At 45.5% G+C, this 253,836-nt stretch overlaps 1 protein-coding gene and 1 pseudogene across 2 annotated transcripts; both read right to left on the bottom strand.

The window, feature by feature from the left end:
- Window positions 1–15,018: 15,018 nt before the first annotated feature.
- CECR2 (CECR2 histone acetyl-lysine reader) lies at window positions 15,019–148,897 on the bottom strand (the record flags this gene model as incomplete). The annotated part of the gene is made up of 16 exons (XM_080706312.1): window positions 15,019–16,591; window positions 21,149–21,995; window positions 23,101–23,229; window positions 24,738–25,123; window positions 27,185–27,311; window positions 27,465–27,556; window positions 27,639–27,676; window positions 29,013–29,142; window positions 29,340–29,493; window positions 40,712–40,881; window positions 42,907–42,956; window positions 46,210–46,314; window positions 48,091–48,230; window positions 49,786–49,969; window positions 63,456–63,550; window positions 148,772–148,897. The coding sequence occupies 16 exons, from the start codon at window positions 148,895–148,897 to the stop codon at window positions 15,066–15,068; spliced, it is 4,299 nt and encodes a 1,432-aa protein (XP_080562438.1). The 3' UTR covers window positions 15,019–15,065.
- Window positions 134,744–134,913, bottom strand: LOC308269824 (ATP synthase subunit ATP5MJ, mitochondrial-like; annotated as a pseudogene). Its single transcript has one exon. The product of its transcript is annotated as an ATP synthase subunit ATP5MJ, mitochondrial-like (transcript).
- Window positions 148,898–253,836: the final 104,939 nt, after the last annotated feature.

Raw genomic sequence — 253,836 nt, 5'->3', positions numbered from 1 at the left:
ATATTTTATTTGGAAACAGTCTAAGTTGCTGAAAGCCTCACTAAGTATCTGAGGCTGGCTTCGAATATGCACAATCTTCCTGTCTCAGCCTCCCAAGCGCAGGGGTTACAAGCGTGCGCCACCACACCCGGTTTATACCTGGCTTTTTTATTTTATTATTTGGAAACAAGGTGGCACTAAATTGCTGACACCTTCACTAAATTGCTGAGGCTGGCTTTGAGCCTGTGATCCTCCTGTCTCAACCTCCCAAGTACTGAGATTACAAGCAGGTGTCAGCATGCCCAGCTAGAAATTGGAATCTTTGCTCATGGCTGGTGGGAATGGAAAATGGTGCAGCTGCTTGGAAAACAGTCTGATAGTTCATCAAAAATGAAACAGACAGTGCAGGATCCACTAACTACACTTCAGAATACAGACCCCAAAAAACTGAAAGCAGGCTCTGGAACACACTTGCACACTAGTGTCATGCTCACAGCAACAGCATTCACGACAGCCAAAGATGAGTCCCTCGTGGAAGAATGAATAAGAAAATGTGGCCTACCCAAACACCGAACTATTCAGCCTTAAACAAAAGGACATCTGACTCAAGCTACAACATGGATGGATTTTTTTTTTTTTTTTTTGCAGGTCTTGGGATGGAACCCAGAGGCATTTGACCTCCAAGCTACACCCCCGGCCTTTTTTTTTTTTTTTTTTTGGTGGTACTGGGGTTCCTGGAAACCCTTCTATCTCCGGGCTACACTCCCAGACCTATTTTTTTAATATTTTTATTTGGAAACAGGGTCTCTTAAACCAGCGAGGCTGGCTTCAAACCTGTGCGATCCTCCTGTCTCCGCCTCCCAAGTGCAGGGATTACAAGCATGAGCCACCACGCCTGCCTATATTTTTTTTATTCTTTATTTTGAAACAGGGTCTCACTAAGTTGCGGAGGGCCTCACTAAGTAGCTGAGGCTCTCCGCAAAGCGATCCTCCTATCTCAGCCTCCCGAATGCTGGGATTACAAGCGTTCGCCACCACACCCGGCTTGGATGGACTTTGAAAACATTACACTAGGTAAAACCAATCAGCCCTAAGAGTCAAGTATTATATGACTACTCCATGTATACAGAGGTACCTAGAAGAGTCATGTTTAGAGACAGAAATTAGAAATAATGGTTACTAGGAGTTGGGGGAGGGAAGAAGGAAGAATTAGTATTAATGGGTACAAGGTTTCAGCTAGAGATTTAAAAATCCTGAAAGCTGGGCATGGCGGCACACGTCTATAATTGAAAGGCTGAGACAAGAGGATGGCAGTTTGAGGACAGACTTAGAAAGTAGAGATTCTTATCAACCTAGTGAGATCCTGCTTCAAAATAAAAAATTGTAAAGCCAGGGGTGGTGGTACACACTTATAATCTCAGCATTTGGGAGGCTGAGACAGGAGGTTCAGAGTTCATGGACAGCCTCAGCTACTTAGTGAAGCCCTTTGCAACTCAGTGAGACCATGTTTTGAAATAAAAAAAATAAAATATAGAGCTGGGGGTGTAGCTCGGAGGTAGAATGCCCCTGGGTACCATCCCTAGGACTGCAAGAAAAAAAAAAAAGGGATGGGGGTGTAGTTCAGAGGTAGAATGGCCCTGGGTTCAGTTCAATCCCCATAAAATACACACACAGCCGGTGTGGTGGCTCACACTTGTAATCCCAGCATTTGGGAGGGTGAGACAGAAGGATCAAGGTTCTCAGACAGCCTCAGCTACTTAGTGAGGCCCTCTGCAACTTAGCGAGAGACCTTGTTTCAAAATAAAGACTAAAAAATAGGACTGAGGGTGTAGCTTGGAGGTAGAATGTCCCTGGGTTCCATCCCTAGTACCACAAAACAAAACAAAACAAAAAACAAAAAAAAACCCAGAGGATTCTAGCCAGAGGAGGTGGTGCACACCTGTAATCCCATTACTTGGGAGGTTAAGACAGAAGGATCACAGATTTGAAGCTAGCCTCAGTAATTTAGTGCGACCCTCAGAATTTAGCAAAGCCCTGTTCCTTGTAATCCCAGCATTTGGGAGGCTGAGAAGGGGGGATGGAAATTTGAGGACAGACTCAGATATTTAGTTGAGGGCCTTTGTGACTCAGTGAGGCCCTGTTTCAGAAAAAAAAAAAAAAAAAAAAAGTTTGGAAAAGCGTAAGGGCTTCCCTCTTCAGGGTCCTCAGCAAGGACTGAGTGTGCTTTCCTGCTGTGAATGTGGTCTACAGCTAGCGATCCCTAGGCACTGCCTAGAAATCCAGTAGCCCAGCCCAAGTTTGTAATTCCAGTACCTGGTAGTACCTGGCTGTTTCAAAATAAAGATTAAAAAGTCAGGCTGGGGGTATAGTTTGGAGGTAGAATCCCTCTGGGATCAATCCCCAGCAACACAAAAATAAATTAAATAAATAAATAAATAAGTAAGTAAAGCAAGCAAGCAAGCAGCAGCTCAGGCCCTTCCCCACAAAGGCAGCCAGAAGAGGTCTGAGTTTCCCAAGACCCCCTGAGGACACAGGTCTCCAGATCACAGTTCAAAGTGCTCTGCAATGCAAATTGCACAATAAAATTATCTACGGAGCTTTTAAAAATCTTTCTGGGGACACACCTCTAATCCCAGTATTTGGGAGGCTGAGACATGAGGGTCACAGGTTCAAGGCCTGGCTCAGCAACTCAGCAAAAATTTATTTCAAAAACAAACAAAAAGGGCTGGGGATAGCCTGGCATGGTGATGTAAGTTTATAATCCCGGTACTTGGGAGGCTGAGACAGGAGGATTGCAGGTTCACAGTCAGCCTCAGCCACTTAGAGAGGCCCTCCACAACTTAGGGAGACTGTTTCCAAAAATAAAGAAATAAATAAAGCCGGCGTGTTGGCACAGGCTTATATAATCCCAGTACTTGGGAGGCTGAGACAGGAGGATCATGCAGGTTCAAAGCCAGCCTCAACTACTTAATGAGGTTCTCAGCAATTTACTGAGACCCTGTTTCCAAATGAAATATAAAAAATAGGTTTGGGAATATAGCCCGGAGGTAGAAACCCTCTAGGTTCCACTCCCAGTACCACCAAAACAAACAAACAAACAAACAAACAAACAAACAAACAAATAAAGGATAAAAAATAGGGCAGGGGATGTAGCTCAGAGGTCGAATGCCCCTGGGTTCCATCCCCAGACCCCGCCCCCAAATAAAATAAAAGTAATCCAGAGATAATTTAAAGTCTATAGGAGAATATGCTAAGTAGACATTATGCAAATATTAGGCCATTTTATATGAGACTGGAGGGGGCTGGATCCAATCCTGAAGGTACTCAGGGATGACTATACTTACTGAAAACTCGATTGCAGTTATCCAGTCTTCATCTTAGCTCAGGAGGTGTTCCGGGGCATGCTTCACTTGGGTCTTGTCTTTGCCTTCTTACAGACTCAGTTCCTTCCCAAAGCAAAAACCCTGGATACAACCCGAGGGAACAGATCCACTGAATTTGGTAACTTCTGTCCAGCTCTAACTGGCTACAAGAGGGCAAATCGTCCTTGTCATGCACTGTCCGGAATGAAATTCAAGCCCAGGATTCTAGGAGCAAGCTGTGGTTTTCCCAAGTTGAAGCAATTCCCAAGGTACCTGAATTGACATGCGAGTCATGGGTGCAGGAGAGCAGCGCTCTAGCAACAGCAGCCCAACCTCGAGATCCCCGCTGCCTCCCAGGCTGGTATTTCACAGCCCATTTTGCACTAAAGTTTTCCCCTCCCCCCTAAAACTGTTTAAGAAAACTAGAGGGGTGAGCCTTGCTAGCAGAAAGGCTACAACAAATGCACAAATATTGTCCACTTTTACAATCCAAGGCGAAAACTGTTTAGCCAAGGAACAGATCTGCGGGGCCACACAGCGTGCAAGGGGGGCAGGGCAGGCCCGTCTCCACGGTCTGACTGGCAGCGCCCCAGCGCCTGGGAAAGAGCCATGACGCCCTGCCAAAGGGACCTCTTGCATAACTATGCCAGAGGCCATTCACCTCTCCAGAAGATTCCAGGGTGGAAGGCAGCCTCTAAAAGAGCCCGCCTGAATTATTTTCTCAACCGAGTGGCAATTAGACCACAGCAAAACTGTTTGGAGAGGGCTCCTTGCTTATAAAACCAAGGTGTCTTCCTAATGACAAGAATTTTTTTCCCCTTCCGAACTGGGGATGGAACTTAGGGGCATTCTACCTGTGAGCTACACTCCCAGCCTTATTTTTTATTCTTTACATTAAAACCAGGTCTCACTAAGTTGCAGAGGACCTAAGTAGCTGAGGCTGACCACGAACCTGTGATCCTCCTGTGTCAGCCTCCCAGGGACAGGGATTACAAGTGTGCACCACCATGCCCAGCTAGTGATATTTACTTACTTACTTATTTATTGTGGTATTGGGGATTAAACCTAGAGGCATTCTACCTTCAAGCTACACCCACAGGCCAATTTTTTTTTGGGGGGAGACAGGTCTGGGAATAGGACCCAGGGGGCGTTCAACCTCCAAGCCACATCCCTTGCCCTGTTTTTTTAATTTTGAAACAGGGTCTAAGTTGCGGAGGGCCTCAGTAGCTGAGGCTGTCCATGAACCATGATTCTCCAATCTCAGCCTCCCAAATGCTGGGATTGCAAGCATGCACCACCATGCCCAGCTACCCCCCAGCCCAATTTTATTTATTTGGAAACAGGGTCTTACTAAATTGATGAGTTTCACTACTTGCTGAGGCTGTCCTTGAACATGTGATCCTCGTGACTCAGCCTCCCAAGTACTGGGACTACAGGCCTGCATCACCACCTCCAGCTTTAGACAATCTTTAAGGAGATTAACATTTGCCTGTATCCAAATGTTGAAAGAGAAAGCTGATCAGAATTAAAAAAAAATTTTTATTTACTTCTGCCTCCTGAATGCTGGGATTACAAGTGTGCGCCGCCATGGCTGGCTCTATTTTTTCTTTTATCCTTTATTTTGAAAAAGGGTCTGAGTTGCAGAGGGCTGCCCTAAGTAGTTGAGGCTGGCTGCCAATCTGCCATCCTCCTGTCTCAGCCTCCCAAATACTGGGTTCAAGTATGCATCACCACACTGGGCTCCCTTCCAATTTTTAAAATGAAACCAGTAGCTGGGTGTGGTGGCACACTTTGGTAGGCGGAGACAGGAGGTTCACAGGTTTGTAGCCAGCCTCAGCTACTTAGTGAAGCCCTCTACAACTCAGATCCTCTTTCCAAATAAAAAATAAAATAGGGCTGGGGTGTAAGCTTGGAGGTAGATCCCCTGGGCTCAACCCTAGCATGAAGAAAAAAAACCCTCATAGTACAACTTCTGTACAATGTTATTCATGGGGCTTAATAAATGCTCATGTGAAATTATGATTCCCAAAACAGAGCTATATAAACGCCACTACCATATCAAGTGTGTGGTGTACCAGGGACTGAACCCAGGGGCATTCTACCTCTGAGCTATAGCCCCGTTCCTATTGTATTTTGAAACAGGGTCTCACTAGGTTGATGAGTTTCACTACTTGCTGAAGCTGGTCTCCAAGCTGTGACCCTCCTGCCTCGGCCTCCCAAGTACTGGGATTACAGTACAGCTGCCCATGGCTCCCCATTATCAACGAAACTCTGCCGGCCTTCACCGTTCCCCATTTCAAGATCAGAGTTAGTTTAGCACAAGATACATTTACAAGCAATCTGGCCAGGGGGAGGGGAGGGTGCCTAAGTGGGTGTTGACAGGACTAGCTGTGAAAAACATTGTCCCTGACATGCAAGTTAACATCTTTTTTTTTTTTTTTTTTTTTTTTGTGGTACTGGGGATGGAACCCAGGGGCATTCTACACACCCCAGCCTACTTTTTTATTCTTTATTTTTGAAATAGGGTCTCAGAGTTGTAAGGGGCCTAAGTAGCTGAGGCTGTCCATGAACTGCGATCCTCTAGTGTCCGCCTTTCGGATGCTGGGATTACAAGCGTGTGCCACCACGCCCGCCCTCACATCAATTTTACTGAGGTTCCAAGCTCTCTATAGACCATGCACAGGTGTCACCTGTGGCAGCGCAGCCCAGCCCAGCCCCACCCCACTTGGATTCTTAGTGGTTCAGAATTGCCAAGGAGAATGGCAGTCATAGGTGATGGCACTGTGGTCTGGTTCAGACCTGTCCCGAAGGAATCTGAGTTTGCCCCAATGATAAAAGTGACACAGACACACACACACATCAGAGCCTTGCTATTTTAAGAATGTACTTTATACAAAATAACCAGTTCATATGGAAATAAATCTACAGATCTCAGAGGATCAAAAAGCTTTTTAAAAAAAGTTCTTTTAAAAAATTATCCAACACACAATATCGAACTAACTATTGAGGTAAGTGTCGCTCTCAGTGAAACAGGGAATCAGCAGACCACGACAAAATATACACAATATAAAAATAAATAGCATTCCCCTTTCCAGTACTGGCCAGGAAAGTTCACATGGCTTTCGCAGCAGGAGCAAAGGCTGCCTGGTGCTATGCCTCGGGCTGGTGGAACCTGGCTAGGGCTCCCGGGCAGATGATCGAGGGGCCCCAGGCCTCGCTGGGGAAAGGAGGGGCCACACAGTCTACCGGACCGGGGATGGGGGGTGTTTCAATAACTTACTCAAAACCCACACCCCCGTTCCTACCCCACCCGAACCTTTTAAAAGCACGTGCAGGACAATCGGCTGGCATTAGGCATTTCTACTGAAGAGTTGACAACAAGAGACCCAGTAAGAAGTCCAACCCCAGCCCAGAGCCCGCCCCCCACGCGTGCGTAGCAGTGAGGGACACCCAGCCTGGAGACAAGTTGGTGCCTGGTTACCTGAGAGTTGGGATGTGGCAGAACTCACCCAACTCTGCCTTCCCAAAGGGGAGAAGATAAGGCTGAGTCCTGAGGCTGCAGAAAAGGGAGCTCGGTGTCTTCTCACTCAGAGAGTCTCCATAACATTGGAGTTCCTGGACAGTGAAGTGAGCCAAGACCAAGCACCTGTGTGTGCTCAACCCAGACCCGACTGTGCCAGCCAATGCCGCTGTCCAAGGAGCCACCTGCAGAGACGCGGCGACCTGGACACCCAGGACGCAACAGGGCAACTCACCGATAGACGGAACTCATCTCCACAACGAGAGTCCACGAAGAGTCTGGTCAGGGGGTAAAATGACTAAGAGACAAAAAGTAGGGGGCGTACTGCTAGCAAATCCCATTTTTGAAAAATAGGTTCTATGAAGTACGTTGGGATTCTGAGACTATGGAACTATCTTTGCCTTGGACTCTGGATTGAGCCTTCCTGTGAAATTTCAAATTAGGTTTTAAGAGCAGTATACTATTTATAGAAACAGTAATAACCATGTCAGGTAAACACCATAAAATGGTTAGTCACACGGAGCCCTTTCAAGGGGAAGACTAAACTTGGAGGGTTTTTTTCCTTTTGGAACTGAGGGTTGAACCCAGGGGCATTCTACCTCTGAGCTACACTCCCAGTCCTAATTTTTTTGTTTTTATTCTTTATTTTGAAACAGGGTCTCACTAAGTTACAGAGGCCCTCACTTAGTAGCTGAGGCTGGTTGTGAACCTGTGACCCTCTGTCCCCAGCTGAAGCTGAGCTTTGACTGAACTGAGGGGCACAGACTACAGGTCCTAAGGCTTCCCACAAACACTTGAGTGAAGACACGAATGAGGATTTGCTTTTGAAAGCAGTCCAGCCGGGGCTCAGCGGGAACACAAGTGCTGGTAAGTGAGCGCCTGCGCACCACCAGGTGACCTGGGCCAGCCTGCCTCAGGAGGGGCGAAGTGGCTTTAATTATATGTTTAGGACGTGAGATAAAAAGTTATATGGACAGAAGTCCTGCATATTTTGTCCAGAGTTATTATCTATATTTGTTGACCACAATAGATTTAGCCAAGAGCTCCTGCTACTGTTTGAATGAAAAAATTTTAGAGGGGAGAAAAAACACCCCAGAAACCTCCCAAAAGGTCTTTCTCTTAGGCTGTGGGGAAACAGTTCCTAACTTATTGGCAAGCCTAATAAAAGTAAGTCATGAGTTACCAGGAGCGAGAAGTATTTCCAGTTATCCGCAGATCTTTGCTGCGCTCTCCTGGGGACCACCGAGAGCTGGCACACTGACGAGGTGACCGTGACCTACAGCGAAGCGCCCCGGGCCTGAGAGCAAGCCTTTCGGGACCCTCTCACACTACTCCCTGATTACTACCTATCACTGACCATCACTTCCCTAGTGGAAACGATGGCAAATGCACGCGTATCTGCTTAAGACACCTGGAAAAGCGAAGTGCCAGAGGAAGAAGGAAGGCGAGAACAGCTCCTGCTTGGGGGCGAGTGATGAGGTTCACAGCAGTTCAGCCCGTGAGTTCTGCAGCCTGGAAGCCCAGGCAGCTTCGGGCAGATCTGCACTTCAAAGACCAATAAAAGCTGGTGGCACCAGACGAGGGCTGAGGCCTTGCAGCCCCTAAGGGGCGCCACGAGCCGGTGCTTTCGCTGGTGCTTCTGTTCAGTATTGTAATACGGTGGTTCAGTTTCCTATAGTATTCCTCATTTGTCTATAAACCAAGGAGGGAGATTAAAGACAAGGAACTTGCTAATTCCCCCCCTGTATTATTCACAGCATCTCTCTAACCAACAAGTACTCGGGGACAGGCTCTGGGGTCTGAGGAAGGGTTACCTCAAGCAGCGTGCACACAGCAGCCCTTAGTTTCCGCCCCACGGGAGAGCCCCCGGTGAGAAGCCAGCCGCTCTGCTCGGGCCAGGCCTCAGGCCCACGCCAGCTACGCTCTCCTCCTCCCTGCTTTTGCATAAACCTAGAAGCTGTAGTAGTAATGCTTTGACCACATTACCTTATAATAGCTCAAGGGTGGACTAAGACGCAGGTGCACACATTGACCTCTTTACTCTCCTGAACCAGACTGGGCCAATGCTAGGCTTCTACTAAAATTTAGGACCAAATGAGAAGTCAACCTCACAAGTCAACCAATAAAGTCTATTAGAGAAATATTTGTATTTCTGTGCATCACGTTCAGAGGCATCCGCGTTCCCTCCCTGCCCCAAGCTCAACTCAGCCCGAGCCCCAAGCACCACCAAGGTGGGGAGCATTCACCTGCAGGTGCCAATGTCCAGTATCCTGCAGCCGGGGCCTTGGGCTCCATTTTATCCCTGGATGTCTCCTGTCTGCTTTCCCTCTGACCATTCTGTTTAGCAGACGGTAAACTCAACAGCTCCATGTTTTGTCAAGGATGCTGGAACTGGAGGGGAAGAGTCTACTGACCTCTCCCATGGCTGAATTTATAAGAAACTAGAGCATACTAAGATTTTATGGAGACCTTTCTACTATCCCAAAAGCATGCTTTGAAACAGGCTATTCTTTACAAGGAGCTGCAATTTAAGGACGTTTTCCATTGTTTTCTCTTTCCTTGTGGACAACAGTTTAAATGTGAGTCCTAACTTTGGTGATATCTCAGCTAAAATAGAAAACAGAATGCTATATGGGGGGTTCCAGTGTAATTCACTTCTATGACTGTAATAAAGTAATTTAATACTGCAAAACTGTTTCCTATCACAGATACGATAAATGATTTCAAATGATTTCAAAGAACGTGTACTTGACAGCTATTTTAAATCACCATGATTGACTTTTACTATGATCCACTGAGACTGAGTAAAAACTATATATACTGAAATATTCCTACATCCAGACTGTCAATCTATAGAATACATTCTCCCTATTCAAACCTGTGCAATTTCCTTATTGAGACTAACATATACAAACCTGAGTAGTCACTTTCACAACATGTGATTTGTGCCAGAAAGCTCTGTGTAACGCTTCTACGGCCCGGCAGGCCTGTGAAGAGGACGATTCATTTTGTCTCCTAGTGAGTCAAACACTCTAGTGATCCCGGTTCCTGACGCTGGTTTGCAACTATCTGGCAGGGCTGGTGACAAAATCAGGAAGGAACACTGCTTTCCCCAGTCAGGACCTGGGACACCAGAGTGAAAGCAGCCTGGCGTCTGAGTCAAAGCTTCTGGTGGGCCACGTGGACGCACTCTGCCTCAGGCTGCAAAGCGGACGGTGAGGGGCCAGGCAGACCGCGCTCCAGGGGCCGACTGAAGAAGGTCCGAACTTGAAAGGCTAGCCAGCCAGGAAGGACAGGCTGAGCGACAGGACAAGGTGAACCTTTCCTACCCTCTTCTCCATCTCCCAAAAGCATCGAGTGTGATGTGATTGTAAACAGAGACCACTCCAGTGCTGTGTGCCCACCACAGTTAGAAACGACTCCCATTTCTTCCACACCCCACCCACCCTTCCCTCTTTATGTACAATACATTCACCACCAACAAAAAAATTTCTTAAAAGGCAACATGAAAATTCTGTAAACTGGACCCAGCTCTGAAATCATTAATACTACGAGTAGTCCCTTCCCAAATAGATACCTGAGATTAGCTGCTCATGAGAAGTGTAAAAGCACCACTCCAGTCTTACATAGGACCCCACCCCATCAGAGTTTAAAGTGATTTTCCCTGAAGGTGTCTCAGGATTTGGAGAAATCAGCATGAACCCCACGTCCATTTGTTTGTCCTGCCTGTCTGACAGCCGTGAGCATTGCCAGCGGGCACCTCTGGGGCCGTGCCAGTCGTCCATGGAGCGAGTGCGTCTAAGGCCCAGGAGTGGCTCCAGCTCCTGATTCAAGGCTCGCTGGGAGGGGCGGAGCAAGGTGACAGGAAGGAGATGAGCAAGGACCACCCCAAGGCCTCCACATCCGTCTTCAGGTGCAGCTTTCCATTCCCTTGGGAGCTACTTCCTCCTCGGACTAACTCTGAGAGGGACAGAATAAAGACACGTTAACAAAACACTTTTAATCGTTAAAAAGAAAAATAAGTGGAGGAGCTATATACTCTTGACTATACAGCTACAGTTTTCTCCCAGACTCTGGGCCCAATTTGGTCACTAACTCCATTCTGTAAGTCGTAGGACTTCCTGTACACAACAAGTGCCGCTGCAGCGCACAGTTCCTTCACGGGGCCAAGGGAAGGGTGAGTGGGACAGCTACTGCCGTCGCACACACCAGACAGAAGCAGCTGGGAAGGCGGCGACTGCCATTCCAGCCTGACTCACGGTCTCCTGCAAGTGAACAGGTGGAAGCGTAAAACAGACAAGAGATTGTGGCAAAAGAAATGTGGGCAGGCAGTTTGGAAAAAAGTGTTTTAAATAAATCCTCCTTAAACAGCCAATTACCACGCAAGACCAGGAAAGGAGGGCAGTGGAGAGGGTAGGCGAGACGCTTCCTGAGCCTCTGCGGCCGGGTCTTCCCGGCACTGCAGACCCGGAGCACACACCGGAGGGACCGGGGCACCTGGCTTCAAGAGTTCACGGAACACGTACCAGGAGCAGTTACTGAGGGCAAGTTTCTGTATTAACAGAAAAGCTTGAAATGCTTTCTCAAGGGCTGAGGAAACAGCTCGGTGGCAGAACGCTTTCCTAGCATGTGTGAGGCCCTGAGCTCAACTCTCAGCGTGGCAAAAAAAAAAAAAAAAAAAAAGTAGTGCTCCAAGATCCAGTACTTGGCTTGGTTTTTGCAGGGCTCTGACTCAAAAGCAAGCCTTGCACACACAAGGCCAGTGCTCTACCAGAGCTAAGGGCCGAGCCCGAGAGGCACAGCTTTTTGAAAATGGACATAATGCTCGAAAGATTTCAGAATTTAAAAAATTTGAGTTTCAGATTAGGCATGCACAACTGGTAAAGACTAAGCAAAGATTCCAAAATCTGAAAAGTCTGAAATTGGAAACAAAAGAGTCCCAAGCATTTTCGAGAAGAGATGGTCAACCTAGACTTGTTTTCTAACCTGGAGGAAGAAGAAAAGCATTCATTGCTGTGATCTCACCTGATCCAGAGGAAGCGCTGGGGGCTTATGTGGCGGCAGCTGCTCTGGCGATGGTGCTGGAGTCTTTGGGAACGAGGGCTGTGACTGGATTGGATGCATGTGCATTCTGCAGAGGGAAGACGGGAGCAGTGAAGTAACGGAGACATTAATTACAAAGGAAAACATACTTTAATCAGAAAGCACTGGTTGAGTTACCCAACGTGGAAACATTACACTAAGACAAAATGATGTGAGGCGCTTCCTGGTGTGGGGTGACAGGACGCCAAGAGGCCACCAACACCCGGCATTTAATCTCTGAGCTACTATGCCCCAGTTTTTTTTTTTTTTTTTTAAAGAAACAGGCCTGAGAGCCAGGCTTGGTGGTGCACGCTTGTAATCCCAACACTCAGGAGGCTGAGACAGGAGGATTGTGGTTTGAGGACAGCCTCGGCTACTTAGTGAGGCCCTTTGCAACTCAGTAAGACCCTGCTTCAAAAAAAAGAATAAAAAGCCGGGCATGTTGGCACACGCTTGTAATCCTAGCATTTGGGAGGCTGAGACAGGAGAACTGCAGTTCACGGACAGCCTCAGCTACTTAGTGAGACCCCCGGAGTTCAATCTGTAGTAGTGCCAGAAAAATAACGACAAAAAAACTCCCAACATCATAAATGATGTATCACCTCAGTGAAATCTTTTTTGACTTTTGGTGTGTGTGTGTGTGTGTGTGTGTGTGTGTGTGTGTGTGTGTGTGTGTGTGTGTGTGTAGGGGGGTTGCTATTCACTCTCTACCACTGAGCTACATCCTCAGTCCTTACAAGGTCTTAAAAGCAACAACACAAGTCTACCTATGGAGAAAGTCTCAGGAGGACAGTATCTGACTTGTTTTAATTCTGGATAGATTTAGTTTATTTCACTTAATGATAGGGGAAGCCAGGTATGATGGCATATATTTGTAATACCAGTTCTTGGGAAGCTGAGACAGGAGGATAGCCTTACCATGTCATGAGACTTTCATTAACCTAGTAAGACCCGTTTCCAAATAATTAGTAAAATCGGGCTGGGAGTGTAACACTAAAGTAGAATGTCTCTGGGTTCCATTCCCAGTATAAACACACACACGCACGCTCGCACGTACGCAGTATGATTGGTAAGAAAAATCATTTTTTCTTCTTCTTCTTTATATTATAGTGCCAGAGATTGAACCCAGGGCCTTCTATCACTGAGCTCCACCTCCAGTCCTATTTTTTATTCTTTAATTTTATTAATTCTTTTGGTGGTACGGGGGGGTGGAACCCAGGGGCTTTTCTACCTCTGGGCTACACTCCCATATCTATTTTATACTTTATTTGGAAACAGGGTCTCACTAAGTAGCTGAGGCTGGCTTTGAACCTGTGTGATCCTTCTATCTCAGCCTCCCAAGCGCTGGGATTACTAGCGTGCGCCACCACGCCTGGCTTATTCTTTATTTTGAAACAGGGTCTCAATGAGTTGAAAAGGGCCTCACTAAGCCAGGCGTGGTGGCGCACCCTTGTAATCCCCGCACTTGGGAGGCTGAGACATGGAGGATCGCACTGGTTCGAAGCCAGCCTCAGAAACTTAGTGAGGCTCTCAGCAACTTAGTGAGACCCTGTTTCCAAATAAAATATAAAATAGGGCTGGGAGTATAGCCCGGAGGTAGAAAGCCCCTAGGTTCCACTCCCAGTACCACAAAAAACAAAACAAACAAAAAAGGGGGCCTCACTAAGTAGATGAGGCTGTCCATGAACCTCAGTCCTGCTACGTCAGCCTCCCAAATGCTAGGATTACAAGCGTGTGTCACCATGCCTAGCTTCCAGCCCAGACATTTTTTATTCTTTTTTTGGAAGTGCTGGAATTGATCCAGGGGCATTCTATCTCCAAGCTCTACCACCAGCCCAATCTTTTTTTTTTTGGTGGGTCTGGGGATGGAACCCAAGGGGCATTTGACCTCCAAGCTACATCCCTGCCCTATTTGTGTGTGTGTGTGTGTGTGTGTGTGTGTGTGTGTGTGTGTGGTGGTACTGGGGGTGGAACCCAGAGGCTTTCTACCTTCGGGCTATACTCCCAGACCTATTTTTTATTTTATTTGGAAACAGGGTCTCACTAAGTTGCCTGCCCTATTTTTTTATTCTTTATTTTGAAACAGGGTCTCACTAAGTTGCAGAGGGCCTCACTAAGTGGCTGAGGCTGCCTGCGAACCACAATCCTCCGGTCTCATCCTCCCGAATGCTGGGATTGATTATAAGAGTGTACCACCACGCCCGGCTTATTTTATCTTTTTGAGACAAGGTCTCACTATGTTGTGGAGAGCCTAAGTAGCTACGGCTGGCTTTGAACCCTCCTGTCTCAGCTTTCAAAGTATTGGGATTACAAGCATGTGCCACCATGCCTGGCCTTTTTTGAAACAGGGCTTCACAGATTTGCTCAGGCTGGCCATGAACCTGTGACTCTCCTAAATACTGGGATCACAGATGTGTACTGCCATGTCTGGCTTCATTTTTCGCTTTCTTTTTAAAAAACTTTTTAATTGGTGCATTTTAATGGGGTACAATATGGCGGAGGCATAAATGCACACATCACCCAAATTAACCCTTACCCAATCATTTTTTTTCCTTCCTTTTTTTTTTGTGGTATTAGGGATTGAAATACCTCTGAGTTATACCCCCAATCCTATTTTTTATTCTTTATTTTGAAAAAGGGTCTAAATAGCTGAGGCTGGCCTCCTGTCTCAGCCTCCCAAGTACTGGGTGTGTGTCACCACGCCTAGCTTCATTTTTCTTTTTGAAACTAATATCTGAGCCGGGCATGGTGGCGCACGCTTGTAATCCCAGCATTTGGGAGGCTGAGACCAGAGGATCGTGGTTCTCAGACAGCCTCAGCTACTTAGTGAGGCCCTCCGCAACTTAGTGAGACCCTGTTTCAAAATAAAGAATAAAAAATAGGGCAGGGGGTGTAGCTTGGGGGTCAAATGCCCCTGGGTTCCATCCCCAGACCCGCAAAAAAAAAAAAAAAAAAAAAAAAAAAAAAAAAAAGACTTCGGAGTCTGAGACAGGAGGATAGCACAGGTTCAAAGCCAGCCCCATCTAAATTAGTGAGGTTCTCAGCAACTTAGTGAGACCCTGTTTCAAAATAAAATATAAAATAGGTTGGGGGTATAGCCCAGAGGTAGAGGCCCCTGAGTCTCATCCCCGGGACCACAAAACAAACAAACAACAACAAAACACTAACATTTGCTTTTTCAGAAAAAAGAAAAAAAGAAGAAGAAAATATGTAATGCAAACACACCCTGACGGTCTGTAGATTTCCTGGAAAGATCCCCTTATTCCGCTTCCAGTGCCAATCTGTTCCATCATTACAGCCTGAAAGTGGCCCAGGCCCTCTTCTTGGCAGTGGTAGAGGGGGCCCTCCTGAGAGAGGCCATTGGGCTGGGCAGCTCCAGGATGATGAGGAGGGTGGGCAGCCACGGGGGCGGAGTAGGCCCTGGGCTGGAAGTGACTAGCTGGCCGCTGGGGTGCGTAGGGAGGGCCTGCTTGTAGCATCACACTATGGGGTGAGAAAGCAGGGGAGCCAAAACCCATCCCTGAGCTCAGCGCTGGAGGAGGAGTTCCATAAAGATATTCGCCGGCTGACAAGGAACTCTGTAGCTTGGTCGCTGCATTATGGTTGTCCAGGTCTAAAAATTCTTTGGGACTCTCTGGCCTCTCCAGAGATTCATCCAGCTTCTCTTCTTCTGGACCGGGACTCAGCCTGTCAGCTGAGACAAGTTTAGCAGCTGCTGCATCCATGCGAGCTGGGGATGTTAAGGCAGCACCCAGTGTCTCACAGCCTTGCAGATTAGCCATGGCGCTCTTATCTGAGAAGAGGGGCCTCGGTGGGGGAGCATGACTTGCTGGAGGCCCACCGGGGCTTCCCTGGGGGTGGAGAGGTCTCTGCCAGTCAGAAAAGCCCTGTGGACAGGGGTAGTAAGGAGTTCGCTGGTAATGATGATAGGAAGGCTGAGGTGGTGGCTGGTAGGGATACCTCATGCCCTGGTGGGGCCGGTAGCGGGGGAAGACCCCAGGGTGAGGGCTGCTAGACTGGAAGGCCCTGGGGGGGAAATGCTGAGGATGTGATACTGAGGCTTTCCCTCCCATCACGGGGCCTAAGCCCTGCAGCCCTGGGTTGATGTGGTAATGTGTGGCTGAACTAGGGTAGTCCAGACCAGGCACGTATAAGGGGGAAAACTGGCTTACGGGGCCCGCCAGCAAACTGGGGTCTGCACACGGAGGTGGAGTTGCATTCTGTCCTGTGCATGGCATGGTTTCCTGCAATGCCTTGGCTCTGGGGCAAAGTGGCTTTTCTGTGCCGCCGCCGCCGAGGCCCTTCCCCTCTGACCCGCAAGGAGATGCTTCACCAATGCCTCCATTTTCAGGAAGCGGGCCTCTGTCGGCCACCGAGGGGAGGTCTCTCGTGCAGCCTCGGGCGGCTGGGCTGGTGTAGCTGTTGTCCGAGGGCCAGGTGTTCTGGCCTTTTGCTGCGTTACAGTTGTCTGCTGACTCGGAAGCGTCGCCTTTGAGCTCTAGGCCCTCCGTTTCCCTTTCCTGCGGTGAGCTCTGCCTGGCGCAGTCGGCCTGCAGGGGAGGTGTGGGGCGAGGTAGCTGTTTGAGGTACACCCCCTCCGAAGCACCAATGCTTGCTGGTTTCTCTTCGAGCCCGGGCAAAGACTCTGCTGGGGAAATGAAAGGAGAACAGAAGAGAGACTCAGTAGCAGCAAGACAAAATTAAGAGGTAGTAATACAAGAAGTGCTGGGCGTGGTCATGCATGCTTGTAGCCCAGCATTTGGGAGGCTAAGAAAAGAGGATCGTAGATTTCTGGCCATCTCAGCTACTTAGTGAGACCTTGTTTCAAAATGAATAAAAAATAGGGCAGGGGGTAGAGCTTGGAGGTCAAATGCCCCTGGCCAAAAAAAAAAAAAAAAAAAAAGAATTAAAAATTAGGGTTTTGGGGTATAGCTTAGAGATAGAATGACCCTGGGTTCAATCCCTAGTTCCGGAAAAAAAAAAAAAAAAGTCAGATGAGGCGGTGAGAGTCAAGGAGGTGCCTGCAAGTCCAACCTTGGCAAGGTCCTGTGAGTCCCTAGAGGTCCAGGCCCGTGGGTCTCCACATACCCTTCCATCCCTGATAGAATCTAGGATCTCTAGCCGGGCATGGTGGCGCATGCTTGTAATCCCTGCTTGGGAGGCCGAGACAGGAGGATCGCGCAGGTTCAAAACCAGCCTTGGCTACTTAGTGAGACCCTGTTTCCAAATAAAATATAAAATAGGTCTGGGAGTATAGCCTGGAGGAAATCACCTGGCCTACAGCCTCCTATGTGTTCACAGTAATATTAGAAAGAGGCCAAGAGATGACAGATCACTCATCATGGACCGTGGGCAGGTGCATAGGAAGCAAAAATGTGGCTGCTGCCGAGGGGAGGCTCTGAGACCAACACCATGAGAAGGACGGGCACATGAAGGGCACTCAGGCAGCCAGAGGCTGGCTTCCTCCCATCAGACACGCTCCACAGGAGCAGGCAGCGCTTCCCTTGCCACGCTCTCAGAACCCACCCAAAATGAGCTCAGTCAAAATCGGAACCATCATCTTGTCGGGAATGGTCTCCCAGGGCTAGGGAATGGCCACAGGACCCTAGGCGCATTAAGTACACGTTACCACCAAGTGATACCCCAGCCCTTGCGTGCAAGTGTGGAAACAAGGCGCCTACGCTGAAAATCTCCAAAGGAGCTGGGAGCAGCGGTGCACACTGTAAGCCCAGTGTTTGGGGAGCTGAAACAGGACCGCAGGTTCAATGGCCTTGGGAACAGAGCAAGACCTGTTTCAAAATAACACAAAAGGCCGGGCGTGGTGGCGCACGCTTGTAATCCCCGCGCTTGGGAGGCAGAGACAGGAGGATCGCGCAGGTTCGAAGCTAGCCCCGCGCGCTGGCTTAGGAGACCCTGTTTCCAAATAAAAATGCAGAAATAGGTCTGGGAGTGTAGCCCAGAGGTAGAAGGGCCTCCAGGAACCCCAGTACCACCAAAAAAAAAAACAAAACAAAACAAAAAATAACACAAAAGGGCTGGGTGTATAACTCGGGGTAGAAAACGATATAATAAAACCAACATCACCACAAGCTATCCTTAGCATATCACAAATATTAATAAAAATTAGTTCGAATGTTTGATGACAACTTCAAATTCCCTGCCTCACTGTCATTTATTTATGGTCACAGGCATTTATTTATTTATTTACTTACTTATTTATTTATTTATTTAGCGTGTCTGGGGATGGAACCCAGAGGCATTTTACCTCCGAGCTACAACCCCTGCCCAATTTTCGATTCTTTATTTTGAAACAGGGTTTCACTGAGTTGCAGAGGGCCTCACTAAGTAGTAGCTGAGGATGTCTGCGAACCAAGATCCTCCTGTCTCAGCCTCCCGTATGCTGGGATTATAAGCATGCGCCACCACGCCCAGCTTATTTATTTTTTTGTGTGGTACTGGGGGTGGAACCCAGGGGCTTTTTACCCTCCGGCTATATTCCCAAACCTACTTTATATTTTTATTTGGAAACAGGATGTCACTAAGTTGCTGAGAGCCTCTCACTGCGTAGCTGAGGCTGGCTTTGAACTTGTACAATCCTCCTGTTTCTGCCTCCCAGGCGCGGGGATTTACAGGTTTTTTCTTAGTGGTACTGGGGATTGAACCCAGAGGTATTCTATCTCCAAGCTACACTCCCAGCCCTATTTTTTATTCTTTATTTGAAACAAAGTCTCATGAAATTGCAACTGAATTGTGAACCACCACATCCAGCCTGAACCCAGTGCATTCTACCCTGAATGCTATATCCCTAGCACTATTTTGTTTTGAAATAGGGTCTAAGTTGCCGAGACTGGCCTTGAACCTGCCATCTTCCTGTCTCAGCCTCCCAGGTACGAGGTGTTCCACACCAGATAGAACTTTCCCTTTGATTATTCAGGCGACATAAACCTCAGCAACTAGTGGACAGCCTTATTCAAGGTGTCATGAATGGGACAGCTCAGAAGCTTTGAAACTGCAGAAACCATGTATAACCAGTATTAAAAAATGATTTTGAGCCGGGTGTGGTAGCACACGCTTGTAATCCCAGCATTTGAGATAGGAGGATCATGGTTCGCGGACAGCCTCAGCTACTAAGATTCTGTTTCAAAATAAAGAATAAAAACAGGGCAGGGGGTATAGCTCCAAGGTCTAATGCCCCTGGGTTCCATTCCCAGACCCACCAAAATAAATAAAAAAATTTAAATAAATAAATAAATAATAAAATTTTCTGAGCTGGGCGTGGTGGTGACGCTTGTTATACCAGTATTTGGGAGAGTGACACAGGAGGATCCAGGTTTGTGGCCAGCCTCAGCAACTCAGTGAAACCCTGTTTCAAAATAAAGAATAAAAAATAGGGCTGGGAGTGTAGCTCAGAGAGGTAGAATGCCCTTGGGTTCCATCCCCAGTACTATATATATTAAAAAATATATATTCTGGCCAGACATGGTGGCGTACACTTGGAATCCCAGCATATGGCAGGCTGAGACAGAGGACGTGGGTTCACAGACAGCCTCAGCTACTTAGCGAGGCCCTTCCCAAGTCAGTGAGACCCTGTTTCAAAAGTAAAAAGACTAAAAAAAGGGCTGGGGGTGTAGCTCGGAGGTAGAATGGGGTTCCATCCCCAGGTACTACAAAAACAAACAAAAAACGTCTGCTGCTGGGAATGGTGGTGCACTCTTGTTCTACCAGTATTTGGGAGGGTGACACATGAGGATTACAGGTTTGTGGCCAGCCTCAGCAACTCAGTGAGACCCTGTTTCAAAAATAAAAGAATAAAATTGGACTAGGGGGTGTAACTTGGAGGTAAAATGCTCTTAGGTTTCATCTCCAGTACCACAAAACAAACAAACAAACAAACAAACAAACAAACAAACAAACACAGCCCCCCGACCAAACAAATAAAAACAAAATTCTTCTGGGAATAAAAAAATAGGGCTAGAATTGCAGTTCAGAAGTAGAATGACCCTGGGTTCAATTCCTAGCGCGCGCGCGCGCACACACACATACACACACACACACACACACACACACAAAGTTACTATAAAGGCTTATTCTAAGAATTAGAACAATTTCCTCTGAGTCTCAAAAAGAGCACCTTGCACAGTGGGTGCCAATCAGCATGCCAATTTTTGTGTGTGTGGTGTTGAGATTAACCCAGGGCATCCTAACCTCTGAGCCCCACACTCCATCCTTATTTACTTCTCTGTTGTACTGGGGGGTTGAACCTAGGGCGTTCTAGCATCTAGTTAAACCTTCAATCCTATTTTTAATTCTCTTTTATTCTTTTTTTTTGTGGTACTGGGGATTGAACCCAGGGGCATTCTACTTTCAACCTACACCCTCAGCCCTGTTTTTTATTCTTTATTTTGATAAAGGGCCTCACTAAGTAGCTGAGGCTGTCCGCGAACCACAATCCTCTTGTCTCAGCCTCCCAAATGCTGAGATTGCAAGTATGAGCCATCATGCCTGGCTTATTCTTTATTTTTATTTTTTGTAGTACTGGGGATGGAACCGAGAGGTTTTCTATCTCCAGATTACATTCCCAGACCTATTTTATATTTTATTTCGAAACAGGATCTCACTATGTTTGCTGAGTGCCTCCCTCACTAAGTAGCTGAGGCTGGCTTCGAACCTGGGAGATCCTCCTGTCTCAGCCTCCCAAATACTGGGATTCCAAGTGTGTGCCCCTATACCTGGCTTGGCTTATTCTTTATTCTTGAAACAAGTGTCATTAAGTTGCAGAGGGCCTCACTAAATAGCTGAGGCTGGCCTCAAATCTGCAATCCTCCTTTCTCAGTCTCCCAAATCCTGGGATTACAAGTGTGCGCCACCATGCCCAGCACCCTGGCCCTAGTTTATTTTGATTTTGATTTTGAAACGGAGTCTCCCTACTTGCTGAAGCTGTCCTTGAACTCATGATCTTCCTGTCTCAACCTCCCAAGTACTGAAATTACAGGTGTGCACCACTGTGCCCAGCTTTGTGCCACACCATGTGCTGTGAGATCTTCAGACCAAAAGGAGGACGTTAACAGGCTTACGCCTGAGTAGCTCGGGACGGAGGGTATAAATAAGTTCACATTAGGTTCCATGTTCTGTATGCAAAGATTACTCATCACTTAATAACAGCCACCAGAGTCAAAAGTCAGATTAAGACAACACTGTAAATTACCTCGGTCATTCTCAGGCTCTTGGGTTTCACTTTTCCCCTGTGCTCTCCCAGGGTTGCCCACGGGAGGCTTGGGGGCTGGCAGGCTTACTGATGCTGAATGCGCTCCCTGTGGACAGGGACCAGGTGACAGGGGGGGCGCGGGCTGGCGGGGGTGGTAAGGCACACCTGGTGGGCAGGCGCGGGAGGACAGCTGCTGCATGGCAATCATCTCGGGGCTGTCCATCATGGAGTCCCCTCCTGGCGCCCCCCGCAGGGCCTGCGAGGGCCCTGCAAACAGAGAGCTTGGCGCTGGGGCCGGAGGTGGCTGCAGGCGATGTCCAGCAGACTTACAGGGTGGTCGCATGTACCCTGAAGAAGGGACTCCATGAGGTAGAAAGCTTGGCTGTTTAGTCCACTGGTTTGGGGGAACGGGTGGTCTCATTCCTCTGGAATCCATCATGTGACCAAGAGCGTGAGGCTGGTGAGAGGGTCCCGGCCCCAGGTGGGGCTTCTCATCTGGCCCCAAGGGGCCGGGGTTTGCAGCACCGTGGTTCCCATTCCAGATGGTAGACTGTACTCTATTCAGGTACTTGTATGATTGATACATGGGACTGGGAGGGATTTCTGGGCTCTCAGGAAAGTCTGGGGGTCGGGCTGGAGCCCCACCATGCCTGGAAGGAATAAATCCTGGCTGGAATGGAGCTGGTGGATACATGTTTCCATCCTGACTGGGGCCGCTCATCTGCCCGAGCTGCAAGGAGGCAGGGTGTGATCTCATGTTAGGAAGGTGCGGCAGCCCCCCGCACATCTGCTTCTCCTCTGGAGCGCCGAGCCGGGGTACGCGGTGGTTGCTAATTCCAATTGAAGGCTGGAATCAGAAAAGACGAGGGCAGGGTTAACCAGGCTCACTGGGCGAAGCAGGGCAGACCCGGAGACAGACTTCACCTCTAGGGGCCCTTTTCTTTGCTGGTCTGGGGATGGAACCTGGGGCATTCTACCTCCGAGCTACACCCCCTGCCCTATTTTTTCTTCTTTATTTTGAAACGGAGTCTCACTAAATAACTGAGGCGGCCCACAAACTGTGATCCTCCGGTCTCAGCCTCCTGAATGCTGGGATTACAAGCGTGTGCCATCATGCCCAGCTAGGGACATTCTTGAGGAGGGTAAACAAGTGAATTGAATTTAACCTGGAGAAAGACTATTTCTTTTCTTTTTTGGTGCTACAGATTGAACCCAGGGTCATTCTACCTCTGAGGCGACATCCCCAGCCCTATTTTACTTTTTATTTTGAAGCAGCATCTAAGTTGTAGAGGGCCTCTCTAAGTTGCTGAGCCTGGCCACAAACTTGCGATCCTCCTGTCTCAGCCTCAAGTACTAAGATTACAAGCATGAGCCACATTGCTGGGCTAACAGAGACGATTTCTTTTCTTTTCTTTTTTTTTGTGGTGCTGGAAATTGAACCGAGGGGCATTCTACCTCCAGGCTACACTCCCAGACCTATTTTATATTTTATTTGGAAATAGGGTCTCACTAAGTAGCTGAGGCTGGCTTCGAACCTGCATGATCTTCCTGTCTCAGCCTCCCAGGTACTGGGATTACAAGCGTGTGTCACCATGCCCGGCTATTTTTTATTCTTTATTTTGAAACAAGGTCTCAATTGCAGAGGGTCTAAATAGCTGAGGCTGTCCTCGATCCGCTATCCTGCTGTATCAGACTCTCAAATACTGGTATTACAGAAGCATGCGCCACCACGCTCAGCTTATTCTTTATTTTGAAACAGGTTCGCACTAAGTTGCAGAGGGCCTCATTAAGTAACTGAGGCTGGCCGCAAACCTGCGATCCTGCTGTCTCAGACTCCCAAGTACTGGGATTACAAGTGTGCACCACCATGGCCGGCTCTAACAGAGACTATTTCTGAAACTAGGGAGTCTGTGTGAACGGCTGCAGCTGCATTTTCTCAACAGCCTGCTTACCTGCATGCCAAAGGGCTGATGATGTTGCATGGGCTCTCCTGGGTGTGCTTCCGGGACACAAGAGGACCCGGAAAGGCTGGTGGGCTCTGGTCCTTGAAGAGGACCAAATGTTCCCGGTACTGCTGGCCCCTGAGGCAGTGAGCAAAGCAAAAGGGAGAAAGATAAAGAAGACATCAGGTAGAAGCCAAAGTTTCCCTGTAGACTGTTAATACATGCTCCTCCCTGGACCAGGTTGAGTCCCTGAACCCTCTCTTAGTAGGGACAAGATTAATGCCCAATCTAGGCCATGTAGTGAGACCTCCCCACCACAAAGAAACAAACATATGGAGGAGTGGTGTATCCCAAGTTCAATGCTCAGTGCAAAAACAAAACAGGTATTCATCATTTTTTTTTTCTTTTTGGTACTGGGGATTGAATGCAGAGGTGTTCTATTTCCAACCTACACACCAGCGCTTTATTTTTTCTGTGGTACTGGAATGGAACCCAGGGGCTTTCTATAATCAGGGCTACACTCCCAGACCCATTCATTTGGAAATAGGGTCTCACTAAGTTGCTAAGGGCCTCACCAAGTAACTGAGGCAGGCTTTGAACCTGTGCAATCCTCCTGCCTCAGCCTCCCAAGTACTGGGATTACAAGTGTGCACCATTCTGAAATTGGGTCTTGTTACGTTGCTGAGGCTGATATTGAGTCTGAGATCCTCCTGTCGCAGCCTTCCAAGTACTGGAATTATAGGCATGTACCACCATGCTGGGCTCCCCCCCCCCTTTTTTTGCAGTACTGCGGATTGAACCCAGAGGCATTCTATCTCTGAGATACACCCCAGTCCGATTTTTTTCTTTATTTTTGAAACAAGGCCTCACTAGGTTGTGAGAGGCTTAGTAGCTTAGGTTGTTCCTGAACACACGACCTTTCTGCCTTGGCCTCCCAAGTCCTGGGATTACCAGTGTGTGCCACTATGCTCAGCACCTCCCATCTTTTTTTTTTTTTTTTCCCCAGGTCTGGGGATGGAATACAGGGGCATTTGACCTCTGAGCTACACCCCCTGCCCTACTTTTTATTCTTTATTTTGAAACCGGGTCTCACTGAGCTGCAGAGGGCCTCACTAAGTAGCTGAGGCTGTCCGCGAACCACGATCCTCCAGGTCTCAGCCTCCCAAATGCTGGGATTACAAGTGTGCGCCACCACGCCCGGCTTCTCCCATCTTTTTTTAAACCATTGCACCATACAAATCAAACCTTTTTAGCTATACCATTCCAACTGTACCCTACCATAAAATTTTAGTCCTCACTGATAGTACACAGCTTATGTACCATAAGTACTTCTGTGCTTTATACACGAAGAGCAAAGATTTTTTGAGATGAGGTGTTGCTACACTGCACGGGCCACGAACTCCTGGGCTCAAGCGATCCTCCTACCTCGACCTCTGAGGTATATGCCACCATGCTGAAAATCCCACTGATTGCCCACATAGAGAATGCACAATTCATAAACTAAGAGAAGGGAGCAGCTGAAATAAGGGAGGATGAATGGAGAAAATAAATCATCCAAATAATGATTTTGTAAGAGGTGCCGATGAACAGCTCCTGTGAGCCGCCCAGCTTGGAGAAGCCACCACGGAAGTCCAGCTCTTCCTTACCATCTGGTTTAGAAGAGGCGCTTGGCTGGGCATCCCGCCACAGTGCAGGGGGCGGGCAAAGCCTCGGCCGTTGGGAGCACTGCCCTCCTGAGGGGGCTGTGCAGCACTGCTGCTCTGACCGCCCGCGGAGGAGCACGCCCGGCGTGAAGGGGGCAATGACTTCCCTCCATTTTCCACTGGCTGTTTCTTGCCCGACCCTTCAGAGTCCCTAGAGCGTGTCCAAATATGGCTTCCGCTACTTCGCCCAGCCCGGCTCCGTCTTTTCTCCCGCTTTTCATCTTCTCTGATCCAAAATTCTTCATCTGTGTCTCCATCTTCACCAGGAAAATGTTTCATCATTGCCCGATGGAAACACCTTTCTAAATTGTCAGACATCTTGGTATATTCTGTAAGGACAACACAAGGATTGACTATCCAGGTGTAGAATTTATACAACATGAAAGACAATCCTACTAATAAACAACAACAAAAACAATAATAATAAGCCGGGTGTGGTGGCGCACGCTTGTGATCCCTGTGCTGGGGAGGCAGAGACAGGAGGACTGCGCAGGTTCGAAGCCAGCCTCTCTGGCTTAAGAGACCCTGTTTCCAAATAAAAAATATAAAAATAGGTCTGGGAGTGTAGCCTCAGGTAGAAGGGCTTCCATCCCCAGTAACACCAAAAAATAAGCCGGGCGTGGTGGCGCATGCTTGTAATCCCAGCATTTGGGAGGCTGAGACAGGAGGATCACAGTTCAAGGATGGCCCCTGCAACTTTGTGAGATCTTTTCAAAATAAAGAATAGAAAATAGTACAGGGGTTGTAGCTCGGAGGTTGAATGCCCCTGGCTCCATCCCCAGACACACACACACTAGGGCTGGAGGTGTAGCTTGGAGGTAGAATGCCCCCTGGGTTCCATCCCCAGTACCACACACACACACACACACACACACACAAAAAGATGAAAAAAGTAACAGTGGTAAGCTCTAAACTTTTTGTTTTTGTACTGGAGATGGAACCCAGGGACATTCTACCTCCAAGTGACACTCCCAGCCCTACTTTATATTTAATTAATCTACTTATTTATTTATTCGGTACCAGGGATTGAACCCAGGGGCATTATACCTCTGAGCTATACCCCAGCCCTATTTTTTTTCTTCTTTATTTTGAAACAGGGTCTCACTAAGTAGCCTAGGCTGGCTGTGAACCTGCGATCCTCCTGTCTAAGCCTCCCAAGTAATGAGATTACAAGGGTGCACCACCACGCCTGGCTTCCATTTTATTTTTATTTGGAAACAGGGTCTCACTAGGTTGATGAGTCTTACTACTTGCTTAGGCTGTCTTGAAACCTGCAGCCCTCCCTGTCTTAACTTCTCAAGCACTGGGGTGACACGCGTGCGCCACCACACCTGGCCGGGAACTGGTAAATTTAATTCACTGTTGGGGCACATTATCTTGTAGAGCCGTGGAAGAAAGACAAAGATGTGATTTCTGTCTGGAGAAGCTCTAATTGTATGACTAGGACAGTCCAGGGATGATTACTTCAAATCAGAAAATATTTAAGGCTAAATTATTAAAGCAATTAAACATTATCACTGATATAAGTTCTTATCAATTTTTTTAAGATGTTGCACTTCAAGTTACACTTCAAGTTACTGCACAAACATCGTCAAGTTGTTTCAGTATCAGGGACATTTCTGCTTTGATATTAGAGAGCTGCCTGCTGATTCCTCAAAATGGCTTAAGAGTGGCTGGGGGTGTGCTCAGTGGTAGAGCGCTAGCATGAAGAATGGGGCTATCTAGGTTTGCTCTGGGTCTGTGATAGAGAGGCCTAAGATGACCAGACTGGTCTCCCAGATGAGAAGTAGTCTGAGCCCTTACCTCTCCTTTGTCCTGTGGGACAGAAGAGCGCCTCTGCTCTGGCCAGTACTGTCGAAGGGCTTCTAATGGCCAATATCATGGCTTCTGGTTTCAACTTGTTTAACCTCTAAAGGAAAGTCTGAATCACTAGGATGAAGTGTGTGTGTGTGTGTGTGTGTGTGTGTGTGTGTGTGTGTATCACTAGAGATTGAACCCAGGGGCATTCTACTTCTGAGTTATATTCCCAGCCTTATTTTGTTTTTCTATTATTATTATTATTATTATTATTATTATTATTATTATTATTATTATTATTATTTTGTAGTACTGGAGATTGAACTCAAGGGCATTTTACCTCTGAAACTACACTGCCAGCACTATTTTTCATTCTTTATATTGAAACAGGGTTTCACCAAGTTGCAAAGGACCTCACTAAGTGGCTGCAGCTGGTTGCGAATCTGAAATCCTCCTGCCTCGGCCTCCCCAGTACGGGGATTCCAGGCCTGTGCCACCACACCCACTCGGACGAGGCATTTCTCAAACAAGGCATTCTCCTCTGATTGTGACGGCACAGAAGACGTGGCTAGCACAAACATCCCCCCACTTACCACTGCTTTCCCCATTATACTTCCGACAATTCCTGAACATAGTCTTCATGTCATTTACAAATTCCTCCTTGGTACAGTATAAACCTCCGTTCAATTTCTTTTCCATGCTTGAAATATCCATTGGGATCTAAAATAGGATATGTAAATCTTTAATTTCAAAAGACCCCAAACCAACAAGGCAAAGGAATCGTGACATTACGAGCCTCTCAAGAGCCTGATATACAACGACAAGCAGTAACAAAGCAAGTAACAAAATCCAAGCAAGACATATCAGAGATACCTTAATAATCTGATAATAGTTAGGGGCATAAGATTCATCCACAGGTTCCAGAAAGGGCCAGGAATCCTTGTGAGCCTTCACCACATCTAGAACTGAGAGGCAAAGGGGACAACCTTAAACAACACACTCACAGTGAGACTGTAACAACCAAGATAATTGAGAATGGAAACGAACCTTTATACATGGCAGTGAAATCATCATCCAACTCAAAGCTGTAAATCACAAAACAAGACATTAGTGGTGACTCCCATCACCCCAAATTAACTATTTCATCACAGAGATAGCAGATTACATTAAGACCTGATATAGTCTTTTTTTTTTTTTTTTTTTTTTGGCGGGTCTGGGGATGGAACCCAGAGGTATATGACCTCCAAGCTACACCCCCTGCCCTATTTTTTATTCTTTATTTTGAAACAGGGTCTGACTGAGTTGCAGAGGGCCTCACTAAGTAGCTGAGGCTGTCCGCGAACCGCGATCCTCCAGGCCTCAGCCTCCCAAATGCTGGGATTACAAGTGTGCGCCACCACGCCCGGCTCTGATATAGTCTTAATAATTCTGTTTAGTTGCATCTTTACCACGGTTAACATTCCCAGGAAATAATATAAAGAGGAGAGATATTTTTAATGAAGAATAAAAATACATAGTACCTAATAATTTCAAAGGAAGTAATTATTGTTATTATTCTATTTATTTTATTTATTTTATTTATTTTGTGGTGCTGGGGATTGAACCTAGGGTCATCCTATTTCTCAGTTACACCACCAGCCTGATTTTTTTTTAAATGATTATTCTTTATTTTGAAACAGGGTCTCACTAAGTTGCAAAGGGCCTTGTATTGTAGCTGAGGCTGGCCACGAACCCAGATCCTCCTGTTCCAGCCTCCCAAGCACTGGGCTTACAAGCATATACCACCATGCCCTGTGGGAAGCAATTCTTTTAAGTCAGGCAGGAAGCTGGCATGGAGGTACATGTTTGTAATCTCAGCATTTGGGAGGTTGACACAAAGATTGCAGGTTCAGAGGTAGAATGCCCCTGGGCTCAAACACCAGTGCAAAAAAAAAAAAAAAAAGTCAAGCTGGGTGTGGTGATGCATTGATGCATGGCTGTAATACCAGTACTTGGGAGGCTGCAGGCTTGAGTATTACCTCAGCAAATAGTGAGACTTTCATTAACTTAGGGAGACTCTGTTTCAAAATAAAAATGAAATAGGGCTGGAGGTGTAGCTCAGAGGCAGAATGATAGAATGCCCTTGGGTTCAATACCCAGGACCACCATAAAAAGAGAGTCAGCGGCACTTCACACTTTAAAGAGCCCAGGTAGGAGAGCTCTGTGCACAGCATCACTGTGTTCCTAGAGTACGAGGGGCACAATATGGGGGACACGTGCATGTGCATGGGGAGGAGTGATCGAGTCAGCTGCTTGTCACTTAACAGATTTTCTCAACTTTGAAAGGAAGAGGCCCTTGTGACTATACAGGTCTGCGATGAAAACCAGGGAAGGACAAGTGCTTAGAGCACCGCAGATGCTGCAGCTGCCGTTCGTACTCACAGGTCCTTTGCCTTTCTTCCTTCCCGCGCCGGGGAGCTGGGGTCCAGATGGGAAAGCTCCGGCGGAAGCTCCTTGCCTTGCGCCAACAGCCACGCCCGCTCTTCTCTAAGCTTTCTCCTCTTGGCGCGATCTGCAATGAACATGGTCAATGAGCCTGCGACGCTCTCCTCCCCACACACGGCAGGGCGAGCTCCTTCACTCTATTCTCAATGTCACATCTTCACAACAACGTAAAGGGAGTGAGGCCGGATTCAGATGAGACTTGACAGCATGCAATTCCGTCCTTAGCCACAGGAGGGCGGCCCCAGAAGAGCAGAGGCCACATACCTTCCACCGCCTTCACCTTCTCCTCCAGTTCCCGCTTCCTCTCCTCTTTCAGCATCTGCTCTTGTTCCTTTTTCTGCACTGCCAGGAGAATCTGCCGTTCTTCCTCCTCCTCCTTGCGCTTCTGTTTCTCTATTCTGGTAAGCACAGGAGTCTCCTGTGAGGAGCCAAGGAGCGTATCCAGTCAAGGGACAATAATGAAAGGCAGTAATTCTTTACTCAGTTTCAATTTATTGTAGTCAATAAGTACCACTAAATAAACTACTAGGTAGAGGATTTATTTATAAATGTAAGTTGATTTAATCTGTAAAACATACATATGAATAAACACACTAGCATTAAAACATAATGTGGGAGCCGGGCTTGGTGGTGCACGTTTGTAATCCCAGCATTTGGGAGGCCAAGACAGGAAGATGGCGGTTCAAGGACAGCCTCAGCTACTTAGGGAGGCTCTCTGTAACTCAGCGAGACCCTGTTTCAAAATAAAGAATAAAAAGTAGGACTGAGGGTGTAGCTCAGAGGTAGAATGCCCCTGGGTTCCACCCCCAGTACAGCAAAACAAACAAACAAACAAACAAACAAACAAACAAAAAATATCATGATGCAGGTTTAAAATATAAGTTTGAGAGTTGGGCGTGGTGGCTCATGCTTGCAATCCCAGCATTTGGGAGGCTGAGACAGGAGGATTGTGGTTTCTGGACTGCTTCAGCTACTTAGTGTGGTTTTTTTTGTTTGTTTTGTTTTTTGGTGGTACTGGGGGTGGAATCCAGAGGCTTTCTACCTCCAGGCTATTCTCCCAGACCTTTTTTTATATTTTATTTGGAAACAGGGTCTCACTAGGTTGCTGAGAGCCTCACTAAGTAGCCGAGGCTGGCTTCGAACCCGTGTGATCCTCCTGTCTCTGCCTCCCAAGCGCGGGGATTACAAGCGTGCACCACCATGCCCGGCTTTTATTCTTTATTTTGAATATCAGGGTCTAACTGAGTTGCAGAGGGCCTCACTAAGTAACTGAGGCTGTCGAACCGTGATCCTCCGGTCGCAGGCCCTTTGCAATAGTTTGTTAGGTAAAGATTACCCTCATATGGTTGTTTCTTTTCTTACTGAGGTAAAATTAATAAACAACCCAATTTAAAATGTTAAATTCAGTGACATTTAGCACATTCACAATAAGTTCCAGAACATTTTAATACCCCAAAATAAAACCATATCCATTAAATAGTAGATTCCTCTCCCCCAGCGCATTTGGCAACCACCAACCTGCTTTATGTCTCTAGGACACTATTTATTCTGGGTATTTCACATAAACAGAACAAAACAATGTGTGTCTAGCTTTTTTTTTTTAATCAACACAATAATGCATACTGTAAGCAAAAAGGATATAATAATGAGTAACCTGAATTCATAGCATCTGTCTCCTCCTTTGGTACTGAAGAATGAACCTAGGGGCATTCCACCTCTGAGTAATGCCCTCAGTGCTTTTGTTTTGAAATGGGAGAGTGAAATAAGTTGCTGAGGCTGTCCTTGAACCTATGATCTTCCTGCTCAGCCTCCCAGGTACCGTAATTATAGGCATGTGCTACCACATCCAGCTTAGAGCACCTTCAAGAAAAGAAAAAAACCAGGCGTGTAATCCCAGTACTCGGGAGAGTAAGATAGGAGGTTCATGGGCAGCCTTAGCAACCTCCTGAGGCGCTCTGCAAGAGTGAGACCCTGCTTCAAAATAAAGAATAAAAAATAGGGTAGGGGGTGTAGCTCGGAGGATCACATGCCTCTGATTTCCATCTCCAGAACCGCAGAAAAAAAGAAAAGAAAAAAAAAAAATAGCTGGGCGTGGTGGCGCACACTTGTAATCCCCGTACTTGGGAGGCAGAGACAGGAGGATCACGCAGGTTCGAAGCCAGCTGTGCTGGTTTAAGAGACCCTGTTTCCAAAAATAAAATAGGTCTGGGAGTGTAGCCTGGAGGTAGAAGGGCTTCCAGAAATCCAGGTACCACCAAAAAAAATAATAATAATAAAAAAATAAAAAATAACAGCTGGGTGTGGTGGAGCACCTTGTAATCTCAGCATTCGGGAGGCTGAGACAGGAGGATCACAGGTTTGCAGCCAGACTCAGCTACTTAGTGAGGCCCTTTGCAACTTAGGAGACCTGTTTCAAGAGAATAAAGAATCATCTGGTTTAGGGTATGGCTCAGAGGTAGAATATCCCTGGGTTCAATCTCCAGTGACACACACACACACACACACACACACACACACACACACACACACACACACACACGGAGAGCTTCCTCACTTTCATTTTATTCTATTTGCATCCATGATCACATATAGCCCTGCCAGCCAGCCAGGTTTCTTATGTTTCATTATGATTCCACCTTCCTTATTTATTTACTTATTTTATCACACTGGGGATGGAACCAAGGGGCATTCTACCTATGAGCTACACCCCCAAACCTATTTTTGATTTTTTACTTTGAAACAGGGTCTCACTAAGTGGCAGAGGACCTCACTAAGTAGCTGAGGCTGGCCGTGAACCCGGATCCTCCTGTCTCGGCCTCCCGGGTACTGGGATTACAAGCGTGCACCACCATGTCTGCCTCCATCTTCCCAGTTTTAAAATCTGAACGAATAAAAAGATTGTACCTGTCCCTTCCTCTTTTCTTCTGGTACAGAAGGTTAACTCAGAGGCATTCTACCTCTGAGCTACATCTCCAGCACTAGTTCTTTTCTTTTCTTTTAATTAAATTTTGGAGCAGGGTCTCTAAGTTGCTGGGGCTGTCTGTGACCCTGAGATCTTCCTCTTGCAGCCTCCCGGGCACTAGGATCACAGGCCTACCACGCCAATCTGTATTTGTTCCTTCCTACAGTATGAGCTACATAAAATCATTGAACTGCTTTAAGCTATGTAACAAAATAAAAATACCCTAACAGAGCTGGCTTTTAGATGCTGTTTGGAAAATCCACCTAGTAATATCTAAGTGTTACCCAAATGGCTTTCACGTAACATTATACTTCCAACTCCCATCTCACGGGACAGTATAGACTCCAAAAGGCATCTTTAGGCCCCTCAAGAGCCCTGTCTTTGCTCATCCCTTTCCTTCCTTGTCATGTGACCCGCAAGAGAGCTAACATGGTGACCAATAAAAACTAATCTTTTTTGGAACTGAACCTGGGGGCATTCTACCTCTGAGGCATACGCCAAGCCCTATTTTTTGGTATGAATGTACATAATTATTTATTATACTGGGGATTGAGGCCAGAAGCATTCTACCTCTGAGCTACACCTGCAACCCTATTAATTTTTATTTTGAAACAAGGTCTTGCCAGACTGATGAACATCTCACTACTTGCTGAGGCTGTCTTTAAACCTGCAACCCTCCTGTCAGCCTCCAAGCGTGTGCCACCATGGTGGCCTTGTTTATATTTTGAAACAGGGTCTTGCTAGGTTGATGAGAATAAAACTCATCATTCTCTAATGAAACATTTCTTCCTCCCTTTTTTTTTTTTTTTTTTTGTGGTGTTGGGAATTGAATAGAAGGGCATTCTGCCTCTGAATGTGGTACTGGGGATGGAACCCAGGGGCTTTGTACCTCTGGGCTATACTCCAAGACCTATTTTCTATCTTATTTGTTAACAGGGTCTCACTAAGTACTGAGAGCCTCACTAAGTAGCTGAGGCTGCTCTGAACATACGTGAGCCTTCTGTCTCAATCTCCCAATAACTGGGATCAAAAGTGTGCACCACCACACCTGGCCCAGCCCTATTTTTTATTCTTTATTTTGAAATAGGGTCTCAGTTAGTTTCAGAGGGCCTCACCAAGTAGCTGACTCTGGCCAAGAACCCAGATCCTCCTGTCTAAGCCTTCCAAGTGCTAGAATTACAAGCGTGCACCACTATGCCCGACCAATTCTTTCTTTTCTAAAGGTCATCCTCTGGGCTACTCTAGACCTAAGTTTCCAAAGGCAAGAATTCTGCTGCTATCTCTTGCTGGGTGTACTGCTCAGTCTGATCTTCCAGTTTTCCAAACAAAATCATTTGCCAAGGATAATGAGAGAGGTGGCTCCCTAAAATAGATCTAAAAACTTAACTTACCCTTCATCCCTTTACCTGTTAAAGACGTAACATAATAGTTAAGAGACTCCCAAGTCTGGTCTTCCAGCGTGCTTCCACTGCACATTTCCACATGTCTTAAATGTAAGATATATTCAGACATGATGGTTCTCTAACCACATTTTGTGCTTTCCTGCTTTTGTTTCCATGTCTCCTGTATGAAGGAACACACTCTGTCTCAACTCCTCCACACTACCTGCCCACCGTCGAAATTCAAGTTATCCCACATGGCTCAGGTCAGACAAAGATTTGCCTACCCCAGGCCCCTTTCTTTGCCTGGCTCTAATTTCTTCTTTTTCTACATTCTTGAACATCGTGTATCTATCATAAAACTTCTTCTCTATTTATATTAAATATGGATGTGGCCATCATCTCAGGAGACTGAGATCCAAAAGAAAGTGGCCTCATGTTGAGTATGGTGAGACACACTGTAAGCCCAGCTCTTGGGAGGCTGAGACAGCAGGACTGTAGATTCAAGGCCAGCCTCTGCAACGTAGTAAGACGCAGTTTCAAAATAAAGGAGTGTGTCTCAAGGTAGAAAGCCTGGAGGTCCAATCCCCAGCTCCCCAAACAAATTAACAACAATAACAAAAAACAGTGACTTCTTGTCTTATTTTTTTATAACTACCCTTTCCAGACAAGCGTTTTACATGTAAGAATCCTCAAAAAAATTGAGAATTAGATGAAAAAGAAGTTAACACTGGGCGTGGTGGTGCACACTTGTAATCCTAGCATTCAGGAGGCTGAGACCGGAGGATCGTGGTTCGCAGACAGCCTCAGCTACTTAGTGAGGCCCTCCACAACTTAGTGAGACCTGTTTCAAAAATAAGAGTAATAGGGCTGGGAGTATAGCTCGGAGGTAGAATGCCCCTGGGTTCTGTCCCCAGTACCACAATAAATAAATAAATAAATAAATAAATAAATAAATAAATACGAATAGGAATAAAAGAAGCATATAAAATGAAATGGAACTATAATTTCCGAACACTTAAAAATACCTTCTCTCAGCTGGACACTGTGGCACACACCTATAATCCCAGTACTTGGGAAGCTGAGACAAAGAGGACTGCAGGATAAAAGCCAGGCACAGCAACTTAGCAAGATCCTGTTTCAAAATAAAAAATAAAAAGGGCTGGGGGTGTAGCTTGGAGGTAGAATGACCCCCAAATTCAATTCCCAGTACCCACATAAAAAAACAAAAAACAAAAACAATAAAATAAAGAAAAACTAGCCTTCTCTCTACTCTCACTCACCTCTGGCTTGGCGGCTCTGCCGGGCAGGGGGTCTGATGCCCACCTGGGGTGCAACTCTGCCTTTGTGCGCTCTGGACGCTTTCCCTACAGTTGAGAAGTGAGGAGAAGGTAGATTAGGGTGTTCTCAGCTACTGCCGCCACCACCAGAAAGGAACCTTCGAGGCAGAGGTCACGGCTTTACCTCGACGGAGGGTACGATGGCTAGGGAAATGAGTTCAAGGAACTAAGCCAGTGTATCATCTTCTGTGTGCGTGTGCTGTGCTGTGCTGGAGCCCAGGGAATCTGCCTTGGAGCTACACCCCCAGACCAACTTTTTAGTCTTTATTTTGAAACAGGGTCTTACTAAGTTGCGGAGACCCTCACTAAGTAGCTGAGGCTGGCCATGAACCTGTGATCCTCCTGTCGCAGCCTCCCAAGTACTGGGATTACAAGTGTGCGCCAGCATGCCTGGCTATTCTTTATTTTAAAACAGGGTCCTCACCAAGATGCAGAGGGCTTAGTAGCTGAGGCTAGCCTCAAATCTGTGATCCTCCTGTCTCAATCCCCCAAGAACAGGGCGGGGAGGGGTTTTACAAGTGTGCACCACCATGCCTAACTTCAATATCTTTTTTGGGGGGGAGGGGCAGTGCTGGGAATGGAACCCAGGGCTACACCCCCAGCCCAATTTTGGATTATTTTGAAACAGAATCTCACTGAGTTACAAAAGGCTTAAGGAACGGAGGCTGGCTGGGAACCTGTGATCCTCTTGTCTCAACCTCCCGAATGCTGGGATTACAAATGTGCGCCACCACACCCGGCTCAGTATATTATCTTCAAAACAAAACAAAACATGAACAACTAAGTGTTTTCTTTGACAATACCACTGCCTCCCAAAAGAAAATCCATTAACTGTTTAAATATTTGCTTGCTTTAGTCTTTATTTTTCAAAAAGAGTCTAAGTTGCAGAAGGCCTCACCAAGTAGCTGAGGCTGGCCTTGAACCTGGATCCTCCTGTTTCAGCCTCCCAAGTACTGGGATGACAAGAATGTGCCACTACACTCACTGTTTAAATATTTTAAAAACTAGACTGCACACCAACAGTTATGGGAATGCCATGTTTCACTACCTTCAGCTGAAGAGGAAAGCTGAGTGGCCTCTGAGGCAGACCCTCTGAGGGCAGGGAGAGGCAGCTGGCAGGAGTGGGAGGCACACAGGGTGCAGAGCCAGAGCTCACCTGAGAAAGCGCAGCAGGGCTGAAAGTGACTGCTGAGAAGGATGAGAATGCCGGCAGTCACTCGAAGGCCAAGGTGTATTAGCACGTCTGTGTTTGGGATTTATTTACTTATTTGTAGTCCTAGGGATTGAACCCAAGGGCATTCTACCTCCGAGCTATGCCCCCAGCCCTATTTTTTTTTTTTAATTCTTTATTTTGAAACAGGGTCTAAGCTGCAGGGGCCTCACTAAACTGCTGAGACTGGACACAAACCCACGATCTTCCTGTCTCAGCCTTCCAAGTACTGGGATTACAAGCATGAGCCACTATGCCCGGCTCTCTTTGGGAATTTTTAAAAGGTGGTGAGTGCTGCTGGGCAAGATGGTGCATGCCCGTTATAGGAGGATCACAGGTTCAAGGCCAGATGCAGCAATTTAGTGAGACCCTGTTTTAAAAATAAGAAATAAAGATATAGTTCAGAGGTAGAACACCATTGGGTTCAATCCTCAATACGTCCTACAAAAAACAAAAAAAGAGGAAAGCAGGAGTGACCCAGGTTTGGTTCTGGACCCACCCATGTAATTCAAGTCTTGAGATTTCTTGAGTCGATGAGGCAAGAAATTTAAAAGATAGAAATGAAAAGAAAAAAGAAAAAACCCTCATGTCAGGCATGGGGGGGGGGGCGCGCAAGCCTGCAATCTCAGTACTTGAGGCTGAGAGAGGAGGATCGCAGGTTGGAGGATAGCCTCAGCAAGTAGTCAGACTCATCAACCCAGCAAGACCGTCTCAAAATAAAATAAGGCTGGGTGTGGCGGCGCACACTTGTAACCTCAGCACTTGGGAGGCTGAGACAGGGGCATCACAGGTTCACGGCCAGCCTCGGCTACTTAGTGAGTCCTTCCACAAACTTAGTGAGACCCTGTTTCAATATAAAGAATAAAAAAAATAGGACTGGGGGTGTAGCTCAGAGGTAGAAAGCCTCTGGGTTCAATCTCTAGTACTGCAAAATAAATAAATAAATAAATAAATAAAATATCCAATAGGCCCAGAGGCCTAGCTGGGCAGTACAATGCGCCCTAGGCTCATTCGCCAGTACCACAAACAAAACAAAACAAACAAAAGGCCAACCACTCCAACTCGGAGTGGCTCAGACAGTATGAACGCACAGTGGTAGGTTTAAAGATTGAGAGTCCAGAGCCTCTGAAAGCTTTTCTATTTCCAAGGCAAAGAATGAAAGCCCTCCGGTGCAAATGCGGTCCCAGATGACACCCCAGATGGGTGGCAAGACCCTTTTCAGTAAGTACTTTCCCCAAAACACTACCCTAGCAGTATCCTATAAGCAACTCCTTAATAAGTTTTAGGACTCTAATAGGATGATTTCTTAAACTTTAAATAATTGCATAAACATACCATGGAACTTTCTTCCAAAAGAATCGCACCAGCTGACCATGTTAATAGCAAATGAAGCCAATGCCAGTGTCTGCCCAACTCTGACACACTCAGTAAGAGGAGGAACGGGTGTCCCTTCCTATGGGGCTGCTACCTTTTGTGTAAAACATGGGAATCAACGAAGTAAGGACCTAATGTTTACAAGCAGTCTACATATTATACTTTCTGTGCTGCTAATAAACACTTTTCGTAGTCTACGTGCACTTTCTTAAAACGTTTAACTTTTCCTTTCTTTTTTCTTCCAGTACTGGGGATGGATCCCAGGGGCATTCTACCTCTGAGCTACACCCCAGCCCTATTTTTTTTTTTTTTTTAACGGTACTGGGGATGGAACCCAGGGGCATTCTACTTCCAAGCTATATCCCCAGCCCTAGTTTTTATTCTTTATTTTGAAACAGGGTCTCACTGAGTTCCAAAGTAGTACCTGAGGCTGTCTGTGAACCACGATCCTCCTGTCTCAGCCTCCCAAATGCTGGGATTACAAGTGTGTGCCACCACATCCAGCAAATGGGCAAGGTATACTCTACCCTACCCTTCTCTTTTTCTTAAAGTTTACTATCATACTTTCAAAAATTAACCAATTTCTGATAGTCCTTGTTAAGAATGTGGATTTGGTTTCCTACCAAGATTTTTTTTGTGTGTGTGTGGTACTGGGGATAGAACACACAGGCATTCTACCTCCAAGATGTACCCCCAGCCCGTGTGTGTGTGTGTGTGTGTGTGTGTGTGTGTGTGTTACTGTGCATAAAACCCAGAGACATTCTTCCTCCAGGCTACATTCCCAGACCTATTTTATATTTTATTTGAAAACAGGGTCTCACTAAGTTGCTGAGAGCCTCACTAAGTAGCTAAGGCTGGCTTCGAACCTACGAGATCCTCCTGTCTCAGCCTCCCAAGTACTGGGATTACAAGTGTGTGCCACCATGCCAGGCTATACTTTTTACATATTTATTTATTTATTTATTTATTTATTTATTTATTTATTTTTGTGATGCTGGAGATGGAACCCAGAGGCTTTCCACCTTTGGGCTACACTCCCAGTTCTATTTTATATTTTATTTGGAAACAGGGTCTCACTAAGTAGCTGAGGCTGGCTTTGAACCTGTGATCCTCCTGTCTCAGCCTCCCAAGCACGGGGATTACAAGTGTGCGCCACCACGCCCGGCTATACTTTTCACACGAACTTTTCATTCTTAGAACAAAATCCCTCCTGATTAATGCAATTAGGATGAATACTGGTATATTAATGCAGTCAGATAAAGCAGGCAATTAAAAAATATATATACACTTCAAGCACCTTATTATTTTACCTTAATTTGAAAAACCAACTTTTTTGTGGGGGTGGTAATGGGATTGAGCCCAGGGCACTCAATCACTGAGCTACATTCCCAACACTGTTTATTTTTCCCATTTTAAATAGTCTTGAACTTGCTTAGCCTCCCAAGTACTGGGATTACAGGAATGTGCTATATGCCACTAAGTCTGCTGGCCAGCTTTTTGTTTTTTATTTTTTGTGGTGGCACTGGGGATTGAACCCAGGGGCATTCCACCTGCGAGCTACAGCCTCAGCCCTATTTTTTAGTCTTTATTTTAAAACAAGGCCTCACTGAGTTGCAAAGAGCTTCACTAAGTAGCTAAGGCTGTCGGTGAACCTGGGTCCTCCTATCTTAGCCTTCCAAATGCTGGGATTACAAGCGTGCGCCACCATGCCCGATTACTTATTTACTTATTTTAAACAGGGTCTCACTAGGTTGGTGAGAGTCTCACTCCTTGCTAAGGCCATCTTTAAATTTGCAATCTTCCTGCCTTAGCTTCCCAATTACTGGGATTACAGGTGTATACCACCATGCCTGGCTGATAGCGAACTTTTTAGATATAGCTAATTTTTAATAATTTCTTTATTCTAGCCCTTTACCCCCCTTTTTATTTGCAAAGCCAGGGATTGGACCTAGGACTTGCACTTGATCTTTCACTGAGTTATATGACCAGCCCAGTAAAATCTTTTTACAGGAATTTTTATTGCCATATTTTATTGGTCTTATAAATCTTACAAGTATGACTATAACGAGTACAATATGAATTAACAGGCTTATAAACATTATGACTAATATCACTGAAACTGTCAAATGGCAAGTACAGCAAAGATGACTAAGGACTGATAAATGTCTAGAGTTTAGAGCGAATCATGCGTGCATGCATACATCCACTGATTTATCACGCTAAGGATGGAGACAGTGGGCAAAGCGGGGCGGGAGGCTGAGACAGAGCTCAGGTTCAAGGACAACCTCAGCAAGTACTGAGGCTCTCATCAACCTAACGAGACCCTATTTCTAAATAAAAATAAAGCAAGGCCGGGAGTGTAGCCTGGAGGTAGAATGCCTCTGGGTTCAATCCCTAGCATCACCCCCAAAAACAGACAAACAAAAACAGACTTTCAAAATATGTATCACCAGTATTACATCCTCAGGCTTAACTCCAAGGGGTTATGATGATGTTTTGGTAGTTACTGGTTAGTTATTGGTATTAACAAATTAACATATAAATTTTAAAATTTAATTTTAAAGGTATCTAAATGAACACGGCATCTATTTTTTTTTTTTTTTGTGGGTCTGGGATTGGAACCCAGAGGCATTTGACCTCCAAGATACACCCCCTGACCTATTTTTTATTCTTTATTTTGAAACAGGGTCTCACTAAATTGCGGAGGGCTTCACTAAGTAGCTGAGGCTGTCCGCGAACCACGATCCTCCTGGCTCAGCCTCGTAAATGCTGGGATTACAAGCGTGCGCCACCACGCCCGGCTTTGAACACGGCACCTTTACATCCCACCCCATCACCCTTTTGGGCAGTCTTGAGACTGGACCTAGGGCCTCATGCATGCTAGGCAAGTGCTCTAGAACTAAATCACATAATAGCCCAGGTAGACCTGGGCTAGGAGCTGACGCTGGAGCTAAAAACAAATGCTCATCAAAATCTGTTGCATAGTGCGAGACATGATTTATAAGATGGTTTTTGTTTAAAAAGAAAAAACTGGAGCATTATACAGAAGTTTGCATGGGGTAACAGAAAAGATCACCTGGTGGGCTCAGGGCACATTTCCTTAGAAACGCTCAAAGCTGGTTTCAGAATGAAAAACCCTTTTTAGTACTGGTGGGTGTTGGGCACTAAGGACTTCTTGTGGGTGGGAACAACGTATGATCCAAACTAAAAGAAGAGTGGGTCACACGAGGTTCCCTGTTAACACTCCAGTTCACAGAGGATGACAGCCTGTCGCACTTCCAGGACGGCGGAATGCACTAAGAATTTCTGAACAGTACTGCAGCATTAATCAAACAGGCGGGGAAGACCAGCCCGCCTCGGTGTCTGCTTACCTTCTGGGCAATCATGTTGCAGATCTCGGGCAGGAAGTCCTCGCTGAGGAGCTTATACAGCTGCCGCTCTCGAAGGGAGGTCCTCTCTCGAAAACTCTCCGTCACCTGCCTCCACTCTTCTTCTGTTTGGCACAGGAGCCACCACGTGCCTTGGCCTGGCCCTTGGGAGCCTAAGAAGAAAGGCATGCTTCACAAGGACGGGTTCCACAGGGGTATTTTCTTTCTCATTTATTCTCAAGATTATTTCTACCTCATGTCATGAAAAAACAAGGGACTCAGAAAAGGGGGAAAGTATTTCTTTTTGTTGGTACTAGGAACTGAACTCGGTGGGATTCTACCTTAGCTACACATCTGGCCCTTTTTATTTTTTGTTTTGAAACAGGGTCTCGTTAGGACCCTTGCCAAGAGCCTCCGTAGGTGGCTTGGGCTGGCTGCAAACTTGCGATCCTCCTGGCTCAGCCTTCCAAGTACTAGGATTATAAGCGTGAGCCACCACTCCTGGCTGTGTATTTCTTTTAAAAGGTTGATTATATATATTTTTTATTTTCCTGTTTGTATTTTTTTTGGAAGATTTAAAGAAGTTTATTAGAAAGATAGAAATACAGAAAATAGAAATGCAGCCCCATGCCAAAATGGCATGGGAGGGTGACTCGAAATGAATACACCACTTGTGTCTGTATTTACAAAGAAAAGAATGCCTACAAGACAATACAAAGATTAACTAATTTGACTTCTGTTTTAAAGTAAAGAATAAATAGGCCTGAGAGTAGGGCTTGGAGGTAGAACGCCCCTGGGTTCGATCCCCAGCAAAACACACACACACACACACACACACACTTCTTTTTTTTTTTAGGAAAAAGGTTTTGAGTTTGTGCCTTTGTAGAAACATATCCTTGTCTCTCTTATTTTTTATGGTACTGAGGATTAAACCCAAAAGCATTCTACCTCCAAGCTATACCGTTGGCCCTATTTTATTATTTTATTTATTTATTTTTTTTGCGGGTCTGGGGATGGAACCCATGGGTATTCGACCTCTGAGCTACACCCCCTGCCCTATTTTTTATTCTTTTTCTTTTTCTTTTTTTTTTTTTTTTTGGGTGGTACTGGGGTTCCTGGAAGCCCTTCTACCTCCGGGCTACACTCCCAGAGCTATTTTTACATTTTTATATTTGGAAACAGGGTCTCCTAAGCCAACGTGCGCGGCTGGCTTCGAACCTGCGCGATCCTCCTGTCTCTGCCTCCCAAGCGCAGGGATTACAAGCATGCGCCACCACGCCCGGCTTTTATTCTTTATTTTGAAACCGGGTCTCACTGAGTTGCAGAGGGCCTAAGTAGCTGAGGTTGTCCGCGAACTGCGATCCTTGGGTCTCAGCCTCCCGGATGCTGGAATTACAAGCGTGCGCCACCACGCCCGGCTTCAATTTTACATTTTGAAAAAGCGTCTCACTATGTTGATGAGTTTCAGTACCTGCCTTGGCTGTCCTCGAACCTGTGATCCTTCTGTCTCAGCCTCCCAAGTACTGGAATTACAGCTGTGCACCACCATTTAATGTTTGTGTGTTTATGATAGTTTGACAGGTAACAGGGCACTCATGAACAGGTTCAGTCCTTTTTTGGGGGGTGGGGGGGACTGGAGATTGAACCCAGGGGTGTTCTACTTCTGAGCTATATCACTAGCCCTTTAAATTTGGAAAGAGACTATTTAGGTTGCTGAGGCTGGCCTTGAACCTGCAATCCTCTTGTCTCAGCCTTCACGTACTGGGATTACAGGTGTGTGTCACCACGTCTGGCTTGGCTCGGTCATATCTTAAGCTGCCCATCAGAGGGAGAGATGGGCACAGGATAATGTGTGAGGGATGAAGAACTGGAAAGGAGGATAATTTAGAATGCCACAGTGATCATTGTAACTGCTTTATTTGGCCGTGTAAAAATATCATAATGACTTGATCCTTTATTATTATTTTTTTTTAGTACTAGTGTTTAAACCCAAGGGTATTCTACCTCTGAGCTACAATGCTAGCCCTATTTCTTAGTCTTTACTTTGAAACAGGGTCTCACTAAGTTGTGGAGGGCCTAAGTAGCTGAGGCTGGGCTCGAACCTGCAGTCCTCCAGTCTCAGTCTTTCAAGGACTGCGATTACAAGCCTGCGCCACCACACCCGGCTTGACTTGATTCTTTCTAACAAAGATCATTACCATTTCTGGTCTGTGACTCTGAAGCCAGGGAGTTTTCTTCTTGCTTTGCACTGAAACACAGAAAAAATACACAGCAATTAAATCAAAGACACATCTAAAATGTTGTGCGGCAGGCCTGGGACCGGGGCCTCCTCCACAGCAAAGGGCCAGCGGGTCCCCGCAACCGTGCGGCCAGGAAGCACTAGAACTGCCGCTGCCTCACCCCATCTCTCAGCGGATTCCCAGATCCAAGTGACCTCTATTAAAAAAACTGGTTGTGAGTGCATCATCTTGTCAGAGTTACCCACCTTCTGGCTTTCAGGATTTCAGTAAGTAGGAATAAGGGTGGAAATTAAAAAGATTTCCAAGGAAGAAAGAAACTGTAATTGATCGGATGTGGAGAAATAGAAGCTCTAATTCATTATTGGTGGGACTGCAAATTAATGCAACCACTTTGGAAAACAGTATGGAAGATCCTCAGAAGAAGGAAAACGAACTTACCATATGATCCAGCAACACCACCTCTGGGTATCTACCAGAAAGAATAAAAACCAAAATACCAAACTAATGCATGAGCAACCGTGTTCACAGCTGCACAGTTCACCACTGCCAAACTGTGAAACCAGCCAAGATGTCCTTCAACGGATGAGTGGATTTCAAAACTATGGGGATGTGTACACATGGAATTTTTTCCAGCCATAAGGGAGAACAAAATGATGGCATTTACAGTGAAATGTCACAAAAAATAAGAAATCAGATGCTTTCCCTAATGTGTGAAAACTAGGGAGAAATGGGTAACAGCAGGAACTCTAGATGAAGAAGGGACCCTATAGAGGAGCAATGAAGGCGACCTCTCTGAGGGGATGGGGGGAGGGAAACTCTGTAAAGCACATGATGTACTTAAACATATCAAAGTCACTCAGGAAGCCCAGCATGGGTAGGAGGGAGGGGGAGGGCAGGGGCTAGGGATTAGTAAGGGCTGATTGGGTGATGTGTGCATGTGTATCTCCACAAGTTCTTATCCCATTAAGATGTTTGACTATAATGCACCAATAAAAATTTATGTAAAAAATGGCTTGGTGCTTTCCAATTAATGTGCGAGCGGGGGTGGGGGTGGGAGTAAAGGAGCCAAGGGCCGAGGTTAGGAGGAACGATCCTCTTGGATGAAAGACCACAAGCAAGTGGTACGTCACTCCCGAGCACCAGCACTGGTGCACAGGCGACCCACTGTCAAGGCACCACCAATGCCCACGAAAGGCACTGGTGTACAGGCGACCCACTGTCAAGGCACCACCAATGCCCACGGAAGGCACTGGTGTACAGGAAGTAACTTTTGTAGACTTCTGGGGAAAAAGTTAAGTGTTAATAATTAAAGGTCCCCCAAAACAGAACTAGGGATTCCAAGCTTCTCCACAATCCAGGGCTGTACTGCACATAGGCATATTTAACTGAGCCTTACCTATAGCAGAGGCTAAGATCAGGCTCTAATGTTGGATGGCTCTATTCAAGGTCAGCCACCCCTAAAGTGGGGCTAGTAGTAGTTCCTACCCCTCAGGGGGGTCAGAGACTAAACTACAAAATGCGCAATAGTGTTAAAGTATCTTGTCTGTCGATTTTATCCCAGGGGGGAAAAAAAAAGAAACTAACTCCTACTGGATATTTTTGCTTTCAAACATTTAAAGCAGTATACACTTCAACACAACTGTATGAAATGAAAACGTTCTCAATCAGGAGCTATGATACGGTAGCCACAGAACACACACACCACATAACACTCAAAATATAGCTACTGAACCTAAATAAGTTAAATTTCATTTAATTTAAAAAATAATTTAATACTGCATCAGATATACAGCTCTAAGGGTATAAAACCACCAGTAGAGGGTAGCAGAAGTCCATGTGTGGCTGTAAATATGATTTTATATTTGCAACACTACGGCTTTGTTGGTACTTACAGGGAAGTGGAGACAAACAAAACAGCTTTTTGAATATCAAAGAACACGTGGGCCTCCAACAAAACCCAAAAACAGACGTTGTCTGTATAGAACACAAGGGAATATAGGACAGTCTCACAAACACTGCTAAGGAAGAAAGTTAAACTCGTCAAATTTGTGGAAAGTTAAGTGGAAATGCTGACTGAGTTAACAAAATAAAAAACTGATCTACTCATAATCTAATTTCATAAGAATGTTTCTTTGTAAGTAAAAAGCATCAGTGAAAATCGGCCTAATTTATCAGGCACGGTGGCACACACTGTGTAATCCCAGGACTTGGGAGCTGAGACAGGAAGATCACAGGTAGCCTTAGCTACCTAGGCCCTCTACAACTTAGTGAAACTAAGTTTGAAACTCCCTGTTTCAAAATAAAGAATAAAATATCAACTGGGGGTGCAGCTTGGAGGTAGACTGCCCCTAGATTAAGAACTCCCCGGTGCTGCAAAGAATTTAAAAATCAGCTTAATAAAAGCATTTATATTAAGCAGTTAGAACTTACAAACATAGTGGGAAGAAGCTGTCCATTCTGGTAGTAGGTATTTTAATAACATGGCCTCACTTCCATAGGTATATGATAGATGTGACCTAAGCCAGGGACACTCTACTTCCGAGCTACACCCCCCAGCACTATTTTTTATTCTTTATTTTGAAACAGGGTCTCACTAAGTTGCAGAGGGCCTCACTAAGTAGCCGGGGCTGGCCACAAACCTATAATCCTCCTGTCTCAGTCTCTCAAGTACTGGGATTACAAGTCTGCGCCAGAGTACAGATCAGATTCGGAATACTCTTGAATCAAGACCAACAAGGTAGTCTCTTGTAGAAGATAATGCCCTACCTATACAAGAACATTTCCAAATTCAAGAGGATGCCTTTTGCGTTGCTAAAATTACAAACTTGTGCATTCTACCCAAAATAAATTATGTGGGGGCATGTTTCATGGCTAAATACTCCTTTGGGAAAGAATAAACTCCTAAACTCAGCCATAATATCTAGCTGTATTAAACTGCTGCTGAATCAACACTTAGCCAGACTGAGGTGTAAGGTAAATTTTAAAATGTGTAAAATAATGAATTTATCAAGCCTTTACTATGGGTTAACATGGTTTTCAGCTCCTTACACTGCCTTGCAGTATCTTGTTCAACTTAATCCTCATTAAACAGATAAGCATCGCCCAACAAAAGAGCAGGTTTATGGAAGGAAGGTACAGCGCACAGTGCAGACGGGGCTTCCAGGCTCCTTAGTGTACACCAGACAATTCCGCCAGGAAGGAAAAAACAAATGAAATTAAGGTCCCTTCCAGCACGATCAAAGAAAAACAAGACTTTCTTACCTTGCTGTAATTTCTTCCTGTAATTTCTTCCGTTTTGGGGGCCTTCCCCTTCTTTTTCCTGTTTTTCCAGGAACAGCAGGGACATTTTTTTGTCCTTCATTTCCCCTAAGAAAGAGTACTATTAAATATAAATGTTCCAGTTGAGCACGGTGGTGCACACCTGTAATCCTAGTATTTAAGAGGTTGGGACAGAAGGATTGAAGGTTTGAGACCAGCCTCAGCAAATAATTAGCTAGAACCTCACCAACTTAGACCCTGTTTCAAAATTTAAAAAAAAGAGCTGGGAGTGAAACTAAGAGCTAAGGGTTCCCTTGGTTCAATCCCTAGTAGTTAAAAAAAAAAAAAAAAAAAAAAAAAAAGTATGGCACAGGACTGATACATTACATAAATGCAATTGTACTTTTTCTGGCCAGGAGGCAGCTAAAAAGGTAACATTAAATGTAGAAAACAAGAAAAGAGACGACTGACTTCCAATCTTCCATTATTAGAGTGTGGAACCAATGAAGCAGATTGTAGCATCCATTACCTCTTATCTCAGTACTTGGGATACTGAGATAGGAGGCTTGTAGGTTTGTGGCTCTCAGAAACAGAGCAAGATCTTGTTTCAAAATAAAAAAGTAAGAGCAGGGCGTGGTGGCACACGCTTGTAATCCCCTTGCTTTGGAGGCTGAGACAGGAGGATCGCACAGGTTCGAAGCCAGCCTCAGCTACTTAGTGAGGCTCTCAGCAGCTTAGTGAGACCCTGTTTCCAAATAAAGTATAAAATAGGTCTGGGAGTAGAGTCCAGAGGTAGGAAAGCCCTGGGTTCCACCCCCAGTACTCCTGCCACAAAAATAAATTAAAAAAATAAAAATAAATAAAAAAGTAAGCCGGGTGTGGTGGCGCATGCTTGTAATCATAGCATTCGTGAGGCAGAGACTGGAGGATGGCGGTTCATGGACAGCCTCAGCTACTTAGCGAGGCAACTCAGTGAGACCCTGTTTCAAAAGGTTCCATCTCCGGTACCGCAGAAAATAAAGTAAAATAAAAAAGTAAAACTCACTGGCATTATTGCACTATTAAAATGCAAGCTCTAAGCCGGGCGTAGTGGTGCACGCTTGTAATCTGTAATCCCCCCCCCCCCGCCCGGCTTGGGAGAGGATCGCACAGGTTCAAAGGCAGCCTCAGCTACTTAGTGAGGCTCTCAGCAACTTAGTGAGACCCTGTTTCCAAATAAAGTATAAAATAGATCTGGGAGTATAGACCGAAGGTAGGAAAGCTCCTGGGTTCCACCCCTAGTAACACATATACACACACGCGCGCGCACTCGCCCCTGATCATCTCCTTGCATGCAATGTTGATACAGCTAATTTCTTCATTGGTGGTGGGAACGGTTGTGCCATAGAATTGTGATATATTTAATTTTTTCTTTTTTATGGCAGTGGAGATGATAAACCCAGGGGCATTCTACCTTCAAGCTACAATCCCAGTCCTATTTTTTTTTTAATTTTTTCTTTGGAAACAGGCTAGTCTTGCTAGGCTAATGAGTCTCTCTACTTCCTGAGACTGTCCCTGAATCAATGATCTTCCTGTCTCAGCTCCCCAAGAACTGAGATTATAAGCATGTGCCACAACTGATGCATTTAATTTTTTTTTTTTTTTTTTTTTGTGGTGGTACTGGGGTTCCTGGAAACCCTTCTATCTTCGGGCTAAACTCCCAGACCTATTTTTTATACTTTTTATTTTAGAAACAGGGTCTCTTAATCGAACCTGCGCAATCCTCCTGTCTCCACCTCCCAAGCGCGGGGATTACAAGCATGCGCCACCATGCCCAGGTGATGCATTTAATTTTAATGAAATTATTACACAGTAGTCATCACACCCTGACATTCAAGGCTGTACCTGTTCACGGACAGTTCTCCATTGGATCTTCCTTGTACCGGGTCCTCCTTGTACATTCTTGTTCCATAAAAATACCAATAGAGGGCCCCAGAATTGTCTTCACCCAGAGGTTCCACACGGAGACTGTCTGCATCCAGACCCTAGGTTTAACAAAGAAAAGGGGTTAAGGGAAAACTGGGAGGAAAACAAAACCAAAAAACAAGCAGGAGAAAACTTGTAAGAACCCAAATATCATGTGTATTTTTTTTTTTTTTTTTGGTGCTGGAACCTAGGGGCATTCTACCTCCGAGCTATACCCTCAGCCCTATTTTTTTCTTTTTAATTTTTTTAAAACAGGGTCTCACTGAGTTGTGAAAGGCCTCACGAAGCGGCTCAGGCTGTCCATGAACAGTGATCCTCCAGTCTACACCTCCCAAATGCTGGGATTACAAGCGTGCGCCACCATGCCCGGCCTCGTGCATAATTTTTTTTTTTTTTTGGTGGCACTGGGGATGGAACCAAGGGGCTTTTCTACCTCCAGGCTATACTCCCAGACCTATTTTATACTTTATTTGAAACAGGGTCTCACTGAGTTGCTGAGAGCCTCACTAAGTAGCTGAGGCTGGCTTAGAACCTGTGCAATCCTCCTGTTTCAGCCTCTCAAGTTCAGGTATTACAAGCGTGCGCCACCACGCCCGGCTTTCATGTGTAATTTTTTATCAGGGAAGTTGGGAAAAAAATCAGAATGGAAGAGGATACCTTTTTGAAGGACAGGATATGGAAATATTTCAAATGTTCTCTACCAGAACCAGTGCTCCCATTTCACCAAAAAAAGAGAAACCAAAAGGAATTCAGATGACTGTTTTATGTATTTGGCTTAGAGGCTATTTCATGTGTGCACACATGAAAGGAAAGACAGTTACAAGTGAGTGGTCATATGTTGCCATGTCTTTGTCGTGTGTGATCTCTGCTGTGGCTCCGTCACGATCCATAGCAACCCCTTTCCTACTGAGCCCAGGATCCGACCAGTGCTGGCCTTCCCGCCCCGCTGAGGGCCTCAGCAGACACTACAAGTGAGTGGTCATATGTTGTTTCACAATGATTCTTACCACGTGTCCTGTACAGAGCTAGACTGAGACGCTGTCAACACATTTAACCATTTATGACTAAACAGGATTATAAACTGATCTTCCTGTGAATAAAAGCAATAACTCTACCCTTCTTCAGCAATATACATCTAAAATAGATCCTAAAAACAGAATAAGGAGAAGGAAGAGATTTCTACATCTTCCTTCTCCAACAAGGTATTCTAGAATATGTGTAGAGGATGAATTTCACTAGAATATATGGTTTTAAGTCCTGAAATTTTCAGTAAGTATTTCAATTATGGTCAAGTTTAGAGTTTTGGGAAATAAAACTCAATGGATAATTTAGTTGAAAGCTTTAGGTACCTGTGATTGGTCCTCTTTCAATTAGAACGCAGTGCATGGAAAGAGACACAAAACCAAACCAGAAACTGAACCAAAATAACACAGTGCCATAGAGATGCACTGCAATCCCCTGGCTGCATGGTCATGACTGCAGACGCAATGTCATTGTCGATTAAGAGCCTGAAGTCTAGCTGCACAAGCCAAACTCTGAATCCTTTTGATAGCTTTGGGTTTTGCGTCTCAACCACATTCCTGACTGTAGGTTTCTTGGTTACCAAAGAAGCACCTTGAGAAGATCGAAGACATCGTCTGCGTCAAGTCGATAGTCACAGAGACGGTGCAGGATCTCCACACGGGTGCGAAGGGGCAGGTCCTGGAAACTGGCTTCTCTTAGGGGGTTGGGTTTCCCTTCTTCGAGCTCCCAACGGTAGTTGATGATGTCTTCCAGGTAGCTGTGGAATGTCTGAGGCCTAACCAAATGGCCCCAGACCCAAAACACATTAATATAATATAGATGGATGGAAAGGGGGCAAGAGAAGCGACAATTTGACAGTTGATAAAGCTATGCAAAGCAGTGACAGGACCCGAGGGTACTTCACTGAGACTTTATGCACTAGTCTATCCAAGTGCTTTGTCAAATTCCAAAGAAAGCCGGACATGGTGATGCACGCTTATAATCCCAGTACTTGGGAGGCAGAGACAGGGGGATCACAGGTTCAAGGTCAGCCTAAACCAGTAGTGAAACCCTCATCAACCTACCAAGACCTTGTTTCAAAACAAAAAATAAAAAGCACTAGGGATATAGCTCAGAGGTGTAATACCCCCAGGTTAATTCCCAGTACCACACACACAAATATGATGAAGGCCATCTGGGGATGGGGGGCACCATGTGCATGTATGTAATTTTCAACATGTGAAACTATAATGCACCAATAAAAGACTATTTATTAATTAATTTATTATTTTTGTGGTGCTGGGGTGGAAACCAGGGGCTTTTCTACCTCCGGGCTATACTCCCAGACTTTTATACTTTATTAGTTGCTGAGAGCCTCACTAAGTAGCCGAGGCTGGCTTTGCACCTGTGCGATCCTCCTGCTTCAGCCTCCCAAACACTGGGATTGCGTGTGTGCGCCGCCACGCCTGGCTCAAAAGCATATTTTTTAAAAACAAGACTATATGTTCTCCCAAAAAACTGAACACGGCTAATTTTGCATATACTTTCAGATTTTGCGATTTAAAGAAGAGAGTGGTTGTACTGTGCTGCTAAAAAATGAGTTAGTTGTGTGTGTGTGTGAGTGTGTGCGTGTGTGCGCATGCGTACGTGTATGCTGTGCTGGGGACTGAACCCAGGGACATTCTACCTCTGAGCTACACCCCCAGCCCTATTTTTCCTTTTTATCCCTTACTTTGAAACAGGGTCTCACTGAGTTGCAGAGGCCCTCATTAAGTAGCTGAGGCTGTCCTTGAACCAAGATCCTCCTGTCTCAATCTCCCAAATGCTGGGATTACAAGAGCGTGCCACCATGCCCAGCTCATTTTACTTTTTAATTTCTCAGAATAGAAATTAAATTAGAACTGAATAAATTAGAATTAAATTAAACTGAATAGAAATTCAGTTCTATAAGCTCAAATTATCGGGAACATTCCTTGAGTTACTCATCCGTTCAGCTCAAAGAAATTCTCTTAATATCTTCCATCCTTATGAAATTATCCTGAATTATACTGAAACATTTCACTTGAATATGGTAACAAGATCAAACCCAAGAAGTGTTGAACACTGCAAGGTCTAATTTCCCTATTGTCTGATAAAATCTCCAGACACTGTTAAGTGACCCATTTTCTCATTCATTTCCCATTCAAAAAAATAGCAGAAAGGACCACTGGCTGTCACAGTATCAGGTGAGGAAAGAGATGAGACCATCTTGTAATTACCTCTTTTCCTTATAAGAGAAAACAGAGATTGAGAGATAGTAAATAAAAATAGAGATGAGTCAACAACCTCCCCACTCTCGTCTCAGCCACCGTTCAGAACCCTGGCAGTGAGCGCCTCGGCCTGCTCCGGGCAGAACACGCTTCTGTTGGCAAGCCCAAGGGCGGCATGACCTGCGCGCTATGCTTTAACATGAGTCTCAGCTGGTGACTGGCAGAATTTGTGACTAGGCAGGGCAACAGAATTTATTATTTGCAACCTGTTTTGGAAGATTATGAATCAAGAGAAGGCTTTTGAGGTTTTTTTTTAGGCATGGGCCATGAAAGGGCCCAGCACTGTTTCCTTAAGAGGGAACAACTCAGGCATGGCATCATACTTAGTTAAGAATGGACACTAAAAGAAAAGTAGACCCATGCTTAGTAGGCTCAGGGCCCTAGTTTTGATCCCCAGCACCAAAAACAAACAAAAACTGATATTTATTTTTGTAGACCATAAAAAGTACTGGGCCAAAATAATTATAACAACAACTCTTCACCCAGGCTCTGAAATAGCTACCACTGCCAGCATGCCTAAAATCAACAAGATACCAAGATATGTTCAAAATCATGACTACTTTACGTTATATTTAAGTTAAAAATATATCTAAGTTAATAATTATATCTAAGTTTATATCTAAATCAATAGAAAATATCTTTTGAGCTGGGCATGGTGGTGCATGCTTGTAATCCCAGCGCTTGGGAGGCTGAGACAGGAGGATCACACAGGTTCGAAGCCAGCCTCGGCTGGTTTAAGAAACCCTGTTTCCAAATAAAATATAAAATAGGTCTGGGAGTATAGCCCGGAGGTAGAAAGCCCCCGGGTTCCATTCCCAGTACCACCAAAAAAAAAGGGGGGGGGGTGTGCTCATTTCGAGTCACCTCCCCCCCCCATGCCATTTTGGCATGGGGCTGTATTTCTATTTTCTATATTTCTATCTTTCTAATAAATGTCTTTAAATCTAAAAAAGAAAGTATCTTTCAGCAGAGAAATGTGTATAAAATGTAGCTTTTACATGTATTTACGAATGTTTATGCTGAGTAGCCAAGAAAGAAAACCCAATATGCAAAGTGATAAAATGTAATAAAAGCTACATGGGACCCAGTATACTGTTTATACAAAGTAGGAAGTCTCAAGTATCGGGTTTGCGTAGTAAAGAGGTACAATACGAATCCTGAATAGCTTCTGATAATGCAAAGGCCCATTGCTGTTGGCCCTGTTCCTGCTCGCAGATGAATATGAAGCCAAAGGGGAAAAAGTGATAGATTAAAAAAACAATCATTAGTGTGAAAGAAAGCACTAAAGATCATAGAAAATAAACAGCATAAGGAAGTATATGGAAAGATGCTCAGTATCATCAGCCATTTAGGAAAGGCAGATCAAAACGGATGAGATGCTACTTCCCAGCCATGTTGATAACAAAAAGACACCATGCCAAGTGTCAACCGGGAAGTGGAGAAACTGGAACCTCTACACACTGAGGGCCAGGGGTGGTGGCGCACACGGGAGACTGAGACAGGAGGATAGCAGGTTCACAGCCAGACTCAACTACTGAAGTGAGGCGCTCTACAACACTTAGTGAGACCCTGTCTCAAAATAAAGAATTAAAAAAATAGGGCCTGGGGGTGTAGCTTCAGAGGTAAAACGCCCCCGGGTTCAATCCTCAGCTCTACAAAAACAACAAAAAAAAAAAAAAAAAAAATACTGCTGGTGAGAATGTAAAATAGTACAGCTACTTTAGAAAATTTGACACATTGCCCATAAAGTTCAAGATTAACCAGGTGATCTGGCCACTTCACTGCAGGGACACACTCAAGAGAAAAGAAAACATACATCTATACAAACACATGTAGATAAATATTCAAAGCAGCCTAATTCGTAAAAGTCCCAAAGTGGAAACTATACTGGTTTGAACTAATGGATAAATAAAATGTAATCCACACAACAGGATATTATTTGACCATAAAAAGGAATGAAGTAATGATTCATGCTACAACATGGATAAAACCTAAAAACATGCTAAGTTTAAAATAAAAAAGAGCTAGGCACGGTGGCGCTTACCTGTAATCCCAGTATTTGGAAGGCTGAAACAGGAAGATTGCAGGTTCTTTTTTTTTTTTTGGGGGGGGGCGAATCTGGGGGTGGAACCCAGGGGCATTTGTCCTCCGAGCTACACCCCCTGCCCTATTTTTTATTCTTTATTTTGAAACCGGGTCTCACTGAGTTGCAGAGGGCCTCACTAAGTAGCCGAGGCTGTCCGCAAACTGCGATCGTCTGGTCTCAGCCTCCCGAATGCTGGGATTACAAGCGTGCGCCACTACGCCCAGCTTTATTTTTATTTTGAAATAGGGTCTCCTTAGGTTGATGAGGGTCTCAATACTTCCTCAGGCTGTCTTTGAACCTGTGATTCTACTGTCTCTGCTTCTCAAGAACTGGGATTACAGTTATCTGCCACATTGCCCAGGTTCTAAAATCTTTATTCTGAAAACCACAAAGTGCTGCTAAAATGAAAGGAGATAAATGGAGATGTATGTAATATCATTCAAAGATTGGAAAAGCAAATATTATGTAAGTTATTCCTTCTCTCTAGTAGGTTTTGTTTTGAGGGGGAGGTAGAAACTGACAAGTTGATTTTAAACTTTATATTGAAATACAAAGGACTTAGAATAGGCAAAACAAAAATGCAGAACAAGTTGGTCATCTTACCCAATTTCTAATTGTAAGGTAATAGAAAAATCCAAAACAAGACTTTCTACCTCATTCCATATATAAACACTAACCAAACTGCATCATGATGCCAACTAGAAAAAGCTACATCTATAAAACTTCTAAAAAAAAAAAAATGGGGTAAGAATTTTTTTTTATGGTATTGGAGACTGAACCCTGAGGATATTCTACCTCCAAGCTACACCTCCAGCTATACTTTTTATTCTTTATTTTGAAACAGGGTCTCACTAAATTGCAGAGATTACAAACACAGAACAGCACTCCAGGGTGTGGTGATGCACGTTTGTAATCCCAGTACTTGGGAGGCTGAGCCAAGAGCACTGCAATTTTGAAGTTAGCCTCAGAAATATAGTGAGACTCTTTCCAAATTAAAAAAGAAAGAGGAGGAGGAGGACGACGACAGCGACGATGATGATGGACAACGACAGTGACCGCAGCAGCAGCAGCAGCAGCAGCAGCAGCAGCAGCAGCAGCAGCAGCAGCAGCAGGGGATGTAGCCCAAGTAGAAGGCTCCTGGGTTCCATCTCCAGCTACCCCCACCACAAATATACAAAAATTTATAAATTGCTGAGGCTAGCCTTAAACCTGCCATCTTCCTGTCTCAGCCTCCAGAGTACTGGGATTACAAGTATGTGCCACTCTGCCTGGAAGACATTGATTTCTTTTCTTTTCGGTACTAGAGATGGAACCCAGAGGCCTCAACCTCCAAGCTACATCCCCAGACCTACTTTACTCCTTATTTGGAACAGGGTCTTGCTAAGTTACTGAGAGTCTCTGAGTTGCTAAGGCTACTTCCAACCTGTGATCCTCCTGTCAGCCTCTCAAGTACTGAGATTACAAAAGTGTGCACCAACACGCCCAGGGACACTAATTTATTAGACAGTAAAAAGAAAAGATTACAAAACGAACCAGAAAAAAACTGATTACATGGACTTCAACTAAATAAAAACTCATTCTTCAAAACACACGAATGGAAAGGCAAGCAACATACCTGGAGAAAATATTCACAATACATTATATGTCTGACAAGGGACTTGAATCCAGAATTTATAAAGATTTCTTACAATCCAATAACAAAAACCCCTAATTTAAAACAAATAAGCACAGTCAGGCATGGTAGCCCACACTTGTAATCTCAGTACTTGGGGGTCGGAGACAGGAGGATCGAGAGAGAATGTCCCTGGGTTCAATCCCTAGTTCCACCAAAACAAAACAAACAAACAAAACAAAAACCCACACAAATAAGCAAATAATTTGAACAAACATTTACAAAAAGATTTATAAATGAACAGCAAAATGTTCAGCATTACTTGTCATAGGGAATACAAATCAAAACCACAATTATCACTTTTAATATAACAGAATCATTAAAATTAAAAACAGTAAAAGCTGCCAAAGATTCGGAGCAACTGGACTGTTGCTATTTTGCTAGTGGGAATAGAAAATGTTCTAACTGCTTTGGAAAATAGTTTGGCCGTTTCTTACAGTTTAAGACTCTTTTAAGATATGACCCAGCAAGTCCCAAGAGAAACTAAACTATATGCCCACAAAAACATTTTTGCAAGTGAATGTTCATAAGATTTTTATTAATAATAGCCCCCAATTAAAACCCAAAGAAGCTGGATGTCGTGGCAAACGCCTGTAATCCCAGTTCTTGGGAGGCTGAGGCAGGAGGATCGCAGATGTATGGGCCAGCCTTGGCAACTTAAGTTGCCAAGATCCTGTTTCAAAATAAAAACTGAAACAGGCTAGGGGATGTAGCTTGGAGGCAGAATGCCTGAGTTCAATTCCCAGCACCACAAAGTAAGGGAATGAATAAATAAGTAGATAATAAAATCAAGAGAAATGCCCGTCGGTAAGTGAAGAGACAAACGAGATGCAATTTATTTTTCACTGGATGTCATTTAACCCCATCTCCCAAAGGGAAAAAAATCAGAGACAAATATCAGCCCACGGAACATCACGCTCACATCCTCTGACGGAAAGCTCGACAGAGAGCTGAGCGACCTTATTATACAAAAACTCTAAAACATGCCAAACTTCATGTGTACTGGTAAAAATGAGGTCGGCGCTAGTCAGAAAGGGGATATTTGTGTGGGGCAGGCCAACCTCAAAGAGAACTTTCTGGGGAGATGGAAATGCTCTATTACCATGGGTAGGATAGCAACTACATAGGGTGTTCATTGTATACTTAAATTGTATAAATTTTATTATACCTAAATTGTATCTCAATAAAAAGTCCAGGGGAACATACTTGACAAGAGTATAATTTCAATAAAGATAAATGATTTTTCTATAGAGAAGACATGAGAAAGTGACCTTTCGGCAAAGCAATGTATTATATAACATTAGATAAACAACGAGACCTAAAAAATGAAATTTACAAATTTGATGAGCTTCCACTTAGAGGGAAAACCATGAGAAAATGAGCAAAGGCCACATTGAAGTAAATAGTTATATAAAAAGCACTTGCTGGAAGCCAGGCGTGGTGGCGCACGCTTGTAATCCCCGCGCTTGGGAGGCTGAGACAGGAGGATCGCACAGGTTCCAAGCCAGCCTCAGCAACTTAGTGAGGCTCTCAGCAACTTAGTGAGACCCTGTATCCAAATAAAGTATAAAATAGGTCTGGGAGTATAGCCCAGAGTCAGAAAGCCTCTGGGTTCCACCTCCAGTACCACCAAAAAAGTACTTGCCGGGCAGAATGGTGCCACTTGTAATCCCAGGACTTGGGAGGTTGAGACAGAAGGATCACGGATCTGTGGCCAGCCTCAGCAACTTAGTGAGGCCCTCCCCAACTTAGTGAGACTTTGTTTCAAAATAAAGGATAAAAAATAGTGCTGGGAAGCTGGGTGTGGTGGCGTGTATTTGTAATCCTCGCACTGGAGAGGCCGAGACAGGAGGAGCATGGTTTGCAGACAGCCTTAGCTACTTAAGAGAGGCCCTTTGCAACTCAGTGAGACCCTGTTTCAGAATAAAGAATAAAAAAAGGGCTGGGGGGTGTAGCTTGGAGGTTGAATGCCCCTGGGTTCCATCCCCAGTACTGGGGGGGGGGGGTTAATAATAAAAGCACTCTACTAAAGATGAACTGATAAAGAGAAAAAACCTTTCAGTGTCAAATATTGTCATAATGAACACTTAATGGAGGATTTTTTTATACTGCTTCAATTATACCATTGCTCAAGACAATGTTTTGATGGAATCCTATCTCCACTTTGAGAGCTAAAAGCAAACCACAAGTTCCTGGTATTCAATTATGCTAAGCTACTTCTCAATGAAAGGGGGAAAAGGTGTTTATTAAAGAACCATTAACTTGTTTTAAATCCCTAAGTAGTATTTTTATTAATACATAGTATCATTAGCTAGAAGTAAAACTTCAACAAATTATAAAGCGAAAAAGTATGAAGTGCTGCGAAGAATATGCTACTGTATTTCCAGAATCAGAAGGCTGAGATAGGAGGACTGCAAGTTCAAGGCAACCTGGGCGACTCGGCAAGGCTTTGTCTCAAAACAAAATATAAGAAGAGCTAGGAATGTAGGTCGGTGATACAGTGTCTCTGGGTGAAATCTCTAGTTTTCTGTCCCCAAAGGGTATATGTTACTGACAAATCAAAACTGAGGAAGAAAAAAAAATCTCTAAAAATGAATCAAAATAAAACAAGAGCTCAAGTGTCCACCAACAAGCTTGAAAACCTTAAAATGAGCAATACTTACTAGTGGCGCCTCAAGTGCGCCCCTGCTGCGGCACCAGCACCAGCGACTTGTAAAGCATGCGCCTCCTCAGGCCCTACTCCTGCCCAGGTAGGTGGCGGTGGGCCCCGCCATGTTCACCAGCCCTCCAAATGGTTCTGATGCTCGCTAGAGCCCAAGAATCGCCTTTTAGAAGCCATCACTCAGGTTTCTCCCTCAACACCACACCCCTCCCTCTTCTCTGTGCTCAGCAGATAGAAGATTTCCTAAACTGTTAAGCACTCCACTGTCTTTTGAGTTTTCTACATCATCCTCATTTAGTCTTCCTTGATTTTTAGTTATAAAAATAAATTTCTGGTATGAATGCTACTGGAACTCACTGTTTGCTCAACCTGATTCTGTGGCCTGTTTTACCCTGGAACACACAGCTCTGTGTGGGCTTCCCATCATGGCTGCTCAGTCCACCACCAAAACAAGGAGTGCCTAGAGGTGCTCAGTGTGATTTAATCACAGGAGTGACATCCTGTCATATTCCACGGATTAGGGGAGCTTCTGCCATGTTCAAGAGGAGAGGCCATCAGGGCCCACAGGACGAAGACTGGCTCAGAGTGAACCTGCCACACTCACTAAAAAATACTGTGGTTCGAATCCAGGACTCTGTACATGCTGGGTCAATAATCCACCACTGAGACACAGCCCAGCCCTAAAATACAACTTTTAAATCAGCAATGAAATGAACAAATTCCTGAAAAACTTGTGAAGAGAGAGACTGTATTCTAAATGTCTCTCAGGCACAAGAGAGTCCTAAACAAAATAAATAAAATTCAATCAAGCCAAATATTTCTCAGTTAACTCCTCTGCTATTGAGATGTTTAAGCCGAGCGTGGTGGTGCACACTTGTAATCCCAGCACTTGGGAGGCTGAGACAGGAGGACTGCAGTTTTGAAGACAACTTCAGGAACTTAGTGAAGCCCTCCACAATTTAGTGAGACTCTGTTTCAAAATAAAGCATAAAATAGGGCTGGGAGTGTTGTTCAGAAGTAGAATGCCCGTGGGTTTAATCCCCAGTATCCCACAACCACACACACAGAAAGATATTTAGATATACGTGAGAGTGAACTGAGCACAATGGAACAGAGCAGGAATGGAAATCAGAGGACATGAATACTGCGCCAGCTTGGCTTTGCCTTAGTTTCTTTGAGTAGAAAAACAAATTCACCACCTAGATGATAGTGAAGGTTCCTTTCATGTCCGTGATGTGAATTCTAACTTGCAGATTAATTGAGGCAAAAAAAAAAAAAAGCTTGAGGCTGGGCGTGGTGGTGTATGCTTATGATCCCAGCGCTTGGGAGGCAGACAGGAGGATCACGCAGGTTCGAAGCCAGCCGCGTGTGCTGGCTTAGGAGACCCTGTTTCCAAATAAAAAATGTGAAAATAGGTCTGGGAGTATAGCCCAGAGGTAGAAGGGCTTCCAGGAACCCCAGTACCACCACAAAAAAAAAAAAAAAAAAAAAGTAAAATAGGGGTGGGAGTATAGTTCAGAGGTAGAACGCCCCCGGGTTCCATCCCCAGTACCCTCCAACACACAGAGTTATACCTAATGTTTATATTTCTTTCTTTGAACTATGAATATAGAAATCAAACCACACATACCTCTGTATTTTTCACCAGAATATAGTGAATATTTTCACATATTACAAATCCTGTAGGCATTGCTCTCTTTTCCCCCTTTTCTTTTCCTTCCTTCCTTCCTTCCTTCCTCTTTCTTTCTTTCTTTCTTTCTCTCTCTCTCTCTCTTTCTCTTCTTTCTTTCTTTCTTTCTTTCTTTCTTTCTTTCTTTCTTTCTTTCTTTCTTTCTTTGTACTAAGGATTGAACCCAGGGGCACTCTACCTACTCACCCTCCTTACTTTTGAAACAGGGTCTTGCTAGGTTGTTGAGGGTTTCACTAGGTTGCTGAGGCTGACCATGAACCTGAGATACTCCTGTCTTAGCCTCAGGTGTGGACCACTATGGCTGCTACATATCTCAGATAGCACTTAGGAGCCGGGCATGGTGGCATATGCCTATAATCCCTGTATTTGGAAGGCTAAGCAGAGGATCACAGGTTGGAGGCAAATGAATGGTAAATAGTGTGACCCTATTTCAAAACTGAAAGGGTTGAGGGTATAGCTCAGGAGTAGAACATACCTGGATTCAATTGCCAATACCCCTGCATACACATATAAAGAGAAATAGCACGTATGCTCATCAATGCTTGACGGCAGTAATCTTGAGAAATTGGACCCATTGCTAGAATATGCAATTTAATGAATTAAGTAACGTCACTATATAAAAAGTTTTTTGTTTTTTTGGTGGTACTGGAAATGGAACCCAGGAGCATTCTACCTCTGAGCTACACACCCAGCCATATTTTTATTCTTTATTTTGAAACAGGGCCTAAGTAGCTGAGGCTGGCTGTGAACCTGTGGGCCTCCTGTCTCTCAGTACTGGGATCACTGGGCTAATCTGATTCTTTAATACTTCCCTATTTTTTCGTATAACTGGGTTCTGTTGAAATCCTAGTACTATGTGATTTCAAAATATTATTTTCAGATGGACTCATGGGTTTTGTTAGAAAGCCGAAGAAGAACCAGTCATAAAAAAAGAACTCGTTTTCATGGAAAACTTCTTTGCTTAACATTTCTTCTCTGTAGCATGTTTAACCTTCCTGTGCCAAAAATGCACCATCAATGACAGGCACATGAGTGAAGACTGTCCACCAGGGGTTAGTATAAGGATTAAACAAGAACTCCTGGAAACCCTTCAGAGAAGAACCTGTCTCAGCTGGGGCTTCACACTAGGCCAGGATTGCTTCCATAACCAGACAGTGTCGTGCTGGCCTCTAAGTGCAAAAACCTCCGTTTGGAGATTGAAGTTAAGAAAAAAATGTGATTTCCAAATTTCAGTTTAAAGGTTAGAGTTAGTGAAACTGGAGTAGTAATTACTCAAATTTAATTTCTGAAAAAATAGGGGCCCGCAAACTATGGCAGGAGGATCAAACTTGAGCCTGATGCCTGGCTACTCTTTGCTTCTAAATAGCCTATGAGGTAACGGCTTTGTGTTTTGGGTGGTTTAATGGTCGGGAGCGGTTAAAACAGTAATTCCTCATATATGAAAAGGATACAATACTCGAAACTGAGTGTCTATAAAGTTCTAATAAATTTCGGTCACTATCAGTCATTCAGGTCTTGCCTCTGGCTGTTTCACACTGTGACGGAGCTGAGCAGAGCTAACACATCACAGGACTCACAGACCTACAGTAGTTAATATCTGGCCTTTTTCAGAAAAGACTTGCTGATCCCCACTATGAAACCTATGAACAATGCTTACCTGCCATGTGTGAGGCTCATCACACACACACACACACACACACACACGCTAATTAAATAAACAAACAAAAATACACAGCAGTAAACCACAAGAAAGAGAGATACAGACAGACCAACAGTCACTGTAGAGACTGACGACAGTTTCTAGACTTGTTCCAAGGTATTTCGAAACTAGTTTAATCCTCAAAATAACTTTTCTGGGGATCATTACTAACCTCTTTTTTTTTTTTTTTTGTGGTACTGGGGTTCCTGGAAGCCCTTCCACCTCCGGGCTACACTCCCAGACCTATTTTTTTACATTTTTATTTGGAAACAGGGTCTCCTAAGCCAGTGTGCGCGGCTGGCTTCGAACCTGCGCGATCCTCCTGTCTCCGCCTCCCAAGCGCGGGAATTACAAGCGTGCGCCACCACGCCCGGCCATTACTAACCTCTTTATAGATGAGGCAAGTTATACAAAGCTTTCTTAGCTATACATATTAGATGTGTCACAGAGCCAGAAAAAGCAAGCTTCATCCAAGTTTCTCTCTCTCTCTCCTTTTTCTCTTACTTTCTTTCTTTCTCTCTCTCTCTCTCTTTTTTTTTTTGGCAGGTCTGGGGACAGAAGTCAGGGAAATCTGACCTCCAAAGTACGCTCTCTGCCCTATTTTTTATTCTTTATTTTGAAACAGGGTCTCACTAAGTTGCAGAGGACCTCAGTAAGTAGCTGAGGCTGGCTGTGAACCACGATCCTCCAGTCTCAGTCTCAGCTTCCCAGATGCTGGGATTAAAAGCGTGTGCCACCACGCCCGCCTCCCAGCCCTATTATTATTATATTATTATTATTATTATTATTATTATCATCATCATCATCATTATCATTATTATTATTATTAATTGTGTGGTACTGGGATTGGAACTCAGCTTTTTTACCTCTAGGCTATACTCCCAGACCTACTTTATACATTATTTGGAAACAGAGTCTCACTAAGTTGCTGAGAGCCTTACTAAGTAGCTGAGGCTGTCCTGGAACTGCAATCCTCCTGTGTCTGCCTCCCAAATGCTGGGATTAGAAACATGTGCTACCACACCTGGCTGTAAATTTCTCTCTTTCTCTCTCTCCTTCCTTTCCTCCCTCTCTTTCTTTTTATGGTTCTAGGAATTGAACCCAGGGGCTTTCTACCTCTGGTCTATACTCCCAGTCATTTTTATTTTTTGTTTTGAAACAGGATCTCACAAGGTTACTGAGCATCTCACTAAATTGTTCAGCCTGTCCTCAAGCCTCCTGTCTCAGCCTCCCAATTACTGGGATTACAGGTGTGCACCATCATGCTAGGCTTTTTTTCTTCAGAATGAAATGAAAGTAAACATTAGAGAATATGGAATATGGCCTATACTCATTCTAATTGTGAGTGGATCATCACTGGTGGAACAAGATAATTATTACTTTTAGGCAATTCTCTTCAAAGGGAAAAGTAAAATCCACAGTAATAATCTCTTAATCTGGAAGGTCCTTTACATAGATGTGTTCAGTTTGTGAAAATTCACTTGGAGGTAGAATGCCCCTGGGCTCCATCCCCAGTACTGAAAAATGAAAAGGAAAACAAAAACAAACAAACAATAACAACAACAACAAGCCAGCAGGTGGAACACAGTGGTGATCCCAGAGACCAGGGAGGGTAAGGCAAGTGGATGGCAAGTATCAGGCCAACATCACCAACTTGGTAAGAACCTGTCTCATAATAAAAATTCTTTTTTAATGATTTAAAAAAAGGGCTGGAAGCTGGGAGTAGTGGCACACTACTGGGGAGGCTGAGACAGGAGGATTCAAACACAGGTTTGAAGCCAGCCTCAGCTATTTAGTGACACCCTGTTTCCAAGTAAAATATAAAATATGTCTGGGAGAATAGCCCAGAGGTAGAAGTCCCCTGGGTTTCATCTCCAGTAACCCCCCCCAAAAAAAAATTAAAAATAAAAATAAAAAAGGGCTGGGATGTTGCTAAGTGGTAGAGTGTTCCAGATTTAATCTTCAGTATCACAAGAAGAAAGAGAAATAGAAAAAGGAAACAGTAGAAAAGAACCAGAAAATTCAGGGCCTAAAAATCCATTTGCATGTATAACTATACATATTTGGTCTACACTATTCTATACTGGTTTGTTGTAAGAGAAAGGAACACTACTATAGCTGGTTAGTTTCCTGTGTAAGAAATACTAAGAACAGGATTACTCACGTGATATCCCTTCGCTGATAGCAGCCCTGAAGCAGGCAGGCAATCAGGTCACTGATAAACTCCACATCATCTCTGTGAAGGGCTGCCTCCAACTCCTGTGAGGGGGAGGGGAGAGGGAAGGAAAGACAGGGGTATCAGAGGCTGCATAAATCCACCTGCCCCTCCCCACCACCACCAGGAGCCCCAAGCAAGACAAGAGTGCGTGGAGCAAAAGGGCTGGCCACTACCCAGCTCTGCCTTTCCTCCCGCGTCACTACTGGACGGGCAAGGAGGCTCTGGCTTCTGGGTTCCCTGGGGTTTATTTCTCTCACTGCTCCTACCAGACCGTTCCTTTGATTTGCACAATGGAAGAATTATGCATCTGCTTTTTTTTTTTTTTGGTGGTACTGGAGGTGGAACCCAGGGACATTCCATCTCCGGGCTACACCCAGCCTTAGTTTTTTATTCCTTATTTTGAAACAGGGTCTCACTAAGTTGCTGAAGCTGGCCGCAATCCTATGATCCTCCTCGGCCTCCCAAGTACTGGGATTACAAGCATGTGTCACCACGCCTGGCTCGCCTATCTTTTTTTTTTTTTAATATATACGGATGCTAATTGCTTAATCAAAGAACTTGAGTTAAATAAGTATGCTGTATTGCTTTGGTTTTTTGTTTTTTGGCAGAACTGGGGATTGAACCCAGGGGAATTCTACCTCTGAGCTACACCCCCAGCTCTATGTTTTTATTCTTTATTTTTTGAAACAGATTCTCACTATGTTGTGTTGTGTAGCTGAGGCTGGCTGTGAACCTATGATCCTCCTATCTCAGCCTCTCAAGTACTGGGATTACAAGTGTGCGCCACCACGCCCGCCCAGCTATTGCTTTGTATTGTAATGAGGAGAACATAAAATCATCATGTAACTGATTATAAGGTATTCCTCATTCAATGTAATAGTTTCAATAGACAAAACACCTACAATAGACAGACGCCCAGGCAGCACCAGTAGGATTTTTATTGTGAGGACACTTACACCTGGAGCCGATGAGAGAAGATTGCAGAACTAAGTTTAATCTTACATCATCTGGAGAGAAATGAGGTAATGTCTGTTGCTGGTCTAATCCTGCGCCTGCTTTCCTTGGGGTTCAGATAGATACTGCCAAAGACTTGTCTCAGCACAGTATCCTAAATAAGATTAGTTGATAGGGCCATTGGACAAAAGTGGCTGTGGGAAACTTTAGGGGGTCCTATTCTCTTCTCAGCCTCCCAAAATAAACAGATATTTTTTGAGGTGATGGAATATGTCCTTTTAACCAAGATGCAATTCCTAATCTGTGTATAAAATATTCGCACAGAACTCTAAAACATTGTTGGTGGTATTGCAAATTAGTGCAACCACTTTGGAAAACAGTATGGAGAATGCTCAGAAGAATAAGAACAAATCTACCATTTGATCCAGCAATACCCAAAAGAAAGGAAACCAAACTACCAAACCAATACATGTGTATCTATGTTCATAGCTGCACAATTCACCATAGCCAAACTATGGAACCAGCCAAGATGTCCATCACAGATGAATGGATTACAAAACTGTGGGATATGTACACAATGGAATTTTACTCAGCCATTAAAAAAACCTCAATTACATCATTTTCAGGGAAATGGATGGAACTGGAGGACATTATGCTAAGTGAGATTAGTCAGTCACAAAAAACAAGAAATTGAATGCTTTCCCTAATATGTGAAAGCTAAGGAGAAATGGGTCATAGGAGGAACTCTAGATGAAAAAGGAAATCCTACAGAGGAGAAAACAAGACAACCTAAATGAGGGGATGGGAGGGGAGAAGAAGGAAATTCTCCAAAACACAATGTACTTTAACATTTCGAAGTCAACCACTAAGCCAAGCATGGGAGGAAGGGATGGGGAGGGAATGGGGTGGGAACTGGGTAGGGGCTAAATGGGTGATGTGTACATGTATGTTCACAAAAGTTTTTTACCCCAATATAATGTATGAATATAATAAAAAATTTAAAAATTCCCATAATCTGCATATAGCCGACATGCTCATAACCAGATTTATAACAAAAATCAAACTTTTGAAAATGTTATTAATGGTTCTGAAAAGAGATGCAAGTTCTGATTGACAACATTATATTAAAGTGTACACTAAAGACATGAGACTGTTTCTAGCACAAAAATAATAAGCCCACAGATAAAACTAATTTATTCCATTTTAAAAATTTAGTTTAGAGAGTTGGGTATTGCGTACTTGGGAGGCTGAGACAGGAGGATCAAAGGTTTGAGGACAGTCTCAGCAACATAGCAAGATCCTGTTTCAAAAGAAAAAAAAAAAAAAAAAAGCCGGGCGTGGTGGCACACGCTTGTAATCCCCGTGCTTGGGAGGCTGAGACAGGAAGATTGCGCAGGTTCGAAGCCAGCCTCAGCTACTTAGTGAGGCTCTCAGCAACTTAGTGAGACCCTGTTTCCAAATAAAATATTTAAAAAAAAAAAAAGGTCTGGGAGTATAGCCCCGAAGTAGAAAGCCTCTGGGTTCCACCCCCAGTAGCACCAAAAAAAAAAAAAAAAAAAAAAAAACAGCGCCATGGGTATAGCCCCTGGGTTCAGTACCAAAATTAGTTTAGAAATTAGGACAAATGCTAAGTGTACTACTTGACACTAGCTATAAACTACCCTGAGGGATTTCAAATAAATAGGAAGGTGTCTTGCACTGCCTTGAAAGCCCAAATAGAGACACTTAAAATCAAAAGACAGGGCTGAGGTTGCATTTTAGTGGCAGAGTTTGCCTAGCAGCGATGCAAGGCTGGGCTCCATCCCCAGCACAACAAAAACAAAACATGGAAGAACACACACAAACACACCAAAAACAAAGACAAGGCTCAAGCTTAAAACGTTCTGTCTGCCTTACCCAGACACTTAGAAATTGCTAACACGTTTATGGATAGGAGTCTTATTCTTATATTAGCTATTAATTCTTGCAAGTAGAGTTCCTTTTTACATTTTAGTTAGTGGTTATCAAGGATAATAAGAGGCTCTGCCAACCAGAGACAACAAGCATTTGAACTATAGTTAGAATTCATTCATCAACAAATATTTACTAGGGCCCCACCCTGTATAATACAGTACTTCCTAGATACTGCAGAGCTTAGTTTAGATAGGAGAGAGATAATAAAGGGTATGGAAAGTAAAAACAAAGTCATTAGGACTATTAGGTACAGAAAAGGTGCTATGGGAGTTGAGGAGAAGAAAACTGCTTCTGGCTGTGAGAAGCCTGAGCAATTTCATAAAGGTGTCAGCAAGATTTGAGGTGACAGCCAGGCATGGTGGCGCACGCTTGGAATCCCAGCATTCGGGAGGCTGAGACAGGAGAATCACAGTTCTTGGCCAGCCTCAGCTACTTAGTGAGGCCCTTTGCAACTCAGTGAGACCCTGTTTTAAAATAAAGAATAAAAAATAGGGCTGGGGGTGTAGCTCAGAAGTAGAATATACTGGGTTCCATCCCCAGTACACACACACAAAAAAAATTTGAAGTGAGGAAACTGTTAAGCTCAGGACAGTAGGGGAAGCAGCAGGGCAGGACAAGGTGCAGGGAAGGAGGACTTAGCTTGGGCTTAACTATTCTGTAGGCTCTGTGGAGGGGAATAACCAAGTTAAGATGGGCAGAGGACACGGAACGCTGAGCTAACGAGTGGGGCCTCCTTTCTTTGGAAGACAGTGAGGACCCACCCCACTCTTTGTCCCACAAAGAGGCACGGGAAGAGCAATCCAGCTGCCGTGTACACAGCACGATTCCCACGGCAGAAGGTGAGACGTCAGCCCAAGCAAGAGTTGAGGAGGTTTCTGAAGGATGAGGAAGAGGGGAAAAAGGAAGGCAAGGCCCCAGGAGGCAGGGCATGGTGACACAGGCTTGTGATCCCAGTACTTGGGAGGCTGAGACAGGAGGATCACAGGTTCATAGCTGGCCTCGGCTACTTCGTGAGGCCCTCCGCAACTTAGTGAGCCCAGTTTCAAAAATAAAGAAAAGCCGGGCGTGGTGGCGCACGCTTGTAATCCCCGCGCTTGGGAGGCTGAGACAGGAGGATCGCACAGGTTCGAAGCCAGCCTCAGCTACTGAGTGAGGCTCTCAGCAACTTAGTGAGACCGTTTCCAAATAAAATATAAAATAGGGCTGGGAGCATAGCCCGGAGGTAGAAAGCCTCTAGGTTCCATCCCCAGTACCACCAAAAAAAAAAAAAAAAAAAAAAAAAAAAGAAAGAAAGAAAGAAAGAAAGAAAAGAAAAGAAAAGAAAAGAAAAGAAAAGAAAGAGAAAAAAGTGGAGGTAGAATGCTCCTGGGTTCAACCCCCAGGACTGGAAGGAAAAAATTCCCAGAAAAGTAAATGAGAGGCAAGACAAAACAAATGGCAATTAGAAATTAAGTCCTTGAAGAAACAAACATAAAAAAGCAAACAAACAAACAAAAAAGGCAGGCCTTCCTGTCATAGTAAGTCAGAATCACTGAATACTGCCGCTGGAAGGAAGGAATTACAGATCACATATTTCAACTCTCACAAAGAAACTAGGTCCAGAAAGGTTCACGGCCTTCTCTAAGGGAATACTAGGTCACCTAGACCAGTTCTGCCTCCTGTTCTAGAAAGGCGTGACGGTTTCAAAAGGTACAATAATCTCCGTAGTCACAATCTCCACTCTCCATTCTGTCACATAACCATCCTCCTACATGGAAATTCCTTCCCTGTGCCAAGCCACGCTGAAATCCGCACGTCAAAGGCTTGATCTACAACATCCTCGCGGAGCGCCCCCTGCGTGTACGCAGAGTTACACACATCGTTATGGGTCCCTGTGCCCCCTTCTCCATCAGGGTAAATAGTGTGATGTGTGTGTGTGTGTGTGTGTGTGTGTGTGTGTGTGTGTGGCACTGGAGATTGAACCCAGGGCATTCTGCCTCTCAGCTACATTCCCCACTCCTATTTAATTCTTTATTTTGAAACATGGTCCCACTAAGTTGAGAGGGCCTTTACTAAACTGAGGCTGAGTGAATCTGAGAAGCCTCCCTAGTACTGGGATTACATGCATGCACTATCACACCTGGCAGTGTGATTCTTGATAAATGTGCTGTGGAGCCGGCATGGTAGCCCAAGCCTGCAATCCCAGTGCTTGGGAGGCTGAGACAAGAGGTTTGCAGGTTCAAAGACAGCCTCTTAGGGAGATTCTTGGCAATCTTATGAAACCCTATTTCAAAATTAAAAAAAAATAAAGAGGCTAGCCGGGCGTGGTGGCGCACGCTTGTAATCCCCATGCTTGGGAGGCAGAGACAAGAGGATCGCGCAGGTTCGAAGCCAGCTGAGCTAGCTTAAGAGACCCTGTTTCCAAAATAAAAAAGTATAAAAATGGGTCTGGGAGTGTAGCCCGGAGGTAGAAGGGTTTCCAGGAACCCCAGTACCACCAAAAAAATAAAAAATAATAAAAATAATAAGTATATATATGGCTGAGACAAGAGGATTGCAGGTTCAAGGCTAGTCACAGGAACCCTCTGTAAGACCCTCTGTAATTCAGCAAGACCCTGTTATCAAAACTAAAAATAAAAAGTGCTGCAAGCCAGGCTTGTAATCCCAGTACTTGGGAGGCTGAGACAGGAGGACTGCAGGTTCACAGCCAGCAGCAGCTACTTCTGCAACTTAGTGAGACCCTGTTTCAAAATAAAGAATAAAATAGGGCTGGGGGTGTAGCTTGGAGGTGCTACACCCCCACAAAAAAAGAAGAAAAAAAAAAAAGAAAGAAAAAGAACTGGGAGAGAGCATTACCAAGGAAGGGCCTGGAAGAGAGGTCTGTCACAGGGCATGTGTGACATCCAGTTAGAGATCACATTTGTTCTGTGGTAAATAAGAATATAAGCTTTATAAAACAATACACAGCAGAGCGCAAAGACTGTGATCCTCCTTCCTCAGTCTCCCAAGTACTAGTATTATAGGCTAAGGCACCATTTCTAGCCTGTTTTTTATTTCACAACAGGACGCTGGTCTCAAGCCTGCAATCCTCCTTTTTCAGTCTCCCAATTACTTGGATTACATGTGAGTACTGCACCTGGCAAAAAGTAAGATTTCTAAGAAACCTAATTTCTTCTCTGTTCCGTCTCAGACTTCTGCTCATGAGTGTTCTCTCTGGTTTCCCTTCCTATTACTGCCAGCAGCAGGTTCGGATGCCTAAACTCTAGCCAGAACACTGTCCTCAACAGAGGCATAGGGAAAGGGGGGCCTGTTTTCTGCATTGTGGCTGGTCACGGCATCAAGAATGCCCTTCTGAACCGTGCAACATTAGTGTTAGTTCCATTCACCTCCTCTCCACAGCTAAGAAAGGAACATTCCTGACTTCTTCTCTGTGCTCCTACCAACAACTTTTAATACAGAATTTTAAAAACAGTTGGTGGCCAAATAATTCAACAAATCATATAGCTTACTTGCCATATGCCAAACACTGAGGCGGTGAAGGTAAGGAAGGAAATCCCAGGGCGGGCGGTTGGCACTCGCATGCCTTGAGCATATAATAACCTATATGTTTTATTTCCCTCTTTTGGAAGGAAGACAATGAGGGAGCCAACTTGCGTGTGGGAGAGAGGGAAGAAAGGAGCATGTGCTCAAGTGCAGGCCCCAAATGAGGAAATCCCATTCATTCATTCCTTTATTCCTTAATTTATTCATTGTGTCTTGTGCTTGCTCCAGAACGTCCCTGGCACAGAGCAAAGCACTCACATGTTTTCTTGACTGGAGGATAGCAAATAATTTTAAGTTGATGTGATGAATCTTCTACTAAATATACCAAGTGGCCGGGCGTGGTGGCACATGCTTGTAAACCCAATACTTGGGAGGCTGAGTCAGAAGGAGCGCATGTTCGAGGACAACCTCAGCAACTTAGTGAGATCCTGCTTCCAAAAAACATAAATAAATAAAATAGGGCGAGGGGTGTGGCTCAGAGGTAGAATGCCCCTAGGTTCAATCCCCAGTACCAACAAGAAGAAAAAAAAAGAAATGTATAGCCAGGCATGGTGGCGCATGCTTGTAATTCCAGCATTTGGGAGGCTGAGACAGGAGGATTGTGGTTCATGGACAGCCTCGGCCACTTAGGTGAGGCCTTCTGCACTTAGTGAGACCCTGTTTCAAAATAAATATTTTTTTAAAAAGGGGTCTGGAGCAGGGCTTGGTGGCACACACTTGTAATCCCCGCGCTTGGGAGGCTGAGACAGGAGGATCGCGCAGGTTCGAAGCCAGCCTCAGCTACTTAGTGAGGCTCTCAGCAACTTAGTGAGACCCTGTTTCCAAATAAAGTATAAAATAGGTCTGGGAGTGTAGCCCAGAGGTAGAAAGTCTCTGGGTTCCACCCCTAGTACCACCAAAAAAAAGGAGGGGGGGGGGTCCTGTAGGTTTGGCTCAGAGGTAGAATACCCCTAGGTTCCATTCCTAGTACCACACATGAAAAAAATAAATAATATAAAGCTGGCGTAGTGGTGCACGCTTGTAAGCCCAGCATTCAGGAGGCTAAACCAGGAGGACTGAGGTTCAAGAACAGCCTCAGCTACTATTTAGTGCGGCCCTTTGCTACTCAGTGAAACCCTGTTTCAAAATAAAGAATAAAAAATAGGGCTGGAGGTGTAGCTTGGAGGTAAAATGCCCCTGGGTTCCATCCCCAGTACCGTAAAAAATCAATAATAATAAGTATATATTATATAACATTTTATAGGTGTATGTGTGTGTGTGTGTGTGTGTGTGTGTATTACTTGGCATATATAGCCAAGTAATTTGAGAAAACCAGAGTAACTGAGGGAAACAGAGTATTGCTTGTCAGGAAGGCTAAGGCCGTACACGGAGGGCCTTGAGAACAGCCCCGGGTGGTGGGAGAGCTCACTGCTGAGTGGGAGGGACCATGGTACCCTGAAGTGTGGTGGTCAAGAGGTTTGGTGAGGACAGAAAGGCACACTCCACCTGTTCTTTGAGGACCTTTTCTGAAAACCACACTCTCCTCCTCTACACAGGGAGTGTGAAGGGGAACTACACGACCAGGTCTCTGCCTCGGGAGAAGCGTTCTGAGCGCAGGGTGCTGTGACCTGGAAGGGTGCTAGAGGCGGCACCACACGGCAGTAGCGTGCCACCTGGAAGCTTGCTGGAAGCAGCTCGAGCCCCACAACCGAAGAATGCAAGCCAGAAGCTGCTGACAAGAGCCCATAGTCCTCTGAACATAACTTGGGCAGTGCGTCTAGAAGATAAAAAGTCAGAGCCTGCTGTAAGCAGCAGCTATGAGCGAAGAGAAGGGAAGAAATCGGAAGACTGGAACACGTTCGAATGCTTGTTCAAGGATCAAAAGAAACACACATAATGACCCCAGCAAGTCAAAGAGAACGCCTCAGAATGCCACCGACCAAAGCTGCGCTAAAAACAGGAGAATTTCCGAGTCAGTATGAGTAGCCAAAGCTCCCGGTTTACCTCAAGGCACTAGTGTCAATGCATGGTCATAATTAAATCCTGCAGCCCAGGTGAGCCATCAACATCTGCGGAGATCATGGATCCTGCTTTAAGCTCTGAATTTTGTTGAGATGTATTAAAGTATATGTAACTTAGATACATAGGTAAGCAATTAAACAACCTAATATAAATACAAGAGTTAAGTTGCTGCTGATGGGAATAGTGGGTCACTAGTTCCTTATAGAACAATGCTATTTCTACTTATAAATCTAGTTAGAAACCAGTGAGAATGTGAACTCATATTAAATTCCTGGTAAGAGTGTTCTCTACGTAGTTGTCAACTGTGGCCGGGTGTGGTGGCACATGCTTGTAATCTCAGCACTTGGGAGGCTGAGACAGGAGGATCTTAAGTACAGGTTGGAAGCCAGCTTCAGCTACTTAGCAAGGCTCAACAATTGAGCCTTGAAACAAAGTGAGACCTTGTTTCCAAATAAAACATAAAATAGACCTGAGAGTATAGCCCAGAGGTAGAAAAGCTCCTGGGTTCCACCCCCAGTACCACACACACAAAAAGTCAAATAGCTGTCAACTGTGAATGTCCTTTTATTATTGTCCCCAGTCAGCAAGCAGAATTATAGACCTCAGCTAAGCAGGACCTTCAAAACAAAATAAAAACTAAGACTTACACCATCTTGAAACACTTATTTTATTTGCATATGTAAACTGTCAAGTTCAAAATTAATAACATGTCATAGTAGAAATCAAAATTAGTAAATCAAAGCCTTACATGGCGGTGTACATATGTACTCTCAGTACTTGGAAGGCTGAGACAGGAGGATGGAAGGTTTGAAGCCAGTCTCGGAAATTTGGTGAGGGTATCAGCAATTTAGTGAGACACTGTTTCCAAACTAAAAAAACAAACAAAAAAACTCATACGCAGAACACTCCTGGGTTCAATCCCTTAGTACCACCACCGAAAAAAAGGTAGGGGGGTAAATCAAATGCATCTAAATTGCTTCTTTAAAGGTCTATTTTTCTTTTGCTCTTTTTAAAATGGTACCCAAAGTTCTACTTCTTTCCTTCTTCTCCTTTTTTTTTTTTTTTTTTTTTTTTTGTGGTGGTGCTGGGACTGGACCCAGGGGCATTTTACTACACCCCAGCCTAATTTTTTATACTTTATTTTGAAACAGGATCTCACTAAGTTGCAGAGGTCCTCACTAAGTAGCTGAGGGTGGCCATGAACCTCAATCCTCCTGTCTCCACCTCCCAAGTACTACTGGGATTACATGCATGCACCAATGTCCAGGGCCATTATACTTTTTCAGCCCTATTTTTTATTCTTTATTTTGAAACAGGGTCTCACTGAATTACAAATGGCTTCAGTAAGTAGCTGAGGCTGTCCGCGAACCATGATCCTCCTGTCTCCACCTCCCAAATGCTGGGATTGGAAAGCGTGTGCCACCATGCCTGGATCCCATTCTACTTCTAAACTACACCTCTAGCCGTATTTTTTTTTTTTTTTTAATTTTTGGTGGTATTGGGGGTGGAACCCAGGGGTTTTTCTACCTCTGGGCTATACTCCCAGACCTATTTTATATTTTATTTGGAAAATGGGTCTAAGTTGCTGAGAGCCTTACTAAGTAGCTGAGGCTGCCTTTGAACCTGTGCAATCTTCCTGATTCATTTCCCAAGCACTGGGATTACAAGAGTGTGCCACCACGCCCAGCTTTTTCTTTATTTTGAAACAGGTACTAAATTGCTGAAGGCCTCACTAAATGGCTAAGGCTGGCCTTAAACCTGTAGTACTGGGATTATAGGTGTGTGCCACCACATCCAGCTCAGAATTGTCTTATTAAGTAGCTGAGGCTGTCTGTGAACTGCGATCCTCCGGTCTCAGACTCCCGAATGCTGGGATTACAAGTGTGCGCCACCACGCCCGGCTTCCTATTTTTATTTTTTATTTTGAAACAGGGTCTCACTAAGTTGCAGAGGGCCTCAATAAGTAGCTGAGGCTGGCCACAAACCTGCGATCCCTCCTGTCTCAGCCTCCCAAATACTGGATTGCAAGAGTGCGCCACCACGCCTGCCAATCCTTTTTAATTTTTATACAGTGTCTCCCTAAATGTCCAGCCTGGACACTAGCTTATGATCCTCCTGCTTTAGCCTTCCAGTAAACTAGGATTGTAGGTGTGGGCCACCATGGCCAGCTCAAAAATTGATTTTAAAATATAATTCTAGCCAGGCGTGGTGGCGCACACTTGTAATCCCTGCGCTTGGGAGGCAGAGACAGGAGGATCGCGCAGGTTTGAAGTCAGCTGCGCTCGCTGGCTTAGGAGACCCTGTTTCCAAATAAAATATAAAATAGGTCTGGGAGTGTAGCCCGGAGGTAGAAGGGCTTCCAGGAACCCCAGTACCACCCCCCCCAAAAAAAATATATATATATAAAATTCTATAGCTGTGCTTGGCTATAAATCAGAAGCTATTTGGTGAATCCACCCCCCCCCAAAAAAAAATGCTGGCTTAAGCCTGTACTTGCTCTTTCTTTGCCTCTCTCTCTCCCCCTCTCTCTGTGGTACTGGAGGTTAAACTCAAGGTCATTCTAGCACTGAGCTATACTACCTAGCCTTTTTATAATTTTTTGTTTGGAAACAGGGTCTTGCTAGGTTGCTGGGAGTCTTACTTTGTGACTGAGGCTGGCTGAGAATCTGAAATCCTCCTGCCTCAGTCTCCCAAGTACTTGATTACAGGCATGTGCCACTATGCCTGGCTCCCAAGCTAACTTTTGATATAACAAAGTTATCAGTGAACAGTCCCTCTCTAGCTTAGAAGAATTTAAAATAAAGGATCAGTAAACTAGAACCAAGAATAGGCGATGAACTCCCAGAGAGCAAGGCTACTTCTCTTTCCCCTTAGTTAACTGTAAACCCCAGGACTGTGTGCAAAGGATGAGCCAGCAAGGCACAGGGATGTCCCGGCCTCAATGTTTACACTGGGGTGAAATACACGGCAAGAGAGTAGTTACAGGAAAGGGTCCGTGGATGATTTTAGTCCTGTGGGGGAGAAGTATTGGTTTTTCACATTAGTTTAATGGGTACAGAGTTTCAAATGTGCAAGATGAAAACAGTTCTGGAGATCTGTTTCACAACATTGTGACTATACTTAATACTATTATACAAATGGCTAATGGCAAAGCACTGCTCAAAGGTGCACCTAAAAGCGGTTAATGGGAAAACCATTGTTTAATGATTTAATTTCGAAATTGTTAGTTGTCTGCAATTAAAAATATTTTTAAGCCAGGCATGGTGGCTCACGTCTGTAAGCCCAGCACTTGGGAGGTTGAGACAGGAGGATCCCAGGTTCAAAGACAGCCTCAGCAAGTAGTGAGACTCTCTTCAACCTAGCAGACCCGGCTTCAAAATTAAAAACTAAAATAGGGCTGGGAGTGTAGCTTAGAGGTAGAACGAATGCCCCTGCATTCAACTCCCAGTGCCAGGAAACAAACAAACAAACAAACAAAAAAATGTCTATCTTTAGTGAGGTGCTATGGTGCAGGCTTGTAAGCCAGGTACTTGGGAGGCTGAGACAGGAGGATCACAGTTTTTGTGGCCAGCCTCAACAACCTTATGAGGCCCTCCACAACTTAGTGAGACTTTGTTTTCAAATAAAAAAATAAAATAGGGCTGGAGGTGTAAGTCAGAGGTATAATGCCTCTGGGTTCAATTCCTAGAACCAAAAAAATGGGGGTCTATCTCTAAGGGCTGTGGGAATGGTTAAATAAGGCAATGCTGTGCCTGACAAACACTCCGAATGCTGCATAAAGTAGTAACAATACATTTATTTCATCTTCTTTACAAAGTCTGTGGAAGAAGAGTAAAGACTAAAGAGATACAAGTGTCTTCTTTCTAAATTCACGAGTTTCTGAATAGAAATTCAAATTCTTCTAATACATGGCTTACTGAATTCACAGACAAATAAAACTGTCTCCAAAGAACTACTTGGAAACCCAGGTTCTTCAAAGCTTTACTACTTAAGGTCCAACCCAGAGCTTAAATCTTAGACTAAAGGCAAGAGGGACCCTCCTAAAGATCTCTGCCCCAATCTTTTTTTCTCTTCTCACTTCTCTCCTCCCCTTTTGTATTTCCCTTTCACTGTGAGCACTGAACTGTGAGCACAGAAATCTGAACTTTGCCAAGATGCACAGAGACAGAAAGGGAAGAAAAAGACAGAAAAGGCAACAGAGAGAGGCGGAGCAAGAGACCTGGTTCTTGCCTTCCTGCAGCTTCACAGAGTAGCTGAAGGGAGTAACAGGATTTGCCCTCTTGCAGCTGGCGTCACAGCTCGTTAATGAAAAGCCTGCTCCATGTCCCCCACCCTCTTCACCTTGGAGAGCAAATCTCTGCAGAATACGGTGGCTGCTGGGGGAAGAACTCCAGCAGAGCCAGGGGAACAGCCCCACCTCTCCCGGGCAGCCAGGAGGAACAGGAAGAGGGCACTTAGCACACGCTTTACAAGTGCTCACAATTGCTCACTTTTAAAAGTCCTGCCTGCCTAAGAGAGAGATGAATTCCAGGCTGAAGACAGCCAAATGGCAGAAAGCATTACTAAACCCCTCGACTGTGACCACAGTTGCAGACTTAACACACCTTTGTTAAGGTGGCCTTATAAGTACTTTCTTTTATATGACACATTCCTATTCTCTATAGAGATTTTCTTTAATCTTTTGCTAAAGAAGGTGGTAAAGAGGTAGATTTAGTGGCACAAGCCTATAAAACCAGTATCTGAGATAGGAGGATTGCAGGTTCGAGGCCACTCTCAGCAACCTAGTGAGACCATTTCAAAATTAAAAATTAAAATAAAATAGGGCTGGGGGTGCGGATCAGAGGTAGAATGCCTCTAGGTTCAATTCTTGGACACACACACACACACACACACACACACACACACACACACACAGATGGTTAAGACAATATTTCTTCAACTTCCCAGGAAGAATCAAGATCACAGATTTGCCTACTGGCCTTTAGCCACAATAATGCCTTTGGATTCATTTAGAGAGGGGGAAATGCCTAAAGAAGAAAGTCATGTTTGTTGGGTTTGCTTCTGGAGACTTACAAATCTTACTAATTTGCACGGGACCAACTACAGTGTAGACTGTGGGTCAAAGATCTGGCCTCTATGTGGGACCAGAACCATACTTACACAAAGGAGATGCAAAGCAGCTCTGCAAAGGGACATCCCAGCTGCTGTCAAAGACAGAATGCCTGGAGTGTGGGCTTAGAATACGGAAGAAAAAGCACGCTGGCCTCCAGAAGGCAACCCTGACTTTGGCAGCTGATGCTTTCTAACTTGGTATAAATTAATTTAATCCCAAAGGCATGTGCCATGCCAATTTAGACTGCAAAGTATAAATCAGCTGGAGTGGATATAATGGTGAGGGATCTGAAACGAGCTATATAACACTTTCTGTTGGCCAAGCGATTTATCCCAAGAGTCCCCAAAGGCTAGCAGGTCTGTGCTGCTGCTTTGTGGCAACCACAGCACTGTTCTCCCCTTCCCGTGAACAGCTGTGACACTGGCATAATGCTGTGGAACAACAGAAAGAGAACCAGATTAGTGACTAGAACACTAAAATATTAAGTGAACTGGGAAACACTAATCATACCAGTGTCCAGAAGATGATTCTCTGCAAATGTCTAAGTTCCCAAAACTGGCTCCAAGGGGGGGGGGGGGTTTCCAGAATGGATCTTCTCCCACAAGAAAATGCCCATGATACATATTTAATCCTCAGCACCGAAAAAAGTTGGAAAGCTTCCGGCTGTGTCATGTTCTGGGAGGCTCGTACACTGGACAAGCAGGGCCACGCAGAGAAGAAATGTGGAGAGGCAGGTTCCTGGCAGACTGTCCGAGCCGCAGCCACTGGGTCAGGTCGCCCAGATCTCATGACTGAGGTCAAGGTTCCAATTAGGGCACGCACGTCCCCTGGTTCCACTGGATGTGGGGAGGACACCGCAGACCACGGCAAAAATGGCACTGCTTCCGGGAGTCAGTTTTGCTTTGTGTCTGTTTTGTTTTTATTGTTGGAGCTTACTGCTGGGGGCAGGGATTTGTTTTTTGTTTTGTTAGTTTTTTTTTCTTGGTGCTAGGGCATTCTAGTTGAACCAGGGCATTCTACCACCAACCGACATTTCCCAACCCTTTATTATTTATCTATTTATTTTTAAATAGGGCCTCAGTTGCTGAGGCTGGCCTCTAACCTGTGACCCTCCATTCTCAACCACTGCACCAGCAGAGAATAGTGTTTGTAATTAAATATTTGCTTTTTTTTTTTTTTTTTTTTTTTTTGGTGGTACTGTGGTTCCCGGAAGCCCTTCTACCTCCGGACTACACTCTCTGACCTATTTTATACTTTTTAAAATTTTGGAAACAGGGTCTCTTAAGCCTGTGTGGCTGGCTTCGAACCTGCGCGATCCTCCTGTCTCTGCCTCCCAAGTGCAGGGATTACAAACCTTTACCACCACGCCCGGCTTTGCATTAATTTTAAAGATAAAGCCGGGCATAGTGGCACAAAGTTTTGTAATCCCAGTACTCTGGAGGCTAAAATGAAGGTTTAAGGATCAGAGGTTCAAAGCCAGCCTTAGCAACTTATGAGACCCTGTTTCAAAATAAAGAATAAATAATAGGGCAGGGGGTATAGCTTGGAGGTTGAATGCCCCTGGGTTTCAACCCCAGACCCACATAAAAAATAAATAAATGAAAAATAAATTTAAAAAAAAGAGCTGGGGGTGTGGTTCAGAGGTAGAATGCCCCTGGTTCAATCTCCAGTATGGAAAAAATAAAAATAAAACTTAGAAAGACTGCTTCCAAATAAAAAAGATTAGGCCTGGGGCGTGACTTGAAGATAGAAATGCCCCTGGGCTCAATCCCTAGTGCGGATCGATGGATGGATGAACAGATGGAAAAACAGACAGATAGAACTTGAGTGGTGCCACATTGTTTTGTGTGTGTGTGTGTGTGTGTGTGTGTGTGTGTGTGTGTGTGTGTGTACTGGGGATTAAACCCAGGGGCATTATTTGCCTCTGAGCTACATCTCTAGCCCTATTTTAATTCTTTATTTGGAAAGAGGACCTCACTAAGAAGCTGAGGCTGGCTGCAAAACCGCTATCCTCTCTCAGCCTCCCAAGTACTAGGATGTAAGAGTGCACCACTACACCTGGCTAAGTAGTACCAAATTTTGAACCAGCTTAAAAACCTGTATTTAATGCCTTTAAGACTGGTGGCTTGGAAATTTCTCATGGTTACAGATTTCAAAAATCAGGATAACCAGGTATGGGAGCACATGCCTATAATCACTCTCAGTACTTGGAAGGCTGAGACAGGAGGATTCCAAGTTATAGGACAGCCTCAGCAACTCACCGAGACCGTTTCAAAATAAGACATCAAAGGGGGTATGAGTGTAGCTCAAAGATAGAAAGCTCCTAGGTTCAATCCCCAGTTTAAAATAAATTTTTTTAAAAATTCAAGACAAACCATTGATTTTAATCCTGCCTTCTGTTCTATTTTCCTCTCATCCTCAGAACTTACAATACTGATGTCCTAAAGTACAAATTTTAGGTTCTAGCCTCCTCTCCCCTCCCACCAAAGTTTCTGTTAGTAGCACTGGAATGGGTCCCAGTCTTCCCTCCTCCTCCTCTTCCTCCTCCTCCTCCTCCTCTTCTATTTTATACTTTATTTGGCAACAGGGTCTCACTAAGTTGCTGAGAGCCTCACTAAGTAGCTGAGGCTGGCTTCGAACCTGTGCGATCCTCCTGTCTCAGCCTCCCAAGCGTGGGGATTACAAGCGTGTGCCACAGTCTTCTCTTTTTTTTTTTTTTTTACAGTGCCCAGAGTGAATCTGAGATCCTCTCCTTTGGGAAATGCTCAGCTGCTCCCTTCGTGATTTCATAATGCTCACCCCTCTGGGGCCTGCCACCCTGTCTTGGGGGTCTAACTAGCATCTATATGCACACCACTCAAATCCACTTATCCAGCCAAGATTTCACTATTGATCCAAATTTTTCCTGGTCTTCTGATAAGAAAGTTAATATAGTTTCCCCTATCACTGACAGCATATTTGTTTGCATGACTTGATAGAAAAATTGCTTTGGGTGGCAAAATGAGTGGGAGTGGTACGCACCGCCCCTGAGCAAAGGCTTCAGAGGTTATCATGCTGTTCAACTCTAACCCTTTTCCCTTTGTATCAGACAGAGGCTACTCATTTAACCTAGGCAAGAGAAAGAAGACAGGACAGCTAATCAGCAAAAGACCTAAAACTAAGCAAAAACAAAACTTAAAAAAAAAAAAACAAATCTGCAGGTGTTTCCTTTAGGTAACAAATTTTCTAAGAGCAAAAGGTACTAGAGACACCTGTTAGCACAGCACATCCTTGGCAAAACCCCACACTGGCATATGGAGAAGAAAAAGAAGCTGAATGTAAAGGAGAACAAACACACAAGGCTTTAAATGGCATCAATTACCATTTGGGGCACACACAGCAGGTTTATAATAATCTTATTTACGCTGCACAAAACCTTTCAAAGTAGATATTAATATCTATTTTGCAAAGAACCATGAGCTGAAGCAAAGAGTTTTCAGTAAAATTATGTCTCATAAAATAGTACTAGCCGGGCGTGGTGGCGCACGCTTGTAATCCCCGCGCTGGTTCGGAGCCAGCCTCGCTGGCTTAAGAGACCCTGTTTCCAAATAAAATAAAATATAAAATAGGTCTGGGAGTGAAGCCCGGAGGGAGAAGGGCTTCCAGGAACCCCAGTACCACCTAATTAAATAAATAAATAAATAAATAAATAAATAAATAAATAAATAATAGTACTATCTTGCCAGACACAGTGGAGCACACTTGTAATCCCAGCATTTGGGAGGCTGAGACAGGAGGATCTTGGTTTACGGATAGTCTCAGCTACTTAGTGAGGCTCTTTGCAACTCAGTGAGACCCTGTTTCAAAATAAATTTTAAAAATGGGGTTGGGGAATGTAGCTCAGAGATAGAATGTCCCTAAGTTCCATCCCCAGTACTGGGGAAGGAAAAAAAAAAAAAGGTGCCATCTTGCCGGGCATGGGGGCGCAGTTGTAATCCCAGTACTTGGGAGGCTGAGACAGAAGGATTCAAGGTTCAAGGCCAGCCTCAGCTACTCAGTGAGACCTTTTGCAATTTAGTGCAACCCTGTTTCAAAATAAAAGATTAAAAAAAAAAAAAAAGGCTGGAGATGTAGCTCAGAAGTAGAATGCCCCTGGGTTCAATCCCCAGTTACTGCAAATTTTGAAAATAAATTTTAAAAAATTAAATGTAATTGCCGAGTTGGGCCTGGTAGCGCACACTTGTAATCCCAGTACTTGGGAGGCTGAGAAAGGAGGATCACAGGTTCACAGCCAGCCTCAGCTACTTAGTGAGGCCCCTGTTTCAAAAATAAAAAATAAAAACGAGGGCTGAATGTAGCTCAGAGGTAGAATGCCCCAGGGTTCAACCCCTAGTCCCACCAAATAAAACGAAAAAAAAAATGTGATTGCTTATCAAGTTTCTTCTATTATAAAATATTCACTCGAAAGCTTCAAGTTTGCCTGTAATCCCAGTACTTGGGAATCTGAGACAGGAAGATCCACAGGTTTGAGGTCAACATCAGCAAGTAGTGAAACTCTCAGCAACCTAGAGATCCTATTATAAAAAGAGCAGGGCTGGGGGTGTAGCTCAGAGGTAAATTGCCCCTGGGTTCCATTCCTAGTAAAATGCACGCACGCACGCACGCACGCACGCACGCACACGCAAAATTTGGTTAGAAGAAATCTGGAAACTTACAGAGGGCACTTGGTTGAACCCAGGGGCATTCAACCTCCAAGTTATACCTCCAGGCTGATTTTATTTTATTTTATTTTTGTGGTACTACCCAGAGGCATTTTACCTCCAAGCTACACCCCCAGCCCTATTTTTTATTCCTTTATTTTACAACGGGGTCTCACTGAGTTGCAAAGGGCCTCACTAAGTAGCTGGGCTGGCTGCAAACCACGATCCTCCTGTCTCAGCCTCCCAAGTGGTGGGATTACATGCAAGTGTTACCATGCCTGGCTCTGATTTTATTTCTTATTTGGAAACAGAGCCTCACTAAGTTTCAGAGGGTCTCACTAAAATAGTTAAGGCTTTGAGCCTGCAATCTTTCTATCTCACTGTCCTAAGTACTGGGATTACAAGCATGTGTCACCATGCCCAGCTCGATTTTACCCATTTTAAAGAGAGAGAGAGAGAGCCAGGCGTGGTGGCAGACGCTTGTAATCCCAGCATTCGGGAGGCTGAGACCAGAGGATCGCGGTTCGCGGATAGCCTCAGCTACTTAGTGAGGCCCTCTGCAACTTAGTGAGACCGGTTTCAAAATAAAAGAATAAAAATAGGGCAGGGGGTGTAGAGCTCGGAGGCCGAATGCCCCTGGGTTCCAACCCCAGACCCACAAAAAAAGGGGGGGGGGAATCCTTACCATGGCTCAGAACAGGCACTGAGACCACTAATATTACTTTTAAAAATCATATTAAGTAGAAATATTTACACATTTATGTTGGAAACATCATAAATATATACCTACAAGAGAAATAAAAAACAAAGTATCTATTTATAACATGAACAGGTACTTGTATCCCCGAATAGAACTTTCAAAAAGTATTATCAGAAGCAGAAGCAGATTAAAAGCCAGGCAAGATGGTGCACACTTCTAATTCCAGTATTTGAGAGGCAGAGACAGAAGGATCACAAGTTCACGGCCAACCTCGGCTAATCAGTGAGGCCCTCTGCAACTTAGCGAGACCCTGTTTCAAATTAAAACAAAACAAAACAAAACCCCCACAACCAAAAGGTTCTTCTCAAGGGTAGTGATGACATCTGCAATTCCGGGTTCTTAGGAGGCTGGGGCAAGGGCATCAGGAGAGTTTGAGGCAACTGAGTGAAGCCCCGACTCAAAATAAACTTTTAAAAAGGCTAGGAATACAACTCAGCGGCATAGAGCGCCTGTGGGTTCAATTCCCAGGCCCACTAAAAATGTGCAGGAGTAACAAAAAAATGAAAAATGTAAAAAGTGGTCCTGAGGAGGAGGAAATTACTTCCAGAAGAAAAGAAGGGATACGAATGGGGGTGAAAGTAGGAAAAGGAAAGGCAGCAGCAGTAGCTATTATTTCTTAATTTAAAAACTCACTGTTTAGATAAAACCTCCCAAATAACCTTTTAAAATACAAACTTAAGGCTGGGCGTGGTGGGGCACGCTTGTAATTCCCGCGCTTGGGAGGTGGAGACAGGAGGATCGCGCTGGTTCGAAGCCAGCCTCGCTGGTAAGAGACCCTGTTTCCAAATATAAAATAGGTCTGGGAGTGTAGCCTAGAGGTAGAAGGGCTTCCAGGAACCCCAGTACCACCAAAATAAAATAAAATAAAATACAAACTTAACTCTTTCCTCTGTATCATTAAAAGTGTCTCTACGGAGCTGGGCACGGTGCTGCATGCCTATAACCCCAGAGCTCGAGAGGCTGCGATAGGACTGCAGGTTGGAGGCCGGCTCTTAACAAGGCAGTAATGCTCTCAGCAACCTAGTGAGGCCCTATTCAAAACAAAAAAATAAATAAAAATAAGGGCTGGGGACAGAGCTCCGGGTAGAATGCCTCTGGTTTCCATCCCTGGTATGTTCAGTGATAAGAACACTTGCCTAGTATGATGCCCTAGGTCAGATACCCAGCACGATAAAAAATGAATGAATGAATGAATAAATAAATAAATAAATAAAAAGGTTAAGCCAGGCATGGTGGCACACAGTTGTAATCACAATACTTGGGAGGCTGAGAAAGGAGGACTGCATTCAAGGATAGCCTCAGCAAGTAGCAAGGCCTTCTTTTCAAAATAAAAACAACCCAAAATAGGGTTGGAGGCGTTACTCAGAAGTAGAATGCCCCTGGGTTCAATCCCCAGTATAACGCCCACACGCAAACACACCTGTTGAAAGGCACTGGTTCATACATCCATATAAGATTTTTAGTCATCAAAAACATACTAACCATAAAATAGTACTAGTAAGGCAGGCCTGCCTGGTGCATATTTGTAATCACACTAACTTGGGAGGTTAAGACAGGAGGTTCACAGGTGGGTGGCCAGCTTCGGCAACTTAGAGGTCCTCCACAACTTAAACCCTGTTTCCAAAAAAAATACACAAAATAGGGCTGGGGGTATAGCTCCGAGGTAGAATGCCCCTGGGTTTAATTCCCACGATCACAAAAAATAACAATAATAATAACAGGAATGCTAGTAGCTGTCAATATCCCCTGAGCTGGGCCACGGTGAGGAGGAACAGCAGTGTGAAGACGCTCTTGTCAAGCCCTACTCTCCAGATGTAAACAGCAGAGACATCGACTGTAATACACTGGCACTGACAACTCAAAACGTGACATTTTCTTTTGACTAGTTAATCGCCTTTGTTGGGTAGGGATGCTGGTGCCCGAACCTGGGCCTCACTCACTGAGCAGGACAAGCACTCCACACTGAGCCACGTAACCAGCAGTTTTTTCAACTTCATTTTGAGACAGGGTCTTGCTAAGTTGCTCCATCTGGCTTCGAACTTGTAATCTTCCTGACCTGCTGAGTACCTGGGGTTACAAGCACACACCACCTAATTACTTTAGCTGCCCTAAGAAACTTCTGAGCATTTGCCTCGAATGAAGAGATGTGTCAGAGTTCACTTACATTAAGCTGTTCACTGAAATGAATGAAACCTAAAGAAAGGTAACAAAAATCTCTGCAAAACCTTACCACCAACGTTAATGACTCAGAGTCACAGAGCCACCTTCTCCTGGAACAAAGCCAGACTGCTCATGATTGGTCTTGAGCCCTTCACAGACTGGATCTAAAGAGCAGACTTCAGTTAGAGAGCATTTCCCTCTGTATTAATATTCTCCTGGCTCTTAGGACGGACGAACAGACAGACAGACAGACAGACACACACACACACACACACACACACGCGCGCGCGCGCGCGTGCGCAAATTCTTAAAAAAGACCTGGGGATGTAATGTGGTGGTGCACACCTGTAATCCTAGTACTTTGGAGTCTAAGCCAAGAGGATGAAGGTTCAAAAACAGCCTCAGTAAGACTTAAAAAATAAAAAGGGCCACGGTATAGCTCCTAGGAGAGTGCTCCTGGGCTCACTCCCCTGTACCATCAAAAAAAAGAGAAAGAAAAAGAGAGGCCTCAGAGAGCTGCCTGGCCTTCTGTATCTCCTGCCACATTAGGATGCACCACTCTTCCCCTTTTGTTCTCCTACCATTTCTGCCATATTCATCAACCGAACAGGCCCTCACAAAACACCCAATCTGCTGGTGCCAGACTGTGTGTGTTGCTTCCTGGCCTCCCAAACTAAGAAACTGAGTTCTATTATTTATAAATTACTCAGTTTAATTCTATGATAGTGGCAGAAATGGATTAAGGCAGCTGATTTTGAAAATCAAAGCTTCTCACCTGGACTCCAAATTAGTCTCCTATATCTAGAACAGATTGAACCACATCCTTATATCCCATTCTGCTCATTACTTTTGTTCAGAAACCTCCAAGGATTTCCTATAACTCACCACATTAAGTACGAAGTCAAACTCCTAACCTTATCAAAGCCTTCCCCAAGGACCCCACACATTGTCTCTATTACTACCCATTAGAATAAAGACCATAAAGACAACCATTGGTTTTTATTTTTCCCCCAAAAGTAACAGTGCTTCCCAATTTTCCTTTGTGTTTTTTTTCTCCTAACAGAATAATTAGAATTCCTTCACTTCCATACCATCCTGTCAAAAGACGTGGTGGTGCAGGCTTCTAATCCCAGCGCTTGGGAGGCTGAGACAGGAGGATTGCACAGGTTTGAAGCCAGCCTCAGAAACTTAGTGAGGCCCTGTTTCCAAATAAAGTATAAAATAGGTCTGGGAGTGTAGCCTGGAGGTAGAAAAATCCCTGGGTTCTATCCCCTAGTACCAACAACAACAAAAAAATAAATAAATAAGGAAAAGAAAAGAAAAGAAAAGAAAGAAAGTCTTCCCTAGGTTGCTGCGATTCTTGCTAAGTTGCTGAAGCTTGTTTCAAACCTGATACTGGAACTACAGGGGTGAGCCTTCAAGCCCTGCAGTGAACTGTGCTTTTACTTTTACACTTCCATTCTTTCACTCCTTGGTTCAGAAGCATTAAGTATGTCCCTTGATTCCGTTCCCAGACTCCACATCCAGTCCCACAGCAAATTCTGTGGTTTCTACCTCCAACAGAGCCATTCTCACCACTTCTACCTCACTACTGTTTTCTCCCTGCTATGGTATGAATATATCCCCCAAGAGGTCATGTTTAGCTGAGACCAAAGTATCAAAGGTTCGAGGACAGTCTCATCAAGTAGTGAGACTCATCAACCTAGAGAGGTCCTGTTTCCAAATAAAAATAGGGCTAGGAGGGCGACTAGGAGGTAGAATATCCCTGGGTTCAATCCCCAGTATCTCAAACAAAAGAAACTGAGACTCTAAAATCATGTTAATGGCATTTGGAGGTAGGGCTCTGGGCAGTAATCAGGATTCGATAAGGCCATCAAGGTGAAGACCCAGGCTGGCATAATGGCTTTATAAGAAGAGAGGGAGAGATCTTTGGTCTCACCACACGTCATGATGCAACAAGAAGGCCTCCCAGATGTTAAGCAGATGCCACAGCCATCCTCTTGCACTTCCCGGCCTCCAAAACTGTGAGCCAAATAAAGTCAATTCTTTGTTGATTCCAAACTGTAACAGAAAGTGAACCAAGATACTCCTCTGTCTCCATCTTAGGCTTGACCTGAAGCTCTATTCTCCCACACAGGCTATAGGGGCTCTTACAAGTCTGACGCCACTAAGGTTAAAACAAACTTCAGCCATGGCTTAGGGGGTCCTAAATGCTACACATACCGCAGTGTCTGCATTCCCCTATTCCCCTTGACTTCCATCAGGCCTCTGGACTCTTGGTCCATTACTGTGACAGGCCTGCAAAGGCCCCCGGGCCCTCAGACTTGTTTCTTCAACTTAACACCTCCCATCTTCTGGAAAAATTTCCATGACCTACTCTCCTACCTCAAGAACTTATCTTTAAGAGATAAGTGCGCAATGCAGGGCTGTTCACGTACATCAAGGGCAGGAACTCTGGAGAATTCGTACCTCTAATATATTTTAATGTAAATATGAGAGTAACTGGAGAAGAAATTCTTGCTGAGATGTAGAGGAGATGTGAAGCAGAATCAATATGAAAAGTATCCAGAAGAACTTTCCATTTAATTCCCAGTATGCTATTAAAAAAAAAAAAAAAAAAAAAAAAAAAAGCTTTCCAGGCAGAAAAGAGGCCAGATGAAAAGCTCAGTGCTCTCGTGGTCCGAGGAACTAAAGGAGCCCCTGAAGCTGGAGTGAAGAGAGCCTGACAAAACTCGGTAGGAGATGAAGTAGGAGACAGAGGACAGGCCTTTGGGAAAACCAAGGCTGAAAGTCTGTATTTTCTGACACAGGATGGGAAGGTCGCTAAGTAGGAAGATGACGAGATCTGAATATGTTTATTACCCTAGCTGCTGGTTGTACATAATCGGATTAGAGGGGCAAAGAAAATCATGGACAAGAATTAGAAGAAAACCATAATAATCTATATATGAGCTGGCAGGATTTGGACAAGAATGATAGCGGGGCAAGAAGAGTCAAGAGCTTTACTTACAGTGTGGTGGGCAAGCCTGTAATCTCTGTGCTTAGGGGGCTGAGATAAGATCAAAGGTTGGGGCCAGCCTTATCAAGACCCTCAGCAACCTCATGAGACCGTTTCAAAAAAAGGAGCTGGGGCAGACCCAGGCGTGGTGGTGCACGCTTGTAATCCCAGCGCTTGGGAGGCTGAGACAGGAGGATTGCACAGGTTTGAAGCCAGCCTCAGCTACTTTGTGAGATCTGCAACTTAGTGAGACCCTATTTCCAAATAAAATATAAAATAGGTCTGGAAGTATAGCCCGGAGGTAGAAAAGCCCCTGGGTTCCACTCCCAGTACCATTAACACACACACACACACACACACACACACACACACACACACACACACAGAGCTGGGGCATAGTTTGGAGGCAAAATGTTCCCCCAAAAAGTTATGTTGCCAGCAAAACCAATAGAAATGCAGGTATTTGGGAAGCTGCAAAGCAAAGCAATGTGCAATGGGTTTTGGTGCAGGCAATAATTCCAGTGATTAATGATGCCATTTATCATAATGGATAGGAGAGCATTCTAACTCCATGTCATTTTATTTTGAAACAAGGTCTCATTAAATTGGAAAGAGTGGCCTTGAAACTCTGACACTCTAGTCTCGGTGTCCCAAATACTGGAAATTACAAATGTGTACCATGTGCCTGGTGCCAACTATACTATTAAGAAGAAAGAAGAAAATACATTCACAAAAATGATGGCTATATGCACACAGATCACTTTTGGAAAGAAACATCTGAATCATAATTAAAGGGGAAAACTTTTCATTGTAGACTTTAATACTATTTCAATGTTTTTTGTTTCTTTTGTTTTGTGGTACTTGGGGTGGAACTCAAGGGCCTTCTACCACTGAACTACACTCCTATCCCTATTTTGTCTTTTATTTGGAAACAGTCTCACTAAGCTGCTGAGAGCCTGGGTTCCATTCCCAGTATTGGGGGGGGTGGGGGTGGGACAAAACATAAAGCCAGGCATGGTGGTGCATGTTTGTAATCCCAGTACTTGGGAGGCTGAGACAGGAGGATCTCAGGTTCACAGGCAGCCTCAGCTACTTAGTGAGGCCCTCCGCAACTTAGTGAGACCCTGTTTCAAGTAATTAAAAATAGGGCTGGGGTTGTGGCTCAGAGGTAGAATGCCCCTGGGTTCAATCCCCAGCGCCACAAATAAAAACAAAAGCAAATAAATAAGATGTAAAACTGTAAGTTCCATGTAAGAAAACAAGAGGAAATTCAGAAGGCTCAGAGAGCAAGTTGAAATAATTCTCACTCCTTGAAGGCAGAATGAAGCCAGGCTTGGTGGAGTACCCTTGTAATCCCAGTACTTGGGAGGCTGAGACATGAGGATCACAAGTTCAAGGCCAACAGCCTCAGCCACTAAGTAAGTCCCTAAGCAACTTAGTGAGACCCTGTTTCGAAATAAAGAATAAAAAAATCGAGCTGAGGGTGTAGCTCAGAGGTAGAATACCCCTGGGTTCAATCCCCAGCAACACACACACGCATGTTTCTCAGCTCAACTCCTGCACTCATGGCTACCATCCCTTAGGATGTGTTCATTTGTCTTGCAAGGTGTACTGCTAAGGCTTGATCCTTGTCTTTAAGAAACCTTGTCTAATAGGAACACATCCATGTATATAAATAATTGAAGTAAAATATCATTGAGCTTTATGGGCTATGCATGGTGGTGCACACCTATAATCTCAGCCTCAGCAACTTAATGAGACCCTGTTTCAAACTAAAAAATGAAATGAGGCTGAAGGTAAAATGTCCTGGGTTTGATCAAAAAGAGGTGGGGGGGGCACCTTGGAGGTAGAATACTCTTGGGTTCAGTCAATCCCTAGTAACCTGCCCCTCACCCCCCAACACACAGAGACACAGAGTCCCTCAGTGTGTGTGTGTGTGTGTGTGTGTGTGTGACACACACACACACACACACGGACCTAGCTAGTTAACATCCATGTGGAGAAACTCCTCAGACCACTGCAGTTGCCTTGGCAAGAGGTGCTGAGGTACTGAACAGACAGGTGAAAGCAGTTAGGAAATAAGAACCAGTTCCAATTAGAAAACTACATGTGTGACTAAGGCAAACAGGAGAACAAAGGCTGCTGTACTGGACAGATGGCGGTGCCAGGCACAGGCTCCCCAGTGTCAGCGTGAGCGGCCAGCTTGCATCCAGCCCCTTGGGCTTCTCCTAGCTCCCACCCTGAGCAGGGAAGAGCGCATCAACACGTATGGTGGATAAAGGCAGAGAGACTGAAGAGAGGAGAAAAGAATCAAGGCTGCAGGTGATCTAGGAGAGCAAGGCCTACGCGGGCAGAAGGAAGGAAATGCTCAGCTGCGGGCGAGGCGGCACACCCTTGTAATCCCAGCACCGGGAGGCCAAGCCAGGAAGATCCCAGGTTCAAAGCCAGCTACGGCAACTTAGAGTGAGGCCCTCAGCTACTTGGTGAGACCCTGTTTCAAAATAAAGAACAAGGGGGAGGGGGAGTGGGTGTAGCTTGGAGGTCGAATGCCCCCGGGTTCCATCCCCAGACCCACAAAAAATAAAAAAAAAATTAAAAAATAGAACGGGGGGCGGGAGGAGTAGCTCGGTGGTAGAATGGCCCAGGGTTCTATCTCCAGTTCCACATCAATAAATAAATGTGCCACGGTCAAGAGGAAAAACAACTGACTGGGCAACAAGGACTCCACAGTCTCAGAGACACAGCTCGTCGTTGGAGAGAAGCTGGACAAAGGAAGACTAAGGCAGTGGAGCAGTGGGCCAACGCTAGATCTATTTAGTCTCAAAGAGCAAAGATACTAATAATGCTAGTTTCCTAGTTGGGCGTAGTTGTACATCCCTGTAATCCCAGTACTTGGGAGGCTGAGACATGAGGACCTCCGGTTCAAGGACCATCTCAGTGACAGCAAGACTCTCAGTCATCCCCGCACTTGGGAGGCTGAGACAGGAGGATAGTGCAGGTTCAAAGCCAGCCTCAGCTACTTAGTGAGGCTCTCAGCAATTTAGCAAGACCCTGTTTCCATATAAAATATAAAATAGGTCTGGGAGTGTAGCCCGGAGGTAGAAGGCCCCTGGGTTCTGTCCCCAGTACCACCAAAAAGGAAAAAAAAAAAAAAGGGGGGGTTTGTGGCGCACACTTGTAATCCCAGCATTCAGGAGGCTGAGACCGGAGGATCACAGTTTGCAGACAGCTTCAGCTACTTAGTGAGGCCCTCTGCAACTTAGTGAGACCCTGTTTCAAAATAAAGAATAAAAAATAGGGCAGGGAGTGTAGCTTAGAGATCAAATGCCTCTGGGTTCCATACGCAGACCCGCCAAGGAAAAAAAAAAAAAAAAGAAAACAAGGTCTGGGGTATAGTTGTAGAGATAAGACCACCCCTGAGGTCAATCCACAGTGCCCTAAATTAAATAATGCCGGTTTTCTAAGTGAAGCCCTACTATGTACAAAGCATTTACTATTTCACTAGATCCACTGCAACACTTTTGAGCTAAGAATTTTTAATATCAGCCATATTTTGAGGGGTACTGGGAATTAAACACAAGGGCATTCTACCTCTGAGATACACCCCCAGCTTTATTTATTCTTACTTTGAAATGGGATCTTGCTAGGTTGATGAGAATCTCTCTACTTGCCAAGACTGTCCTCGAACCTGCAATCTTCCTATTTCAGCTTCCCAAGTACTAGGTATACAAGCATGCATCACCACCCCCACCTAAATATATTAATATTAGCTGCATGTGCGTGTGTGTGTATGTGTGTATGTGTTTTACTGGGGATTAAATACAGGGGCATTTTGCCTCCAAGCTACGCCGTAGCTCTACTTTTATTTTTTTGTAGTGCTGGGGATTGAACCCAGGGGCATTCTATCTCCAAGCTACACCCCCAGCCCTACAGGGTCTCACTAAATTGCAGAGGCCCTTACTAAGAAGCTGAGGCTGGCCAAGAGAACCCAGATCCTCCTGTCTCAGCCTCCCAAGTACTGGGATTACAAGCATGTGCTACCACGCCTGGCTTAGTTTTTATTTTGAAACAAGGTCTTACTAGGTTGGCGAGTCTCACTACTTCCTGAAGCTATCCTCCTGTGATCCTCCTGTCTCAGCCTCCCAAGTACTAGGATTAAATGTGCCATCACACCCGGCTCTATTAACCGTATTTACTAAATGCAAAAGTGGAGGTTCATCAAGAAAATCCAGAAGTCATAGATCTAGTGAATGGAGGCGTCTACTGTTGGTGCCAGTTACATCTTGTTACAGTGTGATAGAATGTAACTGGCACCAACAGTACACTGGAACAAAACAAAACTGGAAGCTAGATTAGCTAGTATGTAGAACAAATATACCTTCACTTTTCATATTAGCATTCCTATTTAGCAACTGGTCTCCTCCCCAAAAAAAATAGTATCTAACCAGTTTTTAGTCATGGACATGTGCTACACATCTGACTTTTTTTTTTTTTTGTCTTGAGCTGGGTACAATAGTAAAGGCTAACTGGTTAGTGATCTGACATCAAAAGGCAATTTTAATGAAAATATAGATGTTTTTGAACAGCCCGTCATCTCTAGTATCTGAATATCTATTTGTACTTTTCCAAAGAAAACTCTTTTAAAATCCATTCTGTAAAACTCTTTAAAACAATTAATGGCTATCCAGCATTATGGATCTATACTGGGCTACACATGGCTACTGAATATATGAAATGTGACTACTACCAAGCCTTAAGAACTAATCTTTAAATCTAATTTAAAACATTTTAAAGAAATTGGGTCTGTGAGGATATAATTAGATCTTCTCTATCAAAGAAATAGCTTGAGCCAGGCGTGGTGGCGCACGCTTGTAATCCCTGCGCTTGGGAGGCTGAGACAGGAGGATCGCATGGGTTTGAAGCCAGCCTCAGCTACTTAGTGAGGCTTTCAGCAACTTAGTGAGACCCTGTTTCCAAATAAAATATTAAAAAGGTCTGGGAGTATAGCCCGGAGGTAGAAAGCCTCTGGGTTCCACCCCAGTAACACCAAAAAAAAAAAAAGAAAGAAAGAAAGAAAGAAAGAAAGAAAGAAAGAAAGAAAGAAAGAGCCTGACCTAAGCTCCACTGTGTAACCTGTGCAGATGTATTTTTTGGTGAAGCTGGCATTTCCTAAAAATGGCAAGCGCCAACCCCTCCCCCAGGATCCCCTCCAGCCAGTGGTGTACAGTGGTGTAAAGACTGTGGCTAAGACTCCCACAGATAGGAGAGCAGCACAAGAGCCCTGTGTTGGAAATAAGACTCCACCACGTTGTTCTTGCACAGCTGACTTTACTGGTAGCAGGATCCCTTTTTGCAAAAGGTAAAATTGCCTCGCCAAGCCATTTTCAAATGTGTCTTTTCATACAATGCCATGGAAATGTATTTCTCACAGGTCTACGTTGCCCCAGCAGGCCTTGAATGAACTCCTCGGTTCAAGCAATCGTCCTGCATCAGCCTCCCAAGTAGCTGGGACTGTAGGCATGTGCCTCAGCGTGCAACTGAATCTGCCCTTATTTGTACTCCCCTACCTGGACCAGCGGCCTCTGCTCCCCTCTCGCCTTGGAGGGGGGTGGTATTGACTTTGGGGATCTGACTAGACCAAGGACTACGTTATTTAAAAGGGGGGGAGGAGGGTGGGTGGTTCTCAGCTGGGCCTGGGGAAACACGCCTGTCATCCCAGTACTTAGGCTAAGATAGGAGGATCACAGGTTGGAGGTCAGCCTCAGCAACGTAACTTATTTCAATTTCTTTTACATATTTATTTATTTGTGGTGCTGGGGGTGGAGCTCAGGGGCATTCTGCCTCTGAGCTATACCCCCACCCCCATTTTTTATTCTTTATTTTGAGACAAGGTCTCACTGAGCTGCAAAGGGCCTAAGTAGCTGAGGCTGCCCACGAACCACGATCCTCCATCATTCTGCCTCAGCCTTCCAATTTTTTTTTTTTTTTAATTACAAGCAAGTCCCACCATGCCAGGCCTTAAATTTTTTTTGAAAGGAGTTGGGGTATAGCTCAGAGGTGGACTTCCTCTGAGTTCAACCCCCAATCTCTCCCTCTCCCTCTCTCTCTCTGGGGGACAGTATCCAGGCATAGTATCTTTAATTCTTGGGTAATTTTTAAATGTAGCCTTGGGAACTTCTTCAAATGTGGACTTTAATTCATCTAGATCTGGACTGAGGCATTACTAAGAAGCCCCAGATGATGCTATTTGCTAGTCAGTCAAGTTCTAGAACAACTAAATTGGTGTGGCATCTAGTTCTTCTAAACAAAATGGAACCTGTAGGTCACAGGCCATGAAGTACAATGCTTCCCTTATACACAACAGTTATTGTATAATTTGCTAGGTTTGTGATCAGTCTAACCAAACCAAACTGCAAACATGTATATTCAAAAGGTTAAAGAAGGTACAGCAGTAAAGAGAACAGTAAGATTTTAGCTATATGAAAAATAAAAGGCTGGCAGGGTACGGTGACTCGTGCTTATAATCCCAGTACTTGGAAGTGAGACCCTGTTTCAAAATGAAAGAATAAATAGGGCTAGGGGTGACGCGCGGGGGTAGAAGACCCCAGCTTCCATCCCTAGTGCCAACCCCTCTGGAAAAAAGATCCCAAAATAAAATCACTTCAAAAAGAAATGTGTTTTCTAATCTTAAGTAAGGATACTTGATGTTCGTATGGAATGCTATTTAGTGTAGCTACTGGACTACTGTCTACATCACCTTCCTAGGAAATTGCTGCTACTATCCTGACATAATTAAGTCAGTAATCACGACATAATACAGTACCTCTGAGTGTTTTCCTACTGGAAGCCATCAGTAACCTTTGACTTTGTGTAGAAGAAACGTCTTTTTTAGGCTAAGCCTTAGCTCTCCCCAACTAGTTCCTCTAGGGATTAGTTCTAGGCAGATTTCAGTCTGGCGTGAAAAGGACACTATTACTATTTAGCTTTTTATTTTTCTTTTTGTGATCCTAGGGATTAAACCTAGGGGCAATCTAACTTCAAGCCACGCCTCCAGCCCTATTTTACCTTTTATTTTGAAACAGGGTCTCCTTAGGTTAATGAGAGTCTCACTACTTGCTGAGGCTGTCCTCCAGCCTGTCGTCCTCCTGTCTCAGCCTCCCAAGTCCTGGGATTACAAGCGTGCACTACCATGCCTGGCACTATTTAGCATTTTATATAACTTTCCTAGTGGAGAATGTTACGATAGTGATGGTGGTACTTCAAAGCTCCCTCCCCCATACTGGGGATTGAATCCAGGGGCACTGTACCTTCAAGGAACACACCCAGCCCTATTTTTTATTCTTTATTTTAAAACAGGTTCTTACCACGTTGCAGGGGACCTCACTATGTAGCTGACGCTGGCCAAGAACCCAGAACATCCTGTCTCAGCCTTGCAAGTACTAGGATTACAAGTGGGCCACCACACTCTCCTCTATTTTTAATTTTTACTTTTGAAACAGGGTCTTGCTAGGTTGATGAGAGTCTCGCCACTAGCTGAGACTGTCCTCACACCTGTGGCCCAAGTCTCGGCCTCCCAAGTACTGGGAGTACAAGCATGTGCAACTGTGCCTGGCTTTCTGTGCCTTTTATACATTTCATCCTTTGCTCATTTATGAACTAAGAGCCTCTGGTCTTAGAGGATATACCCTTTACTGACTGAAGAGTCAGCTGGGCAAGAAAGGGGCTTGAGAGAAGGAAGGAGTGGTCCCAAGGTGAAGGGACTGGAGCTGTGCTGTGGATGGACATCGGCCTCCTCACCGCTTCCTTTAGAGCCCCTGCTGTGGAGCAGGGTTGGAGGAGCCGCACAGCAGTGCTCTTTCCCTTTCTTCTGGGACAGAGTAAGAGTAGTCAACACTTGAGAGTGACAGTGATCTTGTCTCCTCCCCACTGGTACCTTCCCACCACCTGCTCTGGGCTCCCAGTCTAACATTCTTGATGCTTATGTGGACTCTGGCCTGCTTTCTTTCTAAATCTTTCAAAATTAATTTAAAAATTAATAATCAAGCCAGGCGTGGTGGCGCACCCTTGTGATCCCAGCATTCGGGAGGCTGAGACCAGAGGATCGTGGTTCACAGACAGCCTGCTACTTAGTGAGGCCCTCTGCAACTCAGTGAGACCCGGTTTCAAAATAAAGAATAGAAAAGGAAGATGGCGACGGAGAAAAGCGGTGCTTATGAGCCCCACTAACAACCAATCTCTATTACCACAAAATCAGTGCCTTTCATAGCCTGAAAACACCATCAGCAGAGAAACAAAAAATGTAAATACAAGGGACAGAGAAAAAGAGGGCTGGAAAAATGAGACACCAGAAAGAAACCAGACTGCAGTAAGCGGCGCAGGCTCCATCTTCCCTTGCAGCACCAGGCTCCAGAGAGGAGGTTCAGAACGGAGCTCAGAGCCAGTGAGGAGGTACGCTGGCCTCACACCCGAGGACGCGGCAGCAGCGCCTTACTGCCGGCAGCAGTGGCAAGTTCACCAGACGGCACCAGACCAACGCACCCAACAGCCCACTAGGCTTCAGAGAGGAGCGGCGTACAGCAAGCTGAGGTGAGCCACTGCGGATCAGCTGGGAGGAATTCGGCAGAATTTTCGGCACAGGGAGCGTCTAAAGCTCCCAGGGGCTGGGCTCAGCACACCCTGCAGGGACTCAGAGTGGAGCTCAAAAACAGAGAAGAAATACGCCAGCTTCATGGCTGAGGGCATGGCAGTGGCTCCATACTGCCACCGGCTGCAGCGAATTCACCGAGTCCACTACAGCTCCATCAGTGCACTCAACAACCGTGAGTCAAATTGCGGCCCCTAGAGGAGAAATCCCAGTATTGTACTCCCAGGGACTTGACCCAGTGAGGGAGTGGCGGTGGCAGAGATATCACACCATAGGAGAACGCCCAACCTGGCACCCCCCATGGTCTAAAGCAGCCTCGATTGACTCCCTGGATCTGAGACTCTGCAATACAACCCAGTAAAGGAGTAGTGGGGACTGAGATACCACAAACTCGAGATCCAGAGCACCTTAAGTGAAGTCACAGTGACCCAAGGGAAGAACCCAGAGAAGGCACAAACTTCCGAAATCATGGGAAAAAGGAATAACAATGGAGCAATGAATGCCCACAGCCCCACAACTTCAGAACCTGATAAAACAGAAATTCAGAGATTTCTAGAAGATCAAATCAGGAAAATAACTGTAGAAATAATAGAGGTGTTTTGAAAAAAATTCAGAGAGAGCCAAAAAGAGATAAAGGATACAATTAATGAAGTAAAGGCCTCAATTCAAAGTATTAACAGCCGATTAGACCACATGGAGAATAGAATCTCGCTCCTAGAAGATGATCACTCCAAAAATGAACGCAGTTTCTAATTTAGAAAAAAAAAAATCCGACAGCAGGAATCTGACATTGAAGAAATATGGGCCCATTTTAAGAGAGCTAACCTATGAATAATTGGAATAGAGGAGGGAAAAGAAGGTGAAACCAAAGGGATCAACAATCTCTTCAAGGAAGTAATAGCAGAAAAATTTCCAAACATAGAGCAAGAGGTCAATACACAGGTCCAGGAAACTTATAGAACTCCCTTTAAACAGAATCAGAGAAGAGGATGCCCACGCCACATAATTGTCAAAATGACCAATGTGGAAGACAAGCAGAGAATCTTAAGGGCAACAAAAACAAAAAGCCAAGTGACATTCAGAGGCAAACCAATTAGAATCACTCCAGACTTCCCAAACCAAGTCATGAAAGCCAGAAGGGCTTGGAGTAACATATTCCAAACTCTGAAAGAAAACAACTTCCAGCCAAAAATTTCCTACCCAGCAAAACTTTCTATCAAATTAGATGGGGAAATAAGAAGCTTCCATGACAAACAGAAACTAAAGGAATTTTTTGTCTTCAAAACCAGCGCTAGAGAAAATACTCAAAGAGATTAACTACAAAGAAGAAATAGGTAACACACACCAGAACTAGAGAAACAAGATTTTTCATCCAACAGACAACTAAGATTGGTTATCTTTGGAGATCCATTATTTATGTTAGCCTTTTGCCTATTTCTAAATTGTATTGTTTGCTTTTATTGTCGCTAATTTTTAGGATTTCTATTTGGCATATTAATATACCTTCAGATATAGCATTTGGAAATATTGGAAATATACATCTTCTAGCTTTGTTCTTTTTCAAGATCGTTTTGGGTATCTAGAGTCCATATTCCATATTAGGATAGATTTTTTTCTGAAAAATAAATAAATAAATGTATGATAGTTTCACCTAAAAAAAAAAAGGAAAGAAAAAAATATTCTCTGGTAAGAAAGCAAAAAGAAATATTGAAATGTTATCTTTAAGTCATCAAAAGCTTGGTATCAAACAAATGAAACTGTTACGTGAGATTATCATTGTTAATTTTGGATAAATTGCTATAATACTAGATGTCAACCACTAAGCCAAGCATGGGAAGGAGGGATGGGGAGGGAATGTGGTGGGGATCGGGTAGGGGCTAACTGGGCGATGTGTCCATGTATGTCTACAAAAGTTTTTTTTATCCCATTATGATGAATACAGTGCACCAATAAAAAATATTTTTTTAAAATAAAAAATAGGGCAGGGGGTGTAGCTTGGAGGTAGAATGCCCCTGGGGTCCATCCCCAGACCCACAAAAATAAATAAATAAATAAATAAATAAATAAATAAAGTAATAATCATGTAAAATATGAATACAATTACTATCAAGTTATAGCCAAAAAGAATGGGAAAGCTATCCCCAGCAATACTACCAAGTGGTAAAATTTAATATGTGGAGATTTACCTAAAAGTACAATTTGATATGTGATTTACCTAAAAGCACACCAATCCTAACTTGATGCCTCACAGATATCCTTACAGCTAAGGATTTCTAGAATGGCAAGGTGAGATTTATTTAGGAAAGTAAGATAAAGGGAACAAAGAGAAGGCCAGAGGTAGACAATACAAAGGAATGTCTACTACTAGCAGCACTTGACAAGCAATTAAATGAGAGGTCCAGGTGAAGACTAGAACCCAGGGGCATTCTATCTCCAAGCGATAATCCCTAGCCTTGCTTTTCACTCTTTATTTCAAACAGAGTCACTAGATTGCAGAATCTCACTAGGTAGCTGAGGCTGGCAAAGAACGTGAGGTCCTCCTGTTTCAGCCTCCCAAGTACTGGGATCCCAAGTGGGCAGCACCATGCTGGCCTCGTAAATGGTTCTTTTATTTTTATATATTTTTTGCGGGTCTGGGGATGGAACCCAGGGGCACTCTACCGCCGAGCTACACCCCCTGCCCTACTTTTTATTCTTTATTTTGAACCCGGGTCTCACTGAGTTGCAGAGGGCCTCACTAAGTAGCTGAGGCTGTCCGCGAACCACAATCCTTTGGTCTCAGCCTCCTGAATGCTGGGATCACAAGCGTGCGCCACCACACCTGGCTGTAAATGGTTCTTTTAAATGAGAAGAAAGACTTCTGTGTGTGTGTGCTACTAGGGATGGAACCCAGGGGCTCTCTACCTCCGGGCTATACTCCCAGACCTATTTTTTTATATTTTTATTTCAAAACAGGGTCTCTTAAGCCAGCGCAGCTGTCTTCGAACCTGCGTGATCCTCCTGTCTCCGCCTCCCAAGGGCAGGGATTACAAGCGTGCGCCACCACGCCCGGCCTTATGTTTTATTTTGAAACCGGGAGTGTAGAATGCCCCTGGGTTCATTCCCCAGTACTGGGAAAAAAAATATTACCCATACTTCTCTGTACAGTACCTTTCTCAATATCTTGTGTCAATCCTAAACTCCCCCCCTCTTTTTTTGGCTGGTACTAGGAATTGAACCCAGGCACATTCTACCACTGAGCTACATCCCCAGCCCTATTTTTTATTCATTCTTTATTTAATTTGCAGTACTGGGGATGGAACCCAGGGGCATTCTACCTCTGAGCTACACCCCAGTCCTATTTTTTATTCTTAATTTTGAAACAGGGTCTAACTGAGTTGCAAAGGGCCTCACTAAGTACCTAAGGCTGTCAGCAAACCACGATTCTCCTGTCTCAGCCTCCACCACCAAGCCCGGCTATTATCCTTTATTTTTGAAACAGAGTCTCACTAAGTAGATGAGGCTGGCTGCTAACCTGCAATCCTGCTGTCTCAGCCTCCCAAGTACAAGTACTGAGATTACAAGCATGCACCACCATGCCTGTGTGTGTTATGTTATGTTATGTTGTGTGCTTAGGATTGAACCCTGGGTCTTGCAAATGCTAAGAATAAATTCTACCACTGACTGTTCAATTTCACTGTTTTGAAGACACCATAATATCCCATGGTATGCAGCAAGTCTGTCCACTACACGACTGATGGCTTTCTCTCTCTTCCATTGTATGCCACTTAGAACACCACCGCAATAAATTTCCTTGTGGATGTGCCACTGAACAATAGTTGTTTTGAATCTCTGGGCTAAAATCCCAGGAGTGGCATTACTGGAGGAAAGAGAGTATTTATGTATTTCTAATTTTAACAGGTGTCACCACATTAATTTTTTTAAAGCGGCATCAATCCCATTTTTCATTAGCAGTGTGTAAAAGCAAAATATTTCATAAGTGTTGTCAATTAAATAAGCGATATAGAACCAGGCGTGCTGGTGCAAATTTGTAATCCTAGTACTTTGGAGGCTGAGACAGGAGGATTGCAGGTTCAAGGACAGCCTGATCAAGTAGTGCGACTTTCATCAACCTAGTGTGACCCTGTTTCCAAATAAAAATAAAACAGGGTTGGGTACATAGCTTGGGGATACAATGACCCTGGGTTCAATTTCCCCACCAAAGGAAAAAAAAAAATGGAAAATGAGGAGTGCCTGATGGCTCCTCGTCCAACAGAATATAGACTCTAAAAGGATGTAGCATGTTTTATTCATTGCTGGAACAGTTATCTAATAAGCAGAACTTACTATATTTTCAGAAATAAACAAGGGCTCTTTGCTTTCACATGAGATATGCAAAATAATATGAAATAAAGTACTAGCGATATTTCAACAGTGCTGTATTTACTGTGAGAAAAATATTGTTTTCCTAGTAATGTATCACTTTATTAAGTGTTATGTTAAAAAATCAGCAGGAAATAATGCATTTCAGTTTTATGGCTGCAAATCCCACCACTAAGGATGTATCCCATTCTTCACGAACAGGAACTAAATCATAACACTCGGGACAATCAACTCTCATTACCAACTCATTTTCAGCTGACACACCTAATCAAGGTGGTTAAATATTTTCAACCTAATGCATTTGATGAGGACAGAGAATCTACAATAAACACAAGAGAAGCCATACACAAGGTTAAAAATGCTCCTTTCAGAATCTGGACTGTTTATGACATGTCATCTGGGACATTCTTGTCATTTTGCTTCCAAACGCAGCTCTACACATTTTACTTAGTTTGTAGAGAAATACTGTTTTTGGCCAAGCATGGTGGCACACACCTATAATTCCAGTAGAGGTGAATGAAACAGGAGGATCACAGGTTTAGGGTCAGCTTCAGCAACTTAGTGAGACTCTGTTTCAAAATAAAATAATTTTGCCGGGCGTGGTGGTGCACGCTTATAATCCCCGTGCTTGGGAGGCGGAGACAGGAGGATCGCGCTGGTTCGGAGCCAGCCTCACTGGCTTAAGAGACCCTGTTTCCAAATAAAAAAAATATAAAATAGGTCTGGGAGTGTAGCCCGGAGGTAGAAGGGCTTCCAGGAACCCCAGTACCACCACAACCCCAGGGCTAAGGATGTAGTTCAGAGCTAGAAAATCCCTAGGTTCAATCCTTAGTACCATTAAAAAAAAAAAAAACAGCCCTACTTAAAAGTAAAAAATATTTTCCATTTTTCTGTTTATTGTGGGAAAATATTTCAGGATCACAGAAAAAGAAAATCTAATATTAAAACCTGCTGGACAGGTTTGTAATCTCAGCATTTGAGATTGGAACCACCAGGGGCATTCTACCTCCAAACTACACCCCCTTTATTTTGAAATAGGGTCTCACTGAGTTGCAGAGGGCCTCACTAAGTAGCTGAGGCTGGCCTCAAACCGTGATCCTCGTCATAGCCTCCCAAATGCTGAAATTACATGCGTGTGCCACCACACTCAGCCCTTTTGCCTTTTTAGACACTTTGAAAAACTTGCGTAATCACTTTGTATCTAAAAGCTAGACCAAAAAGCCGGGTGTGGTGGTGCAGGCTTGTAATCCCTGCGCTTGGGAGGCTGAGACAGGAGGATCGCATGGGTTCGAAGCCACCCTGTTTCCAAATAAAATATAAAAAAGGTCTGGGAGTATAGCCCGGAGGTAGAAAGCCTCTGGGTTTCACCCCCAGTACCACCAAAAAATAAAAAATAAAAAATAAATAAAAGCTAGGCCGGGCGTGGTGGCACATGCTTGTAATCCCCGCGCTTGGGAGGCAGAGACAGGAGGATCGCGCAGGTTCGAAGCCAGCCCCGCGCGCTGGCTTAGGAGACCCTGTTTCCAAAATGAAAATGTAAAAATAGGTCTGGGAGTGTAGCCCGGAGGTAGAAGGGCTTCCAGGAACCCCAGTACCACCAAATAAATAAATAAATTAAATTAAATAAATAAATAAATAAAAGCTAGACCAAATTTAAAATCTTTTAAAGTCTCTGTACTGTTTAGATATTTCTACTTATCATGAATAGTGTGACATCAGGAGAAAGGACACCTTAAAATGTATTCAAAACGACGTCTTTTGTAAGCAGGAACTCCTATAAGACATGTAGAATGATCTACCACTTGGAGAAGAGGTAGGATAGTCATGAAGGGAAAACACAAGAAAGGGGAGAGACCATTTCCAGGTCCTCCGTGGCTAAGCACTGGGAGGGGGCGTGCCATGAAAAAGCAACCTCGTGAATGCATACACGCCAGAGTGTGTGTGCAAGCGGAGGGTGGCTGGCGTCCCGACGAGCTGCAATTTAACATGGATGTTGAAAGAGCGGCGAGTAGATGAAAGGCGGCCCCTTTAACATTTGCTCGGAGTCCAGCTCCTCTCAGCAGTGGGCTGGAGACTAAGCGGGATGATCCTGTGGCGCTCCAACAAAGGGACGAAACAAACTGAGTCCCCGAGGCCCCCTCCCGACAACGCGTGAAACAACTTGATAAAGGATTGCTCCGTCAGGGAAGCGCGAGATGGAGCCGTCTGGGAGCGGAGGGGAATGTATCTAATTTAGGAGACAGGGGGGAAGGGGAGACAGAGGAAGACAGACAGAATGGCAGACAGGGGCACCACCACCTTGAAATACAATCAACCCGAGAACCCAGAAGCAAACCCTACCAGACCCCACAGGGCATCTGGAGAGTCCTTAGAGAGGACTGGCTGGGACCTGGCTCCTCCCAAGTCACTTGGATTTTAGGGAAAGTTTCCACCTCCCATAACCCATCCTCTCATCTCAAGTCCAAGTGTTAAGAAAGCTGCTCTCCACTCTCGAGTTACTTCATTTATTTGGAGATGACATGAAATACAAGTTCCTTTTCCCCACCCCCAGCCCACATCTAAAGATTGCAGGTCAGAACTGAGAGCCAGAAGCACAAACCCTGGAGCGGGACACGCTTGTAATCCCAGGAGTTGGGAGGCTGACACAGGAGGATCGTGGTTCACAGCCAGTTGCAGCTACTGAGGCCCTCCACAATTTAGTGAGACCCAGTTTCAAAATAAAGAATAAAAAATAGGAATGTGGATATAGTTTGGAGGTGGAATGCTCCTGGGTTCAATCTTCAGTACTGCAAATAACAAGAGTAACCAAAACAAACAAACATAGGTATACTCAAACAAAAATATACATGTAAATATACATGTAGAGGCTCAACACTAGAATTCTCCTTCCCTTCTTGCAGAGTGGGTGCACCAGCTTCTCATATAACCTCTTCCTGCCTGAGAACAGATGTTGGTCCCGCAGGACCAACCTTTTTCCTCTACGGGGACAAACTCAGTCAACACTGGAGGGCACTTCAGAAGTCCCCCACACAGGGCATCTCTACTTGAAAAAAAGACTGTTTGAGCCTCAGGTAGTGGAACACTTGCCAGTTTTTCAAAATCAGTTACCCAAAGAGTAGTTAATATAATCAAAAGGGACACTCTTTACAAGCTTAAGCATCTGATGAAAGACCAGTAAGCAAGTTCACTAAAACACATGTCAAAAGCAGGAATAAGCACCATGTAAAGAATTGAATTAAGTCTTTCTTATGCCACTTTAATTTTTAATTTGATGAACTAGAGACTAGTAATGCTGCTATTATAAATGTTTTATATATGGGATTACTTGCCAAAAAAAAAAACACCCATTTATTTAAAGGCTAAATCAAGCTTTCACTGTAATTACAATAGCAAATTGTATACCAAGAAAGTCAAGAAGTTAGTATTACCTTTTCTGATGCCAGTACCCTTAGAAAATTACTGATTAATTCCTATGCTATGGCCCCAGACCTACTTTATTACAGAGCATCTGATATGTTAATTAAAGGTCAGAGAGACACTGAACATAGTCTAAGGGACATGACAACCATAGAAACATCACTACACTGGATTGAATTGGTGAGTCCTGTTCCCACAAGTTTAATTTCTTTTCTTGATGGTAAAATATCTAGCAAGTATTCTAAGAAAAATATACTTACAGCTTATCAGTAGGTATACTGAGCTAAACAAAAATGGGTATCCCATGAACAATTTCACTAGACACCATCCCTGACAGGATCCCACCCCACAGGTCAAAATTTCATCTCATGCATAAGAGATTATAAAACTACTAGGGCTGAGACAGGATTATCACAGGTTTAAAGCCAGCCTCAGCAACTTTGTGAAACCCCATTTCCAAATTTAAAAATATATATAAAATATTTTTGGAGCCGGGCATGGTGGCACACGCTTGTAATCCCAGCACTCGGGAGGCTGAGACCAGAGGATCGCAGTTTGCAGACAGCCTCAGCCACTTAGTGAGGCCCTCTGCAACTCAGTGGGACCTGGTTTCAAAATAAAGAATAAAAAATTGGGCAGGGGCTGTAGCTCGGAGGTCTAATGCCCCTTGGTTTCATCCCCAGACCCACCAAAAAGAAAAAAATTCTGGGGTGTACCCAGAGGTAGTAGGCCCCTGGGTTTCATTCCAAGTACTAAAAAATATATAAAGTAGGACTGGGGGAATAGCTCAAAGGTAGAAACCCTTCTGGGTTTAATCACCAATACAAAATTGCAGAAATGTAAGGTGTGATTTGTAGCTTTATCTAATTTTTAACTGGTTGTCCAAAGGTTTGTCACTGAGGATTGAACCCATGCGTGTTTTACCGCTAAGCTATAACCCAGTCCTATTTTTTACTTTGAAACAGAGTCTTGTAAAGTTGCTGAGGGCCTCACACCAAGTTGCTGAAACTGGCCTAGAACCTGTGGTCCTCCTATCTGAGCCTCCCAAATACTAGGATTACAGGTATGCACTACCAGGCCCAGCTAGTTGTAATCCCAGTACTTGGGAGGTTGAGACAGGAGAATCACAGGCTCCAAGCCAACCTCAGCAATTTAGCTCAGCCCTCTGCAACTTGAGAGAGACCCTTTTTCAAAATTTAAAAAAAGCCAGACATGGTGACTCATGCTTGTAATCCTAATACTTGGGAAGCTGAGACAGGAGGATCACAGGTTTGAAGCTAGCCTCAGCAACTTAGTGGGGCCCTCAGTAACTTAGTGAGATCTTGTTTCCCAATAAAAATATATGTAAAATAGGCCAGGTGTGGTGGTGAATGCTTGTAATCCCAATACTTGAGAGGCTGAGACAGGAGGATTGCAGGTTTGTAGCCAGCCTCAGCTACTCAGTGAGGCTCTCAACAACTTAGTGAGATCCGGTTTCAAAAATAAACAATAAAAAATAGGGCTGGGGGTGTAGCTCAGAGGCAGAACGCTCCAGTATTCAATCCCCAACACCTACACACACACACACACACACACACACACACACTCACTCTCTCTCCATATATATGTGTGTGTGTGTGTGTGTGTGTATACACATACATACATACATATATATAATGTAAAATATAAAAAATAATAAATAATAAGTCTGGGGTATACCTGGGTTCTATCCCAAGTACAAATAAATAGCCAAGCACGATGGTGCATGTTTGTAATCCTAGTACTTGAGAGGCTACTTAGTGATGTCTTCTGCAACTTAATGAGACCCTGTTTCAAAATTAAGAATAAAAAAATTGGCTGGTTACAGTGTAGTTTGGAGGTAGAATGCCCCTAGGTTTAATCCCCAGCATCACAAAAATAATAATAATAAATAAAATAAAATATAAAATAGGGCTGGGATCCCCAGTAGCCCCCAAATAAAAAAGACAGGAAAGTAAGCTGGGGAGAGAGGTGGAGTGTCCCTAATCCAAGGTTAGAGTAACTTTATTTCTTTGAATCTTGCTGAAAAGGGGTGGAAAATGATAGCCTAATAGGTCAATGTCCAAAAACCAAAGCTTAGAATAGTGCCCAACCATAAAATTTTTCTTTGCCACCACTGTGTCCCATGACACCGTGTGTCCTAAAGCAAGACCTTCAGGCTACCTCCATCAGAATCTCTAGAACTGGGCTGTACTCCAAGCAAGTAAGCCTGTAATACCCTGAAACACCCAAGCTGGAAAAGCAGCTAAACTCTACTAAGTTGCCTGGGAGTGGGGGCGGGCAGCGGAGCCTTGCAACGCTTCTGGATCCTTCTGCAAGGTCTCTCAGTTGGACATATGGAGGTCTCCACTGCACCTTCAGTCCGTCAGTACATACGTAATCAAAACAATGCCAGGAAAAACATCAGCCAAAAGCGTCCGGTTTAAGGGCCCCGCTACAGCATCCACTGTTATCGAGGCTGACATGGAAAAGTTCATGAAAAGCCAGGCATGGTAGTGCACATCTGTAATCCCAGGAACTTGGGAGGCTGAGACAGAAGGTTCAAAACTGCCTCAACAAGTAGCGAGACCGTCATCAACCTAGGGAGATTCTGTTTCAAATTAAAAATTTAAAAAAAGAAAAGGCTAAGAGTACAAACTTGGAGGTGGAATGGCCCTGGGTTCAATCCCCAGTGCCACACACACACAAAAAAAGTAAGAAGTTTATGAAAACTATAATGAAAAAACATGAAGCTGAGCACACCTAATCCTAGTACTGTGAGACTGGGGAGGATTACAAGCCAGTCTCAGCAACCTAGCGAGATGCTGTTTAAAAGTTTTTAAAAAGGAGCCGGGCATGGTGGTGCACACTTGTAATCCCAGCATTTGAGAGGCTGAGACAAGAGGATCGCACAGGTTCGAAGCCAGCCTCAGCTACTTAGTGAGGCCCTTTGCAACTCAGTGAGACCCTGTTTCAAAATAAAGAATAAAAAATAGGGCTGGGGATACAGCTCAGAGGTTTCATTCCCAGTAATGTTTAAAAAAAAAAAAGTTTTTAAAAAGGGGTGGAGGTATATATATAGCTCAGAGGTAGATTATCCCTGGGTGTAATCTTTAGAACCTCTACCACACACACATCCCCCCAAACACCGCTCTGTAAATGAAAAAATAGCCAGTCACAAAGGACATTTTATATGATTTCATTTATAGAAAATGCCCAGAACACAAGTCCCTGGAGACAGAAAGTACATCAGTACTTTCCAGAAGATGGAGGAAAGAAAGTCGAGTGTGCATTCTACAGGGTTCGGGGCTTCTTTTACTGTTCACAAAACTGTCCTAAGGTTGGCTGTGGTAATGATTGCAAACTTTGAATATCCTAAAACCATTAAATTGCACACATCAAATGGATGAACTTTATGATTTTTAAGTATCTCAATAAACGGTTACCCCCTCCAAGAAAATTGTAAAATAACTACAAGAAGCCAGAAAATGTAATCAAATGTTATAACAGGCACCCGTAAGAATGACTGGTTCTAGAGCTGGGCATAGTGGCACACACCTGTAATCCCATTACTTGGGAGGCTGAGACAGGAGGATGACAGGCTCGAGGACATTCTCAGCAAGTAGTGAGAATCTCATCAACCTAGCAAGACTGTCTCCAAATATGAGGTAGAATGACTGAGTTCAGTCCTCAATGCCACACACACACACACACACACACACTTACTGGTTTAAGTAATGTTTCAGTGATACTATTCAAAATATAAACAGTTTATGTTCACGTTTTAATTGACTGAATTCATATCAAACAGTGGCATATGAAAGCAAAGTGTTGATGGCAGTTATCTGCAGTCTATAAGCAAATGGTCTATGCTGAGTCCTGATGGAATGGACTACCTCTAGAGATAGAGTGTTAAGAAAAGATGTTTGGGGAGGATGTACTAGGCCATACATTTAGAGTGAATGGACACATCCCTGTACAATAATTCTGTGTCAAGCACTGCGACTGATGCTTTACAAATACACTATTTGTAATTCTCTCAACAACCCTGAAACCCAAGTATGACTGTCTCCATTTGAAATAACTCAAAACCAGCTGTCCAAGACCAAAGGAGTTCAGTTAATTCATCTAAGCTTTGGTTTCCTGATCTGTGAAAGAAATAGTGATCCCAAGTACACCAGGAGTTGTCTGTAAGAACTAAATGAAATAGGTACATTATATGCTTGATTAAACACTCTTTATTTTCAGTTTTGTTTAACTCCAGCTTCAGCAAAAACAGACGCAGGAGCAAGGCACGGTGCTGCGCGCTTTGTAACCCCAGGACTTGGGAGGCTAAGACAGAAAGATCACAGGTTCACTGCCAGCCTTGGCAATTTAGTGAGACCCTGTTTCAAAGTATAATAAAAAAAAAAAAAATAGGGCTGGTGGTGTAGCTCAGTCGTAGAAAATCCCATGGTTCAATCTCCAAAAACAAAACAAACAAACAATAAAACAGACGCTGTATTCAGGAAGCTAGCTGACACCGTGCGTGTGTATGAAGGATCAGAGCGAGGACCAACACTCAAAGACCAGAGCGGGCGTGGCGGCACGCCTGTGATCCCAGCAGCTGGGAGGCGGAGACAGGAGGACCGTGGTTCAAGGACAGCCTCAACTACTACTCAGTGAGGCCCTCTGCAACACAGTGAGACCCTGTTTCAAAATAAAGAATAAAAATTAGGGCTGGGGGTGTAGCTTGGAGGTAGAATGTCCCTGGGTTCCATCCCCAGTACCGCAAAAAAAAAAGCCCTCAAAGATCATCAGTACTTTCGTGCTCACCAGAGTTCTCCTTAACTTATGAGCACTTGGGTAGCACAGGCAAACTATGTTCTGTTCCCATTAAACTATGAAAACAATTCACAAATAGGCTATTGCTTTGCTCAAATAAAACAGCTCATCTGGCACATATTTAAGGTTGGGTATTACTGTAATTATACAAAATAATTAAACAGTTAAAATAACAGGCAGTGACTGACTATAACTATTATGGCTTATGAAGCCAAAGTAATTATTTCCAGGGTCATTTGCGAGTCAAGCAGTGAACTGTCTGTTCTGTGGTACTGGGGACTGAGGCCAGCAGCATTCTACTTCTGAGCTATACCCCTCCCCGGCCCTATTTCAATTTTAATTTGGAAACGGGGTCTTGCTAAGTGACTAAGGATGGCCTCGGACCTGTGATCCTCCTTTCTCAGCCTCCCAAGTACTTGGACCCCAGATGTGCATCACCATGCCTGGTCCAGCGAGCTGTTTTTTACAGCTATAAAAGATACTGCCGCTACAATGTGAGGGAGACGCAAACTTTCCCATCTCCTCACCGGTTATTTCCAAAGAGGCTTTTGCTTGATGGCTGAGAACAAATCAGGACCCACAATTTAGACTCTGGGTGGAACACATCATTCATAGTATTAAAATGTGGCAGAGTGGCCTAGCTCAGAGGAAAAGCTGGCCGGAGGGGAAAGGTAATCAATCACAGCCGGAGAGGTGGGAGCCCTGGGGTCTGTGCTGGGGGTGGAGGTGGGAGAGGGCTAGAGATACTTGAGTGTGATGAAGTGCAGGGCTACACAGGATAAATTGGCTGCTGGACCACGGTGAAAAGCTAAGGAGTAGAAGAGTGTGCCAGATGGGAAGATGGCAAAAGGACACGTGGGGCCGGAGGGAGGGCTGGGGTTCGCAACAGCGGGCCGCGTCTGTAGATGCGCGCTTGCAATGCTTCTCAGGAACCTGCAGTCACCACTCCACTCCAGAAATGGAAGCTTCAGTTATGTGCATTTATCACAGAACCACACTGAGACGTCTGTCTACTTAAGAGGGCCACGCTGTGCAAGATACGATGCAGGAAAAAATGGCAATAAACAGTAGTGTCCAGAGGCTGAACACTGGACACAGGAAGATAGAAGCTGTTTTGTTGTGCCCCTACAATTCTTTCTGAGGTGCTGGGGATGGAACCCCGGGGGGCAGTCTACCACTACTGCCGAGCTGCACCCCCAGCCCTGTTTTTTATTCTTTATTTTGAAACAAGGTCTCACTAAATAGCTGAGGCTGTCCACAAATGGCGATCCTCCTGTCTCAGCCTTTCAAATGCTGTGATTACAAGTGTGCGCCACCACGCCCGGCTCCCCTATAAATTTAATAAAAAACCCTTTGATAAGTTGAGTGTTGTGGCGTATGCCTGTAATCCAGGCACATGAGAGGCTAAGACAGGAGGATGGCAGGTTGGAGGACAGCCTCAGCAAGTAGTGAGACTCTCATCAACCTAGCAAGATACTGTTTCCAAATAAGAAATAAAATTGGGCTGAGGGTGTGGCTTTGAAGGTAGAAAGCTTCTGGATTCAATCCTCAGTTTTAAAAAAAAAGGCTGAGGGTGTGGCTTGGAGGGAGAATGAATGCTCCAGGGTTCAATCCCCAGTGCCACAAAATAGAAAATAAATCAATAGCCCTATGATATAAACAAAGCATGCTACTGGGTGTCCCAGGCAGGAAATGAATACCCACCGAGACTGCAGGGAGTGAGAGTTGGTTCGACCTCTATGCACAGTGATCTGACACACAGCGGATCATGGCCTCAGGAAGTCCTTCCCTAGTGACTACAGAAACGGTAGCTGATTCTTCATAGACTGCCTATTGCCGCTCACTAACCGCACACGAAAACATCCCTTGAGGCTCACGCAAGCCGGCTCTCCTCTGCCTTCCAATTATTCCCTTGGGGCTGCTGTCGCCTCCTCCATCAACCTAGACTGTTCTGAAACCTTCCTACTATGACTCATCTGCCACTGTATAGTCCATCCACCCTCATTCGTTCCTCCCTCCCTCCTTCCTTTCTTTGGCACTGGGGACGGAACCGAGGACATTCTACCTCGGGCTACTCTTTTGTTTATTTTGAAACAGGGTCTCACTGTTTGCTGAGAGTCTCACTAAATTGCTATGGCCGACCTCAAACCTGCAATCCTCCTGTCCCAACCTCCCAAGTAGTAGGGTCATAGGAGCGTGCCACCACACCTGGCTCCTCAGGAGAGCTTGATATGCGAAAATCCTCACCACCTGTTGTCACCCATATCCAAAATATCAACTCTGACTAAACTGGGATCTCTGGTTCTTGTGATAGTGCATTTTTTCTTCCATGTACTTAACTGAGCACCCTCTTCATACAGATCACTGCATTCCCCTCCTTACTTAACAACTCCTGTCGCTACATCAATTACTTCAATCACCCATTATTCCAGACACTCCTCCGGTTCTCTCTTTTATTCTTTATTCTGAAACAGGGTCTCACTGAGTTGCGGAGAGCCTCACTAAGTAGCTGAGGCTGTCTGCGAACCACAATCCTCCAGTCTCCGCCTCCCAAATGCTGGGATGACAAGCGTGCGCCACCATGCCTGGCTCCAGTTCTCTCTTTTATAACTTCATGCAAACTCCCAACAATTATCTGTATTTCTCATATGCAGTCATCTAAACACTAGAGGAAAAACAGAAAGCCGGCTGACATGTGTACACTGCAGACTATCCCCATCATCAACCCAGCTCCACACCTCTCTCCTACTCTGGTGGCAATTCCAAGCATTTATCTTTCTTTTCTGTTGGGGGCGGTGGGTAGAGATAGAACACAGAGGTGCTTCTCCACTGAGCTACATCCTCGGCCTTTTTTATTTATTTTTTTATATCGAGACAGGGTATCATTAAGTTACCCAAGCTGGCTTCAAACTTGCGATCAATCCTCCTATCTCATGCTAAGTAGCTAGGATTATAGGCATGTGCCACCACACCAGCCCAAATACTGATATATGTGCACATACTGGTGAGTGCACCAGTTAGGGGCACACTCCAAGCTACACCCCACCCCCTCTTATTAATTAATTTATATATTTTGTGTGTGTGTGTGTGGTACTGGGAATTGAGCCCAGGGGCATTCTACCACGGAGCAACATCCCCAGCCCCATTTTTTTTTAATTCTTTTTTTTTTTCTTTTCTTTTTGCGGGTTTGGGGATGAAACCCAGGGGCATTCTATCTTTGAGCTATACCCCCTGCTCTATTTTTTGTTCTTTATTTTGGAACAGGGTGTCACTAAGTTGCAGAAGGCCTCACTAAATAGCTGAGGCTGTCTGCAAACCTCAATCATCGATCCTCAGGTCTCAGCCTCCTGAATGCTGGGCTTACAAGCGTGCACCACCAAGCCCGGTTCTTATTCTTTATTTTTGAAACAGGGTCTCACGAAGATGCAAACGGCCTCACTAAGTAGCTGAGGCTGGCCGCAAACCTGAGATCCCCCTGTCTACGCCTCCCAAATACTAGGATTACAAGTGTGCGCCACCCCACCCAGCCCTTTTTTATTTTGAAACAGGGTCTTGCTAAGTTGATGAGAGTCTTACTACTTGCTGAAGCTGTCCTCAAACCTGCAATCCTCCTATTTCAGCCTCCCAAGAACTGGAATTATAGGCGTGTGCCACCATGCCCAGCCAAACACAAGATCTCTTAAACACAGCTTCCCACCACATCGGCTCCCTGATCATTTCCACATGATCCGCTGCCTTCTCTCTATACTCTCACATATGGGTTCGTTTACTGAACATCTCCACTTCAAACGCCCAATCTCTCTAGGGAATAAATAATATTTTCAAAATTGAAAGGAAAGGAAGAACGGGAAGGAAGAAAGGAGGGGAGAGAGGGACATTTATCTGGTCTTACTTATACAAACTGCATCTCAGGATAATCAGATCTCTGATGAGTGTCTCCCTTCCCCCCCCCTCGCTCTGTGTGTGTGTGTGGGGGGGGGGGTGTGCTAGGGGTGGAACCCAGGGGCTTTTCTACCTTCTACACTCCTAGATCTATTTTATACTTTATTTGGAAACAGTCTCACTAAATTGCAGAGGGCCTCACTAAGTAGCTGAGGCTGGCTTTGAACCTGTGGGGACCTTCTGTCTTGGCCTCTCAAGAGCTGGGATTGCAAGCAGCGTGCACCACCATGCCCGGCAGGCTCTCTTTCCCTTTTAAGAGACAAGGTCTCAACTAGGTTGCCCAGGCTGGCCTTGAACACCCGAGTTCAAGTGATCCACCCTCCTGAGTATCTGGCACTACAAGTCCTCAGCATGGGCCCTGGCAAAGGTTTCTTTTTATATAGATATCCCAGCTATCTTTGAAGAAGTGGGGCGATAGGGCAAGCCCACCCTTCCTTATACCCCACACAACAAATTGAAAGGCCTACATATAGCAGCTCCTTTTACCCAACACACTGTGTACAGCTTGCAAGTAAAGTTACAAGGCATACTAAAAGACAACAGGCCGGGTCTGAAGAGACAGTAAGCTCTGCAAGCAGACTCATCAGAGCCTGACTCAGATATGACAGATGTTAGAATTATCAAATGACAAACTACGAATTAGTTAAGGGTTAGGATGGATAGATTCTGACACATAGGAAGAGATGGGCAAAGCAGACAGACAGACAGAAATTCTAAGGGGAAAAAAAGCTAAAAGAATGCAATCCAACAAACTACTGTAACAAAGCCAAGCGTGGGGGCGCACACTTGTAATCCCCGCGCTTGGGAGGCGGAGACAGGAGGAACCCACAGGTTCAAAGCCAGCCTCAGCTACTAAGTGAAGCTCTCAGCAACTTAGTGAGACCCTGTTTCCAAATAAAATAGAAAATAGGTCTGGATGTATATAGCCCAGAGGTACAAAGCCTCTGGGTTCCACCCCCAGTATCACACACACACACAAAGAAAAGTACTGTAACAGAAATGGAGAGCGCCTCTAATGGGTTCATCAAGTTAGACATGGCTAAGGAAAGCTTTTTATTGGGGGAAGGGGGGTGTCCTAGGGTTGAACCCAGGGGCATTCTACCTCAGAGCTACACCGCTACCCTTATCTTTTAAATCTTCATTTGGAAACAGGGCCTCACTAAGTAGCTGAGGCTCGTTGTGAACCTGCAATCCTCCTGTCTCAGCCTCCCAAGTACTGGGATTATAAGCATGCGCCACCATGCAGGACTGAGGAAATCATTTCTACACTTGAGGACATATCAACGGAAGGATCAAAAAGAGAAGAGTGGCTGGAGGAGGAAAATATAAAGCAGAAAGAATATCCAGGCTGGGCGTGGTGGTGCATGCTTATAATCCCAGTACTTGGGAGGCTGAGAAAGGAGGATCGCAGGTTCAAGGATTGCCTCAGCAAGTAGTATGACTTCTGTCAACCTAGCAAGATCCTGTTTCAAAATAAAAATGAAGCAGGACTAGGGGTGTAGTTCAGAGGTAGAAGGTCCCTGAGTGTTCAATCCTCAATATCACCCCGCTCAGAAAAAGAATGGTCTTCATTGCATTGCATATAAGTAAGAACATTTGTATCTGAACACCCCCTCCCTTAGGTGGTGCTGGGGATACTGAACCCAGGGACTCACACATGCAGCCAAGGGCATTACCACTCAGGTGTACCCCAGCCCTGAACCCCAACACTTTTACTGAGGGATCTTCTACTCACATCTTTATCACTTCTATGTTTATCATGAGCATTTATCACCTTATTGTAATCAATATCTAATGTTTTATTGTTTAGAGTACTTTAAGCTTCATAGCAGAAGTTGAGAGGAAGAAGTAGAGTCTTCTCTCATGACCCTGCCTCCTGTATTGATAAAGGAGGACCTTTACATGGTCCTGGTTCTTCCCATCCCTTGTACTGTCATTCTTTCAGGGTGTTTTTCCTTTATCTTTGGTTTATTATAGTTTAAATGTGGTATTTTAGGAGTAGTTGAGGGGTATCTTAGTTGGTATTCTCTAAATTTCCTATAATTGGTGGTTTGAAAACCAATTATTCCTAGAAAACTGGGAGTTTAGCTCAAAGGTAAAAAACAAAACAAAACAAAAAACCCAGGGGCACTCTACCTCTGAGCTAAACTCCCAACCCTATTTTTTATTCTTTATTTTGAAATAGGGTCTTACTCCTCACTAAATAACTGAGGCTGTCTGTGAACCTGCAATCCTCCTGCCTTAGTCTCCCAAATGCTGGAATTACAAGCATGTGCCACCATGCCCGGCTCCAAACCATTTTTAAAGAGGTGAATTTCGCCGGCGTGGTGGTGCACGCTTGTAATCCCCGCGCTTGGGAAGCTGAGACAGGAGGATCGCGCAAGTTCGAAGCCAGCCTCAGCTGTCTTAAGAGACTATTTCCAAATAAAACATAAAATAGGTCTGAGAGTGTAGCCCGGAGGTAGAAAGGCCCTGGATTCCATCTCCAGTACCACAAAAAAAAAAAAAAAAGAAAGAAAGAAAAAGGTGAATTTCCCTAATTCTAACTGATTTTAGTTAAGTGGTTTTAAACTTCCAATATAATTAGAAAAACAAATTATTAGGAAAACTTATGCAACATATCCCTAGGGATAAGAGTTCATTTACATAAACTTACATGAACTGAAGAGCCAGAAACACACACCAAAAAGCTAGCACAAAGCAGGGCACAGTGGCATGGGCCTGTAATCCCAGTACTTGAGGAGCGAGACACGGAGGATTGTAGGTTTGAGGCCAGCCCCAGCAAGTTAGTGAAGCCCTCTGTGACTTAGTGAAGCCCTGTTTCAAATTAAAGAATAAAATATAGGGCAGGGGGTGTAGCTCGGAGGTTGAATGCCCCTGGGTTCCATCCCCAGACCCCCCCCAAAAAAAAAAATTGGTTGGGGTGTAGCTCAAAGGTTGAATGCCTGGCTTCATCAATCCCAGTACCACAAAAGAAAGGGGGGGGGGGAGCATTAGGCCAAAGGGCAAGGCAGAAAGATGAGTCAGGCAGGGAGAAAAATGAGAGAAAGTCAACAATTAAAAGTGTTATCTTAGCCGGGCGGTGGCGCACACTTGTAATCCCAGCATTCCGGAAGCTGAGACCGGAGGATCGCGGTTCGCGGACAGCCTCAGCTACTTAGTGAGGCCCTCTGCAATTTCGTGAGACCCTGTTTCAAAATAAAGAATAAAAAACAGGGCAGGGGGAGTAGCTCGGAGGTCAAATGCCCCTGGGTTCCATCCCCAGACCCGCAAAAATAAAACAAAATAAAAATGTTATCTGTTAATACGTAAGGTTCAGTAATAAAAAGAAAAATTCTCATTTATGTATTCATTCACTCAAAAACTTTACATGAACCAGAACAGCAGTGTACCCTGGGCAAGAGGACTGCTTGGGCACGGGCCCCAGGAATTTAGGAGACCAGCCTGGACAACCTGGCAACACAGGGAGGCACCAAACGAACAAATTCTAATTGACTTAAACTATCCATCTTTCACACAGTCCTCAATCCCAAATAGGATCATGAAATAAAACATTTTAAACAAAACTTAAAATCATTTAAAATACTTACTACTTGACTGAGTATACAGGTGATCATCACTTTACAAACCACACCTCAAAAGTTGACCACTGGAGCCAGGCATGGTGCTGCACTGTATTCCCCGTACACACACACACACACACACACACACACACACACACACACACACACACACTCTCTCTCTCTCTCTCTCTCTCTCTCTCTCTCCCTCCCTCTCTCTCTCTCTCTCTCTAATTTAGCATTGGGGCTGGGAATGTAGCTCACTCATAGAGCACATGCTTAGCATGTACAAAGCTCTAAATTCAATCCCCAGCACTAAGTGACAACTGGTACATCATTAAGAAAGACTAAAACAGAGAGCCTGAAGATATTAGGTATAATCCACTCCTGCCGACCCCCTACTCCAAGTCCTCACCCTAATCATTTTTCCCTAGAGTCCATGAGAAAATATGAATGAGAATACCACAAAAATAACCTTTCATCTGCTTAACTTGTTTGGGTACATCTTTTGCCCATTTATAAAAGTCACAACCAGTAAGAAGCACCTGCAACACACTTCAAAAGGTTATCATCGCCGGGCGTGGTGGCGCACGCTTGTAATTCCCGTGCTTGGGAGGCAGAGACAGGAGGATCGTGCTGGTTCGGAGCCAGCCACGCTGGCTTAAGAGACCCTGTTTCCAAATAAAAATATAAAAATAGGTGTCTGGGAGTGTAGCCCGGAGGTAGAAGGGCTTCCAGGAACCCCAGTACCACCAAAAAAAAAGGGGGGGGGGGGCTAGCTCTAGACCATGCACCTAGCTTATTAAGCAGTTTGAATGAAAACCATTCCCCAAATGTTAATCTGAATACCAACTAAAGACTAGAAATAAGGTCCTGTAGCAAAGACTGTCTCAACACCACTTTTTCTGTGCTCTAACCCACAGGCCGGAACAATGGGAGAAGACTGAACAAGCTGACCAACTGTGGGAACAGAGCTTGATTAAGTGGGGCAGTCACAGCCAAGTTAGACCAATGTTAGCAATAAACTTCCATGGCCTACAAAAAAGACATGTTTGAAAACTGCTCACCAAGGAGATACTACTTTTTCCAAAAAGGGTGGTGCCACCAGCAAAGCCAGGTATTAAAGCACAAATTGATGGACACCTGCTGGGTTTATTCCTCACACAAGGCTTCTATGCTCTAATGGTGGGAGTGTAATCACAATCTTCACGCTATTGGCTAGAGAACATGCCAGGGGAGGGGTTGTCACTTGCAAATTAAACTTAAACTATTCCTTTGATAGAAAAAATTCAATTAAGCCAGGCATGGTGGCGCACACTTGTAATCCCAGTATTCCAGAGGCTGAGACAGGAGGATCAGCCAGGAGGATCATGGTTCGCTGACAGCCTCAGCTACTAAGTTGCAGCCTCTGCAACTTAGTGAGACCCTGTTTCAAAATAAAGAATAAAAAATAAAAAAATTTAAAAAAGCCGGGCGAGGTGGCGCACGCTTGTAATCCCCGCACTTGGGAGGCTGAGACAGGAGGATCACACGGGTTCGAAGCCAGCCTCAGCTACTTAGTGAGGCTCTCAGCAACTTAGTGAGACCCTGTTTCCAAATAATATATAAAAAAAAGGTCTGGGAGTATAGCCCGGAGGTAGAAAGCCTCTAGGTTCCATCCCCAGTACCACCAAAAAAAAAAAAAAAAAGTACTGGGAAAAATAGGGCAGGGGATGTAGCTCGAAGGTCAAATGCCTCTGGGTTCCATTTCCAGACCCGCAAAATAAAGAACAGGGAAGGGGTTGTAGATTGGAGGTTGACTGTCCCTGGGTTCCATCCCCAGACCCACGGAAGGAAGGAAGGAAGGAAGGTCGGTCCAATTAGACCAGTGTTCTAGTGCAGGCCTGTAATCTCAGGACTTGAGAGGCTGAGACAAGAGGATGGCAAAGTAGAGGACAACCTCAGCAAGTGAGACTCTCATCAACCTAGCGAGAGCCTGTTTCAAAAACAAGGTCAAAGAAAGGAATGTGTGTCTCAAGAAAGGATAGAAGTTAAGGCCGCTCAACCTCAAATCACATTTATTTGTTTTATTTACTGTGGTACTGGTGATTATGATACTGGGGGTTTAACCCCGAGTTACACCTCCAGTTCTATTTTACTTTGAAGCAGGGTCTTGTGAAGTTACCCGGACTCCTTCTGCCTCGGCGTGCGAGGTACTGGGATTACAGGTGTGCACAATCCCACCTAAGAGCTTTAAAGAAGGCTATCGGGTACTTCCTGAAGGAAATGTTCACAACACCTAATGAAAAGCCAGACTCAGACTATCTATAAACCAAAGAAAATTGTCTTCATAGCACCTAATGGGAGCCGGGGGTGGTGGCACACCCGTAATCCCAGTATTTGGGAGGCTGAGACAGGATGATCGTAGGTTCCAGGGAAGCCTCAGCAACTTAGAGAGGCCCTCAGCAATTTAGTGAGACCCTGTTTCTGAATGAAAAATAGAGCTGGGGGTGTAGCTCTGAGGTAGAATGCCCCTGGATTCAGTCCCCACCAAAAAATATAATGATGATGATGATAATAATAATAATAATAATAATAATAATGCACACAAAGAAGTAGAGGGCATGTAGCTCAGCAGTTGAGCACACAGGGCCCAGGGTTCAAGCCCCAGCACCACAAAAAGTAATACTAAAACTCACAAATAAACACAGTGGTGGTTCTCAGGATGCCAAGGAAGGGGGTGGCTCTGGAGGATGCCTCCTGAGAAAGTGGACATGCCTCCACCCCGCTTCCACCCCGAGCCAAAGTCCGACTGGCGGAAAAGAGAATCGTGTTTAAGCTTCAAGAACTACTTCAAAGAGCTTTCTGGAAAGACGGAGAGAGTTCCAGACACAATTTCTTGAGCCTTGAGCCCTCATTTACTGTTAGCAGAGTCTCTGGAAAGGGGGACTCCACCTTTTCTCCAACTCACAGCAATATCCCTGCACCAGTTGTCTCTGTAGGAGAGGTTGAAACAGCCCTAGTCACTCACTCCCAAATGAATATTCACAGGTGCGACAGACTGTTGAGCTGAGAGTCAAAGAACGTCTTTTTAGCCATAAAAGGGGGGGGGGTGTCCAAAGGAGGGTCTGTACTAAGCACCAAAGTGGTGGGGGACAGGGGAGTCCCTGTAGGGTCTGGGGGTAGGACAGATCATTAAAAGGAAAGGCTAGACTGAAAATCAAGTGCAGCTATAAGAAACAATCAGTGACTTTACCAAGGGAATGTAACTATTCAGTGGTGACAGCTCAAGCGCAGTTATTTTAAAGAAATAGACTAAATACACAGAAACGACCCTTCCCCAGTCATTTCTACTTACTTTCTTTTTGGAGATGGAGCCCGGGAACATTCTACCTCCGAGCTACACCCCCAACCCTATTTTTTCTTCTTTATTTTGAAATAGGGTACCACTAAGTTGCAGAGGGGCCTCACTAAGTAGCTGAGGCTGTCCGCGAACTGCGATCCCGTATCAGCCTCTTGGAATTCTGGGATATATAAGTGTGCCCCACCACGCCCGGCTTCATTTCTACTTTTTTGGTGTTATCTTTATCCTTGTTTTTTGATACTGGGAACTGAACTCAGCAGTGCTCTACATCCACTTATACCCCCTGCCGTTTTTATTTTTCATTTTGAAACAGGGCTCACTAAAGTTACCATGTGCTGGCCTCAAGCCTGTGGTGCTTGTCTCTCAGCCTGGGATTACAGGCATGCATCACTGCACCTAGCTCATATTCTCTTATAGCAAATAGATAACACCAGGATTGCCGCCACAGCTGAGGATCATTTATTTGAGATAAAGAAATGAGAGCTGAGAGTGGTGGTGTATGCCTGTAATCCCAGTATTTTGGGAGGCTGAGACAAGAGGATCTCAGATTTGAGACCAGCCTCAGAAATTTAGTGAGGCCTTCAGCAACTTAGTGAGACTCTGTTTCTGAATGAATGAATGAATGAATGAATGAATGAATGAATAAATAGGCAGGCCTGGGGATGTGGCTCAGAAGTAGATTGCCCCAGGGTTTAATCTCTAGTACCACAAAAAAAAAAAAAAAAAAAAAAACAGGCAAGTTATAAGAATATTAAAGCTAGCCAGGTATGGTGGCGCAGACCTGTAATCTAGTATTTAGGAGGCTAACGGTAGAATCAACAGGTGAGATGAAGGCCAGTCTCGGCAATTTAGCCAGATTCTCAACAGCCTAGAGAGACCCTGCTTCTGTTTCCAAACAAAAAATTAAAAGTATTAGCAGTGTAACTTGGAGGTAGAATGCAACCAAGAGAAGAGAGGATTAAGGCCACGACATTCAAAAACAGCACTTCAAAAAAATAACTGGTCTGGCCGGGAGTGGCGGCGCACGCTTGTAATCCCTGCTTGGGAGGCGGAGACAGGAGGATCGCACAGGTTCAAAGCCCCCCGCTGGCTTAAGAGACTCTGTTTCCAAATAAAAATATAAAATAGGTCTGGGAGTGTAGCCTGGAGGCAGAATGGTTCCATCCCCAGTACCACCAAAAAATAAAATAAAGTAACTGGGCTGGAAACGCTGCTCACTGAGACAGGGTCAGAGTTCAAGCAAGCCTTGGCAACTCAGAGAACCCTGTTCTCAACATCAAATTATTTGGGAGGCTGAGACAGGAGGATCATGGTTCATGGACAGCCACAGCTACTTAGTGAGGGCCTGTTTCAAAATAAAGAATAAAAAAAGGGCTGGAAGGCCGGGCGTGGTAGCGCATGCTTGTAGTCCCCGCGCTTGGGAGGCGGAGACAGGAGGATATCACAGGTTCGAAGCCAGTGGTGCTAGCTTAAGAGACCCTGTTTCCAAATAAAAAGTATAAAATAGGTCTGAGAGTGTAGCCCGGAGGTAGAAGGGCTTCCAGGAACCCCAGTACCACCAAAAAAAAAAAAAAAAAAAGATAGGGCTGGAGTGTAACTCAGAGGTACAATACCCCTGAGTTCTATTCCCAGTACCGCAGAGAGAGAGAGAGAGAGAGAGAGAGAGAGAGAGAGAGAGAGAGAGAGAGAGAGATTGAGATTGATTGATTTTGATTGATTTTGATTGGGAGGCCAGCATGGTGGTACAGTACTTCTGAGGCTGAGACAGGAGGATAGCAGTTTGCAGCCAGCCTCAGCTACTTAGTGAAGCCCCCCATAACTCAGTGAGACCCTGTTTCAAAAATAAACTAGAACTGGGAGGGTGGCTCAAAGATAGAGTGCCCCTAGGCTCAAACACCATTACCATAAAAATAAATAAATAAAAGTTTAATTAAAAGGGGAGAAGGACTAAGTATCAAGGGTCTGAATTTTTACCAGGAAAATGCAAAGAGAAATCATATAAAGAAGATCTACATTAGCTGGGCATGGTGGCACAAGCCTGTATTCCCAGTACTTGGGAGGCTGGGACAGGAGAATTGCAAATTTGTATCCAGCCTCAGCTACTTAGTGAGGCCCTCTGCAACTTATTGAGACCTTGTTTCAAAATTAAAAAAAGTAAAAGATAAGGGCTGGGGGTGTACTGGGATATAGAATGCCCCTGGGTTCAATCCCCAGTACTGCAAAAGAAAAAAAGAAAAAAAACCTACATAAAGGACCTAGTTAACCCAAAACAAAATAAAAAATAAAAAAGAGATTTACATAAAGGACCAAGCTAACTCAAGACTTCATTCATCTTGCCTCTGTACCTAACATTTCCAAATCTGATGATAATTACTTTCAGTGAAACCCAGGTTTCGCATCCTATACCCATTACATCACATTCTTGCACTCAGGGGAGCCTGACTGGATCCTTCACACTACGCTGGACAGCAGGCACGGATGGGCTGGTTCCAAAGTGCTGAGCCGCCATCTGCAGCCTTCTGTTCATTCTCTCCCTCTCATCTGTCCTATTCCCAATTCTTTTTATATACCCATTGCACAAGTAATCAAGCTTTGCCCTGCAGGTGTCTCTTCCCAGGGGACAGGTAGAAATATAATAATTTCAAATAAAGCAACTTCTTTCACATTATTCTCAAAGCCCAAATACATTATTCTGTGGCCAGTGCTGAACAACACGCAGGTACTAAAACAGTATAATACAGGTCACTAATTCCAATGACCTCCAATGACCTTGAGAGTTCAACTGATAAAACCACATTTATGTGAAGAAAGGATAGTCTTGGGGCGGCCTACTAACTTGCCAGGCTTGGCTCCTAGTTAAATCCCAATTCAATCATTGCCTTACTGTATGACCCTGGGCAATATCCTAATCTGGAAAACTGAGTTAAGCCGACATATCACTAACATCCTTACCAGCTATTACCTTCTGAAGTTCTAGATAGATCAGGGGGGAAAAAAAAGAGAGAGATAAATATAGACTTCTAGAACATTACAAATAAATTACCTATAATGAAGCAAAACAGAAAATTTAAAAAAAAAATCTGGCAAGAAAAAGTCTGATTATGAGCCGGGCGTGGTGGCACACGCTTGTAATCCCAGCATTTGGGAGGCTGAGACGGTTCGCGGACAGCCTCAGCTACTTAGTGAGGCCCTCTGCAACTCAGTGAGACCCGGTTTTAAAATAAAGAATAAAAAATTGGGCGGGGGGTGTAGCTCGGAGGTCAAATGCCTCTGGGTTCCATCCCCAGACCCGCAAAAAAAAAAAAAAAAAAGTCTGATTAATAAAAGCTTTTTTTTCCCTACATTAGTAGGGTGAATAGGATGTAAATTAAGACAAGTATGCTCTTCTCCTTTCAACAGAAAAACCCTGAAGAGGCTTATTAAGTAAATAAATCTACTAAAGCTGGTGGCATATACTTGTAATCCCGGTATTTGGGAGCTTAGACAGGACTGCAGGTTCAAAGTTAGCCTGAGCTACTTACTTAGTGAGGCCCTCTACAACTTAGTGAGACCCTGCTTCAAAAATTAAAACTAGGGCTGGAGGCATAACTCAAAGGCAGAACGACCCTGGGTTCAATCCCCAGTACCTCAAAATATTATAATAATAATAATAATAATAATAATAATAATAATAATGTCTACTGTCAGTAGAGAAGCAGTGACAGAAAAACAAATATTAAATCAAATATCTGCTATCTATATTTCTGAAGAAGCTCTTTCCTACACAGTTAAAAATGCAAATAAAGATTTGAGAGGGGTGGCTTGCAGATTTGAGGCACAGTAACTTAGCAAGACCCTCTTTTTTGTTGTTTTACTAGGGATGGAACCCAGGGGCATTCTACCTCTGAACTCCCAAATACTGCAACTACAGGCATATTCCACTGTTAAAAAACAATCAAAAGGGCTACAGGTATTCAATCAACAGGCCCTGGATTCAACCCCGTGTGTGTGTGTGTGTGTGTGTGTGTGTGTGTGTGTGTGTGCGCGCGCGCGCACATACTGTGTATTTACTGAGTACCTCTATAGGCAAAGACAATTCTAGGTACGGGGAATTCAAAAGTGAACAGGAGAGAAGACACCTGCTCTGACAGAACTCATTTTCTTTTTACTTATTTTTTTTTTCTTTCACGGTGTTTGGGATTAAACCCATGGACACTCTCCTCTGAGCTACATCCCCAGCCCTTTGAAACAGGGTCTTGCTGAGGCTGCCTTGAACATGGATCCCTGTCTGAGCCTTGTAAATACTGGAACTGCTTGGCACAAGCCACAGCACCCAGCTGACAGAACTCATATTCTAAAGAGAAAGCATATAATAAACTAAAGGATAACTTAGAAAAAAAGAAAAGAAAGAGTAGTTTTGTAGGGTGCGACTGGGTTAAAAAGGCAGGGGTAGTACTTTAAACTGGGTGACCATGAAAGAATATTACCAATTACTAAAGCTGGGCAGTGGGAAATCATTGGATTATTCCCCCTGTAATAATTTAAAATTAATATCAAACAAGCTGTAGTTAGGATGGTCACAGCAAGTTTCATTCACTGCGATGACAAGAGGAAGGAAGGGGAGGAGGGAGGGATGAATGGATGGATGTTGGTAGAGATATAATGAAAGGCAGCCAGCCAGCACTGGAGAGTCGTAAGTAGAAATGACAACATAAAAACAGTCTTGCTAGGGAGCCAGGCATGGTGGCGCACGCTTGTAATCCTAGCACTCAGGAGGCTGAGACGAAGGACTGCAGTTCCTGGACAGCCTCAGCTACTTAGTGAGGCCCTCCACAACATAGTGAAACCCTGTTTCAAAATAAAGAATAAAAAAATAGGGCAGGGGGTGTGGCTCGGAGGTCGAATGCCCCTCAGTTCCATCCCCAGACCCGTTAAAATCAAAACAAAACAAAACAAACCTCTTGTTAGGGCTGGGGTGTAACTCAATCTTAGACCTTTAGCATGCACAAGACCTTGGTCAACCCAACCCCTCCCCAAAAAAGAAAGAAAATACACTTATGTCTTGTATTTAATTACAATGTAATAAATCAAGTTAGGTGCTAAATTAGGTGCCCCAAAATAAATTTTTGTTTAGCTCTACATCAAATTAACATTGGAGGAACCTTTACCTCCCTAATCATTTTATTTGTGCTGATGCTAACATTAATTTCAGATTCCAAGAACATCAATCTAAGAACATTAATTCAGTACCGGGAAGGTGGTTCAGAAACATCCTGGCCAGGCAGTGGCGCGCATGCCTGTAATCCCAGCACTTGGGAGGCTGAGACAGGAGGATCAGAGACTCAAGGCCAGGCTCAGCAATTCAGTGAGACCTTCAGCAACTTTAGCAAGACCCTGTTTCAGAATAAAGTCTAAGAGCCAGGCATAGCGGCACATACTTGTTATCTCAGTATTTGGGAGGCCGAGGCAGTAGGATTGTAGGTTCCTGACCAGCGTCAGCTACTTAGGACCTTCACAATTTAGTGAAATGTCGTTTCAAAGTAAAAACTTAAAATAAAAATAGGGCTGAGGGTGCATGTTGGAGGTTCAATCCCAAGTACCAAAATTTAAGTAATTAATTAACTAAAGTAAGGCTGGGGTGTACCTCAGAGGTAGAATGCCCCTGGCTTCCATCTCAGTACCCTCCAAATGGTCCTGAAACTAGATGGAGACTGCAGTTGCAGAGCATATTGATTTACTAAATGACACTGTACATTTAAAGATGGTTACTGGGTAATTTTATGTAAATTTTATCTTATCTTGACTTTTAAAGTGAATTTGAAAAAAAAAAAACTAAAATAATTTAGAGGTGATTACCTATAGCTGATGGCAAAATTATATAAGTCACTACAGGCAGAGTTAGGAGATTCCTGTTCTAAGCAAAACTCGCTATTTCAGACTAGAGCTTCTCAAACTCAGCACTGGCAGGAGAGCCGGATGATGCTCTTGTTGTTTTAAGGGCTGTCTTCTGCACTGTGGGGTTCCTGGCATTACTCCTGGGCTCTACCCACTTAGTGGGCAACAGAAACTCCTCCCGACACTGGCCGAGTCCTCCGAGGAGGAGCCACCTCTTGTGGAAAACCATCATTCGGCAAAGGGCCTCGTTTCTCCCTCTTAACTTCTGCAGCCATCAGTTTGCCCATCTATAAAGCAGAAACAGAAGCAGGGTCATCTCATTCACAGTCTCCTTCAGTTCTTAGATTCTGGTCCAGATCTGCACATCACCTATGATTTATAATCCAGTTGTGTTGCAAGCATATGTTGAAATAACCAAGGAAGTGCGCACTTGTAATCCCAGAAATTGGGAGACAGACACAGGAGGATCACGGGTTCATGGCCAACCTCGGCTACTTAGTGAGGCCCTCCGCAACTCGGTAAGACCCTGTGTCAAAATAAGGAATGAGAGCCGGGGGTGGTGGCGCACGCTTGTAATCCCAGCATTAGGGAGGCTGAGACCGGAGGATCGCGGTTCGCGGACAGCCTCAGCTACTTAGTGAGGCCCTCCGCAACTCAGTGAGACCCAGTTTCAAAATAAAGAATAAAAAATAGGGCAGGAAGTGTAGCTTGGAGGTCGAATGCCCCTGGGTTCCATCCCCAGACCCGCAAAAAAAAAAAAAAAGAAAAGAAAAATAGGGGTGGGGGTGTAGCTCAGAAGTAAAATGCCTCTCGGTTCATCCCCCAGTACTGATTAAAAAGTTAATTTACACTGAAATTTCCTTAAAAACAGTCTATGAAGAGGGTATACCTATTCAAGATAGGTTTTTCCATTAAGACCCTCAGAACACTGACAAAGGAATACTCAAGTTGTCAAGGATTATTCAACATGTGCCTTAAATAAGGCACTTCTTTGAAACTGATATGTCTGCTTGATAAGGTCAGCAGTTTTCAAGAAGGATTTGAGGCTCCTTCAAATTCACACTCAAATATCACAGGCATGATAGGCAATAAACGGTTAATTTAATTAGTTCTGTATATGCTCAAAGAATTACAAGCAACTTCATTTAATTATTAAGTGGCCAATCAAGTAATCTTTGTGGTTGACGGTATACTAATGAAATAACATCTTTCAGTTCAAAGCTGTCATTTCCATCAGGAGACTGTTCTTCAGCTAGAAGAAAGAGTTGGCAGGATTTTCAGACGCACACCAGGAATGGGGGAGTGAGTCCATTTCAGACTTTACCCCCTTTGTATTAAAAGATTTGTTTTAAGTTTCTAAACTGACATTTGTAGGACACTCCAGCTAACAGAAGAATACATTTTCTCTTAGTAGACATGAAACATTACCAGGAGAGACTATATTCTCAGCCAGCAAACAACTCTCAATAAGTTTAAAAGGATACAAATCATATAAACGACCAAAACTGCATGACAAATCAAACAGAAGCCCTCTGGAAAACTTCCAAATATTAGAAAACTAACATCCCTTAACCGGATAGATTCACTCTTCTGAATGACCCAGGGGAAGAGAGAGAGATCAACAGGGAAGCAGTGAAAGCCTGAATGTTCTGAACCAGGAAGATGCCTGCTTGGCCACTACTCTCTGACAATTTACACTAAGTTCTAGACAGTGCAATAAGGCAAGAAAAAAATTTTAAAACATCAAGGCTGGAAAGAAAAAAATTAAAGCTGTATTCACAGATAATATGATCATCTGTAGAAAATTCAATGAAATCTACAAAACAAACTGCTAAAAGTTGAAGAAAATTATAGATATAAAATCAATATATAACATTCAATGGCTCTTTTCTTCCTTTCAGTGTGTGTGTGTGTGTGTGTACAAACAGCACTGAGGATTGAAACCAGGGGCATCTGTATGAGACACACCTAACCTAAACCACTTTTATTTTCTAACTTTTTTAAAATAGAGTCTTGTGAAGTTGCTAAGGCTGGACTCAAATCTGCAGTCTCCATCTCAGAATTATTTTTTCTATATGTACTTTTTTTTTTTTTGGTGGTACTGGGGTTCCTGGAAGCCCTTATTCAGGCTACACTCTCAGACCTATTTTATATATTTTTTAAAATTTGGAAACAGGGTCTCTTAAGCCTGCACAATCCTCCTGTCTCCGCCTCCCAAGCCCGGCTAAAAAAAATATTTTTTAAAAAATTTAAATGTAGCCAGGCGTGGTGGCGCACACTTGTAATCCCCGTGCTTGGGAAGACAGGAGGATCGCGTAGGCCGCGCTGGCTTAAGAGACCCTGTTTCCAAATAAAAATATAAAAATGGGTCTGGGAGTATAGCCTGGAGGTAGAAGGGTTTCCAGGAACCCAGTACCACCACAAAAAAAAAAAAAAAATTAAATGTAAAGTCGGGGATGGTGGTGCACGCTTGTAATCCCAGCACTTGGGAGGCTGAGACAGGTTTGAAGCCAGCCTCATCTATTGAGTGAGGCTCTCAGCAACTGAGTGAGACCCTGTTTCCAAATAAAGTATAAAATCAGTCTGGGAGTATAGCCCGGAGGTAGAAAAGCCCCTGGGTTACACACACACACACACACACACACACACACACACACACACACACACACTAGGGCTAGGGGTATAGATCAGAAGTAAAATGCCCCTGAGCCCAATCTCCAGTGCCACACACAAAAAATCAAATGTACAATAGCATAAAAATATACATAATACAAGAGCCTGGGGAGGTGGCTTAGTGGTAGAGCACTTGCCCAGCATGTGTGAGGCCCTGGGTACAACTTCCAGAACTGGAAACAAGCATTATGAGAGGGTGAGTGACAACAGGCATACTTAGCAGGAAGCAGCAAACTGCGGCCAAGCTAACACCCAGCCTACCACCTTTGTAACTTTTGTGTGTGGGGGGTGGAGGAGTACTAGGGATTGAACCCAGGGTCATCTACCTCTGAGCTATACCCCTAGCCCCTCCCCCCTTTTTAAGTTTGAAACAGGGTCTCACTAGGTTATTGAGGCTCCCAAGTGCTATGATTATAGGCATGTGCCGCCATTTTTGGTGTGTGGTACTGGGGATTGAACCCAGGAAATGAAGTTTTACTGGAACACAGCATGCCATTCATTTAATCGCTGTCTATGGCTGTTTATGTCCTATGTCACAAAGTAGTTCCAAAAAATACCAGTCCGCAAATCTTACAATATGTACTACCTGGCTCTTAACACAGGTTTGCCAAGCCTTAATATACATAAAGTCTCTGTATCATCACAGTAACTTCTCCATGAACCTAACATTACTGAAGATTTTTTAGTGTGTGTGATACTGGGGTGGAACCCAGAGGCATTCTACCTCCAAGCTACACTCCCAGCCCTATTTTTTTAGTCTTTTATTTTTTGAAACAAGGTCTCACTGAGTTGCAAAGGGCCTCACTAAGTAGCTGAGGGTGTCTGCAATCAGTGATCCTCTGGTCTCAGCCTCCCGAATGCTGGGATTACAAACTGTGTGCCACCATGCCCGGTTTACTCTAGATTTTTTTTTTTTTTTTTTTTTTTTTTTGGTGGTGGTACTAGGGTTCCTGGAAACCCTTCTACCTCCGGGCTAAGCTCCCAGACCTATTTTTATACTTTTTAAATTTGGAAACAGGGTCTCTTAAACCAGAGCGGCTGGCTTCGAACCTGCGCAAGCCTCCTGTCTCCACCTCCCATCCTCCTGTCTCCACCTCCCAAGCTCAGGGATTACAAGCGTGCACCACCACACCCGGCTAGATTTTTTTTTTTTTAATTACATGTTGATCTACCATATCATCCAGTCATCCTATTTTTAAGACAAAGTTCTCTTCTAAAGAAATAAAAGCCAATATCCAAGAACGGTATACAAATGTTCATCAATAGATAAAATCTTTAAACTGGGGAAGTACTCAGCAATAAAAAGAAATAAACTATTGATACATGTTACAACATAAATGAATCTTATTTATGTTGAATAGAAGCAGGACCAAAAACTAAACTTTAACATAATGGGAATCGTATGGTATGTACTTTAAAGTCCAGGAAATGTAAACTAATGCACAGTGACAGAAAACTCATGAGGAGCTTACCCCGGGGGAGAGGGAAGGTAAGGACTACAAAGGGACACAAGAAGCTGGGCTTAAGAGGCTGAGACAGGAGGATCACAGGTTCAAGGACAGCCTTAGCAAGTAGAGGAACTCATCAACCAGCAAGACCCTGTTTCAAAGTAAGAAATAACATCAAGGTGTAGCTTGAAGGTAGAATGGCTCTAGATTCAATCTCCAGCATACAAAAAAAAAAAAAAAAACAAGAAAACTCTGCTGGAAAAGATGGACCTGTTGTCCTCATCCTGACTAATGGTTTCACCAGTGGAAATTGTACATGGCACACTTGCAATCCCAGCACTTGGGAAGCTGAGACCGAAGGACTGCAGGTTTGCAGCCAGCCTCAGCAACGTGTGAGGTCCTCGTAACTTAGTGAGACCCTGCTCCAAAATTAAAAAATAAAATAAAAATAGGGCTGGGGATGTAGCTCAGAGGTAGAATGCTCCTTGGGTCAACCCCCAGTATCACTAAATAAATAAATAAAATAAATAAATAAAATAAATGGCTGTCTAAATGCTGAATGTGATTCCGTGGACGAAGAGTGATCAGATCACTGCAATCATGCATTTCTAAAAGCTTACTGAAGGTGCTGGTCTGAGAACCACAGAGAATAAGAGCATCTGATTCAATCCTATCCAATCTAGGCTTATTATTTATGACTCTGAAACCTACATTAAACCCCTAATCCTCAATCATCTCATAAAAATATTATTTTATAAAGACCAACAGAGGACCCTGGCGTGATGGTGCCTGCCTGTAATCCTAGTACTTGGGACAGGAGGATCACAGGTTTGTGGCCAGCTCAGCTACTTAGTGAGGCCATTTCAAATTTTTAAAATAGGGCTGGAGTTATAGCTCAGAGGTAAAAATGCTCCTGGGTTCAACCTCAATAACAACAAAAAAAAAAGAAAAACCCAAACAAAACAGATTAATTCACATATACATTCACAATTCTTGGCATATAATGAATGTTTGGCAAATAATAATGGCTAACTTGAGTAAAACTTATAAGTTAGCATTATTCAGATACTTACTTTATAAATTTTGTTGTTATTGATACCAGGGATTGACCCCAGAGACATTCTACCTCTGACCTATCGTCCACCCCTCCAGCCTTTTTTTTTTTTCTTTTTTTCTTTTTTGGTGGTGGTGGTACTGGGGTTCCTGGAAACCCTCTTACCTCTGGGCTACACTCCCAGACCTATTTTTATACTTTTTTATTTGGAAACAGGGGCTCTTAAGCCAGCATGGCTGGCTTCGAACCTGTGCGATCCTCCTGTCTCTTCCTCCCAAGCACAGGGATTACAAGCCTGCGCCACCACACTGGCCGCCATTATTATTTTGAAAGTCTTGCTAAATTAATGACACTGGTCTTGAACCTCAGATCCTGTCTCAGCCTCCCACTTTCTGAGATTACAGGTGTTTAACACCTAGTTACTTTGAGTGCACAAGTTTTTAAGAATTTAATTTTCCCATTAACTCAGTAGGTAGGTATTGTTATTCCCTTCTTTAAAGTTGAGAAGGGGAATCAATCACCACTAAACAAATGAATGAATGAGGCCAAGGGTGGTGGCGCAGAGCTGTAATCCCAGCCCTTGGAAGGCTGAGACAGGAGGATCATAGGTTCAAAGACAGTCCTGGCAACATAGGAAGGTTCTTAACAACTAGGTACGCCACTGTTTCCAAATTTGAAAATAAATAAAATAGAGCTGGGGGTGAAGCTCAAAGGTAGAATAATACCCCTGGGGTTCCATCCCCAGTGCTACATAAATAAATAAATAAAATAAAAAAGAGAGAGAACCAAGTTGTAGGAACTTTAAGTTGTCTAAAGTCACACAGGTACTTAGCATGGCACCAGGAAACAAGACCAGTCTGGCTCCAGAGTGTAATCTTTTCCTATCTTTTGTTACTGAAAAGTGCTGGGTATTGAACCCAGGGCCTTCTATATTGCTAGGCAAGTGTTCTACCGTTGAGCTAAGACTCGAACCCCTTGAATCTGAATTCTTTTTTCTTTTTCTTTCTGTTGGGGGGAGGGGGGATCCAGAGGTATTCCACCTCCAAGCTACAGCCCCAGCCCTATTTTTTTATTTTGAAACAGGGTATCAATTTGTTAGAAAGGGCCTAAGTAGCTGAGGCTGTCCATGAACCACGATTCTCCTGTCTCAGCCTCCCAAATTCTGGGATTACAAGCGTGCACCAACACACTGGGCTTGAAGCTGAATTCTTAACCACCACTCCTTGATAAAAGCTATTCGCCGGGCACGTTTACAATCCCTGCACCTGGGAGGCGGAGACAGGAGGACAGCGCAGGTTCGAAGCCAGCCTTGCTGGCTTAAGAGACCCTGTTTCCAAATAAAATATAAAAATATAGGTCTGGGAGCATAGCCTGGAAGTAGAAGGCTCCATCCCCAGTAGCACCCCCCCCAAAAAAAGCTATTATTTTCCTCCAGGCAATAACTATATCCTTAATGCTAAGCCTCCATTCATAACTTTCTACTGCACAACTCTAATTAAAATGTACACAACAGGACAAGCAATGTCAACATGTCCCATATTTGTTACCTTCATCTCAAACCCTATCATGAAAGACAATGATCTCCACCACAGCGAAGAGTAACAGCATCCGGGCACCGTGCCAGAACCCTGGGAGCCACAGTAAACCCAATGCTCCCTCTTGGTAACACATGCTCTCCCCTTTACTATTCTCAAGTGAAAGTTACAGGCAATAAAATTTTCTTTTTTTTTTTTCCTGTGATAATGGAAATGGAACCCGGCCCCAGCCCTAGTTTTTAGTCTTTTTTTTTTTTTTTTTTTTTTGTTGTTGTTGTTTGGTGGTACTGGGGTTCCTGGAAACCCTTCTACCTCCGGGCTACACTCCCAGACCTATTTTTACATTTTTATTTGAAAACAGGGTCTCCTAAACCAGCGCGCGCAGCTGGCTTCGAACCTGCGCGATCCTCCTGTCTCTGCTCCCAAGCGCGGGGATTACAAGCGTGCGCCACCACGCCCGGCTTAGTCTATTTATTTATTTATTTATTTATTTATTTATTTATTTATTTATTTTCGGGTCTGGGGATGGAATCCAGGGGCATTCTACCTCCGAGCTACACCCCCTGCCCTATTTTTTTTTTTAATTCTTTATTTTGAAACCGGGTCTCACTGAGTTACAGAGAGCCTCACTAAGTAGCTGAGGCTGTCCACGAACTGCGATCTCTGGTCTCAGCCTCCCGAATGCTGGGATTACAAGCCTGAGCCACCAGGCCTGGCTTTAGTCTTTTTATTTCTGAAACAGTGTCTCACTGAATTGTGAAGGGTCTAAGTAGCTGAGGCTGTGGGGAACCACACCCTCAATCCTCATGAACCACAATCCTCCAGTCTCAGCCTCTCAAATGCTGGGATTACAAGCGGGCATCACCATGTTCCTACATTCTTAAATCCACCATATTGTTCAACTAGACTCAAAAGGAGATATAACACAAAATGCATAATAAAATCTACCTCAAAATGTAAACACATACCTCACCAGATGATTACAACTTAGCAGTCTAATGCTTCTTCCTACAAATAGAAGCTAAAGGTACAAATGCAGACTGAGTGTTGTATGAACAATTCCCGTATGATCGCTGGTGAAGGTGCTGGATTTCCCAAAATGAAAAAGTAGTTACCAATATATTCCAAACAATACTAAGTATGATCTTTTCTAAACTAACCCAAAAGCCATACGTATTCCTAAAATTTGTAATTTATGTTAAATCAGCATGGAAATTACTTGCTATTTATCTGTAAGTCAGAGTTGAGATTAGACTAAAAGACAAAAATTTTTTCCACTCACAAGAAAGTTCTAAAAATGGGGGCAAATTCCTCGTTGTGGGAAATGGCCTATGCCCTGGGTAACACTGTATAACATCTAGCATGCAGGCCCCCTCTCACTAAATGCCAAGAGTGCCTTTCGATCTCTGTGACCAAAACTGTCCCCACAAATTCCCAGACACTACCTGCGTCAGATGGCACCGCTGTGATGCACGGCCACGCTCAACCGTTCCTACTGAGAAGCCACTGTCCAGCCATGTTCAGCTGAGCCCTGTCTCCTGTTCCTGAAGCCGGCCTCCCATTCCATCTGTTCTCTGTTCACGATTTCAGATCCTGTCATCTCTCATCTAGCTTTATAACTTGTCTTTCTAGTTCCTGTCTACTCATTCTGGATTAACAGTGAACTACTCCACAAAGATTATTTTCCATTCAATCAATCAATATTTACTACACACAGGCTATATACCTTGCCTGTTTGCTGTTGTTGTTTTGTGGTACTGGGGGTGGAACCCAGGGGGGTTTCTACCTCCTGGCTATACTCCCAGACCTATTTTGTACTTTATTTGGAAACAGGGTCTCACTAAGTTGCTGAGAGCCTCACTCAGGAGCTGAGGCTGGCTTCCAACCTGTGTGATCCTCCTGTCTCAGCCTCCCAAGCGTGGGGATTACAAGTGTGGGCCATCAGGCCCGGCTATACCTTGCCTGTTTTAAAAAAAAGAGATCAAATCACAACCTCTGCTTAAACTTCAAATCACATCACCCACAGCATTTTTCTTTTTCTTTTTGAAAAGAAAATATTCTCAGCCAGGCGTGGTGGCGCACACTTGTAATCCCAGTACTTGGGAGGCTGAGACAGGAGGATCGCACAGGTTCCAAGCCAGCCTCAGCTACTTAGTGAGGCTCTCAGCAACTTAGTGAGACCCTGTTTCCAAATAAAATACAAAATAGGTCTGGGAGTATAGCCTAGCCTGGAGGTAGAAAGCCTCTGGGTTCCATCCCAGTGCCACCAAAAAAAAAAAAAAAGAAAGAAAGAAAGAAAATATCCTCAAATAAATGTTTATTCAGGCCACACATGAAGTAATTGTGCTTATGCAAAGGCATAGTGATGCTCGGCATTCCTATCTAACACGGCTTCTTTAAAGAAGCAGACTGAAGTTTCCTCTAATGACCATGAGCAGCAGCAGTACCTTTCAATGCTTTACTTTCATCAGCACTCCTGATTTTACATATTACGAAGCTCATCAACCCCATTCCCATCCAAATCTCCTGATAAACTTGGGTATAGTAGGGCTTCATGGGGCCCAGAATTTTTTGGAAATGGTTTGAAACATCTCTGCAGGACCAACTACTCAAGACACCCACCGCAATTTTCAATATTTCACTTAACCCATTCGAGTTTCTGCTTAAGATTTCCTTGGAACAAAATGATACAGTTTTAAAATAAGTTTCAAAACCATCTATCACCCCCCCCAAAAAAAAAAGTTCAACAACTCTAGCCATGAGGGAAACGCAAATTAAATGGTAAGATTTCATCTTTCTCCAGTTAGATAGCTACCATCAAAAAGATAAAAGATAAGTGTTAAAGAGGATGTGGAGAAAAGGGATCCCTTGTACAATGTATCTGAGAATGTAAATTAGCTCAGAAGTTCCAAGCATTTGGAAGGCTGAGACAGGAGGCCCACGGGTCAAGGACAGCCTCATCTACTTAGTGAGGCCCTTTACAACTCAGCAAAATAAAGAATAAAAAATAAGGCCAGGGGTGCAGATCGGAGGTAGAATGCCTCTCTGGGCTCCATCCCTGGTGCTGCAAAAAAAAAAAAAAAAATTAAAAGCTTATGGTTCAGCAGTCCCTTTTTTGGACATAAACATACACAAAACAACTGAAATGAGTATATCAATGGGGTGCCTGCACTCCGGTTTGGTTGAGCATTATTCACAATGGCCAGCAGAAGAAAACAACCTCAGAGTGCATCAATGGAAGAACAGATTGAAAAAATGTGGCACATACACAGGTGCAATACTGTTCAGTCTTTTAAAAAAGGAAATGCATATGCCAGCGGGGGGGCATGGGCTTGGATATCCCAGCATATTTGGGAGGATCTCAGTTAGCGGCCAGCCTCGGCTACTTACTACGGCTGATTACGGTTCTCGGCCAGCCGCAGCAACTTAGAGAGGCCCTCTGCAACTTAGTGAGTCCCTGTTTCAAAATAAAGAATAAAATAGGACTGGAGGTATAGCTATATAGCTCGGAGGTAGAACAACCCTGGGTTCAATCCCTGGTACCGCGAAAAATAAAATAATACCAAGTCAAAATAAAAAGCCGGGAGTGGTGGCGCATGCTTATAATCCCAGCATTCATGAGGCTGAGACAGGAGGATGGCGGCTACTTATGGAGGCCCTCCGAGACCTTGTTTCAAAAGAAAATAAAAAATAGGACAGGGGGTGTAGCTCAGAGGTCGAATGCCTCTGGCCCCTGGGTCCCATCACCAGAACCACAAAAAATTAATTAATTAATAAGCAAGCAAGCAATTACCTGGAAAGCAGTTCAGTTGAGGGTTTTTTGTATACTGTGGCTTGAACCCAGGGGGAGTCTACCACTGAGTTACATCCCCCGCCCTATTTTTCTTTTCTCCACACCACCAATCCTGGGAGTTGAATCCAGGGGTACTCTAACTCTGAGCTCCACTCCAGCCCTGTTTGTTTAATTCTTTATTTTGAAACCGAGTCTCACTAAGTTGCAGAGAGCCTCACTAAGTAGCTAAGGCTGGCCGAGAACCACGATCCTGTGTCGGCCTCCCAAGTACTAAGACAACAGCGTACATCACCATGCCTGGCTTCTATTTTTCCTTTTGAGACAGGGTCTCTTCAAACTTGCTGCGGTCGTGTCTCAGCCCATCCCTGGTGGGATTGTTTGTTTCTGGGGCTTTTTGCAGAACCTCACACATGCTGGGTAAGCATACGCACTTTCCCACTGAGCCACACCTGCCATCCCTGGCAGTTTCTCATAAAGTTAAACATACACTCACAAATGACCCAGCAATTACATTCTCTGTATTTACTCAGGAACTGAATATTTATATCCACATGAAAACTTCAGTGTGAATATACTCAGCATTTTTTATTCCTAATTGCCAAAATCTGTTTAACAACATAAATGTTCAAGCATAGGTTAGAAAATACTGCAGCACAAAATACAGCCATGATAAAATACTATTTAGCAATAAAAAAGAAACACTGATACAATAATATGACTTTACTTATTTATTTATTTATTTTTGCGGGTCTGGGGATGGAACCCAGGGGCATTGGACCTCTGAGCTATACCCCCTGCCCTGTTTTTTATTCTTTATTTTGAAACAGGGTCTCACTAAGTTGCAGAGGGCCTCAGTAAGTAGTAGCTGAGGCTGTCCTCGAACTGCAATCCTCGTCTCAGCCTCCAGAATGCTGGGATTACAAGCATAAGCCACCACACCCGGCTCATATGTCTGCATTTTTTGTTTTGTTTTGTTGGGGTTTCTTTTTTTTTTTTTTTTTTTTTTTGGTGGTACTGGGGTTCCTGGAAACCCTTCTACCTCAGGGTTACACTCCCATACCTATTTTTATACTTTTTTATTTGGAAACAGAGTCTCTTAAACCAGCACAGCTGGCTTTGAACCTGCGCGATCCTCCTGTCTCCACCTCCCTAACTCAGGGATTACAAGGGTGCGCCACCACGCCTGGCCATATGTCTGCATTTTAAAATCATTCTGCTGAGTGAAAGAAGCCAGACACAGATATAAAATTCTAGGAAAGGCAAACTAATCTATAGGGGTTGTAGCTCAGTGCAGAGTTCCCGGGTTCAATCTACACTACTACACTAAAATAAAAAGCTTTTTAAGACGGGCGTGGTGGTACACACTTGTAATCCTAGTACTTGGGAAGCTGAGATAGGAGGATGCAGAGGTTCCAGACCAGCCTCAGTGACTTGTAAGGTCCTCTGCAACTTAGTGAGACTCTGCTGCAAAATAAAAAATGAGGCTGGGGGATACAGTTCACAGGCAGCATACCTGGATTGGATTACCAGTATCACGAAAGAAAGAAAGGAAGAATGAAGAAAGGAAGAAAGAAGGAAAGAAAAAGAAAGATTGATTTTTAAATGTGCTTTATTGTATAAAATTGGTTTTATCTTTGTTTTGTTTTGTGGTGCTGGGGATTGAACTCAGGGGTCCTCTACTTCCCTTGCCCTATTTTTTAGTTTTATTTTGAAATAAGGTCCCCCTGTGTTGAAGAGTGTCATTACTTCCTAAACCTGTCCTTGAACCTGTGACCCTCCTCCTAAGTATTGGGATTCATGGGCATTTGCCAAAACATCCAGATATATATATATACTCAGAAGGAGAATGCCTCTGGTTCAATCCCCAGTCCCTCCCTCCCCCCAAAAAATGGTAAAGGAAACCAAGTGTTGGGACAGGAGGATCACAGGTTTAGGCCAGCTTTAGCAACTTAGTGAGAACCTTGTTTCAAAATAAAGTATAAAATAGGTCTAGGAGTATACCCCAGACTTAAAGAAGCCCCTGGGTTCCACCCCCAATACCACAATAAATAAATAAAAATACATACATACGGTAAGAAGTACATTCTCAACATGCACAGGGCCCTGAGTTGTCCCCAACAAACCTCCTCCCAGGAAAAGCAAAACATTAAAAAATTTAAAAAATAGTATGAAGAGCTGGATGTGGTGGCGCACACCTGTAATCCCAGTACTGAGAGACTGAGACAAGAAAATCACTGGTTCGAAGACAGCCTCAGCAAGTAGTGAGACTCTCATCAAACCAGTGAGACAGACCCTGTTTCCAAAGTGGAAATAAATTTGGGCTGGGGTGTAGCTCGAAAGTAGAATGCCTCTGGGTTCAGTCCCTAGTAAAACACACACACACACTCACACACACAATGTAGTAAAATGAAAATTTAAACTTTAAATATAGAAGGTAATAACAGCCAGGAGCAGTGGTGCGCACTTGTAATCCCAGCATTTGGGAAGCTAAGACAGAAGGATCATGGTTCATGGACAGCCTCAGCTACTTATGCCATTTCCAACTCAGTGGGGCCCTGTTTCATAATAAAGAATTTAAAAACAGGGCTGGAGGCCGGGTGTAGTGGCAGACACTTGTAATCCCAGTATTTGGGAGGCTGAGACCAGAGGATCCGGGTTCGCAGCCAGCCTCAGCTACTTAGTGAGGCCCTCCTGCAACTTCGTGAGACTCTCTTTCAAAATAAAGAATAAAAAAGAAGGCTGGGAGTGTAGCTCACAAGTAGAATGCCCCTGGGTTCCATCCCCAATAACTGCAAAATAATTTTTTTAAAACCTGTATATTAAGCTGGGCACAGCAGTGCCTGTCTGCAGTCCTAGTACTTTAGGGCTGGAGGTATAACTCAGTGATAAAGAGCACCCCGAACATGCACATAGCCCTGGGCTGAATCCCCAGCACCACAAACAAAGTAAGTTGCATATTACATAAATCTAAGAACAGGCATGGTAATAAACATGGGCTCTGTCATCAAGTGATGAAAATAAGGTTATGAAGCCACAAGTCTCCCTAAGAACTGAAGCACTTCCAATCCTCAGCCATTTGCAAGGAGAGCTGAGTGCCTACTTTAACGGAGGGAAAAGGTCCTTCAGAAACAAAGTGGAAAAAGTTCCTACATACATAGGCTGCTAACTAAAATCAACGCCAGCCTAAGAGTAGAGGGGAAACACAATATTAATTCCCTCATCGTGGCAACAGGTGAAACTTTTTTTTTAATTACCTTTCCCCTGTATAACAGCGTTCTCTAAACAAAGAACTCCAGGACACTGTTATGAAAATCGCCCCTCACACCTAAAAGAATCCGTAAACAACCTTTCAGGAAAAGGAGACACACAATGGGAAGAGAGGACAGAAAGGATTTACTCAAGAAGTCGATCTGTTAATTTAACACTTTTTCTGTCAAGCAGATCAACTGTCCCTAGTGCTATTGTTGCTGAGACAATAACACTCGGGGAAGGGGTGTTCATTAAAAGGAACTGGCCAGAGAAAAGAACACTCCTACAGTCAACAAGTCTACTTAACAGGTTCTCAACTGGAAGAACTTACTCCGCTCTTGGGAAGGATTACTTGTGATTTAAAAGCTCAACACTGCAAATGTGAAGCAGTTACTGTCACTGTGGCCTCAACACTTCCTCTACTTTCATTTGCTTCTGGAAGCTGCAGGCGGGAGGGCACAGAAGGATGCAGTCTGCTCTGATGGCGTACACACACTGAAGTCAGGGCCACACGCCTGGGGACTTACTCCAAGCCACACGGTCATTCTGGCAAAGTGGGCCTGGGAGAAAAATCCACCTAACCGAACTCAAGAGTCAAGGCTGCAGAATCAAAGCTATTTAAGTGTGTCAAGTATCTTCCAGAAGGTCATGTGAAGTCAAGGACTTTAAAGGGGAGAATGAATATTATCTTCCATACATTTTTACATAACTACATTTCAAACGGGTGTGTAAATAACAATACAAAAGCCAGTACCCAAAAGAATTATTCTTAGTCATTTGCCCCCTAAAGAAGAGAAAACTGCTTTTGGCTGCAAAAGTGACTGACTTCACACCAACTTATTTAAGCAAATCTGGGGATTTAACACCTTAATGCAGGCCAGAAATTCTACCCCTCGTCCACCGGTGCCCAGAACAAACCCCAGGACATCAGAAGAGGGGCACAACAATGGAGGAGGGAGGGTGGTCAGGCCTGAGTCCCTGCCAAAAGGGAGAAAGGAAAGGAAATAAGGCTTTGGGTCTCTGCTGGGGCTAAATAACACCAACGTGGGAAAGACAAGAACTTTGAGGAGGATGCTTTCAGTGAAAGACATCATCAAAGGCCACGTACAGAGAGTGAAGTCGGCTCCGAGCCCTCAGCATCTCTTCTAAACAGCTCGACGGCCTCCAGAACATACTCCATTGACGTCAAAGTCACCTTCCCTCCAAACCAAAATAAACATCTACCCATAAAGCAGCTTGCCTGAGAACAAAATGAAATGAAAGAAATCATCAAAAAATATTTAGGATTCTGTGGCCACTGCGCTCTAAACAGAAAATTACAATAGAATAATAAGCTATGTACTTTATGTGTGTGTCACACACACACAGCTTCAACTTAGTTCCCACTGAACTTCTGGCCTGGCCGCAGATGAGCCCCTCCACTGTCCACCACTGCACCACGCTCAGGACGTCTGCCAAGCCAGGTACCCTGAAGGCAGTGGCACCCCGCTCCCGGCCCTCCCGCCTGCCACTGCCACGGCGCCACCGGGAGCCAGTCCCGCCTGGGGGAGGCCTTTCTTGTCAGACTCCCTCCCTACGACCCCCCCCCCCAGCACTCTTCTTTCCTTCCGAGACTCCCTAGGAAAGAGAAAAATTAACCAAACATCTGTTTCTTAGGTTTCTGATAAGCAACTGCTGAAAACCTGCCCATCTGGGAACAACTTAAACTTCCTTCAATTATGGTGAATGTGAATATTAAAGGTTTGAATTTAGGGGGAACCACCATTTGAAGGAAAACTCATCACCTCCATGAGTACCACTGGCACCTTGCGGGGGCAGAGGCCAGGAATGCTGCCGCACACTGCACAACGCCTGCAGGACAGCGTCCCACAACAAAGGATATCTGGCCCAAAATACCCATGGTGCTGAGGCTGAGAAACCCTGAGTGTGAAGGAATCACAGAATACTGAGGTCAGTGTTATTGCCAAACCATGCCTTTCTCAATGGCCAAACTGCTGAAAAATAAACTGTCCCAAAGTTTTCTGGTAGAAAATGATTAATTTGTTTTGGTACTGGGGATTGAAGCCAAGGGCGTTCTACCTCCAAATACATACCTGGCCCTTTATTCTTAATTTTATTTATTTTTGTGAGTGTGTGTGGTACTGGGGTTCCTGGATGCCCTTCTACCTCTGGCTACACTCCCAGACCTATTTTATTTTTATGTGAAAACAGGGTCACTTAATCCAGCGCAGTTGGCTTCTAACCTGCCCGATCCTCGTCTCCGCCTCCCAAGCTTGGGCATTACAAGCGTGTGCCACCACGCCCGGCCCTTTATTCTTAATTTTGAAACAGGGTCTCATTAAGTTAGAGCACTGACTTCAAACCTGGGATCTTCCTGTCTCAGCCTCCCAAGCACTGGAATTACAGGTGTGTGCCACCACACCTGGCTGAAACTGATTATTATTTGTTAGAGACTAATATAAAGAAGATAAAAATAAATGCATCCAAGGCAGAGTGTCCAATGAAAATATAGGCATGAGCAGCAGTTACCTGAAAAGGTCTTAATATCAAACAAAAGGCTGCCTACCAAATGAAGGGCAAGCCACAAGCCAGAAGCACATTTCATTCAAAGTTCTGGGTATAACTAATATTAAATATAACAAGAAACAAAAGTGAAACAGGGTAACATAATTCAAGACACTCATCCTCTAGGATTCCTCAAAATCTCCAAGTAAAAAATCTAAGGTCAAGATGGACGTGGTGGCGCACGCTTGTAATCCCCGCGCTTGGGAGGCTGAGACAGGAGGATCGCACAGGTTCAAAGCCAGCCTCAGCTACTTAGTGAGGCTCTCGGCAACTTAGTGAGACCCTGTTTTCAAATAAAATATAAAGCCGGGCGTGGTGGTGCACGCTTGTAATCCCAGCATTCGGGAGGCTGAGACCAGAGGATCGCGGTTTGCGGACAGCCTCAGCTACTTAGGCCCTCTGCAGCTCAGTGAGACCCGGTTTCAAAATAAAGAATAAAAAATAGGGCAGGGGGCATAGCTCGGAGGTCGAATGCCCCTGGGTTCCATTTCCAGACCCACACAAAAAATAAATAAATAAATAAAATATAAAATAGGTCTGGGAATATAGCCCGGAGGTAGAAAAGCCCCTGGGTTCCACCCCCAGTACAACAACAAAAAAGTGTTCAGGAACTGGGGGTGTCACACAGTAACACAGCGTAAGCGTGGCCATGTACAAGGCACTGGGTTGCATCCCCAGCCACCCCCCCAAAAAAAGAGAAGCTGTTCACAACTGCACCGAGTAGACCTAAAAGCACTTAATGAGAAGCTGCCCTCAGCTGTCTACACACTGCACTTTTACCTTTGCACTTGCAGTTGACTAGCACTCCTCATTCTGAACCCACAACACATCAGGAATCCAGCCCTGACCACAGGGTAGACGGTCAGTGGTAGCAAACGCTGCCAAGTTGTATTTTAGGCTTTCCTAACTGCGTTCCAGAAAATTAAGCAAGACCAAATTTAACTTCCATAGCAAAGCAAGCCAGATGCTACACAGGCTGTGTCCTTCAGGACCAGAGAATAATGCCCCTCCAACTGTAGAAGGTTCCAAATGCCCCTTCTGAAGCTTCATTTGGTAGGTGAAAAGGGGAGAGGGGGACCCTTTCCTTTCAAAATGCTGATATAATGGGAAAAAGGCTGGGGAAGTTACCTTATGACAAAACACTGCCCCCTTTCAGGATTCAACCCTCACGGATTTGCCCTTCTGTAATTCTCATACAGCTGCTGAGCTTTCCTTCTTTGTGGAGAGCAGATACTGACCCTCCAGAAGACATTTTATCACCTGGAACTTACATTAAACAATCTCCTTCAGTACCATTCAAAAGCCATCAACGAGCATTTGCGAGGCTGAGATAAGAGGATGGTCGTTCAAGGACAGCCTCAGCTATTTAGTGAGGCTCTCAGCAACTTAGTGAGACCCTGTTTCCAAATAAAATATATAAAATAGGTCTGGGAGTATAGCCCCAAGGTAGAAAAGCCCCTGGGTTCCACCCCCAGTACCACCAAAACAAAAGAAAAAAATGGCCAAGGGCTGCGTGTAGTGGTGCCCACTTCTTATCCAAGTACTTAGGGGCTGAGACAGGTTTGTGGCCAGTCTCAGACTAGTGAGACCTCCCCAACTTAGTGAGACATTTCAAAATACAAATAAAAATAGGGGTGGGAGTGTACCTCGGAGGTAAAATGCCCCTAAGTTCCATCCCAGGTATGTAGGTACACATATACTGAGAGAAATGCATAGAATGTTTAAAAGAGGATCTTCTGAACCAAAGAACTCTAGACCTAGGCTGTGGAATTTCAGCCACTCTTATAGGTCTAAGCTGCTATTTTATAGATAATGAAAACTGAAGCAGAAACTTATCAGCCAGGCAGGTGGTGCACGTTTGTAATCCCAGTACTTGGGAGGCTGAGACAGGAGGATCGCACAGGTTTGAAGCCAGCCTCAGCTACTTAGTGAGGCTCTCAGCAACTTAGTGAGACCCTTTTTCCAAATAAAGTATAAAATAGGTCTGGGAGTGTAGCCCGGAGGTAGAAAAGCCCATGGGTTCCACCAAAAAAGAAAAAAGAAAAAAAAAAGGGCTGGATTTCATCCCCAGTACCAGAAAAAAAAAGGGGGAGGGAGGAGAAAATCAGGCTGGGGGTATAACTTGGAAGTAGAATGTCTCTGAGCTATATTCCAAACAAACAAACAAACAGTAGAGTACAATTTTCCTAACTCCTAGTCCAGTGCATCTTGGGTCATGAAATGAGGCTTCTGGTTCCCTGATCAGGGCCAACTTGTTCTTTTCTGTAGTTCTGGGTCTATTAACCTGTGTAATGGTTAAGGACTTCTTTCAGAACCTGATGAAAGCCTTAGGCTCCCCCCTCCGGTCAGATGTATACAACTAACTCCTATTGCCCTCCCTTTGCGCCAGGTTTAGGAACTGTTGATACACAGTGGTGTTCTTAAGTTTCTCTTTTAAGTGATTTTGCTTACTTTAAGGTACAATAATTTCTGATTTGTACTTTTCAGTGGATCAAGGGAATATCAAGGGGAGAATTCAAGACTGCATATTGCCCCCAGATGTTGATTAGGGAAGGGGCTTCAGTCACACACCAAGAGAAGACACACAGAAGGAGCTGGGCCTTGTGGCACACGCTTGTAATCCCAGCACTCGGGAGGCTGAGACTGGAGGATCGCAGTTCGTGGACAGCCTCAGCTACTTAGTGAGGCACCCCGTAACGTAGTGAGACCCTGTTTCAAAATAAAGAATAAAAAACAGGGCAGAGGGTGTAGCTCAGAGGTCGAATGCCCCTGGGTTTCATCCCCATTCCCGCAAAAAAAAAAAAAAAAAAAGGGTAAAAACATTTTTTTACTTGCAAAATATCTTCATTAACATCTTGCAGAATTACAGCATCAATCCTCCCAGCCTATCTGAAACACTGTTTCATTTTAAATAAACAGAAGCCAAATCCTTGAGGATTCTGGATCCTAAATTTTCTGTAAATCCACAGTTCAGCCTGGTGGTCAAGGGTAAAATGAAAATTTTTATTTTTGTGTGTGTGGTCCTAGGGAGGAACCCAGGGTCATTCCACCTCCAAGCTACACCCCCAGTCCTTTTTTTTTTTTTTTACAGTATTGGAGATGAAACCCAGGGGCATTCTACCTCTTGAGCTACACTCCCAGCCCGATTTTTATTCTTAATTTTGAAACAGGGTCTCACCGAGTTGTAAAGGGCCTTACTAGGTAACTGAGGCTGCCCGCGAACTGCGGTCCTCCTGACTCTCAGCCTCCCAAATGCTGGGATTACAAGTGTGTGCCACCTATTTTTTATTTTTTACTTTGAAACAGAGTCTCATTGAGTTGCAAAAGACCTTACTTAAGCATACACTACCATACCTGGCTCCCAGCCCTATTTCTTATTCTTTATTTTGAAACAAGATCTTACGAAGTTACAGAGGGTCTCACTAAGTAGCTGAGGCTGGCTGCAAACCTGAGATCCTCCTGTCTTAGCCTCCCAAATGCTGGGATTACAAGCATGCACTGCAATGCCTGGCTTTGAAATCTTTATTTAAATAATTTAAAAAAAAGTTGATATTCAACTTCCATTACTCGGCATGTCATCATTTCTATCTTCTCTTTTTTTTTTTTTTTTTTTTTTTCCTTAGAGGTGCTGAGGACAGAGCCCAGGAGGGCCTCTCCTGCATGCTAGGCAAGGGTCTTTTGAGGTTTCAGTAAATTAAGGTTATAGGACCTTTCCACAAGGCCTATCTGGTAGAACCTGAAATTGAATAATATTCACTTCTATAAAAAGGGTCTTCTCCTGCATCATAAAGCCTAACCATGGGGTTGCTTTTCAACTACTAAGACACTGTTTTTAAAATCACCTAAGAAAAAAATAAAAATAAACTTACTTATCCCAAAATTCAAAACTGATGATGTCTCCATAGAGTTGTGCAATGTCAATGAGTCACATGTCAGAAGACCAAAAATAATTTTTAGCTTAAAGTTTTAATAAGCCACGGGTGGTGGCGCAGGCTTGTAATGGGAGGCTGATACAGGATTGCAGGTTCACAGCCAGCCTTAGCAACTTAGGGAGACCCTCCACAACTTACTGAGACCCTGTTTCAAAATGGAAAAAAAAAAAAAATAGGGCTGGGGGGTGTAGCTCAGAAGTAGAATGCTCCTGGGTTCAATCCTCAATACTGCAAAAAAAAAGTTTTAATAATTACTGATAGTCTAATAATCTTGAGATAAAACTTACTTTAACTACATCAAAAGACACCTAACATCACACATGGAGTGTATAGACAAGAAATACACAGTGGAAATGTCACTATAATTAGTTATCCATTTACTGAAAAATCGCCAAAGGAAAGGAATGTATTTCTAAAAATATAGGAGGCTGAGACAGGAGGATCTGGTTCCAGAACAGCCTCCGCAAGTACTGAGACACTCATCAACCTAGAGAGACCCTATTTCAAAATTAAAAATTAAAAAAAGGGCTAGAGAGCCGGGCATGGTGGCGCACACTTGTAATCCCAGCATTCAGGAGGCTGAGACCAGGAGGATCAGGGTTCACAGCCTCAGCTACTTAGTGAGGCCCTCCGCAACTTAATAAGATCAAGTTAAAGAATAAAAAATAGGGCAAGGGGTGTAGCTCAGAGGTCGAATGCCCCTGGGTTCCATCCCCAGACCCGCAAAAAAAAAAAAAAAAAAAAAAAAAAAAAAAAAAAGGGGCTAGAGGTAGAGGTGTAGCTAGGGGTAGAATGCCCCAGGGTTCAACTCCCAGTGCCACAAAAATTTTTTTTAATATGTAAATGTCAAAATACTCATATGTGTTGCATGTTTTTTTAAATAGTACACATTGTGTGTGTTTGTGTGTGTACACAAACTACTGGGGATTGAATCCAGGGTACTTCTACCTCCAAGCTTCCCCAGCCCTATTTATTTATTTATTTATTTAATCATTTATTTATTTTGTGGGGGGGGGTTTAACTGGGGGTGAGACCCAGGGGCATTCTACCTCCCAGCAACACCCCCAGCCCTATTTTTTATTCTTTACTTTGAAGCAAGGTCTCACTGAGTTGCAAAGGGCCTCAGTAAGTAGCTGAGGCTGTCCACAAACTGTGATCCTCCTGTCTCAGCCTCCCAAACGCTGGGATTCCAAGTGTGCGACACCAAGTCTGGCTTATTTATGTTTTTTGAAACAGGGTCTCACCAGGTCGATGAGAATTTCACTACTTGGTGAAGCTGTCATTGAACCTGTGACTCTCCTGTCTCAGCCTCCCAAGTAACCAGGATTGTTGTGTACATTTTAAACGAAAAAAGTATCACTTCCAAGGAAAAGCTAGAATCAAAATAGAAGTAACTGGTTTCAAGTAGCCCTTATTATTCACTGTGTAAAGAACGATTTTTCATTTCTGCTATATGGATAAATTCGATATCGTTAATGAGCTTACAATTTCCTCTAGAAATTACTCCAGCTACTACTTAGGAACCACCAGGTTACTTCTTAGCACAAAAGATAAGTTACTTCTAAGTTACTCTCAAAATGCTGTTAAGGTCTTAAGTAAAAATCAATTACCTCTACTTTTCCATCAACAAAATGGGAATGTATGGATTTGGAGAGACAAAAGTTTTTTTCAGGAGTATTTTCAGAATGAGTCCTTAAACACGAAACTTATCACCTACCATCACCCCAGCTTTATCTTGCAAGGAAAAAAAGGGCTAGGGGGCAAGTTTATCAGCACCCAAGATGGCACTGCAACAAGGAACACCTCCCACAACCGCCACCATTTTGAGCAGCAGGATTTAATTAAACTACTCATGCTTTTGTACCAACTACAAGGAAAGCAAGACATCCGCGTAATTGCTAAGCCTCTCTGGACTTAGAGGATCCTCAGATCTTTCATTTCTTTGGCCCTGTTTCTCTGTTTAGTCAACATAAACAGCGATCCCAGGGAGAAAAAAAATTATTGTTAAATACCATACTTGTTACATACACGTTCAAACTTTGGGGGGGAAATAAAGGTATCGTGGCGCAAAATGCCCCAAACTATTACATTTTCCTAAAACCTCGGAAAGCCTACGACTCAATTGCTTTCATCAGCTTAAGGAACTAAGAATCGGCAACGCCAATGAGCGTCCCCGGTTTATCAGTCTACATTCCTCTTCACCCTCCCAACCCCAGCCCTTTGGATCTTTTTATTTCCCCGATTTCATTAACTCCGCAACAAGAGCAACTTCCCCACGCTTCGTACACAGGAGAAGCAAATGATATTTCAGCGAACGGGACTGGATCTAGAAAGAAAGGTGCGGCCGAAACCTCGGGAGCAAACGGATCCGAATCCATCCGAAAATGGCAGAAAGTAAGATGCGTGGGGGCGGCGAGGCGACCCCGACCCCCAGCTCCCGCGAAGGAGCGACTCTAATTCCCGGGGCTCCCGGGACGCACCCTCGGCAGGACTGGAAACAAAAAGTGACCCGCAGCACCTTTGTCCCAAAGCCAAAGGTGTTAGGTCACGGCACACCGCGGCCGGCCGCGGGGGAGCGAGCGAGGCAACCTGCCAGCCAATCCAACGTTTCGCACCCCCTTCCGAAAATAAAGATAAAGAGGATGCGGCGGCCGCGGGACCCCCGGCTCCCCGGGGATCACAAAGCACCGCGGCCGGGCCCGAAGCCGTCCCCCCGTCCGCGCCCGCCGGGGATAATGGTGGCCCGACCCACTCCGGCGCCCCGGGCTCCGGGGATAAAGAGGCGCCGGCGCGGGCGGCGGAGGATAACGGAGTCCCAAACTTTGCGGGCGCCCTCCCCGCCGCGCCGCCACAAAGCCGCGCGCCGCGTGCCCGCCAAAGCGCCGCGGCGCCGAGAACGCCGGCGCTCACCTCGATCTCGAAGTCGGGCAGGCGGAACGCCGTGCGGAAGAGCGAGCAGAAGTGCGCGATGGCCGGCACTTCCCACCACGAGCGCAGCTCGCCCAGCGCCGCCGCGCCGCCCTCCTCCGGGCACATCTCCGCGCTCGGCGCCGGCCGGCCGGCCGGGCGGGCGGACGGCTCCGTGCGGCGGCGGCTGCTCGGCCGCCCGCCGGCCCGCGCGCGCGCCCCGGCCCGGCCCGGTCCCGTACAATATAATCCACTCCGCGCCGGGGAAAACAGATGGGGCTGGGGGAGGGGAGGGGGCGGCGCCGGGGGAGGGGCCGCCCACGAGGAGGGGCGGGGCCGCCGCGCCACAACAACAACCCCGCGCGCGCGCGCGCCCGCGCCGGCCAGCTGCGCCCGCGGGAGCGCGCCCCGCACCGGCCCGCCGCGCGCCAGGTGCCGGGACCCCGGAGTTTGACGGACTTTCGGGAGGCGGGACCTCGCGGGCCTCTCCCGCCCCCATTGGCCCGAGTGGTCGCGTCCTTTTAAAGGGCCCGCCGGGCGGTGCGCTCCGAGGGGCCGGACCGCGCCGCGCGCACGTGCGGGAGTGCGGGGATGATGGCTGGGGAGGGCGGGCGGGCGGTCCCCGCGGGAGCCGGGAGGCCCGGGGAAGTGAAGCGGCTTCCACCTGTTCTCGAGCGCTTTCATTCCGCCCGGAGCGCTGCGCTGCGAGCTCACAAGTGGCTCCTTTCTCCGAGGGAACCAGGTGGTGGGGCTGGTTAGGCTAGAACTCCGTGGGATGGAGGCCGAGCGCGGCGGGAAGGGTGCGGTAGGGGGAGGCACCAATCAGCGGCCGAGCGGGAGGAGCGACCCCCGCCCCGGGGCCGGACACGTGTGACGCCCCCCGGGGCCGGCGGCTGTCCTGGCCGCGGCGGGCCGCCCGCACCCGCGCGCACCATGTGGCGGAGGCGGGGGGATGGGGCGCGGGGCGGCGGGGCCGGGCGCGATCGCCGGGGGCGGAGGCCTGCCGCCCCGGCCCGGGCTGTGCTCCGGGAGGAGGTGTCGAGGCGCGCGTTTTAGAAAAGTTAAGGGCTGTATGGGACGCTGGGATTGTGCTGAACCGGAAGGGGGAAATCACCTCCAAAGCAGCCCAGAAGTTCGGGGAAACGGCACTGAAGGTCTAGCCATTTCTACCGGTCACTGCAGCCAGGCATTTAGGGCTGCGTTCTGCTCAAGTCTCACGAGGCCCTCGCCTTCTCTCTTCTGCCTCAGATTGGAAACGCCATCCCCGATGCGCCCCCAAAATTAATCAAGTGCTTACTGAATGACAGCCACAGCCACAAGATGTACCAAGGATTCTATTCTGCCTGAACGGCAAGTGCGAGGAACACATTTATTCGATAGATTTCAGAGTGGGTCAGCTGGGTAATTCTCCCCCACTACTCCCTCGCACATTCTTTATAGCCTGGTACTGGGGATTGAACCCATCGGAGGTCTACCTCCGAGCACACTCCGAGCCCTAATTTAGTTTTTTTTTTTTTTTTTTTTTTCAAAAGGACCTTGCAAAGTTGCCGCACACTTGGCTTCAAACTACCTGATATATCTATATAGAGATACAGATATATAGATAAAAAAAATTTTTTTTGCGGTATTGGGAATGGAACCCAGCTACACGACCACCCCCAGCCCTAATTTTTATTTGTTTTTTGGAAACAGGGTCTCACTAAGTTGCTGAGAGCCTCACTAAGTAGCTGAGGCTGGCTTTGAACCTGTGCAAACCTCCTGTCTTAGCCTCCCAAGCGCTGGGATTACAAGCGTGAGCCACCAAGCCCGGCTTTTATCGTTTTATAGTATTGCTTCACGTGTATGCTATTGTTTCTCTTCACATTAGTGTCTAGTCCACTATAGCCTGACTGTTCTACTTTTTTTTTTCTGATTTCCCCCATCTGACTTCTCCTTCCTGTCTTTATCTTTTATCATTTAACCTTCTTGCCTGATCTCTCAATCATCACTACTAGCCGGCCTAATAATAGGTTGTCAACAATAGCTAGAAGCAGAAAGGTGAGAGTTGTGGCCACTCTAAGATATTTGAATGCTTTTTTTTTTTGCGGTACTGGGGATGGAACCCAGGGGCATTCTACCTCCGAGCTACACCCCCAGCATACACCCCCAGCACTATTTTTTATTCTATATTTTGAACCAGGGTCTCACTGAGTTGCCAAGGGCTTCACTAAGTAGCTGAGGCTGTCCGTGAACCCGGATCATCCTGTCTCAGCCTCCCAAATGCTGGGATTACAAGCCTGCCCCACCACGCCGGGCTTCAATGCTTTTACAACACTGTACACAAACGCGTTCGCCCTTCTCTTCCCTCCCCCACCCCCATTTTATTTTATTTTATTTGCGGGTCTGGGGATGGGACCCGGGGGCATTCGATCCCGGAGCTACAGCCCCTGCCCCATTGTAGAGGCAACTCTGCCAGGGTTTCGTTCTCTGCAAATGTGAATCAACAAAGCTGTCCTGGAACTGGAGGTGCCCCCTGGCGGTGGTTACAGATTCCCAAGTGCCTTTCTTCCCCTGCTCACGATTTTCCCCGTTGGGACAGTTTTGCTGGGGGAAGGGTGAGGGTAGTTGATTCTGGGTCTTCATAGGGAAAGAACACGCTGGTTGGTTGGTTGGTTGGTTGGTTGGTTGGTTGGTTGGTTGGTTGGTTGGTTAGTTGGTTGGTTTATTGGTGGTACTGGAGATGGAACCCAGAGTCATTCTACCTCTTTGCTAAACCCCCCAGACCTATTTTATTCTTTTATTTGGAAACAGGGCCTTAGTAGGTTGCACATGGCCTCTCTAAATTCCTGAGGCTGGCCTCCTGTCTCAGCCTCCCAAGGACTGGGATTACAAGTGCGGGCCACCTCCCCTGGCTGCGGGCCACCTCCCCTGGCTGCAGTTAAGCTTTAGACCTCTTCCTTTCTCTCCTCCTCTAACTCTGATTCATCTTCTGCCTCTTGGTTGGTTCCTCCCCTGAGCAGTCTACCTACGCTCTCACCTAGCCCTGTAAGGTCTGGAACCAATCCTGGTTCAGGAACTAAGGAATCTAAAATGTCCTGGGTCTGGCTGTAAATCCAGACCCTTGTTCCTGAGTTGGGGGCCCCAGCTAGAGCCTTCCATTTGGACCTCATCTGACCACCTCTCATTTGGACTCTTGCCTCTGCCGCTGTTGGAACTAATACGCTGAGTCTTTGCCTCTGCTTTGAACATCTGACCCACCTTTTCCCCTTGGATTCAACGGCCTCAGATTTGTTTTCTACTCATTTCCAGCCATTGATCTCATAACCTGGGTTAATGACCCTGTTGCTCTGTGGGCCTTCCTTGCTTTCTCCCTTAGGTTCTGTGTGGTATTGCCCTCCTGGATTTTTCCACACAACCCATTCTTTCCCCCCTTAATCACTTCTTTGAGCATCTTCCTTAAAGACACACACCTGAGCGTGGTGGCACAAGCCTGTAATCCCTGTACTCGGGAGGCTGAGACAGGAGGATCGCTGGTTCAAAGACAGCCTCAGCAAGGAAGGAGATTCTCATCAACCTAGTGAGGCCCTGTTTCAAAATAAAGAACAAAAATATCGGGTCTAGGGGTGGAGCTTGGAGGTAGAATGCTCCTGGGTTCAATCTCCAGTGCTAAAAAAAAAAAAAAAAAAATTCAACCAGAGACAGTGGCACATGCCTGTAATTCTAGCTACTCTGGAGGAGTAGACAGGATGATCACAAGTTCAAGGAACACCTGAGCAATTTTGTGAGACCCTGTCTTAAAAGAAGAAGAAGAAGAAGAAGAAGAAGAAGAAGAAGAAGAAGAAGAAGAAGAAGAAGCCGCCGCCGCTGCCTACAGGAGCCGGGCGTGGTGGCGCACTCTTGTAAACCCACCATTCAGGAGGCTAAGACCGGAGGATCATGGTTCGTGGACAGCCTCAGCTACTTAGAGGCCCTGTTTCAAAATAAAGAATAAAAGCCAGGCATGGTGGCGCAGGCTTGTAATCCCCGTGCTTGGGAGGCGGAGACAGGAGGATCGCGCAGGTTCGAAACCAGCCATGCTGGCTTAAGAGACCCTGTTTCCAAATTTAAAAATATATTATAAAAAAATAGGTCTGGGAGTGTAGCCGGAGGTAGAAGGGCTTCCAGGAACCCCAGTACCACCAAAAAAAAATAAAAAATAAAAAAATAAAAATAATTAAAAATAGGTCTGGGAGTGTAGCCCGGAGGTAGAAAGGTTCTATCCTCAGTACCACCAAAAAAAAAAAAAAAAAAAGACATGCCAAATTTTGGCTTCAACCAGTTTTATCTGCCACCCGCACCCCACCTGTTGTCACCAATGGCTCCTTCACTCCTGTAGAACTGGTTCATTTATTTGGAAACAGGGGCTCTTAAGCCAGTGCAGCTGGCTTGGAACCTGCGTTATCCTCCTGTCTTCGCCTCCCAAGTGCAGGGATTACAAGCGTGCGCCACCACACACCCCCCCCCCCGGCTCTTTTTATTATTTTTTTGTGGTACTAGGGTTGGAACCCAAGGGCATTTTACCTCCAAGATAAACCTCCAGCCCTATTTTTTATTCTGTGTGTGTGTGTGTTACTGGGGATGGAACCCTTCTACCTCTGGGCTACACTCCAAGACCTATTTTTTATATTTTATTTGGAAACAAGGTCTCTTAAGCCACTGAGGCTGGCTTTGAACCTGCGCGATCCTTCTGTCTCTGCCTTCCAAGCGCAGGGATTACAAGCGTGTGCCGCCATGTCTGGCTTTATTATTTTATTTATTTTTTTTTTTTGGTGGTACTGAGGGTGGAAGCCAGAGGCTTTCTACCTCCGGGCTATACTCCCAGACCTATTTTATATTTTATTTGGAAACAAGGTCTCACTAAGTTGCTGAGAGCCTCACTCAGTAGCTGAGGCTGGCTTCGAACCTGTGCAATCCTCCTGTCTCAGCCTCCCAAGCGTGGGGATTACAAGTGTGTGCCACCACACCCGGCTTTATTTTTTATTTTGAAACAGGGTCTCACTGAGTTGCAAAGGGCCTCACTAAGTAGCTGAGGCTGTCCACAAACCACAATCTTCCTGTCTCAGCCTCCTAAGTACTGGGATTACAATCTCACTCTTATTTTTATTTTGAAACAGGATCTTAGGGGCTCAATCACTAGGTTGATGAGTCTCACTACTTGCTGAGGCTGTCCTTGAACCTGCAATACTCCACTGTCCCAAGTACTCACACCTGACTGGTCCTTCCCTTTTTTTTTTTTTTTTTTTTTTTTTGTGAGCCTGGGGATGGAACCCAAGAGTATTTGACCTCCGAGCTACACCCCCTGCCCTATTTTTATTCTTTATTTTAAAACAGGGTCTCACTGAATTGCAAAGGGCCTCACTTACATAGCTAAGGCTGTCAGCGAACCAGGATCCTCCCGTAGTGCTGAGATTACAAACCTGCACCTCCACGCCCAGCTTGTTCTGGCCCTTTCTACAGCCTAGAAAGACAACTCAACCTCCGATCTTGACCTGCTCCAAACTCACTTCCTAGGTAAAGTGTCCCTGAACACCCTAGCTCAGGGGTCTCCCAGCTCGTACACAGGGACTGCAGTTTGAATGACTCAGATCCAGGACTTCCTTGTGTCATCTCTTATTGATTTACAAGTGTTACTTAAGTCTTTTTACTATAATTGGAATTGTCCTTTCTATTCAACCAGATTAGACTGTTTGGGTAGAACTTCCCTAATATGCATCAATTAGATGATTACTTTGATTGTATAATGATGATGTCAGTAATTACATACACAAAAGAAATTTGAAACTCCCCTAAATGCCTGATGCAGAGCTCACTTTCTTCCCTCTCCTCCTGGGCAGCCTTTCTGTCTGTCTCATTCACCCACAGCTGTATAGGTCATACTTCTCCCAGACACCTCTTCAGCTTCACATCTGTTCTAGTAACACTTCCCCATCAGCTTAACGCTCAACATTAAAGAAGGAAGAGAGGGAAGGCATGCGCCATCACCACCATCACCACCCCACACGAACACTCTCATTTTTTAAAATTAAATTTGTCTTAAAGTTGATAGATATAGCCGGGCACGGTGGTGCACACTTGTAATCCTGATATTTGAGAGACTGAGACAGGAGGATTACAGGTTCATGGCCAGCCTCAGAAATTTAGTGAGGCCATTCACAACCTAGTTAAACTCTGTTTTAAAATAAAAATGATGAGACAGGAGGATTGCAGGCTCTAGGCCAGCCTCAGGTACTTAGCCCCTCTGCAATTTAATGAGACCCTGTTTCAAAACAAAGAATTAAAAATAGGGTTGGCAGTGTAGCTTGGAGGTAGAATGCCCGTGGGTTCAATCCCCAGTGCCAAAAAAAAAAAAAAAAAAAGATGCTGGCTATGCCAGACGTGGTGGCGCATGCTTGTAATCCCCGCGCTTGGGAGGCAGAGACAGGAGGATCGCGCAGGTTCGAAGCCAGCCTCTCTGGTTTAAGAGACCCTGTTTCCAAATAAAAATATAAAAAATAGGTGTCTGGGAGTATAGCCCGGAGGTAGAAGGGTTTCCAGAAACCCCAGTACCACCAAAAAAAAAAAAAAAAGATGCTGGCTGGATATGTTAGCTATATTAGCCGGGCATGGTGGCACACACTTGTAATCGCAGCATTCCGGAGGCTGAGACAGGAGGGTTGCAGTTCGAGGTCAACCTTAGCTACTTAATGAGGCCTTTGCAACTCAATGAAACACTACTTCAAAATAAAAGAATAAGCCGGGCGTGGTGGCGCACGCTTGTAATCCCCGCGCTTGGGAGGCAGAGACAGGAGGATCGCGCAGGTTCGAAGCTAGCCCCGCACTCTGGCTTAGGAGACCCTGTTTCCAAATAAAAATGCAAAAATAGGTCTGGGAGTGTAGCCCGGAGGTAGAAGGGCTTCCAGGAACCCCAGTACCACAAAAAATAAATAAATAAATAAATAAATAAATAAATAAATAAATAAATAAATAAAAATAAAAGAATAAAAACTAGGGCTGGGGGTGTAGCTCAGGTTCCATCCCCTGTACCACAAAAATAAAAATAAAAAAAGATGTTGGAGCCAGGCGTGGTGGCGCACGCTTGTAATCCCAGCATTCAGGAGGCTGAGACCTGAGGATCTAGGTTCAGGGACAGCCTCAGCTACTTAGTAAGGCACTCTGCAACTCAGTGAGACCTGGTTTCAAAATAAAGAATAAAAAAATAGGGCAGGGGGTGTAGCTCGGAGGTCGAATGCCCCTGGGTTCCATCCACAGGCTCACACAAAAAAAAAAAAAAAAAAAAGATGCTGGATGTAGTGGCACACACCTAATCCCAGTATTTGGGAAGCTGAAACAGGAAGATCATAAGTTCGAAGACAGCCTCAGCAAAGTAGCAAGATTCTCAGCATCCTAGGGAGATCCTATTTCAAAATAAAATTAGCCGGGCGTGGTGGCACACGCTTGTAATCCCCGCGCTTGGGAGGCTGAGACAGGAGGATCGCACGGGTTCAAAGCCAGCCTCAGCTACTTAGTGAGGCTCTCAGCAACTTAGTGAGACCCTGTTTCCAAATCAAATATAAAAAGAAAAGGTCTGGGAGTATAGCCCGGAGGTAGAAAGCCTCTGGGTTCCACCCCCAGTACCACCAAAAGTAAATTAATTAATTAATTAATAAAATTAAAAAGCCAGGCATGGCAGCGCTCGCTTGTAGGCTGAGACAGGAGGATCATGGTTTGCGGACAGCCTCATCTACTTATGCCCTTTGCAACTCAATGAGACCCTGTTTCAAAATAAAGAATAAAAGATAGGGCTGGGGGTGTGTAGCTCAGCTGGGGGTGTGTAGCTCAGAGGTATAATGCTGCTGGGTTCCATCTCCAGTACCACAAAAAGAATAAAATAAAATAAAATAAAAAGCCAGACATAGTGCCACATGCTTCTAATCTCAGTAGTTGGGAGGCTGATAAAGGAGGATTGCGTGTTCTTGGCCAGCCTTAGATACTTAGTGAGGTCCTCCCCAATTTAGTGAGACCCTGTTTCAAGATAAAGTATAAAATATAGGGCTAGGGGTGTAGCTCAGAGGTAGGATGCCCTTGGGTTCAAACCTTAGTTCTGCAAAAGAAAAAATTTATATATATAATATGGGTTGATGGTGTAGCTTAGAGGGAGAATGCCCTTGGGTTCAATCCACAGTACCCCCCACATACACACTATTAAAAAAAAAAAAAAAAAACTAGTAATTTATTGGCCTGAAACCAAGCATCACACTCAGAGCCCTCCTGACCCTGCCACTTTGGGGGTTGGGGGAAGAGAATGGGTTCAGCCCTGAGAAAGTGGGCTGCTGTTGTCTGGAGTGTTGCTTCTATGCTCTGGCTTAAACCAGCTTGGGCAAGAGCTGGGCCTGCATCCTAATAAATACTGTTTGGTTGTTTGGCCCATTGGAGATGGAAACCAGAGCTTCACCATAGGAGGCTCAGTCCACAAATACTGTTTTAACACTGTACACGGTAGAAAAAAAAAAGGAGCCTATGACAAACATTGGTGGTTCTATTACTCAGTGGATTCGAATCAGAGGGGGCTCAGGGGGTCCTTTCTGCCACAGGCCTCCTGTTTGATTCAGGACTCAAATCCTCACCAGGTTTTACTGACTGCTGAAGAGCTGCTGTCCATTCTCTTCTACACACTCTTATCTAAGAATCGCCTTCTCGCTGCCCCCCTGGTTGCTTAGTCCTTGTTTATGCTGATCTGTTCCAAAATTCCTCTCTGAATTCCTGGAGTGTCCAGACCCGGCCTATCTTATTGTGACATCTCCTCTTGTTCTTGACACCAGGTCAAATAGCTTTGTAGCATCTCAATTCTCAGCGCTATTCAGAGCTGGTGAATCTTAATGAGTTCTTCCCTTAATCTCTTTTCAAAGGGGGCTACAATCCTTAATTTCTCTAACTTTCTTTTTAATTATTTTAGCTCCATGTGTCATTCTTTGGGCTTCAGACCATCTCTCCTTATTTTAAAGGTCGCGTTATTTTGGTTGACAAAGTGCCCAGGGTTGTATACATCTCGCCTCAAAGTCTTTAGCCAATCCTGAAATGTCTCTTCAGTTTGTTCCATTTGGCACTGAAATATAGATGTAGGTAGGAACCATAGTCTCTGGCCTTAGACAGTGTCTAACACAGTGATGAAATGGTAAGACTGTCAGAGTTGAAAATACTATCAATAAACCATTAGTGTTAAAATTGCAAAGGGGTGTTAGAAATAATCTATTCCAGGGTCTGGGAATGTGAGACCCTGGGTTCTATACCCAGCACAATAAAAAATCTCCAATTTCACACAGAGGTAGGTGTGTGTGTGTGTGTGTGTGTGTGTGTGTGTGTGTGTGTGTTATTGCAGATTGAAGCTAAGGGCATTCTAACTCCAAGCTACACCCCAACGCATTTTATTATTATTTTTGAAACGAGGTCTTGCTAAGTTGGTAAATGTCTCACTAAATTGCTGAGGCTGGCCTCAAAACCTGTGATCCTCCTGTCTCAGTCTCCCAAGTACTAGAATCACAGGCATGGGCCACTGTGCCCACTTCCAGTTGCTTCTTTTAGAAATGAGTTCAGGGAGGAAAGTATTTAGAGTGAGGTTGAATGTTTGGGAAAGACTTCCTGAAAAAGATGGGCCATGTATTGGTGAGAAATACAGTTTTGGCCATTTTATTTCAGAACTTAAAATTTTAAATAAGTGTGGCATGGTGGAGCATACCTGTAATCCTAGTACTTTGGAGGCTGAAACAGAAGGATCACAGATTCAAGATCAGCCTCAACAACTTAGCAAGGCTCTCAGCAACTTAACAAGGCCCTGTTTGAAAATAAAAAATGGAGCCGGGTGTGGTGGCACAAGCTTGTAATCCCAGCATTTGTGAGGCTGAGACAGGAGGATCGCAGGTTCGAAGCCAGCCTCAGCTACTTAGTGAGGCCCTCCGCAATTCAGTGAGACCCTGTTACAAATTAAGAATAAAAAATAGGGCTGGAAAGCCGATCGTGGTTGCCCACGTTTGTAATACCCGCGCTTGGGAAGCTGAGACAGGAGGATCACACAGGTTCGAAGCCAGCCTCAACTACTTAGTGAGGCTCTCAGCAACTTAATGAGACCCTGTTTACAAATAAAATATAAAATAGGTCTGGGAGTATAGCCCGGAGGTAGAAAGCTCCTGGGTTCTATCCCCAGTACCACCAAAAAATTTAAATAAATAAATAAATAAAAATAGAGCTGGAGGTGTAGCTCAAAGGTAAAATGTCCCTGGGTTCCATCCCCAGACCCGCCCCCCCCAAAAAAATTAAATAAATAAAAAATAAAGCCGGGCGTGGTGGCGCACGCTTGTAATCCCCGCGCTTGGGAGGCAGAGACAGGAGGATCACGCTGGTTCAGAGCCAGCCTCGCTGGCTTAAGAGACCCTGTTTCCATATAAAAAAGTTTAAAAAAATTGGTCTGGGAGTGTAGCTCGTGGGAGTGTAGCCCAGAGGTAGAAGGGCTTCCAGGAACCCCAGTACCACCAAAAAAAAAAAAAAAAGAATAAATAACATTTTTATTATTATTAAAGAATAAAAAATAGTGTGTAGCTCAGAGGTAGAATGTTCTGGGTTTCATCCCCAGTACTGGAGAAATAATAATAATAATAAATAAAGAATAAAAAGCAGGGCTGGGACTGTCCCTTGGAGGTAGAATGATCCTGGGTTCAATCCCCAGTACTAAAAAAAATAAAAATAAAAAACAATTTGGGATTCTGGTAATATTTGCTTTCCTATCAAATGTGGACTTGTGTATTACATTGCATTTTCTCAAATATAAAATAATAAGACTACACACACTCACAGTATTTACTGCCCTGATTATTATGAGGAACAAATGTGATTTTTTCTTGTGTGTGTGTGGTACCAGGGATTGAACCCAGGGTCATTCTACCCCCAAGCTACAGCCCCTGCTCTATTTTTTATTTTTTATTTTTTCGGTACTGTGGATGGAACCCAGGGGCACTCTACTTCTGAGCTATACCCTAAGTCCTATTTTTTAGTCTTTTTTTTTTTTCTTTTGGGTCTGGGATGGAACCCATTGGGCATTCAACCTCCGAGCTACAGTCCCAGCCCTGCTTTTTATTCTTTATTTTTATATTTTATATTCTTAGCCGGGCGTGGTGGCGCACGCTTGTAATCCCAGCATTCAGGAGGCTGAGGCTGGAGGATCGCGGTTCATGGACAGCCTCAGCTACTTAGTGAGGCCCTCTGCAACTCAGTGAGACCCGGTTTCAAAATAAAGAATAAAAAATAGGGCAGGGACTGTAGCTCGGAGGTCGAATGCCCCTGGGTTCCATCCCCAGATCCTCCAAAAAAAAATTATATATATACATATATATAACTTTATATATAATATGTGTGTGTGTGTGTGTGTGTGTGTGTGTGTGTGTGTGTGTATATATATATATATATATGTATATATATATGTATTCTTTATTTTGAAACAGGGTCTCACTAAGTAGCTGAGGCTGTCTGAGAACCACGATCCTCCAGTCTCAGCCTCCCGAATGTTGGAATTACAAGTGTGAGCCACCAGGTCCGGCTTAGTCTTTCTTTCCCTTTCTTTCTTTCTTTCTTTCTTTCTTTCTTTCTTTCTTTCTTTCTTTCTTTCTTTCTTTCTTTCTTTTGCAGTACTGAGCTGGAACCTAGGGACTTTCTACCCCCGGGCTACACTCCCAGACCTATTTTATATTTTATTTGGAAATAGGGTCTCACTAAGTAGCTGAGACTGGCTTCAAACCTGCGCAATCCTCCTGTCTCAGCCTCCCAAGTACTGGGATTACAGGCGTGTGCCACCACGCCAGGCTAGTCTTTATTTTTGAAACAGGGTCTCACTGAGTTGCAAAGGACCTCACTAAGTAGCTGAGGTTGTCTGTGAACCGTGATCCTTATGTCTCAGCCTCCTGAATACTGGGATTACAAGCGTCTGCCACCACGTTCGGCTCTATTTTTTATTCTTTAATTTGAAACGGGGTCCCAGTAAATTGCAGAGGCCTCACTAAGAAGCTGAGGCTGGCTGCAAACCTCCTGTCTCAACCTCCCAAGTGCTGAAATTGCAATTGTGCACCACAACACCTGGCCTTTTTTTTTCTTTGCAGTGCTGAGGAGAGAACACAGGTCCTTATGCACGGCAGGAAAGCACTCTACCACTGAGCTATATCCCCAACCAGAGATGATTATTTAAACTATAAACTGCTGTATACATAAAATGAATTATCAATTTTATCACTTTATTTATTTATTTATTTATTTTTTTGGTGGTACTGGGGTTCCTGGAAGCCCTTCTACCTCCAGGCTTCACTCCCAGACCTATTTTTACATTTTTATTTGGAAACAGGGTCTCCTAAGCCAGCGCGCGTGGCTGGCTTCGAACCCTTGCGATCCTCCTGTCTCTGCCTCCCAAGCGCGGAGATTACAAGTGTGCGCCACCACGCCCGGCCTATATTATTAATTTTTATGGTGTTAGAGATTTAACCCAGGGGCACTCTACCTCTGAGCAACATCCCCAACCCTATTTTATTTTTATTTGGAAACAGGGTCTCATTAGGTTAATGAGTTTCCTTACTTGCTGAGCTGTCCTTGAACCTGTGATCCTCCTGTCTCAGCCTCCCAAATGCTGGGATTACAAGTGTGTGCCACCACACCCAAGTCTATATATGTCATTTTAAAATATATCTCATGCTGGGCGTGCTGGCACACGCTTGTAATCCCAGCATTTGGGAGGCTGACAAGAGGATCACAGTTCAAGGATAGCCTCAGCTACTTAGTGAGGCCCTTTGTAACTCAGTGAGACCTTGTTTCAAATTAAAGAATAAAAAAATAGGGCTGGAGGTGTAGTTTGGAGGTAGAATGTCCCTGGATTCCATTCCCAGTATTGGAAACAAAACAAAACAACAACAACAAAAAACCCATAGCTCAGCATAGCCGGGCGTGGTGCCGCACACTTGTAATCCCCGCGCTTGGGAGGCTGAGACAGAAGGATCACACAGGTTCAAAGCCAACCTCAGCTACTTAGTGAAGCTCTCAGAAACTTAGTGAGATCTTGTTTCCAAGTAAAACATAAAATGGGTCTGGGAGCATAGCCCAGAGGTAGAAAAGCCCCTGGGTACCACCCCCAGTACCACAATAAAATAAAATAAAATATAAAAGTGTTGATCCTAGAAATATAGAGGGGAATAAGCATGTGTTTATTAAAAAAAAAAAAAAAAACATAGCTCAGCATGCATCACCATGCCTGTGATCCAGTACTTGGAAGGCCAAGACAACAGGATTCCAGGTCGTAGGCCAGCACAGCAATGTGAGACCCTGCTTAAAAAAAAAAAAAAAGTGCTGCTGGCTGTGGGGGTGCACAGTTGCAATCCTATTACTTGGGAGGCAGTGACAGGAAGATCATAGGTTCTAGGACAGCCTCAGCAAGTAGTAAGACTCTCATCAACCTAGCAAGACCCTTTTTCCAAATAAAAATAAAATAGGGCACGGGGTATAGAGTATAGAGGTAGAATGCCCATGGGTTCAATCCCCAGTACAAAATTTTAAAAAAGCCCTGCTGGTGATATAGCTCAGGGGTAGAACACTCCTGGGTTTAATCCCCAGAAAAAAACAAAACAGAACACATATACAAACCAGGCGGGCATGGTGGCTCACATTTGTAATCCCAGCATTCAAGAGGCTGAGACTGGAGGATCTCAGTTCATGGACAGCCTCAGCCACTTAGGGCCTCTGCAACTCACTAAGACCCCATTTCAAAATGAAGAAAAAATTGCCGGGCGTGGTGGCGCATGCTTGTAATCCCTGCGCTTGGGAGGCTGAGACAGGAGGATTGTGCAGGTTTGAAGCCAGCCTCAACTGGCTTAAGAGACCCTGTCTCCAAATAAAATATAAAATAGGTCTGGGAGTATAGCCCAGAGGTAGAGGGCCCCTGGGTTTCATCCCCAGTACCACACAAAGAAAAAAAGAAAAGAAAGAAAGAATTTAGGGCTGGTGTAGCTCGGAGGTAGAGTGCCCTTAGGTTCCATCCCCAGTACCACAAAGAGAGAAAGAAAGAAAGAAAGAAAGAAAGAAAGAAAGAAAGAAAGAAAGAAAGAAAGAAAGAAAGAAAGAAAGAAAGAAATGTGCTGATTGATGGCCTGAGCTACACCGCTATCTGGGGCACTGGCATCAGTGAGCCTTAGCCTGCTGGTTATACCACAGAAGCATTAAGTCTCTGGGCAGCTGTTTTGTGTCATGCTGCCTTTAGGTAACTAGGGAACAATAAAAATGATACTGTGGCTACTAGAGTCCTTTCTTCTTCCTTGGTTGTCCAATCCAGTTGACTCTGCCTGAGATAAAAAGATGGTTCCCACCTTTTGGCAACTCTTGTCAGACCAACTGGGGGAGGAAACACACAGCTGTGTTCTCTCCCCTCTTTCATGGTCATCCTCAGAAATAGACTGCCTAGATGGTTAGTGATGGGCCAAGGAGAACAGAATCAGATAAGCTGCCATGGGTATAAAGGGTATAAATGAGCTTGTGTAAGGTAAGTAAGCTTAGAAGAAGATGGAGTGGGGAGAAAAAAGGTGTGTGTAAGTCTTGGAAATTAAGGTGCTAGTGAGATAAGGAATGCTGCTGTCCAAGTGCTATATACCTCCAGCCCTTTTTTTGGGGGGGGTAAATGGAGGGGCATTCTACCTCAAAGTTACACCCCCAGCCCTGATTTTTTTTTTGGGGGGTGGTACTGGGGTTGGAACCCAAAGGGTTTCTACCTCTGGACTATACTCCCAGACCTATTTTATATTTTATTTGGAAACAGGGTCTCACTAAGTTGCTGAGAGCCTCACCAAGTAGCTGAGGCTGGCTTTGAACCTGTTGCATCTTCCTGTCTCAGCCTCCCAAGCACTGGGATTACAAGCGTGCGCCACCACGCCTAGCTCTAATTTTTATTCTTTATTTTGAAACAGGGTCTCATTGAGTTGCAAAAGGCCTCTGGGTTCTATCCTCAGTACCATACTCACACAAAAAAAGTATTACTTCCTCTTCTACCTAATAGCGCCTCAAAAACTCTAATCATTGCTGCTCAAAATCTCTTTCTTCGCCCCGCATTGGTGGCACATGCTTGTAATCCCCGCGCTTGGGAGGCGGAGACAGGAGGATCGCGCAGGTTCAAAGCCAGCCATGCTGGCGTAAGAGACCCTGTTTCCAAATAAAAATGTAAAAATAGGTCTGGGAGTGTAGCCCAGAGGTAGAAGGGTTTCCAGGAACTCCAGTACCACCAAAAAAAAAAAAAAAAAAAAAAAGGAATAAAAAATACCTGGGCGTGGTGGCACACACTTGTAATCCCAGCATTTGGGAGGGTGAGACAGGAGGATCACAGTTCAAGGACAGCCTCAGCTACTTAGTGAGGCCCTTTGCAACTCAGTGAAACCCTGTTTCCAAATAAAGAATCAAAAATAGGACTGAGAGTGTAGCTTGGAGGTAGAATGCCCCTGGGTTCCATCCCCAGTACTGGAAAATAAAAAAAAAAAAAAAAATAGAGCTGGGGTATAGCTTGGAGGTAGAATGCCCCTGGGTTCCATCCCCAATACCACAAAAGAAAAAGAAAAAGAAAAAAATAATAAAAAGAATAGCACTAGTGTTATACTACAGAAGTAGAATGCTCCTGGTATTGCCAAAAAAAAGGGGAGGGAGTTGGATATGTAGAATAAGGTAGAATGCCCGAGTTCAATCCCCAGTACTAAAAAAATAAAATAAAATAAAATAGAAAGGAAAGAAAAGGAAAGGAAAAGAAAGAAAGAAAGAAAGAAAGAAAGAAAGAAAGAAAGAAAGAAAGGAAGAAAACCATATTAACCAGACTAGGGGTATAGCTCATATATAAAATGGCCCTGGGTTCAATCCCAAGTATCACAAAAAAGAAAAAAAGAAGGAAAGAAAAGAAAAGAAACAGATTCTCACTAAGTTCTGGAGGAACTCAGTAAATTTCTGGGGCTGGCTACGAAACTGTGATCCTCTTGTCTCAGCCTCCCAAGTACTGGTATTACAAGTGTGGGCCACCAGCCCAGAGGTGGCTCTAGATTTAAATTTCCAAAGTTGAATATGCTAGGGTCTGTGAACTTGAACAATTAATATTTAGTGAGAAAGGCAAACCCAAAAATCGAAGTTTAAAGTTTGAAGTGTAGGCCGGGCCCGGAACCTGCCCCACGGCGAGGCCGGGTCTGGAGCCAGCAAGGCCGGGCCCAGAGCCTGTTGTGCAGCAGGCCTGGGAATGGGGCCTGCTCCACAGCAAAGGGCCAGCGGGTCCCTGCAACCGTGTGGCCAGGAAGCACTAGAAGCTGCCACTGCTTCACCTAATCTCTCAACAGATTCCCAAATCCAAGTGACCTCTATTAAAAAAAAAAAAAATTGGTTGTGAGTGCATCATCTTGTCAAAGTTACTCACCATCTGGCTTTCAGGATTTCAGTAAGTAGGAATAAGGGTGGAAATTAAAAGAAGGACTTCCAAGGAAGAAAGAAACTGTAACTGATTGGATGTGGAGAAATAAAAGCTCTGATACATTGTTAGTGGGATTGCAAGTTGGTGCAACCACTTTGTAAAACAGTATGGAAGATCCTCAGAAGGAAACTGAACTTACCATGTAATCCAGCAATACCACCTCTGGGTATCGACCAAAAAGTATGAAAACCAAAATACCAAACTAATGCATGAGCAACCATGTTCACAGCTGCACAGTTCACCATTGCCAAACTGTGGAACCAGCCAAGATGTCCTTCAACGGATGAGTGGATTTCAAAACTATGGGATGTGTACACATGGAATTTTGCCCAGCCATAAGGGAGAATAAAATTATGTTTTTTACAGTAAAATGTCACAAAAAATAAGAAATTAGATGCTTTTCCTAATGTGTGAAAACTAGGGAGAAATGGGTAACAAGAGGAACTCTAGATGAAGAAGGGACCCTCCCTATAGAGGAGCAATGAAGGCGACCTATCTAGGGATGGGAGGGGGAGAGGGAAACTCTGTAAAGCACATGATGTACTTAAACATATCAAAGTCACTCAGGAAGCCTAGCATGGGTAGGAGGGAGGGGGAGGGAAGGGGTTAGAGACTGGGTAGGGGCTGATTGGGTGATGTGTGCATGTGTATCTCCACAAGTTTTTTATCCTGTTAAGATGTATGACTAAGCCAGGCATGGTGGCGCACACTTGTAATCCCCACTCTTGGGAGGCTGAGACAGGAGGATCGCACAGAGTCAAAGCCAGCCTCAGCTACTTAGTGAGGCTCTCAGCAACTTAGTGAGACCCTGTCTCCAAATAAAATATATATATAAAAAGGGCTGGGAGTATAGCCTGGAGGTAGAAAGCCCCTGGGTTCCACCCTTAGTACCACCAAAACAAAACAAAACAAAAAAGATATATGACTACAATGCACCAATAAAAATTTATTAAAAAATAAAATTTAAAAAAAGTTTGAAGTGTAGGCACAATGTGCTATTGAGTACAGATGAAAATTTATCCAAACTAAACGAAAACACCAGAGCATGCTTCCTGTACCGGAGATGCTCCAGTGGAGCTTGAAAGACAGAGCTAGCTGGGTAGAGGTGGGAGCAGAGGCTCAGTGCTACAAAATAGACAAGCAGTTCAGATAGCTGGGTAGTTTTTTGTTTTTTTTTTTTTTTAATGGAGCTGAACCCAGGAAGAGTCTACCTCTGAGCTAAGTTGTTTAGGGCCTCCCAAGTACTGGGATTACAGGTGTTCACCACCATGCCCAAGTTAGAGCATTTTTGTTGTTGTGATAGAAGGCTCTCAATATAAGCTGTAGCCAGAGCATGAAGGGCATGGTGCCACACACTGATAATCCCAGCATTTGGGAGGCTGAGACAAGAGGATCATAGTTCAAGAACAGCCTCAACTACTACTTAGGCCCTTTGCAACTCAGGGAGACCCTGTTTCAAAATAAAGAATTTTTTAATAAACCAGGCTAGGGGTGTCTCTGGGAGGTAGAATGCCCCTGGGCTCCATCCCCAGTACTGCCAAAAAAAAAAAAAAAAAAGTGAGGAAGGCATTGAATGTTAAATAAGAGAATGATACAATCCTCTCTCTCTCTCTCTCTCTCTCTCTCTCTCTCTCTCTCTCTCTCTCTCTCTCTCTCTCTCTGTACTAGGTATTGAACCCAGGCCATTCTACCTCTGAGCTATACCCCCAGCTCTATTTTTTATTCTTTATTTTGAAACAGGGTCTCCCAGAGTTGCAAACTGCCTAACTAAGTTGCTGAGGCTGGATGCAAACCAGATCCTCTTGTCTCAGCCTCCCAAATGCTGGGATTACAAGTGTGTGCCATCATGACCAGCTTTAAAAAATGTTAATATTATTATTTTTTTATTGGTGGTACTGGGGGTGGAACCCAGGGGCTTTTCTACCTCCGGGCTATGCTCCCAGACCTATTTTATATTTTATTTGAAAACAGAGTCTCACTAAGTTGCTGAGAGCCTCACTAAGTAGCTGAGGCTGGTTTCGAACCTATGCAATCCTCCTGTCTCAGCCTTCCACACGCTGGGATTAAAAGCGTGAGCCACCAGGCCTGGCACCAAAATCCAATTGTTTTAATGTGCTAGAAATCAAACTCAGGACCTCATGCATGTTAGACAAGTGTTCTACTATTGAAGTGCATTCCCAGCACCCATGCATAACTTCTGTAATTGGAGGAAGAAAAAACCTGTGTCCGCTCTGTCCACCTCTTGTGTGCGCCATCGGGCCTGCTCTTGGCCCTCAGCTCCCTGCAAGCCTGGCACTGTGTCCCTGCTGGTGTCTTTGCCTCTACTTTTCTTTACAGGCCATTTTTTTTATACTTTGTTTCCAAACATCTGGTTCTGTCCCTTCTCTGCTCAAAAAACTTCTCCTGTCTCCTCATTGCGTACCAAATAGGTCCAAACTCTCCAGCCCTGCATGTAAGATTCTCTACAAGCAAATCCCAACCTGCCTGCCTTGCCTCTCAGCTGCCTGGTGCAGACAAAGCCCTGACACCTCCTTTTCTGTTAGCAATGCATGCTTTCCTGCCTCCATGTGGTGCTGGCCCCATCCCTGACCTCCCCGCCCCCTCCTCCTTCTCCTCTTTTGTACTGGGATTGAACTCAGGGGTGCTCTACTTCTGAGCTACACCCTCAATCTTACACCCTATTTTTATTGTTTTTGTGGTACCAAGAATCGAACCCAGGGCCATTCTACCTCTGAGTTACATCCCACTCCCAGCCCTATTTTATTTTGTATTTTGAAACAAATTCTCACTAAATTGCTCAGGGCTGCACTATGTTGCTGAAACTGGCCTCAAACCTGCAATCCTTCTGTCTCCGCCTCCTAAGTACTAGAATTACAGGCATGCCTCCATTTTATTTATTTATTTATTTATTTATTTATTTATTTATTTATTGGTACTGGGGATGAAACCCAGAGGCATTCTACCTCCAAACTATACCCCTCGCCCTATTTTTTATTTTTTATTGTGAAACAGGGTCTCACTGAGTTGCAAAGGGCCTCACTAAGTAGCTGAGGCTAAAGCTGGGCATGGTGGCGCACGCTTGTAATCCCAGCATTTTGGAGGCTGAGACAGGACGATCACAGTTCACAGACAGCCTCAGCTACTACTTAGTGAAGCCCTTTACAACTCAGTGAGACCCTGTTTCCAAATATAGATTAAAAATAGGGGTGTAACTTGGAGTTGGAATGCCCCTGGGTTCTATCCCCAGTAACACACACACACACACACACACACACACACACACACACAGTAACTGAGGCTGTCCTCAAACCACAATACTCCTACCTCAGCCTCCCAAATGCTATAATTACAATCATGTGCCACCATGCCTGGCTCTCCATTTTTAGTTTTTAGTTTTTAATTTTTTTTTTTTTTTTTTTTGGTACTGGGGATGGAACCCAGGGGCATTCTACCTCCGAGCTACACTCCCAGTCCTATGTTTTATTCTTTATTTTTTATTTTTATTTTATTTTGCAGGTCTGGGGATGGAACCCAGGGGCATTTGACCTCCCAGCTACACCCCCTGCCCTATTTTTTATTCTTTATTTTGAAACTGGGTCTCACTAAGTTAAGGAGGGCCTCACTCAGTATCTGAGGCTGTCTGCAAACTGCAATCCTCCTGTCTCAGCCTCCCAAATGCCGGGATTACAAACGTGCACCACCACACTCGGCTCATTCCAATATATATATATATATACTTCCAAAGTCAGCACTAAATTTAACGGGAATTTCTTTGCATAATTTACATTTTTTTCATGGAAGATGCTGTAACTTCCCACATTGATTAAAGTCTCCCATGAAAGCCGAGCGTGGTGGCGCAGGCTCGTAATCCCACCATTCGGGAGGCTGAGACCTGGAGGATCGCGGTTCGCGGACAGCCTCAGCTACTTAGTGAGGCCCTCTGCAACTCAGTGAAACCCGGTTTCAAATAAATAATAAAAAATAGGGCAGGGGGTGTAGCTCGGAGGTCGAATGCCCCTGGGTTCCATTCCCAGACCCGCAAAAATAAATAAATAAATGAATAAATAATAAAAAAATAAAGTCTCCATGAGCCAGGCATAGTAGCATACATCTTTCATCCCAATACTTGGGAAGCTAAGACAGGAGGATTACAGGTCCCAGGCCAGCCTCAGCAACTTAGTGAGACTCCTTTTCAAAATAAAAAATAAAAGCCAGGCATTAGGGCACACACTTGTAATCCCAGTACTTGGGAGGCTGAGACAGGAGGATCATGGTTTGCAGACAGAGTCAGCTACTTACTGAGGCCCTCCGCAACTCAATGAGACCCTATTTCAAAATAAAGAATAAAAAATAGGGCTGGGATGTAGCTTGGAGGTCGAATGCCCCTGGGTTCTATCCCCAGTAACCCCCCCCCAAACAAAAACACTTTTGGGGTCTTGGTTGTTGTTTTAAGCAGCTCTTTTGTTGCTGTGACCAAAATACCTGTCATGAACATCACAGAGCAGGAAAAGTTTATTTGGCTCACGGTTTCAGAGTACAATGCACGGCTGACCAACTCTAAGCAGTATCATGGTGGCTTGGTGTTGTGAAGGAAAGCTAAACTCAATGGCCCAGGAAGCAAAAACAGACAGGAAGTGACCGGAGACTAGTGACCACCTCCTCCAGCCCCCGCCCCAGCTGCCCAAGTACCACCCAGTAAACCCGAATCATTAATCCCTGTATTCACTGATGAGATCTGACTCAATTTCCCCTCTGAATATTGAGCATTGGGTTCATGTTTTCAACACATGACTTTTCAAGGGGCATTCCAAACCCACACCCTAACAGCCGCTTTCCAACTTCTCTACCACTTTCTAACTGAATAGCCTGGGTAGATCCAGCTCCCTGAGCTGGATTTCTCACTTGATAAAATCAATGCTTATATTTCATTGATCACCGAGGGTCCTTTCAGCTCTTAGACATACGACATAACTTTGGGACGCCCCTAAAGGGAGCAATTGTGTGTGCTAAGCTAGGAGGAAAGCCGACCATGAAGGTGAAAGCTGAGCTGAACTATAGCTGAGGATAGCCAGAGAAGAGGCGGAAAGGCATTTCAGATATGGGGAACAACGTAACAAAGGGACGGGCAGAGACAGGACCCAGCAGGCGCGATTGTGGGGTGGACTAGATGAGGGCATCTATGGTAGAAAATGTTTGTTAAGGAGGATTGGGAAAGAGCTTGGGTAGGTTGCCTGGGGCCAGGAAGGACTTAAGAGAGACACTTTGAGATGGGGAGCTATTTTAGGATACTTGCAAAGGACAGGGATGAAGTCAGGAGGGCCAAGATGAGGTTAGCTGTCGTGGGAAAGCAGAGCCATGGTCAAAGAGAAAATCGCAAAGATTCATCATGGTTATGCAGCCTGAAGGAAAGGAAACAAGTTAAAGATACCCCTAAGTTTTATTTATTTATTAATTTTTTTTGTGTGGGGGTCTGGGTATGGAACCCAGAGGCATTTGACCTCCGAGCTACACCCCCTGCCCAATTTTTTATTCTTTATTTGGAAACAGGGTCTCATTGAGTTGCGGAGGGCCTCACTAAGTAGCTGAGGCTGTCCACGAATGGTGATCCTCTGGTCTCAGCCTCCAGATGCTGGGTTTACAAGCATGCGCCACCACACCCGGCTTATTTATTTATTTATTTATTTATTTATTTATTTGCAGGTCTGGTGAGGGAACCCAGGAGCATTCGACCTCCGAGCTATACCCCCTGCCCTATTTTTTATTCTTTTTTATGTGTGTGGTATTGGGGGTGGAACCCAGGGGCTTTTCTACCTCTGGGCTATATCCCCAGATCTTTTTTTTTTTATAATTTATTTGTAAACAGGGTCTCACTAAGGTGCTGAGAGCCTCACTAAGTAGCTGAAGCTGGCTTTGAACCTATGCGATCCTCCTGTCTCAGCCTCCCAAGCGCTGGGATTACAAACTTGTGCCACCATCCTGGCTTTTATTCTATATTTTGAAACAGGGTCTCACTAAGTTGCGAGGGCCTCCCTAAGTAGTTGAAGCTGTCCGCAAACCACAATCCTCCAGTCTCAGCCTCCAGAATGCTGGGATTACAAGCGTGCACCACCACGCCCGGCTTCTTATTTATTTTTAAAAATTTGTATATATTTTTATTTTGTGGTGTTGGGAATGAAACCCAAGGCTTGTGCACGTTAGGCAGTGGCTTTACCAGTTAGCCACACTTCCAGCTCCTATCCCTTAAATTTAAACCAGAGAGCCAGCTGGGCGTGGTGGTGCACGCTTGTAATCCCCGCACTTGGGAGGCTGAGACAGGAGGATCGCACGGGTTCGAAGCCAGCCTCAGCTACTTAGTGAGGCTTTCAGCAACTTAGTGAGACCCTGTTTCCAAATAAAATGTAAAAAAAAAAAAAAAAAAAAAGGTCTGGGAGTATAGCCCGGAGGTAGAAAGCCTCTGGGTTCCACCCCCAGTACCAAAAAAAAAAAAAAAAAAAAAACAGAGAGCCAGGCATGGTGGTACACACTTGTAATCCCAGTACTTGGGAGGCTGATATGAGAGGATTGCAAGTTTGCAACCAGCTTCAGCTACACTAAACTATAATTTTAGCCCTAATCTAATAATTTTTTTGAAATCTCCAAATTTTGTTTTAATCAAAGAACTTAATACAATTTCTTTCAGTCTCCTTAGAAATTAGAAAGAATAAACTGGGTATAGAGGCACAGGCCTATAATCCCAGTACTTGGGAGGCTAAGAAAGGAGGATCACAGGTTTGAGGACAGTCGCAGCAAGTAATGAGACTCTCATCAACCTAGTGAGACCCTGTTTTCAAATAAAGATAAAAGAGGGCTGGAGTGTAGCTTGGAATTAGTATGCACCTGGGTGTGATCCCGTGTGTGTGTGTGTGTGTGTGTGTGTGAGAGAGAGAAACACACACACACACACACACACACACACACACACGAAATTAGAAAGAATGTGGCAGAAACTGGGTGTGGTAGCCCATACTTGTAATCCCAGTACTTGGGAGGTTAAAACAGGAGGATTGGGCAGGTTCTCGGCCAGCCTCAGCTACTTAGTGAGGCCCTCTGCAATTTGGTGAGACCCTGTTCAATCCCCAGTAACACACACACACACACACACACACACACACACACACACACATAGGGTTGGGGATGTAGCTCTGAGGTAGAGTGCTCCTGGGATCCGTCCTTGGTACCACAAAAATAAAATAAAATAAAATATTTTTTAAAAAAGGGTTGAAAGTGTAGCTGGGTGATAAAATGCCCCTGGTTCCATCCCCAATATCAAAAATTAAATAAATAAGTGACATGTAAATCACAAAACAATAACAACAAAAAACACACTGAAGATGTAGCTTCGTGGTAGAGCACTTCCTTAGTATGTGAAAGGTTCTGAGTTCAATCCCCAGCACTGGGGGAGAAAAAGATTTTAACCTCCTGATGGCACATGCCTATAATTCCAGTACTTGGGAGGTTGAGATAAGATTGTAGGTTCCAGGCTAGCCCCAGCAATTTAGCAACACCTTGTTTCCCAGTTAAAAAAAAAAAAAAAAAAAAAAAAAAAAAGAACATGCTGGGCGTGGTGTAATCCCAGCATTTGGGAGGCTGGGACTGGAGGATCACGGTTCGCGGACAGCCTCAGCTACTTAGTGAGGCCCTCCATAACTTAGTGAGACCCTGTTTCAAAAAATAAAGAATATAGCCAGGCGTGGTGGTGCACGCTTGTAATCCCTGCGCTTAGGAGGCTGAGACAGGAGGATCACACAGGTTCGAAGCCAGCCTCAGCTACTTAGTGAGGCTCTCAGCACCTTAGTGAGACCCTGTTTCCAAACAAAATATTAAAAAAAGCCAGGCGTGGTGGTACACACTTGTTATCCCAGCATTTGGGAGACTGAGATAGGAGGATCACGGTTCGTGGACAGCCTCAGCTACTTAGTGAGGCCCTTCGCAACTCAGTGAGACCCTGTTTCAAAATAAAGAATAAAAAATTGGGCAGGGGGTGTAGCTTTGAGGTCAAATGCCTCTGGGTTCCATCCCAGATCCGCAAAAAAAAAAAAAAAAAAAAAAAAAAAAATAGGGCAGGGAGTATAGCCTGGAGGAAGGAAGGAAGGAAGGAAGGAAGGAAGGAAGGAAGGAGGAGAGAGAAAGAAAGAATAAAAATAGGGCAGGGACTGTAGCTCAGAGATCGAATGCCCCTGGGTTCCATCCCCAGACCCACAAAAATAAAAAAATAAAAAAATAGAAGAGTCAGGTGTAATGGTGCCCTTGGGTTCAATCCCAATAACGCAAATAATAAACAAACAAACAAATAAATAAATAAATAAATAAATGGCTGGGGATATATCTTGTAGGTAGAAAGCACTTAGGTTCAATCTCCAGTGCAAAACAAAGTATGCAGCCAGGAAGTACTAGAGTCTGGATTCAGACAGGCCAGAGGATGAATGGACACCCCGACCTTCCTTCGGCCTTCGCATGGAAATTCTTTGCACATGAAACACTTGGCAGGAAAAATTACCCTTTATCCTAGAGATGGGAGGCGGGGGCGACTAGGTGAGCAAACAGTCCTTCCGTGGCACAGCTGGGAGATGTGCCCCACCCTGAGCCCACCCAGCAGGGGACACCCCTTGATGCAAAGCAGGTTTCCTGGGAGGGCTCTTGGAAAACAGGAAGAAGTGGGGTACAGGAGCTGGCTGTTCTAAGCTTAGAGCCCTGCACGCTGACTGGCACTGTTGTTTTTGAATTTCTCTTGTTTGTTTTTCCCTTGGCTTCCCTTAATTTTTAGGAAAGTTCCTCTGGCAAATTCCCCCTGGTCCCCAGCTGTGTTCAGGAGAGAACAAGAGACTTGGTGTTTCCAGGCTTGGGCCAGAGGGATCTGGGGAGCCTATGGCTGGGGTCCTGCCCTTCCCCTCGGGTGTGCCAATTAAGAGAAGCTGCAGTGCCCGGTGACCTCACCACACAGTGGCCTCCCTCACAGGCCTCTGGGAAGGGGAGGCCATCCTAAGACTGCTCCCCTGAGGACATGGGAGGCGTTCGTACATGGCACTGGCCAGCTCATCCCCCAGGAGGACGAGGAAGCAGCGCCCAGTGTTATCCAATCCATTTGATTCGGGAGACCGAACTTGGAAGTTGGTATTATGTTAAAACCCGCACTAATAATACTGGCACTTTAATGCTATTTAGGGGCTACAGGTGGAGCAGCTGTCTAGCAGTATTCAAGGCCCTGGGTTTGATCCTGGGGGGCAGGAGGGGATATTTAGTTAGGAATTTAATTAATTTGTTTATTTATTTTTGGTACTGGGGATGGAACTCAGGGGTATTCTACTCCGTACCTCCAAGTTACACCCTTAGGCCCCAGCCCTATTTTATCTGTTTGTGCGTGTGGTACTGGGTATTGAACCCAGGGGCATTCTACCTTCAAGCTACAACCCTAGCCCTCTTTTATTTATTTTTTAGTTTGAAACAGGGTCTTACTAAGTTGCAGAGGGTCACCACACCTGGCTCTAATTTATTTTATTCATAATCACTCTTTTATCTTTTCTTTTTCTTTTTCTTTTTCTTTTTTTTTTTTTTTTTTTTTTTTTTGGTACTGGGGATTGAACCCAGAGGTATTCTACTGCTAAGCTACACTGCAGCCTGATTTTATGTCTTATTTGCATTTCTGTGTGTGTGTGTGTGTGTGTGTGTGTGTGTGTGTGTGGTACTAGGGGTGGAACCCAGGGGCTTTATATCTCCAGGCTATACTCCCAGACCTATTTTATATTTTATTTGGAAAAAGAGTCTCACTAACTTGCCGAGAGCCTCACTAAGTAGCTGAGGCTGTCTTCGAACCTGTGTGATCCTCCTGTCTCGGCCTCCCAAGCGCTGGGATTACAAGCGTGCGCCACCATGCCCGGCACCTTCTTGATTTTTCTAAATCAGGTTACAAAAACAAACAAACAAACAAACAAACAACTTGAAAGAGCTGTGTAAGTTAATCATATTTAGCTAGGTGTGATGGTGCATACCTGTAATCCTTGTACATGGTAGGCTGAGACAGTAGGATCACAGGTTTGAGGACAGTTGCAACAAATAGTGAGACTCATCAACCTAAGGAGACCCTGTTTTAAAAATAAAAATTAAAAATAAGGCTGGGAGCCAGATGTGGTGGCACATGCTTACAATCGCAGTACTTGGAAAGCTGAGACGGGAAATTTGCAGGTTCAAAGCCAGTCTTGGGAGCCTGGCGTGGTGGCGCACGCTTGTAATCCCCGTGCTTGGGAGGCTGAGACAGGAGGATCGCACAGGTTTGAAGCCAGCCTCAGCTACTTAGTGAGACCCTGTTTCCAAATAAAATATAAAATAGGTCTGGGAGTATAGCCCAGAGGTAGAAAGCCTCTGGGTTCCACCCCCATTACCACCAAAAAAAAAAAAAAAAAAAAAGCCAGTCTTGGCAATTAAGCAAGGCTCTCAGCAGCCCAGTGAGACCCTGTTTCCAAATAAATGAAATTAAGGTAAGGGTGTACCTTGGAGGTAGAATGCCCCTGGGTTCAATCCCCAGTACTACAAAAAAAAAAAAAAATCAATAAAAATAGGACCGGGGTGTTTCCCAGTGGTAGAATGCCCTTGGGTTCAATCTCTAGTACCAGGAGTCAGGCAAGGTAGTACATGTCTGTAATCCCAATACTTGGGAGGCTGAGACAGGGGGATCTCAGGTCAAGAACAGCCTCAGATAATAGTGAGACTCTTATCAACCTAGCAAGAACTCTGTTTCAAAATAAAAAATAAGTCATGTGTGGTGGCGCACGCTTGTAATCCCACCCTTTGGGAGGCTGAGACAGGAGGATTGCAAAGATTCAAAGCCAGCCTCAGCTACTTAGTGAGGCTCTCAGCAACTTAGGGAGATCCTGTTTCTAAATAAAGAATAAAATATAGGGCTGGGTAGCTCAGAGGTAAAATGCTCCTGGGTTCCATTCCCAGTGCCGCAAAAAAAAAAAAAAAAAAAAAAAAAAGAGAGAGAGAGAATAAAAAATAAGGCTGGGGTGTAGTTAAGAGGTAGAATGCCTGAGTTCAATTCCCAGCACTGTAAATAAATAAATAAATAATAATAAAATAAAATAAAAATAGGGCTGGGCTTTAGCTCAGAAGTAGAATGCACCTGAGTTCAATCCTCAACAGCACAAAAATAAATAAATAAATAAATAAATTAATTAAAATCCTAGTACCACATACAGAAAATAAAAGGATGAATCATATTTTAGTGGTGGTACTGGGGGTGGAACCCAGAGGCTTTCTACCTCTGGGCCATACTCCCAGAACTTTTTTTTTTTTTATATTTTATTTGGAAACAGGGTCTCACTAAGTTGCTGAGAGCCTCACTAAGTAGCTGAGGCTGGCTTCGAACCTGTGCGATCCTCTTGTCTCAGCCTCCCAAGCACAGGGATTACAAGCGTGCACCACCACGCCCGGCTAAGGATGAATCATATTTTAAAAAACTGAGATAAACAGATACTAAAATGTAAGGAAATGTTTTAATTAATAATCACCACCTGCCGGGTGTGGTGGCACACGCTTGTAATCCCCGTGCTTGGGAGGCAGAGACAGGAGGATCAGGTAGGTTCGAAGCCAGCCGTGCACGCTGGCTTTAGGAGACCCTGTTTCCAAATAAAAATGTAAAAATAGGTTTGGGAGTGTAGCCCGGAGGTAGAAGGGCTTCCAGGTACCCCAGTACCACCAAAAAAAAAAAAAAAAAAAAAAAAAAAAATCACCACTTGGCAGGGTGTGGTGGCGCATGCTTGTAATCCCAGCATTCTAGAAACAGAGACTGGAGGATCATGGTTGGTGGACAGCCTCCCTCAGCTACTTAGCAAGGCCCTGTGCAACTCAGTGACACCCTGTTTCAAAAAAATTAAGACTAGAGCCAGGCGTGGTGGCGCACACTTGTAATCCCAGCACTTGAGAGGCTTAGACAGGAGGATTGCAAAGGTTCAAAGACAGCCTCAGCTACTTAGTGAGGCTCTCGGCAACTTAGTGAGACCCTATTTCCAAATAAAATATAAAAAGGTCTTGGGAATGTAGCCCGGGCATAGAAAGACCCTGGGTTCCACACCCAGTACCAATAAATAAATAAATAAATAAATAGATTAAAAAATAGGACTGAGGGTGTACCTTGGAGGTACAATGCCCCTGGGTTCCATTCCCAGTACCGCAAAAAAAATATAATAATAATAGTAATAATAATAATAATGATAACAAGAAGAAGAAGAAGAAGCACCACTTGCCGGGCATGGTGGCCCTTTGCAGCTTAGTGAGACCTTGCTTCAAAATAAAGAAAAAAATAGAGCTGGGCGTGTAGGCGCACACTTGTAATCCCTGCGTTTGGGAGGCTGAGACAGGAGGATCGCACAGGTTCAAAGCCAGCCTCAGCTACTTAGTGAGGCTCTCAGCAACTTAGTGAGGCCCTGTTCCCAAATAAAATATAAAATAGGTCTGGGATAGCCTGGAAGTAGAAAAGCCTCTCAATAAGGACCTCACTAAATAGCTGAAGCTGTCCACGAACCGCGATCCTCTGGTCTCAGTTTCCTGAAAGCTGGGATTACAAGCATGCGCCACCACGCCCCACTCACAAGTAACTTTTATAATGGAGTTTTTTTGTTTTGTTTTGTTTTGTTTTGTGTTTGTGTTTGTGTTTGCAGTGCTGGATCAAACCTAGGACCTCACCCATGGTAGGCGCAGGCTTTACCACTGAGCTACACCCCCAGCCCAGGAAAATGGTTTTGTGTATATGTGTGGCACTGAGACTGAACCCAGGGCGTTCTATCTCTGAGCTACAAAGCCCTTTTTTTTTTTTTTTTTAGTATTGGCAATGGAGCTCAAGCTACACTCTCAGCCCTATTTTTCATTCTTTATTTTGAAACAGGGACTCACTGAGTTGCAAAGGGGCTCACTAAGTAGCAGAGGCTGTCTGCAAACTGCAATCCTCCAGTCTTAGCCTCCCAAATGCTGGGATTACAAGGGTGCGCCACCACACTGGGCCAGAGCCCTTTTTTCTTTTCCTTCAGTACTGTGGATGGAACCCAGGGGCATTCTACCTCTGAGTTACACTCACAGACCTATTGTTTATTCTTAAATTTGAAACAGGGTCTCACTAAGATGCAGAGGATTAGGGTTAATCCTACTTAACCTGGCTAAATATGCGTTTTCAAACATAAGTGGTTGGTATTGTAGCACACACCTGTAATCTCAATATTTGGGAGGCTGAGACAGAAGAATCCCAGGTTTGAGGCCATTGGATAGTAATTTAGTGAGACTCTGTTTCAAAATAGAAAATAAAAGGGGCTGGGAATGTAGTTCAGTGGTAGAATGCCTTTTGGTTCAGTCCCCAGTTACACACACACACACACACACACACACACACACACACACACACACACAGGCCTAACTGCAAGCCGGGCGCGGTGGCACATGCTTGTAATCCCCACACTTGGGAGGTTGAGATAGGGGGATTGCACAGATTCAAAGCCAGCCTCATCTACTTAGTGAGGCTCTCAGCAACTTAGTGAGACCCTGTTTCCAAGTAAAATATAAAAAAATAGGGTTGGGAATATAGCCCGGAGGTAGAAAGCCTCTGGGTTCCACCCCTAGTACCACACAAAATAAATTTAAAAAGGCCTAATTGGGCTGGGCATGGTAGTGCACGCTTGTAATCCCAGTACTCGGGAGGCTGAGACAGGAGGATCACAGGTTCACAGCCAGTCTCAGCTACTTAGTGAAGCCCTCTGCAACTTAGTGAGGCTCTGTTTCAAAAAATAAACACCCCCCCCCCGGGCGTGGTTACCCACGCTTGTAATCACAGCATTTGGGAGGCTGAGACAGGAGGATCACCTTTCCCCAACAACCTCAGCTACTTAGTGAGGCTCTTTGCAACTCAATGAGACCCTGTTTCAAAATAAGGAATAAAATAAACAGCTGGCGGTGTAGCTTGAAGGTAGAATGCCTCAGGGTTCCATCCCCAGTATCGCAAGAAAAAAAAAAGTGCCATTCAGGTGCTGGGTATGGGCAGGGCAGCCTACCTGTGTAAGAACAAGCCCGGGCTGGCTGCCCCATGGGCTGGGGATGCAGGCATAGGGAAGCAGAATCAATACTGCTGGCTGTTGCTCAGCCCTCCCTCCCTCTGTGCCAGCCAGGGCTGCCCCTGTGAAGGCACCAACGGGCCAAGCAGGTTTGTCTGCCGCGCGATGCTTCCAGCTGAGCCCCAGGGATCAACCCACTCAGCCTGTCAACACGCTCAGCACACAGCGCTACGCCTCCTCACGGAGCCAATGGAATCGCACAGCGCCCGGCTCTACTGCAGGTGAACCAGTTGTGCTCGTGGACCTTTCTTCTTGGTGATCTGGTTTTGTTTATTAAGGAAGTATGACTCAAGAATGAAGTGGCTGAAACTATTCAGGTAGTGAGACAGGAGGTGAGGGAAGGCAGAAGTCATACAAACATAAGGCCTTATCTTGTCTCTGGCAGTCTGTAACACAGTCTAAAAATGTATGCCAGCTATGGCACCCGGGCAAGCCCTGTACCCCAAGTTCATGCCCGGGCCCTTGGGGTGTTTTCTACTAAGACTGTGGTGCATGCTTGGACATAAATTAAGTTTGGGACTGTTTTCAGGTCTGAATAAACTTGCTTACTAACATCCTTGGCTTTATGAATTTTCCTGGTGTATTTTGTCATGTCTCGTGTGTGTGTGTGTGTGTGTGTGTGTGTGTGTGTTATTGGGGATGAAACACAAAGGCATTCTATCTCTAACCTACATACCTAGGCCTATTTCTTTTTCTTTTTCTTTTTCCTTTTTCCTTTTTCCTTTTTTTTTTTTTTTTTTTGCGGGTCTGGGGATGAAAGCCAGGGGCATTCGACCTCCAAGCTACACCCCCTGTCCTATTTTTAATTCTTTATTATTATTATTATTATTATTATTATTATTAATTATTTTGGTGGTACTGGGGTGGAACCCAGAGGCTTCTACCTCCGGACTATACTCCCAGACCTTTTTTATATTTTATTTGGAAACAGGGTCTCACTAAGTTGCTGAGAGCCTCACTAAGTAGCTGAGGCTGGCTTCAAACCCGTGTGATCTTCCTGTCTCAGCCTCCCAAGCACAGGGATTATAAGCGTGCGCCACCACGCCTGGCTTTGTTCTTTATTTTTGAAACGGGGTCTCACTGAGTTGCAGAGGGCCTCACTAAGTAGCTGAGGCTGTCCACAAACTGATTCTCTCGTCTCAGCCTCCCAAATGCTGGGATTACAAGCGTGAGCTACCATGCCCGGCTGGCCTATTTCATTTTTATTCTAAAACAGGATCTCACTAAGTTCTGGAGGGCTTTGATAAATTGCTGAGGCTGGCCAGAAACTCTAACCTTTCCATCTCAACCTCCCAAGTACTAGGATTATAGGCATGTGTCACCACATTCTGCAATTATTTTTTTTAATTTTTTTTTTTTTTTAGTGGTACCGGGGATTGAACCCAGAGGCATTCTATTTCCGAGCCACAACCCCAGCCCTATCTTTTTTTCTTTATTTTTGGTACTAGGGATGGAATCCAGGGGCATGCTACCTCTGAGCTACAATCCCAGCCCTATTTTTTATTCTTTATTTTAAAACAGGGTCTCTCTAGGTTGCAGAGGGCCTCGCTAAGTAGCTGAGGCTGGCCAAGAACCGCGATCCTCCAGTCTCTGCCTCCCAAATGCTGGGATTACAAGCGTGCGCCACCACGCCTGGCTCTTATTCTTTATTTGGAAACAAGGTCTTGAACTGGGTGTGGTGACGCACAGTTTGTAATCCCAGCATTTGGGAGGCTGAGACAGGAGGATCCAGGTTCAAGGACAGCCTCAGCTAATTAGGCCCTTTGTAACTCAGTGAGTCCCTGTTTAAAAAAAAAATAAAGAATAAAAAATAGGGCTGAAAGTGTAGCTCAAAAGTAGAATGCCCCTGGGTTCCATCCCCAGTACCCCCCCCCCAAAATTAAAAGAAGGTCTCACTAAGTTGCAGAGGGCTTCACCAAGTAGCTGAGGCTGTTCAGAACCACCATCCTCCTGTCTCAGCCTCCCAAGTACTAGGTTTACAAGCGTGGGCCACCACGTCTGGTTTGTTTTTTATTTTGAAACAAAGTTCAACTAAGTTGCTAAAGGTCTTGCTGGATTGATGAGGCTGGCCTCCAAACTGTTTCAGCCTCCCACATACTGAAATTACAGGAGTGAGGCCACACTTGGTCTCACTTGGAAAAGTAAGAAACATAAAAAAGGGGCTGGGGACGTAGTAGAGTGCCCCTGGGTTCAACCCCCAGTGCCCTCCAAAAAGGAGAGGAAAGGAAAAGCAGCGGTGACCACAGACCCATGTGCCCCTGCGGTGAGGAGGCAGGTGACTTGTTCCCTCAAGCACAAATCAGAGGCCCCATGAGTGCTCTACGCTGGCCAGAAAGCTCCTTCACCAGCTCCCATAGGGCCGTGGGGTCTGCTCAGCAAATAGAATGTATTCCTGAACTCAGCACAAGATCACTGAATAGAATTGAAAATGAACGCCAAGGCAGTTAAATTCAGTTTGCCTGATATAAATTCACCTAAAAACCCAACAGTCTTCAAATGTCCTTGTGGGATAATGTTCTTGGATGCTAATGAATGGGAAGTGGGACTGGCAGTGCTACTTAAGCCCAGTTTCGATTCCCCTGATGTCAATATCCCTGTCCCGCCGATCCCCGACCTCAGCTCGAGGGGGGAGCTGAGGCTCTGATTCCATTACCCTCGCTTGTCATTAAAGGAGCACGGGGCAGACAGTCATTGCCTCGTGTTCTTCTCCAGCCCGGGAAGGCAGGCTGGATGGGCTTAAGAGCCTAAGATGATGGCAGGGAAGGCTGGTGCCCAATGCGCTCAGCCGCCTTGTTTCCAGAGCAGCGGTGTGTGAGTGAAACCTCGTCTTGGCTGCAGGCTTGTTACCAGGAGCCCGGCAGGTATCCAGGTCCGGTACTACCTGCACTTGTACGTATGCGCTGCTGTGAACCTGCGCCTTATTTTACAGTACCCTTCCAGGTCTCGGTTCATGGTAATGACCCCACTCATTTTTGTTTTTATTTTATTTTATTTGTATGGTGATTGAACCCAGGGGCATTCTACCTCTGAGCTACATCTCCAGCTTTATTATTATTATTATTATTATTATTATTATTATTATTATTATTATTTTGGTAGTTGGTATTGAACCCAGGGTCATTCTACCTCCAAGCTACACCCCAGCCCTAATTTTTTTTTCCCCCAGTACTGGGAATGGAACCCAGGAGCATTCTACCTCCAAGCTATACCCCCAGCCCTCTTTTTTATTCTTTATTTTGAAACAGGGTCTCACTGAGTTGCAAAGGGCCTCACTAAGTAGTAGCTGAGGTTGGCCCCAAACCCAGATTCTCCTGTCTCAGCCTCCCAAATGCTGGGATTATAAGTGTGTGCCTCCATGCCCAGTTTCCAGCCCTAATTTTTAATTTATTATTATTATTATTATTATTATTATTATTATTATTTGTGTGTTATTTGGGGTAGAACCCAGGGGCTTTTCTACCTCCTCCAGGCTATACTCCCAGACGTATTTTATACTTTATTTGGAAACAGGGTATCACTAAATTGCTGTGAGCCTCATTAAGTAGCTGAGGCTCAGCCCTAATTTTTATTCTTTATTTTGAAACAGGTCTCACTGAGTTAGTTGCTGAGGGCCTCACTAAGCATCTGAGGCTGGCCGCGAAACTGCGATCTTTCTCTCTCAGTCTCCCAAATACTGGGATTACAAGCGTGTGCCACCACGCATGGCTCCCTTTTTATTTATTTATTTATTTATTTATTTATTTATTTATTTATTTATTTATTTGTGGTACTGGGGTTCCTGGAAGCCCTTCTACCTCCGGGCTACACTCCCAGACCTATTTTATATTTTTTTTATTTGGAAACAGGGTCTCCTAAGCCAGCGTGTGCGGCTGGCTTGAACCTGAGCGATCCTCCTGTCTCTGCCTCCCAAGCGCGGGGATTACGGGCGTGCACCACTAAACCCGGCTCCCTTTTAATTTTTAAAGTCTAAACCGGTATCGCTAAAAAGCGGGATGGGGAGGGGAGAGCTCTCAGAGAAACTCCTTTATTCCTGGATTTCAGTAAACAGCACTGGATTCCGACTGCCTGCCTTCGATTCTGCACTCTGAGTCTTCCTAAGGAGGGTTGAAAAATTGCTTCAGCCGGGCGTGGTGGCGCACGCTTGTAATCCCAGCATTTGGGAGGCTGAGACCGGAGGATGGCGGTTTGCGAACAACCTTAGCTACTTAGTGAGGCCCTCCACAACTCAGTGAGACCCTGTTTCAAAATAAAGAATAAGCCGGGCGTGGTGGCGCACGCTTGTAATCCCCGCGCTTGGGAGGCAGAGACAGGAGGATCGCGCAGGTTCAAAGCCAGCTGCGTGTGCTGGTTTAGGAGACCCTGTTTCCAAATAAAAATGTAAAAATAGGTCTGGGAGTGTAGCCCGAAGGTAGAAGGGCTTCCAGGAACCCCAGTACCACAAAAAAGAAAGAAAGAAAAAAAGAAAGAAAGAAAGAAAGAAAGAAAGAAAGAAAGAAAGAAAGAAAATTGAGCAGGGGCTGTAGCTCGGAGGTCAAATGCCTCTGGGTTCGATCCCCAGACCCGCAAAAAAAAAAAAAAAAAAAAAAAAAAATTGCTTCAGCTCTAGGCGGGGCAGGGTGGTGCAAATTTGTAATCCCAGTATTCGGGAGGCTGAGACAGGAGGATCACAGTTCATGGACAGCCTCAGCTACTTAGTGATGCCCTCTGCAACTTGTTGAGACCTTGTTTCCAAATAAAGAATACAAAATAGGGATCAGGCAGGGGGTGTAGCTAGGAGGTCAAAAGCCCCTGGGTTCATTCCCTAGACCCATTTAAAAAAAAATGCTTCAGCTGTCTGACTCACTTTCTTCAAGCAATAGTACTTACTGCGTTAATCTGTAATAATTAAATGGGCTAATAACAGCCAGGCACAGTGGTGCAAGCACGTAACCCTAGCAGTAGGGCAGGTTGAGGCAGAAAGATCTCAAGTTTGAGTTCAGCTTGGGCAATTTAGTAAGACCCTGTCTCAAAGAAAAAAGAGAAGCCAGGTGTGGGGGCGCACCCTGTGATCCCAGTACTTGGGAGGTTGAGATAGGAGGATGATAGGTTAGAAGCCAGCCTCAGTGATAAGTTGGGTCCTGCACTCATGTGACTTTGTGTCACATGACCTCTGCAGGGTAAGGGAGGGGCTGAAACCCCCGCGAGAATTGGGCGTTCCTGCGAGTAAACCCCCATCTAGCGAGATGCATACCTTGAAAAGGAGAGCCCGTGTCCTCAAGCTTCAGACAGGCGCGTGGGCCCCACGGTGCCTCGCCCTGATCCCCGGGAGAGCCGTGCCATTAAAACTTTACACGCCATGTGTACCGGACCTCTCTCGTGTTTTTCACACTCCGCCGTACTCACATTATTTTTTATTTTACTCGCATTAATTTTTTATTTTACTTATCACTCAGCAAGTTAGCAAAATCCTGTTTCCAAATAAGAAATAGAACCAGAGTTGGCGGTGTAGCTCAGAGGCAGAATCCCTAGCACCACACACACTGGAGAAAAGAAAAAGAAAAGAAAGAGAAAAAAGGAGGGGTATTGGGATGTAGTTCAGTGGGGTACCACACCTGGTTCAATCCCCAATCCTGGGGGATGGGGTGGGAAGCTGGGTGTGGTGGCACAAGCCTGTAATCTCAGTACTTAGGAGGTTGAGACAGGAGGCTGGTTTGAGGGCAGCCTCAGCAATTTTTTTTTCTTTTTTCTTTTTCTTTTTTTTTTTTTTTTTTTTTGAGGTACTAAGGTGGGAACCCAGGGGCATTCTACCCCTGAGATATATCTCCAGCCCCATTTTTTATTCTTTATTTTGAAACAGGATCTCACTGAGTTGCAAAGGGCCTCACTAAGTAGCTGAGGCTGTTCCTGAACTGTGAACCTCCTATCTCAGCTTCCCAAATGCTGAGATTACATGCCACCACGTCCAGCTTCATTTGGAAACAGGGTCTCACTAAGTTGCTGAGAGCCTCCCTAAGTAGCTGAGGCTGGCTTCGAACCTACACAATCCTCCTGTCTCAACCTCTCAAGTAATGGGATTACAAGCATGAGCCACCATGCCTGGCTCTCTTTTTTTTTTGTGTGTGTGTAGTCCTGGGAATTGAACCTAGGGGCTTTCTACCTCCAAGCTATACCACCAACCCTATTTTATTTTATTTTTTGTGGTACTGGGGGTGAAACCTGGGCCTTTCTATTTCCGGGCTTTTTTTCATATTTTATTTGGAAACAGGGTCTCTTAAACCAGCGCGGCTGGCTTCGAACCTGCGCATTCTCCTTTCTCTGCCTCCCAAGCTGGGGATTACAAGCGTGCGCCACCACGCCGGTCATTAAAGCAAGGTCTTTCTAGGTTGATAAGAGTGTTACTATTTGCTAAGGCTTCCCTCAAACCTGAGATCCTCCTGTTTCAGCCTCCTGAGTACTGAGGTTACAAGAGTGCACTATCACATCAAGCTTAGTCAATTCTTTTTTTTTTTTTTTTGCAGTACTGGGGATGGAACCCAGGGGCATTCTACCTCCGAGCTACACCCCCAGCCCTATTTTTAAATTCTATTTATTTATTTATTTTTGAAACAGGGTCTCACTGAGTTGTAAGGGGCCTAAGTACCTGAGGCTGTCCGCGATCCTCCAAGTCTCAGCCTCCCAAATGCTGGGATTACAAATGTGCACAACCACACCCGGCTAGTCAATTCTTAAAAGCAGGAGGAAGCCGGGCGTGGTGGCGCACACTTGTAATCCCAGCATTCGGGAGGCTGAGACTGGAGGATCGCAGTTCTCGGATGGCCTCAGATACTTAATGAAGCCCTCTGCAACTCAGTGAGACTGTTTCAAAATAAAAAATAAAAAATAGTTTCAAAGCTGGGCGTGGTGGCGTATGCTTGTAATCCCAGTACTTGGGAGGCTGAGACCTGAGGATTGCGCAGGTTCGAAGCCATGGCAGGGGGTGTAGATCGGAGGTAGAATGCCCTTAGGTTCCATCTCCAGACCCACAGGGGAAAAAAAAGAAAGAAAAAAAAACACAAGGAGCTGAGCATGGTGGAGCATGCTTGTAATCCCAGCATTTGGGAGGCTGAGAAAGGAGGGTCACAGTTCACAGACAGGCTCTGCTACTTAGTGAGACCGTTTGCAAGTCAGTGAGACCCTGCTTCAAAACAAAGACTAGAAAATAGGACCGGACGTAGTGACGCACACTTGTAATCCCAGCATTCAGGAGGCTGAGACTGGAGGATCGCGGTTCGCAGACAGCCTCAGCTGTTTAGTGAGGCCCTCCACAATTTAGAATAAACCGGGCGTGGTGGCGCACTCTTGTAATCCCAGCATTCAGGAGGCTAAGACTGGAGGATCACAGTTTGTGGACAGCCTCAGCTACTTCGTGAGGCCCTCTGCAACTCAGTGAGACCCGGTTTCAAAAATAAAGAATAAAATATAGGGCAGGGGTGTAGCTCGGAGGTTGAATACCCCTGGGTTCCATCCCCAGACCTGCAAAAAAAAAAAAAAAAAAAAAAAAAGAAGAAAATAGGGCTGGGGATACCTCTTGGAGGTAGAAAGCCCCTGGGTTCCACTCCTAGTACCACAAGAAAATAAAAAAATAGGGCTGAGGATTTAGCTTGGAGGTAGAATGTGCCTGGGTTCAATTCCTAACAACACACACACACACACACACACACACACGCACACACACACACGAAACAAACATAAGGGGCTGGGTAGCTCAGTGGGCTCAGTGGTAGAGGGATTGCTGAGCATGCATGAAGCTCTGGGTTCAATCTGCAGAAGAGAGAGAGAAAGTAAATTAAGGGAGGAAGGAATGTTATCCTAGGATTACTTGTATCTGTGTGTAGTTTAAAAAAAAAAGTGGTAGTAACAACTGCTGCCACCAACTCATAATTTAAACCAGAAAGTACACTTTAGAAAATAATTAAATTTCCTTGGTTCATTAAATCTTATAATTGTAAAGTGGTCACAATGATGCAGTCATTTTTCTGCTTAGCCCCGGGGCCAAACCATCAGTTGGTGAGTAGTCAACATGTGGAAGTGTTTACCAGCCACTAACTTAGACACAGTGGTTGTGCAGCTGCCTACAGACAGCATTTAGACCGGAGGATGGAAGGTCTGAGGCCAGCTGGACAGCCTAACGAGCTTCTCAGTGACGTACGGAGACCCTGTTTCAAAATAAAAAGGACTAGGAGTGTATCTTTCCCAGGGTTCAATACAATCCCCACTAACACACACATACACACACACACATACACACACACCATACCACACACACACACAGGGTGAGAGGCAGGGGAGCTATGTGGCACTTGCCTAGCTTGGACTAGAGCTCCAGCACCATTAAAATAAATAAATAATACATAAAACAACTGATAATGCAAACAAATTAAATACTCTCTGGGACCTGGGATGTAGCGCAGTTTTGGTTTTTTTTTTTTTTGGTACTGTGGATGGAACCCAGGGGCATTCTACCCTCGAGCTACATCCCCACCCTATTTTTTTATTCTTTATTTGGAAACCGGGTCTCACTGAGTTCCAAAGAGCCTCATTGAATAGCTGAGGCTATCCACGAACCGCGATCCTCCTGTCTCACTCAGCCTCCCAAATGCTGGGATTACAAGAGTGGGCTATCATGCCTGGATTTTTTTTTTTTTTTTTTATGGTACTGGGATGGAACCCAGAGGCATTGCACCTCCAAGCTACACCCACAACCATATATGTATGTATATGTATATATATATATAATATATATATATATTATATATGTGTGTGTGTGTGTGTGTGTTTGTGTGTGTGTGTGTGTGTATGTCTTTTTTTTTAGTCTCTTTATTTCTGAAACAGGGTCTCACTGAGTTGTGAAGGGCCTCCCTAAGTAGCTGAGGCTGCCTGAGAACTGCGATCCTCCCATCTCTGCCTCCCAAATGCTGGGATTACAAGTGTGCACCATCATGCCTGGCCTTTAGCTCAGTTTTAATACCCAGCACTATCACCCCTCAGAATGCATGGTGTCAGGCAATTCTCAGTCCTTTATATTTATTTTATTTTGTGTATGTGCGGTACTGGGGGTTAAACCCAGGGGCATTCAAACTCAGAGCTATACCCCCTGCCCTATTTTTTATTCTTTATTTTGAAACCAGGTCTCACTGAGTTGCAGGGGACCTCACTAAGTAGCTGAGGCTGTCCGCGAACCACGATACTCCGCTCTCAGCCTTCCAATAGCTGAGATTACAAGTGTGCACCACCACACCCGGCTATTTCTTATTTTGAAACAGGGTCTCACTAAATTGCAGATGGCCTCATGAGGTTGCAGAGGCTGGCTTCGAACCTGTGATCCTCCTGTCTCAGCCCCCCCCCCAAGTACTAGAATTACAAGCGTGCACCACAACACCTGGCTTTCCCTCTGTCCTTTCTAATTAAAACTTTGAGTTTCCTAGTAACAGGCCCCATAGGTTAAAATGTCCAAAATTATTCATGGGAGGCAGAGGCAGTAAATTATTAGATGTCATCCTGTTTCTCCTACAGGCATTTGGCCTTTGAAGATGATACCAGACTGTTACCTGAACAAGCAAAAAAGAAAAAATAAATTAACTTGGTTCCAAGGAGATGATCAAATGTTGGGATAGGCGAGATTAGCCAGACAGGTGGAGGAAACTTAAGTCAGAGCAAAGGAGCCTCCCATTTGCCTCATCTACACTGGCTACTCCTGACACCACCTATTGTGTGTGTGTGTCTATGTGCGTGCCTGTGTGTGTGTGTGTGTATTGAACCCAAAGGCATACTACTTCTAAGCTAGATATCCAGTCCAATTTTATTATTTATTTATTTGTTTGTTTATTTATTTATTTATTGCGTGTCTGGAGATGGACCCCAGTGGCCCAGGGGCTTTTCTACTTCTGGGCTATATTCCCAGACCTATTTTATACTTTATTTGGAAACAGGGTCTCACTAAGTTGCTGAGAGCCTCACTAAGTAGCTGAGGCTGGCTTTGAACCTGCGCAATCCTCCTGTCTCAGCCTCCCAAGCGGGGATTACAAGGGTGCGCCACCACACCTGGTTTATTCTTTCTTTCTTTCTTTTTTTTTAATAACAGAATCTTACAGCCAGGCCTGGTGGCACACGCTTGTAATCCCCGGGCTTGGGAGGCGGAGACAGGAGGATCACGCAGGTTCAAACTCAGCCGCGAGTGCTGGTTTAGGAGACCCTGTTTCCAAATAAAAAAAAATAAAATAAAATACAGTATAAAAAATAGGTCTGGCGCTGGGTGTGGTGGCGCACGCTTGTAATCCCCGCGCTTGGGAGGCTGAGACAGGAGGATCACGCAGGTTTCAAAGCCAGCCTCAACTACTTAGTGAGGCTCTTAGCAACTTAGTGAGACCCTGTTTCCAAATAAAGTATAAAATAGGTCTGGGAGTGTAGACGAGATAGAAAGCCCCTGGGTTCTACCCACAGGACCACCAAAAAAAACAAAACAAAACAAAAAACCCTTGCATCCCCTTGCCCGACTTAGACCAGGCCTGTTTATAATTTTGAGATAGGGTTTTTTTAAGGACCCTAGGCTGGCCTCTGACTTGTAATCCTCCTGCCTGGGATGACAGGCTTGTGCCTCTGCACCTGGCCTCAGGTTGATAATTTTGAACCTGCTAGGATGGAAGCAGAGAGTAGTAAAAGAACTGAAGGTAGAGAGATGACCCACTGCAGGGTAAAGTTAACTCCGTTAACTCCTAATAAACTACTGTGATTTTTTTCTGTGTGTGGGATTGAACCCAGAGGGGTCAAACCTCTGAGTGACACCCCCATCTTTATTTTATTTGGAAACGCAGTCTAAGTAAATTGCTGAAGGCCTTGCCAAATTGCCGAGGCTGGCCTCAAACCTGCCATCTTCCTGTCTCAGCCTCCCAAGTACTGGGATTACAAAACTGCACCATCACACTCAGCTAACAAATACTGGATTAGCAAATTACTCCACCCAGAGCATAACCTTGCCAAAAGAAAGGTTTGGAGGGTGTGGTGGTTTCAGGGGGAGTGGGAGCCAGCCAGCTGCAGGGGAAGAGGAGCTGTTGGGGAAATAAACTGCTTGGAGTGGGCCAGGGGAGCTATTAAATATATCTTTCTCCACCCTTTCTTTTACTTCTCCTGTAATTGAGCACGGTGAATCTAAAGAGCGAAGACTCTGGCCCCTTGATCTAGGTTATCACTGCCACACACCTGGCATCGTCACACCTCATAAGAAATACGTCCTCTCTCTTTTCATATCTGTCTGTCTGACTATCTAGTGCTATCTCTCTCTGTACTGGGCGGGGCATCCTACCTAGAAGTTACACTCCCAGCCGGACTTTCTTGTTTGAAAACAGGGTCTCACTAGGTTGCTGAGAGCCTAAGTTGCCGAGGCTGACTTTGAACCTGTGACCCTCCTGTCTCAGCCTCCCAAGTACAGGGATTACAAGTGGTGTCGCTCTGCCTAGCTCTTCATTTCTTTTTCGTCATCATTGTACCAGGATTGGGAATGGCCTAGGGAGATTTGAGAAAGCTATGGTTATTAATATATTTCAAAAACTGGGTGAGGGGCAAATCTGTGCAAGGACTTGGTTTCTGCCTAAAAGCAGGCAACCATTCCAATGTAACTTAACATAGCTGAAGGTGATTAACAAGTTCATAGGAGAGGAGAACTAGGCCTTTATCTAAAGACAGATCTTAGGCCGGGCGTGGTGGCGCACGCTTGTAATCCCCGCGCTCCGGAGGCTGAGACAGGAGGATCGCACGGGTTCGAAGTCAGCCTCGGCTACTTAGTGAGGCTCTCAGCAACTTAGTGAGGCCCTGTTTCCAAATAAAATATTTAAAAAAAGGTCTGGAGCCGGGCGTGGTGGCGCACGCTTGTAATCCTAGCATTCGGGAGGCTGAGACCTGGAGGATCGCGGTTCGCGGACAGCCTCGGCTACTTAGTGAGGCCCTCTGCAGCTCAGTGAGACCCGGTTTCAAAATAAAGAATAAAAAATAGGGCAGGGGGTGTAGCTCGGAGGTCAAATGCCCCTGGGTTCCATCACCAGACCCGCAAAAATAAAAAAAATTAAAAATTAAAAAAAAGGTCTGGGAGTATAGCCCGGAGGTAGAAAGCCTCTGGGTTCTACCCCCAGTACCACCAAAAAATAATAATAATAGTAAAATTTTAAAAAATAGATCTTAGGAGAGGAGAACTAGGCCTTTCTCTATCTAAAGACAGATCTACATGATAATCTAGTGAAATTGGAGCAGGGTTTGACCTTGCCCTTCAGAAAAGGAGACACCTTACCACACCTTGCTGGGGGACATACCTTACAGGGTTAAGGGGAGGTACTTTACAGGGACTTCACTACATCCGAATTACGTAAACAAGATGGAGGTCATGGGTATAAAAATTCCGGTCCACATGGTGTATCTTGGGAGTGGTGAGTTGGCCTGGGCCACCCCCCCCATGCCATTTCTATTTTCTGTATTTCTATCTTTTTAATAAACTTCTTTAAATCTTCAGCAACTGTCCAAGCTATACATATTTATTCTTAGCTTAGGACAAGAACCCACGGTTTTTCTGGTTTGGGTCGTTTTGGGTTTTGTTATGGGTTGGGGGAAAGTGTGTGCGGGACCCTCGCAGATGTTCCCAGGGAACAGTTTCTCACAACCATATTCTCTCAATCCGTAACAATCATTGACCAAAATATTACAGACCTAGCCAGGAGTGATGGCGCACGTTTGAAATCCCAGCATTCGGGAGGCTGAGACAGGAGGATCACGGTTTGCGGACAGCCTTAGGTAGGTACTTAGTGAGGCTCTCTGCAACTCAGTGTGACCCTGTTTCAAAAATATATAATAAATCCCAGGCATGGTGGCCCACACTTGTAATCCTAGCATTCGGGAGGCTGAGACAGGAGGAATGAGGTTAGAGGACAGCCTCAGCTACTTAGGGAGGCCCTCCACAACTCAGTGAGACCCTGTTTCAAAATAAAGAATTAAAAAAAAAATAGGGCAAGGGGTGTAGCTTGGAGGTCGAATGCACCTGAGTTTCATCCCCAGATTCCACCCCCCAAAAAAAGAAAGAAACAGGGTCTCACAGAGTTGTAAAGGGCCTAAGTAGCTGAGGCTGGCTCCGGCTGAGACCCTGTTTCAAAATAATAAATAAAAAAAAATAGGGCTGGGGTTGTAGCTCCGAGGTAAAATGCCCCTGGGTTCAATCCCCACTACTGCAAAAAGCCAAAAGAAACAAAAAAATGTCATGCTTTGAAAGAACAGGTCTCAGGTAAGGTCTCAGGTACTCAGAGGGTCCTTCAATTCCAGGAAAGAGACCTGATGGGCTTGGGATAGATGAAGGGTCCCTCCCCATGGCAGGGCTGAGGGAGCGCCCTCAGGTTGTCAGGCATCACAATTTGATGCTAGAGGTGGGTAGGAGACTGAGGTACTTCCCTCAAAGAAAGTATGTTGGCAAAGAAGAAAAGAAAACCACCCCTTGAGTAAATACAGTAGTTGTGGGGATGAGCAGACACCTGACGACGCCCTCACAGCTGCAAGCCGTTTGTAACTGAACTCCCAGGCCCGGGACAAGCAGCCTCACCATTTTGCGGTGACTGGGTCCCAAGGAGAAAGACAACACCTAATTTTGCTTCTTTCCCCTGGAGAGGAAGTTCAGTTCAGTGAATGTTTGGGGGGTTGGACAGCTTGATGGTCTGGGTCTTCTGGCCACATGCAGGACCAGGGTGATGGGTTGGGGTGAATCTTCCAGCTCAGAACAAATGCTGGCCAGCGGGCACACCCCGTGTCTGCTCTGTCCGGTACCAAGGGAGGCAGTGAGGCTGGAGGTTGCCAGGAGCCTCTCCTCTTTTAATTGTGGCACTGGGAATAGAAACTAGAGACATTCTGCTTCCAAGATACACCCCCAACCCTATTTATTTATTATTTATTTACTGTGTGTGGTGCTGGTGATGAAACCCAAGGGCCTAGGGGCTGCGTCATCAGACTTTTTGTGTTTTCTTTTTTTTTAATTTGGAAACAGGGCATCCCTAGGTTGATGAGAGTCTCACTAAGTTGCGGAGACTGGCTTTTAACCTGTGATCCTCCCAAGTACTAGGATTACAAGCATGTGCCACCATGCCCGGCTTATTTTTATTTATTTATTTATTTATTTATTTATTTATTTATTTATTTATTTTTGCTGTACTGGGGATGGAACCCAGTGGCAATTTACCTCTGAGCTACACCCCAGCCCTATTTTTTAATTCTTTATTTTGAAACAGGGTCTCACTGGGTTGCAAAGGGCCTCAGTAAGTAGCTGAGGCTTTCCACGAACCGCGATCCTCCTGTCTCAGCCTCCCAAATGCTGGGATTAAAAGCGTGCGCCACCACGCCCGGCTTATTTTTTGGTTTTGAAACAAGGTTTTGCTAGGTTGCTGAGAGTCTCAGTATGTTGCTGAGGCTGTCCTCAAACGTGCAATTCTAGCCGGACGTGGTGGCGCACGCTTGTAATCCCCGTGCTTGGGAGGCTGAGACAGGAGGATTGCACAGGTTCGAAGGATCGCGCTGGCTTCGAACCTGCACGATCCTTTTGTTTCCGCCTCCCAAGCATGGGGATTACATGTGTGTGCCATCACATCTGGCTACAAAATCCTGACTTAACATAAAAAAAAAAATAGCTGGACATGGTGGCACACACTTGTAATCCCAGCATTTGGGAGGCTGAGACAGGAGGATTGCGGTTCATGGACAGCCTCAGCTACGTAGTGAGGCCCTTTGCAACTCAATGAGACCCTGTTTCAAAATAAAGAATAAAAAATAGGGCTGGGGTATAGCTCAGAGGTAGAATGTCCCTGGGTTCCATCCCCAATACTGCAAAAATAAAATTAAATAGGGCTTGGGGTCAAGCTTGGAGGTAGAAAGTTCGTGGTTGAATCCCTAGTACTACAAAATAATAAATAAGTTACTATGTAGTTCACATTTTGGTTCTATTGAATAGGTAGTCACTCTCCAGTACCGTACTTTTGCTTAGAATTGGAATTTTTTTGTTTGTTTGTTTGTTTGTTTTTTGTGGGTCTGGGGTTGGAACTCAGGGGCATTCTACCTCAGAGTTACACTCCAGGTCTATTTTTTATTCTTTATTTTGAAACATGGTCCCACTGAGTTGCAGAGGGCCTCACTAAGTAGCTGAGGCTGTCCGCAAACCCAGGGTCCTCTGGTCTCAGCCTCCCGAATGCTGGGATTACAAGCGTGCACTGATAGGTGCACTGATAGGTCGGTTCCCCCTTCACCCATGAGACCTCTCAGTGGGGATGGGAGGCGGAAGGAGGGTCCTGACCTATCATGCACCACCATGCTCAGCTTGTTTTCGTGCTGGAGATTGAACCCAGGACCTCACACATGCTTAGGACATGCTCTGACACTTGAGCTACCCTTCCCCTGCACCGGTTGGGTTTTGGGTTTGTTCGGTTCATTTGTTTTTAGGAGATAGAGTCTCACTAATTCGCCCAGGCTGGACTCAAACTCCCAGGCTCCAGTGGTCCCAGGAGCGCTATCAGGTACAGGAAACTTTCCACACTCATGGCTTTGAAACACAGCCTCCCCCATGTCTGGGATGGCAGGCCCTACAAGTTTCTTTCTTTCTTTCTTTCTTTCTTTCTTTCTTTCTTTCTTTCTTTCTTTCTTCTCTCTCTTTCTTTCTTTCTTTCTCTCTCTCTCCCTCTCTCTCTCTCTCTCTCTTTCTCTCTCTCTCTCTCTTTTTCTTTCTCTCTTTCTTTCTGGCAGTACTGGGGTTCCTGGAAACCCTTCTACCTCCGGGCTACACTCCCAGACCTATTTTAGACTTTTTATTTGGAATCAGGGTCTCTTAAACCAGCGCGGCTGGCTTCAAATCTGCATGATCCTCCTGTCTCCGCCTCCCAAGTGCGGGGATTACAAGTGTGCGCCACCACGCCCGGCTACAAGTTGGTTTCAAATCCTCAACACGATCCTATAAAGGACATCAATGTCTTGCACAGAATTGGTGCTCAAGAAACTTGTGTTGGGCAAATTAATCAGTTTTTGCATTTATTCAAAGCTGTGTCTGTGCACCTGTGGAGCTCTTCACTGGAGAGGGAGGAGGATACGTCAGGCACCTTTGATCTGTCATCAGTGTATCCTGGCAGGAAGACTCAGCCCTTCTCTGACATGGGGCTGGGAAACTTCAACTATGAGGGGCAAACTGCTGTGCTCCTCCCTGCTTCCGTCCCCCTGAACTTACTCTGCTTCAATACGAAGGCAATCCCTTCAAGGTTTAGAGAGCTAAGCTGAAATGTGTGTTGTATGCCAAATGTTTTTATAGAAACGAACACATTCCTAATAACCAGGTTGTTGAATTACCAAGACAAATAGTGTTGTTTTCAAAGCACTCCCAGGCTAGAGAGAATAATGTGGTGGACAGCCCAAGGCCACGCAACCAGGCACGGGGGGCCTAGGACCAGCCTCCCTGACTCTGAACTGCCATGACCTTGAAAGTGCCAGAGAAGAGAGCACAAGGGCTCTTCCCCTGCAGGAGCCATGATGTCTGCCACTCTGAGGGGCTCCTCGGAAGAAGAAGGGGCTGACCTTTCCACCTGGGTGCCAGGCCCAGCCACCCAACCATCCTTCCCTGTCTCTGCTGGTCACTCTGTGGCTGTGGCTTTTCAGCCGCCGTGTTGATGAGCCCAAGATCTGCCTGAGCTGGAAACTCTTTTTTTTTTTTTTTTGGTACTGGGAATGGAACTCAGGGGCAATCTACCTCTGAGCTACACCCCCTGCCCTAATTTTTGTTCTTTTTTTTGGGGGGGGGGTGGTCTGGGGATGGACCCAGGGGCATTGGACCTCCGAGCTACATCCCCTGCCCTATTTTTTGTTCTTTATTTTGAGACAGGGTCTCACTAAATTGCGGAGGGCCTCACTAAGTTGCTGAGGCTGTCCCCAAACTGCAATGCTCCTGTCTCAGCCTCCCAAATGCTGGGATTACAAGAGTGTGCCACCATGCCCAGCTTTTGTTTTGAAATGGGGTCTTGCTAGGTTGCTAAGACTGGCCTCAAACCTGTGGTCCTCAGCCTCCCAAGTACTGGGATTACAACATGCACCATCATGCCCCTCTTACACACTCCCATTTCTTTTTTTTCCCCCATTTTTTAAAATTTGTGGTACTGGGGATTGAACTCTCAGACATTCTACCTCTGAGCTACACCCCAGCCCTATTTTATTTTTATTTTGAAACAGAGTCTCACTAGATTGATGAGAGTCACTACTTGCTAAGGATGTCCTTGAACCTGTGATCCTTCTGTCTCAGCTTCCCAAATTCTGGGATTACAGGTGTGTGCCACCATGCCGTGTCTACACACTCCCGTTTCTAATCTAGGCTCTGTCACCCAAGTACTACCTAGAGGAGAAGGCAAAATGTCTATGCCTGCCCTGAGGAAGGTAATTGTCTGGTAAGAAGGTGGTATAATAAAGGTAAAAGAGACAGGCTGGGTGGTTCATGCCTTTAATTCTAGTACTTGGAAGATTATAGGTTCAAAGATCACCTCAGCAACTTAGCAAGATCCTGTTTCAAAATGAAAAATAAAGCTGGCTGTGGTGGTGCATGCTTGTAATCCCAGCACTTGGGAGGCTGCGACAGGAGGATCACAGGTTCAAAACCAGCCTCAGCTACTTAGTGAGATACTCAGCAATTTAGTGAGACCCTGTTTCCAAATAAAGTATAAAATAGGTCTGGAGGTATAGCCCAGAGGTAGAAAAACCCCTGGGTTCCACCATCAGGACCACAAAAAAAAAAAAAAAAAAAAAAATCCCTGGCGTGGTGGCACAAGTTTGTAATCCCAGCATTTGGGAGGCTGAGACAGGGAGATCCGGGTTCTCAGCCAGCCTCAGCTACTTAGTGAGGCCCTTTACAACTCAGTGAGACCCTGTTTCCAAATAAAGAATAAAAAAGGCTGAGGGTGCAGCTCAGAGGTAAAATTCCTGGGTTCCATCTCTAGTACTGTAAAAAAATAAAAAGAGCTAAGAATAAGCCGGGTGTGGTGACACATGCTTGTAATCCCAGCATTCAGAAGGCTGAGCCAGGAGGATCGCGGTTTGCAGACAGCCTCAACTACTTAGTGATGCCCTTTTCAACTCAGCGAGATCCTGTTTCAAAATAAATAATAAAAAATAGGATTCGGGCATGGAGGCACACGCTTGTAATCCCAGCATTCGGGGGACTGAGACAGAAGGATCGCAGTTTGCGGCCAGCCTCAGCTACTTAGTGAGGCCCTTTTCAAACTAAAGAATAAAAAAATAGATCTGGGGGTGTAGCTTAGGTGTATAATGCCCCTGGGTTCCATTTCCAATACCACAAAAAAAGAAAAAAGAAAAAAGCTAAGAATATAGAGCTGGGGGTGGTGGTGCACACTTGTAATTCCAGCATTTGGGAGACTGAGACAGGAGGATCATGTAGGTTCGAAGCCAGCCTCAGCTACTAGTGAGGCTCTCAGCAACATAGTGAGACCCTGTTTTCAAATAGTGTATAAAATAGGTCTGGGAGTATAGCCTAGAGGTAGAAAAGCCCCAGGGTTCCACCCCTAGTACCACAAAAAAAAAAAAAAAAAAAAAAAAAAAATAGGGCTGGGTGTTTTACTGGAGGTAGAATGTCCCTGAGTTCCATCCCCAGTAAGACAAAATAAATAAATAAATAAATAAATAAATAAATAAATAAATGAAAGAAAAAGAAAAAATATATAGCTCAGAGGTAAAATATTCCTGGTTTCAAACCCCAGTACCAAAATGAAAAAAATAGAGGTGATTTTGAATGACTGTGGGGGTCCGGGCTAGCCCTTTTCTAGGATGAGGTTTGCAGCTGGGAGTGGTGGCGCACGCCTGTAATCCCAGCGCTCGGGAGGCTGAGACAGGAGGATCGCACAGGTTCAAAGCCAGCCTCAGCTACTTAGTGAGGCTCTCAGCAACTTAGTGAGACCCTGTTTCCAAATAAAATAGAAAATAGGTTTGGGAGTATAGCCCGGAGGTAGGAAGCCTCTGGGTTCTATTCCAAGTAACATACACACACACACACACACACACACACACACACACACGCGCACGCGCGCACACACACGCGCGCGCGCGCACACACACACACACACACACACACACATCCCTTACATACTTAGGATGAGGTTTCTTTTCCCACAGAGCACTCAGTTCTCATCTGCTTTCTTCACAGAGATGCAAGCTTTGCCCCACCCCTGAAAGAGAGCATTCTTGTTTCTTTTTGGTCTAGTGATGCAAAAGGAAAATGTGGCTGAAACCATGCCCAGCCCCCCAGTCTTAGGAGACCACATTGGTAAAGCCCAAGAGTACACCTGGCTACTTATTGAGAAGGCCACAATTGAGACCCCGCTAGGACCTGTTCCATAAAAGCCATCCCGAAGCCAGCCCCCTCTGCCCCATGATTCAGCATGAATATGTCCAAAAGGGTTTTAGTCCCAAAGGATTAGTCCATCTGTTTTACCATGATCAAGTTCCGCTCCACTGGCCATACCCTCTCAGGATGGAAGCACTCACAGGTCTTCACCATCCCCCAAGCACCTTTTCACAAACCTGAGTCACCCATAAACTACAGTCTGCCCTTGAGTTTCCTGGAGCCCATGGTAGGTGCTGGACAAGCAAAGAAGCCCTTCAATCAATTAACTGGTTCCTCGGTCCCTTTCCTCAGAACGTCCCACTCCTCGGCGCTCTCTGACTCTTATGACTTCCCGCAGCAAGTGAGTGCCTGGCACAGCTTGGACATGTCCAGTGTGCTTTCATTTGGGGGCAGATAAGGTTTGCTTAATGGTAGCTACCCCCAACCTCCCTTATAGCACTTTTTTTTTTTTTTTTTTGGTGGTACTGGGGGTGGAACCCAGAGACTTTCTACCTCCGGGCTATACTCCCAGACCCATTTTATACTTTATTTGGAAATAGGGTCTCACTAAATTGCTGAGAGCCTCACTAAGTAGCTGAGACTGGCTTCGAACCTGTACAATCTACCTGTCTCAGCCTCCCAAGCATGGGGATTATAAGCTTTATAGCACATCTTTTGTGCAGTCACCATAAACACCTTTCAAAACTGCAAATCTGCTGGGCTAAGTGGTGCATGTTTTTTTTTTTTTTTTTTTTTTTTTTTTTTTTTTTTTTTTTTTTTTTTGCAGTACTGGGGATGGATCCCAGGGGCATTCTACCTCTGAGCTACACCCCCAGCCCTATTTGTGTGTGTGTGTGTCGGGGGGTGTGGCACTAGGGATGGAAGTCGGGGCATTCTACTTCTGAGCTACACATCCAGCCCTATTTTTTTATTCCCTTTCTTTCTTTCTTCTCTTTCTTACTCTTTCTTTGTTTGTTTCTTTCTCTGGTGGGTCTGGGGATGGAACCCAGGGTCATTCGACTTCTGAGATACACCCCCTGCCCTATTTTTTATTCTTTCTTTCTTTCTTTCTTTCTTTCTTTCTTTCTTTCTTTTTTTTTTTTTGTACTGGGGATGGAACACAACAGCTTTCTACCTCTGGGCTACACTCTCAGATCTATTTTTTAATATTTTATTGGAAACAGGGTCTCATTAATTTGCTGAGAGCCTCACTAAGTAGCTGAGGCTGGTTTCGAATCTGCATGATCCTCCTGTCTCAGCCTCCCAAGTGCAGGGATTACAAGCGTGCGCCACCATGCCCAACATTTTTTTTTTTTTAGGGTTTGGGGATGGAACCCAGGGGCATTTGACCTCCGATCTACACCCCCTGCCCTATTTTTTATTACTTTATTTTTGAAACAGGATCTCACTTAGTTGCAAAGGGCCTCACTAAGTAGCTGAGGCTGTTTACAAACCGTGATTCTCTGGTCTCAGCCTCCCGAATGCTGGGATTACAAGCGTGTGTCACCAGGCCTGGCTAAAATATCACAGATTTGAGGCTGTCTTCAGCAATTTAATGAGATCCTGTTTTTTTGTTTTGTTTTGTTTTTTGGGGTGTGTGTGTGTGTGTGTGTGTGTGCGCGCGTGCGTGCGTGCTGAGGATTGAACCCAGGGACACTGTATCTTGAGCTACATGCCAGCCTGTTTTATTCTATATTTTGAAATAGGGTCTTACTAAATTGCAGAAACCTCACTAAATTGCAGAGGCTTCTCCTGTGTCAGCCTCCCAGGTACTGGGTTTATAATCATGCTCCACCACACCTACCTACCTTGCTTTTAAAATAAAAACTAAAGCTGGGCATGGTGGGGCACCCTTCGTAATAACAATACTTAGGAGGCTGACACAGGAGGATCACAGGGAGGCTGACACAGGAGGATTCCAGGTTTGCAGCTAGCCTCAGCTACTTAGTGAGATTCTCCTCAATTTAGTGAGACCTTGTTTCAAAATTAAAGAAAAAATTTTAAAAAAGCCAGGCGTGGTGGCAAACACTTGTAATCCCAGTACCTGGGAGGCTGAGACAGGAGATCAGCAGATTCAAAGCCAGCCTCAGCTACTTAGTGAGACTCTCAGTGACTTAGTGAGATCCTGTTTCCAAATAAAACATAAAATAGGTCTAGAAGTTTAGCCTGGAGGTAGAAAGCCCCTGGGTTCCATCCCCAGTACCCCACCCCCCCAAAAAATAGGGCTGACAGTGTAGCTCAGAGGTAGAATGCCCCTGGGTTCAATCCTCAGTACAGCAGACAAAAACAAAAACAAGCCGGGCATGGTGGCGCATGCTTGTAATCCCAGTTTGTAATCCCAGTATTCGGGAGGCTGAGACCAGAGGATCACGGTTTGTAAACAGCCTCAGCTACTTAGTGAGGCCCTCTGCAACTCAGTGAGACCCGGTTTCAAAATAAAGAATAAAAAATAGGGCAGGGGGTGTAGCTCGGAGGTCAAATGCCCCTGGGTTCCATCCCCAAACCCGCAAAAAAAAACAAAAACAAAAACAAAACTAAATTAGGTGTAATGGCCCTTACTTGTCTCCCAGTACTTGGAAGGCTGAAAGAGGAGGATCAAAGGTTCAAGGGCAACCTCTGCAAGTAGTGAGATGCTTATCAACTTAGTTAGACCTTGTTTCAAAATAAAAATAAGCTGAGTATGATGGTGCACACTTGTAAACCCAGTACTTGGGAAGTTGACACTGGAGGATTACAGGTTCACAGACCGTCTGAGTAACTTAGTGAGGCCTTCTGTAACTTAGTGAGACCCTGTTTCAAAATAAATAATAAAAAAATAGGTCTGGGGGTGTAGCTCAGAGGTAGATGCCCCTGGGTTCATCCCCAGTACTGCAAACTAACTAACTAACTAACTAACTAAATAAATAAATAAATAAATAAATAAAAGTTAACTGGGCTGGGGCATAGCTTAGAGGTAGAATGCCTCTTTGTTGGATCCTCAATCCAAATAATAATAATAATTTCCTATTTTTCATTATTTATTTATTTTCAGTACCGGGGATAGAACCCAGGGCCTCACGTATGCTAGGTAAATGCTCTAACACTGACTAACTCCCAGCCCCCATTAGATTCTTACATAAGCCATTTATAGCTGGAAAATAAGCCTTCTCTCTCTTTTCTTGTAGACAGAAGCCATGGAGAAGGACGTCCCTTGGCTAAGAATTCGGTGGAGTCTTACAAGAGCCATAGTCTCTGAGCTTCTCTTTGTGCAGCTAAGGGACACGTATCTGGGACTGTGACTCAACAAAGGGCCTCTGTCTTCTTACCAGACAGTCTGGAGAGGAGAGGAGAGGAGGTGTGCGGGGGAAGAAAGAAAGAAAATGAGACTGCTCTGCACGATAACAGGGGTGGCTGACTCCAGGGGAGAGGCGCCTCCTGAATTGGGAGACTTACAGCTTAGGTTTAGGTAAATCGCTTCCTGTTTGGCTGGGCTGGGTGCAAGCCTGTGATGGCAGCAACTTGGGATGCTGAGGCAGGGGGATTAAAAATTCCAGGCCAGCCTGGGCAACTTGGCCATACCCTGTCTCTAAATAAAAAGAAAAGGGGCTGAGGGTGTAGCCTAGTGGTCCAGCATTGCCTGGAATGCACAAGGCCTGGGTTTGATTCCCAGCATCACACACACACACACACACACACACACACACACACACACACACACCACACACTTGTATGCTTTATGCAACTATTACCTGTGCTGGGAAGAGGAGGGAAGGTGCCCAAACTCATACTGTAAGTGGGAATGAAAGGGAGTCCCTGAGCCGGGCATGGTGGTGCACGCTTGTAATCCCCGTGCTTGGGAGGCAGAGACAGGAGGATCATGCAGGTTTGAAGCCAGTCTGGATCGCTGGCTTAGGAGACCCTGTTTCCAAATAAAAATGTAAAAATGGGTCTCGGAGTGTAGCCCAGAGGTAGAAGGGCTTCCAGGAACCCCAGTACCACCAAAAAAAAAAAAAAAAAAAAAAAAAAAAGAAAGAAAGAAAAAGAAAGGGAGTCCCTGGCTCAAAAGCTCACACCCTGGGTTGGAATCCCAGCTGAGTCAGGAGGATCACAGGTGGCCAGCCTCAGCTACTTAGTGAGGCCCGCTGCAACGTAGTGAGACCCTGTTTCAAAATAAAGAATAAAAAATATGGCTGGGGGTGTAGCCCAGAGGTAGAATACCCATACCATCCCCAGTACTGAAACAAAAACAAACAAAACAACTCACACCCACACTGGCCCTCACTGCAAGACTAAAAGCACAGGAACACCTCCAGTCCGCTCTGGGTCCCCTGTGTAGTCCCTGAGGGTCCAGGATACATGATGTGGAGGAATGAGGGTACACTTTCCAGGCTGTAGCAGGGTGCAGGTGCCAAAAAGAGGGGTGGAGGGGATTTCTCAGGGTAGAACTAGTAGGTAATTAGTAGGCAATTGAGTGAGAGAAGCCATCCTCCGGGTGGGGAAGCCCAATGACATGGGGTGATACATAAGGAGCCTCTTTGGGGGACCTGTTTTTGGTGCTATGTCCTTGTTTTCTCTACTGTAATGTAATTCCCTTTACTTACTTATTTTATTTATTTATTATTTCATTTTTTTGTGGCACAGGGGATGGAACCCAGGGGCATTTTACCTCCAAGCTATACCCCTAACTCTATTTTATTTTTTATTTTTATTTATTTTTATTTTTTGTGTGGTACGGAGGTGGAACCCAAGGGCCTTTCTACCTCTGGGCTATCCTCCCAGATCTATTTTATACTTTATTTGGAAACAGGGTTTCACTAAGTTGCTGAGAGCCTCACTAAGTAGCCGAGGCTGGCTTTGAACCTGTGCGATCCTCCTGTCTCAGCCTCCCATGAGCTGGGATTATAAGCGTGTGCCACCACGCCCAGCATTTTATTTTGAAACAAGGTCTCACTAAGTTGTATAGAGCTTCACTAAGTAGCTGAGGCTGGCTTCGAACCTGTGCTATTCCTGTCTCAGCCTCTTAAATACTGGAATTACAGATGAGCACTATGCATAGCTTACTTTTAGGAGACAGAGTCTCTCTCTGTTGCCTAAGTTGGCCTCTAACTCCTGGTCTCAAGTGGATCTCTGCCTCAGCCTCCCGTGTGTAGAAGCACCGGTGCCTGCCATCACACCGAGCAGAAAAATGCTTTTGGTTTCCCCCCTTACTCTCACAAAAGCCAGGGCCTAGCCATTGCTCAGAGGTAGAATGCCCCTGGGTTCCATCCCCAGTATTGTAAAAAATAAAATAAAATAGGGATAGGGGTATAGCTCAGAGTAGAATGCCCTTGGGTTTAATCCCCAGTACCTTTATTTTATTTTATTTTATTTATTTTATTTTATTTTTTTGGTGGTACTGGGGGTGGAACCCAGAGGCTTTCTACCTCCGGACTATACTCCCAGACCTTTTTTATATTTTCTTTGGAAAAAGGGTCTCACTAAGTGGCTGAGAGCCTCACTAAGTAGCTGAGGCTGGCTTCGAACCCATGCGATCCTCCTGTCTCAGCCTCCCAAGCGCGGGGATTACAAGCCCGGCCTTCCCCAGTACCTTAAAAAAAAAAAAAAAAGATGTGGTGGCGCATGTTTGTAATCTCTGTACTTGTGAGGCTGAGGCAGGAAGAATGCAGGTTCATTGCAGCTATTTATTGCAGTCCTGGGAATGGAACCCAGCACTCTCTGAGCTATACTCCCAGCCATATATATATATATATATATATATATATATATATATATATATATATATAAATTTTTTTATTTGAAACAAGGCCTCACTGAGCTGCAAAGGGCATTACCAAGTAGCTGAGGTTGGCCGTGACCTGCGATCCTCCTGTCTCAGCCTCCCAAATACTGGGATTACAAGCATGTGCCACCACGCCTGGCTTGCTATTTATTTATTTATTTATTTATTTATTTATATTTTTGTGGGTCTGGGGATGGAACCCAGGGGCATTAGACCTCCAAGCTATATCCCCTGCCCTACTTTTTATTCTTTATTTTGAGGCCGGGTCTCACTGAGTTGCAGAGGGCCTCACTAAGTAGCTGAGGCTGTCCGTGAACTGCGATCCTCCGGGTCCCAGCCTCCTGAAATGCTGAGATTACAAGCATGTGCCACCACGCCCAGCTGCTTATTCTTTATTCTGAAATAAAGTCCCACTAAACTGCAGAAGGTTTCAGGCTGGACATGGTGGCGCACACTTGTAATCCCAGCATTTGGGAGGCCGAGACAGGAGGGTCCAGGTTCACGGCCAGCCTCAGCTACTTAGTGAGGCTATTTGCAACTCGGTAAGACCCTGTTTCAAAGTCAAGAATAAAAAAGAGGGCTGGGGAGCCAAGCGTGGTGGTGCACGCTTGTAATCCCAGCATTCGGGAGGCTAAGACTGGAGGATCATGGTTCACAGACAGCCTCAGCTACTAGTGAGGCCTTCTGCAACTTAGTGAGACCCTGTTTCAAAATAAAGAATAAATCCAGGCGTGGTGGCGCACTCTTGTAATCCCCATGCTTGGGAGGCGGAGACAGGAGGATCAAGCAGATTAGAAGTCAGCCTCCTTGGCTTAAGAAATCTTGTTTCAAAAAAAAAAAAATATATATATATATATATATGTATGTATGTATGTATATATACACACACACACACACACACACACACACACACACACACACACACATATATATATAGTAGGTCTGGGAGTGTAGCCCGGAGGTAGAAGGGTTGCCAGGAACCCCAATACTACCAAAAAATAGAAAGAAAGAAAGAATAATAAAGTAGGCGATGTAGCTCGGAGGTTGAATGCCCCTGGGTTTCATCCCCAAACTGGAAAAAAAAATAGGGTTGGGGGTGTAGCTCGAAGGTAGAATGCCCCTGGCTTCCATCCCTAGTACCAAAAAGAAGATAGAAAAAAAAAAAAAAAAAGAATAAAAATAGAGCTGAGGGTGTTGTTTGGAGGTAACAGGCCCCTGGGTTCCATTCTCAGTACTGCAAAACAAATAAACAAACAAGCATAAAAAGGTCTGAGGTTCTAGCTTGGAGGTAAAATACTACTGGGTTCAATCCCTAATACTGCAAAACAAACAAACAAAGAAAAACAAACAAATCTTATACAAGCAGAGCATTTCTAGTAGCACATGCATGCACACCTGCAAACAGATGATGGCCTGGCAAGTAAACTGCAGAGAAGTTAGGATGAGAAGTTAGGATGAGGTTCCATGCCGGAGGTGTCTGTCTTCCTCCTCCCTCTCTCCCTCCCTTCCTCTGTCTCTTTCTTTTTTTTTTTTCTTTTCTTGCAGTACTGGGGATGAAACCAAGGGGCCTTCTACTACAGAGCTACACCCCAGCCCTTTTTATTTTGTAATAGGGTCTTGCTAAGTTGCTGAGAGTCTAACTAGGTTGCTGAGGCTGGCGTGGAATCTACAATCCTCTCATCTCAGCCTTCCAAGTACTGAGATTACAGATGTGCTCACCATGCCTGGCTTTTATTTTTTTTTTTTGAGACAAGGTCTCACTAAGTTGCTGAGGGTGTCCTTGAATTTGTAATCCTCCCTAACCCTGTGATGACAGCCCTGTGCCACTGCTCCCAGCTGTGGTTGGGATGTTTTGTGGGAGAAGATATGTAACGTCAGGGAAAAGTGCTGGAAATTGTCATGAAACTTTCCAGTTGACCTATTTTCTATTTTATTTGGAAACAGGTCTCACTAAGTTGCTGAGAACCTCACTAAGTAGCTGAGGCTGGCTTCAAACCTGCGATCTTCCTGTCTCAGCCTCCCAAATGCTAGGATTACAAGCATGCACCATCATGCCTGGCTTCCTTTTTATTTTTGAAACAGGGTCTCACTAAGTTGCAAAGGGCCTCCCTAAGTAGCTGAGGCTGTCCGCGAACCCGATCCTTTGGTCTCCTTCAGTCTCCGCTTTCCAAATGCTGGGATTAGAAGCATGTGCCACTACGCCTGGCCGATTGCAGATTTCTTACCAGGTTTAGTGGATTTAAGACTTTCCTTTAGCCGGGCGTGGTGGCGCACGCTTGTAATCCCCACGCTTGGGAGGCTGAGACAGGAAGATCACACAGTTTCGAAGCTAGCCTCAGTTACTTAGTGAGGCTCTCAGCAACTTAGTGAGACCCTGTTTCCAAATAAACTATAAAGTAGGTTTGGGAGTATAGCCTGGAGGTAGAAAGCCTCTGGGTTCCACTCCAGTACCACCAAAAAAAAAAAAAAAAAAAAAAAAAGACTTTCCTTCTATGGGGCTCCTTTCATTTCCTGCTACTGCCCTGGCAGCTCACCCCTTCCCTTCCCTTCACATGCACTTAGAACAGACCCTGTCTCCTCTGCACAGGATTTTTTTCCAGAGACAAATGGGAAGGAAACTGTGGCTGCTCACCCGTCCTATAAAGTGAATGGGGTCCCTCAGTGCACCTGATTTGATTTCATTGCCCTACACGTATGCCTCTGTTAGTATCACATCGTGTTTTATCCAGAGAGGACACGGCGCTATGAAACCTGGAACAACATTTTCTGTATTGAACCTACAACTGACCAATACCGTGTCCTATGCAATAAGTATCAATTTGACTTTTTAAAAATTTAGTATTAGGGATTGAACCCAGGGGCATTCTACTTATGAGCTATAACCCCAGCCCTTTTATTATTTTTTCTTTTCTTTTTTTTTTTTTTTTTTTTTTGGTGGTACTGGGGGTGGAACCCAGAGGCTTTCTACTTCTGGACTATACTCCCAGGCCTATTTTATATTTTATTTGGAAACAGGGTCTCACTAAGTTGCTGAGAGCCTCACTAAGTAGCTGAGGCTGGCTTCGAACCTGTGTGATCGTCCTGTCTCAGCCTCCCAAGTGCGGGGATTACAAGCGTGCACCACCACGCCCGGCTATTATTTTTTATTTTGAAATAGAATTTTGCTAGGGTACTGAGGGCCTCACTAAGTAGCTGAGGCTGTCCATGAACCACGATCCTTCTGTCTCAGCCTCCTGAATGCTGGGATTACAAGCGTACATCACCATGCCCGACCCATTTATTTATTTATTTATTTAGGTACTGGGGATAGTACCCAGGGGCAGTCTACCTCTGAGCTATACCCTCAGCCCTATTTTTTGAAACAGGGTCTCACTAAATCGCAGAGGCCTCACTTAGTAGCTGAGGCTGTCTGTGAACCACGATCCTCCTGTCTCTGCCTCCCAAATGCTGATTTACAAGTGTGTGCCCTATTTTGAGAATGGATTTCAAATCCTGATTATGTACCATTTCTAAGAGAATGGGGTTTTGTGTTTGTTTGTTTGTTTGTTTGTTTGTGGTAATGGGGATAGAACCCAGGGGCATTCTATCTCTGAGCTATACCCCCAGAACTATTTTTTATTCTTTATTTTGAAACAGGGTCTTACTCAGCTGCAAAGGGCCTCACTGAATAGCTGAGGCGGTCAGCAAACCTGGATCCTCCTGTCTCAGCCTCCCAAATGCTGGGATTACAAGCATGCACCTCCACGCCCGGCTAGGGTGCATCTTTTTATCTTTTGTTTGGGGAGATGGCACTCGTACCTAGAATGTGCTGAAATTTCCACCTGCTAGTGAGACAATCATCGGTTATTGTCACTCCCTGGTCTAGATGGCATGGCCGAGTTTGTGAAGGGCAGGCCTGATTGGAGTTCGGCTTTAAACAAAGTGTAGGGGAATCTTGTGTGAAGGATGTTTTAATTGGCCGTCTGCATTGTGCGAACTCATTAGGTAATTGCCAACCTTCTCCACTTTGTGCCGCACGGATCTGGCTGTGGAAGGAAGTGCTTGGAAAAAAGATTAGCAAGAGGAGAGCCCGTGGGGCTGCAGACCAGGAGCCAGCCGGCCAGGGGGCCAGAGCTGGAGGCAGGGGGGGACTGGGTGGAGGTGGTATTGGCAAAGCTTTCAGAAATCAAGCTTCAGAGAAGACAATGAACAAGTATAAAGGGACAAATAGGATCTAGACAGACAAGAGAAAGCCTCAGTAGAAGCCGATAGTCACAGAGAGCGGCCTACCAGGGAAACGGAGGATGGAGGGGCCGCCTCTCCTGAGAGATGATTCAGGTCCCAGAAAATCATTTGTCCAAAGGGTTCCTGAGAAGGGAGAGGAGAGACGGGATTGGGGACTGAGCCTTATTCCCACTGTGGTGGGGAGACACATTTGAGGTGATTTCAGCCACAAAATGGTGAGCCTCGCCTCTCAGGGGCAGAAAAGAGGGAAATGGCTCATCGCCACATTATATGAAGATGTGGACAGTCATGCATAGGAACTGAGCTGGGCATGGTGGCACACACCTGTAAGCCCAGTACTTGAGAGGCTGAGACAGGAAGACTACAGGTTTGAGGCCGGCCTCTGCAATTTAGTGAGGCCCTCAGCAGCTTTGAGAGACTTAATAAATAAATATAATAAATAGAGCTGGGTGTGATGGCGCACGCTTGTAATCCCCGCGCTTGGGAAGCTGAGACAGGAGGATCACATGGGTTCGAAGCCAGCCTCAGCTACTTAGTGAGGCTCTCAGCAACTTAGTGAGACCCTGTTTCTAAATAATATATAAAAAAAGGTCTGGGAGTATAGTCCAGAGGTAGAAAGCCTCTGGGTTCCACCCCCAGTACCACCACCAAAAAATAAATAAATAAAGAATAAAAATAGGGCTGGAGGTGTAGCTTGGAGGTAGAATGTCCTGGGTTCCATTCCCAGTACTGCAATAAGGGAAGAAAGAAAGAGAAAGAGAGAAAGAAAGAAAGAGGGGGGAAAGAGAGAAAGAAAGAAAAGAAAGAAAGAGAGAAAGAAAGAAAGAAAGACAGGCATGGTGGCACATGCTTGTAATCCTGCATTCGGGGTTTTGAGACAGAAGGATCGCAGTTTGTAGACAGCCTCAGCTACTTACTGAGGCTCTCTGCAATTTAGTGAGACCCTGTTTGAAAAGAAAGAATAAAAAAATAGGGCGGAGGATGTAGCTTGTGGTAGAATGCCCCTGGGTTCGATCACCAGTACGAAAAAAAAAACAAAAAACAAAACAAAAAAACTCTCGTCCTCCTGTCTCAGCCTCCCAAATGCTAAGATTATAAGTGTGCACCACCACATCTGATTTTAGTCTTTTTTTATTTTTATTTATTTAATTAATATTTATTTATTTATTTATTGATTTTGCAGTACTTGGGATGGAACCCTACCTCTGAGCTCCACCCCCAGCCCTATTTTTAACTCTTTATTTTTATTTATTTATTTATTTATTTATTTAGTGGTACTGGGGGTGGAACCCAGGGGCTTTTCTACCTCCGGGCTATACTCCCAGACCTATTTTATATTTTATTTGGAAAGAGGGTTTCACTAAATTGCTGAGAGCCTCACTAAGTAGCTGAGGCTGGCTTCGAACCTGTGTGATCCTCCTGTCTCAGCCTCCCAAGTGCTGGAATTACAAGTGTGCACCACCATGCCCAGTTTACCTATTTTGAAACAGGGTCTCACTGAGTTGCAAAGGGCCTCATTCAGTAGCTGAGGCTGCCTTTGGAACCTTCTCAATCCTCCTGCCTCAGCCTCCCAAATCCTGGGATTACAAGCATGCAATACCAAGCCTGGCTTATTCTTTATTTTGAAACAGGGTCTCACTGAGCTGTAAAGGGCCTCACTACATGGCTGTGGCTGGCCTCAAGCCCAGATCCTCCTGTCTCGGCCTCTCAAATGCTGGGATTACAAGCAAGTGCCACCATGCCTGGCTCATAATAGTTTTAAGATACACATCTCCTCTTATCTATGGCAGATAGGCTGATCTCATGGTCCAATTACTAGGGAGATGGGAATAAGACCTGTGTGTCTGGGCCTGTTTTAGACTTTTAGTTCTGATGCTCACCTGGAAGACAATCTAGTTGGGGTTAATTCTGCCCCAATCTCATCCTCCTTGTGCTTCTGGGCCTTTTTTATTTTTTATTTTATTTTATTTATTTATTTATTTATTTATTTATTTATTTATTTATTTATTTATTTTTGTGGAACTGGGAATAGAACCCAGAGGCATTCAACCTCCAGGCTAGACCCTCCAGATCAATTTTTTATTTTTTATTTTGAAACAGAATCTTGCTAAGTTGCTGAGAGCCTCACTAAGTATCTGAGGATGACCCCAAACTTGCTATCCTCCTGTCTCAGCCTCCCAAGTACTGGGATTACAAGTGTGCACCACTGTGCCTGGCTTTCTGTGCCTTCTTTCACAGTACCCCTACTTTGTCTTTGTGGGTCTGGTCCCTCCACCTCCAGACACCACCCTGGATGACCTGCTGGGCAAATACTTCTAGAAAAGGTAGTTGCTGAACCTAGGTCTCCTCTGCAATCTCCTCTCTCCCAAACCTGAAGAGGAAGCTGGGTGTTCAGTTTAAGCTGCCAGGAAAGATCTAGAACAAACCCCTGTATTACCTAAGCAGGTGGGCAGGTGACAGCTTGAGCCCACGACCCAGCCCGGTGGCCCTGTGTGACTCAGTTTCCTTGTTCTGGCTGAGACCTATGCCACCGGCCCACACCCAAGATTGCAAGGTGCCGCCTGCAAACCTGGGTGCTTGGAAGAGTCACAGAAATAGACCCGGCGGGGAGGGAGGGGACAGCGGTGACTGTATCCATCAGCCAAGGCCCTGCCAGGCTCTGGAGAGCCAGAATGAGGGGTGTTGTCTAAGAGCATCAACGTCACCCCGCCTTCTCCCTGAAAGTCCCCCACGAGGCCAGAGAGTTGCTGCTGCCCCAGTTATTTTGGAGGGGGGGCTTGGGTGGCCCTGGGCTGCCGGGAGAGCAGAGCCTTCCATCCCGAGATGGGGAGACTGCAGGCGGCAGGTGTTCACCCCTGAGGTCCGGAGCTGCTGCCAGGGGGAGACCACGCCCCCAGGGAGGGGTGGGAGGAGAGAGAGCCTGAAAGGGCGCCCAGATGGTGCTGAGGGAACCCCTGCCAGCGCTGGGTCCTGGCTCAGACTTTCAGACAGTCTCCCCTCCACCCCTCTCAGGCTCCACCAGGCATGCTTATCAGCGGAAGCCTGGGGGAGGGGAATCCTGACCTTCCCGTCCATTCCTCAGGGCCTGCCCTTCAACACCCTGCACTCACCCACACTGCCAGGCCAGAGCTCCCCAAGGCTGGGAGCCCACAGGCCTCTCTGTAACTTTGTACTCCAGGAACAAAATTTAAGATTCCCCAGGTTTATTATGTCTCTGGCTGCTCAGTCAGGATCTGCCTTTGGTTGTATGTATGTATGTATGTATGTATGTATGTATGTATGTGTGTATGTATGTATGGATGGATTTTCTTTATTTGCAGTACTGGGGATGGAACCCAAGGGTATTCTACCTCAGAGCTACACCTCCAAGACTTATTATTATTATTGTTTTGTGTGTGTATGTGTGTGTGTGTGTGTGTGTGTGTGTGTGTGTGTGTGATACTGGGGTTAGAACCCAGAGGATTCAACCTCCGAGCTACACCCCCTGCCCTATTTTTTATTCTTTATTTTGAAACAGGGTCTCACTGAGTTGCAAAGGGCCTAAATAGCTGAGGCTGTCTGCAAACCGAGATCCTCCTGTCTTAGCCTCCCAAATGCTGGGATTAAAAGTGTGCACCAAGCCGGGCGTGGTGGCGCACGCTTGTAATCCCCGCGCTTGGGAGGCAGAGACAGGAGGATCGCGCAGGTTCGAAGCCAGCCGCGCTGGCGTAAGAGACCCTGTTTCAGATATATAAAATAGGTCTGGGAGTGTAGCCCGGAGGTAGAAGGGCTTTCAGGAACCCCAGTACCACCAAAAAAAAAAAAAAAAAAAAAAAGTGTGCACCACCACGCCTGGCTTCTAAGCCTTATTTTTTATAATTTTATTTTATTTTATTTTTGCGGTACTGGAGATGGAATCCAGGGGTATTCTACCGCCAAGCTACATCCCCAGCCCTACTTTTTATTCTTTATTTTGAAACAGAGTCTCACTGAGTTGCATAGGGCCTCACTGAGTAGCTGAGGCTGTCCCTGAATCCCAATCCTCCTGTCTCAGCCTCCCAAATGCTGGGATTACAAACCTGTGCCACCATGCCCGCCTATTCTTTATTTTGAAACAAGGTCTCACTAAGTTGCAGAGGACCTCACTTAAGTAGCTGAGGTTGGCCTTGAACCTGTGACCCTCCTTTCTCAGCCTCTCAACTGCTGGGATTACAAGCTTGGGCCACTGTGCCTGGCTGCCTTTGGTTTTCTGAATTACAAATGAGAAGCCTTGTACCAGACAAATGAGTGTGAGTACCACGATTAATGAACTCTGAAATCAGTTAGGGAGAGACAGGGTACAGTTCTCTGAGTAGACTGAGAGGCAACACAGATTCTCTTGGGGACCTTAGAACACCGGGCCCTTGGAGGTGCCTGGGTAAATGGACTGCTGCCCTCCGCTGGATGGAGTTGGAGGCACCCCATCTCATCACCCGCTCTGCCCTGGGGCATTTTTTTTCTTGATAGAATGAAAAAGCACTTTTGAAACTACTTATAAAACTTTAAATCACAGCATTTGGGGCTGAGATGTAGCTCATGGTAGAGTGTGTGCTCAGTATAAATGAAGCCTGGGGTTCAGCCCCCAGCACACACACACACACACACCACATTAAAAAAAAAAAAAAGCCTGGTGTGGTGTCACAACTGTAATCCCACTCCTTGGGAGGTTGAGACCGAATTGCAGGTTCAAAGCTAGCCTAGGCAACGTATTGAGGCTCCCAACAACCTAATGAGCTTAGAACACCTCTGGATTAAATTACCAATAAAAAAATTTTTTAATAAAAAATCAGGCTGGACGTGGTGGCCTGCACCTATAATCTCAATACTTAAACTGAGACAAGAGGATCACAGATTCAAAGACAACTTCAGCAAGTAGTGAGACTTATTGACCCAGCAAGACCTTGTTTCAAATAAAAATTAACAGCTGGGTGTGGTGGTGCAGGCTTGTAATATATATATATATATATATATATAATCTAGTTTTGGTTGGAAATAGTAGAATGACTGTGGGTTCAATTCCTGGTACCACAATTTTTTTTTTTTTTTTTTTTTTTTGTGGGCTAGGGGATGAAACCCAGGGGCTGAAATTCAACCTCTGAGCTACACCCCCTGCCCTATTTTTTTTTAATTATTTATTTTGAAATCAGGTCTTAGTGAGTTGCAAAGTAACTGAGGCTGTCCACGAACCACGATTCTCAGGTCTCAGCCTCCCAAATGCTGGGATTACAAGCATACGCCACCACGCCTGGTTTAAATTTTTTTTTTTTTTTTTTTTTTTGCCGGGTGTGGTGGCACACGCTTGTAATCCCGCGCTTGGGAGGCTGAGACAGGAGGATCGCGCAGGTTCGAAGCCAGCCTCAGCTACTTAGTGAGGCTCTCAGCAACTTAGTGAGACCCTGTTTCCAAATAAAATATATAAAAAAAAAATAGGTCTGGGAGTATAGCCTGGAGGTAGAAAGCCTCTGGGTTCCACGCCCAGTACCACCAAAAAAAAAAAATTTTTTTTTTTAATTAAAAAAACAATCACAATGCCAGGCGTGGTGACGCACGCTTGTAATCCCCATGCTTGGGAGGCAGAGACAGGAGGATCACGCAGGTTCTACAGGTTCGAAGCCAGCTGTGCTGGCTTAAGAGACCCTGTTTCCAAATAAAACCTATAAAATAGGTCTGGGAGTGTAGCCCGGAGGCAGAAGGGCTTCCAGGAACCCCAGTACCACCAAAAAAAAAAAAAAAAAAAAAAATCACAACACTTGGGAGGTTGAGACAGGAGGACCACAGGACCATGGATTTCAGACCAGGCACAACAACTTAGTGAGACACTCAGCTATTTAGAAGACTGTCTCAAAATAAAAAATAAAAAGGGCTGGAGCCATAATTCAGAGGTAGAATGCCCTTGGGTTCAATTCCTAGTATTCCCCTGACTCACCCAAGAAAAAAAGGGTAAAAAGAAAAAGAAAAAAGGTAGAGCACCCCTAAGGTCAATCCTAGTATCTATCAAAGAAACAAACATTTTAAGAACCACAGCACCACTGTATATCCCAAAACCAAGAATCCTTTTGTCTTGCTGCAGGTGAGGGAAATGAGTGTGTTTTTCCCAAGAAAACACTGGCAACCGGAGAACCAGAGGCACAGAAGCCTGGACTCAGGAAGCCTGAGCAGCGATGCCAGGGCTTAAAGGTCAGGGGCTGCAGGCTCCCCGGGGACAGGCCAATGCAGACAGCCATCCTTGGATGACATTCTGAGTCCAGCCCTTGCAGTCCCCTCTGGGGGGGTGAGGAGCTGCCCGCTGGTGCAGCTGCTCAGATTGAGGTCGTCCTCCTCTCCAGGATGGTGTCGTTCTGACATTAACAGGCCATGAAGCAGCCCCAGACTTACCAGCCCAAGAGCCCAAGGCATCTCTGTAGCCTCCTGTTTCTGTGTGTGGGGTACTGGAGATTGAACCCAGAGGTATCCTACCTTCAAGATACACCCCAGCCCAATACTCATTCATTCATTCATGTTTTCTTTGGGTTCCTGGAAACCATTCTATCTCCAGGCTACACTCCCAGACCTATTTTATACTTTTTATCTGGAAACAGGGTCTCGTAAACTGGCGGCTGGCTCTGAACCTGCGCGATCCTCCTGTCTCTGCCTCCCAAGTGCGGGGATTACGAGCGTGCGCCACCATGCCTGGCTCTTTTTCTCTTTCTTTTCCTTTTTTCCTTCCTTCCTTCCTCCCTTCCTTCCTTCTTCTTTTCTTTTCTTTTTTTTTGCAGCATCGGGGATGGAACCCAAGCTGGGTATGGTGGCGCACACTTGTAATCCCAGCATTCGGGAGACTGACACCAGAGGATTGTGGCTCACGGACAGCCTCAGCTATTTAGTGAGGTCCTCTGCAACTTAGTGAGACCAGGTTTCAAAAAAATAATAAAAAATAGAGCAGGGGGTGTAGCTCAGAGGTTGAATGCTCTGGGTTCTATACCAGACCCACAAAAAAATTTAAAAATAAAAATAAAAAGACTAAAAACATAGGACTGGCGGTGTAGCTCAGAGGTACAATGCCCCTGGGTTCTGTCCCTAGTGCAGAAAAAAAAAAAAAAATTGGGGATGGAACCCAGGGGCATTCTACCTCTGAGTTATACCCCTCCCTCAGCCTTATTTTTTTTATTATTTTGAAACACCAGCTTGCAAAACCCTGTTTCTAAATAAAAAATAAGGCCGGGCATGGTGGTACACACTTGTAATTCCAGCATTTGGGAGGCTGAGACAGGAAGACTGCAGTTCAAGGACAGCCTCAGGAATTTAGCAAGGCCCTTTGCAGCTCAGTGAGACCCTGTTTCAAAATAAAGAATAAAAAATAGGGCAGGAGGTGTAGCTTGAGGTCGAATGCCCCTGGGTTCCATCCCCAAACTCACACACACACACAAAAATAGGGCTGGGTGTGTCACTCAGAGGTAGAAAGTTAGAAAGTCCCTGGGCTCCATCCCCAGTACTGAAAAATAAATAAATAAATAAATAAATAAATAAATAAATAAATAAATAAATAAATGAGAGAGAGAGAGAGAGAGAGAGAGAGAGAGAGAGAGAGAGAGAGAGAGAGAGAGAGTGTGTCTTGAAGGTTGATGAGAGTCTCACTACTTGGAAAGGCTGACCTTGAACCTATGATCCTCCTGTCTCAGCCTCCCAATTACTAGGATTACTGGCATATGCCACCATGCCTGGCTCTGCTCTGCCTTATGTTCATTTGGATTCTAAAGCTTTGATATAAATTAATGAATATGTTAAAATAGTATAAGTGAGGCAGGCGTGGTGGTGCATGCCAGCACATCTTTTTTTTTTTTTTTTTAGGGTCTGGGGATGGAACCAGGGTCATTAGACCTCCGAGCTACACCCCCTGCCCTATTTTGTATTCTTTATTTTGAAACAGGGTCCAACTAAGTTGCAGAGGACATCGCTAAGTAGCTGAGGCTGGCCAGGAACCGCCATCCTCCTGTCTTAGCTTCCTAAATGCTGGGATTACAAGCATTCGCCACCACGCCTGGCTGACAGTGTTTCAAAATTAAAATAATAAATAAGTAGAAAGGGCTGAGGATATAGCTCAGAGGTAGAATGTTCCTGGGTTCAATGCCTAGTTCCAAGAGGAAAAGGGGCCAGAAATATACACACAAATATATTCCCCACCCCCCCACCCCCAGTGGTACTTGGGAATGAACCCAAGAGTGCTCTACCACTGAGCTGTAGCCCCAGCACTTTTGTTATTTTTTAAATTTCTTTTTACTAAGTTGCTCAGGCTGGCCTTGAATTTGCTGACCTCCTGACTCAGCCTTCTGCCTAGCTGAAATTATAGGTATGTACTATCACACTAGGCACTATCCTTATTTGGGGGGCTAAGGAAACAGAGGTTCAGAATAATGAAATAGCTAACCCTAAAATTTGGGAGCCTGAGACAAGAGGATTGCAGGTTCCAGGACAGTGGGTGATAATTTAGAGAAACGATGTGAAGCAGGATTGTTTATTTTTATTTATTGTTTATTGTTTTTGGTGGTACTGGGGGTGGAACCCAGAGGCTTTCTACCCCCGGGATATACTCCCAGACCTATTTTCATATCTTATTTGGAAACAGGGTCTCACTAAGTTGCTGAGAGCCTCACTAAGTAGCTGAGGCTGGCTTTGAACCTGTGCAATCCTCCTGTCTCAGCCTCTCAAGCGCGGGGAATTACAAGCATGTACCACCACGCCCTGCTTGTGAAGCAGGATTGTAATCCCAGTACTTGGGAGGCTGAGACAGGAGAATTGCAGGTTTGCAGCCAGCCTCAGCTATTTAGTGAGGCCCTCTGCAATTTAGACCCTGTTTCAAAAAAAAAAAAAAAAAGCCAGGCATGGTGGCACATGCTTGTTATCTCAGCATTTAGGAGGCTGAGACAGGAGGATGTTGGTTCCTAGACAGTCTCAGCTACTTAGTGAGGCTCTTTGCAACTCAATGAGACCCTGTTTCAGAATAAAGAATAAAACTAGGGTTGGGCGTGTAGCTTGGAGGTAGAATGTCCCTGGATTCCATTCCCAGTACTGCAGGAAAAAAAAAAAAAAAAAAATAGGACTGGGGGTATAGCACAGAGGTATAACGCTCCAGGGTTCAGTCCCCAGTACCTCAAAATGCATACATACATACATAGATACAAAAATAAATAAAATAGAGAAACCATGTTTCAAAATAAAAAGTAAAAAGGGTATAGCTCAGAGGAGGAGCTACTGTATCCATTCAACCCTTAGTACTAAATAATAACAATAATAATATCAAAATGATTATGATAAAATAGCTTACTCAGGGTCATGAAATTAACCTGAAGTGGAGCTGGACTCTAGCCTCCTGTCTTTCAGATATAAATCCCACTCTATTAACCCCTGAACAGTGTGACTCCCCCTCCAACACCACAGTAGCAGAAGGGTCCCCAGGTAGGTAAAGCACACCCAGCTTTGTGCCTCGTGAGTGTATTCCCGGGTTCAACCCTAGGAAGGCCCCTGGCCGGTCTTTCTGGGGAGGCCCAGCCCACAGCACGCGGGAGGAGCCAGTTCAGGGTGAAGGTCAGAGGCAGGCTGAGAACCGAGGCCGTCTCACGCTGAGTCTTCGGCTCTGATTAAGTCAGGGATGGGACTGAAATATTGTCCGTGGTTGCCCAGGGTACAGCCTCTTCCCCGAGGAAAAGCTGGGGGTGGGGTGGAGAAGCTGGTTAATTGAGATGGGAGGGTGGGGGCGGGGTGGGCAGGGACTTGCAAGCTTTCAGATCCGGTGCTGTTCCCGTAAACAAGTGCAACCCTCAGCTCCCTGGAGGGTCTGGGGAGCAAATGTGCGCATCTCTGCCACTTTCCCAGCAGCTGCTGGCTGGAGGTCGCAGCCCGCCATCTCCAGCCCGACTCTCCTCGCCTTCCCCAGCCCCCGCTCAGGCCTCAGGAAGTAGGGCTGCCGCGAACCTCTCCTCCAGGCTCCCCCCTGCCGCGCGTGTCCTCTGCCAGAGCGTTTCCTGGCCTAATTAAGCTGGGTAATGAGTAGCTAAGAAGTGGGGATAAAAGCCCTAGGCGGCTTAGAGCTGGGACAGTTTATGACGGGCGTCTGCAGCTGGTCACATTCTTAGGAAAGTTATTTCTCCTAACCCTGGGAAGTTGCAGGCGATTTCCTCCGCAGAGTGATCCCAGAGTACATCGGGAGTACAGCCTCCGAAGGAGCTCTGGCGGGAGGGTCGGGGAGGTGACAGGTGCGGTGGCGCTGTGGGGTGGGGGGAGGAATGGAGAGCAGTCACAGGCCGCTGCTAATGCCCTTAGCTTAGCCTGAGGCTGGGGTGTCCTTGGCGACCACGTGTGGCGCCCGGGGCCAGGGTGTCGTGTTGCATTTGAATGATATGACTGTGCGCTGTGAGCAGTTTCCTAAGACTGCGTCCAGCTGAGAGTAAGGAAATCTGAGCTGCACATTCTGCTCCCAATTCCCCCTCTAACCTTTTTATTTATTTATTTTGGTACTGAGGATTGAACCCAGGGTTGTTCTGTCTGACCTCAGACCTGTCATCCTCCAGTCTCAGTCTCCCAATACTGGTATTTGAAGCGTGTACCAACAAGTCCTACTATAAGTTCATTTTTTTTGGGGGGGGGGCATGTCTGGGGATGAAAACCAGAGGCATTTGACCGAGCTACACCCAAACCCAATTTTTTATTCTTTATTTAATTTATTATTGTGTATGTGTGTGTGTGTGTGTGTGTGTGTGTGTATGTGTGAATGGAAGCCAGGGACATTCGACCTCCAAGCTACACCCCCTGCCCTATTTTTTATTCTTTATTTTGAAACTGAGTCTCACTGAGTTGCAGAGGGCCTTACTAAGTAGCTGAGGCTGTCCGTGAACCGCCATCATCCGGTCTCAGCCTCCGGAATGCTGATACTGGGATTACTGATAAGTTGGGTCCTGCACTCATGTGACTTTGTGTCACATGACCTCTGCAGGGCAAGGGAGGGGCTGAACCCCCCCCCCCCCCCCCCCGCGAGAATTGGGCGTTCCTGCGAGTAAACCCCCATCTCGCGAGATGCATACCTTGAAAAGGAGAGCCCGCGTCCTCAAGCTTCAGACAGGCGCGCGGGCCCCACGGTGCCTCGCCCTGATCCCCGGGAGAGCCGTGCCATTAAAACGTTACATGCCATGTGTACCGGACCTCTCTTGTGTTTTTCACACTCCGCCGTACTCACATTTTTATTTTACTCGCATTAATTTTTTATTTTACTTATCATTTGGTGCCGAACCAGGAGAACTCTTGGGTCCCTCCCCATTTTTTTCCTTTTTTTTTCTGTTTTCTCTTTTTATTTTTACTCTCTTTTTGAGCCCCGGACTCTCCGACCCGCCAGCAGCTCGACTGTGAGGTCCCACACCAGCGCTCCGCTTGCAGGCGTTGCTCCCACAACTGCCGCCGCTGCCGCCCCGTGCCTGCCCGGACCGTAAGCCTTCTTCCCCATCCCCACGCTCTCCAGGAGAGCCGGCGGCCTTCTTCCCGTCCCGGGCTCTGCTGAGAGTCCGTGGCCATCTTTCCAGCCCTGAGCTCTGCTGAGAGCTCGCGGCCATCTTTCCGGCCCCGCGCTCTGCTGAGAGCCGGTGGCCATCTTTCTGATCCCGCACTCTGCTGAGAGTCTGCAGCCATCATTCCGGCCCTGCGCTCTGCTGAGAGCCAGTGGCCATCTTTTCCTGCCCACGTGCTCTCTTCTGGAGTGCCGACAGCCATCTTCCACTGCCACCGTGGCCGCAGCCACCACTGCCGGGGCGTGCAGGCTCCACCGGCCGCCAGGCTGCCAGTTCCACCTGCCCGGAGCCAGGCTCCTTGGGTGATGCTGGCACCTGCTCTGATTGCCGACCTCCTGCACGGGCCAGGACCTCTGCCTGCTGCTTGGACCTCCTAAAACCTCCGTTCAGCTCGGCGCTCCAGTCACCACTGGGACCTTTGGCCGATTTGCCCCGCCCGCCCCGAGCCAGGCTCACTGGGCGGCGCATAGCCGGCTTCGGTGTCCGCCACAGTCACCCGCACAGGCGTAGCTCTACTCGCTGCTGCTGCTCCGTTTCGCCCGCCCAAGCCAGGCTCACTTGGCGGTGCTCCTCGGGGCCCAGCCTCAGCCGCATGCTTGGAAGCCATTTTGTCTCCACGCCGCAAACTGGGCAAGCCATGCCGACTGCGTGCCACTGTTTGATCCCACCTGCGCCAGCCGTCAGTGCCATCCACACCAGTCACCAGCATCTGCGTGCCCCAGCTCCACTGCGCCCCCAGCAGCTTCTCAGCGCTTCTGTCGCAGCCAGCGCTGGCTGACAACACTTCACTCCAGTAAACTGCCTCCTTCCCTTGGTTAGCGGGTTCCGGACTTGGGTCTTCTGGTCCACTGGGACCCCAAAATCCAAGCGCTTGGTGACCCATTGTCCCCTGGTCCACTGGGACCACCCTGCGGATGACCAGATCACCCACCGGTTTTGAAAAGGAATGAAGACGTTCTTCCCTATCTCTTAACCTCCGTTTCCGAACGATTGAGCAGGGAAATCGGGGACGCCCATTTCCTGTTCTTCGTTTCCGCCCGTGAACCAATTATGGGAAGTCGAACCTTTATACTAGCAGATGCCCTGAGAGCCTGTCTGCCTTGATACAAGTTGGGAAATGGGTTGTGGTGGCCCAGGAATAGTTAGGAACTTTTATAAGCAGTCTGATATCCCTCCAAATGCTCTCCCCTATCAGCTGCCATTTATTTTCCCGCCAGCTGCCATTTTGTGATGGCGCATAGTCACTGCCTGGTGATGTCACAGTCGCCATCTTGGCCCGCGCCTTACTGCAATTTTGCTGGGCGGCCTGCGTGGGCGCACCCTAGGTGCTGTGGGAAACGCCGGGCCGGGGCTGGGGCGACACCCTCTGCCCATGGGGAGTCTGTGTTGCCATTCTTGCCGGACACCAGCCCCGGGATGCGCTCTTTGTGAGTATAGGTCCGTCGCAGCTGACAGAACCTTAACATGGCATCTAAGTTTTAATTCCAGAGAGAAACAGGCGGAAATGGAGCGTACACTCCGACTTTGCCAAAAAGCATATCCCTGGTAGCTGCCCTTCGGTTGGCGGTGGCGGCTCAGCCCTCTGGAGCGCCACCTAGATGTGAAGGACTGCAACGATGACTACCTCCAGGAGCCTGCCTGAAGTGGGGGGAAGCCACGCCCACCAATCAGACTGTGCCCGGCGTGCGGCCAGGAGGGCCACTGGAACAGTGCCCTTGGAAAAGGGTGAGCCCCAGGTGCCTCAACACAGGGGGAGCACCTTTCCAGACCCGGCCCTGCCTCTGGCCCTACTCAGCCTGGCTGAAGACTGACGGCTCCTGGATCCCTCAACCTCCATCCTCTTTGCCAGCTCAGGGTAGCTCTCCAGGTACTTAGTAAGCCAGTCTCCTTTTTGGTCGCCTGCTCAATCTCATGATTTGTTTTTTTCTTTAATAGCCCTTGCCTGTTCAAGCCTCCTCAAGCGCACATCACTAAGCTGTCCAGGGTAACCTCCAATTTGCACTGCAGCTATGCACCCACCTGCACCCCCTTCTGGGGGACTGGACTCCCGACTCCTCCCGGCCTGGGGCCCCTGACGACGCCCCTTGACAGCAGGAAGAAGCTAGAGGGTCCAATCGTCATCCATTATCCCTACCATCAAAAGGCCGGGATGATAAGTTGGGTCCTGCACTCATGTGACTTTGTGTCACATGACCTCTGCAGGGCAAGGGAGGGGCTGAAACCCCTGTGAGAATTGGGCGTTCCCGCGAGTAAACCCCCATCTCACGAGATGCATACCTTGAAAAGGAGAGCCCGCATCCTCAAGCTTCGGACAGGCGCGCGGGCCCCACGGTGCCTCGCCCTGATCCCCGGGAGAGCCGTGCCATTAAAACTTTACATGCCATGTGTACCGGACCTCTCTTGTGTTTTTCACACTCCGCCGTACTCACTTATTTTTTATTTTACTCGCATTAATTTTTTATTTTACTTATCAATTACAAGTGTGCGCCACCATGCCCAGCTTATTATTATTATTATTTATTATTATTATTATTAATTTTATTAATTTTTTTTTGGTGGTACTGGGGATGGAACCCTTCTACCCCTGGGCTACACTCCCAGACCTAATTTATATTATTTTATTTGGAAACGGGGTCTATTAAGCCAGAGAGGCTGGCTTCGAACCTGTGCAATCCTCCTGTCTCTGCCTCCCAAGCACGGGGATTACAAATGTGCGCCACCATGCCCGGCTTTTTATTTTATTCTATTTTATTTTTCGGGTTTGGGGATGGAACCTAGGGGCATTTGACCTCCGAGCTACACACCCTGTCCAATTTTTTATTCTTTATTTTGAAACCAGGTCTCACTGAGTTGCGGAGGGCCTCACTAAGTAACTAAGGCTGTCCAAGAACCGCGATCCTCCGGTCTCAGCCTCCCAAATGCTGGGATTACAAGCGTGCACCACCACGTCTGGCTTATTTATTTATTTACTTATTTTTATGGTACCAGAGATTGAACCCAGGGGCATTCTACCTCTGAGTGACACCCCCAGCCCTATTTTTTTCTTTCCTTCTTTCTTTCTTTACTTTTATCTTTCTTTCTTTTGTGATGCTGGGGATGGAACTCAGAGGCTTTCTACCTTTGGTCTACACTTCCAAACCTATTTTCTATTTTATTTGGATACAGGGTCTCACTGAGGAGATAGAAAGGAAATAGGCAAATAGGGAAAAGGCCTCGGTAGAAAAAGTTAATTTCCTGAGTTTCCTGAGGGGCAACAAATATCTGAAATTCCAAAGGCTCAGAGATAAGAAGGATCAGAGCTTCACAAAGCCATAGGTTTACTAATCAACAAACCCAGGAGCCCAAACCCAAGAGCAAGTCTGACAGGAGACTCTTAAAAGGACTTGCAAATACCCTATGCAAATCCTGAGAGCAGCTTCCCAGAATTCCTAGTCACCCTAACCAAAAGAGGACTTGCAAACGGTCGGGCAATGGCAATAGGCAATCAGCAGATGGGGCTTTTCCCTCTCAGGGCCCCCCCTCCCCTTTGGGGGAGCTGTTCTCTCTCTCGCAGGTTGTGTTAGCCCTGAGAGAAAGCAAAGTGCAACTGAGGGCACGTGGCTCAGGATACTCTTGAGAAGTAACCTGAAGGCCTCTGCTGGACATCAAGGCTGGCCAGGGCCCCTAGGGGTGACCTGCACCTCTTTTCTGGCAGATTGCGTGGACTCTGGGAAAAAGTAGTTTGCAACTGACGGCACTTGGCTCGGGCGACACTCGGATAGTGACCTAAAGGCAACTACTGGACACCAGAAGACCCAAGTGGTGTTCTGCCTCTTTTCCTATTCTCTTCTGGCAGATCGCGTGGACTCTGGAAGAAAGCAGCCTGCAACTGAAGGCAATTCGGCTTGGGCTACTCTCAAGTATTGTCTTGAAGGCAGCTGCTGGATTCCAAGAGTTCCGACTGCCCCTTTGGGGTGTTCAGCCACCTTTCCCCATTCCCTGCTGCTTCCAATAAACCTTTTACTCCCCTTCCTGAGGTCTGCAGGTGTCATTCTTTGCTCACCATAGACAAGAACCCTGTAACCAGGTTTCTTCTCAAGAAGCCCCCTGTTTCATCTTGGGGGCTCAGAAGAAACCCCCGTTTCATCACTAAGTTGCTGAGAGCCTCACTAAACTGCTGAGGCTGGCTTCGAACCTGTGATCCTCCTGTCTCAGCCTCCCAAATTACTGGGATTACAAGTGTGTGCCACCATGCTCGGCTTTATTATTTTTGAAACAGGGTCTTACTGAGTTGCAGAGGGCCTCACTAAGCCTGTCTGCAAACTATGATCCTCCTGTCAAATGCTGAGGTTGGTTCCTTCCTTCCTTCCTTCCTTCCTTCCTTCCTTCCTTCCTTCATTTCTTTCTTTTCTTTCTCACTGGGGATTGAACCCAGAGGCATCCTACCTCTGAGCTATATCCCCAGCCTGATTTTATCTCTTATTTTGAAACAGGGTCTCACTAAGTTGCAGAGGGCCTAGCTAAATTGTTGAGGCTGGCTTCAAACCTGTGATCCCCTATCTCAGCTTCCCAAGTACTGGGATTACAAGTGTGCACCACCACGCCCCGCTATCCTTCCTTCCTTCTCCTTCCTTCCTTCCTTCCTTCCTTTCTATTTTGTGGTACTGGGGGTGGAACCCAAGGGGCTTTCTACCTCTGGGCTATATTCCCAGACCTATTTTATACTTTATTTGGAAACAGGGTCTCACCAAGTTGCTGAGAGCCTCACTAAATAACTGAGGCTGGCTTTGAATCTATGCGATCTTCCTGTCTCAGCCTCCCAAGCACGGGATTACAAGCATGCACAACCATGCCCGGCTTATCCTTCTTTATTTTGAAACAGGGTCTCACTAAATTGTAAAGAGCCTCACTAAGGAGCTGAGGCTGGCTGTGAACCTGTTTCAACCTCCCAAGTACTGGGATTACAAACATGTGCCACCATGCCCAACTCCAGATATTTTATTTTATTGGTACTGGGGATGGAACCCCAGGGGCATTCACCTCCAAGCTACACCCCTAGCCATATTTTTTCTTCTTTATTTTGAAACAAGATCTCACTGAGTTGCAAAGGGCCTCACTAATAGCTGAGGCTATCTAAGAACCACGATCCTCCTGTCTCAGCCTCCCAAATGCTGGGATTACAAGCGTGGGCCCCCACACCTGGCTAGCTCCAGACAATTTAATTAAACTTTGTGATTGGGGGGATTGAGCCCAGAAGCATTCTATCTCTTAGCTATACCCCCCAGCCCTATTTTATTATTATTATTTTTTTGTTTTTTATGCAGGTCTGGGGATGGAACCCAGGGGCGTTCGACCTCCGAGCTACACCCCCTGCCCTGTATTTTATTATTCTTATTTTGAAGCCGCGTCTCATTGAGTTTGAGAGGGCCTCACTCAGTAGCTGAGGCTGTCTGCGAACTGGAGGATTGCTCCAGTCTCTGCCTCTTGAATGCTGGGATTACAAATGTGCGCCACCGCACTCGGCTATTTTATTAATTTTGAAATGGTCTCACTAAGTTGCAGAGGGTCTCATGAGGTTGCTGAGCCTGGCCACAAACCTATGATTCTCCTGTCTCAGCCTCCCAAGTACTGGGATTATAAGCCTGTTCCACCATGCCCAGATCTTCAGCCATTTATTTGTTTGTTTGTTTGTTTGTTTTGCGGTACTGGGGATAGAACCCATGGGGCATTCCACCTTTGAGCTACATCCCCAGCTCTATTTTTTAGTCTTAATTTTGAAACAGGGTCTCACTGAGTTGCAAAGGGCCTCACTAAGTAGCTGAGGCTGTTCTCGAACCACAGTCCTTTTGACTTAGTCTCCCAAATGCTGGAATAACAAGTGTGCACCGCCACTTCCGGATTTTTATATTTATTTTTAATTTATTTAATTAATTAATTTATTTATTTTGTGGGTCTGGGGATGGAACCCAGGGACATTCGACCTCCGAGCCACATTCCCAGCCCTATTTTTTATTCTTTATTTTGAAACAGGGTCTGACTGAGTTGCAAAGGGCCTCACTAAGTAGCTGAGGCTGTCCTGAACGGTGATCCTCTTGTCTCAGCCTACCAAATTCTGGGATTACAAATGTGCACCACGATGCCCAGTTTTTATTTTTTATTTTTTGTGGTGCTGGAGATTGTACCCAGGAGCATTCTACCTCTGAGCTACACCCCCAGCCCATTTTTTATTCTTTATTTTGAAACAAAATCTCACTAAGCAGCAGAGGGCCTCACTAATTAGCTGTGGCTGGCTTTGAACCTGGATCCTCCTGTCTCAGCCTTTCAAGTATGGGACTACAAGCATCTGCCACCATGCCCTGCTCCAGCCCTTTTATTTTGGGGGGGATTACTAGGGATGGAACCTAGGACATTCTACCTCCTAGCTGCCCCCACCCCAGCCCTATTTTTTATTCTTTATTCTAAAACTGGGTCTTACTGAGTTGCAAAGGGCCTCATGAAATAGCTGAGGCTGTCTGTGAACTGTGATCCTCCGGTATCAGCCTCCTGAATGCTGGGATTACAAGTGTGTGTCACTACTCCCACCTTTCTTTTTTATTCTTTATTTTGAAACAGGGTCTCACTAAGTTGCAAAGGGCCTCACTAAGTAGCTGAGGCTGTTCTCCAACCAAGATTCTTCTGTCTCAGCCTCCCAAATGCTGGGATTACAACCATGTACCACCACGCTGGGCTCCAGGCCTTTTTTTTTTTCTCTTCTTCTTCTTTTCTTGTTTTTTTTTTTTTTTTTTTTTTTTTTTTTTTGCAGGTCTGGGGTGGAACCCAGAGGCATTCGACCTCAAGCTACATCCCCTGCCCTACTTTTTTATCTTTATTTTGAAACAGGGTCTCACTAAGTTGTGGAGGGCCTCACTAAGTAGCTGAGGCTGTCCGAGAACCACGATCCTTCTGTCTCATCCTCCCAAATGCTGATATTACAAGAATGAGCCACCACGCCCAGCTCCAGCCCTTAAAAAAAAAAAAATTAAATGAAATTTTGAGATAGGGTGTCCCTAAATTTCTCACACTGGCCTTGAATTTCAATCCACTATTCAGCCTCAAGTGCAGCTGGGATTACAGGTATGCACCATGGATACCATCTGATCTTTTTTAACTTTTTAAATAAGACCTATTTCAGGCCATGGCCTCAGAGCCTACTATCTTTCATTGCCCTATTGGTGCCTGGAGCTGCAGGCAGCCAGTTCACCAGGATTCTTACATTTCTCCTCTGCCCTCTACTCTTTCTCCTCTGTTTTTTCCATTTATTCTCTTGGTGTCTCTGTGCCTCTGTGTCTGTCAGTCTCTGTCTATCTGTCTGTTTCTCTTTCTCTCATGGACTCATGATGCTTGGGATGGAACCCAGGGGAATTCTACCTCCAAGCTACACCCAGCCCTATTTTACTTTTTATGTGGAAACGGTCTCACTAAAGTTGTGGAGGGCCTCTCAAGGTTGCCGAGGCGGGCGGCAAGTACTTAGACTACAGGTGTGCATCACCATACCCAGCTTGTTTTTTCTTTCTAAATGAGAAAATAATCAGATCACAAACAACTGGGTGTTTCCCGTGTGTCCTTCAGGTACAGAGCTTGGGGTCTGTGGATGGGAGGAGAGGGAAGGCCGGATTCTGCGAGCGCTGAGGGTGGGGGGCAGCGGGGAGCCCTGCGCAGTCCCTGGGGGAGGGCCCTGCAGTTCCACCTCGGAGGCTCTTGCCAGGAGGAGCGGAGAGGGCCCTGGAGGCTCCAGCACCGTGACCCTGGCCACCTTCCGGCTGGGCGGCCGAGCCCAGAGCCCTGGCATCCTCCTCCAGCCCGGAGCAGCTGGGCAGGCCAGGGAGCCAACTCGCGCTGAATGTGTAATCCTAGTTAAAAAGAGAAAGGGGGAAAGAGCTGGTAATTTCCCAGGACACGGCCAACTGAAACCTGACACCCTTGTCAAGGGAGCCCTTTCACTGCGAGGAGCCGGGAGGGAAAGGGGGAGAGGGAAAGAAAAAGAAGGGAAGAGTGTGTGACGGCCGCGGGAGCGCGGGGCTCAGCAGGAAGCTGGAGCGGGTCCTCCAGGTGTCATCTGCCCCAGTCCTGGGCCCAGTCTGACATTTGGTCAGTGCCCAGCGGGGAGGGCGGTGGTGGAGCCGCTTTCAAAGGTTCGTTCCCAGGGCCTCTCTGCTCAGGAGCCGTGGCTCTTCACTAGAAGGCCCTGCCTTCCCTCTCTGCCTCTGTGTAAAGGGGTGGATGACACTGTTACAGAAATGCAGGCAAAGACCAGCAAGGCCAATGAGAAGCAGTTCTTAGCCGGGCGCGGTGGCGGACCCTTGTAATCCCAGCTTTCAGGAGGCTGAGACTGGAGGATCGCACAGAATCGAAGCCAGCCTCAGCTTCTTAGTGAGGCCCTTTGCAACTCAGCGAGACTGTGTTTCAAAATAAAGAGTAAATAAGCCGGGCGTGGTGGTGCACACTTGTAAGCCGCACACTTGTAAGCCCCGCACTTGGGAGGCTGAGACAGGAGGATCATCGCACAGGTTCAAAGCCAGCCTCAGCTACTTAGTGAGGCTCTCAGCAACTTAGTGAGACCCTGTTTCCAAATAAAATATAAAATAGGTCTGGAAGTATAGCCTGGAGGTAGAAAACCTCTGGGTTCCACCCCCAGTACCACCAAAAAAAAAAAAAAAAAAAAAAAGAATAAATAAAATAGGGCTGTGGGTGTAGCTCGAGGTAGAATACCCCTGGGTTCTATCCCCAGTACTGAAAAAAAAATTTTTTTTTTAGGTCTAGGCTATAAAGAAAGCTGAGTCAAGAGAATAATTACTCCAGCAAACCAGGATTCAAGGACCTGCTACAACACCTGAGACTATACTCCCAGTAGTTGGGAGGCTGAGACAGGAGGATTGCAGGTTCAAAGCCAGTCTCAGCACAATTTAGTGAGGCCCTCAGGAACTTAGTGAGACCCTGTTTGCAAATAAGAAACAAAAAGGACTGGGAGTGTAACTCAGAGGCAGAATGCCCTTGTATTCAATTCCCAGTCCCATACACAGATAAACAATTTAATTAGTTAGCTAATTAATTAATGGAAACATTTCTTGTGCAGGTCCCTTCTTTCTGGAGCCAGTGTTCAGGCTTCTCACCACTGTCCCTTACACATTTACTTATTTATTTATTTATCTATTTATTTATTTAGGTACTGAGAATTGAACCCAGAGGTATTCAACCCCCAAAGCCAAGCAATCTGGTTGGGGATACACCCCAACCCCCTTTCTTTCTCTCTCTCTTTTCTTTCTTTTTTTCTTTCTTTCTTCCTCTCTTTCTTCCTTTCTTTTCCAGAACTGGGGATGGAACACAGGGGCATCCTACTTCTGATCTATATCCCCAACTCACTCACTTTCTTCCTTTCCCTTCCTTCCTTCCTTCCTTCCTTCCTTCTTTCTCCAGAACTGGGAATGGAACCTAGAGGCATTCTACCTCTGAGCTATACCCCCAGCCCTATTTTTTTAAGTCTTTTTATGTTTTTGAAACAGAGTCTCACTGAGTTGCAAAAGGCCTCGCTCAGTAGCTGAGGCTGTCCCCGAACCCTGGCCCTCCTGTCTCAGCCTCCCAAATGCTGGGATTACAATCGTGCACCACCAAGCCCAGCTTTATTTTTGTACTCAGTGATGTACCAAGCACCATGCAATGTCACACGTGTATTATCTCAGTTAACTCTTTACCAACTTGATAAAGTAGTTGCTATCATCTTCCCATCCTACAGAGAAAGGAGAGAGGAAGAACTGTGATTGATAGAGTTCTCAGAAACAATAATCCCTAACAAAACTCATGGAAAATCATCCTGCTGGCTTTTAGTGCGGTGAGATGGGTTCTTTGTATTGAGCTGAGACGTGAGAACCTGTGTTCCCAGGTCCCTAGGAATGTTAGATAAGCGCCCTATTAGGAGCTGCACCCCAGTGTACGGGAGATTCCTACCCAGCTGGCTTCATCACACTGCGGAGTTCCCACACTTTTGAAATTGCAGACTCCAACCCCCAAAGCCAAGCAACAGTTGCAGAGGGATGATACCGCTAACCTCAGGTCTAAGGCCGTACACAGAGCCCCTCCCTGTGCGACCAACCAAGGGCAGGAGCCCAGCTACCCCAGCTGGATTAAACAATTCACCTAAATTCTGCAAACAAGGTGAGATAAAGTCCAGAAGCAAAGCTTCCACCTGAGCAGGGTCCTCGTTGGGGCTGGTCACTGCTTTCTGCCAACCTGTCCTATTTCTTTTTCTTTCTTTCTTTTTCTTCTTTTCTTCTTCTTCTTTTTTTTTTTTTTTTTTTTGGTGGTACTGGGATTCCTGGAAACCCTTCTACCTCCGGTCTATACTCCCAGACATATTTTATTTATTTATTTATTTTTTAAATATTATACATTCTTTATTTTGAAACAGGGTCTCACTGAATTACAAAGGTAGTAGCTGAGGCTGTCCGGAAACTGCGATCCTTCTGTCTCAGCCTCCCAAGGCCAGAATCCCAGCACTTGGGAGGCTGAGACAGGAGGATCACAGGCTCTCCATAGGCCTCAGCTATTTAGTGAAGCTCTCAGCAACTTAGTGAGACCCTGTTTCCAAATAAAATATAAAATAGGACCGGGCGTGATGGCACACACTTGTAATCCCAGCACTTGGGAGGCTGAGACAGAAGGATCGCAGTTTCCAGACAGCCTCAGCTACTACTTACAAGTGTGTGCCATCACGCCCGGTCCTATTTTATATTTTATTTGGAAACAGGGTCTCACTAAGTTGCTGAGAGCTTCACTAAATAGCTGAGGCCAATGGAGAACCTGTGATCCTCCTGTCTCAGCCTCCCAAGTGCTGGGATTCTGGCCTTATTTTTATTTTATTTATTTTGTGTGTGTGTGTGTGGTATTGGGGATTGAACCCAGAGGCATTCTACTTTCAAGCTAGAGCCCAGCCCTATTTTATTTCTTATTTGGAAACAGGGTCTCACTAGGTCGATGGAAGTCTCACTACTTGCTGAGGCTGTCCTTGAACCTGAGATCCTCCTGTCTTAGTCCCCCAAGTACTGGGATTACAGGTACACACCACCATGCTTGGGTTCTGGAGACATTTTGATTGTACACACCTGTAATCCTAGTACTTGGGAGGCTGAGACAGGAGGTTGCAGGTTTGAGGCCAGCCTTCGCAACTTAGGGATACCCTGTTTCAAAATAAAAAAATAAAACAGGGCTGGGGCTGTAGCTCAGGTCAAACACCATGAAGTTCAATCCCAAGTATCAAACAAACAACCAAACAAATGGGAAACATTTTCTTGAGCACCAAGTGGAGCCCCAGCAAAAATGATGCTTGGGGCATGTCTTTTCTTTTTTTGCAACGCTAGGGATGGAATCCAGAGCCTGGCGCATGAGGGCAAGTGCCAGTACCGTTGAGCTGCATTCTTGACCTGAGGCTTGTGGCTTGTGGATCTTCGCCTACTCAATTAACCTCACTGGAAAAATAACAGTTTAGCTTATGAGGCAGGTACGGTTTCCGTTTTACCAGTGGGAAAGCTGAGGTTCCGAGAGCACTGTTACTTGTCCAGGGTCACATGACTATCAGCCCCTTTTCCAGCTGTGAGCTCCAGGTTGTGGGGGCAAATGCAGAGGGGCTTGCAGGGGTCTCAGGATGCGGCTCAGTGGTAGAGTGCTTACCTAGCATGTGCAAGGCCCTGGGCTCCATCCTGGAACCTCAGGGGCCAGAGGGTGGGGAATGTTGAAAAATAAAAGGCATGTTTCTGTTGCTCTAATACCAGATCCACCCTTCACCTTCTCCCTAAACAGGATGGATTTTTTTTTTTTTTTTTTTCGGTACTGGGGATGAAACTCCAGTGCATTCTACCCCTGAGCTACACCTCCAGCCCCCCCCTTTTTTTTAATTCTTTATTTTGAAACAGGGCCTCACTAAGTAGCTGAAGTTGTCCAAGAACTGCGATTCTCCTGTCTCAGTCTCCCAAATGCTAGGATTATAAGCCTGTGCCACCAAGCCAGCCAGATCCACCCCTCACCTTCTGAATAAAAAAGCAAAGACATAGTTCTGCGGGAGTGTGGACCCATGGGGCAAAGACCCAGGCTGGGGCCCTGTGCCTACTTAGTATCTTCCTGAAGCTTCTCAGAACTCAGGCCAGCCGATTCAAATACCGATTTAAATTCTAAATTGTGCCAGGTGTGGTGGCAAACATGCTTGCAATCCCAGTATTTGCAAAGCTGAGATAGGAGGATCGCAGGTTTGAGATCAGCCTCAGCAACTTAAGTGAGGCCCTCTGCAATTTATTGAGACCTTGTTTCAAAATGAAATAATAAGCCGGGCGTGGTGGCGCACACACGCTTGTAATCCCAGCATTCGGGAGGCTGAGACAGGAGGATCGCGGTTCGCGGCCAGCATCAGCTACTTAGTGAGCCCTTTGCAACTCAGTGATACCCCGTTTCAAAATAAAGAATAAAAAATAGGGCAGGGGGTGTAGCTCAGAGGTAGAATGCCCCTGGGTTCCATATCCAGTACTGTTAAAATAAATAAATAAATAAATAAAATAGGGTTGGGGATGTAGCTTAGAGGTAGAATGCCCTTGGGTTCAATCCCCAGCACTAAAATAAATAAATAAACAAACAAACAAACTATAAACTCTAAATTGCTGAAGAAGCCTCAAAAGGATCTCCACCACCCCCTCATGGTACACAATGCCCTCCCTGGGAAGACACACCCTGGCTCCTCTCGTGTTCCCCACCAACCAGGTCTCTCAGTGATGCCTACAACTGGCCCTGGGGACTTATTAAACCCAGCCAACTCAGGGCTTCTGCCTACCAAGCCTGGAGTCTGTTGTGACAACACTTACCCTGTTATAAGAGCATAATCTGTGTGTGTGAGCATGTGCACACTTATTCCATAGTACCAAGCACCACACTACTTAAAGGATGGCCTTCATCCAGGGTTTCTACAAGCCCTTGGCCTCAAGGCCTCAGGGAGCTGCTTCCTGTGCCCTCCATCCCAGGGCTGTGTCCCCTGTAGTGGGGAATGGAGCTGGGGCCCCTCTGAGCTTCTGCTCAGATTAACCCCTTCCTTCCAGTTTTCCTGTGCCTGGCAAGGGGGCTCTGGGCCAAGGCCAGGCACTCACAGGCTCCAGGGCTGGCGGATGCAGTCCTTGGGGACTCCAGAGCTCCACGTCTTACTTTCAGAAAGCACAACTGTTTTGTTTGAAATGGCCCGGAGGAGGGCGAGCCCAGGGCTCCGTACACGTGTTCCTCATTTGCCATTGGTGGGAGCGGGGTGTGGGAGGGAGAGAGTGGGCTGCAGCTGCTGCTGGGGAGTGTGGCTTCAGGGAGGCAGAGGGAGAGAGTGCCAGGAAGAAGGGGCGGGGCTTGGGGACAGGGGCGGTGTCACGGGGGAGGAGGGAGCAGGTGGTGACTTGTTTATCTGCTCAGCTGTTTTGTGTCCTGAAGCCTGAGAGACAGAAGCAGCTGGGAGGAGAAAAAGCAAGGCGACCAGGGGCCTTATTGGTCCTTGTGCCTTAGCCACAGGTCCCGAAACCAAAGCAAAAACCACCAGAGAGCGATTCCTGTGCGGAGAGCCTTCCCTCCCCTCCCAGAGGAGTTCTTTGGGGCCCATATGCTAGTTTCTGCCATGCAACCCCCCTGGCAGTGCCCGCCCGCCTGGCACAGAGGTGCTCATTGGTTATCCATCCCCATGGGTTAGCACTGGCACAGACTCGTAAATCTTCCGGGCCTTGGGCTGGTGCACTGATATGCGAACTGGCAGGGTTCTCCAGGGAACCGAACCAGCTTACCTCCTAGCCTTGGTCTCAGCCTGGCCCATACCAATGAATTCAGTCCGGGAGGAAACAGGATGGCCACCCACCCCTGCTGGGTTCCCTAGGACTTCCCCTCCATAGAGTCAGATTTCCCTTTCTGACAGCCCAAGACCTGTCTGTGCAGGGTTACTTACTGTCCTTTTCACACCCCAGGGGCCATGCCTCATTGGCATGTTAAGTTGTTTGGAGGCAAAACTGGGCTTCACTACCCTGCTGCCTTCTGACCAGGTTAATAATCACACCGCGCCCCTCTCAGCACAGGAGCACTGGACGGTGGCTAGGCCTTAGTTACTGCGCCATTTCAAGAGTTTACTTGCTTGTCCCTCTTGGCTCCTTCTCCGACTTATTATTTTCTTCTTGGTGTTTGTTTGTTTGAATGAGAACATTTGCTGGAACTTCCGTATTATTTTGTTCTCGGTGGCTGTTTGTTTAAATGAGAACATTTGCTGGAACTCTGGTAGATGGTTGCCTCTCCCTCCTCCCCCAGAGGCCAGTGTAGGTTGCCAGGGGTCTTTTTCTGCCTTCCTCTCCATGCACAAAGCAGGGCATCTCTGTTGACAAAGAATCTGCTTCTCTGGCACTGGGCCTGGTGGCTAGGGACGGTGTAAGAAATGCAGATACCGTTTGCAGACTTCTGCAGATGCCTGCGGGTCCTGCTCCTTTAAGCAGCCAGAAAAAATACCCACAATGCCTCTGAAAGGCCCCAGGTCTCCAGCTAGCTGCTGTCTGAGCACTCTGCCCCTCTGACCTGTGTGGTGCCCCTAAGGCAGGAAGGGTGGAAACTGCCTGGAGGATTGAAGGAGAGATATAGGGAAAGGAGAAGGTGACCAGTGCTTGTAATCCCAGTATTTGGGAGGCTGAAACAGGAGGATCATAAGTTTGCAGCCAGACTCGCCTACTTAATGAGGCCCTGTTTCAAAAAAGAATAAAAAATAGGGCTGGGGGTGTAGCTCAGAGATAGAACACCCCTGGGCTCCATCCCCAGTACAGCCAATAATAATAATAAAAAAAGAGTGATTCTATCTGTCTATATGTGGGTCTGCTTAGGCAAGGGAGTGTGTCCTAGGAGAGGCTGCTGCATGGTGGAGAGAGAGCACAGTTGGCAAATTTAGCCGCAGCTTCCTATCTGTGTTGCTTCTAACTAATTAGGTGCTCTCCTCCGGCCTCACACTTCCCAAGCTGTCTGGGCCTTCCGGTGTAAAACCTGGATTGTAGTGGAGGCTCTGATCTCAGGTTCTTTTCCTACTTAAGGAAGCTTCTGCTTTTAGAATGCTAATTTCTTTGTCTATAGCCCATTTCCTACTCCTCAGACAAGGTAGCCTAATAAAATCACTCCTTAATGATGGCTGCTCACCGAGGCCTCCAGCCCGAATTACTGTCTGCCTTTCCCCAGCCCACCTGCTCTGGCTGTGGCCCTGGGGAAGCTCTGGAGGCCTGCTTGCCTCTTGCTGGCGGAGGTTGTAAAACCCAGAAGGGCCAGCGTGCCACCTTCGTGAGCAGGACCTGTGCCATTTTTAAGGGCTCCATCTTCTGAGCTCCACTTCATGTAAGGCCTCTGTGCTCTTGGCCCTCGGATGGATTCCATTCAATTTGTGGACTGCTTAATTAATTAATCAATTTGTTTATTTATTTGGTACTGGGGATTGAACCTAGGGGCATTCTACCTCCCAGCTACACCCCCAGCGCTGTGTGTGTATGTTTCTGGAAATTGAACTCAGAGCATTTTACCTCCAAGTTACACCCCCAGCCCATTTTATTTTGTTTTGTTTTGTTTTTGGAAACAGGGTCTTGCCAGGTTGCTGGCTGTCTGTCCTTGATCCTTCTGTCTCAGCTCCTCAGGTACTGGGATTACAGGGGTGTGCCACCACTCCTGGTTCCCCAGCCCTTTTTATTTTCATTTATTTTTTTGTTTTGTGGTACTAGGGGTGGAACCCAGGGGCTTTTCTACCTCTGGGCTACACTCCCAGACCTATTTTTATTTATACTTTATTTGGAAACAGGGTCTAAGTTGCTGTGAGCCTCACTAAGTAGCTGAGGCTGGCTTCGAACCTGCATGATCCTCCTGTCTCAGCTTCCCAAGTGCTGGGATTACAAGCGTGCGCCACCACGCCCGGCGTCTTTATTTTTATTTTGAAACAGGGTCTCGCTAAATAGCTGAGACTGGCCTCAAATCTGTGCTCCTCCTGTCTCAGACTCCCAGGTTGCTAGGATTACAGGCATGTGTCACCATGCCTGGTTTATTTTATTTTGTGATGCTGGGGATGAAATCTAGGGTTTTTTCATGCTGGCAAATGCTACCACTAACTATCAAATGTTGTTTTGAGTACTTACTCTGTAACAGACATTGCTGGACCCAAAGGAATGCAGAGGCATGCTGACTACCCCATGCTAACAGAGTTGACTGAGCTCTCCACAACCCAGAGCTGCCACGTGAAGCCTTAGAAAACAATTCTGTCGCTCATCTCTGTTTCTCCTACAATTACAGAGCACAGGAAGTGACCTCATTAAGTTGACCCATGAATGTATCTCAATAGTAGAATTTCTCAGCCGGGCGTGGTGGCGCACGCTTGTAATCCCCGCGCTTGGGAGGCTGAGACAGGAGGATCGCGCAGGATCGAAGCCAGCCTCAGCTTCTTAGTGAGGCTCTCAGCAACTTAGTGAGACCCTGTTTCCAAATAAAGTATAAAAAATACTGCTGGGAGTATAACTGGAGGTAGAAAGCCCCTGGGTTCCACCCCCAGTACCACCCCCCCCCAAAAAAAATAGTAGAATTTCTCAGTGTGAAGTGCAACTTAGCAGGTACAATGTCCTGAGCTCTACCCCCAGCACTGCAAAATGAATGGCCGAATGAATAGAAATGAAAAGGAAAGAAAGACAAAAATCTGGCAGTAAGAAATTTATTCTGGTAGATAGTACTTAGTTGTTTGTTTGTTTTTGTGGTACTGGGGATGGAACCCAGGGGCATTCTACCTCCGAGCTACACCCCTAGACCTATTTCACTCTTTATTTTGGTGGTACTGGGGGTGGAACCCAGAGGCTTTCTACCTCCGGGCTATACTCCCAGACTTTTTATTTTATTTTATTTGGAAACAGGGTCTCACTAAGTTGCTGAGAGCCTCACTAAGTAACTGAGGCTGGCTTAGAACCTGTGCGATCCTCCTGTCTCAGCCTCCCAAGTGCAGGGAATACAAGCGTGCGCCACCACGCCCGGCTTATTCTTTATTTTGAAACAGGGCTTCACTGAGCTGCCAAGGGTCTCACAAATTGCTAAGGCTGGCCATGAACCTGTGATCCTCCTGTCTCAGCCTCCCATGTACTGGGATTCCAAGCATGCACCACCATGCCCAACTGTAGATAGTACGTAGAATTGCCTTATTGGAACTGGGCATGTTGGCGCACACCTGTAGTCTCAGTACTTGGGAGGCTGAAACAAGAGGTTTGAGGCCAGCCTTGGCAATTTAGCGGACCTAAGGGACTATAAATTCCCCAGTTAAGACAGTAGGTGTGGGCTGGCTGCACACAAGCCATTTGTAGGTCTCCAGAGCTGGCCACCAGCTTTTGGTTACACAGGTGACCCTCTGCCTGCTTGTTAACAATCCAGGATTATTGGTAGGGGCGTACCTGCTGAGACGAGGCCTATGCGGTGGTTGGTTTTCTTGGCTAATTGCACAGACTTTTGTTATATGGTTTTTAGAACATATCATTTGCACATAAACTCTGGAGTTAAGGTGAGAAAAAAACTTCTCTCTCGAAAAACAAATAGCCAGGCCCGGCGTGGTGGTGCACGCTTGTAATCCCAGCTTTTGGGAGACTGAGACAGGATCGTAGATTATGGATAGCCTCAGCTACTACTTAGTGAAGCGCTTTGCAACTCAGTGAGGCCCTGTTTCAAAATAATGACTAAAAAATAAAAATAGGGCAGGGGGTGTAGCTTGGAGGTCTAATGCCCCTGTACCAGAAAAAAAAAAAAATAGCCAGGCATAGTGGCACGCACCTGTAATTCTAGTTCCTAGAGGGTCACAGGTTCCAAGATGGCCTCAACAATTTAGAAAGCCCTCTGCAACTTAGTGAGATCCTGTTTCAAAATAAAAAATAAAGCAGGGTGTGGTGGCACACGCTTGTAATCCTAGTACTTGGGAGGCTGACACAGGAGGATCCCAGGTTCTCGGCCAGCCTTGGCTACTTAGTGAGGTACTGCACAACTTAGTGAGACCCTGTTTCAAAATAAAGAATAAAAAACAGGGCTGGGGAAGTAGCTTGGAGGTAGAATGCCCCTGGGTTTCATCCCTAGTTCTAAAAACAAACAAACAAACAAAAAAAAAAACTGGGTGTGATGGCACATGTCTGTAATCTCAGTACAGCGGAGGACCATGGATTCGAGACCAGCCTCAGCAACTTTGTGAGATCCTCCACAACTTAGTGAAACTTTGTTTCCAAATAAAAAAATAAAATAGGGCTTGTGATGTAGCTCAGAGGTAGAATGCTCCTGGGTTCAATCCCCACCCAGTACCACAAAAATAAAAAATTAAAAAAGAAATTATATTTATTAATTTGTTATTATTTATTTATTTAGTGTTATTGGGGGTTGATCCCATGGACATTTTACCTTTTTTTTGTGTGTGGCATTTGGGGTGGAATCCAGGGGCTTTTCTACCTCTCTACTTCCAGACCTATTTTATATTTTTTAAATTTGGAAACAGGGTCTCACTAAGTTGCTGAGAGCCTCACTAAATAGCTGAGGCTGGCTTTGAACCCGTGCGATCCTCCTTGTCTCAGCTTTCCAAGTGCTGGATTACAACTGTGTGACACCATGCCCGGCATGACATTTTACCTTTGAACTATTTCCCCAACCTATTTATTTTTATTTTTATTTTGAAACCGAGTCTCATTAAGTTGATAAGAGTCTCACTACAAGCCGGGCGTGGTGGCACACGCTTGTAATCCCAGCATTCGGGAGGCTGAGACCGGAGGATGGCAGTTTGCAAACAGCCTCGGCTACTTAATGAGGCCCTCTGCAACTCAGTGAGACCCGGCTTAAAAATAAAAAGAATAGCCGGGCGTGGTGCCGCACGCTTGTAATCCCCGCACTTGGGAGGCTGAGACAGGAGGATCGCAGTTTGCAGACAGCCTCGGCTACTTAGTGAGGCCCTTTGCAACTCAGTGAGACCCGGTTTAAAAATAAAAAGAATAAAAAAATAGGGCAGGGGGTGTAACTCGGAGAGGTCGAATGCCCCTGGGTTCCATCCCCAGACACACACACACACACAAAGAGTCACTACTTGCTGAAGCTGTCCTCCAATTTTTGATCCTCCTGTCTCAGTCTCCCAAGTACCAGGATTATAAGCTTGTGCCACCAGGCCTGGCAGACAAACCAACCTAAGAAATACAAACACAGAACAGGTGAATATAGCTTTGTAAGGACTGGCTTGTAAATCAGTGTTAGAGCTCATGCTTAGCACATGTGAGGCCCTGAGTTCCATCCCCAGCATCACACACACACACGCCCAAAATGCAGCTTCGCACATGAGAGCCCCCACCCCTACCCCAAGATGGCTAAGGAACTGAGCAAGTCAAGAAAACCAGAGAACGCTGGGTGTGGTGGCGCACGCGTGTAATGCCAGTACTTGGGAGGCTGAGACAGGAGGATCATGGTTTGTGGCCGGCCTCAGCTACTCAGTGAGGCCCTCTGCTACTTAGACTGTGTTTCAAAATAAAGAATAAAATATAGGGCTGGAGGTGTAGCTTGGAGGTAAAATGCCCCTGGGTCCAATCCCTAGTACCTCAGGGAAAAAAAAGAAAAAAAAAAAAAAAAAAAAGAAAAGCAGAGAAGATTCTAGTGCAGGCAACTGGGCTTGGTAGACTGTGACACACTGCAGTCAGGATGCCTTTGACTTCAAATAACAGAATGCGTGTAACTAGTCTCCTAAACAATAGGGGCGACTCTTATCTCCTGTAACAGGAAGTCCAGGCAGAGATGTTTGGAGGACTTGGCCCTTTAACAATATCAGAACTCTGTTTCGGCTTCTTTGTGACTCTCTTGGGTTTGCCCTCCCGATCACAAGGTGGCTGCTAAGGTGCCAAGTGTTACATTCTATTGTGGTAATAAAGATGTCAAAAAGGGGAGGAGACTCCTACCCAAAGCACCACCCCCCACAGCCTCGCCACACATATCATCACAAATGTCAGTGTGTGTGTGTGTGTGTGTGTGTGTGTGTGTGTGTTTTACAGTCCTGGAGATGGAACCCAGGGGCATTCTACCTCCCAGCTACACCCCTAGTCCGATTTTTTATTCTTTATTTTTAAACAGGGTCTCACTGAGTTGCAGAGGGCCTAAGTAGCAGCTGAGGCTGGCCTCAAATGGTGATCCCCCTGTCTCAGTCTCCCAAATGCTGGGATTACAAGCGTGCGCCACCATACCCCGGCTTTTTGTTTTTGTTTTTAAAGCTTTTATTATTTATTTATTTATTTTGGTCCTGGGGATGGAACCCAGTGGCCTCTACCTCCGGGCTATACCCCGATATATTTTGTATTTCATTTGGAAACAGGGTCTCACTAAGTAGCTGAGGCTGGCTTCGAACCTGTGCGATCCTCCTGTCTCAGCCTCCCAAAAGCTGGGATTACAAGTGTGCACCATCATGTCTGGCTGCCCTGGCCTATTTTTATTTTGAAACAGGGTCTCGATAAATTGCTGAGGGCCTTGCTAAGTTGTGGAAGCTGAAGCTGGCTGTGGTGGCACATGCCTGTGATCCCAGTACTTGGGAGGCTAAGATATGAGGATCGCAGGTTTGCAACCAGAGGTCCTCATAATTTAGTGAGACCCTGTTTCAAAATAAAGAATAAGCCGGCTGTTGTGGCCCACGCTTGTAATCTCAGACATGGGAGGCTGAGACAGAAGGATTACAGGTTTGCTCCAGCCTCAGCTACTTAGTGAGGCCTTTTGCAACTTAGTGAGACCTTGTTTCAAAATAAAATATAAAAAATAGGGCTGGTGGTATAGCTCAGAGGTAGAAAGCCTCTGTATTCAATCAGTACCTAAAAAAAAAAAAAAAAAAAAGAAAGGAAAAAGAAAAAAGAAAGAAAAAAAAGAAAAGAAAAGAAGAGAAAAGAAAAAAGGGAGGCTGAGACAGGAGGATCGCAGTTCATGGACAGCCTCAGCTACTTAGTGAGGTCCTCCACAACTTAGTGAGACCCTGTTTCAAAATAAAGAATAAACCAGGCGTGATGGAGCACGCTTGTAATCCCAGCATTCGGGAGGCTGAGACCTGGAGGATCGCGGTTCACAGACAGCTTCAGCTACTTAGTGAGGGCCTCCACAACTCAGTGAGACCCGGTTTCAAAATAAAGAATAAAAAATAGGGCAGGGGGTGTAGCTCGGAGGTCGAATGCCCCTGGGCTCCATTCCCAGACCCGAAAAAAAAAAAAAAAAAAATTGGGCTGTGAATGGAGCTCAGAGGTAGAATTCCCCTGGCCTCCTCCCTGGTGCCACTAAATAAATAAATAAAGACAGATGATAGATAGATAGATAGATAGATAGATAGATGGATAGATAGATGAATGAATGAAGCTTTCCTTGAAGCTGCTAGCCTCCTACCTTAGCCTCCCAATACTGGAATTACAGGTATGTGACACCACATCTAGCTTCCTTATGTCTGACGAGAATAGGTTCATAGGCCAACCTCAAAGCCAATTCCCGTCAAAGACACCTGGGTTTCCTAGCTCAGGTTAATCCATCGCTGTTTACGCCCTATAGCTGGGCTTGCCTTCCCTAGACACCAAGCCACAGTAACAAAACAATTAAAAAAAAAAAAGGGAGAAACTGGGCAGCGTGCATCATAGCGTCTCAACTCCGTCCTCCTTGGCTGGGGAGCCTGGCGGCCTGGTGTTTGTCTAGCTGTCGAGACCCTGGGCTCCATCCCAACCAGGCAGAGTCCCAGCACACCATCGCTATTTCAGGGCGAGGTTGAGCCCAAGGAGACAGCACACCGTGAGTGCTCCTTTGCCACCCCAGATGGAAACCCTAATAATGGAGCAAGTCACTCACTGTTTTCCAAGAAGGTTGTGCTTTTCATTGTCGGAGTGAAAAACAGAGCTCCTTTCATGGGAGGACCAAGAATTAACTTTCTAACAAAAGCAGCTGCACCAACAGCCATCTGTCAGGAGCCAGGGGCTGGAGGGCGAACATCTGGGGATACGGTTCTGGGCACCCACCTGTGCGCCCTTAATGATTTTTTTTTTTTACTTTTATTTGAATTTATTTTATGCTGTATTTATTCCAGTGCCATAGTTTTCGTTTGTTCTGGGATATCTTTTTCTTCTGTGCAACCTCCTCTTCTGATTTAGGGACAATCTGTTCCTCGGTGAGGGTTATCTTGGTGTGGCGGGGGAAGCTCATGCCTGGATTAAGCCACCCTGAGCTCTGTACATGAGTGGCGCATATTGGGGCTTTGTTCACCTGGACATGTTCAATGACCAGAGAATCAACATCTAAACCCTTAATTTAGCCGGGCGTGGTGGCGCACGCTTGTAATCCCAGCATTTGGGGGGCTGAGACAGGAGGATCGTGCAGGTTTGAAGCCAGCCTCAGCTACATAGGAGGCCCTTTGCAACTCAGTGAGACCCTGTTTCAAAATAAAGAGTAAAAAATAGGGCTGGGGGTGTCGCTTGGAGGTAGACTGCCCCTGGGTTCCATCCCCAGTACCGCAAAAATAAAATAAAATAAAAAATAAACCCTTAACTTCAGCACTACTTTCTGCTTTTTTTTTTTTTTTTTTTTTTTTTGGTACCAGTGATTGGACCCAGAGGCATTCTATCACTGAGCTACACCCCCCCCCTATTTTTATTCTTTCTTTCTTTCTTTCTTTCTTTCTTTCTTTCTTTCTTTTTCTTTCTTTCTTTCTTTCTATTTATTTTTTGGTGGTACTGGGGTTCCTGGAAACCCTTCTACCTCCAGGATACACTATCAGACCTATTTTTTTTTTTTTTTGCGGGTCTGGGATTGGAACCCAGGGGCATTCGACCTCCGAGCTACACCCCTTGCCCTATTTTTTATTCTTTATTTTGAAACCCGGTCTCACTGAGTTGTGGAGGGCCTCACTAAGTAGCTGAGGCTGTCCGTGAACCGCGATCCTCCAGGTCTCAGCCTCCCAAATGCTGGGATTACAATCATGTGCCACCACGCCCGGCTTTCCCAGACCTATTTTTATATTTTTATTTGGAAACAGGCTCTCTTAAGCCATAGAGGCTGGCTTCAAACCTGTGAGATCCTCCTGTCTCCGCTTCCCAAGCACGGGGATTACAAGTGTGCGCCACCACACCCGGCTATTCTTTATTTTTGAAACAGGGTCTCACTAAGTTGCAGAGGGCCTCACTAAGTAGCTGGCTGCAAATCTGCGATTCTTCTGTTTCAGCCTCCCAATGCTTTCTGCATTTTTAAGCATGTGCAGCAAAAATTCAGCCGTCTTGTTGGACCACCAACCCTGGGTCCAGACCCACTGTTTGGCCTCAGCATACCTACTAACTCCACCACTGTTAATGGGAAAGCACACACTGCTTTTTATTTATTTATTTATTTATTTATATATTTATTTATTTATTTATTTGTTTGTTTGTTTGTTTTGTGGTACTGGGGTTCCTGGAAGCCCTTTTACCTTCGGGCTACACTCCCAGACACCTATTTTGTACTTTTTTATTTGGAAACAGGGTCTCTTAAGCCAGCCCGGCTGGCTTCGAACCTGCTCGATCCTCCTGTCTCTGCCTCCCTAGCATGGGGATTATAAGCGTGTGCCACCGCGCCCGGCCACACACTGCTTCTTTAAAGTGACACCATTCAGATACTTAGTGGCTTTTCAGATATACATACTCTTGATGGCTTGAGCAATTCCACAGGTGTTCATAAAATGAATACCTAGATTGAACCTCTTTATTTGCATGATTTTATGGGGGTTTCTGGATCAAAAGAGTAGCAAACCATTTTCTCTTTCTTTCTTTTCTTTCTTTCTTTCTTTCTTTCTTTCTTTTTTTTTTTTTTTTTTTTTTTTTTTTTTTTTTTTTTGCGGTACTAGGGCTGGAACCCAGGGGCATTCTACCTCTGAGCTACACCTTCAGCCCAATTTTTTTATTCTTTATTTTGAAACAGGTTCTCACTGAATTGCAAAGGGCCTCACTAAGTAGCTAAGGCTGACCATGAACCGCGTCCTTCTGTCTCAGCCTCCCAAATACTGGGATTACAAGTGTGTACCACCATGCCCGGCTTTATTTTTAATTTTTAAACAGGCTCTTACTAAGTTGCGAAGGGCATCACTGAGTAGCTGAGGCTGACCGCAAACCTTCAATTCTTCTGTCTCAGTCTCTCAACTACTAGGATTACAAGTGTGTGCCACCACATCTGGCTAGACATTTTTGTGTGTGTGTGTGTGTGGTACTGGGGTTCCTAGAAGCCCTTCTACCTCTGGGCTACACTCCCAGACCTATTTTTACATTTTTATTTGGAAACAGGGTCTCCTAAACCAGCGCGCGTGGCTGACTTCGAACCTGCGCAATCTTCCTGTCTCTGCCTCCCAAGCGCGGGGATTACAAGCGTGCGCCACCACGCCCGGCAACATTTTTTAAAGATATTCCTGAGCTAGCCAGCCATGGTACATGCTAGACAAGTGTCCTACCACTGAGCTGCACCCCTAACCCCAACAGCGGCCTTCTTACCAGTAGCTGAGCACTCATGCAGAACCCAGGGGTTGGGGCAAGGTGGGAATGGGGTGCCAGTGTGAGCTATTGGCCATCTCCACTGGAAATGGCCTTGTTGCAGCGGCTATAACTCCATGGTTCTCACCCGCCCTGTGGGTGGAAGGTGTGCAGCGAATACTCTCCATGTCAGGCGCAGGGTGGAACTGCAGGGAGCCGTGCACGACTCCCAGCTGTCTCGTGATGCTAGAAACTAGAAATGAGACTGGAGATCTTGAGTCAGCTACTGCAATGGAGGATTCCTGACTTGTGTGTGTGTGTGTGTATTGTGGTACTGGGAACTGAGCCCAGGGGCATTCTATCTCCAAGCTACAATCCCAGCCCTATGTTTTATTCCTTATCTTGAAACAAGGTCTCACTGAGGTGCAAAGGGCTTCACTAAGTAACTGAGGCTGTTGAACTGTGATCCTGTCTCAGCCTCTCAAATGCTGGGATTACATGCATGCTTTTTTTTTTTTTTTTTTTAAACAGGTTTTTGCTAGATTGCTGAGCAGCTCACTAAATTGCTGAAGCTATCCTTGAACCTGCAATCCTCCTGTCTCAGCCTCCCAAATACTGGGATTATACCATCATGCTCTGCTCTGACTGGCTTTTAGTGTCTTGAACAGAATATCTGGAGCCCTAACAATGTTGTGGCTAATGAATGCTTCAATCTTAGTGATTTAGCTGAACCTCCCACCCACCCCCCAATCTCTCATTTATCTTCGCATTCCTAATTCCACCTGCAATAGATGTTGCCACCATAATTTAGAACGGGATTATCTCTCCCTAAACTTCCTCTTCTTTTAATTTGTCTTGCTTCTCAGAATGAATTGCAGGCTCCTTCAGGAATGGGATCAGGCATGTCTGATACTTCTTTAGCCTTCAATAGCACTCAGCAATAACTTTTCTTCTTTTTATTTTATTTATTTTTGGTGGTACAGGGTACTGAACCCAGGGTGTTCTACCTCTGAGCCCTATTTTTTATTTTTTATTTTTTTGCGGGTCTGGGGGTGGAACCCAAGGCGACCAGGACAACACAGGACTCTTCAGATATGTGGCTTGTTGGTCCCTTCCCCCACGGCTGGCTGACTCCCCACAGGTGCCAGGTTCTTGACTAAAGCCATTGTTAATAAACTGGTTGGTGCTCGTCTCCTCTGCAATTTCCCCAAACTTTATTTTCAACGTTACATCTCTCTCTCCCTCTCTCTCTCTCTCTCTCTCTCTCTCTCTCTCTCTCTCTCCCTCCCCCTCTCCCCCTCTCCCTCTCCCTCTCCCTCTCCCTCTCCCTCTCCCTCTCCCTCTCCCTCTCCCTCTCCCCCTCCCTCTCCCCCTCCCCCTCTCCCTCTCCCGCTCTCTCTCTCAATAATAAAAGAGCTGGACGTGGTGGCACATGCTTGTAATCCCAACATTTGGGAGGCTGAGACAGGAGGGTCGCTTCAGTTACTCAGTGAGGCCTTTTGCAACTCAGTGAGACCCTGTTTCAAAATAAAGAATACAAAATCAGGCTGCAGGTGTCACTCAGAGGTAGAATGCCCCTGGGATCCATCCCCAGTACAGCAAAAATTAATAATAATAATGATGGTGATGATGATGATGATGATGATGATGAAATAAGGTGTGTATGGTGTTGGATTCTTGTAATCCCAGCACTTGGGAAACAGGAGGATCACAGGTTCAAAGCCAGCTTTAGCAATTTATTTGTAGTACTGGGGATGGAACCCAGGGTATTCTACCTTAGAGCTATACCGTCATTCCTATTTTGTGTGTGTGGAGGTCTAGGGATGGAACCCAGGGGCATTCGACCTCCGAGCTACACCCCCTGCCCTATTTTTTTATTTTTTTAATTTGAGACAGGGTCTCACTAAGTTACAGAGGGCGTCACTAAATAGCTGAGGCTGTCCGCGAACCGCGATCCTCTGGTCTCAGCCTCCCAAATGCAGGGATTACAAGCGTGTGCCACCACGCCCAGCTACTCACCCCTATTTTTTTTTTTTTAATTTTGATACAGGGTCTCACTAGGTTGCTGAGAGTCTCACTACTTGCCAAGGCTGTCCTCAAACTTGCAATCCTCCTGTCTGAGCCTCTCAAATACTGGGAATACATGCGTGTGCCACCAAGTTTTGCCAGCTTCAGCAATTTATCGAGGTTCTTAGCAATTTGGCGAGAACCTGTTTTGAAATAAAATGTAAAATAAGGCTGATTGTGTAGCTTGGAGGTAGAATGCCTCTGGATTCAATCTCCTATACCACAAAATAAATAAGTAAATAGCCAGGCGTAGTGGTGCATGCTTGCGAGTCACAGCTGATTGGTCGGGTCCTCCAGAAGTGACCACTGTGGTGACAGGAGGCAGAACCCTGGAAGCGTAGGTATTATGAGAGTCCAGATACATACTTGAGATCGCGAGACTACAGATGTCGCGAGAGAATGGCGTTCCCACGCTTAATCCCACCCCCCAATAACCGGCTTAAAAGTAGGATCATTTCCGCCCCTATCTGGACTATTGCAACTCTCCAGGAAGATGGCTAGTCGGTCCCTTTCCCCAACCTGCTGACCTTATCCCGAACCCTGAAGGTGCCGAGTTCTTTTAGGTTAAAGCAGATTTTTGTTACCTCGGTGGGTGCTTTCCCTTCTTTGCAGTCTCCCCAAAGCCTCAACACCCCCAGTTCAACCTTTCAACAGCCAGCCTCAGCTACTTAGTGAGGCCTTCCACAACTTAGTGAGACCCTGTTTCAAAATGAAAAATAAAAAGCTGGGAATGTAGCTTGGAGGTAGAATGCCTGGGGTTCAATCCCCAATTCTGCAAAAAAAAAAAAAAAAGTAAATAAGTAAATAAAGAGGGCTGGGGAGTAGCTCAGAAATAGAAAGCCAGCTGGGTGTGGTGGTGCACACATGTAATTCCAGTACTTGAGAGGCTGAGACAGAGGATTGCAGGTTCGTGGCCAGCCTTAGCTACTTAATGAGGCCCTCTGCAATGTAGTGAGACCCTGTTTCAAAATTAAGAATAGCCAGGTGTGGTAGCATATGCTTGTAACTCCAGCATTCGGGGGGCTGAGACTGGAGCATCGAGGTTCACAGACAGCGTCAGCTACTTAGTGAGGCCCTCTGTAACATAGTGAGACCCTGTTTCCAAATAGAGAATAAGAAAATTGAGCAGTGGATGTATCTCGGAGGTCGAATGCCCCTGGGTTCCATCCCCAGATCTGTAAAAAATAAAAAATAATTAAGAATGAAAAAATAAGGCTGGAGGTGTAGTTCAGAGGCAGGATGCCCCTGGCTTCAATCCCCAGCACTGCAGCAGAAGTAGAATGCCCTTGGGTCCAACCTCCAGTACCACCAGTAAATATATAAATACAATCTCAGAGCCCCAGCCCTGACCAGGGCATCTGATGACTTGCTTTGTCTGAACAGGCTTAAGGGTGGGATCTTGCTCCAGAGTTCAGCTTTGTCTGCAGTGGATTGGAGGGTGAGGGTCTGCAAGGTCTTCTGGGCGAAGCAGGGGTGGGGGGCACATGGGAGTGAAAGTGGTGTATGGGGGGTGTTCCCAGTTCTTCAATGCTTGGCGCTACAGGCAGGTGTTTTTTTTGTATATATATATATTATTTATTATTATTATTATTAATTAATTAATTTATTTATTTTTGTACTGGGAATGAAACCCAGAGGCATTCTATCTCTGAGAGGCACTCCCAGCCTTTTTTTTTGGGGGGGGGTCTGGGGATGGAACCCAGGGGCATTTGACTTCTGAGCTACACCCCCTGCCCTGTTTTTTATTTTTTGTTTTGAAACAGGGTCTCACTGACTGCAAAGGGCCTCACTAAGTAGCTGAGGCTGTCCGTGAACTGCGATCCTCCAGTTTCAGCCTCCGGATTGCTGGGATAACAAGTGTGTGCCACCACGCCCGGCTCCCAGCCATTATTTATTATTAACTCTGAAATAGGGTCAAGCTAAGTTGCCGAGGCTGTCCTCAAACCTGCGATCCTTCTGTCTCAGCCTCCCAAATACTGGGAATATAGGCACTCGCCAAGTACTTGGATCCAGGTCATTAACTTCTCTGAACTTCGGGTTCCTCATCTGTCAAGAAGGGGTAAACTTCCTGCCCACCTGGTAAGGCAATAGTAAGGGTCACAGGACACCGTGGGTGTAATGGCCAAGCTCACTACAACGACTGGGGATCTCAGCTAATGATATAGTTTTCACCTGGTCTTGCAGGTTGGCGGTAGCACTGACCTTTGGTTGAGACTTTAACCCTTGACTCCTTGGTTTTTACATCGTATACAACAGAGACAATAACGCGCACTTCACAGAGCTGGAAGGAGTCTGAAGAAGGTAAAGGGCAGAGCACAAAAGAGGCTGTCAAGAAGCCCCCGCCCTCCCTCCCCTTCCCTTTATTTCCCAGTCACTGTGCCCCAGTGCCTCTAACCGCTCACTCTCCCAGCTCAGAATCCTCCCCAGATCCTCCTGAATAGTCATTGATTTGAAGCCCTGGAAGGAGCTTTTTGGTTCACAGCAGAGGTAGAGAGATGTAGAACAGAGATAAGGAAATGCACTTTAAGGATAAAGGATCTGCTTAAATCAGAGGAACAAAGACCTGCCCCGGAGAGCTCTGGCTGAGTCCCTGAGGCCGAGTCTTGAGGCTCCATCAGAGGCGGGAATGGACACCGCAAGGAGGAGAGCGAGCTGTGCGCGCCTTCTCCTTCCGCTCATTCATCTGCTGCACAAACACTGATCACAGTTACAAGGTGTCACTCCGTGTCTGGTGAAGGAGACTGCCTCTGCCTGCAAAGAATGCGCATGTTAGGTGAGAGGCGCTGGGCGGGACCGAGGTCATTTCAAGATGGTGGTGCACGTTTGTAATCCCAATACTTGGGAGGCTGAGACAGGGGGATCGCAGGGTTGAAGCCAGCCTCAGCAGCTTAGTGGGGCTTTCAGTACCTTAGTGAGGCCCTGTTTCCAAATAAAATATAAAAAAATAGGTCTGGAGGTGTAGCATGGGGGTAATAGGTTCCATCCCAAGTACCACACACACACACACACACACACACACACACACACACACACACACAAAACCGATAGCATATCACGCCCTAAAAATATAGGGCTGGGGTGTAGCTCAGTGGTAAAGCACTGTGCCAGGCTCGTGCCATGCCCTGGGTTCCATCGGAGCAGCAGCAGCAACACAGTGCCTGTCAGTCCAGAAGTCCCTCAGCCTGGCTGCAGATAATGGTGAAAGTCCTCCCCTCACCCCCAAGGCCACAGGCCCCAGGTCTGAGGAAGAGATGATGCAGGGCCAAAATGCACACACTCGAGGTCATTTTTTGTCTTTGGATTCAAAACTGAAGGCTGCAGTTGACTCTGAATCCCTGGCCCAGCCAAGCTTATGAGGTATAAGAAAGGAAGAGTCCTCAGGGTGTGGTGGCTCAGGCCTAGAGTCCCAGCATTGGGAGACTGAGGAGGATCACAGGGTCCAGCTTCAGGAACTTAGTGAGACTTAGAAACTTAGTGAAACCTTGTTTCCAAATAAGAAATGAAATAGGGCTGGAGGTGTAGCTCAGAGGTAGAATGCTTCTGGGTTCCATCTCTAGTAGGAGGAGGAGGAGGAGGAGGAGGAGGAGGGGGGGGGAGGGCAGGCTCAGTGGTGCACACTTGTAATCCCAGAGACTCAGGAGGCTGAGGCAGGAGGATTGAAAATTCCAGGCCAGTCTGGGCATCATAGGGAGACCTGTCCTCAAAATGAAATTTGAAAAGTGCTGGTAGTGCAGCTTAGTGGTACAGTGCTTGCCTAGCATGTGTAAGGCTCCAGGTTGCATCCGCAGTACCTAAACAAAACAGAGCAGAAAAGGCTGAGCTGAGTCTGAGATCTCAGTTTTCTCATTCGCTTTGTGATAAAGGTCAAGAAGACAAGCACCTCTCATAGGTGTGCCCTTGAGTATATCCCCCCAAAAAAGAAGAATAACATTTATCAAGCCCCTACTGTAAGCCAGCGCTGTACAAACTACAGGAAATTCAGCAAGGAAGGAGGAGAATACAGCTGTGGATGGCATGACCCCTGCAGAGTGACTGCCTTGGTTAAAATAAGTCACCCGGGCGTGGTGGCGCACGCTGTAATTCCAGAGCTTGGGAGGCTGAGACAGGAGGATCACACAGGTTCAAAGCCAGCCTCAGCTACTTAGTGAGACCTTGCTTCCAAATAAAATATAAAATAGGTCTGGGAGTATAGCCTGGAGGTAGAAACGCCCCTGAGTTCCACCCCTACTACAACAACAACAAAATGTCACTTAAACTGGACATAGTGGCCCATGCCTGTAATAACAGTACTTGGGAGGCTGAGAGAGGAGGGTCACAGGTGTAAAGCCAGCCTCAGCAACGTAGCAAGACTCTTTTTCTAAATAAAAAATAAGACTGGAGGTGTAGCTCAAAGCTAGAATGCCCCTGGGTTCAATTCCCGGCAACACACACACACACACACACACACACACACACACACACACAATGTCACTCAAGGGCTATGTGTGTAGCTCCGTGGCTGGGTGCGTGCTTAGCAGACACCATGCCCCGAGTTCAGTTCCCAGCACCAACAAAGAAAATGTTGGGAGAGCTCTTGAGCATAGCACCTAGCATACAGTAAGTGGTCAATAAATGTGGACTGCTTTTGAACAAATATTTAGTACATGTTGCCATTTAATGGGGAAACTAGATATTGAGCGGGTAATCCCTCCCTCCCCCCCCTCCTCCTCCTCTTTCTTCTCTCCTTTCTTTCTAGAAGTTTCTGGGCTCCAGCGACCTTCTGCCTCGCCTCTGAGCAGAGGACCACAGGTGCGCACCACTCTGCTCAGGGCTGCGGGGAGCTGCACCCCAGGCCCCGGCTGTGCACTCCCGAGGTTTGTGCTGGTCTGTTGGGCTCTGCTGGGGTGTGACTTCTGTGTTTAGTGTATGACGCGGTCCCTTTCTCCACTCTGCTCTAAGGCCACTTTGCTGGTAAACACAACTGCCTGAAAAAACGGGAAGGAGGCCCTGCCCCCAGGGCGGCGCAGGAGCCAGGGCACGGGCACGGCAGGGCAGCCTCCCCGCCAACCCTTCCCGGCTCTCCAGAGGCTGACTCTTCTAGATCTCCCTCTAGGGCCCCCAAACTGTTTACATTGCTATTTTCTTATTTTTTTCAAGGTGTTGGGAATAGAGCCCAGGGCCTCACCCAGGCAAGGGTGAGCAAGCACTTTGGGATACTGGGCAAATAAAAGCTTTACCACGGAACTCGATCCCAGTCCATGGATATATACTGCCTTGTTGAAGGAAAGGGTATTGGGAATTGAATCCAGGGGCATTGTCCCTCTGAGCTACACCCCTACTTCTTTTTATTTTTTATTTTGAAACAGGATCTCGCTAAATTGCTGAGCCTGGCCTCAAACCTGCACTCCTCCTGTCTCAGCCTCCCCAAAACTCAGATTACAAGGTATGTGGTGCCACACTGGCTGATATGCTCTAAAAACATCCATTTTATTGTTAATGTTGGAGAGAAAATAAGGTAAGTTTTTGTGTTCCATCTGCCATTCTGCCATCTTTTTTCTTTTCTCCCTGTAGTACTGGGGTCTGAATCCAGGCACTAAATCCTAGCTACAACCCCAGCCCTTTCACTTTTTACTTTGAGACAGGGTCTCACTAAGTTTCCCAGGCTGGACTTGAACTCTCCATCCTCTCACCTCAGCCTCGGGTTTGGCTGGGATTACAGGAGTATACAGCCCCCCTGTAGCTGCCATACTTAACCGAAAACCAGCTCACATACCTGTGAATACTCCCTGATTCACAGCACAATTAAGAGCCTCCCATTCAGGACCCAGGCACTGTTACTACATACGCAGTCCTTGCAAGATTTATTATCTGGCCCCTCAGTTCCTAGACAACAAGAACTAACACAGTAGGGGGGAGAATTGCCAGAGGAGAGGCCCCCAAAGTAACATGTTAGTTGCAAGGAAAAGTACAGGAAAATCCTACAGTCTATAGCCATTAGAACAGGGCACACCGGGTGTGGTGGCACACGCTTGTAATCCCAGCATTTGGGAGGCTGAGACAGGAGGATTGTGGTTCATGGACAGCCTCAGCTACTTAGTGAGGCCCTTTGCAACTCAGTGAGACCCTATTTCAAAATAAAGAATAAAAATTAGGGCTGGTGGTGTAGTTTGGAGATAGAATGCTCCTGCGTTCCAGTGCAGCTCAGAAGTAGAATGTCCTGGGTTCAGTCTTGAGTACCAAAATAAATAAATTTAAAAAAAAAATTTTAAAGTCTGGTGTCAGCTTGGAGATAAAATGGTCCTGAGTTCAATCCCCAGGGGGGAGAAAATGATCCGAAGTCAATAATAAAAAAAAAAATAAAAAAAAAAAGAAGCTGGCCCATACTTGTAATCCCAGCATTTGGGAGGCTGAGACAGGAGGATCGTGGTTCACAGTTCACAGACAGCCTCAGCTACTACTTATTGAGGCCCTTTTCAACTCAATGAGACACTGTTTCAAAATAAAGAATAAGCCCAGGCATGGTGGCACAGGCATGTAATTCCAGCATTTGGGAAGCTGAAACTGGAGGATCAAGGTTGGCGGACAGCCTCAGCTACTTAGTGAGGCCATAATGTCTTGCAAAGGGCCTCACTAAGTAGCTGAGGCTGTCCTCGAACCGCGATCCTCTGGTCTCAGACTCCCAAATGCTGGGATCACAAGCATGAGCCACCATGTTTGGCTGAGATGATTTTACTGTTCAATAAAGAGTAAAAAGCATATTTGTTGCTTTGTCTGTAGGAATGTAAAACATAAATATAAGATGTTTATATATCTTATCCTCATTGTGCCTAGCACAATATAGGAGGTATAAAGATGTCAGTGAAACAAATGCTTTAGGTGCCTCAAAGATATTTTGTAAATTTCATATTGCGCGCGCGCGTGTGTGTGTGTGTGTGTGTGCGTGTTGCTGGGGATTGAAC

The sequence above is a fragment of the Muscardinus avellanarius genome (assembly GCF_963383645.1).
Source record: "Muscardinus avellanarius genome assembly, chromosome: 11".
Lineage (NCBI taxonomy): Eukaryota > Metazoa > Chordata > Mammalia > Rodentia > Gliridae > Muscardinus > Muscardinus avellanarius.
Note: the sequence above shows the minus strand (reverse complement) of the source record. Positions and strands in the feature narration are given on the sequence as shown.